This window comes from Vidua macroura, chromosome 2 (genome assembly GCF_024509145.1).
Source record: "Vidua macroura isolate BioBank_ID:100142 chromosome 2, ASM2450914v1, whole genome shotgun sequence".
Classification (NCBI taxonomy): Eukaryota; Metazoa; Chordata; class Aves; order Passeriformes; family Viduidae; genus Vidua; species Vidua macroura.
The window spans coordinates 112,231,452-112,516,454 of NC_071572.1; the positions used below are offsets into that span (position 1 = coordinate 112,231,452).

General features: G+C 48.3%; 5 protein-coding genes across 8 annotated transcripts; 3 read left to right on the forward strand and 2 right to left on the reverse strand.

Annotated features, from left to right (window-relative positions):
• The first annotated feature begins 15,552 nt into the window (after positions 1-15,552).
• Positions 15,553-29,678, forward strand: POGLUT1 (protein O-glucosyltransferase 1). Its single transcript, XM_053970549.1, has 11 exons — positions 15,553-15,637; positions 15,823-15,913; positions 17,644-17,787; positions 18,205-18,340; positions 20,949-21,070; positions 22,569-22,628; positions 23,601-23,700; positions 24,492-24,550; positions 26,355-26,522; positions 27,034-27,090; positions 27,700-29,678. The coding sequence occupies exons 1-11, from the start codon at positions 15,559-15,561 to the stop codon at positions 27,854-27,856; spliced, it is 1,173 nt and encodes a 390-aa protein (XP_053826524.1). The 5' UTR covers positions 15,553-15,558; the 3' UTR covers positions 27,857-29,678.
• A 100-nt stretch (positions 29,679-29,778) lies between these two features.
• TIMMDC1 (translocase of inner mitochondrial membrane domain containing 1) lies at positions 29,779-37,935 on the forward strand. The gene is made up of 7 exons (XM_053970550.1): positions 29,779-30,377; positions 30,462-30,627; positions 31,842-31,930; positions 34,608-34,675; positions 35,548-35,626; positions 36,606-36,716; positions 37,111-37,935. Exons 1-7 carry the CDS (start codon positions 30,160-30,162, stop codon positions 37,208-37,210), a joined length of 831 nt encoding a protein of 276 aa, XP_053826525.1. The 5' UTR covers positions 29,779-30,159; the 3' UTR covers positions 37,211-37,935.
• Positions 37,936-39,495: 1,560 nt separating this feature from the next.
• On the reverse strand, positions 39,496-61,971 carry CD80 (CD80 molecule). The gene is made up of 6 exons (XM_053971740.1): positions 61,884-61,971; positions 50,158-50,481; positions 48,502-48,783; positions 46,307-46,432; positions 43,451-43,574; positions 39,496-42,021 (listed from the first exon to the last, which is right to left on the reverse strand). Exons 1-5 carry the CDS (start codon positions 61,969-61,971, stop codon positions 43,468-43,470), a joined length of 927 nt encoding a protein of 308 aa, XP_053827715.1. The 3' UTR covers positions 39,496-42,021; positions 43,451-43,467.
• Positions 61,972-77,737: 15,766 nt separating this feature from the next.
• ADPRH (ADP-ribosylarginine hydrolase) lies at positions 77,738-86,745 on the forward strand. Of its 2 annotated transcripts, none has more exons than XM_053969874.1 (4): positions 77,738-78,136; positions 78,827-79,173; positions 84,345-84,705; positions 85,395-86,745. In XM_053969874.1, the coding sequence occupies exons 1-4, from the start codon at positions 77,751-77,753 to the stop codon at positions 85,780-85,782; spliced, it is 1,482 nt and encodes a 493-aa protein (XP_053825849.1). In that variant the 5' UTR covers positions 77,738-77,750; the 3' UTR covers positions 85,783-86,745. The 2 variants fall into 2 exon arrangements, with proteins under 2 accessions (XP_053825849.1, XP_053825850.1); XM_053969875.1 differs by lacking the exon at positions 77,738-78,136 and adding an exon at positions 78,150-78,669.
• Positions 86,746-86,891: 146 nt separating this feature from the next.
• On the reverse strand, positions 86,892-178,871 carry IGSF3 (immunoglobulin superfamily member 3). 3 transcript variants are annotated; one of them, XM_053969871.1, is made up of 10 exons: positions 178,785-178,871; positions 151,518-151,895; positions 118,837-119,247; positions 117,687-118,076; positions 115,587-115,988; positions 111,660-112,064; positions 96,325-96,735; positions 94,308-94,715; positions 90,146-90,577; positions 86,892-89,784 (listed from the first exon to the last, which is right to left on the reverse strand). In XM_053969871.1, the coding sequence occupies exons 1-10, from the start codon at positions 178,825-178,827 to the stop codon at positions 89,534-89,536; spliced, it is 3,531 nt and encodes a 1,176-aa protein (XP_053825846.1). In that variant the 5' UTR covers positions 178,828-178,871; the 3' UTR covers positions 86,892-89,533. The 3 variants fall into 3 exon arrangements, with proteins under 3 accessions (XP_053825846.1, XP_053825847.1, XP_053825848.1); XM_053969872.1 differs by lacking the exon at positions 178,785-178,871 and adding an exon at positions 178,003-178,075; XM_053969873.1 differs by lacking the exon at positions 115,587-115,988.
• Positions 178,872-285,003: the final 106,132 nt, after the last annotated feature.

The window sequence follows — 285,003 nt, forward strand, 5'->3', positions numbered from 1 at the left end:
CTTTGGTGCCTGGACCTTTTTGCATCATTTGGGAAGTGTGAGGAGGCAATGGGCGAAATGCAAACCTAGCCCACTGTGCTCACATTAAATTTCTCAACACGCGGTGTTTCGTGCGAGTGGGATAACTGTCAGACATTGCCTCTAGAGGACACATCCCTCAGTGGGCTTGGACTGCTCAGAAAATCCTGGATTCCTCCCCCAAGCCAGGCAGCTCCTGGTTGCCTGTCTGTGCACTGCTGTGCCACATTCTGCCTGCTGCAACTGTACCGTGAAAATTGGGGCATTTATCTGTACCTCTGTGCTCCACATAGACAGTTTAGCTAAGGACATCTCCTTTCACATCCTCGCTGCAACTGTGAGCTCCCAAGAGAAGCACCTAAACCTCCCAGGGACCATGAGAAGTCCCAAGAGTGGGACTGGAAAGGAAGCTGAGAGGAACACAGTGCCACAGAAGGGATACCTGAGATACCTACAAATGAGCTTGGGGAGGCTCTGGAAGAAGACTAGGAGCTCTGGGAGCTGACTAAAACGTACATGCAGATGCTGGCTGCAGCTGCAAACTACTTGACATAAACCACTAGACACTGGCAGTGGAAAGTATGGGTCTTACAAATTCTGCAGAAAATAACATATTGCAAACTTGTTGCTTGAGATGTGAGGGGCCAAGTTATCTGCAAGACAAAAGATGAGCAGGACATTTGCATCAAATTTCCTGCTAGTTTTCTGTCCGGAATGTCAAGAGGAGGAACGAGACAGTATTTTTTAATTATGAGAATGTTCATTTTTGGCCTGGACTGTGCCACATGCACCTTACATGCTACAACAGGGATCAGGTACTAAGTAGAGGAAAGCTTCAAGCAGGACCCTGTAAGATGAGCAAGGAGTTAGCCTAAAGTTGGGAAGGGGCAGAACTGGGGAGAGAAGGTGATTTACTTTATCTCTGCTTGCTCAGAGGCTTCTGCTTCGTTTGTGACTGGGCATGTCTTCTGGATGGCACCCATGAAACAGGTACAGAAGGGCAACAAGGAACAGGCTCAATCCAACTAAAGCAGGATCCCTGTGGAGAAAAGCTGTCTGAGCAGGAGAGCTCCAGCAGCAGCGGCAGAAGTGTGGAGCTACCAAGAATTGTTGGTGGCTAAGCCTGGCATTAGAGAGCACGTACCAAGGAGCTCACCTGTCAGGATCTGCTGGCAAGACCCCAACAGTGTGAAAGTCCTTTTTTCCCTAGCCTGGCAGCCAAAGAAAAGGTCTGGAATGCGTGAAGCCGAGTTTTCAAGGTTGTTTATTTTTTCTTATCTATAATAGTTTCTCTCTGACCTGCCGAGGTCCGGCTAGTACAGAAGCCGTGGCAGTCTGCCCTGAGCCCCGGGCGTCTCCCACATTATATACTCAAAACTATGTGTACCATGTTTACAGTTCCCATACCAATACCTAAAATCTGTGTTGGACAGTGTTTCTCTATCCTAGACCAATAGAAAAGTGTCACCATCACACCGAGACATGGAGGACAAGAAGGAGGAAAAGGCTAGGTCACACCCAAATTCCTCCATCTTGTACCCCTGAATTACATTCTAAAAAACCCCAAAATTCTACTTTTTCACCCTGTGTCAATTCCCCTAATACACTACTCGAACCCTCTTGGCTTGTAATTCCTCATGTAAGGTTGGCAGCCTCTCCCATGGGCTAAAATAGAAGCCACAGGTGTTTTTGACTTCTTGCCAAGGTCCCTGAGTCCCCTGCCAGGGTCTCAAGGCATCCAGGGCAGCCAAAGGGATGCTCTGGACTCTGACACTCACCAAGCCACACAGCCAGGCAAATCCTTCCCCACTGCAAACTCACTGTGCTGTTCAAGATATGCAAGTGCTGTAAACACCAGGAGACAGCTACCAAACCATCACAAGCCATGAGAGCCAGCAGGACCACTCTGTGCCAGGGTGAGTCCCAGTGAATCAGAGCTGCATGATGCCAGTGGAGGGAATGGTTCCCGTGTTTCGAAAACCTTCATAGGTGCAGCTGGAACAGAGGGAGGCAAGCAGCGAATGCCTATGGAACAAAGGCAATAACACTTGGGTAGACTGAGGCAGCTCTAAAACTGAGCATTTTCCTCATCAGGGTCACTGCAAGGATACCCAAAACTTCTAGGAAGAGTAACACCTGAAGGGAGACATAGTATGGAAACCCTCAGAAAATGAGTATTGTTGTCAAGCTTTGATTTCCCATTCATGCAAAATTTTTTTTTTTAATCTACTGGCAAAAAACAATCAGTGTGGAGACAGTGGGAATACCCTCTGGAAAAAAACAAAGCGGTTTTCTAAGGGAGTTTACAAATAATTGTTCAGATCTCATTCAAATTGCCATTGAATCAGAAGAAATAAATGGAGCTACTCAGATTTGGTAAGGAAGCGATCCTATTGTTTTAATGTGATTTTAATTTAATGATGTTGGAAGATGATGACAAATTGGCTCCCTCTGGTTTGGATTTTTCCAGACTGGCACAGGACAGATGCAACAAATGAAGAACGCCAGTAGGACTATAAATGGAATAGAACTGTAGTTCCTACACTCAGCTATGCCTGTATCTCACATACCACAACAACAACAACAACAACAAAAAAGGAGGAGGGAGCTATGGAGTTAGGGCTTGTGTTAGTAAATTTAGGGTAAGATACATCTCAGAGCACTGCAAACCCTCAGGGCTTAGCATTAACTTGAAAAAGGTTACCAAATCTCTGGAAATGCAGTGCTGAGGGCACCCAAAAAAAGGTGATTTTTGTCATGCAGTGCCACTGCTGACCAAGAGCATGATTATAGTTAGGTCATTTTGACACTGGAAACCAAGGACACTGCCCTCTCCTGCCAGCCACCATGGTAATTCCCAGTGGCAGTGGGAATCCATCTCTGCATTTTCAGATATCTGCTTCTTTGGTTTAACCTTGAGCCTGACTTGCAAAATTTCTATTCACAGCACATCAAACAGTTACTTCCATCCATCCACAACAGTTTTCTATGAAGTTTACATTTCCATCTTCATCAACACATTTTCCAAAGATGTGCATTTCATACGAGGTGAGTTCTGCCTTGTCAAAGATCTCATGCTCACTGATTCCAGCCTGTCTCAATATATACTCACATGTGTATTTATTTCACTTAACCTTAAAGCAAAGCAGCTCAGCTTTGTTGTGTAGACGGTCCTTATATTTTCTTGGTTTTGAGAATTTGTATACAGATAAACAACATTCAGGATCTGACATTTCACTTTGATTGCAAGTTGCTGTAATTAAGAACCAAAGCTTTATGAATTTTAATCATCAGCTGTAAGTGGTACATTATCTCTAGTTCACAATGAAAGCAATCAAGTGGACAAGATATTTTTAGAGACATTACTGTGGTAATATTACATTAAGTAGTGGTTAGTACACTATTTTCACACCCAGTGATTTCACACATTAATGCGGCTATAGATCAGCGTTAATGACAAGAGAAAGTTATTTTTCAAGTAGCATGAGAAGGGTGGTTAAAAGAGCTGCTGGGGATTTACACTCCAGCAGCAGGAGGGGCACCTCAGCGGGGCTGCAGCTGAAGATGCTCCAGCAGCAGGGGCTGCTTCCACTTCTGCTGGAGACCGAGGCAGGAGCTCCCGAATGGATACAGGTTAATGGCAGGGGCAGCATTTCCTCCCTGCTCCTCGGGAGGAAAGAAAGGACAGGAGGGGAGAGCAAGGTAAAGTACACTGGTGCTGGCACAGAGCTGGTAAGAGGAATAACACACAACACCTTGCCCAAGGCTGCAAGACAACATTTCCCCCCTTTCAAAGAGGGCACAGTAAAGAACAAATCAGAAACACCCTACAGCTTAAAGGTAAAAACAAAAAAAAACCCAACAGGGAGTCTGGCACATTTTAAAGTTTCAGTGTATGCTACTCCACGTGGATAAAATGTTGTCTAGATAAACCTGTAAATACAGACATCTCTTCTTTCAAGGCAGGAGAGACTAATGCACAATGCACAGGGCCCCAAAAGGAGCACATTTAAGTATTATCATCCTGCTGAAGGATGCCAGTTCATCCAAAAATTATTTGCCTGAAACTAAAACTAATTAGAAACACTGTTCTGGGAAGGAGAAATTCTTCCTTCTTCCTGGAGTCTCAGATCTGGGATAATAGAAGCTCCAGCAGCCTCACCCCAGACCTGCAGGCCATTTTATTTTACTGCAGAGGTCCTATGGGGATGGCAGGGCTGGGATTTGGAGAGCTCAGCAGCCAGCTGTGCCTGGGAGAGAGAACGCCACAGAGAGCTGGCTGTGTGTCACAGTGGCAGACAGCTGTTGTTCCCTGCATCTTGGATCCTGTTGGAAATGCCCTCAGAGAAAGCCAGTTCTGCTCCACAGAAGGTGGCACTCAGGGGCTGATACCTCTGCAGCCAGAACATGCTGATACCAACATCATTTGCAGCTCCAGTCCAAACTGCCTGGTTACAGAGGCAGCTGTTGACAGCAGGAACTTTCTGTGGCATCCAGATGCAGTGATGCAATGGCCTCTTCTGCTGCACTCCCTCACACAGCACCAGTTACACTCCAGTAACAGGCCAGCCCTCAAATCCAGTCCAGAATTTTTGTGTCAGTGTAGAAAGGTTGGACCACTGCTGCTCTGGAATATAGAGAAGCAGTATGGAAATACCAATCAGATTTTAGGTGCCATTAAAATGGCCTTTTCACAATGTTTGCCTTCTTCTATTATAGGATAACTCAAGCAGCTCTGTCACAAAACAACCTGAAGTAGGAGCACTAGGTTCTGTACCCCACAGTAGGAGAGGAATCTCATATTTAAGCAATAAATAATGCCCTCTGACCTACTTGTGCACTGAAGAATGATTTCTTTCTCAGGATCCTATAGATGCCTTCAGAAAGCAGCATTAACTGCATATCAGGGCCTATTGGACAGAATATCCACAGGATATCCTGTATCCACAGAAGTGTCACTGCAGTGCACACCAAGACTGTACAACCTGGGGAAAAAGAATGTTGAAATAAGATACAAGACAGAACAGGAAATATTCTACCTGGGAAGCTGAGAAAAATACACACTGTTAATGCGCCTTACATAAAGTCCTGTATGCTGTTTGCTTTCTGCCCAGCTTTCCAGGCTCTGCTGGGTTGTCTCCATGTGGAGAAGACATCAGTGCAGCAGCAAAGCTTTTCTTGATACACAATCTCTGTCTTCTGTTCCAGTCCCATTTCCCTACAGCCTGTAGAAATGCACAAAGAATGTGGTTTCCCTGTACAGAAATTGGGAGTCTGCCTCCAGAGCAAGCTCTTGTTCCTCACTAGGCAATGCTCCGAGATCTTCCCATGGACCTTCCAGGTGGCAGCTCCACAGCTCCCCATGACATATTTTTCAAACAGGTCATTTGAACTAATGATACTTTGTGTCAGGGCTGTGGCTTCATTAGTGTCCTCTCCCACTATGGGAAAGAAAATGAAATTGCTTCTTCATTAGTTCAGATGGGGGATGATTTACATATCCATCTATGCCTGTAATTAAAAACAATGATAGGAAAACACTAACTATGATAATAGAGGATGAAGTGTCTAATGGAGTGAGAGGTTTCTTGATCATGGATCCAGACCTGTACACAAGGAAAGGTGTGCATTACATCACACAGGGCTTTCTTCACTGTCCCCTTTTGCCTTTCCAGACTCAGTTATGTGTAAAATGCAAATTTGGCATCAGCTGGCACGTGCAGAGGTGTCTCGGTAAGTCTGAGAGACACAAAGAACAGACACCTTTCTCTCATTCCCTTACATCAAAATGTGAATTCCCTTCTTTGGACTTCTGTGCAAACTGGGGCTGAAGTCAGTGCCCTGTTCCTGATGATGCTACACAAGGATGCTCAAGAGGATTATGTAAGAGTGTCACCAAGACACACAAAATCATTGAGATGGGAAGGGACCTCTGAAAATTGGTTAAATCCTGATCAAAGATGCTTCAATTAGAGCAGCTTGCTTAGGCCTATATCCAGTCAGATCTTTAGTATTTTTATGTGAAGAGACTTGGTAACCTCTCTGGACAACCCGTTCTAGTATTCAACACATCATCACAGTTAAAAAAAAAAAAAAGGTGTTTTTCAGATAAAACTTCTTGTGTTTCACCTTGTGCCTGTTGCCTGTTGTCCTTTCACTATATACCATGGAGGAGAGTCTGTCTCTTGTCTTCTTTCCATCAGGCATTTATGCACATGGATAAGATCACACCCATCTCCAGTCTGGACAGTCCCAGCTCTCTCAGAGTTTCCCCACCTAAGAAGTGCTCCAAGCCTGTAACTATTTTCCTGATCCTCTGCTGGAACAGTTCCAGTTCCAGTATTTTCCAGTAGCATTGGCATTTTGCTTTGTAGAACTTCATGGGACTCCCACTGGCCCATTTCTCCAAGCTGTTTAAGTGCCTTTGAACTGCAGCAGAACCATTTGGGATAATCTACCTTCTACATAGTGTCTTCCTGATACCAAACAGCTGGAGGTTGGCTTAAATCTGGAAGGTACAAGGCATCACTATCTTGAAAAATTCAAGCCTTCCCGTTGGCCATTTGAATGTCTAAGCACCCTTAGAAGTGTGTCTGAAAAGGATTTAAGTATGTGCAGATCACAGTGCCACCAGTATGAGATCACTGTGCAACCCAAAAGTCAGAAGCACCAAACCATGAGAGCTTTTTGCAAAGTAATAAAACCTTAAAGGAATTTCCAAGCGTTCTATAGAGGTCATGCCCGTTCCAAAAGGCTTGAATCCACAGTTTTGTGGGTTGTTGTTTTTTTTTGTTTTTTTTTTTTTTTTTTTGTTTTTTTTTGTTTTTTTTTTGTTTTTTTTGTTGTTGTTTGTTTTTCCCTTCTCTTCAACAGTCTGCTGAGACTATTTCTGTAACACTCCAGCTTTAAGGCCAGGAGGTGTCTTGTCCTGCTAGGTGTCTAGCAGGGTACCATAAATACTTAAAGAATTTCCTTGAGCAGATCATCTCCCTTTAAATGTTTATGGACTTCATGGCTAGAGCACAGATTCTCTACAGTCTGTGAATAAATTCTGCTGTTAGGCATTCTGTGCTTGCCCAGCCTTTGGAGACTTTTCTTAGTAAAATATTTGAAACTTGGAATGTTTCACAATACGCGAAAATTATTGTTCTTGACTGTCAGTTGGAGAAGAGGGACATTTCATATCCAGGGAAGTTACTGCTCCTTCTCCATCAAACAGGAAACATGCATCAAGCAAGATTTTTGTAGAGGATTCTCTCAGAACTTGTAGTGTTCAATATTTTCATTAATGACAAAAATGAAGAAACAGAGGCTGAGCTTATTAAACTTTTAGATGTCACCTTGTTGGGAGAGGCTGCAAATATGCTGGAAAACATACTTAGTATTCAAAACATCTTTGATTATCTGAGAAAGTCTGGGGAGAAAAAAAGGATGGAACTCAAAAAAGACATGTAAAATGCTACAGTTGCTTAGGAAAAATCAGCTATTCAAATGTGGTAGACAGGGGCAGGATTGGCTACATGGGAGTTATGGTGTCAGCATTGGAAGGCAGGACTTGAACTCACAAGGAAAGCAAGCCCAAAATGAGCCCAAAACTGCTACAAGTCTGAGCAGGCTCCATCACTGCATGTCTTTAAGAAAAGGGCAAATGTTGGTCAAGAATGGCAGACAGAAGTACCCATGCTGTCGTGTAGAGGAATGGACTAGAAGACGTCCCAACGCACCCTTCAGTCCTATTTTCTGACTTTTCAGTGATATTATATTTGATAAGAAGAAAAGTTTCACTGCTTGTTTCAGACTGGTGGGTCTCTGAACCTGCACCCCTTTTAAAACAGACTTAGTTCTCTGATGATAGGAAGTGACAAAAAAACCAACTTCTGCTTTTGGAAGTCTCTTCCAGAAGCTCTGCTCTCTGATCAGCAAAAGCCTTTCTCCAATTTTCTACCTCAAGGGATTCAAAAGCAGTTTTTCTCTTGACCTTACAGCCAACGTCATTTGAAGAGTGTAGGGGGATGCAGAGTGCAGTGGAAGGCTGTGTGTGAAAGAGAACTTCAGCTCTGCTAACTCTTCAAGTCAATGAAACTGCCACCGGGATTAAGTTAGCCTACATACTTTCTTCATGGCAAATTGTTCTCAGAAACCAGGTTGGTCTCTTTCCTCAACTAATATAGACATGAGTGCTGAATAATCCAACAGGTTTATAGTCCAAAAACTGTGCCAGACCTGAAAAGAAACTACTATAAGCAAGACTTTGTGATTTTTTTAAACCACATTTTTTTAAATCCCAGAGTTGTGGTTTGAATTTGCTTCTCCCTGATTTAAATACAAGCTTTAGCTGAACAAGATAGAACATTCAAAATGTCCAGCTAAGAGGGCTATCACTGTGAGGGTAAAGCCTAGTTTTGGGAAGACATGATCTAGTAATGCTTTGGAGACCCTCTAGCCTATTAAATATGGAATAAGAAATTGTCCATATTACTGCCACTTGAGACCCAGCTCTTATAAAGTTTGAGGAAACTAAACTAATCACCATTAGAAAACAAGGGTCAGTAAGTGATAATTAAGTAGCTTGGGGATCTATTAAAAAACTTTAGAAATCAATGTTTACACTGTGTAGTTACAAATTAGCTGCAATGGGCATTGTTAAGGAACCATTTTTATACAACAAACACTGAATGTGTGCACATTAGAAGAGTTCTCCCATGATTAGAAATCACAGCACAACTCATTTTATCCCATCCCTAAATTAGAAACTTAATGCCTCAGTTTATTAGCAGAAGGAAATTCTATTACCTTCAAGCAATGCTAGGACAGAGAAAAGCACGAATTTTGTGTAGCTCTGCAAAAAAAAGTTGTAACAAAGATGCTCACAATTACAGTTCCATGCTTCAATAATTTAACAACTTCAGTGACTTTATATCTGTGGAGTCACAAACATCTAGGAATTCTCCAGTGATGATGGTCTTCAGGAAGCAAAGCAGCTGCAGCAATGGCAGTGGCAGTGACAAGCACTGGGACTTTAGGAAGAAACAAAGCCCTCTCAATGCTCAGCACCTTGTACCTGAACACATCTGTTGCTGGCCGAAATAGCATGGAAGAACTCCCATGTTCCATGTTGTCCAGGAATGTCTCCTAACCAGGAACCCCAAGGAGCTGTGCATGGATCACTGTCTGAGCTCTGATCGGTGCTGTTCACACAAGCCTCTGCACAATGGCACCTCCTCCAAGAGCTTCTGAAAGGTACAGCTCCCCAAAGCTTCCCTAGGGACACAGGTTCAACTGCACCCAGATAACAGACACCACAAGTACATGCAAGGTGTCTGTTCCCTAAGAGATGTCCTGTTGCCACAGATGTTCTCTGTTCTAACCCATGTCCTCTGGAGAACCCATCCCATGGTTAGCAAAAAGCCCATTAAAATGCTGCTTACTTTTCTAGACTACAGCCACTCTAAGCCAACACCACCGACATGGAAGGCAGCAATTTACACCTTCCCAATGGCCTGTGGAATTTGGGAAACATGAATCTATTCCTCCATAGCATGCACTGCCTACAACAACCCCCTTAAGTGATCACGAAGTCTCCACAGAGCACACCCCATCTTCAGTTGCTGAGTCTCTCTGTTACTGTGCATCTCTATCACTTGTGAAACACTGCCAATCCCAGGCTACAAAATCACACCACGTTTTTGTTCCACTTTTCCCATTTGCTTATCTCAACAAACCCACCCTCACTGCGATATCAGTTTCTGCTAGCACAGATGTGACAATCCACTGCAACTGAGTAGTGCCAGGAGTGCAACAGATTGACGCTGCCCCCTTCCTGGCAGAGTTTCGGCATCGCTTTCCACTGCTGTGGTAAGTTTAGGCACCGGGGATTAGCTGGGATACACATAAGGTTGCACTGACCTGCAGTCCATTGACAGACTTGTTATTATGAATATGAAATCCACTGTTAAGAGATACCAGTGACCTGCTCCCTTACAAAGCTGTAGTGTCTTCCCTCAGAGACTACCCTGCAATATGAAAATGGCTGCTCAGGATTCCCACATCAAGCTGATGCCAGCCTGCTTCCCTAACTTCCTTCCAGAGGGTGAGTGTTTTCCACCAGCATGCACTCCTCCATTTCACATTGCTTGTATTTCTGACTATTGAGGGAGGCAGAGATGTCTCACGCTGCCTTCAGGCTCTAAATGGCTTTCTGTGTCTTTATTTTCCTGCAACACTTCAAGGATCAGTTTTCTTCATGCCTCAGAGAAGTGGCATCTAAATCGTTTTAAACTGAAACAGGGACAGAATAAGCTGTGCAAATCATTTTCTAGTAGAACCTTAATTACATCCTGCAGTGTCTCGTCCTCAGCAAACCACCAGCAATAAAATTCTGCATTTCATTTTAAAACCGACAAGGCTGGGTTTTTCTATTTTGTTTTCCCCAATTGACATATCCATAATCTAGCCTGGGACTTTGTTCCACAGAATTTTTGTCAAAGGCTCTAGAGAGTGTGCCTGCAACTACTAAATCTTTCTCAGGTTCGCATTCAATTTGCAAGTTATACAACTGTAGCTAAAGAAAGAGACGTTCTGTTTGCAGGAAGGTGTTTGCCAGATCCCCAATGGCAATGGCAAAAAGTGATTTATGATCAGTTTTAGTTAACATGGCCTCTCAAACAGATTTTTAAAAGTCTTTACAGCCATGGCCTAATGCCAATGCTTTTTCTATAGGAATGTGCTCAATTTCAGCTTGCGGTGATGTCCTGTGACTCAAATGCAGAAGCAAATGGGTACAAATATTGAATACATCCTCTTGATGAAACAAAGGGCTTTTTGCTTTCAAAATATCCCCCCCATGCTCCACCACTACAAATTTGCGTTTCCAGTTTTTGGTTTGTGCAGGGGTGCTGGTGACTTTAGTACCTCAGTTCACAAGATGCTCACAATTACAGTTCCATGCTTTGATAATTTAACAAATCCAGTCACTTAGTGTCTTATGGGGTCACAAACATCTAGGAATTCTCCAGTGATGGTGGCCTTCAGGAAAAATAGTAGTTGCAGCAATGTCAGTGGTAGTGACAAGTGTTGTGTCTTTAGGAGGAACCACAACTCTGTTAATCCTTCTGTTCAGGAGTCCTAGGTGTTCTTAACTCCTCCAAGAAAGATGGATTTATCTGTACTGTTTTTAAGGGCTACAAATAAAAAGCCTTAGATATATTCCTGGCCCAATGTTTATAAGTGTATTTACATACTCAATTCACACTAAATAGGTGTCCTTCTTCCTTTTTGGGGCTGCCAATATGAAAAAAAAAAAAAATTATGACACTGTCATCACTGTCATGAGCACAGGAATCCTCTGACACATACAAACCCCTCAAGGGATGAAACCAGTGCAGTTCTTGCATCTTCTCCCAAGCACCAGATGTAGTTGGTTTGTGTTGCTCACACAGCATGCACAACTACTTAAACTTTGACCTTGAGCTTGAGCTACACATGCCTTTCCCACTGTTCCTTGGAAGCTCCATTGTTTCCTTTGCCTTGACAAATCCTCAGGCTGGGTTGAGGGCTGGGTTACTGACTTCCTTCACTGGCACACTCTCATGGGATTTCGTCAAAACCGAACTCTGGTGTCTCCAGCATTGTTTTGCCCAGTCCAAACCTGAGGTTCTGCAGACCCTGCAGAGTCTTAGTCTGAGCCTTCATTCATGATCCCAACCCTTACTGGGTGTCCCGTTCTGGCACTACACTTCTCTGCAGTGCTCCAGTTGCTGTAACGCTTTTATAATTCCCCTCCTTTGCATAAAATAATTGAATATTCAATACCAAACATCCCCAAGCCATGTACTGCAGCTGTGGCCAGCCCTGAATCCTGACAGCCACAGTCCAACACCTCCACAGGGCTGCATGTTATAAGACACAGCTCAGAGCCAGGGGGAAAGAAGCTCCACAAGGATCTCACCAACAGGAAACAATCTTGACTCTCCAGAAGCTGTGTGGCTTCTTATGAGAAAGACTGGACCCATCCCCAGAAGCCTTGGTAATGTCAATCACAGGTTTTGAAGCTCAGCAGCCTGTGCATTTTCCTTCTACCCTCTGCTGAGATGGCCATTCTCCACAGGAAATATTCCCCATTATTTGAGGAATTCAGGAAGCCTAGGACTTTCATTTGGCACAAAAGGATGAATTAAAGGAGAACAGCCCCCACCGCCACTCCTGCTCAAGCAGATAGCAGCAAAGAAAAGCCAGACCACAGCTCTGAGAGAACATGTAGGAAGTATGTTTTCTTCAACTCAATCTTAAAAGCAGCTTGGAGAACCAAAGTCTTTCCCGAGCACCCTTCTTCTAACCTATGTTGAATATGTAAAGCAAGGACACCAGATTTACAGCCAAGATTTTCCACTCCGGGCACATGGAACAGGATGAAAGTAAATTTGTGGGTGTTTATGCTTGATTTGGCAGAGAAAAAAAAATGAGGGAGGGGCTGTGTTTGAGGGAGGGTATCAAAGATCAGAGCCAGATGCTCCTGCATGGAGCTCTGGATTTACAGGAAATTAAGAAGGTAGAGAAGGTGAGGCAAAGGCTGTGTTTGAAGTGAGAGTCAAGGGGTTCTGAGGCTTACAACCATCCAAGGTGCTTGGGGGGAACTACAGCACATGCCAAAACCACACCACAGTGGCCTGGGGTGCTTTCATTATACAAAGCCTGTGAGAGCAGAGGCTGTAAATGTAGCTTCAAAAGAAGCTTCATCTTAAAGTCTTAGCTCTCAGGGCCTATTAAACATTTATGCTGACTACCACTCCTACTATTTGCTTCAGAGAAAGTACCCAAAATAACCTTTGCTACAGAGTGAACTACTACAGCTCTACTGGCTGAGTAGGAGACTTAGCAGAGAGCTGTGAGAAACAAACAGAAATGGTGTTGGAAGAGTGCGCTGATGTCTCTATTCAGTCAGCCAGGAAAGAAGCAGGAAAATCTGGTTTGGAACTTGAGAGGGAAGACAGAAAACTTTGCTAGAACTAATGGGTGGATTAATGATGTAGAAAATACTGAGTGAGACCAGTGGAGGCAAATATAGACATTTAAAAGTATTGACAATTTTTTTGGTTTTACCTTACACTTTTGGGGGAGTCCTTACACTTTTGGGGGAGTCTTCAGACCAGCCTCTAGTTGGATCTGTGGCCACTGCAGTTCTAAGAAGGACTGTAGAGGAAAAGAAAGAAAGCAGACCCCTATGCAGAAATCAAAAGGAAGACAGAGGATCTTGAGGAGAAGATGAAAAGAAGGGATTAATTTTCCTGATTTGCTTAAAAAATGTTTGGCCGTGCAACAAGGATTTAGGATGAGACAGCCAGAAGTACTCAAGGCTTTCACTCTAGGAAGTTGTTACTATTAATAGCATATAATACACAAAAATTCACTTATTCCCTCACAGGGACAACCCCAGTAGAGGGCTGTGCTGGCACTGGCACCTTCCAAGCAGGTGTTCAGAAAGTCCCTCAAAGTGACTTTTTTCAATGGGTGCACACAGGATCCCGCAGACTTTGCCTGTAGGAGCTGCTGCCCTCCGGTCACACAGCCAGGGATTGATCCCAGTATTCACCTGGGGCCTTGCACAGAGTGAGCAGACTTGGTGCCTGGATTTTATCAGCTCTTGCAAATTCAGTAGAACTACTTGTCTCTGGAATTTAGCAGTCCTTGGGAAACCTTCACGCTCCTTGTCAGCACATGCTTTTCCTCTTTGGTCTGTTTTCTGGTAATCATTTCTCCACCCAAATCTACAAATACGTACAGGACCAACTCAGTTTCACACAAAAGAGGCCTTTATGACTAGTGGAGTTGGAGGCTGTTGTGGCTAATCAGACTTCACTCTATAGAAACTTAGTGTAAATGTGGCTCCTTCCTATTAATGAGCAACCACAGCTCTTCTTCCTGAAGTCCGAAGCCACCAAGCTAGGAAAAATGAATGTTTAGTGTTCACATTTGAGTATACAGACCCTATGAAGATGGGACAGACCTTCCCACATTCAGCCTTGGGAAGAACCATTGATTGACTGGTCTGGATTCATCTTTGGATGGTATCTGCTTATTGGCAGCCCCTCTGACCTACGCTGATTTGGGTGGCTTATCAGCATGGGTATTGCATCTAGCACCCAATTGATAAACCTGTCTCTTGAAGGATGGCCAAACATGACCGAGCTGACCCAAACTCAACTACCAGACACTGAGAGGAGGGTAGCTTTGAATACTGCATTCTTACAAACCATTTTGCACATTGAAAGTCCTATACGTTATGTTGATGGTGCTCAACCACTGATTCTCAGTCCTCTTCTTTCATAGAGCCATGGAATATCTTGAGTTGGAAGGGATCTTTAAAGATCATCTCATCCTTGGAGGACATCAGCCTGTTGGAATGAGTCCAAAGGAGGGCCACAAAGAGAACTATGGGGATGAAGGAGCTCTCCTACAAGGAAAGGCTGAGAGAATTGGGCTTGTCCAGCCTGGGAAAAAGACAGCTTAGGGGTGACCTAATTGCAGCCCTCCAGTACCTGAAGATGGAGAGGGACTTTTTACAATAACACGTAGTGACAGGACAAGGAGGAATGGATTAAAACCAAAAGAGCATGGATTTAGATTAGATGTTAGGTAAAAACTTCTTTATTATGAGGATGGTGAGCCACTGGAACAGGTTGCCTAAAGTTGTGGATGCCCCATCCCTGGAAGTGTTCAAGGCCAGGTTGGATGGAGCTCTGAGCAGCCTGGTCTAGTGAAAAACATCCCTTCCCATGGCAGGAACTAAATAATGTTTAAAGTCCCTTTCTACCCAAACCATTTGATGATTCCATGCCTCCTTGCAGTCCACAGCCCTGAAGTTGCAAAGAAATTTATACAAATCAGTCTGAACCTTTATATAGTAATGATGAGATTCGTGACTTTACTCTAGATGTTCAAATTTAATCCGGCCTTGGCAACAGAGAGTGGTCGGGCCAGGAGAAAGAGCCTCTTACAGGCTGGACCGACTGCTTGATGAATCCAGGCGTTTTGGGAGAAGTTCTCCCCCAAAGCATGTTAAACAGTGTCAGATTCATTTGGGGGAAGTTCTCCCCCAAAGCATGTTAAACAGTGTCAGATTCATCTGGGGGAAGTTCTCCCCCAAAGCATGTTAAACAGTGTCAGATTCATCTGGGGGAAGTTCTTCCCCAAAACATGTTAAACAGTGTCAGATTCATTTGGGGGAAGTTCTCCCCCAAAAACGCCCCGAATGCACCGAGGGCCGGCAGGCGGGCACCCAGACCGGTGCGAGTCTGGCGGGGCTCCTGAGGGCGGAGCTAGGAGGATACTTGGAAGGGCTATCCCAGCTGCGCACTCAGAGCTCCTCTGGGCGGCGGGCTGCCTGTGCAGCACGGCCCCATCCATCGCGACCGGCCGCCACTCCGACACCGCGACACGGCAATGCCCGCCCGGCCGCCCCCTCAGCGCTCGGGCGGGAACTCCGGCTCCCGTGGCCGCGCGGGGCGGGCGCGCCGCCATCTTGGGCCGGGCGGCGGGGCGGCCATGGCCGCGGGGCGGGCGGCCCTGGCGCTGTGGGCCGTGGCGGCCGCGCTGTGCCGCCTGCAGCCCGCCCTGGCGGCAGGTGAGCGGCGGGACGGCGGGCCGGCAGCGCGGGCCGGGGCCGGCGGGCCGGGCGGGCGGCTCCCCCAGCGCCCCGGGCTGGAAGGCGCGCCCGACCCGCTGCCCGTTCCCCGCCTCGCCACCCCGCCGCTTGTTCTGCTGGCGGATGGATCGAACCCTTTGGCTTTTCCTCCCTGTGTGTTTTAGATGCCAAGTGGAAAACGGTAACTGGCCAAATTAAGAAAGCTGTGGAAGCCTATGAGCCGTGTGTAAAGGAAAATTGCAGCTGCCACCAAAGGTGAGAGACTGGTTTCCTTTCGACTGCGCAGGTGTCCGGACATAGCAGGGAATACTTTCAGCAGCCCTGGTGGATTGGGATAAGCCAGGGAATATTTTGGCCCAAAGGTGTCACATCCGCAGCTGTGGGACCGCCGCTGGCCACACACCTTGTTACCCTCTGCGACTGAGCACACGGTGTGTTGGCATTTCATATAGACCACCCAATAAACCATACACATAGCTGGTGACGACCCACTTCTGCCCTCTCACTCAGTAGGGCTGGGGGGGTTTGATACCTTTAATCAGCATTTTTGTTTAAAGGAGGAAAATTTAATTTAGGATCCTTCTGCCTTTAGGATTAGGATTTCAGATGAAGAAACACAGATGCCCAACTTCAAGCCTCCTATTTAAAAGTATCGGATGTGCTCACTCATTTTGGGGTTTGAGTGCTGTATTGGCTTTTAAAATCAGATGAGTCATATTGAGCTACTGTTTGTACGCTCTGTTTGGAGTTTTTGATATTCATTCCTCTTGAAATATTGATGAGGGAAGGTCTCTTCTAGCTGAGCTTTCCAGTCTTTCCTAAATTCCAATCCAGATACAGCCTAAAGACATATCCTAATCTTTAAACATACACCCCACCAGCTCCTGCCCATCTTTGGGCCAAACACCTTCCCAAGTGGTTACAACCTCCAAAAATCTGCTGCAGAACATGACAGGAAGTAGTAGCATGAAGTGAGGCTGTGAATATGCCATGGCACTGCAACTCTCTTCCTCTTCTCAAGCTCATCCTGTTTGCATCCCTACCACACTGCTCATGCTGTCGTGGTCAGACTATCTGCACAATGGCAATTCCTACAGTTTTACTGCTCTCTGTCCAGTTAGGAAATAGCAGAATTCTGCAAGTTGGAGGGGACCTCTTGAGATCATCAAGTCCAACCCCTCTGCTCAAGTAGGGTTGCCAGGACTGTGACCAGTCATGTTTGGAATATCTCAACATTAATATGCCAAAGAAACTCTACAGCCTCTCTCTGCAACCTGTACCAGTGTTTGACCACTCACGCAGTGGGATCGCCCTGGCAGTGTTTTCTTAAACTGAAACATTGATGCAATGTCTACCTGAAAGCAAAGAATGTTTCCTTGGCAGTTACAATCTGACACTGTTTAACATGCTCCAAGCAGTTAGATCACAGGACTTTTAGACTAATTTTATATAAGTTGCATCCTCCTTCTGTGTTTTCTTATATTCATTAGGTTTGTGCTTCCATACTGTATTCCTGGAGCTCGCTGGTGGTGTGCAGAAGTCACAGGACATGTGCTGCATAGGCCTGTCCTCCTGGGCCAGCTTTCACTCACCCAGTGTTCCTGGGTGATGGTATTTCATGCAACTAGACTGTTACCTACATTTTTAATATCTACATGACATTGTGTGAGGAATTTAGTCTTGGTGTGCCCCATCATTTTTAGAGAGCCAGAGCACAAGGGTGAAGTGAGCTGGAGGGTTTTACCCAAAACATTCCAGGGTATATCAGGTACTTTTGTGAGACAGTGTCTAGAGGTGTCCTGTGCTGGGCTTTGTGTTCAGGCAAACAGCACATAGGTAAAAGTGTGAGTCTCTGGGGAACTTCCAAGTGACTTAAATTCTCACACCAGAGCTCCTAGAGCTAGAAGCCTGTTCTGCACACTGCAGTATTTAATGCACAGTATCCTCCCTGTGGTACATAATAATGGCTGATGGTTTTGTTTCAGTGTCTGGAAGCAGGACCTGGCTCCTTTTCGAGGTGGCATTTCCAAGGAGACCATGTCAGACGTGGTGAGCCGGAAGCTCGGGACCCACTACCAAATAATTAAAAACAAACTGTATCGTGAGCAGGACTGCATGTTCCCTGCAAGGTAAGAGCTGTGCAGAGGATTTGCTCTCCCTAGCTGGGACAGAAGAGTACTTCCAGCACTGCCAAGTTGGCAGTTATTGAGTACAATGATATTTCAGAGCAGGAGCCCAGAAAATAAACTATTAGGCTTATATGCATCGATAGGAAAGTGTCACTGTTGCACTACAGTGCACAAAGGGTTGGTTGGTTGTGGAATCCCAGAGAAATTCAGATCAGGCCAGATTTAATAGGATGTGTTGCCTCACTGGTGTCACTGCTGCTGTGGGACTTGGAGGCTGCTGTAGGCAGTTCCCAGTTTGCACCATGGTATGGCTTAGGCTCGCCATCTCTTCTGCCTTCCTGTGCAGAGGAAGGCCTGCAAGAGACTGCAGGAATCTGCCTCCTTATAGCTCTTTTGCCATGTGTCATTTCTCCACAGATGCAGTGGAGTTGAGCACTTCATTCTGGGGATCATCCACCGCCTCCCTGACATGGAAATGGTGATCAATGTGCGAGACTACCCCCAGGTTCCCAAGTGGATGAAACCCATTATCCCAGTCTTCTCCTTCAGCAAGGTACACACAGCTTTAAAAGATGAGCATTTCCAAGACGTGCATGGCCTTCTTTATCTTGGGAACATATTTTTGAGGATGGTTCTCTGCAGATTTTCTGTGTGTTGAAATTGCTTGCTCTTTCTTGCCCTTTGTTTCCTTTTGCTTCCAGTTTTCTGACAGACAGACCTGCAGATCAATTTGATAGATCAACTTTCCCCCTCATTAGCTCCTCTTCCAGGTCAAAAAGTGTACCTCTGCTGAAGTGGAATGATACACACCTCGGTGGGATATGTGCCAGTATTCCTCCCATTTGCTACAATACCTCTGTTAAAAATGTAGCCATAGTTTATCAACATATTAAGGATTTTTGGTCATCTCAGTGGTCATACAGTAATCTCATTTAATGTGAATATTTTAGTCCTTTTTATGTGGTGCCACAGACGGGTGTTTTTATAATCTTGTCACCTTCTGTGGACCCTTTTCTCCTGGATTCCCTTTTCCACCTGCAAATGTGCACAATACGCAGAGGTGCACACATGCATGGAGACAACCGCTCTTTGCTTCTCTGTTCCCAGACTCAAGAGCCCTCCTGCATGTTTTCCATCCTCTCCCACTGTTAAACCTCACTGTAGCATAGTGCCTCATCCTTTGCAACAAAATGTTCTTACACCTCAAGCTTTGGCTAATCTTGCTTTGCCTTAGTGTATCCCTGTATGCTCAAATTCTGCACTTTCATGACAAATCCTATTCTTGGCTAAAGTCCAGCAGACAGTAAGATGCAAGGAGAAGCAATGAACACTTTGGTCTTGCTAGTTCAAACCCAGCTTTGTTTCTGCTAACTTGCAGCATCTTACTCTGAACCTAAATCTTCAGCTCGTGCAATCTGAACCATAATATGATCCATAACTATTTCCTATTCCCCAGCAATCCTAAAATTATCTCTAGATTTTCAGTATAGGCAGTAACCATGTTCGCTGCTGGATGCAGCAGTAAAGCCAAACTGTCTTGCCCCTTGACCATTGAACAGCCTTAACTCTAGGCAGCAGAACCCAAGTTTTTGCAAAGCAGGTTGCAGTTTAATTTTTGCAGCTGTTTTCCTCATTCTGCCCCTGAGTGCCCTGCAAGAAACTCAGTTCTGCACTCACTGTTGTCCAGTCTATGAACTGTAACCTCATCCCTATCTTAACTGAAACCCGGTGACCCAGGCACAGCTCACATTTCAGCAGCCAGTGTTAGGAAGACTTCAGGGTGCTGATCCCATGTGTTTTCTAAAGCTGAAAGTATAAGAGATTGAAGTATTGTCCTGTTCTGCATCTCAGAAAGTTGATCATGGAGCTGTCATGGTCTCTAAGGAGTGCCTGGTTGTAGCAGGACTAGGAAGGTGGAGAAGCACACACTCATTCAAGCTGGAAGGGACCACACAAGGTCACCCAGTCTAGCACCTTTGCTCAGAGTAGGAACAGCTCTGGGCTGCATCCTGCTCAGATCTGAGCATCCCTGGGGACAGGGCATTCACAGAGTTTGACCTGTTGTCAGAATGAAAACACATTTCCCACTATCTAACTGGAATTTCTCCTCTTGTAATCAAAGCCTGCTGCCACTCATTCTGGCTCTGCACTACAGAAAAGAGTGTGCCTCCTCCCGAACTCTCCCATTAGGCAGTAGGAGATGTCATTTACATTCCCCCAAGCCTCTTCTTCCTGTGCACAGACAAACCCATTCCTCAGCCCCTGTTCATAAGTCATGTGCACTACCTTCCTAACTACCTCATTGGCCTTGGACTCTCCAGTATCTCCAGGTGACAGATAGCTAGATGGATAATTATGTAGGAAGTTTACTACTAGGGCAAGGAAGTTGCCTATAGTCTGGTTTCATGGAAGGGTTTAGTCTTAAGTGCTGGTCTTCCCTCTGATAATATATGGGGACTTAAGCAACCAAACAGGAGCGAGGAACTGGAATTCTTACGTGACCTGGATATTTGTTACAGTGCATTGTTAAGTGATCTCTGGGAAGTCTGGAATGAACTGAAGTGTTGGAAACCTTAATGTCAAAGTGTCTGTAAGTGCCTCTATCTCTGAGGAGGTAATAATGCCTCTTGACTTATCATCAGAAGAAAACATTTGTAGCTACACATAGGCACAAGCCTTTAGAAAGGTGAGTTGAGCTCAGGTCTTCTGCTATTTACTAATCAACTGCATCATGGATCTCTTTTGCTGTTTTCTACATAAAAGTCCTGTATCATCACACAGCAAGACAAAGCCTTTTAAAAATCATTGAAGCATTTCAGCATCAAGCTGTCTTCATATGAACCCTGCCCAGGGAGGTTGTGGAGTCTCCCACTCTGGAGACCCAGAATCCACCTGGATGTGTTTCTGTGTAACCTGCTCTGGGTGACCTTGCCATGGCAGGGGGGTTGGACTGGATGATCTCCAGAGGTCCCTTCCAACCTTAATAATTCTGTGACTCTGTAAGCCCAGCAAATGGTATCTCCAAAGCTCTTTTGGCCTCTTTTGGACACATAATGGAGAAAGCCAACAGAGCTCCTAGCAGGAACATTTACTGGTGGGCTCAGTCAGTAAACCAAAGTAGATATTACTCTCATTCTTGCATTACTCTCCTTTTTCTCAAGACCTCTGAATACAATGATATCATGTATCCTGCCTGGACGTTTTGGGAAGGAGGACCAGCTGTTTGGCCAATTTACCCAACAGGTTTAGGGCGCTGGGACCTCATGAGAGAGGACCTCAGAAGGTATGTTTTGGAAATGGTTATGTATGGGGGGAGGTGTCATGGAAGACAAAAACCCATCTTGCACTGGGCCACTGTTGATGTCTAAGACCATAAGTCTATTGGCCTGTGATCTGTCCTGCTGTCTCACATTAACTACCTACAGCCTAACTGCTGTATGGGAATTCTCCATGGAAACCTTGCATGATGTCACTGGAAGTTATAATTAGCTCCTCTGTTTGCAACCCTTTAGTAAGGAATGCAGAGGACAAACTATGCACATCCTTCATGCTGTCAGGGCCAGATTACTATCAGGTTAGGGGAGAGCAGGTTTGTCAATAAAGTTGCAGTTATCTTTTGCCTGCAGAAATTTCCCGACATACAGAAATATTTTTCTTTCTTTTCAACTACCTCTCTAGGAACTGTGTTTTTTCCACTGCAGGGATGATCCAGGATGTTTGTATAAGCTACTGGAAGGCTAAAGGAAAGCCTTCTTTAGATCTGCTTTTACTTGGGTATCATTGTGCAATAGAAAAACCTGGAATCATTCCTAGGAATCAAGAGTCACTACTGGGCTAAACAGAAGATATATCTGGCTGGGAGTCTTCCTTTTGGCAGGATCTTTTGATTTATTAGCAGAGTAAGGGGCTGCTTCCAATGGAGAGTGACAAACCAAGTGTGCAACAGTGAGTGAACACAGAAACAAAATAGCAAAAACCACTTCTATATAATTGGCATCCAAATGCAAGGTTGAATCTTTCACTCTTCAAAATCTGAAGATCCACGTGATTATTCATAGCTAAAGCTTAACGTGTTGTAGTGTAATGGAGGTGCAAAGCTCATCCTTGTGTTTTCACTGTAAGGAGAAGCAAAGGTTGACCTGCACAGGTAGATCAGCTTGGGGGTCAGGACCTGCATGTTCCACCAGGTGCAGAAAAAAATATGGCAGAGTTCCCCTGAGAAGTAGTAAGGCAGGTGACTGCACTGGCAGAAAAAAACCCTGGCTGAACAGCTATTTTGAAGGACTTGATTTGGTTTAAAATGAAAGTGATTAATAAAAACAATGAACCGTTGTATTTTAAGTGCAAAACACTAGGTGTGTTTTTTGTTTCTCGATTGGTAGTTTTTGTTTTGTAGTGGGAAATGACTGATTAGAAACTCTGTAGTCATTTTTTCACTATCCATATTCAGTGAACTACAGCAAAATAAAACCACAGCACAAGAAGTGGATTAGGTAAATTTTTAATACCCTTCAAGGTTTGGTAGGGAGCTGTGTATAATACATTGTTTTGTCTGAAAGGTGTTCTGGAAAGTAGCCTATATTATGTTGCCTTAAACACAATATTTACAGGAAAACCTGTTTCATTGGACCTGGCTGAGAGTTCTTTTATGCTATAATGAAGAAAGTGATTTCCATCAAAAATGAAGAATAGAAAAAGACATCATGCTGTGAAAGCTGATGAGAGTGTTTTTTCATGGTTATATTAAATCATTTATTGCCATGTATAAAAAATATTTTCAGATCTGCAGAAAAATGGCCATGGAAGAAAAAAATCTCTAAGGGATATTTCCGAGGATCCAGGTGAGCTTTTTTTCCTGCAACAGAAGATTTTACCAACAGGGGCTGTGACAGCTCTCTGTATGTAGAAATTTCCATGTCTCCTAGAACTAAACCCTAATTAAGTGTACCAAAAGTAAGGAAAGTGAGACATGTTGTACAACATTGCACTATTAGTTATTCTCCACAAGAGCTGCCATTTGCAACTAGTTTATTATAATCACCTAATATGGGAAACAGAAGTCGTGACGGATTTGCCACATTATTTCTTAATGACTAAAACTGTCACCTCAGGAGCCCGCTTGTTTTGTTCTCTGAAGGGAACTGCAGGTGCTTGATACAAATTTAAAGATTTAATATTGCTGTTCATACATCCTGCCAATGTGAATGCTTTATTTGCTGTGCAAGTGCTCCACACTGAATGAAAAGTATTCTGGCCTTAAGTTACCTGAGTGGTGGGAGATAAGAGAAGATTTTTTTTGGCCTCTCTCCAGTGACAGTTTAAAACAATGCTAAACCCCACACTTTGTTTCTTCCCCTTCCCCAGTAGGGAAGGATTTGGTGGCTTACCAGGTAGGCTCAGCAGGTGATGAGAAATGTCTCTCAGGGATGTCATCACCTTGTTTATCAGCAGTGTTTTAAAGTCCTGTCAGAGGGATCACTGCTGAAGATACTGAGCATCTCTTAACTCTCTCTGACTAAGGTGGGAGTCAGAGCATTTAGCACCCTTCAGGATAAAGAAAGCAGGATTTGTCCTGGGAATTGTTTAAATAATACTGTTAAATATGTAGTCAGTAAAATAATTTTGGTACCCGTAACTTATTCTCTTCTGTTAATATAGCCTTGGACAGAAATACACTGTGGTACACACTTCATAATGTTCTGGGGGCACACAGGGAGGTCAGCCTCAGAAAGAAGCAGTGCCTCAAGTCCTGTAGTCTGTTAGCTGTGTTGAGTCATGGGGATTGGCAATTAGTGACAGCATTTCTTTTTCAGAACAAGCCCTGAGAGAGATCCCCTCATCCTGCTGTCCCGAGAAAACCCGGAACTTGTTGACGCTGAGTACACTAAAAACCAGGCTTGGAAATCTGAAAAGGTGTGTGGGTGTTTGTCTGTCTTCTGAGTGTGAAGGCCAGAAAAGGTGGCATTGCAAGATGGCTTTGATGGGAGACAAACATCTTGTTGGAGAGTTGTGGGTGATCCTTCAGAGTGGGAGAGGTTTGTAGTTCCCTTGATGGCTGCACCTCTCTGACAGATGAAAGGAAGGAGTCTCTAGAGCCTGGCAGGCCAAACACTTTTCTTCCTTCCATGCTTGTTGTTCAAGGAAAGGAGAACACATAAGAAAATGAATCTCTGCCAATCTCCTCCTCTCCCACAACAACAAAATTGGCCAACCCTTCCCCTTCTGTCTCTGAGCTGCCTCTCTGGCATTGTCAGTCTTCAAGACTTTTTCTGTTTTCTCCATTTCTTGATCCCATTGTGGATAACTTTCTGATAACTGTTGCTGATAACTTTTTCGTTTCTTACTTAGTCTACAGTCCAGCTCTCTCCAGACAGTCTTGGCTAATCCAGTTACACTTGGCTTCACACAGTCCATTGTCCCAAGCTGTTTTCCACTCTGTAGCTGCCAACAAAACATTATCATTTAATGTGTTTGTGCTGGCATTCACTTACAGGCAGTGTGTAATTTACTGAGCTTTTTTTCATGTTTGAAGGGCTGGGAATTCTTTATAATCCTTCTAACAGCCCACCAGAGAAGGTTTTCTCAGAAGTGGGAATGGAAGGTTTTGACACATCACCTTTGTTTCTAACTGAGAAGGAAAACAAGTTAAATCATCATTTGAAGCTTACTGTTTTGTTTTGGTTTTAAATTCTCTTTATTTTAAGGATACCTTAGGAAAGCCTCCTGCAAAGGAAATTCCACTGGTTGATCACTGCAAATACAAGTAAGAGTTTTGATTAGTAAAGCTGTTCAAGGGCTGTGGGTTAGTCTTTCCTTGCATGGTGTAGGGTCTCCTTTTATTTTAAGGTCTAATTCAACAACCAGCTTCACGGAGATATGAAAGCTTGTGAGCAAATATAAGACAGCTGAAAATTTGGGAGCTTAGCATGACAAGTGCTGCCACTGGGTGTATGTAGTAAAAGAGAGAACCTGAAATCTGATTGAGCAGACCTAGTATTAATTCATACTTTTTATGTTGTTTAGGAGAATGTGGTTATGATTTACAAAGGTTTTTATTCTTTAACTACTTAATGAGGGTTTTTTTTGGTGTAACACTCTCACAGGTTCCTATGTACAATATAAGCTCTTAGTGTGTATGCACTTGTAATATGTTTTTTCTTTTTCTTCTGCTAGTTGTCATTCTGCCAGCCAGAATCTGCTGATATAAGAGCTCAGTCATTTGGCTGAATCTGTGTTTTTGTGCAAATGTGATTGACTTGTCTCATTTTGTATTTCACTAGACTGTAGCACAGATTTCTCCCTTCTGTTACACATACACTGCCCAACTCTGATGCTCCCCAGCCCATCATATGGTGTAGGCTGAGACCTTCTCACACACTTTCGTTGTAGCTCAGGGTGGTAGGGTCAACACGAACTTTTGTCTGCTCCTTTCAGTGTAGGTGTTACAGTAGGCTGGCTTGGCTGAGGTCATGGATGGTGGGAGCTGTGTCTGGAATTGGGCAAAGGCATTTGCTTGCTTCCAGACCATCATTCTTGTTGCATCTCTACATGTATTTGTTGAGTTCCTAACACAGTGAAGCTCCTCGTCCCTGCCTTGAGATCCTAGGTAGTACAAAGGATGCAAAGTAATCTCAGATTTACTCCTTGTTATTTACTGCTGTGCTAAGTTTAGCTGTAATTCCCATCTTGCCCTAAATATATATAATATATAAGCTCCACCCAAAATAGCTTCATTAAAGGAAGAACTCTCTTCCCCCAGCTCAAAATGTTTAACTTCAAAGATCAGTTATATGTTCTGGGGAGGTTTACCCGTAGGAAAAACAGCTTTCCATATAATTGGAGAAATGTGGGTTTGATAAAGAAAACAAGTAAGCAAACAAACATCCCTATGAGATACAGTTTGCTAAGAAAAATAGCCGCTTGCCACAGTCAAGCCCACTTTTCTAACTTGGCAGAAAATACTGAAAACAAAATTGTGGATTCTTTGTTATCTGCGAAGTCCATCTGTTGTGTGCTGGCCCATTTAACCTCCTGTGGTTGCATTCCCAAGTTAATATGAAACAATTACATCCAGATTAAAGCAGAATCACAGAGGAAAAAATAACCTGAGATAGATGTGGCAAAGCACAATGATGAACAGAAAAAGCTTCACTGCAAGGCAAGAGAGAATTGGAAAAGATTTCCTTGTGGTTGACAAAGCCTCTGGGTGACCCCATAGGGTCACAGAATCCATATTGTGATCTTCCATGCTTTGCTGGCAATTGTCCACAAGGCCTCATTGGTTTGTCACAGGCAGGTGCCTTTATCAGAGGTAAAGCCTCACACCTTGAATTTCCCACTGAGTTTTGACAGCAGAAACTCACCCAGCACACCCTTAACTTCAGCTCACCTTTCCTGTGAGCAGCTTCAAAAAAAAAAAAAAAAAAAATGCTTTTCCTCTGTTTTAGTGACTGGTGTGCTGCTCAGCTGCTGCCTGTCAGGGAAGGTTCATTGCTGCTTGGAGGCCAGCACACCTTAGTGCATTTCCTCACACAAGATGTGTCACCTCTTTGCTCCTCCTTTTAAAGGTACCTGTTTAATTTCCGGGGAGTGGCGGCCAGTTTCCGCTTGAAGCACCTTTTCCTGTGCGGCTCACTCGTCTTTCATGTCGGAGAGGAGTGGTTGGAGTTCTTCTACCCCCAGCTGAAGCCTTGGGTCCACTACATCCCGGTGCGGTCAGACCTCTCTGATGTCAGGTGTGGGGCCTGAGGCCACTCCATGGAGCATTCCATACCACGGGAAAGCCTTTGGGAAGGTGGGATGGTTTGTGTTAGGCCATGAAGTGCCTCCACTCTGAGGCATCAGGCAAAGATTCTTGGGGGTCATGGTCTTTTCTCTTCATCACTACCCACAGAGAATCCTTTGCTGATATTACTTGGGGAGTACAGTTTCACTGGAGTAAGTCTTTCACTCTCACTGAAATCAGCAGGCACTAGACACTTAAATTTGCAAGTGGGCAGCAGAGATAAGGGGGACGAAGAACTTATCAGTGGGCCAAAAATGTGTTAGCTCCCAGATTTCAGGATGTTGTCCAGAACTGATGTGAAACAATCAAGAAGAGAAGTTGCTTCTGTGCTCTGAGGTGAGCAACACCTTCACTCACTTGTAGACTCTTAACCTCACCCTCCCCAACAATTTAGCTAAGGGGTGATGTTCTCCACTGAGCCAGTTGTTTCATAGCTTTTTTTGTGTGTGTCTTCATTTTAGGGAGCTCTTGCAGTTTGTAAAGGAAAACGATGCCATAGCACAAGAAATTTCAGAGAGGTAAGCAGTATGTCCTTCCTGGCTATTAGGCAGTCTTCTTCCAAAACGTTGTCTTACACAGCTTTTGAAGGGGTTGCCCATCAAAGACAACCCAGTATTAGCAGGGTGCAGTATAACTGATCTTCTGCAATAACAGCAGGAGGGCTGGAGCAGTGATAGCAGAGGGAAGCAGAGAGCAGGATGCTGTGCTTAGCTCTTTGGTTCACATGTCACCCATGTCAGGAACCCCATGGAAAGCTGGCACAGGTTGGGAGCTTTTGTCTCAATATGAGACAAGCTGGCTCCTGGGAGCTGTGTCTGCACTGTAAACATTATCTGGCTGCTCTGAAGCAGCATGCATCAGTGCTGCTCTAGCTGCATGTGATAAGTGAAATCTGATATTTATTGTCCCAGATAGCAAATACCATCCTGAGGATAGCAAAAGCACTGCAGCCATCAGAGCTGTGAGCATGAATGAAAATTGTAAAATTAAAACAGACGGCACAGAGCAGTGTGTGTTGTTTCTCATTTGAAACAAGGAAGTGTGAAAGTTGATACACATCCAAACCAAAACTAATGACTCTTGTAGGAACTAGAAAACAGTCCTGACTGTGACTTGTGTGTCTCTAGGGGACGTCAGTTCATCACTGAACACTTGGAGATGGAGGACATCTCTTGCTACTGGGAGCATCTGCTGTCTGAATATTCCCAAATCTTGACTTACAAAGTGAAAAGGAGGAAGAGCTACAGCGAGATCACTTCTGGACAGCTGAAAACAGAACTGTAGAGACTTCTCTGTTTTTCTCTTTGGCTCAAACTGATCACTATGGAAATCTGAAGATCAGTATTAACTTATTTCTTGCTCTCTCAGACTTACCTTTCACAGAAGAACTACAGAGAACAGCAGTAGGCTGACTTGGACATTGCTTCCAGGCACTGGGACCTGGTTATATTGTCACCACAAGAATGCTGAGCAGCATATTGGATTAAGGCTATTTAATGGGGTTGTCAGTCATGCCTAGAGGAGGGATGTTAGCATTTAGGACTTAGTTACTACCTGTCTCAAAATGATCCTAAATCCCATTCAGTCGATGAGAAGCCTTACCGGACTTTTTACCAGAGGTCATGGCAAAGGACACAGACTGTGAGCTGCACTCAGCTAGTAAATACTTGCCCCTTTGTTTGGCAATGTTTTCTCAGCTGGGTGATAGCACTTGGGGTATTAGGTGTTCTCTGACAGAAGCAGGTACTGGGATTTGGGGGTATATACCTTTCTGGATAGCTTAGAGTTTATCTTTATGTCAGGTTTTAGAGGCTGATGGTAAGGTTTTGACATGTCCTTGGAGGATAACTGATCCTTGCAGAGTTACCCTACCTACCTCAGAGGGGATCAGCATATGGTGGTGATGGGGCCATCATCAGTGATGTGCCTGGCAACTGAGACACAGATTCATCCTCCAGCAGATGAGCTGGGTGCCTGCACAGCCCTGCACAACAGAGCCCCTGTTAAGGATCTCTCACCAGCTGCCTGGCCAGACATGCTGGGATGTCATCCTTAGGAACCCAGAGAAAGTATTCAGAGGTAGATTCAGCACTTCCTTTTTCCAAAAGTGCACAGTCTGCTCTGATCTCCTTCTGTAATCTTTCTAGGATTATTGTGAGGGTTTTTTTGTTTGGTTTTTTGTGGTTTTTTTGGTTTTTTTTTGTTTTTTTGTTTTTTTTTTTTTTTTTTTTTTTTTGTTTTTTTTTGTTTTTTTTTTTTTTGTTTTTTGTGGTTTTTTTTTTTTTTGTGGTTTTTTTTTTTTTTGTTTTTTTTTGAGACTAGTAATACATCTGCTCACTTCAGTTGTTGCTTTTCTTCCCCACAGCTGTGCCACTTCTTTTTTCATCTCCTTCAGCCCGGTTGAGGGAATGTCTTCAGTCACACAGTAGCAGCTACTGCTCACATTACCCATTTTGAGTTGGTCACAGGTTGCTTGTGCTCGCTGTCTTTATGCCCACCACAGCCTCTTGGCTAAGAAGGACTGCAATTCCTGAAATGGTCTGTGCCCCCTAAAGTGAGAGGCTGGGAGGCAGCAGCATCTTCTCTGGCACCCAGACAGGAAGAGTGTGGGGTGGCAGGAGGGACACAGGAGCCTCCCAGGGGAGCCTCCTTGTTGGTAAAGCAGCCTCAAAGCTGAGAGAGCAGCACATTATAATGGAAGAGGATGATAGCAACAGCTCTCAGGCCCTCTGCAGTCAGTGTGTATCAGGGAAGAAGGAAACTGCATGGAACAGTAACATTTAAGTGCATGTGTGCCCTCACAGAGGCCTTGCAGCCCTGGTACAGGGACACAGCAGCTGGCCCTATTGATCAAGTGCTGGTTGCTGGGGCAGTGTGTTGGTTTTGGGACCAGTGCTGGGGTTATCCCATCCAGCAAAGGAAACAGAATGGGGCATTAAAAGAACCCGGTTTCCCCAGGAAAACTGTGCCAGAGTGGAAAGGGTTTTCTGGTTTTCTATTTTTAGCCAACGGAGAGATAGCACTCCAAGAAACTGATCAGCTCTGTATGATATTTTAAAACTATTTGTAATGAAGGGCTTTTTGGAATAAAACAAAAAATAATGAAGTTTTGCTGGATGTATGTTTCTTCATCAGAAGAGTAATAAGAGGTCTGCAGAGCCCCAGCTTTTCCACCCGTAGATCTTGCAATGAGACTTGATTGTTGCAACTTAGGTGGCCCTTGGCCAAAGTGATGGTTCTTCAGGAGTGGTGGAGGAATCCCGGGAATTCAAGTCCCATGGGTTAAAATATGCACAGACTCGGTGGGAAGGCCCAGGCACCTCCCCTGGCGGGGAGCTTTCACTGCTTTGGTGAAAGGAGGAATTCACAACAGAGAAAGTTGTTTTAGGGAAGGCAACGAGCCCCATGAGCACCATCTCGCCGCGCAGGATTTGCCTCTTACCGGCTTCAAAGCCCGGGGGCTGCTCCCATTCTGTCCTATGCAAACCGGGCATCACAGCCCGCAAAACTCAGCTCCTCTCTCGCGGGGGGAACAAACCCGGCCCTGCACAAACGGGCAAATATTTGGAGTCATTACTCAGCAATGAATGCAGAGCCGAGCCGTTCCGAACCGGGCCGAGCGGTTCCGAGCGGTTCCGAGCCGCTCCGCGCCGTGCCCCGCCGGGGCGCAGGGGGCGCTGTCGCGGCCGTGCGGTGCCGCCGGCTCGGCCATGGCGGAGCTCCCCGGTGCTCCGGCGGGCTTCGTCCGCCCCGCGCCGCTGCCGCAGACGGGCTGGGAGCGGCTCAGCGAGCTCTGGCGGCGAGAGTGAGCACCGGGACGGGGTGGGATGGGCCGGGTGGGTCCGGGTCTTGTGCCGACCCCGCGCCCATCGCTGCCCTTGCCTTGCAGCGAGCAGCAGCAGTTGCCGGAGGAGACGGTGAACATCGCCAAGTCGGCGTTCACGGCGGGCGTGGTGGGCTGGCTGTACGGGGGGCTGCCCGCCTTCGTCAGCGCCCGCAAGGCCTTCGTGGAGAGCAGCCACGGCGAGATGTTCCAGAGCCGCGCCGAAGCCGTGGTACGGGCCGCGGGGGCTGCGCTGGGCACCCGCGAGGCCTCGGCCTTGGGGAGGCGCCGGGCGTGGAAGTTGCCCTGGGAGGAGGAGGCCGGGTGGGCTCGTGTTGGTGGGACTCGTGTGTTTGCCCCGTTCTGGGACAAAAAGTGTGCTGGGAGTGTGTCAGTGCGTGCAGGGCAGCTGCTGCGGGAATTAGCGGCTCCCCGTTACCCAAACTGCGCGCGGTGAGCTTCAGAAAAGTGTCCTTCGTTACAGGGAAGGTTGGTAACAAAAGTTTAGCGTTCTGTTAAGCGGCTGATTAATACGTCTCGAAAAAGGCTTTCTGCTTTTAAGTTTTAGTGTGCTGACAGGAGACTTCACAGTATCAAACTGGCATTGTACTCTTGTCTTATTAATGCGAGTCGTTTTTAGACCATTTAAAATTCTTTTAGAACAACAGCACAACAAAGAACATTTGTGACATTTTATAGATGTATTTGAACTTCTAGGTGTTTGTTATTCAATTAAAGTGTTGGTTACGTGGATTATGAGGAAGAAAACGTATTTAAAAATCTGCCTGATGTAATTTTTGTGTTACTTACCATTAGATTTGGCCTCTGATGTGGTGACCTGCAAATTACCACTGCCTGGCTTCACTCTGGTGACTGTGGTGTATCTGAACCCAGGCTAAGCACCTACACCACAAACACTGGAAGAGAAAATTTATTTACTTTCATGGTATTAACTGCAACATTTTTAATTTTTGTGAAGCCTCTGTTTACCACTTATTTCAAAAAACCTCTTCTTTTCAAACTTTTAAGTCCCAGTGTTAAACTGCAGAGCTCGATGGTATCTTAACATTTAATGTAGATGGTTATTATTTACTTACTATTATTTATTGATGGTTATGATTTATTAATACTTATGAACTCATAATAATGAAGTAGTTTCTAGTTTTCCTCCCTTCTCCTCTGCTCCTGTCCTGTCCTCGAAGAGCACTCCCAGTCCACCCAGATGTGTTTCAGCAGCAGGGTTAGAAAGACCAGTTGACATTCCAAACTGGAACTGATTCTTGGTTTTCCCATTGGTGGCTGGGAGCAGCTTTTCCTCCAAAGGTGGCTGGCTTGATCAGAGTTGGGGTACCGGTCGCAAGGGACATCAGTGCCCTGACCTGGCCTGCTGGGTGCTGGCAGGAGGAGGGGGCTGTGAGCTGTGACACGTCCTCTCTGTCCCCTCAGCAATCCGCACACCGCGCTGGTCTCCGGAGCTTCATCCGCTACGGCTGGCGCTGGAGCTGGAGGGTCGCGGCTTTCGCCACGATGTTCAAGTGAGTGTTCCCTGCTGGCAGGGGCAGCAGAGCTGCCCTGTGCTGGTGCTTGTCCTTGCCAGCAGTGCCCACAGCTCTGGCCATTGATTGAGGCTCCTGGTGTTGCCTTGACCCGAGTCTGGTTGATCAGGCAGGAGCATGAAGAGGGTTTAACCTTTTAGAATTGCCCCAGGATTCTCATCTTCTAATGAATCAACACAAACCCTAAATGTGGAAAAGCCCTGTTTGTACATCTGTTACTGAGTTGAATATTGTTCCTTCTTGACAGCTGCTTTCTGCTTTTCCTTCATCTCTTTTTGTGCTTTTTTTCTGAGGGAGTGTTAAAGTGTGTTGGCAGTTTTTGGAAGTGCTTTCTAACCCACACTGATTTTTGTCCTTTCTGCTATGTCTCATTACTCCTGGTTTGTATAAGCTGGTGGTACTCACAATTGTCACTACTCCTACGTTGTATACACTGGTGTAACTCACAGTTCTTTGTTCTTGTACTCAGACACTTGCAGGGGATTGTCTTGTACTTGAGCAGTTGCTGAATATCAGATCTACCACTTCTATGTACCTGTTTAGGCCTTCAGATTTTTCCTACACACACAAAACCAATGCAGAGAGTGTTCTGCTTCCCTGATTTTCTTTCTTGGGTGTTTCAGTGCATTTCTGGCAATAGAATGTTAAACTAAGCATGATCTTCTGAGCAAAGCCCTTTTAAACTAGAAATATCTCCTTCCCTGTTGTTCAGACTAGTAAATTTATAAATTTAAACCTGCATTGACTCTCTTCTGTTTAATTTCTCCTTCTGCTTTTAAGATCCCATAATATTGACTGGCATTATTTTATATTTCTGTCTCCCTAATTGTTTTGTTCCTTTCTGAATTTCTTCCTCACTGTCTCTTGGTGTCTGTGTACTAAACCTTTTAGTTTAATATCTGTTTTTAGGCTTAGTTAGCATGCTGTTTGCTTTCTCTCCTGGAGCTTTTGATTTCTTTGGGTTTTCTGGATTTCTTTGGATTTGACATGTAACCTCGTCGTCTTCCACCAGGTGTCTCCCCTGCGGTCAGATCAGCCCCTTTTTCACCAGCCCTTTGGAAAAGGTTCTGAACGAAGCTATTTGGTGCTCAACATCTTTTCTGTAAAGCCCAAGTTGAAAGTTCTGTCCTGCAGTTGTGAAAACTCTAGGTTTCACAAATAAAACCCAAGTTGTTTGGGTTTATGTGTGTTGGGAAGGAGAGGAGGATTGCTGTTGGCTTGTCAGTGTCACGCAGGAGGCTGGGGAGTGTGGCTGCTGAACTGAGAACATGTCGGAACCCAAGGTGTCCCTCAGACACTCTTGGATGTTCTGGGCCCAGGGCAGAAGCCTCTGAGACCCTGGCAGGCGGCCAGGGACCCCTGTGGTCTTGAGCTTGACCCATGGAACAATTTACCAACCTTGCAGGAAGAACAAGAAATCACAAAAGTTTAGATATTATAATAGAAGTAGTCACAAGGTGAAAGGAAGGATTTTTGAGTGCTGTACAGGGGGGTTTTAGGCCTTGTACAGGGGGGTCTGAGGTTTGTACATGGGGGTCAGAGGTTCTAAGATGGAGGGATTTGGGCGTGCCCTGTCCTCCTTCTTTCTTCTTCCTATTCTCCATGTTCTTGGTGGTGTTGGCACTCACAGATTGGTTTAGAGTAGAAAGTCACTGTTCAACATAGGTAGTAGGCATTGGGAAAAAACTATAAACACCTAATACGTAATGTGTGATATAAAAGATGGCACCCTCCCTTCGGGGAGGAGAGAGGGGAACAGCCAGAGACGGGGACAGACAGAGTCAGGGACAATGTCAGGGAGTCTGTGTGCCTTGAGATAATATGCAATAAACTGCCTTGAGACCGGACGACTGAAGACTACTGAGTCTTTCTTTGAAGGCACGGGTTGGAGGAGAGACTTTACCACCATCCGGAGTCACCCAAATCCGGGGAAGACTCCGGCAAGAACAGAGTGTTTTGGGGCTTAGCTGATGTTTAGGAGGAGTTGGTTTACCTACCCCAGAGGGAAATCTGATGCCACAAGAGTAAGTGACCCTGCTGATGTCAGGAGTGTGACTTAGGCTGTTGTACTGGGGACTGTTCACAAGGCAGGATCTTACTGACACATGGATCAGCTTCTGGGCTAAATGTCCTACATCAGGACTGGCTGACTGATGGGACCTTTTCATTGCTCAAATTCTTTTCTCCTTGACTGTATTACTTGTTCCTAGGCACTAGAACAGGTAGTTCAGAGAAGCTGTGGCTGCCCCATCCCTGGAGGGATGAATGGAGCTCTGAGCAACCTGGTCCAGTGGAACGTGCCCCTGCCTGCAGTGAGGGCTTGGAACTCCATGATCTTTAACATCACTTCCAACCTAAACCATTCTGATTTTTGAATTCTATATGATAGGAAAGAAAAATCTTTGATTAAAAAAAACGAAAGAGTATCTCAGATCCAGTTCAGGAACTCTGGTATTCCCTGGCCTGTGTCTGTGCAGCTGCCCCCAGTAAAGTCACAGAAGTCATGGCTGGAGTGTGTGTGCTATGAACAGATGGGCAACCAGGCAGATAGAGGCAACCTGAGGGCTGGCTTAATGAAATCCAGCTTTATTTCAGGCTGTGTTTTGCTACCTCTTTTCCATGTGCAACTGCTGACTTCTGTGCCTTGCCTTTGCAGCGTGGTGAGCACGGGCCTGTCTGCGTACCGCGATAAAACCACCATCAGTAATTTTGCTGCAGCAGGAGGTAAGAGTGCTGTAACCTTGTGTGCTTCTCTTTGTTAGCAAGGGTTGTAGCAGAAAAGCATAAGCAAGTATCCACATCTCTTGGGATTGAGCAGCTTCTTTGCTCTTGGGTTTTGCTTCGTGTTCCACTGACTTTGCTCCCTTGTTTGCCTGCTGCGTGCCTTTATTTGTAACAGAGATTTGTAACAGAGATGCACTGCTGAAACCATTGGGGAGTTTTGTGGTTATCAGTTCATCTTCAAGATATTTGCTGGAGTATTTTGGGAGAAAAATGCTTCTGTGGGGTAAAGGCAACACTTGGTGCATAACCTGTTTGCATAAGCACCTATTTAACAGGGAAAGCATTTTTTATTTCCACTCTTGGTAACAAGTCAGCACACTGTTTATAGGCTGCCCTTTTCATGCTAAGTTTTGCATGCCCACTTTTGGCAACAGGGCTTTTGGTAAGTGATCTGCTTGTTCAGTTTTACAGGCTTTATTGCCCTTACAGTTGGATACACTTTTTACTGATCCTTTCTGCCTTACATGGCAGCTACTATTATTAGCTGTTGTTGAACTGAAAAAAGGGTGAGGGAGATCATCCTCCAGCCTAGAGAGAGCTTGGTTTTACTTTCATAGATACATATATGATACAGGAAAAACTTTGGCAGTTTTTCTGAAGCAGAAGGGACTTGGTGCAGTGTTTCAGTTCAGAGACCATGGTGACTGTGTGGTGAAGGTCTGTCCCACTGGCCATGGCACTTGGTTTCTGCTCTGTTAAAAGCAGATGTCAGCTCATGGAGAAGAGAAATGCAACAAAGCAACTTCCTATGTTGGTGTGAGATGTCTGTGGCAGGGCTGTTTCTGGTTTCAATGGGTTTGTTCTTTTTTTAGCCTTCACAGGAGCCCTGTTCAGAATGCACTTGGGCCTGCAGGGCCTGGTGGGTGGCATCGTGTTTGGAACGGCATTCGGGTGAGTTGTGACTGCTGCACACACCGAGCCTGGAATCACAGGTGGGGCTACAGGAGCTTCCCTTCCTCTCTTGCCCTGAGGGATTTTCTGTATCCCTCATGATGATCACTTTTCTTCCAACCTTTAAACTGTTTTTCTTTTCTTCTTTGTTTCTTGTTTTGTGTTTTGCTGCTCCCTCAGTAGTGAGAGCTCAGTGCTTTCAGGAGAGCATCTTATTTGCTGCTGTTTGCTTATTAGAGGGAACAACATAGGCTCCACCAAAGCTAAAATGGGAAGTAGCAGCCATTAGGAAACACTGAGGGAGTAGATGCATGGCTGGGCTGTAAGGTGACACGTGTCTAGTGTGTGTCTTGCAGTCATGAATCTCCTGAAGTTCCCTGGGGCATGGAGGATCCCAAGGTTCTGTCTCAGAGGCTCTGTGCTTCTAGACAATGACCTCTAACTCAGAAGAAATCTGACTCTTCAAGCAGGACTGGGATTTCTTCTCAAAGTTCTGACCTGTAAATATCCTCACAAGTGAATCTGAGGATCCTACCTGAAAAAGAGAATGAGCTTTATTAGTGCTGCTTGGCACCATCAGGATGGTGTCAACAGTGAGCATGCCTGGAAGCAGCCTAGGGAGCTTTACCATGAAAACACAAGTACTTCCAGAACTGGATGGAAGCTGAGCAGGGGTGTCACTGTCTGAGATATGGTTTAGGTGTTCTATGGGGTCTTCATTGGGCACCATAAATCCTTCCACTCCTTTGTCCTGTGTGTGCCTGTCAATGAGTAAATTCAAAATATGTTATCACTGGGGCTCCAGTGAGTCACAGCTGAAGAGAGGCTGTGGTTGGTGGGTGACAGTAGAACAGGAGTACCTTAGTCTGTGGTGTCATGTGAGTTTTGGGCCCCTGCATGCTCCTTCTACAGATTCCAGTAAGTTATTGCTGTTGTGTGTCCCCTGGGTGACTGGTGACTTCTCTGCTTCCTCCTTCAGGGTTCCTGCAGGAGGCCTCCTAATGGCCATGTATGGCTTGGCTGGTGAGACCTTGCAGGAGAAGAGGAGTCGTGAGCGCCAGGAGCTGTACGAGCAGAAGCTGGCAGAGTGGTGAGGAACAGCTCTGTCCCTTCCAGTTGTGGACTAGGAGGGTGTCTGGGCCTGTGGGTTCAAACATTTAGAGAAACCATGACACACCAGGTTTTCTAAACCTCAGTTCTTCTCTTGGTTGTTGGTGTTGTTCACATACCAGTCTTAGAAATGCTGATTTAGTCTTCCCAGTCTTTCCTTCATTGCTGCTTTCTTTCCATCCCTATTAAAGAGAGGAAAGAAGGAAGCTAGCTGGAGGCTTGTGGGAAAAAAGGCCATGACACTGGTCATGTGAATTACTGAAACTTACTCAATAGTTCTAGAAGAAATTTTCAAGAGCTTGGATTCTGCAGTCATGTCTCTGTCAGGAGAATACAGGCATAAAATTGCTTTGTACTCTCTCTTCTCTCCTTAGGCAATCCAGGCTCAGTATGACTGAAATCTTAGGCCAAACAGAAAGCAATGCCCAGGGAAGACCAGAGATGGAGAGAGCAAAAGAACTGAAGAGCTACTGAGTCTTCCCCAGATCTCTGTTGTAAGAAGCTACGTAGCATTTTGATCCTGCTTGTAAAAGCCTTCAGTTGAGGGTTCATGGAAGCTGTCTGTGGATGCAGTGAAAACGTGTTTTGCTGAAAACATTGTTCAGGGGTGGATATCACTGCACAAAGAGCTTGGAAGGGCCAAACCTGTTCTGAGAAGGTGGAAATACAGACTTTAATGACCAGGAAGTGTCACGTAGCTTTGGGAGGAAGTGAGGGTTCCAGAGCCTCATCTAGAGCCCGTTTCACTGCTGAAAATGTCCAAACCACGAGTGATGTAGAAATACTCAAGGTAAAGGAGCCTATGAATAGTTTGTGTGCTAAAGGTGCCCTGAATCCAAAAGTTAATTATGCCCTGGTGAAAGCTGCTCTTCAGACAGTGCCTGAAGAACTTGCTGATGGTGGTTTCTTACTTGGCTCCTACAGTACTTGGGGTATTTTGCCGTCAGTGTGGAAGAAGGGTGGAGGAGCTGGGAATTACAGGGAAATACTCTGAAAAAGGCATGTTTTGGGTTCTTCAATAGAGGCCTGAGGGTACCACAGAAAACATGACTTCTTTCTGGTGGTGATGGGGAAGCCTTGGTGCTGGGGACAGTTTTAACAATAAGAAGGCCTCTAATTTCATTTGCAAGTTGGAAATCAGGGGATGACGTTTGGGGTAAATGTAGTTCAAGACACTCAATAAAGCCATCCAGCAGTGGTGACTGTGTCCATAAGCTCTTTATGCCAGTACAGCTGGTACTTCATGTTCCTACAGTGTTGGTACTAGAGAAGCATCCTTGAGTGGTATTCCTTGAGAAGAGCTCGAAGATCCTACCAGACATTCCTGTACTACCCAGGCAGTAACAAAGGCAAGAGCCACGAGAGTACCAGCTCTATTATTTTGTTCCAGAGATGAACTGTTCAGGCAGAGCTGTTACCTGTGGGTGGTGCTGGAGTTACTGTAAAATGGTCTGTACTCACAAGGATGAGGTGGCCCATCACTGTTCCCCCAAAGCAGGAGGTCAGAATTCTTGTTCCCTTTCTTTGTTCTCCTACTAAAAGGAATTACATCCAGGCAGGATTTTCGGGTGTTCTTCTCATAAGAAAAGAATCTGTTCTGGTTGAAAGCTTTTCCAGATAATTAGTGTTGATTGAAATATGAACAGTCGATCCCACAGAGTGTATTCCACCCACCCAAAGCAGATTTTTGGCACAGTTTGCTTTCAAGAAGGTGTTGTGTTTTCTGACTCCTGAAGTGAGCATTTAATTTTCTAAACACTCCAGTATAGCTCATTTTTTTCCATTGAAGAAACGTGTATTTCAGGGTTGTCATCAACCAGCTCTGATTTTCCTTTTCTATGTATAAGTGAAGGATCTGCATAAGCAGAGGTATGGATATATATTTCTCTCTTCCTGTTTTAAGCTGTATGTGTTGGTGACAGCAATGGTGCTGTCCTTTGCCCCCCCCCCCCCAAAAAAAAAGAAAAGAGGCCTTTTTCTAAGTCACATTTTTGCCATCGTGCATACACAGCAATGTCTTATCTTCATCTTTTTTATCTTCTTTCTTCTTGCTATTACATCCCCACCCAATATCCCACACTCTTATCTGTACAGCAGCTCTGATGACATTTAGCTGTGTCATTGCTCTCTCTATTCCTGTTTGGTGGTATTTGATGTGATGCCTAAAGAATACTAATTTTCCTGTGCCTGACCATTGATGCAGGGATGTTCTTCCATGAGAGGGAAGGCTGAGCCAAGGTGTAGCAGTTGTGTGGATTTTCTCTCTATGCAGGGAGGGCTGCTACCTGTTCTTAAGGTGAAGCAGAGACTTCCAGCTACACTCAAGATTAGCAGCCATTTGTTTCTCAGTTTTCTGCTGAATTTAGTTCCCTGCACTTCCTTATTTCTTAGACTCCCGAATGGGGAGTGAAGAATTGGTTCAGAGTTTGTTTCTTACATACCTGTAAAGGATTCTTCACATCCTCACTCCCTCCACCCCCAGCAAAAGCACAGCATTATTGACCCTCCACTTTCAGAGTAGGTAACACAAGTAGCAGGGGTACAGTGAGAACACCTTAGGCTGGGTTTTGCTTTTGCAGCGAACCTCCTGTTTGGAGGGAGAAGGATGATCTGTGGCTACACTGCTCAGCTAAGCCCTGGCAAACTGAGAGATGTGAGGGGTGTGGAAGTCACAAGTTGTTACCTGAGTGTCATTTTGTCATTGCTGTCAGCATACTGGACAGAGCTGTAGCTTGATGCCAGCTGTACCTGGTACAGCTTTGTCAACACCTGCATCACCTACCTGGATGCTGTGAAATGGTGGCTAACATGAATAACAGAGGTTCTACCCAGTGCATAGACAGACATCTTTTATTACTAAGGAAAGGAAACAGAATTTACAATTTATTTTTTAATACAATTAAAGGAGGAACCCCAGGAAGCAACATTATATACAAAACACCCATGGTAAACAGAGCAGCTCACTTGCTACAATGACACAGATATGAAGCTCACAGATATGAGAAGGTCTCACAGAAACCATTTGTGTGCAATTCACTGAATACAGCACAAGGCAATAGAAGACATAATCCAGAGTATTAGTGCTTAATGAAAAATGAACCAAATAACCTGATGCTAGAAATATTTATCAGTGAAATTTTTGGATTCCTTTAGAAGGAGTTACTGGAGGTGTTACTGGAGTCTGCGGTGATGTGGAAAGGTTTGGCACGGAGCAAAAGACAAACCCTTCTCTGGGAGGCTGTGCAATCACTGGTCAGGAGCAGAAGAAGAGAGCATGGGATAGTGAGAGGGAAAACATGCTGGTACAACTGGCAGAGCTGTGGTGTGGCTGGCAAGGTGCAGCTGCAGTGCGCTTATAGGGAAGAACACTGTTGGAAATCAGCAAAGCTGGAAGTGAATGCCAAGAGAGGGTGGTCAGCCTGCAAGGAGCTGGTGGTTTGTGCTGGAGCAAGCATAGGCTGAAAGAACAGGAAACCTGAAAAGTGTGAGACCCATCACTCATGCACCAAGTCCTGCAATAGGGTCAGGCTGCCTTTTGAAAACACCCTGACTTCTGTCACTTGTGTTCTGTTTGCAACCAGAACACGCAAGTGCAATTGTTTCCTTAACCTCCAGCTTACCTCCTTTTCTCTGTCAAAAACTCTGTAAGACTGTTCTGAAGTTCCCATTACACTTGGTACAATGGGAAGGCAGTAAAAATATGATGGCACAGTGTGACTCTGCAGGAGTAGGAAGGGAGCATTGTCTTATTTTTTACTTAATCCCAGAGCTCAGTATCCTGTAAACCACTTTTAATCCTCCTATTTTCTCCAGCAGTTTCTCAATATGTACCAACTGGAAAAAAAGTGAAATGGATGGACTATGTCTTTGCTGTGTCCTAGGAAGATAAGCGGCTCAAGTAACAACACATTCCACGAAGAGGATGGCACTGTGCTTTCAGACTTTGGTGTGCCCTGATAACGTGGATAGAACAGTGAGGGAATGGGTACAGCTTGCAGAGCAAAAGGGAAAAACATTCCAGTCAAACTCAGGGCAGAGTTGCTCAGGAAGCTTATTGGGGGTTGGGGCATTTTCCTCCTTTCCCCTCAAAATGAGAAGCCATTTTTTCCTACACAGTAGGCAAGAATGTCACCTGGATCAGATGAGTCCTGTTCAATGTTATCATCCGGTAGGGAAATTCCTTCTGGTCCTGGCTGGGTAGAGAGAACACTGGCAGAAAGCGGCAATGTTCAGTGCAAAGTAAATATCCTCATACTGCTGTGAGAAACTCCCAAAAATCTGCAGAGCTTTCCCCAACAAGCATCCCATGGCAGATGTACACACAGAAGCAGACCCATGTTTATGAAGCAAGGCCCCGAGTTACATTTGATTACAGCAGATACACATGAGATCACCGCTGGCTGTCACACAAGTTCCAGTGGGGCTTTACAGGTGTGGCTGGGAAGGAATTGGCCATGTGTGTGCACAGGTGGTGTGCCCTCACACAGCAACTGAATGGAGGAGCTGTACCTCAGTGCTTGGGTTGGCAGGGCTGTCCTTTCAGCAGAGAAAGGTTATGAGAACTTGTGCCACTGCAGTAGGTAAGCAATATTAATTAGCTCTTAGGAGTGCTGTCAGTGTGTATCATTCCCTAAAAAGTCTCATAGCACTGCAAATAAGCATGAGGCACTTAGACTCACTTTCAAGGTGTCTTTTTTTCATGAAAAATGTGTCCACTATTTCCTCTTCAGGGGAGAAGGGATGTGTATCTGTAATGGTCGAGTCCACATCCAAAGTCTTCCAGCAGGAAGAACAGGTATTTGTGTGAGGCTGAATATAAAAGAAGTTTTGGCTGCTCCCACTCACGACATGGAGGCACAAACTGACGAGACTGCATGCCAGGATTTGGGGTGTCCCAAAGGGCAGCTCCGTGTTACTGAAGGTGGGCATGGGCTCCCTGCCAGGGCTCTGCGGGCCCCTGATTCTCACGGAGGCAGCATCAAAGCCAGAGGTTGCTGAAGCCTTGACCTGGTGTGCCACTGATGACATCCTTCAGCCCCGCTGCAGGAACACGGAGGGTGCTCTCCGCTGGAATCCCAGCGACCTCCTTGCAACGAGGCCACCGCACAGCTTCCATGGCGTGGGCGGGGGTTTGCATTCGTCCACAGGAGGTCGCGTTTCAGCCGCGGTGAGCAGAGTTTTCTGCCGCTGCCACCCCCTTGCAGAGAGCCAAAGGGTCCATGCAGCAAGCATCGCTGTACAACAAACAGTGGAGTCTGCAGTGCGGGATGCACAGCTTGAAGAACCTGAGGGACCCGAGGAAAAGACTTCACTGATTTTTTGTTTTTCACGCCTTAAATGTACTCCAGTAATGCTGCGGAGCCGCCAAACGGGTATCACCTGCGAGAGCCCTCCACAAGAGGGCTCCTGGTCCCTAAACTCGGAGCTGTTCTGAGCGGGCAGGGCAGCGAGCCTGGCCCAGCGCTCCCTGCAAAAACCTTGGGAACAGAGTGAGGATGACTAATGAACGTGCTTCCCTATTTAAGCAGCAGCAGGACATGGCTCAGTGCATCACGAGATGGCAGGCAGCCACTAAGGAAGCGCAGCTTCCATCCCAGTCCACAGACTGCAGCTGTCCCAGGTTGGGACAGGTTGGGAAGCACCAGCCACCTACAGGAAAATCCTGACAAACTTCTATAACAAAAGAGAATGGGTTTATTCTGTAGGTGAACTCCTGCCACTCCCATCACAGAACTCCCCAAAATTCATGCTAACCAAGGCTCTAGTATCTGTTCCAGACAGGGCCTTCCCCAGAGGAAAACATGAGTGGGTGGTCAGGTTTGGAAATGAGACAAGTGGCCTGAATGAGAGTTTCCCCTCCTTTCCATCTCCAAGCTATTAAACTTTTAGATTCTGCAGTGCACATTTTGACAAAGTCGTGACTTCCAGGACCCCACAGCTGTTGCTCTAGGGCATTACCCTGGCAGTTCTGCAGGCATTAACCTGGCAATTCTGCATGCTGTGGCGAGAGCAGGAAATGCAGTCACCTGGATAATGATGTGAATAAGAACAGTTAACTGCTAATCTTTACTTAAGTGTCTTTTTGGAGGACACAGCCCTGAAAACTGCTGAGCTTTCAAACCAAAGCATATATAATCTTTTGTAATCATAAAACCTTGGCAAGCCAGACTTCCCTAGCCCATCTTTTGTAACACCCCATTATCAAAAGTAACTCCTTTTAAAATAGGAGTGCTTTCTGGGCAAGTTTGAGGAAGGAAACTTTTCCTTCTCTCTTCCTCCAGCTGCTGAAGGGAATGGACATATCTCAGAAGTGGACTGGCATGTCTGATCATGCTGGAAAAGCTGGAGTTGTTATTTTGTTCCCCTTCCCTTATCACCATTTGGTCAATCCTCAATTTCTATCATCAGTGATGTTCCCATGTTGAGGCATCAGATCAGGCTCACAGGGAATCAGACAGAACCTCTAGGGGTGAAGCCACACGTGGCACCTGAGGTAGGGATGAGGAACTCAGAAATGAGCCCAACAGGACAGGCACTAAAAGACAACCCAGTGTTTAGTTGGGAGGCCCATAACATGAGCACAGGGGCAATGGCAGGGGATGTCACTGCAGATCCTGACAGCTGGATGACACGTGGTGTTTTGAGCTAACATTGCACAAGCATGTAATGGTATTTGAGAAACTGTTTTGCCAAGAGAAGAGTGAAGAAAACTACCTGCAAATGCTATCTGGTCATACAGATGATGTTTCAGCTGTCACTTTAGAGCTCATGGGTGCCTTTGTATATTCTTTCACAGCCTCTTCCACTGAATCCTGGCGCTTACAACAGTGAGAACAAACTGGAAAAGAAGATCCCTTGTTAGTATATGAATATAGTCATAGTCTGATCTGAGAGAAAGCTCTGTTAGAAATAAATGTTATCTACATAGTGTCATATGGATAAAGCTGCTCTCATTAGCACAGGGCTAGAACCTCAGCCTGGCACAAGAACAGGTTGCTACATGCTAAGATAAGGTCAGAAGGGAAATAATGATGGAAGTTACATGTCACTAATTGCACTTTACCTACTGGGTGAAAGAATGCCTGTGTTAAAACCAACAAACTTAGTGCTTTAAGAGGATCTCATATTAACCAGATCCCCTTAATATCTCACCATCTATGACTGAATTTTAGTAGTTCAAGTTGAATCTTGTGCAATTGTGCTAGCACAAATTATGCAACATGAATCCTAAACTGTTCTTTAATCTTGGTGACCTCTAATCTTGGTGCTTTGTGTTTTCATTCTTAAATTACTGCAAAACAGGCTGTGAGCTCATCAGAGTAGGTGGTTGTGAACCTCAACATAGCACCTGATTGTTTTGGCCACCACAACAATCACATATCTGAGAACTCTTCTGTTTTCTTTCGCTCTGCCTTTCTATTCTTCCCTCCCACACTTCAGCTCTTTGAAGCATGGCTTTTCGAGCTCAGAAACCACTCTTAGCAACTCCTGACTCAGCTTTCCATAGCCCAGAACAACAGAGGTACTCTCAGACCTATTCTGAGCTCCCACGAGAGCTCTTGAGAGGTGACCTGCAGCAGCACCCACAGGAAGCGTCTTAGGGCAGATACTTCCCTTCCCAGACAGGTGGCCATGCACAGCAGCACTGAAATGGGACAACTACACAAACTGGAAAGCTAGATGGAAGCTCTGGCTTCAGCTCCTTACACTTCTTACAGTTTCTTGTACAGTTTCTTCCATGCCTGGTCTGGAAATTGGCTGAACCAAATAGCACCACCTGACTCAGCAAATCTACTCCCTGTGCATATTATGGAAGTGGGACTAAAAGGGAAATTCCAGTTAATTTGGCTGTGTGCCACGCTGTTTGCAGGTGATTGCATTCTACCACATGGGAATGCTTTTTACATCTGCTTTAAAAGCAACTCAGTTCCTATATAAAAGGCTATTTCAGAGTGCTCCAGGATCTTGCTAATTTAATGGTAAGGAACCTTTTAATTTCCAGCCTATATTTGTTGAGAGCCAAACCTTCCGATTCCAGTTCATTTTCTCTTATAATTAGAAGTTCATTATACATGCAGCTAACAGCACAGGCTGTGATCAACTGTGATTTTCTTGGTTTCAGCCTGCTTGTTGCTTTCCTGTTGACACAGCCCCAGGGAACAGCAGGGGAGAAGAACTGGCACTGGTGTCATAAGAGCACAGAGGTGGAAAATGAGGAGGTGCACAGGTGTGACCCAGAGTCACTGCCTTCCAGAAGCTTCCTTTCTTTGTTTTAAAATACTAAAAGGAAATTAGCCCAGCTTGACTCAATGGTCACGGTGGTTTTTGAAGGGATGTGGTTGATGAGGAGGGGAAAAGAAAAATAGTAATGAGACCTTCCACACATCTGACTTGGGAGTGAATTTGTCTAAAATTGAAGTAGAGGTATCAGAAGACACAAGCAAGGCAAACTTACAGGTGGCTGTAAGTGGGCTGAGTCCTTTCTGCCCAGAAAATGACCTTTTCCAACGGGGAGTACCACGGCCAGGTGGTGTAAGTGGCCTGAGCATAGAGCCCTCAGTGTGAGATTCTTGTCCCCAAATGTGGCTTCCCCAGTGACCTGACAGACCTCAGCTGGGTGTTTTTTATGCTCATGTGTTGCAAGGCCTGCTGTCATTTTCCAGGACTGCTCTGCAAAGCTGCTCACAGGGTGTGGATGAGGCACCTACTGCTGTTGACTTTCAATCCTACCTGCCTTCATAAATCTATTAAATGCCTGCCCACATCTTCAGGGACTTTCTGGCAAGGTCAGCTTAGACATGATTAGGAGCAGCAGCTGACAGATAGGATTTTTCTGAAGATAAAAAAGTAAATTACTCAGCTGTCCACTAACCTTGAGATATTTGAGGTCCCCTTTGCCATTGAAAAACTCTTGGAGACTTCTCTGGAGTTACTGAAGACTTCATAAGATGGGGCCAGACACTTTACCTGTGCCATTTTTGGCCATACAAAGAATACAGATCTAACTCTCCTGGTTGGTGTTCTCATAAAAGTAGGACGTTCCTCTGCTGAAGTCTTTCCTGTGGCCCTAACACTAGGTATTTTTGTTACTTTGGCTCAGTGACTTTCTGAGGGATTAAGTAGGGTGTGGAGCGAGATCCAATTTTGAAGCTCTCAGTGCTCAGCTTGTATCTATCATGATCACCAAGATTCTTGGCATCTTAAAGAATCTTAAAGCATCTTAATACATAAAAATGAACCTTTGTGAACCTCTTCATTACCCCTGATTTTGGAAATATTTTGATCTGCTGTCAAAACTCTCTGTCACCTCTTCACTCTCAAACCTGAACTCAAATGTTGCCTGCACACAAAATGTAGGAAAACCATGAGCTAGACTTAGATTTTGTGACAGTGGACTTAGATTTTGTGACAGTGGATGCTAAAAGGAAAAAAAAAAAAAATAAAATGAGAAAAATGAGGAGGTGATACAAAAATACCTAGTGTGACAGTAAAGTTTCTATAAATGTGTATCCTACATAGAGACTCCATCAGCACTAAGAGACACCTTCTTGAAAAAGAAGCTGCACTTACCATGCCTTGGGAGGTATCTTGCTGCGAGGGTGATAGCCAGAATGAAGGTGATAACGATGATAATTGAAGCAGTAATGACATTATAAGGTGGAGGTACAGGAGGAACAACGCAGTTGTTTGTTTTTTCTGAGACAGGAGAAATAAAACATAAATAAACGACCCAACAGGATATTGGCATTTTCATGTAAAAGCAGGTATGTGAATTTCAGGGGTTCTGGCCAAATTCTAACTCAGCTATTCAGCCTGAAAATGGACTTACTCAACAAACAAGCAAACAAAGCTGAAATTTCACCTAAATTTCTTCCATTCACCCACATTTGCTATGGGCTGAAATTTTTAACACATTCACAGAATGTAAAAAAGCTGAGTCTTCATCCAGAACAAGACTGAGACAAGAAATATTTAAAAACACATGAGCTGTTTCAGGGAAAATAGCTAGGCTTGGTGGAAAAGTCTGAGTTCACAGCTAGAAAATTTCTGCTCTCAAAGGTACTCTGCAGTTTTCCTTACTGTTTTCATCAGATTTATGCCTAATTTTTTTGCCTTTGGATTCACAGGTGAAGGAGGATGATGAATTTAACAGTCTATAATAGATTTTTTTCTGCATGGCAGGAACAGTGTTGTGGCAGAGTTCAGTTTCAGCGTGTCTGGAGCCTTTGGCTTTTCACCATTGGAGATGGTGGAAAATCCCATTCTACCACGGGATTTTAGAGTAGATATTGAGCCATTCTTGTATAGGACAGACCTTGCTGCATGTCCATAGGTCTGCAGACCTATGTGCACAGACCTTCAGTTCTTCCACCATCTGCATCTGGCACAGGTAAGCATCATTCCGCTCCTAAGGCATTAATTAGCCTGATCTGCTGTTCAGTCCTCCCCTCAGGAAGGGATGCAAACCTCCAACTCTGCAGGGGTTGCCTTCTACATTTACCAGAGGCTCTGTTCTGTCTGTATCTCAGTGTTCATGAAAGGATTGTTTGGAGGACCATTTACACCGTACCAAAATGGGAGTGGTTCCACATCCTCTTAGTCAGAAAGTGGGGGGTTTGTGACTGCTGTGGCTGTGTCACTGTTGACTGCACTCTCCTCTGATTACTGCTTTTTTTTTTTTTTTTTTTTTTTTTTTTTTTTTTTTTTTGGGTTTTTTTGGTTGCTCTCTGTTTCTATGTATTGAGCTATTCATAACCTTATTCTCCCCTCATTAGGGACATTACGCTCTATATCCAGCAGTAGCCAATATGCATAAAGCACTAGTTCCTGGCATTTGTTCTGAAGCTGAATGGCACCTCTCCCCACAAACCCCTTTGATTTTAGTAAGATAGATGAATAAGCTACCTTGATGAATAAGGAAAAATAAGCTACCTTGATGAATAGGAAAAATACCGCTTCTCTATTTTCCCCTGAAGGTGCCCTTATCTCCACAGTAAAAACATCAGGCCCAGAGACATTTCAGAATACTTTTTCGGTAACAACATGAAAAAAAATCCTTTTGGTTTTACAAATTTTCTTGCAAATCCCCTTCTACTGCAAAACATCTGGAATGTAGTGTGCTGCCTTCCCTCATGCTGTTTCCACTTGTGCCTCAAGCTTTTCAAAGCACAGACTTATCTATTATGCCATCACTTCTAAGCCATGCTCAGTGATGGAATTCTTTTTGTATGAGTTAACCCTATGTTACATTTGAAAGCAGAATTTTGTCTAGACCCCAGCTGACAGTTTCTTTCACTGAAGCAGGGACAAACATGCTTGTTAAATGAGGAAATTCTTTTAAAGTGCAGCCTGCAGCTTTTAGAGCACACACGTTTCTCTGGTCCCTCCGTTCAAATACCAGGTCTGTGTCAGCGGGCAGCAAGACCATGCTGGTATGGAGTGGCATGGGATGGTGGCAGCCACAGCCTGTGGGAGCCACCAAACGTGACATTACCAGATCCCAACAGGATCCAGTTCAGCTCTCAGTCCAGCTGTAGCAGAGCAGCAGGAAGACAGAGCTGCTTCTGCTTGTTAGTCACTTGTAACTCTCCCTTTCCTACCCCGGCTATCTTCCAGCCTCTAAAATATTTTGGTGTGTAGTTCACAAGCAGGATCATTGAGTGATCCTTGCATGAACACTTGCACAAAATCTGCTGCATTCTCAGAGAGGCAACTCAGCAGATTCAACAAAATGGTTTTGTTACAAAAACATTAATAAAACATACTCAGAGGCAAACTGGTGGACGTGGCAAAGCCACTGTATTCAACGGAGCAAGTGATGTTGATGTCTTTGGTCACATTGAGCACCAGTTTTCCAGTGACATTGTATGGGCTGAAGCTGGACTCGGACACCCAGCTGGCATTCCACTCCACGGACATGTTGTTGAGGGCTCCAGAGATTTTGGGCTTGGGGAAACCTCCGTGAGAAGAGCACGTTATCACCATCTCAGTCGACTCGCAAGAATCGGCGGACACCTCTGCCGTTATGTTGGGCTTGCTGAAGTCAGCTGAAGCAAGAGAGGTTTGGTTACCATTCTGTCAGGCCACAGCGAGGTTTGCAGCCCCCAAAACCCACGGTCAAAGCAAAGACTCCCCCACAGGGCATTCACCACGGGGAAGTTTTTTCTGCCTATGGGCTAGGATACCAAGCAACCAGTCACTAGTGAAAGAAACTTGCTCAACACTGTGTGGCTGAGCAGTGGCAAGCAAGGAGAGACAGTTTTCCATCCAGGCCTGCTCTCTGTTGAGCAATACCACACTGCCACCCAGCCTGGAAAATCCCTTCAGACATCCCAGCCTGATTCCAGCATTTCCCTTTCCTGATCCCCACAATAACTTGATCCCACTTCACCAAAGGGAGCAGAAGTCTACCATAATTATTTCAGCTGGCCTGTAAAGATAGCAAGGGGATTTCTGGCCAGAAAGAAACTGGAGTATTTGCGGACAGGAAAAGAGATCCGTAGTTTTATGGGTTTTATGCAGTTAACTCCTCGACCCTCGTGGTTAAAAAAGGGTGCTGGCAGTACACTTCCCTTTTTTCATGCCAGTTCCCAGAAAGATCACTAAATTTGTCTCTTTGCACATATGCCCTCAGACCAGCAGGAAATGGTCAAACCTCAGGAGCTTGTCTTTTTTTTGTTGGTAAATCTCCTTCTAGATGAGGAATGCTCCTTCACTGACTTGTCTGGAAGATTCATGTAACTCTCTGCTGTTAAAGGTATTCAAATACATGTATATATTTATATATGTCACCAGTATCTCTGTCTTTGGTTGAGATCAACTGCCACAAAAACACCGGTGGAAATGGAAAATGTCAGTGGAACTTTTTGTGGCCTCTAAGAAAAGATTCAGATTCGTTTTGAACAAAGGAACTCAGTTTCTTTGATGTAAAAAGCCTCAAAGCTCCATGATGAATTCAGCCTTTGGCTGTGGAGCTGCAATGCAGCTAGTTCCACAGGGATTTGGATGCAGGGCTGGGATGCTGCCATGGCCACCCTATTTCTCTTTCAGCTTGGTCTTGCTAAGGGCAAGACTAAGAGCTTGGTCTTGCTTTGCCCCAAAAACAGCAGGGGCTCCCTCAGGTAGGAGGAAGTCACCAGTGGTACCTGGGGAGGCCCCAGGAGGGATCCTTTCACAAGAGGAAGACATCAAGGGGAGGAGGTTGGGTTGGTGTTGGAAAAAAAATTTCTGTACCTGGGGTAGCTTTAGAAAGGTAAGCAGGGAGGCTGCTGGAATGGAAGCAGTTAACACACCTTCCAGCACTCTTTCAGGCTTCCTGATGCAAGTCTATCTGCTACAGTATGCATAAGGCTGGAAGAGCATCCTTCACCCCCAGAAGCTGGCACTGGAGAGCCTCAGGTGTCAGGAGGCAACCCACCTACCTGTCACAAAGAGGATGACAGACTCTCTACACACGAGAACAGAGTTGCGCTGAACTACACACTGGTAAGAGCCATTGTCCAGGATTTCCATGGGGGAGATCCACAGGGTGAGGTTCCAGGGGTCCATCTTTGTCCGGTTCTGGTACCGCTCGTGCTGGAAGATCATAATCTCCTCTGGGTAGGCCAGCACCACGTCCGTAATGTTCTTCTGCCAGTAGACCCGGTAATTGTGTAGGCTTTCTGAGCTGGGAATTTCATGACAACAAGGCAGGCTGGCCTTTTCCCCCACTTTGCTTTTGACTACTTTCTTCTCCAGTGCTTGGCCTGCAGGTGAGGGGCAAACAAAAGTCAGTGAGTCAGTGGTACAGCCTTGTGCCAGGACCTGTTGCCTAAAGCTCACCCCTTTTGGCTCTGACTGCTCACACCCCTCATCACCCACCGAGCTGTTTTACAGCTTCAGCTCTGCACTGAGGGGAGCCATCCTTGGGCATTGCCTTGTACATCATGCTCCACTCCTACTCAGGATCATGACCCAGCGGGCACACAAGGATTGCTGCACGGATTGCTGAAGGCAAAGGCAAGAGAGTTGCTTGCCTGAACAGAAATTTTGCCAGCCCCTTTAAAAACAGGGATAGAAACACACATGCACAAACTGCTGTCTCCTCTGCTCTCCCTTTTCAGAGCCTGGTCTTTGGAAAATCTGCATCACTCTCCACTGGGTTCTCTGCATGCCTAACAGGGCCACAGTGGACTATTTGTTCAGGGAGACTGGGGGATTTTTGGTAGTTATTTTTTTGTAAAAGAAAAAACCCCAAAACTTTCAAGATCCCAGAAACTAGAATCAACCCTACAATGATACACAAAGGTTGCAGCCACACTGTTATGAGTCTTCCAGCATTAGCAAATGAACAATTTTGCCTAGCCTAGCTAGAAAGAATTTATCTTTGTGAAAGCTCATGGGATGACTTGGAACCAGCAAAGATGTTCCCCAACTCCTGGCCAGTGACTGTGCTGGTGCCATACCTGAAGTACAGCCATGTGCTGACAACAGTAAGTTGAGCCCCTTGCAGGGTGAAGGTACAACTCTGTGAGCAGTAATTCCCCTACTAAGCACTCCGCTCTCATGATCCGCCTTGCTTTCCCACTCCTTCCTCTTTCCAGTCGTAAAGATTCACAGGCCTGACATCTGAGGGGGCAGCCCAGCAAGGAGTTCCTGCTGCTGCTGAAAGGTGACCCAGCAACACACAGCCCTGTGCTGCACCACGGGGCAGATGGCTGGGCTTTCACCTGAGTTAGTGCAAGCCTGGGGATGATGTGCACCCGCCTCAGTCCAGAAGATCAGGTTATTCTCTGTCCTGCTGTCTTTGCACTCATCTCCAGTGGTGGAAGTGGGATATCAGTCTGTTACACTCCACTGACTGAGAGCAGAAAAACAAGGAAATAGCTGTCTTCAGGACAGAAAAGATTCAGATTCCCTCTTCTTTCCCTGCAGAACACACCTCAGTAAACATACCTGAGAGAGGAAGCTGGAAAGTCCTGACAGGCGGTGTGTCACTAATGGGGACAGCGCAGCATCGCCCGTCAGTGTAGGGGAGGGCCTGCGTGCAAAGCCTCTGCCTGAAGTGTGAGCTGAGCAATGCACAAAGCTGAGCCTCAGAACTGCCACCACCCCAGCAAAGTCAGGCTGATGCTGGCTCACTCTTGATAGTCCCAGCCTAACTGCAGCCACGCTGTCCAGAGGCAGAGTGCAGCTCTCAGGCTGGACAGGGATGCTGCACATTCACATTCAGCCGGTGTCCAAGGCAGCCACAAGCTGCTTCCCTGCCAGCCTTCATTTGCTTAGCAGTGACTCACAGACCCTGGGGTGACTCACAGACCCTGGGGCCACTGTCACAGCAAGACCCCTGTGGCACAGCCCGGTGACTTGCTCACAATCCTACAGCTGCCAGTGCTGGAGGGAGACAAGCAGATGTTCAGCCAGTGCCCCACCACAGCTGGATCTTGGGGCTGCTTGCTGCAGTAAAGCCCAGACACAAAGCCTGGGACAGAACATTTAACAGACATGTAGATGTGGCACTTAGGGACATGGTTTGTTGGTGTAATTGGCGGGGCTAAGTTAAAGGTTGGGCTTGAAGATCTTAAAGGTCTTTTCCAACCTAAATGATTCTGTGATTCTGTGAAATAAATTTCACTCCCCTCCCCTGCCCCACTTGTATACTTGACATTAAATCTGTAGGAAACACACCAAAAAAATACTGTGGAGGTCCTGGCAACACTACAGAATGTTTTAATATTAGTTAATTAGCAACTTCTTATTTAACTGGTTTCCCTCTACTCAGCCACTCCACTGTTCTTCCAAAGGGAAGGTTTCAGTATTTTCCCCCCACTTCCTGTACTTTCCCTTCTAACGCATTGCAGATCCTGAGCAACCAAGCTGGGGCAGGCCAGGAGCTGCTCAGCAGACTGACCTCTGTCAGCCATCAACTGGTAGCAAAATGAGAGAAAAACAAATTCTTCCACACAGGAGAAAATCTCCTTTGTCTTGCCAACCTTTGCAGCCTGAAATTCAGGATTTCTTGACATCAGCATTTAAATTGCTACTACTCGACCTACCCTGCAGGAAGAGTTCTTGCCCTTTCAGGAATGCCCTTTCAGCAATGCCCTTTCAGGAATGCACATATATTTTTGGCATTCACAACATCCTCTGGCAATGACTTGTGCAGTTTGATTACATGCCGTGTGAGAAAGAATTTCCTTCTGTTCACCTTAAAAGCAGCCCACTTCAGGCTGTGATTCTTGAAGTTGCTTCTCCTGCACCTCTGTGTGTGTTTGTGTGTACGTGTGTTTTTATCTTTGACCATATCTTCGCTTGTTCTCACAGTGCAGCTCTTACTATTATTGGAGAGACTCGAAAGAGCAGCCAGTCAACCATCCACTCAAACTTTGGGATTGATAAAGATCATTTTCTATTTCCTTTTGCAGCAATAGGGGAAGAGTAGGTGTACAGTAAATGTCAGGGTGACATCACATCATGAGTTGCATGAGGTTCTCCCTACCTTGCCCCTCAGAGTCTCCTTTGCAACCAAAAGGAGAACAAAAACTTTCTCGGGAGTACATGTGCAGGGGCTGGAAACTCCTGCTGATGTCATGACTACCCTTAAAAGGCTCTGCACCCTTGAAACTGCAACCTGAATGCTGCTAGCCTGAAGGAACCAAAGTCCATGAAGAGTCATTCAGCCTTACAAAAGTCCCCTTTCACTTTAGAGGTGAGCTGCAAAGCAAAAATGAAAATCCAGCTTTGTGCCGTTTCTGTGCTGAATGCTCTCTGCAGCCAGGTTGTGGGAAAGGTATTCACCATGGAAATAATTTTTAATGACTTTTCTAGAAAAAGATCCCTCTTCTTCCCACCCCTCTGAAGTCCAACCACTCTCTTGCTGTGCACACATATCACTCCATCACTGGAAGCCGATGGCATGTGGCAATGCTGAACTGATGGAAGGGCTGACTTTCTCTTCCTTGGGCAGAAAAGCCTGCTTCATTCAAAGTATGCCTGTGCTGCAGATGCCCCATACAGCAGGGCTAACTGAAACAGAAAGGAGTATAGAGGAGAATTGTTCCTTCTTGTCCTGCTCCGAGAGTCAGGAGAGCTTTTGAGCCTGTTTCCTTATTTCCTGCACTCTTTGCCCAAGCTTTGACTCAGAAACTCCCCAGCCACAGAGAGCTTTGTTATCCTGACCACTCATGCAGTCAGACAGCATGTGAGAGCAGATTTCCTCTGGCACAGAAGTCTTGCAGAGACATTTGACAGTAAAAGGCAGCTAAAGACCTAGCAATGTCCTGGAGAAGCAGCCTCAAACTGTTGGAAACCTCCAGATAAGTCCTGGTGAACAGAAGTTCCAAAGCCATTCTCTTTCCCCCGCATTCCCCATTTCTCTGCCCTTCTGCACCTTCCTTTGCTTTTTTTCCTTCTGGTTCCCTATTTATTTTTGCAACAGCAGCTGGTATCTCTACTCGTAAATTAATGGCATCACTGACTTTGCCTAGGACCATGCACCTGGGATTCCTACTCTGCAGGTAATTCTGCAACTCAGACCCCTCATTTTCTGTGAATAGCACATTCAACCCAAACTTGCATGATTTATCTTTGAGGGCAATGCAGTATTTTACAGGGATTTCCAAGCAAAACAAACAACGAGTCAAAAAATCAAGACATTTTGAAAAGCTGAATCTTTACAAGACTAGACACCCCTTGATCTTGTCTTTATCCCAGGTGATTTTACCAATGAGGAATGAGATTCTCTCCAGGCTTTCCATGGAGCCAAAAGCCAGCAAATGTCCTGTGCTACACGTGAAATGCTTTGTGTTTAAATCAGTGACTCCTGTGAACACACTGATGACAGAAAGACTCTGCTAGATGCCCAGATAACCTCTATGTGGAGACACTGGTTCAGAAGTGCATAAAAACAGTGCCTTCCTCTGTGTTTCATTGAAAAGACCCTGTGCACTAAGAAAGACGGATGAAACAGAGAAAAGTGGGTGCTCTAAGGCCCTGCTGCCTGTCCTCTTTAAGGAGTCTGTGACTGCAGATTAACCAGGCACGAGTGCCTGACAAGCCTCTGAGGCTCCTTCTTCACAGACTCCACTCCAGCAAGTTCAGGCGTGCAAAGAGAGGACAAGGAGTGACCCTTTAACCTTGCACAACCCCAAGCCCAACCTCTCATCACAAACCACAAAGCAGCTGCTCTGGGCTGCTTTGGTGAAGCAAAGCAGCTGCAAATCCAGATGCTTTGCTCAGGTCAAGTTCCCTTACTCATCCCAAACGTGGTTAGAGAGGGGAGCAGAAAAGAAGGCGTCCCAAATAGAACCAGCAATGGACTTAGTTTACAGTGATTCCCCTCAGTTCCCTGTGCCCGCTCACACTACTCAAGTGTGCCTGCAGCAGAAAAGTGACAGGATGAGTCTTGTCACTTGCATGATGATGGCATGGCAGCTCTGAGGTAGGGAAATGGTCTGAACAGATTTTTCTAAAAGTTGATCTTCGCTTGCTGTAACCTCGGGGTACTCCATACATGGTTTTATGCACTTCCCCTCTTTATGCTGCCACATTCCTTCTAAACAAAAGAGTAACCCTGGATTGCCCAGCTCTATACTGTTGATTTGGCAATTATTATAACACTCCCAGGGTGTTTTGGTGCGCAACTCCATCAACAGCCTTCGTTCCATTGAAACGCTGTTTTATTTTGTGTGTGTTTGCACATCTTCACCTTTAGTGAAGAAATCTTTGGAGCCATGAAGTAGCTGTGAAAACCAGAGGGTGATCGGCAATTAGCATCTGAGAAGACAAAAGGGAATCTGAAATACTTTGGCAGAGGGGCTCGCTGCAGCGCTGGGGCTGCTCCAGCCAGCTGACAGCTCTTGCTGCAGCTCAGGTTTCGGTACTTGTGGAGATAAAAATCTCCTGCTTTCTGAGTCAGCCTGGGACAAACCCGCTGCCCGGGTATGTCCAGTCTGCTGTGTTTGTTACCTGAGTAAAATCGCGACTCTGCGCAGATCACCGGCAATTTTCTCATCTTGGCACCAGGCAGGAGGTCCGATCCAAGCAAGGAGCCGGATATGGAGCCAGAGTTACTTGGAGATGGGGACTAGATCATGTCTGAGATCTTTCCCCCCGCTGCAGAGTGCACCACAGGGCTCTGCTCAGGGAGGAGAGGATGGACAGCTCACTTTGTCCCCTGCGAACCAGCAGGGACACACGGCCGTGGGGACAGAAGGACGTCTTTGACTCGGAGAAAGGAGCAAGAGACTTTCTGAACCTTCTCCCTTTCTCCATTCCCAGCCCGTGCGACCCTGCTAGAATAAAAAAGGGCTGGGAGGGCCCCTAAATCTGGATGTCCTCAGAAAATTTGCATATTTTACTTCCTTTAGAGATCAAATTCCTACATCTTGCTCAGCACTCTTTTGATTTCCCAGTTTGGGAGCAGAAACTCGATGTGGCATTTCTGTAAGAGGGGCTGGTGGGGGAGATTTGCCACAAAGACAGACAAAAATAAATTTGTTAATTTTTTCCCCTGCAGTCTCTGTCTCTTGCTGACAGGATCACTTTGTACTTCCTCTATATTTATCTCCCAGCTGAAGATGTTCTCAGATAATTTTCCTAATTCCTGCAGTACCACTGCCATGCATGCTATGTCCTCACAGCAGTTTCTGAAATTGAGGTCCTCCCCACTGCTTAAGGCTGTAGTTTTCTTCAGTGCTTACTAAATCTCTGTCTCACATGCTCCCTAAGCAGCCAGCCCTCTCTTGAAACTGATAGAAGGTGAAAGTAGCCAGTAACTAGGAAAATCAAGTATGATACCTCTCACACAAGCCACTTCAAAGTCGAAAAATTACAAATTCTAATTTTTTTTTCCCCGCCGAAGTACTTGCCCACAGCCATAGCAACACTAACCAGTGCAGCTAACAACGCTGCAGGCCTGCCAGCATTACCTTGCTAGAAAAACTGGTCTGAGCTCAGGCTCTGACTCACGGATGCTCTGCAGACAAGCCCCGGCAGTCACCCCGCAGCGGGAGGAGAGATTACACAGCCCTGGATAAGAGCACGGCATGGAGAACGGTCATTAACCGGAGAGCCCTCGGGAAAGCAGAGCAGAGCAGCCCAGAGGGCTCTGTAAGCTCCAGAAGCTGCAGAGGGAGCGGAAGGAGAGGCTGGGGCAGGTGCTGCTGGAGGCAGGGCGGGGCAGGGAAGGGCTCTCTCGGCTTTTAGGAGCCGGTGTCCGTCCGACAGCGAGCTCTGCTGTCTCTGAAGCACTTCCACAGGGATCAAATCCCTGTCTGCAGGACATTTAGAATCTCACCTGCTAAGGCGAGAGCAGCGGTGTGCGGAGAGACTGCCTTCCATCGTCTTTTCTAACTTTTTATGTGGTTCCAGATAGGAACTGGAGCTCGCCAAAAGGTGGATGTCCTTTTAGCTCAGGGTAGGTAGAAATGCCACCATTAGCCATCAGTCAGCACTTTCTTTTCAGTCAGGGAGTCCCCTGGGACCAATGACATTTTAAAAGCATAACAGTGAAAAAGCAGAAGCAAAGCCTGTGGCATTTCCGAGTTGGGAAAGATTTACATATTCTCAAATGAGCTCCTGAGACTCCCAATGGTGATGCCCCTCCAAAGGGGACAGAACAGCTACAATTAAGCATAAAATTTCATCTATTTTAAACCAAAACTGACCTCCTAATGCCAAGTGAACAGACTTCACTGCATCCAGCACACCTGCCTTGCCACCTTATGGAAGACACCACATCCACACATGTGCACAGCATTTATACTGGGAAACATATGCTTAAAAGGAAGGAGAAGCCTTCAGCCTGGAGAAGAGAAGGTTCCAGGGAGACCTTAGAGCAGCCTTCCTAGAGAGTGCTTAAAAGGAGCCTTAAAGAAGGCTGGAGAGGGACTTTTCACAAGGGCATGTAGCAATAGGACAAGGGAGAATAGCCTCAAGGTGAAGGAGGGAAGGTTTACATCATATATTAGGAAGAAAGGATTTCTTCCTCCTTTGTGGTGGGGGTGAGGTGCTGGCTCAGGTTGCTCAGGGAAGTTGTGGATGTCCCAGCCCTGAAGGTGTTCAAGGCCAGTTTGGGTAAGATTCTGAGCCACCTGGTCTAGTGGAAGTGCCCATGGCAGGGAGGTTAAAACAAATTAAGCTTTAAGATCCTTTCCAACACAAACTCTGTAATTCTGTGAGAATTTCTCTGAATATGGAAATTCTCCCCCAGACTAGCATGACCTTAGGATGCAGCCAGACAAAAAACTCATAATGATCTCATGCATTCCCCACGCAAGCAGAGGGGATCTGGTTCCCCTTTCCCTTCCAATCCCACATGTTCCCCCTTGCAGGGCTCTCCAGAGTCTGGTTCAATATACCAGTCTTAAAAAAAAGAAAAAAGGAAACTTTCTGCTAAGCTGGAAGGTGAAGTAGGTAATCCAGGGATCAGACGTGCGCAAAGAGGAGGAGGATCACGCAGCCAGAGAGGAGCAGGATTGCATCTCTTGGTGGCAATGACCTGTTTGTACCCCTCAGCTGTGACTCCTGTCTGCATCCAGGGTGCACAGCTCTGACTCTGGTGTTAAAGCAAACCAGCTCTGGAAAAAACTAACTCACCACAAGAGAGGCAGTGGGATAGCATCAGTCATTTATATGAGATTAATTACCCCCATTAAACCACACTTGGAACTCAGAATCAAGGCAGTGATGAGCAGGAAAGGTGTGAGGGCGTAAGGGTGGCATCTTCTGCTGGTAATCTACCACAATTAATAAAAGTGTCCACTCCAAACTTTGCACATTTAAATGCAAGAATGTCCAGTGGCAAAAAGGATACAAATGTCTCAGTGATCCAAGAAATGCAAAAAAGCTGTTGCAGTCAGAGCAACATGAGGTCACTGGTGCTATCTGGGTTCATTCCGATCTAACTGGAAAAAGGAAATTATGTGGGTGAAAGGAACATTTTGACCCATAGCCTTACAAACTTGTCATTTACTCTAACTCTAACTTAACTTCTAACTCTATTTTATGTAAAAATGTAGCTTGTCTAAGTTTAATCTTCTGATTTTTTTTTTCCTAAAGAATTCTTTAATTTAAGAAGCACTCAACAGAAGAATAAAACAGTCTCTATAAGCAGAAAGCAGTCGGCTTTAGCTGGGTTTCTGTTTCTCCAGACAAGCTCTTACAGCAGGTTTCACTCTGGATAGACTGACAAACAGAAAAAGGAGTTCCTTAGATCCGCTGCCCTGGGTTTTGAAAGACTTTTTTCCCACATGTCTGGAACGGGAGACAGAAACTCATCCGAAAAAAGAAATTAAAACAACAGTTGAAGGCATGAAAAGGAATAAGTCAGAAACTCAATTTGCATCCACTGATCAAGTGGGCAAATCCGGTACGTAAAGAAAAATTTCTGCCATCTCCACCGTGAAATCTGCCCCAGCACAACCCATACCAGAGCTGGCATGGAAATCAGACACCAAGCACCTAAAGCTCATTGATAGACACTTCAATATTTAGGGGTAGCCACAAAACAGGGAATTTTTCTCAGCACTCATTGTCCCTTTCTGAAACCCAGCTCCACTCCGAGCTCTTTACTGGGAGTAACACAAGGGAAGGGGATTCCCGGAATGAGTTAGTTGTGAGCCACTGCTCGCTGACAGAAGCGGATATTCCCCCTCCCTTCCCAACTCTCCAGTAACTTCGAAAAGCTGTAGGGAATTTTCTTCAAAACTTCTCAAAAAATTTCACCCCTGGGAAGAAACCAAGAGCTAAGTGGTCCCCGGCTGGAAGAAAAGACTCCAGGGAAGTTTAAAAATACTCCATGGACATAAAGTTGGGCTTGCTGGGTCCCTGAAGTCAGGGCCTATGCTTTGTTTGCACACAGGGCAGGGAAAGGTCATACTGAGGGACTTCAAGATATATTTTTCTAGGATAACAAACTGGGACTGAGAATATCCTACAATTTGTTGGTAGGTGTGAAGGTGCAATGGCAGGACAAAACCAAGCCCATGGGGATACCAGCAGTGCATTGAGATCATAAGAAAAAAAAATTGTGCTGTTAACCAAGGCTGTTCTGCCACTTTGTGCTGAGACAAGGGGGTGTTGTTCATGGACATCAGTGTCTCCAGCAGCAGATGACATCCCAGAAGCAGCTCTAAATTACACTGGCATTTCAGGTGAACGTCAGAGTAGCAAAATTCAATTCAAAGGAAAATAAATGGATCTACGTAGCTTGCACATACATGAAATTCCTATGAAAAACAACCTTCAAATCGACCTTCAACCTTTCCTGTGAAAGACAACCTTCAAATCCCTTTTAATTAAGCCCCCCAATAATGCCTTCCACTGCTATGACGTGAAAATTCAGCCTGGCATCCCCTCTGTTGCTATTTCATCCACATGGGCTTCACAGAGGGCACCTGTTTCCATCCTAGGATGCTACCTGACCTTTTGTAGTGCTACATCAGGGAGGTGTGCCAGCATCAGGACACCTGGGCCAAACCAAGGACACGGGCTCTGGGAGCCAGCCCTGACTGTGCCTTGATGTGGTCATGAGCAGTGCCATGCGGGGTCAGTCCTGTAAACGTGGTGACTCACTCGGTATTGCATGGAAAGTCACTGCCAGGGTCATGGCAGACACCCAGGGCTCCACTATTTTGCCACAACAAGGTCAGAACTTGGTCCTTGTGGTCCCTGTGGGCAACCTTGGGAAGGCATCACCCACAAGCACCAGTAAAGCTTTTAAAACCCAGTCCTCTGTGGGTACTGCACCAGTATTTTCCAGGAGCACAGATGTAGGAATGCTGATCTTCGGAGAGAAAGGGTTCAGAGTGTGTGTGAGTGCATACAGAGAGAAAAAGAAGTGCAACAGCTGTCCTGCTGTTATCAGTCTGCCAAGCACGTGCTCCTGAGGCACCAGGACTTCCACTGACTTGTTGCTTGAGAAGCATCTAAAAATTGTGCCCCAAAAGTAAAACTAGAGGAACATTTAGTTTTCTTATCAAACTCCTATTTCTAGCATGCATCAAACTATATATCCAACTATACATCCTTTAGCCAAGGAACCAGAATTGTTTTCAGAGAAATTACATGACTGGCAAATTACCATATTATCGTAATTACATTATTAACATATCACAAGCTCTTAAAGATCTGAGACAGAAACAGTTCTGCTCATGATAGATTGTCTGCCTGATGCAAATACAAGCAAAATGTATTTGTGCTTGGCAGATGCTTTGCGAGCACAGAGGCAGGGGAAGGAGTGAGGGGAAGACAGAAGAGCAGAGATCCCAGAGTGACATTTGAGGTCATTGCTTTCTTTACAGGTGAGCTCTGCAATTCACTCCCAGCTAAATTCTCCAAGTTTTATCTTAAAATTCTGAGACTGAAACTCAAAATGAAACCTGGCATCAAATACTTCCCAGTTTCACAATAACAGCATGAAAAGCTCCTAATTTTGCATTGCTTGATTTTTAAGGAACGCTTCAGTTCAGCCCAGGTTTGCTCTAGAATACTGTTAGCTGCAATGAAACACTAAAATGCCAATAAGCACAGCTTATTTTGCATCCACAACGAACTCCAGCTCAGAAGTGAATTTTGTGTGGTTTCCAAATTAACATTTCACACATCTGAAAAGACTCATCCCAAGCCTGTTGAGATGAGGCGAAATCTGTGTGAGCTTTGTGGCAAGTCCTCAGAAAAGGACAGGGGACAGCCCAGGCAGGACTTCAGTGGAGATTTGTGGTGTTGGAGAAAGAACTCTGCTCTGTGCTGAGCTGCCCAGGAGGTGCAGAGCGCTCTGAGCTGCCACCTTTGCCAGTCTTTTCCACCACACACCCACTTTTAACCACCCAGAAAGCTGCAGAAACCACGCCGCCACTGAAACCAAAGCCCAAGGGGCTGTGCCATGTGCTCCTCACAGACATCAGCTGACCAAAAACACCCTCGTTTCTCTCACCCTGGCTGGGATGGGAGACCACCGTGCCTCTCTGGGAGCCAGCAGCCTGGTGCAATGGGAAGCTGAGAGCTGAGGGCTCCTCAGTGAAGTGCCAGCTACCCCAAACGCAGGGCTCGGCCCTGGCAGAAGGCACCAGGAGTGTCCTGAGGGTCACCATCCCCTGTTGGCCATCGGCGTGGGTGCTGCTGCTGGTTCCCAGCCCCTTCCCACGCTCCCATCCTGGCTCCTGCTTACCTATCCCAAGGCAGAGCAGCACGAAGAGCCCGAGCCCCAGGCACGTCCTCAACGCCAGCGCCGGTGGGGAGGCGGGCAGGCACATCATCTTCCTGCAGCTCCTGGGCTGGGAGGAGAGGGGAATAAGGTTATGGCAACGGAGCCTGAGCACCCTCCGCTGTGTCCCTCTCCCTCCTGCCTGCTGCCGCCGCCAAAAGCCCCGCGCACAAGCCCAGCGTGCCCCGCTCGCCTGCGCTGGTACCTGGCGTTTCCCTGGCGGAGCAGCCCCGAGGGCAGCCCTGAGGCAGGGAGGGTGCAGGGGGCTCAGTGCCAGGCCATGGGGGCCCGGCCGCTGTCACAGGCTGCGGAAACGCTCCCTGGCAGGCTGCAAGGGGAAGTCGTGGCGCCGGGAGGCTGCTCAGCTTCATAAGTCACCTCACACCGCCCACGGCTTCCTCGCGGGGCGTGTGCCAGGATGCGGCGCCCGCCGTCACCGCCACGGGCACGGGGCTGCCTTCATCCCTCGGGGATGCTCTGGGTGCACCTCCAGCCAGGAGGCTGTCAGGAAGAAGGACCCTGCCTGTGAATGTCAGTGTCGGGCAGTGCTGGGGGCTTTGGAGGTTAAAATGCAGCTAAGTGGGACCCTGATGCTGCTTTGGGAATAGCTGTATAAAATTATGTTTGAAATTAAACACAATGCCTGTGCCACCATATCAGGCTCAGCAGGATGTAATCCATCAGGAAATGGATTTTCCAGAGAAAATTTAAGAAGGAGTGCTTACGCTGCACGTGATGGATGCCATGGCTGAGCACCTGGAGAGGCAGTAGGATGTGACAGCAGGGCCAAACGTGGATGGTCGTGGTGTCACCCGAGAGCATCCACCAGCCCTGTGGAAGTGGAGGGAGCACTTGCCTCCCCAGCATCGTGTCCTGCCTTCCCCAGAAGGCACCCACTGCTCACCCAAGGCCCCAAGGGGAGAGGCATGGACAATCCCTGTAGACAATCCCTGCTTTGAAGCCTGGAAGGGCAGAGCCATCACCAACCGAAGCCAGTCCAGAGCAAATCCTGGGCAGAAAAACAAACCACTTAGTAAATAAGAGCCAGAGGGAGTAAATGCATGCTAAGTGATGTAGATTTGTACAGTTACTGCACACCCTCCTGCAAAATAAAATAAGCCCTGGTATAGTGTAAGCAGTTACAGTGTAAGGGGTTTTATTTAGCTGCAATAATCACAAGAGGGTTGCACACCAATGAAAACCGGGTATTCTTCAAGGAGAAAAAAAGGGCAAATACAAATCAAGAGTAAAATAATTTATTTAAATGCAGACTTCTGGTTTGCTGGTTTAAATTATTTTGATTTAAATGAAATGCATCCTTTTTATCAGAATTTATTTGCCACTACATTGCTCCAGGTTTTTTTTTCAGTACAGGTTCCTTGAATTAGATAGATTAGATGGACTGGGTTGAATTACAAATCAGAATTTTATTTTGACATAATTAAAACAGTGGTACTCCCTAGAGAAATCAAATACAGGTTATAACATTTCTTTAGAGAGAAAATCATTGTATATGAAATGGCTGAGAGGAATCTCTTGTTGAGTCAGACTGGCACTTTCTCCACTGCAGTGTTTTGAGTGCCTGTGTTTTGCGTTTTGGGCTGTGATCTAAATCCTGTACATTTGTACTCCATCCATGCATTTTCCACCAGCACGCTTTGCAAATGCAGATGACAGTAGCACCATGTGTTTACGTAGAAGTGTTTCCATGGTGCTCAGAGAAGAAGAAAGTATCATTAATACAGCCAGCCATACACAGCTTCCCTAAGTCACAGCCCCAGCTCCCAGGCAGGGACTGCCTCTCTGTGACTCAGCTGGAATAAACTTTCTCTGCTAGTCTAATCACAAATCCTTATCATTACAGAGTTACTGGCAACTGTGCTGTATGGTTCATCACCTCACTTTCATTTTAAATTCAAGCCTTTTTTTAATACAGATTTCAGCCATTAGCATATTACAACTAGAAGGAAACTCCAGCCTGTTACATTTGCGTCTGCATTTCTTCCTCAGGACTTAACCCTGCTTTTGGATGAGCGGTCCCAGGGAAAGTAACTGAGCTCATCAGCTGCAGGACTGTAGTAAGGAAGTACCACAACCCCTTATTACACACAGAAGAACCTGGACCAGTGAAGGCTGCCTAAATTTTAGATAGACAGCTGAACTCAAGGGTGTTATTCTTACTCAGGGCTCCTTCTCTTTTCCTAGGTATTACAGTTCTTGGTACCTTCTCCTCCGGAGATCTCCCTGATTGCAAGGAGACTGAAGTAACAGAGAGAGAGGAGCAGCCAAGTGCTTTGCTCTGCTTTGATCAGAGGCAGAAGTCGTAATTTTTCCATCACTTAAAGCTTCCCTAAGCACGTATCATATCCTTGATTCATGGAATCCATCAGTTCAAGGGAAGAGGTGTTATGCATCTTTAGGATGTTAACAAAGTTGGAGGACTCATACATACTGAAGTGACAGTAGAGAAGACACTGCTTTTTTGAGCACTGCAGAAAATAATATAAGCCCATCAATTCACAGCAAAATCCCCATAGAAATAAGGTTTCTTGTGCACCTGATTAGGCCTTCAGCATTTCACCTCTATATGCTCCAGAAATAGCTTTAAATAGGCAGAAGTATTGCAAAAGAGAAGCTAAGATTTAATATGAAAGGATAGTTAAATTCTGCTAAAAACATTTACTGCAGAAAATGGGAAGATGTGAAAGCATCACACAACTACATTGTTCCATTGCTTTCACAGGAAACCATTAGGAAAAAGCAGAAAAGACAAGTGAAATTTTGCAGCATATGTGCTGCGTAGAGGAAATTAATTTCAGTAATCAGCACTTGTGGTAGAAATCCTTTGCACTCAAAGGGAAGTCTTTTCAAATACATTGCTGCTAGTGTTCTCCTGTAGACCCACTGACATCACCAACTTTTTCCACCTCTGCAGAAATGCACTTCCAGTGCAGTCGAACATCATTACTTTGAACATCTATTGATTGTCAAGAACATGCAAAAAAACCCCAACCTCCCTCTCTTTCTCAATTGACATCTCAGAGAACTCTCAGAAAGGTCAGAACTGGGAAAAACACTAAACCAAAACACAGCACCTACTCTCCACTGAGGATTCATAACCACATTCCCTCCTACAGGACTGGAATACCCTTCACTGTTTTCAAGGTGAACAGCCTTTCCAATCTGTGTTAATCTGAACTAAAAGCACATCTGCCTGCTTTTAATACCGGAATGTCCAGGTTGAATGGGAACTACCCAAGATATGTTTCCAAAGATGTACATCACCAAAAGATGACTGTGCAAATGCCCTAAAAACATCTTTGTCAGAGAAATGATCCCATTGCAAAGCATTTTTTTCACAAATTTATATTTTTTTCATAAAATCATAGAATTAGGCTGGAAAAGACCTTTAAGATCAATTAGTCCAACTGTCAACCCACCACTGCTTGGTTTAGTCCACCACTAAACCATGTCTACAGGTCTTTTAAATACCTCCAGGGATGGAGACTCATACCCTGGGCAGGCTGTTCCAGGGCTGGATAACCCTTTTGGTGAAGAATTTTTTTCTGATAATCAATCTAAACCTCCCTTGGCACCACTTGAGGCCATTCCTCTTATTCTGTCAGCATTTGATGGTTCCAATACCAGCACATGGACTACAGGGTATGTGGAGAATGAATTGAATTCAGCTGGTAATACTCATCTGTTTCTCAGTGGAATTATATGACAACATTTTGTTTCTTTCCCTGTAAGAGAAGGGCAGAAAGCAACCTTACCAAACTGGTCCCAGCATCCTGAGAATTTAGGCCTTTCACACAAAGACTGATGGTCTCCCACGCAATATCAATAACAAAATAAAATAACTTTGTCAACTAAGAAGAAAATCCAACGGTTTCAGGTTACAGAAAATCCCTTTCATCTTACAAAGGAAAATAACAATAACAAAATTCCTACAGCTTCAGAGACTTCTTGTTCTTGTTTTCCCCCTAGCTGTCCCCAACCTTCAGACTCTAAAACTGGCAAGATTTGAAGAAGGAAAGTCTTGGTCTTGGCACATATTGTAGCACAAGTATCATCTTGTTTACAGATTTTAAAAAAAAGGGAAGGGAAGGGAAGGGAAGGGAAGGGAAGGGAAGGGAAGGGAAGGGAAGGGAAGGGAAGGGAAGGGAAGGGAAGGGAAGGGAAGGGAAGGGAAGGGAAGGGAAGGGAAGGGAAGGGAAGGGAAGGGAAGGGAAGGGAAGGGAAGGGAAGGGGGAAGGGAGGGAGGAAGGGAGGGAGGAAGGGAGGGAGGAAGGGAGGGAGGAAGGGAGGGAGGAAGGGAGGGAGGAAGGGAGGGAGGAAGGAAGGGAGGAAGGAAGGGAGGAAGGAAGGGAGGAAGGGAGGAAGGGAGGAAGGGAGGAAGGGAGGGAGGAAGGAAGGAAGGAAGGAAGGAAGGAAGGAAGGAAGGAAGGAAGGAAGGAAGGAAGGAAGGAAGGAAGGAAGGAAGGAAGGAAGGAAGGAAGGAAGGAAGGAAGGAAGGAAGGAAGGAAGGAAGGAAGGAAGGAAGGAAGGAAGGAAGGAAGGAAGGAAGGAAGGAAGGAAGGAAGGAAGGAAGGAAGGAAGGAAGGAAGGAAGGAAGGAAGGAAGGAAGGAAGGAAGGAAGGAAGGAAGGAAGGAAGGAAGGAAGGAAGGAAGGAAGGAAGGAAGGAAGGAAGGAAGGAAGGAAGGAAGGAAGGAAGGAAGGAAGGAAGGAAGGAAGGAAGGAAGGAAGGAAGGAAGGAAGGAAGGAAGGAAGGAAGAAAATGAACAGCTAGTGTGCTTTGGTGACATGGTACGTTTGAAAGCACAGGTAGCATGTCTTGTCTGGTGTGCCATGGTAAATCAGGAGTGACCAATAAAGTTTAAAAAAATCTTCTGAATTTTTCAGAAGATGTTTCTGTTTCAGGAACAGATAGGGAGAAAATGAATGTGGGAAATTAAATCCAGCAATGCAAATGCAAAATGCACCAACATTGTTTGACAAGTTTAACTTTGACCTGATTTCTGCATGGGTGGATATTTGATTTTTACTGCACAAAGCACCGGGGCTTCTTGACAAAATTCCTTAGTAATCTGGGATTAACCTTCCCCAAATACCTCACAGCAAACTATTGAAAGGAACCCACTGGATTGCTGTCCTTTGCTGTAGTGAGACATCCTTGCTTGTGCAACCACCGTGCTCACACAGTCCATGCAGGAAAGAGTGACAGGTCTGTGCATGCAGGCTGGCACTCACAGCTGCCCTCATCCACTCCTTTCCTCCAGGGCAGCTCCTGCAAGCTCTTCCCTTAGAGCAGAGATGCTCTTGAAGGAGGATGCAATCTCCTGTGGTTTCCACCCCTGGGAGTGATGACAGAGCTGCAAACACACTGGTTTCCCTCACAAAAGCAGGATGGGCTGCCTGCAATGGTTGTGCCAGGGAGTCGCAGTCCTTGGCAGCACCAGGCTGGGAAGAAGACACAGGCTGATTTTTGTTGGTTCTAATATTCCCACCAAATATTTCAGCACACGGGCAGCTCAAACATTGTCTGGTTGTGCTGTGACTTAAATTACTCTTTGTGCTGGGTGCATTGCAGGCTTTGCTGGCTCATAAGGGGCTGTGAGGCTGTGAGCCTTCATCCTGTTTTCACAAGCCATTTTCCTGACTACCATCTTCTATTTTTTTTTTTTTTTTTTGGTGCTATGACACGGAAAAATGTAAACACAACGAGGAGCAAGCATTGCACAGGGTGCACATTCAGAGCACACTCCCTGCCCTGTTCCCCCAGCTCAGAGGGTTGCTGGAGCCCTGCCTCTCCCTGCAGGCAGGGCACCTGCGCTCCCTGCTCCGGGCGCCAGCAGCGCCGGGGTGCAGCTGAGGACAGCCGGATCCCTGGAAAGCCTGCCTGCCTAATCAGGCGTTTTGCTATTTGGCACAAGTGACTGCATCAAGAGGAAGGTGATTTTTCAGGCTGTTTCCTATCCAGGACTGTATTTCCCTGTGTTACCCTTGCATTCACTGGGGGAAAAAAAGTGTAAGGTTCTGAGTTGGCTTCAGAGTGGGTCACACAGAGGCAAAACCTGAGGACCTTGGTCCTAGAGGTTTTGCAGAGATCCACAGAAATTCACACTGTCCTAATCATGAAACCACAATGGCAACGAGAAACTGACACAGTGAAAACATAAGCAAGTAAATATTTAAGCCTGTGTTCCAAGATGATGACATGTGGATATGAAAATGCACCTGCAAAAGGAATGAATCAAGGTGTTGATTCATGTTGATTCAACCCGTGTTGGAGAAGCAGCACTTTGGATCTGCCTTCTCTGTGAGGTCTGCTGGGCAATTGTCCTGCCAGCTTAGGAATCTGTCAATGTGATTAAGGACTGGCAAACTGTGTGTTTTGCTCATCAGAACGTTGGTTTTGATTTTAGCAATCCACAGTTGATTCCCATGATGCTTGGTTTCTAAGATGCAGGCTTACAAAAATCCCATGAATTACTTCCATACGGTTGATCAGAGGCAGGGACAAATCTCACCCCTGAACATTTATCCCTCACTGTCCCCTTGGAATTTGGTTCAACACGCTAACCCTGCAAAGAAAAAAAATTAAACAAACTTGCTTTTCTTGGCCATCTTTGTGAGTTGCATTGATTTACTAGAACCAGCATCAGCAGCAGGACGTGGGGGACTGAGAAAGAGAGAAGGGACTGTTGACAAAAAATGGGCATTAAATCAGCTCCAAATGTTATATATATTTTCACCCAAATCATTGTGTTCAAACCTCTCCTGCCTTTAAGAGTGAAGCAAAGTAAATCACCCCTGGTGCCCACGGGAGCATGTAATCAAGGAATTAATTAGAACCAATGAGCATGCTGCTATCTTGCAGCCCAGCTTCCTACCTACAATTTGCCCATATGGACAAGCACTATATTTGTAAGTGTGAATGCCATTCTGACACAGATTTAGATATAAAAATGCAACACTGTTTTCAATGGAAATCATGCCCAAAAAGCAGAATTATACGCTCTGGTAAAAGCAGAGCTGAAAGCACTACCTGTAATCAGCACTGCTAGGCTTTGTTGTTTTCTGCTTTGGCTCTGGTTAGGCTTCATTTAAAAAATTTAACCTGCTGGGATGACTTTTTTTTTTTTTTACATCAGATCTGGTTTAGACAGATCTATTAAAAAACCCACCAAAAAAAAAGAAGAAAAGAAACATGTATTTCTACCAGTAATAGTAAGAAAATAAAGGTTTTTTTCTCCCTTTTGCTGAGGCTGTGATTGTGATATCCTTATTGGGCTCTGGCTTGTTTCTGTCTTGGAAGAAGAAATTCAATGGTCAGAAGAGCATTGTCAGGACCCCTGCTTTTTCCAACCCTTTGAAAAATTATGCCCACATGTGTGTTAGGAAACATTAGCTGGTTTCATTTTGCATGTGCTCAGGAGAGGGATCAGTATAGAAAACCTCCAAAACCTCCATATGCAGCAAGGTTGTGCTGGCAACCCACAGACTGGCCAGTCTTCATGTTGGAGCAGTTTTCTTGCCAAACACAACATTTCTTGGCAGATTTGCTTTCTTAGAGACAGCAGCATATCTGCCCTTGCTGATGCATCAGCAGACATAGCTCACTGTAGTGTCCACAGATCAGACAGCAACACGGGAAGTGCCAATTCAGGGCTTTCAGGAAGCAAAGCTCAGAAGGACTCAATTCCAGAAACCTGCCAGCTTGACATTTGGAGGTGGGAGGGGGAGTTCAGGAGAAAACAAACAAAGGCAAAAGCCCCTAAAATCTAAAACAAGAACCAAACCTGAAAACATTCAGAACCTCAAACCTAAATGTGGTGTCCAGCTTTGGTTTGTTTCTTTTCCATTTGAACATAAAGAGAGTAATTTCTGTAAGTGTGAGCTGTGGGGTTTCCCCTTTTAAGTGGGTATCACAATATTTTAATGGAAATCCTCAGGCTGCAGGGACATGGGTGCCTTTGGCTTGGATCTGCCTTTCTTCAGAGGCCACATCCACTATCTGTGAGGCTCAGGTGAGGCTGTCTGGACAATACAGCTCCTCCATCAATGTATCTTATCTTCCACTTAGGGCAAAGACTGAGGGGAGGCCTGAGATCTAAATGTGCCCACGAAAATCTGCCAGGAGAGACAAAGCAATGCCACAGCACAGGTGCCGCGTTTGGCTTCTTCACCAGATGTTCTCACCTTCCTCTTTTTCTTGGCTACACTATGGTGAGAACTCATCCTCAGTCAAACCCCGCTTACTCTGTATTTTTCAAATGGCAGAGGACAAGCTGGGAGCAAAACATCTTATAGCTACTGTCTGCATATGAAAGCTTGCACTTTGTGCTGCTGCTTTTTACCATATTTTCCCTATTCCCGTCCTCAATGCCATCAGTTCTTCTCTTCCTGTAGCCTGAGAAATCTTTGCAGTGACTTAGCCCTTCAAATCTGACCAAATCTGATTACAGCTTGTTTTCCTGTTGGCTAAACAGGATCACCCCTTTGAGGAGCATCATTAATAACCCCTTTCTACCCAGCTCGCTTCCCTTGAGGCACAACCTCCTGACATTCTTTCTTTAGGTAAATCCTTACAATGCTCACATTAATCCCCTGGTTCTCCAGCTTAATGGTTTTGCCTGTAGCACTCTAAGTGCTGCCTTACTGAAGTCCACCGTCTACATAGTCAATTATCTTATCAAAATAAACCTACTAAGATAGCCAGGCCTGAGATAGCCTTGGTAAACTCACTTTGCACTTGGTCTCATTTCCCATTTACTGAGGTCAGGCTAGTTGGTTGCTTGGGGATCCCGGCTTACACAGCTCTCCAGCCTTAGTTTCTTAATGATAGCAATGACCTTTGCTACTGGCAGAAAGTCTCACCACTGGACTGTGTTTTCAGATGCCAGTTCCTGAATGGGGCAATTATGTTGCCCCTCATTTCCCCTTACCACCACCCACACCCTTTTCAGCAAGGAGCGCAAGCAGCTCTTCCGGTTTGCTTCCTCCTGGCCACAGCCCAAGGCTCTGAGGGGTTCCTCATACCCAGCCTTGTTTATGGCTGGACACGGTAATGTCAGTCCCAGCGTGGCCTCGCAGGTTTCACTATCACAGCCAAAACAACTCAAGCCACGCATGAGCAGGTTACATCAAAGCGCCTGGCATGTCAGGGATGCTCAGTGGAAGAAAATGAGAAGGCTCTGGGGACTGAGGGCAGGATAAGCAACATTTCACTTTCCTAGCACTGGTCCCAGTGCAAGCAGGTGACTGAGCAGCATGAACAGCATGCACCAAGATCTCACACTCCTCTGCCTCTTACAGCTCCCCAGCTACTCCAGCGCAGTGGCGGCGGTGACAGACCAGAGACCAACACATTTCCCACACCCAGCAAATGTCTGTGCTGACACAAAGCCGGAGCCCTGGGCTCATGCTCTTGTCACATCCATGTCAAACAAGGAGCTGTCCTGTGCTCCTGCTGCTGTGGGGCTGGGGTTGAGCACAGGGATGGGGTCTCTGATACAGGATGAAAGCACAAGTGTGAATTTCTCCTCTGCTCCAAGCAGAAGTGACTGCTTGGAGGCAGTACAGAGCCACTGTCATGGGAGGGGTATGGGTCACAGCAATTCTAAACCTATGATAAGAGCAGCATCCTTATTCCCATGCTTCTCTCTGTCTCTTGGAGTTATTTGCTTAACTTTCAACAACATGGGGTCTGACACCACATCAAATATGCTTAGTTTTTTCCCCTCCAAACCAGATTCTCTTACACTGTCTTGCAGCTTTGTGCAGCCACATACCTGGTAGATCAGTGGCCATGTCCTCCTAGACCTCAAGTGCTGTCTCAGTTTTAAGAGCAAGAGGTTTCACAGTCAGCAGCTTCCTTTGCCTAGTGATTGCTGTCAGGAGCTTGCCTGTCCTTTCTGCTGGACCAGGCTCATCCTGGGAACACACCAGGGGACTGACACAGCATCAGTGTCTTTGGTGACCCCTCTAAAGCCCGCATTGCCCTGCGAGTTTGGGTACATGCACAGGGTGAGGGTTAAGCTGGAAGAGCGGATGCCACTGTCAATGTCCTTGCTCCTCCTTCCAGGAGGACTTTTCCATGCATCAAAATGATGTCACCACTGAATTGCATCACACAAAGCACGTAAACAGAGAATGGAAACATAGGCAGATATTTTTAAGCCTTGTCAGACCAATGGATAAAATAGAACATTCAGTGATGTTGCTCACATGTTCCTCTTTCATCACAAACCAGCACTTCCCAATTCTCTGAAATTCAATTCATGAAGAATCAAATGCAGAAGTAACTTTTCAAATGTCGAGCTTTTTGGTGTTCCTAAGCCCTTTCTCATTAATTCTCATGCCCTTTTGTTCTTCTGGTACATGTGCAAAAGTAGGAGTCATGCCCAAGAACAGCACTATTACAGAGGGAGCTGGTGAAGAAATAGCCACAAGAGAGAAACAAGAAAGAAGGCCCTGGTCACAACCCAGCATCAAAGAAATCCCTGTGGTGGAATATAACCACCCAGTCAAGTAACTCAAAGCCACCACAGGGCTTTTCCTAACCTATCATACCTACAATTTCGCCTGCTCTCAAGTTTAAGTCATTCAAGCTGAGGAAAGTCATCCTTCACCCTGCCAGGTCCTGGTACTATAAGCTCTCCCCAGTAAGCTAATAGGAATTTCTGACTATCATTCCCATCCACCTGCTTTCCTAAATTTCAACTACTGTCTCCAACTCTCTCTCCCTCAAGCTTAGCTCTTGTGCCTGTACACAACCCATGACTTCCTCAGACACCTTGAACACACTTGCAACTCGCTGGCAGAAGAAAGAGAAGCCCTTACTTATCAACCTTGCTCATTTCTCATCCTTATTTTTACACTACTTCTGTCCTTGCAAAACCAGGAGCCTCAGCAGAGCTTTGTCTGGGATGGAGGGTTTTCTGTCCCAGAAGACTGAGCTCCTTCTCCTGCAGCTGTTCTTCATTTTCCTCACACCTGGCACATCTTTTCTACACTGTGGGCTGCAGTCATGTTCCCCAGACTGTCTCTTTTCCCACAGAAAGGAGAAACCTGCTCTCAAAGCAGAAAGCACATCTAACACTTCAAACATGACTGATTGCACAATGCAGGGGGAGCATCACTGTTTCAAAACCTACAGCATGATGAAACCTTCTCCCCTCCCATCACTAAGCACCACATTCCATTAGGGTTCATTTTCATTGGCAAGTGCCAAGGACCTCCAAGTTTAGCCTGCTGGTGCTGTAGGGTGAGTTGAGAGTGGTTGAAAGGCAGGATTGATGGGCCCCTCTGCTTGCAGGCATGACACACTTCTGATGGGCTCCCCCTCCACTCTGATACTCTCTGAAAGGATAGGGACTCAAGGCCAGCAGCTCCTGCAAAGAAAGCACCTGAAGGGACAACAACATGGATCTCAGACACTGCCACCATGCAAGCGGGGAACACAGTGCCAGCACACAATCCAAAATGAAAATGTCACTTGATTCACAGCAAGGAGCAACCAGCCTGTCAACCCTGGAGCTTCAGATCCACCACTGGAGGCAGATATCGGCTCCAGGAGAGCTCCCTGGGATTGATTCACTGATGTTCCCAGGCTCAAAAGCAGGATTTGGAGTGTACTAGGGGAGGTCCCTGCCCACACTCTCCCCTTTACCAACATGTCAGTTGTGAACCTGATGAAGGGCAATAGAGAGGAGTATGCAGTTCCAATTACAGATATGGACAAGGGAAAGGTGATCACAGTTCAGGAGATGTTCTCTGTGTGTCCCTGACCTTCCATGTTGCCCCAAGCTGGCATTGCAGTGCCTCTCTCTGTGGTAAGGCAATTACCCTGCTTATGTTCTGCAGAATTATAGTTATTTGAAACAGTTAGGCTCTGTTGCATTTTTTTTACATTTTTGCTTTAAAATCTGTGTTAAAGACAACTTCTGAAAGCATCATGAGGAGAGCAGTAGGTGCCACAAAGAGGAGAACACACTGATTTTCCCTTTTGCCCTGGAGAGTGAGTCAGGCCCGCTCTTGGACAGTTTGTAGAAGACAAACCTGCAAAGAACGAGGCTGATATTTCTGCAACAACTCTGTTTTCTTCAGTAAGAGACCAAAGTGCAGTATTCCCTGTAAGCCAGGTGCCCAGAGGTACCTCTGGTCCTGCAAGAGCATCCTGCAAGGGTGAGTGCTTCCCTTGCACAGGCAGGCACCGCTGCCCCACCAGGACTCTGCCCAGCCTCACCACAGAGATCCACACCTCACGTGGCACTTGCTGCCCCTGCTTGGAATGCCCCTGATGCAGAGCACTGTTATTTACTGGCCAGTGACAGACACATACTTGGGGACTGAGAACTGGGGTAAGCCCAGAAATATTCCCCACTCAAAAACAAAAAGGAGAAAAAAAAAAAACAAACAAAAAACCCAAAAAAAAAAAAAAAAGCCCGCCTGCTGTTGTTACAGAGAAAAAGGTGCTATTAAAAGAATGAGAGACTGGTAAGAGTTTGGCACTGGTCCAAAATGAAGATATTTTTAGGGCCCAAAAAGATTCTGTGGAAAGTCTGGGGGGGGGGAAAGAGAAGATGGATAGGGGAGGTGAAAAATGAGAATTCCAGATGTGCCTTTGCAGTCCCATTTTGGGGACAGCTGTAGGATCTAGAACAGGGATGCTGATATGTTCAAGTGCACCATACATTTTTAATGTTCAACTTCTTTATAACTCCTGGCCTGAAGGCCTCCTGTAGTTCTGAGGAAATGTCCTACAGGTTCTCAACCAGTTTGTAGCTCCAGTGCTGCAGTGCTGCCCTTCACAGCCCCCTCAAACTGGAGTCCTCAACCATTAGCTTGTCTAGAAAGGTATATTTTTTTAGTCAGAAAGAATTACCCTTTTTTTTCCCAGATGAATGTGACGGAAAATTCTAAGTCTAAGTGAGCACTAACCACAGTGTCCAACACAAGGCAGGGGCAGGTCGGCAAGCTGCTCCAACATGGTATTTTCCAGAAGGCATATTCTGGCCACTGGTGCACAGAAGCCTAAATTTTCATTAATAAAACATACAACAAACTCCCCAGAATGGTGCAACATGGTGAGTCTAACTCTTTGCAGTGCTCAGCATCAGAAGGCCATCTTTGCAAAGGGGGAGAATCGTGCCCACCTCCCCACACCACAGTCTGAGCCAGGGCAATGCTTCCCTGCAACATCTTGGAGATGGAGGTGCTCCCTTATGGAGAATGCTCTCCTCACCCACTTGTGGACATCCCATGGGACTCACACACGGAGATCCCTTTGGGATCAGTGCATCCCTTTGAGCTTGCAGACTGCTGCTCTCCTCACCCCAGGTTTGCAGGCTCCTGCTGATGGTTCCTGCTGCTGGATCATTATCCACCGTCTGTCTATGAGGAGTCCTCAACACTTTTCTCTGACATCTCTTGGATGTCACTTAACTGCACTGCACATCATGTTTTCATTTTTTAGGAAGCTGAGAATTCAGGAAGCTGGAGGCAATTATGAAAACCAAACATCTCAGTGCCGCAGACAATTTTTTTGCCAATGTAGAGGTGTTGTCCCATCTTCCTTCTCTGTTTGTGGAGCCCTGTGACTTTCCTCTCGACTCCTCTGTCCTTGAGGCTGGAGCAGAAGCCATTTCTCACAGACAGCCATTCCACAAGACAAAAACACAAGGGGTTTTCCCTCTCACAGGCCCAAAACTCAGGAGTGAAAAACCCTGCTTTGCTTTTAAGCACTGCACCAACCTGGGTAAATTCAGAGCTGTTCTAGAGAAAACAAAATGAACCAAAGAAGCAGAAAAGGTCATCAAGCACTGCTGGCAGTGCTGGAACATTGGCAGCTTTTTTTCTCCACTTCCTTTTCTGTTACTATTTCTTCGGCTAGATGCTTCTCAAACTCTGCATTTGCAGCAGGATGCAGAGGAGGAGTAGATCTAGGGATGAACATGGCATGATGAAGCATTGAGGCCACCAGGGCTGATGCTCCCATGCAGACCTGTGCTCTCAGCTACCTGAAGTCCCCTAGGGCTCCCTCCAAGCCCCCCACTGTGACTTGCCCCCAAATTCCCCAGGGACTCTGCTCTGACCCAGCACTACATTTGTGATTGCCCTGAAATCCCCCAGGGCTGCAGCTCAAAAACTACCACCACTTTTTCCCATAGGCACCAAGGGGGAAATTTTTGTTTTCCCTCCATGTGAGAGGTGCTGGTACCTTCTGGGGTGAACAAGGACTCTGGAGACCTGGTGTGGAGGTGATTGCCAGCTGCTAAAAATGTTCAGCTTCTACAAAGTGCAATTCCAGACATGCTCAGTCCTGTTTCTTGCTCCTGTGTTGTGCTCCTATCCCTTCCTCACCCACTGACCAGACCCCTTCAGCTGCCTAACCACTACCAAAAATAAAAACAAAGGATAAAGCAAGGCAATGGGATCACAAGGTGCCTCAGGACACTAGGTAAAACAGCACTGCTAGACATAGCAAAGATCAGCCCTGGTTTGGGAGGGGTTGGGGTCACCAGGGAGCTGATCTGGGCCACGCCGGGGTTGTGGGGAGAGCATTGCCCCCAAATACTCAAGCTAAAGGAAGTTGTCTAGAGAAGAGGCTCAGGGGTGACCTCACTGGTCTCTACAACTACTTCTTCTACAGTTTCTTCTACCATGCCTACAGAAAATGACCTTAATCTGGGACAGGGGAGATGCAGACCACGTATTAGAAAGGGTTTTTCACTGTTAGGATGGCCAGGCATTGGAAGAGGTTGCCCAGGGAGGTCGTGGAGTCACCATCCTGGCGGTGTTCAAGAGGTGGCTGGATGATGGCTTTGTGGTTAAGGGGTAAAAATGTTGTGCTGGGTGGATGGTTGGACTTGGTGATCTTGAAGGTCTCTTCCAACCCTGACGATTCTGTTGGAAATGATGCAACTTAAAAAACTTTTAATGTAACTTTAGGTTTGTTCGCCTTTGCCCAGGGGAGAGGAATTGAAGTTTCTGTTCAAAGATTCTGTTCAAAGAGTTGGGTGGGGTCTGATGAGTTTAATGTCTAGATAGGGAAAGCCAGAAAATACACAGGAGGTAAATGAACATTAATGAATATTACAACAGGGTGGGGTCAGAAACACATGGTCTGGGAAAAGATCGATAAGAGAACCAAAGAATGAAGACCTCAAAGAGAGGTCTTCAAGAATCAGCATCAAAGGCAAAGGGATCAATAACCAACAGGAGATTGAATACTAAGAATTGTGTAATTTAGGACCAATGAACATGAATGCCTTTGAAGTTTTTTTATGTATAAATAGGTGAAAAGTCTAGTAAAGAACCATATATGGTGGAATGATTTTCACTGCGCAACCCGGACATGCATGGATGATAATTTCTGCTGCACATCTGGCCAGAATAACGTAATGCTGTGATTTTCTAACACTGAAAAGATGCTGTAAGAGAGTTCCTGTTTTTTCCACAGTTTCAGCAGCAATTCTGTGGTTCTATAAGGGGGCAGGCACAGGGGCAAAGATTCCTGGCAAAGGCTCCAGGCTCTGCTCAGGCTGCAGCAAGGAGGGGAAACAGAACCCAAAGGTGAGGAAAGCCCTCCCAAAATCTTTCCCCAGCGCAGACACAGAGTGGGATCCAGCCAGGATCAGGGAGGGGCGGCTCAGCCAGGAGGAGGGAGGGGCTGTTCGTCCGCGGGAAACGCTGTCAGCGCTTTTTTTTTTTTTTTTTTTTTTTAAAAAAAAAAAAAAAAAGCTAAACAGTTCGTTTCATTGCCCCTGTGCCGGTTTCGATTCCGAGGGTTCAGCCCGGCTCTCCTGAGGGCAGCCCCGAAAATGAAAGCCAGCCAGTCCCTCCGTCTGCGCCGAACCGAGCCCGCCGCGGCCGGCGGGGCTGCCGAGGAGGAGCCGGGCCCGGGGGGCTGCCAGGGACGGCCCGGCGGGGCTGCCGAGGAGGAGCCGGGCCCGGGGGGCTGCCAGGGACGGCCCGGCGGGGCTGCCGAGGAGGAGCCGGGCCCGGGAGCTGCCGAGGAGGAGCCGGGCTCGGTGACACCGCCCCGGGCGGCCGCGGAGGGACGGGCCGAGGGGGGCGGCCCGGGACAGGCCGCGCCTGGGGCTGCGGAGGCCGAGGGGCGCCCCATGGGCCGGGGCGGGTTCCCCTGGGCTCCTGGAAGTCGGCTGGAAGCGGTGGCCGTCCTGGCGGCGATCGGGGGGCTCGCTGTGTGAGTACCCGCGGGGCCCGGCTCAGGCGGGGCCGCCGGCTTTCGCCACTTCTGCTTCTCAAAAGCGAAAAGGAGAAGCAGTGCCTGAGTTGCGGAGGGTTTCTGGGGGAAGGCGTGGTTGGTATTTCATGTCTGAAGTACCCGCGGGTACTGGGGGTGCTGCCTGCGTGAGCACCCGCTGTTGTAGCCTGCCCGAGGAGCAGGGCCAGGTGTCACTGCCATTGCCTGGCCCTGCCAAAGCTGAGCAGGCCAGCCAAACCTTACCCCTTATTTATGCACCCCTGAGGGTCAGCCTCGCCTTACCTCAGGGTACAAAAGCCGCTGGGTGCTGATGTGAGCTTGCTCATGCACTCAGAAAGGTGGAGAACATGGTGGTGGTCACATACCCTGCACATGGTTCAGCAGTCCTGCCCTTGGTTTTTGATCTTTAAGCTGGGTTATCCTGGGTTATCCAGCGTTATCCTGCCAGCATCCCAGCAGGACATCTCCAGGTGTCCCTGGCCCAGGGCTGGGCTGCCACACGCTTACCCACGGTAGGTGCACAGGGTCCATGTGCTGTGAAGAAATTCATCATCTGGGTGAGACTCGTGCCAGGCAGGGTATCCAGCCTGCTGGAGCTCAGCAGGATAAACCCATACTGAAGTGAGAAAGATTTAATTCTTATTCTCCTCTTTTTTTTCTTTCTCACAGTGTCTTCTACATTGAAGTAGTCGTGGGACGAAAAATGTGTCCTAAGGGGGTGGAAAACTATGTGGCATCCATAGTGCTGAGTGCAGTCGGTGACACGCTGGGATATTACAATGGGAGATGGGAGTTCCAGAAGAGTGGCCCAGTCATCCACAAGGAGCTGGCAGACATGGGGGGACTGGGCAACATCAGCCTCCAGGGTTGGATAGTCAGCGATGATACCGTGATGCACTTGGCCACGGCCGAAGCCCTGGTAGAAGCCGGGAAAAACCCGAGATTACCACATCTCTACACTCTGCTTGCAAGGAACTACAAGGAGTGCATGAATGACATGGAGGGCAGAGCTCCAGGTAAGCCCTCCATCCTGCAGTCTGGGTAGAGCTGTGCTGTCGCTCATGTCGCTCCTGCAGCTTGGAGCTGGGGCTGGCCCCAGCTCTGCTTTTGGCTGTTTAGTGTGTTAACCGTATTTCACGTAAAGGCAAAAGTGTTCCACGCTCAGTACCTGTTTCAGGATGAGCTAAAGAGAACAGAGTAAGGCAAGCTGAAGTGGTTTGGGCTTCTCTGAACTAGAGGAAAAAGATACTGTTTCATTCACATTTACAAAATATTCTTACTGCTGTGTTTAAGGCCCAGCCTCAGCTCGGGAAGGGTGACGGCTTTTGCACTTCGGATTCCTACATTATTCAGTGGATAAAGAATTCACATTCAAGTACTGTAATGCACACCCTGAGAGGCTGTGTTAAAGCAACACATTTAAACAGATAATACAGAACTTCTCATCACAAATGCAACAAATTACATGTAAAATATATTTAAAGGCACAAAGATCCTTGCTTGGAATAATTATACTTACTAAACCCAAAGCCTGCTTGTGGCAAGCTCTGCATGCCTGATTTCTGCACCAGGACAGTTAGGCCAGTCTTCTTTTCTGAACCTTGTGCTTCCAGCAGCTCTCTTTTCTCTGCATAGACACAGTGGTGCTGAGTTTGTGTCACAAGCAGTGGGCCTGGCAGTATTCAGGAAGGGCACCGTGACAGGCTGCAGTAGCCAAGACATGTACAACATATCCCTGTGGTTCCTAATTCACCCAACCCTCCTGACCCAGCTCTTCCCCAAGGATTCCATCCATCTCTGTGCTCATGGCTCAGGCCCTTCTGAATGCTTGGAATACATTTAAATTGGAGCTTCTTAGGCTGGGCCTCTAATTTGACCAGTGCAGGAGGCGTGAAGTATCCAGGAAACACTCATATTCAGCAGTCTTGTGCAAAGTTTATACATTGAAATTGTATGTATGCTTAGATGTGCTTATTTGGAGTGGCCAGAGTATGTCAAGAGTGTTCTGTCTTGACATTAAACATGGGAAAGGCCAAATCTTGCCACTGAGCATAGTGTTTCGGAGCTGTGCATATCCAAAATAAACCAGGTTGGAAACCTGAACAGGAATTTATTCTGCTTACCTTTCCACAGTGGGCTCCTATCCTTGTGTAAAGAACTAAATTATCAGTCTTCTTTTAACACCCATATTCCCAGTTGCTGGAGTGCCCTAATTAATAAAACATTTAGGAGGGGGTAATGATGCTTGTCAGGACAGCTAAAGTTGGCAGATCAAACCCCCAAGAGATTCATGGCAGTTTTGGTGAAGCAGCATAGTTGAGTTCCCCCAGCCAAGATGGACTAACCACATCTGCCAGTGAGACAGCACCTGGAAGGATTTTCACTCTCTAACCTTGCTGACTAAAACCTAAGATGAAAAGGAGAAGAACCTAAAATCTAAATGTTAAAATTTAAATAATATCTAAGAACAAAAGGACACCTACTGCATTCCTTCTGTGATTAAACTGAGCTGCAATATCCCTAAAAGAAGTTCCTCTTCCTGAAGTGATGAATTTGAAAGCAAACTTGCTATGGACATTAAGAGGAGTGACAAGGAAAGGTCAGATTATCAAGGTAAAAAAAGAAATACATATTGTTTAGTGGGTCCAAAGACAAAAAATAAAAAAATTTGCAGTCAGAATTGCTCCTGCTGCAGGTACAGGAAAGGCATTCAGCTCTGAGAGTTTAAATCCTGACCCTTAGCAGTTTAATTCTCACTAAAGGGAATACCTAATCCATACCCTGAAAAGCGGTCTGGATTCCCCATGCCATATTGGTAAGTCCTAATGATAAAAGCTGCATGCCAATAACCTCTTTTGGCAGTTCAGAATAAATGAATTTTAACTGAGAACATAACCTGAGTTGGTGCTCTTCTGGCCTAAGTACTCACCAGGGAATTGCAGCCCTGAAGGCTGAGAATGGAAAGTTGCTGTTGGAACTTTTGCCCAACACTGAAGAGATTTCCTTAGAACAGTGGGGGAAAGTCACATTGATGGCTCACATGAGGCAGTCCAGACCTGAAAACCCAAAGCTGCAGTAACAAAAGGATTCCCACAACGTTCTGACTCATAGGACAGCCACAGCAGGGTCCCTCAGGGACACAGCCCCAGGAGAGAACTCTGGGGGTAGTAATTCAATGACAAGGTAATCCCTACATCCACTATTGCTGTTTGTGATGTGCCACAGCCCCAAACTCATTGTTCCTTGCAGTTTACAAAGTCAATTAATTAAGCAACACAAGCATAGATGTACTTCTTTTTTCATTGTACAACTAAAGCATTTCTTCAGGAAACCTTCTGCTTCTAAACTGCCTTTTGATCCTAATCCTCTCCCTTTAGAATTATTTACCACTGTGTGGTTTGTGTAACTCACCTTTTTTTATGTGTACTGATCAACCCCAAACAACTGTTACCCAAAGAGTCTAGGTAAGTGGAATGAAGGCCTATCCCAAAAATTGAGTCCAGCTGTTCTTGAGACTTTTTCAGGATGCCCTAATTCACACACTACTTTTTCCTTGTATTTCTTCTTTCCTTAGACCAGTGCCATGCTTAGGTTACTTTTAATTTCCTGTTAGTACAAAGGATTCCTAACCTGGATGTAAAGGATTTCTAAAACAATTTGCTAATCAAAAACTCCCTACAGCAGTTTTTTTAAAACCTATTAAAAAAAAAAGAAAAAAAGACCTGATGTGATTCCATCTTAGTCTTCCTAAATCAGCTTTTCCAATGTTTTAATATTTTAACTGTTTAAAAGTGTGAGGGAGACTACTTGTAATACTTCATAAATTTTAAGTCTTAGCTGTCATACACTGTTTTACACAATTTTTTCCACTTGCAAGTTATCAGTAGTCATTTCCTAAAATAAGATGCACAGGCTTAAAGCTGCAAGCAAATTGTATTGCAAAATAACCAGTCTTTCTTTCCATTTAAAACCTTGTCATCTTCCTTTTTATTTTTTAGCTACAGTTAGTGCAAGAACAATCTCACTTTTTATCAAGGACTGAGGTGTGTGGTCTCAGCCTGCCCAGACAGGTCCTGAAGAAATGTTTTTTTCTCGAAGTTTCAGCAACAGTAATCTTTGCTTTTGTTATGCAGATTTTGATTTTAAGCTACCCTAGTCCCTGTGCTCCCTCCCTTCCCCCTTGCTTTCCTGGAAGAGTTCTCTTTTACCAGAATAGTTGGCACAGCTTTTTAGAAAACGGGACTTTGTTTGACAGGTTCATTTTAATGTCCTGTTACAGGTCATTGGATACAATGCTTGGTATGGTGAGATTTTTAGAAAAATGCCTCAATTTTCTGTTAGTCATCATGAAGTTGGAAATTATGCTGATATCCCTCTTAACAATTTTGATACATGGCAGCCAGCACTGAATTAGTAAACTACATGAAATTTAGAGGCCTGAACATGTTCCCACACTGAGACATCCTAAAAGCAAACTCACAGACACTTCAGTTAGAGGCTTGTTGTGACCAGTCCCAGTAGAGCTAAAGACACTTCGCCCAGCATGTGACATTATTCCTGACAGTGGACAGCTGTTAGTTATTTTTAGCCTATGTCCAGAAGCCAGTCTTAAAGCTGTGCATGGTTTTGGAGATATTTCAGTTACAAGGGTGCTGTACATGCAGGTAAAACAGGCTGCCATAAACCAAACCCTACTGCCAAACATGTACATGGAATTGCAGAAGCCAAGAGCTCTGCAGGGGACTTAGTGCAGTACCTGGATGTGATCAGCAAGGTCACAGATCACGGTGACTGAGTTACACCAAAGTGAGGTGAATTTGCTTGCCCAGGCTTCTTCCTTGCTACTCTATTCTATGTAGTTTGACTTCCAAAGTAACAGAGCTCCTGCAAGTTCATCAGCTACCCGTCCCACAGCTTCCACTGGGAAGCTGTGAACTGGGAAGTTCACAGCTTCCCAGTGAGGGAACAAAGTGTACGAGCAACAGTCTAGTTTTGGGTGTGTGGCAACAGCCAGCTGCTGCTGTTACGCTGTGTGTCTGAGAGAGGACTCAGCACACTGGCGTTAGTCTGTTGAGTCCACCTTTGCCATTGTCCAGCACATTAAAACTTAAATGGAGCTGCTTGAAACCTGCCTTGATTTACCTTCCTGCTGGAAAAGAAGTATTTACAACTGGGCCAGAAGAGAAGACTAGGAGAAAAAAAGCAAGGTATAAGAGAATCAAAGATAATTCAATGTTCCAAACCTGTTTCTTCTTTACACACAAGCATTTGGGCTTAGCTCTCAAAACATTTCACTGTCTTGGCTGGGGTAACTGGCTGGGCTCTGAAATTAGAATGTGTTTTATTTGTCCTATGAATGTGTTGGACTAACAAGTGTTCATCTGAAGAAGCAGCACTGGAAGAAGCAGAGTAATTTCTTTAAAAAGTAAATAGAAATATGAAATAGTTGGAGGTGGACCTGCCTCATTTCTTACAGTCTTTCTACAGTTACCCTTTAGTGGCAGTGTTTGGAGATGAACTAGTGAGCTGGACAAACCTTTGGTACTCCTCTTTCATAGCTGAAGAGCAGCTTCAACTTATGAAAGAGGAGTACAATAAAGCCAGTTAGGCACCACCTTGAGAGAGGTGCTACACTCAAGGCTTTCTGACAAACTTAAACTGCAGCAAGGGAGAGCTGGAAAACATTTTCTGTCAGTACATTTTCTATTAGTGAGGCAAATGAGGAGCTTGTGAGGTCTCTGCCTTTAGAAGTCCTGTGAAAAAGCAGTTACCTAGACTGGCCTTGTGTCAGAGATCCTACAAACCTTTCTGTTTACAGAGAGAGATATATCTAGGTATATGTGTATCTATCTGTTAGTATATTTTTTTTTTTGGCTAACACAAAATGTAAATATAAACAATGTCAGTAAATGAGCAGTAAAGTGTTTCCTACCCCCTAGACCTTTTAATTGTTTTCACAAACAAAAATTGTCAGGTCTGCTGGGAAGGACGCAGGTTGTTCCAGCAGTTTAAGGCAGGATATGTATGTGAGCAGACAACTTATGTTTTTAAAAGGAAGCTCAAATTCCTTATACAGAGTGATGCTTTCTTCCCCACTGCCCTGCCTGTCTTCCCCTTGTTCCCAAGATACCTCCTACTGATGTTTCTGTTTCTTCCTTCTCTTGGGCTCTGTGGCTCCTGTCTCCAGGTGCCATGTCTCTGGAAAGCACCATGAAGCTGGATCCGGGGCAGCCGAACGGCTGGCGGATCCCGTTCAGCCCGCGGGCAGGAGGCTGCGGGGCTGCCATGCGCGCCATGAGCATCGGGCTGCGCTTCTACCAGCCCGCCCAGCTGGACACCCTGGTCAAACTCAGCATCGAGAGCGGCCGCATGACCCACCACCACCCCACTGGCTACCTGGGGGCCCTGGCCTCAGCCCTCTTCACGGCTTACGCAGTGAACAGCGTCCCCCCCGTGGCCTGGGGGAAGGGGCTGATGGAGGTGCTGCCACAGGCAAAAGCCTACGTGCAGGAGTCCGGCTTCTTCGTGAAGGAGAACATGGAGCAATGGTGAGCTGCACTTCCTGCACTGCCATTTCGTAAAGCCCTTGTACGACAAAGCGAGCTTTACTCATACTTAAGTTTCAGTTATCACATTATGGCAAACTTCTAAGGCAGCACACACCTGCCATAGGATCACATCAATTCAGAATACCTTAACTCGAGGAAAAAAAAAAAGGCGAGTTGTGTTTGGGTCATGTACTTGTGACCATTTTTTGGATCCAGTATGAAGTACGTAGACTTGTCATCTCAAGCAACTGTGATCTTATCAAAGATGGCAAGCAGGGCTGGGGAACAGCATCAAGCTTAGGGCTGAGCTCAGTTTGAAAGTTATAACCAAATCTGGCTGCATATTCACTACACCTCTGTGTGCAGGGGCACACACAGAGGTAGAGCTGCTCTGAATTTGGGAGGATGACTCAGTTCTCACTCTGAGCCTTTGAATCCTGCAGGTGCTAGGCTGCCTTCTCCCATGTGACTGGAGGGAGGGGAAATCTAACTCACTGAAACTTGTCCTTGTGCCTCTTACCGTAAATCACGTCCCTAGTTTTGACAAATGGGGGCCGCCTGCCATTTTGCTGAGCCCTCGCTGCGGGCTCTTGACACGGTGCGTTTTCCGCTGGCGCCTGCGCGGTGCTCAGCTATGTGCTGCTGCCCTGGGACAACTTACAGCCGCTCCATCCCATCCTGTTTGGCAGGTATTACTTCCAAGAGCAGTGGAAAAAATACCTGGCGGAGAGAGGCATCTCGGACGGGGTCTCGTCACCCAAATTCCCAGCCAAGTACGGCGTGGAAGAGAGAGACTCGTTCTACACCTCCCTCAGCTACAGTGGCTGGGGAGGCAGCAGCGGGCACGACGCGCCCATGATCGCCTACGACGCCCTGCTGGGCGCGGGGGACTCCTGGACGGAGCTGGCTCACCGCGCCTTCTTCCACGGAGGTGACAGTGACTCCACAGCTGCCATCGCTGCCAGCTGGTGGGGTGTCATTCATGCCTTCAAGGGGGTTCCCCCCTCCCTCTACGCCCATCTGGAGTACAAGGACCGCCTGGAGAAGGTAGCCAAGGGTTTGTACAACATCATCTAGGCAGGAGGTGGCAGGGCACCCCACAGGCACACTTACCCAGCGGCCATCCCATGCTCTCTTGCTTGGTTTGCAAACCTGCCAGTTAAATCTCAAGAATGTAAGCCAGAGCCAGACCTGCCTTTTCTCTGTGTGCTGGCTTCAGTGGGGAGGCCACATAGGTGCTAGCTTGGGGCTGGTGTTTTGACGGGAACACACAATGGTCCCCCGAGACATCACTCCTGCGCTGCAGGGTGGCTGCACATCACCTGGTCCTCAAGAGGAGCAGGAGCACCCAGAGCAGCCCTGCTGGTCCTGCTGCAGCAGCAGGACAGGCAGCAAACCCCACTCAGGCTGCCCGAAACCAGCATCCTCCCCCTACAAGGGGAGCAGGGAGCACAAGCAGCCCATTGTGTCTGGGGACAGCAGAGCTTTCTTATAAAATTATTTTAGCAGGGGATGGTTTTTGTTTCAAATGAATGTGGAAGAAAACCCCAAACCTGACCTTAAAGCTGTATGAGCAGTGCATTTTACCCAATTCCACACCACTTCTGCAATACAGGTAGGAATGCATCATGCTACTTCCCTATTTCAATGAATGTAGGAGAATTCAAGACTCCTGATGAAATCCTTACTTAAGGCAAAAGTGGGTAAGGAGAATTAAACAGGTTGCATTGTACATCAGCTTCTGTAGTGAACTATGTCCTGCTTTCATCAAGGTTACTAAAGGTAATTTGCTTAACATTTGCTATGCATAATTCTATTAAAATAAGGTTTTTCTTCAAATCCAGACTATGACACAGCAAAGCATTTAAACTGTTTTCAGAACAATTTCAAAACCAGTTTATCCCATTCAATAAAAAGACTTGACAAGCCTCTGTTAAATGTTGTGTTCTATTATGGCATGGGTTGAGGGTTTGGATGGGTTATGAAATCAGAGGTGCCAGGTGTCTACAAGCTCCAGCTGCAAGAGGAGATGTGCTACCAGTGGTAGGGAGAGAAGTTATTGCATCAAGGAGTATGGGCAGAGGGAGAGGGTTCCCAAGAGGAGGGCCTCAGCACACCTTTATGCTGTGAGTGCACATAAAGGCATAATAAAAGCCCAGATCTGACAAAAACCAGCAGCAATAGGATTCACAATTTCAACACAGTTTACTACAGCTCTCGGGTGTGTTGTATAAAACATGTTTTAGTGCAACATAGTACAAAGTTTTTGTTGGGTATTTTTTCACTTTTTTCTTTTTTTTAAAAATCCCAAACATTTTTCCACATCATGCATGGACAGGGCCCCTCTCTTTCTTCTTGGGTTCATTACAGAAAGTTACTGCAGAGAGAGTGGTTTGAAAAGCTTTGTGTTAAAACTCATTACAGGCAGAGGCTGCCTTATAAAAACTGAGAGAAGTTTGAGACTGGGCAACACACTGCCAGAGCAGTGGAGAAATGTCACCAGCAAGGTACATTCAGGGACCACTGTGGAAGCCACTTCCCAGGAAAGCCTGGGCTCCGTGGCAGGCCTCCAGGAGAGCCCTGCTCTGCGGCAGACAGGTTGGCAAGGAGGAGCGTGGCTCAGGTGCAGAGCAGAGCCCTCCCAGGAAAGCAGCTCCCGCTGACTTCATTCTCCATTCTTCTTTAAAGCTGAAGTGAGTCGTGGTTCCTGCCTAGGAGCAGTACGTACAGGAGATAGTACAGTTAGGAAACAATAACCACTGGCTTGCAGCTGCAGCTGTTTGCACCTCGATTCTTCATTTCCATTCACTTCTCATCCCACTCCTCTCTTTGCTGACGTCTTAGCCAGAAAGGGAAGACAAGTGTGAGGGTGTGCGATACATAACAGATATAGGAATGTGATTTTATGCATATGCTGGGGCCAGTAAGCAGTTACTTTTCGAGGAGGCAGACTTCACAGAGGGACGAGTGAAACTGGGGCTTCCCAGCAGAAGAAGAAACCAGTGCTGTTCTGGTGGAGGTGCAGAGGTGGCTAACTTCAAACGCCTTTGCATGGGACGATCTGCAGCCACGTGGGTCCTCTCCCAGACAGGAGCGAGGCTTCATGGTGCAAATCTCCTACCTGAAGCTTCACCACCTCTGAAACGTCAAGGCATCAGGGTCTAACTGACTTAGTGCTACAGAGCATCTGCTGAGGTCCCCCCTGCTCCCAAAGAGCAGTCCGACCCTCCGGAGAGGACAACGGCGGTGGGTATGGCACCTCTCACACGTGAGGCAGGGGGGTCTTGTGGCTGCACCCATCCGCCCCCGGTTGGCTTCAGCCATGCTGCAAAAAAACAAATGGCCGGATTTGCCAGGAAGACATCAAGGAAGACAACAAAAGGCCATTTTTGGCAAACATTTTCTTCCGCCAGACGTAACGCTTACGAAGGAGGTGGCGGTTTCCTCCACAGGACAGGGCAGGGGTTCTTGGCATTAGGGGGTGCAGGAGGTCAGGTGCCCCATGTGGAGAGAGCCCTGGTTTGGTTCACAAGAGCCATATCTTTCACAGAAAGAACAGCATTTCCTGCCACAGTGACTCTTACAAGAGCAGGTGACGTTGCCAGGAGGGGGAGCTTATGGAGAAATGGATTCTCTTCCTGAAGTCTCAGAAACAAACGGCAGATGCATGTACACGCAGGGGGAAGATTTCTCTTGGCCAAGGGGATAGGGAAGTCCCCAGGGTGCTGATGTGCTGCAGGCCCGTTGCTCTGTCCAGGCTCACACTGAGGAGTAGTGCAGCAACAGGAAAACTTGTGACACATGGTGGTTAACTGCATGTCCCCGCTACGTGGCATGTTTGCTACTGGGCTCCTTGGCTGAACCATCCAGGGACTGTGAACCTGACCCGTGGAGCTTCTCCTTTCCTCCTTCCTAGACTCTTTACTTTGGTCATGTTGAAGCCTTCAGAGACTGGATTAAGCCTCCCATTCCCAAATGACTGGGGCACAGAGGAGATCTGCCTCATCAGAGGTGGCAGCAGGGACACCAGGGAGGAGCATGACTCTGCTGAGACTGTACAAGGACCCTCTTTGCTACAACACAGTCAGGGCTTTCAGGTGTCCTTCCTTCCCCCCTTTCAGTTCCATGAGACAAACTAAACTGCTTTTGTCCTGACCGCAAGCACGCTCAATATTCAGTCTCTCCAAGACCTGGGAACACTCCCAAAAGGTGAATTGCTCCCTCCTGAGAAAATGAGTAAGGTGGAGGCAAGAAGATGCTGAGGCTACAGCCAGTCTTTGAAATTGACCTCTTGACAGACAGCCCAGTTAACCCCTCTGGGGGCAGACTTGGCTTTGTCTGTTTTGGAAGAGGGAGGAGCTAGCTCAGTGCACCTTGGGAAAAGATCTTCACTGTGGCACTGAGTCTGAGAAGGAAAAACAGTCTGTTTTGGAAAACATATATGTTTACTTCCAAAGAGATCACTGTAGGACCAAACACCCCCTGGGAACTCCACACTGTGTGGAGGGCAGGGAAAGTCTACAGTTCTTTGAGTGACCAAAAAATAAATGATAAAAAAGCAACAGCCCAAAAGACAGCAACTAATGTGAATCAAATTAGTCTGAGAGGAACATCTGCTATGTACAGCAAGTACCTCTGTCCATTGGGGTGAGGGGATATGTTCCCACAGGTGCTGGAAGAAGCCTTGGACCCTCCTGCTCCTGCTGTGTCGGAGCACAGACATTGAAACAAATGAAACAAGAACAACAAATCCCACTGTGGTCCCCAGGGTTCCCGGTGTATCTCTACTTCTCTCCCTCTGTGCGTCCCTACAGGTGTTTCTGCCTCTTTAGTCCATGGTTCCCGGGTGGATGCTGAGGACTGGTGGCTCTAGGCAAGTGGGAGAGTAGTTGAGGTGAGGCTCTTTGATCCACAGCAAGGGAACCCCATTCTTGCCCTCCGAGTTCTTGCTGGAGTTTCGGCTCTTGAACCGCACCAGGAGGATGGTGATGATCAAGATGCCAAAGATGGGGAAGGGGTAGAAGAACACAAAGTAGAAGAGGGCATCATTGGAGCAGATGACAGACTGCAGCGTGGAGCCTGGAAAGAGACACAGGGTGGTCACATTTCATGGTTTCTCTGTAATCAAGGCATGCAAACTTCCTCAGAAACGTAGAAAACCAGATGCTCGTTATTCTATGTCAAAGCAGGAGGTGGAGCTCTGGGAAAAATAACAGAATAAAGTTGTAATAGGGCATGTTTCAGCTTTATCCCCTCAGGAGTTTCATGAGTGATAGAGTCCTCCCTGGAGGAGATATTATAGTATCTTATAAACCCTTGAGCTGATTGGAAAAGTACCAGCACCATAAACTTGCCCCAGTCCCACTCACTCCTTGGTCTTTTCATCTTGGTTGAACCAAAGATGCAGAGGATGCCCCAGACAGTCATCACCTCTTCTCACCTGCATCCTGCACGTGCACAGCGACCGTCCCTGACTCCTCCTCGGCCAGCCGGTACCAGACGCCGTTGGGATCTGCCAGCCACTCCTCCACTCGGCACGAGTAGTTGCCCGTGTCGGCACCGCCAGCCTGCAGCACCGTCAGCCGGAAAAGCACTGCTGAGAGCCTCTGGAAGCGCAGGCGGCCCTCCCAGCGACCAGCCTCGGGGCTGAAGATGGCATCAGGGCCCACACTCAGCACCGCTTCCCTCTCTTCCTCCTCCTCCTCCTCTCCCTCCGCGTGGTCGCCCGCCTCCTTGGCCCGCAGGTTGTACCACGTCACTGCGAAGTGGGACTCCGGGCTGGAGCGGGACAGGATGCTGCAGTCCAGTGGGAAGGACTCCTTCTCCTGCACCGTGAGGTTGGCGGTGGCTGTGTCCACCTGCAGGGTGGGATCTGAGATGACAAAAATCAAGAGGTGAGTGCTGAGCTATCATCAAAACCACCCTGTTTCAACACAAACTGTCATGGCTGGTGCTGGGCAGATTCCAAGCAAAACCCAAATCTTGATGCAGCCTGCCAAGACTCACAGGGACCTTCTGAGGCCAACCCTGCAGGCACAGCATCCTCACCTCACCATGCACCATCTCGCACAGGGGCAAACAGGCGCTGGCTGCAAGCACCATCCTACCCCTGCCCATCCTCACCCCAATGAAGGGATGAGAGGAGAAAGCTGGTGCAGCTCATCCAAACATGCTACATATCAGGATACCAAGGTTTGGTGCATGTGCTGAGGAGCCATGTGCTATTCCTTCCCAGCTACTGCTGCACAGAGCATTGCACTCCCTGCTTTTTATTTCTTTGAGAGTGCTCAAAGGACTTGAAAATCATTATGACAGAAGAGAAGAAGACCTTTTCCAGCAGCTTGAAAAGTCATTTAGGTAAGAGATTCCTCCATAGAGATGGTCTCAACACTGATGCAGCAAGGATGCTCCAAAAGTCTTCCTCATTTTTTTTCCTCTAGTGCTTGCTGCAAGGCTAAAGAGATGTTTTTACCTAACTGAGACACAGTGGCCAGAATCCACAATGAGTTGATTAAAGGCTGACTTCAAGAGCAATTAACATTTGGTTTAGTCATCTTGCCAGGGAGCACATACTCCAGGGATCACAATCAGTCTGGATCTAAGCTTTCATTTAAAGATTAAAAAGCCCTTTCCAAAGCGGGAGCTGAGCAGGAAGGGCAAGTCGATAGCTCACCGAAGAGAGGCACTTTCTTCTCCAGTGAGGAGAGCTGGGCAAGCCCTCCCTTGTGCAGACACTGGGTGTCTCTCAGGAGGGGGCTGCTGTCCCTCAGCTCTCATCAGCCACAGGGCTGCTGTGCCCAGTGGGCTTCTCATTACAGCACCTGCCCAACATTTTTTAAATGGTCCTGTGAGGAAAACCTTTATTAAGGCCAGAGCTCTGCAGGCCCTAAGCAATATGAGTATTTGCAGTTCACATCTTCCTAAAGAAGACTGCTGAGCAGAAACAGGAATGAGTTAAGTCATGAAATTTTGGTGACTAGTAAGGTAAAAAAAGGAGGAAGGGAAGGAAATGGCTTGTCAAAACTAACACAAAGCCTCCCTCACCTCTAGCAGGTTAAGCAGAAAGAGGAGAACTGATGTCTGAAGGTGCTGAGAGGTTTTTCCTCCCCTTGCTGATGATTATAGCCCTGACAGATGAAGCTGGAGATCCTCACTAATGAGACATGAGTCACAAGCACGATTAGTCATTTTGTTAAGTACTGACTGCTATGAAACAAAAACAAACAACAACAAAGCACATTTAGAAAAAAAAATCTTCAATTAGTGAACTCCCAACTCCCTCTCTTCTTCCCACTCCACAGTCTTCTGCAATTCAAGAGGAGCCTCAGAGATTTTTCCTGCTGTTCATTATCCCCTCCATCAGGGCTGGCAATTATCACACTGGATGGAGAGCTGTACTGACAACCCAGCACGGCACAGGGATTGTCTGGGGAGGTCTCTCTGCTCAAGCCACTCTGGCCAGCAAAACTTCCCAAGCAAAGACGTGGCAGATAAGAGCTCTGCTGTCCCCTGCTCCTCCTCCACAGTACAAATCTCTGCCAGGAATGACCACTGAAATCTTTCCAGAACCTCACACTTTTGCCAGCTCTGCTGCAGAGTTACAAGGCTGATATCTTGCTGGAATGGGCAGGCATGAAGCACTGCAAAATATGCAGAGTGGTTGCTTTATAAAGTACTGGAAAGTACTCAGAGGAATACTATACTGTTATTTGTCCTATAGCCTTTAAGACATTTAATCTTGAGTCATATGCCTCAAAAACTAGGGAATGTGTATTTTCCAAGGTAAACTGCCTTTGCATCTTATCTGTTAAAACAGGCAAAACTTAGCAGAGTACTCTGGGAATCTGCTTCTGAAGGTTCAGGAGTTCATCAGTGTTGGTCAGTCTTAAGAACCACCTTTTGGGAGCACAGGAGCAGACAACTCCACTGTGTCCTAAGTCAAGCAACGTTGGCTGAACAGCAACTCCTTGTGGAGCTCAAGAGGAGAAAGAGATTGTATGACCTCTGGAAACGAGGCTCTGCAGGAGGATTACAGAGCTGTAGTTCACATATGCAGGGAGACAAATGTCAAAGCTCAATTAGACCTGAAATTGGTCAGTGTTGTGTCAGCACTTTTTTAAGGCAAGAAGATGTTAATAGCAAGAAGATGTCTGAAGAAAATGTTGAACTGGTACCTGTTGAAGATAGTTACCTATTTAATAGGCATGAAGAAAAAGCAGATGCACTCAATGTTTTTTTGCCTCAGTCTTTAATAATACTGATAGACCTTGGACTGCCCAATCCCATGAGTCAGAGGACCATGAGTGCAGGAACAGTAACTTTTCCATCTGCAGACTCTGAAAATGTGAGGGATCAGCTGTGTCAGCCGAGTGTCCACAAATCCATAGGGCCTGATGGCATTCATCAGGTGTTATGGCAGGACTCCTCCTGAACATTATCCAAGAGCCCTGGGAGTCTGAGGAAGTGCTCTTTGGCTGGAAGTTGGCCAGTATATATTCCAGTTTACAAGAAGGACGTGAGAGAAGACCCAGGAAACCACAGACCTGTTAGTCAGACCTCAGTTCCTGGAAAAACTATGGAGAAGATTATCCTGGGTACTACTGAAAGGCATTCAAAGAACAACACAGCCATCAGACACAGCCAACATGGCTTCAAAAAGGGTAAGTCTGGTTAAATAATTCAATATCCTTGTGTCACCTGCTCTGTCAGTGGATGAAGGGAAGGCAGTAGATGCAGTTTTCCAATTTCAGTAAGGTTTTTCATATTGTCCCTCACAGCACCCTTCCAGCTGTGGGTTGAGGTGGGGCTCACAGTGCACTGGGTGAAGAACTGGCTGAAGGGCAGAATTCAAAGGGATAAAGTGAATGGGGCTACTTCTGGCTGGTAACTGGTCACCAGTGGTGTTCAATATATTCATCAAAGATCTGGATACAGGAGTTGAATGCACCATTAGCAAATTTGTTGACAATACCAAACTGGGAGGTGCTGCTGATTCCCTTGTGGGACAAGAGGCCTTACTTACAAAGTGATCTAGATAGACTGGAGCTCTGGACTTCAATGAATGGAATGGAATTTAACAAGCTGAACTGCCTGGATTTTACACCTAGGTCCAAGTAACACCATGTACAAGTAGAACTGGGAGAGGAGTAGCTAGAGAGCAGCCCTGCAGAAAGGGATCTGGGGGTGCTGGTTGACAGCAAGCCCAGTAAGACTCAGCAGTGTGCCTCCATTGCCCTCTTCTCATGAAAGGACCTTGCCTCTGAGGCACACACCTGAGAAGCACAGGTAGCTTCTTCCATCCTGTTCTCAATCAAAATGTGAGTAAAATCAGGAGCCTACCCTATTTAATCTGCCAAAAGGGCTGAAAAAAACCCCAAACTGTAGATGCAATGACAAAATGCCAAGCCCATCTAGTTGTATTTGCAGAACCTGCTCTACACTCTTTCCAGAAAAGCAAGAGTGCAATGAAGAAGACATGGAAAAGGGAATCAGCATGGTCTGTCCTGTGGTCCTGCCCTGTGCCTGGACAGAGAGCTGGCGATTCGTGTTTGCCCAAGAGGGCACAAGGCTGCCCAAGGCAGATGGCAGCAGATCCCACTCACCTGGCTGCTTGACTGTGAGGGTGATGAGCCCGGAGAGGTCCTCTGCCCGCTTGTACCAGCGGTCGCTGGGGTCCAGCAGCCACTCCTCCACGCGGCAGCCGTAGTTCCCGCTGTCCCGCACGGTGGAGTTCTGGATGGAGAGCAGGAAGAGGCCCGGGGCCGGGCTCTCCAGGTGCAGCCGGCTCCGCAGGTCGCCCAGCGCCGCCGGCTCCCCGTAGTGCAGCGTGCCCTGCCGGCTCAGCCAGGCCACCACCTCCTTCTCGGCGCGGCCCGGCCGCCACACAGACCACTCCACCACGAGCTGGGATGAGGGGCTGGTCCGGTTCTTCACCAGGCACTGCAGGGTCACCCACTCGTTCTCCAGCACTGTGATGTTTCTGTGGGTCTGGTTGACCTGCAGGCGGTTATCTATAGGAAAAGCCCGTTAGAAATGCAACGTGACCAAGGGCTGCAAGGGTCCTTTGTCTCCCCACGAGCCTTTCCTGCATGGCCACAATCCTGGGGTGTGATGAAATAAATAAGGAAGTAGAGGAAAAACTAACAGAGAAAGGAAAGGACAAAAAAACTAAAGGATGAAAAGAAAATAAGGCTTGTGTTTTTTAGAGTCTTCTCAAAATCTCAGGCTAGTCACCAACAATAACCCATTCAGTGGAGGGAATTGGGAACCCACAATCTCCCAGCAGGACCTGGGAGGTCCTAAGTGCACAGAGACTTAATGAAGGGAGATCACACCTCACTCTTTTCTTGTTCTCCTCCTAGGACGAGGCAGTAGCCTCATCACACCCCGACCAGTAAGCCCCCCTGTTGTGGAAAAAAGAAAAAAACAGCAAGGTAGAGAACAGACAGCTGATTACAGGGAACCCCCGCTGCAAAACAAGAAGTGGAATGACGGCAAAGTCACACGCAGTGTTTTGCTGCCTTGGGAATGTCCCTGGTTTTTGCTCCACAACTTCATTGATACACGGGAGGGTGACTGGAATCAGCTCTTTTATGCGAAATGACGCGTGGAACTCTCCTAAATCCCTCAAATTCTTTCCAGGGCCAGCCTGGACTTTCCTGGTACCACTGCTGCAGCAAGCAACAAGCACTGTACTTCCCAGAGAGAGTTGGGCAATGCAAAGGAGGGGACAGTCACAGCTCCCCCGTCCCTGACCACCCCTCAGCCACCTTGGAACTCTGCAGACAGAAATGAGGAGCTGGCACTGGCAGCAAGCCATGCCCTGCTGTGCTTCCTGCGTGTGTGACCAGGCAAAGCTGCACTGGGGACCATATCCAACATCCCTCTTGCACCCTTGTCCACAGAGCTTGTGTCTAGCCAGCCAAATCCAGACAGAGAAAATGCACTAAGCGCCCTACTCCAGCCCTGATATCCAGCTGCATCCATCCTGCCTGAGGGATTTTATCTTCCAGACACAGGCAGCTGGAGCAAGTAAGGATAAGGCAGGCTTCCTCATGAAGTACCAATGCTCCGGACAGTACCTGCCTCCCTGCCTCTCCCCCTTGCCCCAGCTTGTGGGGGCTATATTTAGCTCCTCCACCAGCTCACCTTTACCAGTGTCATCCACTGCCACGGAAACCACCCACAGAACAGATTTCTCCTTTCCTGGCAGACAGCTCCCCACCTCATTAAACATTACTCCCATCTCATGTGCAAAGGGAAAAGACACAAGGCTCCCTGTGCCTGCCAGGATACAGGCACAGAGTAAAATTAAACTGTGTGCCAGACATAAACATGCTTTCCCAGGCAGGCACACATACAGAGTTTCTCTCTCAGTAAGTCACTAGTTGACACTCTTGCTACATGATGCTCTCAAGGACAATGAAACCTGGCTGGATGCAGTGGCCCTACAGACTATGGGCGATGGACAACCTTCATGTGGGGACACTGAAAGGCACAAAAGCTCAGCCTGAAGTGACAAGAGTCACATCAAAGGAGGGAAAACCCTCCTTCCACGCAGGGATGTGCAGGCATGAGCATGCAAGGACAGGGTGTCAATCTCTGTCAAGAGGACCCCACCTGGCTGCTTGACGGTGACCTCGGTCCGCCCCGACACCTCCTCTGCCAGCTTGTACCAGGCGTGGTTGGGGCTGAGCAGCCACTCCTCCACGTGGCAGTAGTAGCTGCCGCTGTCGCGCACCTCTGCCCGCTGCACCGTCAGGCTGAAGAGCCCGCCCGAGGCGGAGCGCTCGAACTGCAGCCGGCCCCGCAGCCCCTCCTCCTCCGCGTAGGTGCCGTACTCGAAGGCCGAGCTGTGCGTGGTCTTCAGGATGAGCTTTCCATCAGCATCCGAGGGCTTGTGCACGTACCACAGCACGGCGAAGTGCGAGTCGGGGCTGGTCTGGGATTTCACCGAGCAGTTCAGGGGGATGGGCCGGTTCTCCACCAGAGTGATGCTGCGCTTCGACTTGCTCACCTGCAGCTTGGTCACTGCCAGGGGGAATGGAGAAGGATGAAGAGAGGTGGGTCATTAACACAGGAAAGAAACTCACCGCATTTGGGGTGAACCAGAGAGTCCCCTCTTGCTTGGGGTCCCATATGCCTTTAAGGCATTTAGATATTCTACCAAATCTCTCCTTTCAACCCCTACCTACTCCTGGATCCTCCCACTGTGTCCCTCAGCAAGAGAGGCTGCTTTTTCAAAGTCTGACCTTTAAAAGACTCTTCTTAATTCATAGTGGTCTAAGGCACCAGACTTAGTAAGATGACTACACCCAAACTCAGTGGTTTTTCTCATGGTGAAATCATACCACTTGCACCTCAGAGTAATGAGCTGTTGACCAGTTCCATAGAAAACCACTTCTGAGAAAGTGAATTAAAGGAGACCCCACTGCTGTCACATGCCAGCCATCTCAGTGAGGTGTATCCTACAGACACGCAATAGCTAGGGGAGGAAGTGCAGGCACAACTGGGAAAGGAGAAAGAGCACCAGACTGGAAGGGACCAGCAGGGAGCAAGCTCTGCTCCCACTGCCAGGAGGTCTGGCTCCAAGTCCACCACAAACTGCACAGCCTAGGACAAACCACAGGCTCATCACCTCTCTTGGCTTCCCAAGCACAAGTGCAGTTCCCATGCTGTAGCCAAGCAGTCCCACGGTGCTGAGGATGATAAAGCAGAATCATTAGCTCCTGTCATGAGAGACACACCGATTCCCAATTCCTCTCTCCCTGTACAACCACAAGACAGAGCCTACACTGCAGTGTATGCTCACGCTGTGCTTGTCACCCCAGCACTGAGCCCTGAGCCAGGGCGTTCTGTCAGCAGGGGAGGACACAAGGCGCCCTCCTGTGACACTTGTGCTCGGTGTGCCCTGGAGTCCCCACCAGCTACAGATGGGGAGAGAGGCAGCTCCCACCCAGCCAGACACACCACTCCTCCCAGCAGCTCTCCATCATGGGCCTCCCCTCCTTCACCTCTCCTCACATCCCTGTTCCCCTCTGAAAGGGGGAATGGTGCCTTGCTGCAGACAAGCTGCAAATCTCTGAAATAAAACTTGAAGAGTGCACGGGTACAAGTGGCACGACGGAAGTGTGGCACCACAGGAACAAACAACTGAAGGCTGCCAAGGGGCCTGTGCCCATCCACACACTGGAAACACATCCCACACATCCTGTGTTTGTGAGGAAACAACGCTGTCTTCTCTCTCTCACCAAGGCACGGGCTCCTTGCTTTGCATCATGCTTTGCTTCCAGCTTCCCTTGGGCACCAGGGCCTCGGATGCCTGTCAGCACAAGCGATGAGTGACAGTGCCCAGGGAGAGGATGGGCACAGACAACTTCAAATGGGAGGAACTCCCAGCACAACAATGTTTTCTGTGTTATCACATCTGAGATAGGCATCCTGGTATCGCATCCGAAGTTCCCCTGGAGCCTGCACTGCCTGTGGCTTTAATCAGTATGCTAATAAAGACTCTGTGCCTGTGGTATGGCATGCAGACACTGGAGGAAGCAAAGGAGGGAAACTGTCCTTGTTTTGCCTCCCTAGGGATTTCAACCTAATGGAAAGAGTCAGCACCAACCTCTTGTATTTCTGCCATAGCCCAGACACATTCCCTCCCCTTTGTTTCACTTCAGGACAACAGCCTTAGCCACCACACCCACCCTCATCCCACCTTTTTAGCTCACCATTGGTTAAGAACAGTTATTTCGAGCATTAATCAATCTTCCTAGTCCCTGGGAGATGAACCAATAAAGGAGAAGGTGGTTCTCAGCAGTTTCCTTTCTCCCCCAGCCCCCTTTCCAAACAGTTTATTTTTAATTGGTACTGGATTATTTTCTGCAACCGTTACTACGGAAACCTTTGTTACTATAGCAACTGTGTATGTTAAGTCAGTAGCCCTATATCTATTAAAATGCAGTATATACACACACGCTGTGTCTGGTGGGGTGCTCAATATCAACACACACACACAAAGCCAGAGTACACACAGACCAGAGCTGCTGAGAGGCAACTACCTCTCTCAGTGCTCTTCCCACATTGTGACACCTCCAGGAGATGAAATGAGGATGGCTGACACTGAGTAATTCTAATCTTAGTGTTTGGGGCAACAGACCCACCCTGCACATGACATGTATTCCACTGAAGCAGTGAGGGCTTGTTCCCAGACCATAATCACAGTAATTGTCACTGTGTACAAACAGCACGGACCCCTGAGGTCATCCAAGGACTCTTAGATGGTCCCTCAGCAGCTTCCCCTGCTCCCATGCAACCTTTGGGAAGAAATCTTTTTGAGAGCAACGGGGAAGCAATCTTATTAACTCTGGCAAAAATGAGATCTTAATTTTCACACCCCCCCCAATCCTTCCAAGCCATCCTTGGCAGCCACTGCAGCCAGCAGTCAGGAATTTGCCCACATTTGCGCTGAGTCCCCAAGATATTGATGAGGTAGCGCTTCTACAGCTGCTACCAGCTGGAGCAGCAAGCCCTGGCAGGGAATCACAGGTCTTCTCTTTGCCAGACTGCACTCTTGCAGAGGTTCATAGCTGTGCACAACGTTTCCTCTAGATTAGAAGTATCAGTGATATGTAATGACATCCCTGCCAATGTACTTTTCATCAAACATGAATTATTTTCCTAAGGGAGGACACCGCAGAAGATGCAAGTGCAGGTTCTGTTTCCCTCCCACAGAATTAGAGAGGACATTCTCAGTCTTTTCCAATTCTGTGAATGCCAAATGCTTCCATGTCCTGGTAGTAGTTCCTGCATAGTACACAGGCACCCATCTCTTCTTCATTACCTTTTGCAGATCCTATAGTAGTGATTCAAGGCTTTTATGGACCACAGGCTGATAACAGCTAAGTTGGAAATGCTGTGGCACACAAGTTACCTTGGGGCAGCTTCACCCTCAGGCTGGTTTGCTTGTCCATGCAGGGGAAAGATCCTGGTTAAGACATGGGAAGCCTTGTGGGGTAACTCACACTTCTGCTCTCCCATGGGGCTGACCATCAGCCACTGTTCACAGATATGCAAACAAATCCACAAAGCTCTTTTTGCATTTGAAAAAATATTTAAAAAGGGGAAAACAGGCAATATTGAAGTTGGTGGTCCAGGTTAATGGGAATGGTACAATACAATGCCAGGGAGTCCATCCATCTCTTCCCATTCTGGTGGTAAGCCTATTGCAGTGCAAACTGAGTCTCTCCATGCCATGTGCAGCTTGCCAGGTCATGTTTAAAGATGCTGCCATAACATGGAAATGGTTGTAGCTGCTGGTGCACCAGTGAGGTTGCAAGAAGTCTGACACCCCAGGCACCCAGCCAGTGAAACCTCGCCCTACTGACAAGGGGGAAACTCCCTTTCCTGGCTTGAGGATTTGCCTGGGCAGAGAGCCAGGAAAGGGCTTGGCCTTCCAAGGCTGAGTTGATCTGGTGTGCCCCAGGGGCTGGGGTTTTGGTGAGGCAGGGCAGGGCTGCTCCAGCCCCGTGTCAGGCAGCAGAGGTGGTGGGCACAGCGGTGTGAACAGACACGGTTACCCAACATTTTCTGCTGGCTGTCAAGAGGCTGATGTTCTCTTAACAGCCTCTTGAACATCTGCTCTGTGAGAGGAACAGGTGCCTCTGTCTAGGTGAAGTTATCGTGCATATCATCTGCAAACCATAATCCTGTTGCCACAATGTCTCCTGGCTCCCTGGAGAGTGCCAGTAAAGAGGATATTGTACCTTAATGTACTGTAATTGGCCCTACATATGCTATTAAGGCTTTCAATTTACACTGGCAACAAGTCATGGTTAGAAACCTCTTAGTTTTTTTTATCATTATCTCAAGATGCCTGTGGCAGCTTTTGGTCCTCAAAGCTTGCACCTCTGGCTGGGAGCTCGGGTCAGACACAGCCCTTAAAACCACAGCAGGCTATGACACAGCCTGATCCTCTACAAACTGATAAGTAGTAGATGTTTTCTCCACACCATCAAAGCAGGCAATCTGTCTCCTCAAGCTGTGCATGGGGTAAGCATGCTTATACAAATATTTGGGGGAAGGGAGAGCAGTCATCAGAGGAGCAGGACAGAGACAGTGATGTGATTCACGGTTTTTCTGCTGACTTGCTGCCTTTTGGCTCCCTCCCCTCTGTTTCCTCATCATCAAGCTGGGGTTACAACACTTACCTTTAGCAAAGCACTTTGCAACCTGTACCTAAAAATGCTGTGATAAGAAGATACTCCGTCTCAAACACCTCACATCATTTTGCCTTGTAGGCAGCAAGAAAACACAACAGCAGGAGTTTACTTCCCACCTGGGAGCCACTATTACCAAGTCCTAGGAATGGCAGTGTTTAATTGCAGCTGAAGATACCCCTTCCCCAAAACAGCCCCATGCAAAACCCCAGAATGTTGCCCCTGCAGCAAAGGAAAAGGGGGCTATCTGCTGGGGAAGGAGCCAGCTCTGCATGAACCACCAGCTGTGGCACAGAAGGGTGGGCAGGAGGATGGCCACCACCATCCCAGAGTCCCCAGAAAGCCCTGTCACCACAGCAGGGAGGCAGTGTCCCACTTTGGAGGCTGCTGCTCGCTGGGGAGAGCTCCTCCAGAGAACACTTTTGCTTGGAAAGAACTGATGAAATGTTGCAAAAAGTTTTCCAGGGAAATGTCCTAATTTTAAAAGCCTCCACTGAGATTTCACTGCGCTGAGGTGTGTGTGCAGGGGGAGCAGAAATGAGGCCAGCCCAACCTGAGCCCAGCCCTGGTTTAACACCATACAGTGAGTTTAGCAAGGCCAGTCAGGAGAGATTCTTTTCCAGGAGCACAGCCCCACAGTGACTTGTACAAGGAACCCCTCTGTCCCCAGCAGGCTCAGCGTACAGCCCTGAAGGGCATTGGCCAGGCCATTGGCACAAACTGAGCCATTCCCTCAGCATGTGATCACATCCCAGAAGTGCTTCATCATTTCCCTCACTAGGGCCTGAAAAGCACAAAGTACCTGAATTCCTCCAGGAGGGTGTTTGCCTGGGATTCAAGAGACTAGTGTGCAGGTTACTGCCACAGGCTTAGACATGTATTAACATTCAGACCTCTGCCAGCTCTTCTCCCTTCCACAAAGCAGGGCTGAGTATCCTTCTCCACCTCCCCAGACACTACAAGGACTCCTGCTTTAACGACTGAACAGAGTCAAGCAAGTACACGCCAGCCTACTGATTCAGCATGGTGAGAGCTGGGTGACTCACGTTTATTAGCTTAGTTGAAATCAAACCAACATTCAAAAGGGAAAGATGTGCAAGCCCTTTTGGAGAGGAGGCATCAGAAGAAAGGCGTTTGCAGAAGGGAAGAAAAGTAAAGACAAAGGCTTCCAGCACCGGGGCAACCTCCCCAGAGAAGGCAGGAACACGGCAGCACAGCTCCCGACTCCGGCTGTTCTCTTTTAACTGAACACAATTCCTCCTGAAACTGGATTAGTGAGGTTGCAAATTGCATTAGCCAACATGGGAGGCTGCTGGTGCAACAGGAGCAGCAGAAAGGGAAATAGCATTAGACTTTGCCTGCCATTATTACTGCCATTATTAACTTGTCACTTTACTGTAGTGTTCCTATAACAATGAATTATTGCCTGCAAACAGGCTGACATGATTGAATTACTGGGAGAGCAGCTCTGTGGGAAGGAAAGACAGCGTTAAGCCTTTCCTGAAGAAGGCTCAGCTTCAGCCCCCTCCCACGTGGTCAGACAAAAGAGCTGAGCCTGTGACTCTGAACACCACCAAGTGACCTGAATTTCACCATGTTCAGCAAGCTGCTGCAAAGTCCACGGCCCAGCAGGCAGCCCAGACACTCCCCAGCCACACAGCTGCTGCTGCTGCAGCAAGACCAGCCGGGTACTTAAGTAGCTGTGCACGTCCATGCTGACCATCACCTGTCCAACAGCCCTGCCCAGCGCTCAGCCCCAAGCACAGGCACAGGACTGAAGGACACTGTGCTACTGCAGTCTGGGGAGTGGAGTTTGATGCTCTCAAAATGGTGCCAGAGGGTGCTGTGGCAAAGCAGAACAGGCACCTCTCCTCAAACCCTATGGTGGATCCACTTGCTCATCCGCACCCCACCAGTTCCAGCCCCAAGAAGTCTGATCATCCCAAAGTACCTACTAGTGGCCCCATGGCCTGCCCCTCCCCACAAGCAGCACAGTCAGACTGCAGACCCACCAAACTCTGGGGAGCGGGTCAAGTCCATCTCTGCATGTGAAGACTGCAGGCAGTGACAAGGACATGTGCTTGGCCAGGGAACAGCCTGGCATTAGCAGCCGTGCCAGAGCCCGTGGAGCAGCTAACAAACCAGCAGGTAACCAAGTGGGGCCTCGGGGAGGAATGCATGTGTGACCCAGAAAGGCTCCTTAAAGCCCAGAAGCCATACATCTGCCAGCACATACAGAAAAGGCAAGGATGGAAAAAGCTGGGAAGCTCACAGTCTCCCAGGTCCAGCCAAGGCTAAGGCAGAGACCACCAGCTGGGATGTACCACTGGCCTGGAGAAAACAGGACTTTCCCTAAGAAACAGAAACCATGTCAGTGTAAAGAACAGCAAGAAACAAATGTACCCCAAAGCAAAATGCCTCACAAACCTAAAACCAGAAACTTTCCTGAAATGCACATAGAAGTTCTGCACGAGAGAGAGAAGGGGAGGGAGGAATAAAAGATTCCCAGCATGAGTTGTGCCTGCTGTCAGAAAACAATATACGGCTCACTGATCACTTGTAAATTAAAATATGGAGATAGGATCACTGGAAGATAAATTCAGTACCAAGCTACAGTCACTGAGGATAAAGAAATAAAAAAAATAACATACAGAGATATTTAATCAACTCCTCGTCAGGAAGATTTCAAACAAAGGAGTGCTCCGTCAATTAGGAAAAAAAAAGTAATTAAATGCACCTGAAGAGCAAGTTGTAACACACACAGCAGTACCACACACCAACTCCCATGCCGTGCTGGAGGCTGGATTTCCTGAGGTATTTCTTCCCTCACAAAACAACTTGGCAGCTTTGTGCAGTTGCACACTCAGTGCACAACTGCACCCTGTAGTGCTGGGCTGACTTCCACACACGCTGTGCTTGACTTGGGCATTTTTGGCAGCTCCTGCTGAAAATCTGAGTGCTGGGCAGACAGAGATGAGCTGCTTAGAGTGGTGTGAAATGTCATTTTCTTGCCATCCAGAGAGCAAGCTCTCCAGACAGACCTCAGGCAGGATCAGGAGATCTTTTGGATACTGCCTGCACCAGCCCTGCCAGTGTCAGGTGCTGCTCTCCAAGCAAAGGGAAGTCCCCTGAGAAGGACACAGCTGAATTCATCCAAGCATTAGCTCACTCCACTCACCTTTAACTGTTCATTTTCACTGGGCTAGCTTTCTGCAGGTGTACTAAACTGAGCTGGTGCACAGCAGCACCTGTGCCAGCACAAGGAATGGGACAGGACCATGCAGCCAGCAGTCCACACAGGGGATGAGGATCACCTCCTCCTGTGCAGCAAAGTGCCAGATCAGCTCCACCTGCAGGGGTTTATTTCCCACCTGGGAGCCACTTTACCAAGTCCTCGGAATGGCAACATTTAATTGCAGCTGAAGATACCATTTCCCCAAAACTGAATGCTCATGGATGACTCTGCTTCTGTAACTAGTGAGTACAACTACTGCTGGAAGAACAACCAAGTGAAATGAGCCATCTGTCATTTCTTAAGGAATTGTATTCTTGAACTTCTTAAGGAGTGAGAACATATTTCAGCATAATGGGCTACAGATCCATCATCATCTGAACTCCCTGCTTCTCTGTTAATTGGGACAAGGAAAGCTACAGTAATTTTCTTTAGCAGCATCCCAAATGACTATTTAAGAAAGTAAGATGGTCTTGAGAGAAAACTTTTATGTATACATACATATGTTAAAATAAAAGAACCTGAGCCACAGGTTCAGCATGTTTGTAGCCATTTTGCTGTAAGGAAGCAGATCTCAGGTTCAGAGAACCCAGGAATAAGTCTTTGACCTATGTCAGAACTTGCAGTTTCTCATGCCAGGAGAAGCATTCCTCAGGATACAGAACACAGAAAAATGGTGCAGGTGCCTTGCACAGGGTTGGACTGCCAAAGGTGCTGCTTGGACATACAGGGAGGGACCCCTGGGCTGGGCAGTGCTCTGACTGGGGGCTGAGAATGCAGCAAGAGAAATATTGTGCTGCTGCAGCACTGAGCCTGCTGGCCCCAAGGCCACCCATCTCACAGAGAGCTGGGGCTCCATGCAGAGACTGGGACAGGAGAAGAGTGGGCAACCTGGCTGCAAAGCTGCTCATCACCAATCTCCCTCTCCCTCAAGGGCTGCCCCTGCTGACTCTGCTTTTGAGATCTTCAAGGACAGGAGGAGGTACAAAGCTTTAGAGCTGAACACTATCTAAGTACTGCTCACAGCAGAGTATTTTAGTCCAAGGAAAGCAAACAGGGAATCGATGAGAAGCTAAACTGTGTGGAGAGAGAGAAGCTGTTCATGAAAACATCAAAGAAGGTGCATGTGCACAGACTGCAAACAGGCTGACACCATGGTTTTGTATATCCATGCTGCAAACAGCAGTCGAAAACTGCTCAGGAGATATCAAAGAGAGAAAGCAGAGAGTTCTCTGAAATGGAAGTGAAAAATTTGGACCTAAAAGGTAACCATGGAGAGAGCTAATCTGAAGAGTGTAGCATATCCTGGATATGGCCCAGGTCTCCTGGCACTGTCAGTCTTGTTGGAGGGCTGAAAAGAAAGACTGCCTGCACTAAGATCAGTGGGCACACACAGGGCAAGCTGAGTCAGGTTAAGGTCCCACTAGGTACAAGGATGCATTCCCACACTCTTCACCCTTGTGAAATGCATCCAAGATGCTTCATCCAAATAAAGTTCAACTTCTCAGGTCACACTCCTGGGTGTATTTTCCAGGCTGGAGTCCCAAGACAAAACTTGAACATAACTGGCTGCAATCAGCTCTACACACCTGGCTCTTACAGAAGGCTCTCACAGGCAAACCTGCAGAGGAGCCAAGCAGCACCGCTCCCAGGAGGAAAACCAAATGCAGGGAGAGGTGAATCACAGCTGTGACCCCACACGGCCAGTGTCATCAACCCCAGTACAGCATCAGGAATGCAGCAGCAGCTCCAGCATGAGCTCCCTCCCCTGCTGCTTACACCCAGGAGGACAGGCATGTTTGGAGGAGGGAGTGATGGCTAAACGTGGAGAAAAAGCACCCTGGGGTGCTGGCCTGGGATAAATAACTGTGCCAAGGAGGTTACAGCAAGTCTAAGTGGAGAATCTGTCCCAGAGGACCTGGCAAGTGTGGCAACAGAGCTCCCCAGGGCAAAGGGGACAGCTCTGGGTCATGCAACACTGAGCCCCTTCATTTCATGTGTTCAGTGTGCTGGAAGGAAGGAGCAGCAGCTCTGAGGAAGAACAGCAGGTCTTACCCCACTGGCAGTGAAGGGAAAGGAGCAAGTCCCCAAGCACACAGGGAAGAGAAGGCTGCTCTGCACCACAGCCACTGCTGCTGAGGAACAGGCTCCTCTCTTCTGAGCTCTTCTTGAACTCTTCAGCACTCAAGCAGGAGTAAACCATTTGCCAGATGGAGCAGACAGCTGTAAAGCAGGGAAGCAGTGCTGTTCTACAGAGCAAAACCACTCTGGGATCAAGCAAGCAGCAAACTTCAGTTTCCAGACTTCACTTCTGTAAGGAAGTTTCCAGCTCATTAACTTTCCTTGCTTAATTTTATTGCTGGATGCTGGCAGAAGCAAGAAGTGTCAGGTTAAAGCAGAGACTTTGTAGCCTTTGAAAACACTTGTTTGAGCCTCCACTCAAGAGTGTGGTCAGTATCCCACTGGCCACTTGTAGTAGAAAAGGCATCTTTCACATCCATCCATGAGAGGATTCCTTAAACACTGAAATTACTAAGAATTACTAAAATGAGATGGAATAAAGGCATTAACAGAAATATCTGAGTTAAGGAAAGCTTCTCACTATACTCCACAAATGTCTTGGTAGTTATTTATTTGAAAATCAGTCCTCCTCTCCCAGCATTAAGTGTGCTATAAAGCAGCCTCCTTTTCCAGTTCTCCTCTGCCTTGTGCCCTCCTTATCTTCCCAGCATCCTAAGCCTGCACAGTCACAACCATACACTGCTTGGCTGCTCAATGAGCCTTCAGAGAGAAGGAGCATGAGACTGAATAGTCTCTCTGTGGCTGCCATGGATGGGCTTGGACAAAGAGGTAAGAGTCCTTCATTCTCCACTCATTAGGTTTCTCTGGCCATTGCTAGCCCAGCACAGCCACTCTCTGGTTTCCTGTAGAGAGCAGAAAAGTAGCAGAGGGCTCTGCACCCACCTGAATGCAGGGCTTCAGGGACAGCACAGCTCTGGCTTACCCCACTCCTAAAGTAAGGTTCAGGAAGAAGCCACCTCCAGCTCCTCCAAGGCCAGTGACGAACCTCCATCCTCCCCCTCCATGATGGTTTCAACCTGACAGCTTCTAATAAACCAAACTTTAAGAAGCAGCCCCTGGAGAGCCTCTGGAAGCTAATTAATGCTCTAATGAAGAGCATGACTGCCTTGTTTGCTCGACAGCTCCCAGGTCAATCAATCTGCTGTAGACTGGCTTGCAAAAAAGCAGTGAGGAGCCCAGCACCCCTGGCGTCTGCTCAGTTATCATCCCCTGCCATCCCTCCTCCCATGTTCATTACTGTCAAAATCCCAGCAGCAAGAGCACAGATTTATAGAGGCGATTGCAGCTTCTCCCTGAGCACCCGGTCCAGATTTAGTCACGAAGGAACAGGACAAGGAACAACACAAGGATGGAGGGGTGGGGAGCTGAATGGGGAAGTGCATGAGTATGAAAGGGGTGAGAAGGTGCTCTGAGGGTGGGGGTGTTGTGTGAAAGCCCTGCTTTCTTATTCTGGTGTTGCCAGATACATTCTCCAAGCACTCAGACCCCAGGACTTTGCAGAATCACCCCCTGATCCGTGCTGCAGGGGAATGGTAAGTGCAGCAACACACACAATGACAATGGCAATTTAATACACCAGCACAAATCTGCCCCAAGCCTCCTTGCCAAAAGAGAGAGCACTCTGCAGACACCCAAGCCTGCCCAGATTGCAGCACAGCCCCCGTGGTGCACTGTCTGCTGCCCTTGTCTGAGTCCTGCAGACCACACGGACATGCACTGCTGCCAGACAGCGCCTGCTGTCTCATCCCTGGACACCTGGCAGGGAGAAGCAAGATCCAAGGAGGAGATGGGAATAAAGCCTGCCTGACAGCCCTTGTGTCTTCCCCTTAACCTGTCTGAACCCATCTACCACCTTCCTCCCTCAGGCAGGGCCCAGAGCCCAAGTGCTGTTTTCCCTCCATGCTGTGCGAGGCAGGGAACAGCGAGGTCAGCTGGCATCTCAGTGTGAGCACTGAGAGCTCAGCCTGAATCCAAAGGCTTCCAGGGTCACTTGGATTCAAAAGGAACCACCTGCTTTCCCTAAAAAGGTACCTCTGCCTCCCCTAAAACCCAAGGAAACTCTAAGTGCCAGGGAGCCACCACACATGTCCTCTCCAAGGACAGGACACAGCTAATCCTGATGGATCTCCCAAATATCAGCCCACTAAGCCTTGCATGCTGGCTGCTCTTCTCAACCCGGAGAGGGGCAAAGCAAAGGGCAAAGCAAAGTCTCTAGATGGGAAAATGGTGGTGAACCCTCAGGGGAAAGGGATGATGGCCTTGGGGATGAAAGACCCAGGTTTTCAGAGGCAGGCCAGATAGTGCAGTAGAAGGGGAGCCCCAAACACAAAAGAAATCTTCACTCCTGCACTCGGGACTCACTTCTAGTTCAGGCTGCACTACTGTGCATGGTCTCCTGCCAGCTTTGGTTTCAGGGAAGCAGCTGGTGGGAACTGAGATGTACTTTTATTATTCTTCCCCTTCTGTTGCAACAAGAGCTCACCAAGAAAGAAACAACAGGTATCTTGAGAGATGGAAGTAGAAAGGAGAGCACTGCATTGTAGGGAAATGAAACAGCCACAGGCTATCTAGCCAGTCTGGTCTCCAGTCCTGTCTAACAGCCCTCCACACCAGCCTGGATTTCTGCCCCAGCCTACAGAAGTTAAAACTCAGCAGTGGCCCTAAAGCAGTGCAGGTCCCTGTCCCTCTAAAGCACACATGAGCTCTCAACCCAAGGTGTGCAGGCTTGCATGACAGTGAGCAGCAGGCCAGGAAAGGGAGCTGTGGATCCCAGTGCTACTGCTGGTGAACTTACATGATACCTAAATTCTCTATAACCTCTCACACACACAGCCAGCACCCTTTATAGGGAATTTCCTCATACTGCTAGTCTTTAGAACAAAAAAGATCCCAAGGGATCAGGAATGTTACACTCAAAGGCCAAATCTGGCTCAGCTGCCACACAGGAGACTTCTGCCATCATGTCTGCAGAGCTTGTACTCAGAGGTACATTAACCCTTGTACTGGGTTAATGCTGCCATTGCCTGCCTTCCTTGCTCACTCCTTCAGCCCCTACATGTTTCATTTCTCAAAATACTGCTCATTTCTTCTCGGATTTCACAAAGCAAGGAGGCTGCCACTAATTTACCTTTCTCTCCTCAACACACTTCAAAGGCTGACATATACTGACTTCCATGTCTGCACCAGGAACCTGTCAAATAGAAAGGTCACTCAAACAGGAAGCAGAGGTTGGAGAGGGAACTAGAAACCCCACATTAACTTACAGTCTAGAAACACATGCTGACTCCATTTGCCAAAACACCTCCAGAAAAGCCTTCTTTATGACATCTTTATGATGTCATCTTTATGACATCTTTATGATCTTTAAGACATCTTTATGATGTCCCTTAGTGGACTGGTAGTGGAGATAGGTCACCCCGAGCATATGGGTCAAGGCAGACAGCCATGGCTAACGGCAAAAGAAAGGCTAGGACTGACACCCAACAGCAACCTGAACTCATCTCAGATAACTAGTGACTGGTGAACAGAAGTAGACAGACAGCTCTCAGCTGTTTAATCCTTCCAGGTCCTGAATGACCCTTTTTGGAGAAGCCTTGGATATTTATCTGAAAACCAGCACCCACTTCATCGGCGCAGGTTTGACTGGGAGGGCTCTAGGACGTTCATTCAGAAGTGTCTGGGGAAGGTGTCTCCCATATCATCCTTGATTCTCTCTGGAGATCATCCAGCCAAAGACCCAGGAATGACACAATACAACCCTCTGCCACCTGCAAAACCAGAGAGAACCAGAGCAGTCCCTGGTCTGACTGCCACCATTTCATTAATGCAGAACATCAAGCAGCCGCTCCCAGAGGCTGCCTGGGACACAGTAACAAAACACAGAGAGGGTACAGCCATGGTGCTGGGAGAGCTCTGAGGAGTCCCTCTTCTCTTCCATCCCCACTTGTGAGCCATAAAGCTTCAAACATTGTGCAGGGCTCACTGAACTGACAGCTAAGACTTATTTTGCAGTCATTTGCTGAGCAGCTGGGAGACAAGGAGAGGTAAAAACCATGGAGACCTGGACAACTTGTTCTGTTAAGGCATCACTTGAGTGTTACTGCTCCAGTAAAGAACAACAAGCTGCCAGAGCATGGTTTATCTGAGCTGCCTGCCACCCTGAGCTGTGACACACAGGCTCTCTTCCTGAAGCTGTTATCAAGGATTTCTCCTTCCCTCTCTCTCTCACACACAGATATGCATGCACAGGGCTGTGAAGAAGCATGCTACTCCAGGGACCACATCCATTCAACACTGCTTCCTAAGGAAGCTAAGCTAAAATGATGAACATCACCAACTCGACCCTGCAAGCAGTAAAACATGTATTACAAGGCAGCATAATCAAGATAAATGGAGAAGATTAACCTGGAGATGAGGGCAAGGGATAGAGAGGGAAGAAAAATGATGGAGAGCTCATAAGGTGGCTCGAGCTCACAGCATGCCCTGAGTTGTCTAAAGACATGGTTGGGGAAGGTGGAGGGAGTATAAAGAGGGATACTGATGGGAAAAACATGAAGCCCAACCAGTAGAGACCCTAGGAAGGAGTCCTTCTGCACAGGAACACAAAAGGAGAACTCACATGCAGCAAGGACCTGAGCCAACAGTCTTGAAGGTGTTAAAAGCCTCACTGCAAACACCAATTCCACCCCTAAGCTCAGCAACAGCCCACAGCTACTGTGGCCACGTATCTTTGCACTGTTCATGCACAATAGGGATACCAGCAAAATATCAGTGACAAGGCCTACAGAAGGCCCCTCATTCACTTCAGTGGCTGTACAGGGACAGCACCTTGTAGGTTTTCTGACTGCCCCTGCCATGCCAGGTGCCTGTGGTTATCTGCTGCATACCCTGTGTGGGCACCTGTGGCCGTGGAGGCTTTCAGACAAAAGGGGTCAATTTCTGGTGAGGATGAAAATCAGGTTCTTTGATCACCATCTGTTTTTGAAGGTGCCTCCAGCAGAATGAGATGCAGCACCCCACCTATGGTGCACATGCAGCTTTGGTGGGAACACATCTCTCTCTTTGATCCTATTTGCCCCATTCTTCTCCTCTCTTTTCAGAGTCTGTCCTGACAAATGGAGGTGGCAATCTGAATACCACCTCTGTCTCACAGGAACACTCCAGAGACTGGACTGAGTTCAGCCACCTCACTTCCCAGAAGAAAACCCTGGGAACACCAGTCAAACGACAAAGAGAGGACCCACTTCCCCAGAGGTGGATACAGGAGCTCCAACATAATCACAGTCGAAGAGCTGAGCCAGCTACAAGTGAGAAACATCAGCCACTGCCAGAAGAGCAGTCCTAACTCAGGGGAGACCTCTGCAGCACCAGCACATACCCCATCCCCCCAGCACGCCCCTCAACCCCCTCCACACGCCCTTGGCACTCACCTGGCCGCAGGACCCTGATTTCCAGCAGGTTGGAGGTCCTGTCCGCCAGCCTCGTCCAGCTGCTGTTGTAGTTCTTCCTCCAGAGCTCGGCCACGCACTGGTACTTGCCGGCCTCGGTGTCGCTGGCCCTGCTGATGCTCAGGCGCACGTTGTTGCTGGACTCGGCCTTCTCGATGGCGGTGCGGGTGCGGAAGGCCGCGGCCCTGTCGCCCCACTGGACCCCGCCGTCGCGCGTGAAGGTGACCAGGTCGTGGAACTCGGTGCTGCCCGCCGGCTGGAAGCGCCACGTCACCGACACCGGCACCCACGACGGGTAGTGGGGCTTGATGATGCACTGGAGGTCGAAGGACTCGTTGTAGGTCACCCCCGGGGTGCGGGAGATGGCGGTGACAGCAAATCCGGCCTCTGTGGGAAGAGAGGAGAGGGCTTTGAGACACCTGCCTATGGAGGCCCTGCTGTCAGCATGCAAAAGCCAGAGTGCTCATCCAGTGGTGTGATCAGCCACTCGAGTCGTGTCAGCTTCTCATTTGGTATGGCTAAGTGAGGCGAAAAGCAGAGGCAAAAACACACAAGTGGTGACTGCCTGAGCAGCAGTGACTGCCTGAGTGAGCACGGGCTGCAGCCATAGCAGGATTGCCCTTGATTTCTGCCCAGAGGAGTGAGATCCCCTGAGACACAGCCTCTGCAGGCTGCCAAAACCCTGTGTGGAAATGCAGCAGCACAATGGCAAGGGAGCAGCACCTGGCAGAGCAGCTACTCAGCACCAGCGCCCTGGGATTCACATCCACCTCTTGGGCAGGGTGTCCCACCCTGTCCCCCAACCCAGGTCTGCATCTGGCTGCTGCAGCTGGAGGAAGAAGGAGGAAAGCAAGAAGTAGCAGCCTTCAAAACATGCATCGTAGAGGTGGCAATGGTTACAAAACCCCAGGATGGAGGCAAACTGAAAAGAGAAGCTGGCTGCTCCTGTTCTTCACACAGCTTTTGTTCTCTTCCAGATCACAGCTCCAGGACAGCTTTATGCAGTTATTCTCATGTGTCTGCCACTCTGCAAGCTGGTCAATACGTTTTGACTTGTCTCCCCCAGCACTCTGTTTGTTTAGAGGAGTTGAAATCAGCAGTCTATTAGTAATTAAAAGGTAACATATTCCAGATAGCCAGTCAGGCTTACATATTCAGGCAGAGTATTTCCACTGCTCATTTGCTCCAAGCTGCAGAGAGAAACATTTTCTTCTCTTCCAATCACTTCAGTGTGGCCAGCAGACTTAGCAGGGACCTTGTTTTCTTCTGCCAACGTCCCCAGGAAGCGCTCCTCTTCTCAGAGGCTCCATGGGGTGTCCCACATGGGCTGACACTTCCCCCTCTCCCTGCAGTGCTGACCACCCCAGCTCTCAGCAGAGCTGCCACTGCTTGAGGAGACCCCAGACAGTGCCTGGTCAAAAAAGGAACATCTTCTGGATCAGCATGGAGCTTCAGCCTGCCACTGGCTCGAAAAGACGAGCCAGGAGCTTCCTGCTGCTGCAGGCAGACCGGGCACAGCACGGAGCTCACCAAATGTGCACACTTCCAGCAAGTGCCTCCGCAAGCCCATGGCGTCACCGTGCCAGAGCTCCGGGACGTGTAATTACTGAGAAAACAGGTCAATCTTCGGGATTAAAGCCTCTCACAGCATGTTCAGTGATTACCCAGGAGGGCAGCGTGAGACCCAGGCTGCCTCCCCTGCAGAGCTGCTGCATCTCAGCCCCATATAAGACCTGACCTTCAGACCCTGCAGCAGCCCTCCTGCCCCAGTAAGTGTGTTACCGGGCCCAGCTCAGAGAAACCGTGAGCCAGAGAAGGCCCTAGAAAGCCAACTTAATTTCACCAAGACCAGCTGATTTCATCAAGTTTACTCTCCAGTTGGCCCAGGCAAGGAAGCTTCATGAAGTCATGCAGAAGCCAGGTGTGTTTCTCAGGTCTTCAACTCCGTCAACATGGTCATGGCACTTAAGTGAACAAACCAAAGCCCTTCTTCTTTTGGGACTTGGTACAAAAAGCATAAAAGTGGATTGATTTTCTGTAAAACCTCCCTACAAAAATACACCACTCCCTCACCCCCCCTCCTTCCTTGGCCAGACTGGGACTTAAGTCTGTGCCACGCACTCAAGAGCTTCAGAAATTCAGGAACATCTGGTCTCTTCTGCCAGCACATCTCTCTCTTCTGGCTGTTGCTTCTGAACCACCCTGTGGTTAGATTTATGGGTTTGAACATCATCAGTTAAAGAGTTTCTTACCCCGGCAGTCTGGCAAACAATGATACCTTAACTTGAAATGTGAGTGTCACTAAATTTACTGCATTTTTTTTTAGAACAGCAGTTTCTGAAGCCATAAACCTCTCCTGCTTTTTCTTAGTACCCTGAATTTGAGTTTCTCAGGACATTTCAAAAACATGAAGCTGAACAAAAAAATCTGAATCTGAACCAGATTCAGAAGCAAAATAATACTCAATAGATTCTCTACTATATTTTTATGAGGTACCTCAGCTTTGCTAGTTAAAGAGACCTAGGAATCTCTTAAGACTAGACAGAACATGCTCAACAGCCGGTGACTGAGGAGCGGAGGAGGTGGGACAACCTTTCTATCACATCTTCTGGAAATGCTGTGCACTTCTGAGCATCTTAAATTTTAACAAGAGTAGAAGTGACACATTTTAAAATCTCAGTGCTTAATCTCAAGACTTTTAGAAGTGGCAGAGTAAAGGGAAGGGCTGACACCTGGGACTTGTAGCAGGCCAAATGCTGCTGACCTCATGAGGAAGACACCATTGAAACTAGATGAGAACCTTCCCTTAGTTCTTTACAAAAGAACATCCTCACCTGCTTTTGGAAGCTACACAGAAAAGATTTCTAACTCCAGACAAAACAGCCTCTGAAAGGAGGTCAAAAGTAAAGGAGAGGAAAGAAGGAAAAAGGCAAGATTTTCATCAGAATACAATACAACTTTGAAGTCTGGTCTCACACACATCTTGTCAAAGCTTAAGATTAATACTTCAGAGTACCAGTAAGAGCCACACAATCCCCACCCTCCCGCCAAAATTCCTATCTCAACCTTTCAATAGAACTCCCTGATTATCTTAGCCTTGGCATTCTGAAAATCAGTAGCCTTACAAAGGCAGTCATCCCTTCTTCAGCCTTCTGCAGATCACTTTTGGAACCAGCTCAAGAGGACCAAAGTAACTCACAATCCATGCACAATGTCAAACTCCCTACCTGCCCTCTCCTAAACTGATGTGGTTTCACTGTGTTGGAACAGAGGAGCCCCTTGGCAGAGCAGAGTACCAGCTTCAAATGATCCAAGGTACTGCTTTACTTTGGTCATGGACAACACTGTGGTTCTGGGCCAGCAGCTCAGTGCCTCACTGCAGAGGCAGCGAGGACCATTCCTGACTCACACTTTCTGTCAGAGATGCCCACCATTTCTGCTTTCTGGGCCAACAGATGCCCAGCATTCTGCACTCCTGATCTGGTGTGGGCAGAAGTAAGGTTTACGTAGGGCAGACAAGGAGGCTTTGATGTCCATGCGCTGCCAATGGAGCAGCACCACTGCACTGACCAAAACCCAGCTCCAGTACTGGCAGGACACATCACAGGACTGGCAGCCTCTCTTCTCTGAAGGACACTGGAAGCCCTATTCCTCTCCTCAGCCATTCCCTGGCTCTGCTCCTGCCACAGCCACCCCTCAGACTTTGCCCCCACACACAAGGGTGCATGCAGGCATTTTGCACCAACCTACGAGGAGCTGTGGGCAGGCTGCTGGGTGCCTCCATTCTGCTGGCAAGCAAAGGCAGGAGCGCTGAGAACAGCCTCAGTGATCTGCAGGTGACCTCCTGGGGGACGGCCAGGCACACGGGGGGACCGTGGCCCCGGGGCCCCCCACGCCTCAAGTACTCACCCAGAGCAGTGATGGACACCGGGGTGCTCGCGTGCCGCTCCCCAACCATCTGCCACTCCCCATCCAGTGTCCGTGTCCACTCGGCCACCCGGCACTCATAGTGGCCCTCGTCCGCCTTGACGCTGTTGAAGACCTCCAGGGTGAAGGAGCCGGGCCGCACCTGCTCCACCTGGATGCCCCCGTAGCTGCTGCGCTCCGCGTAGGCGGGGCCGGGGTGCAGGGTGCCCTCCCGGTCCAGACGCACGATTTCGCTGCGCCGGTTCAGCTTGTCCACCAGCAGCCACGCGACCGAGAGGCGGCTCTGGGGCCCGAAGCCCGAGCGCACGTTGCAGCCAAAGCGCAGGCTCTCTCCCTCCAAGACATTGGTGGCGTTGTTGATTATCTCCAAGGAGATGCTGGTCTCTAAGGAGAGAAACGCATACACACAGGGGAGATGATACACACTCGCCACTGCTCGGGCTGCAAGAAGGACGCTGCTGGCCAGAGACGCTTTCCACCAGGTGCAGGAAACTGCCCACACATTTGGGTCCAGGCACGTCTTAACCTCATGCGTGACCACATCCAAAAACAGCTGGTGGGCAGCGAGCTGCTCCTGGTGACTTGCACACTCAAGGCAGGTGTAGGCCAAAGCTGGGAGCAATCTCTGCCTACGGCTCAGGAGACATTGCCGTGTCTTCTGGTCACAGGTCCGGGATGGGATCTCAGCAAAACTTGAGGGAATTTCTGTTGCTACAATATGCACTGCGTGCGACTGGCTCTGCCAAAAAAAAAAAGCTTCCAGCGCCCTGTGGCTTTTTCAATTCACGTCATCCTGATCACCATCTTGCCACATCCATTCCTACCAACACCTTTTGGGAGAAACTCTCCCAGACTCCCACTGTTCGTGACACTATAGGTAGCTATCACTCTTTGGTAATGTTCAAAAAAAATCTGGTATCTTGAGCTTCCCAGAGGTGTAAGGCTTTGTGGCTGGTTTTTCAGAGATATGGAGTGCTGGGGTACTGAGGTTACTCCTGCTGCCTTCCATCACAGTTATGGACACTTAGCACCCTTAAAAAAAATCATCACATTTGTTCCTACAGCTGCTGATTTATCAAAGGCAAGAATCAAATCTGTCTGAAAGGTGGCTGGGTCTAGAAACAATACATTTTAGAAATTTGTCCAGTGCAAGATTTCTAGCTAGAGTGATTTTCAAAGCCAAACAAATGAGACCAAAAATCAGTAGGAGAAAAAAGAAATAGAATTTCTTTTGGAGAAATGAGGAGGGGAAAAAAAGCTAGAGGAAAGGGCTGCATTTCCCTACAAATCTAGGAGATAAGAGGCCAATATAGCACAAAATCCTCTTACAGCTACCCTCTGCTTGGTCCAAGCCCACTGCCATGGCAGCCTGGGCAACCTGTGCAAGGTTCACCATGTCACTGCTACCAGAGTTTCAGAGAGCAAAACAAGGAATGAGTCAGTGGAACCTCTCCTCTCAATTTGTTATTTCTGTATTTACCATGTTTATTTCACAAATATAAAAGACATTTAATGCAAGCCTCCCGCTGTTTTCACCAGAGCTAGCTGACACATAGTGACCAGTCCGGAGCTCCATGCTGAAGAGCACTGGGGCTCAAGGAGCACGCCTGGATTCTTCCAGTACAGCTGTCTTGCAAGACAGCTGAATCACCATCACATAACAGCCTGCAGGAACCTAGCAGCTCCTAGGATACCCCAAGGCCAAGCTGGTTTTCCTGCTATGCCTGCTGGGTACCTTACAGAGCACCCAGCTCCCTGCAGAGCAAGGCCGGGAGCGAGGCGTGAGGAGCAAGTCAGAGGCTGTCACATCTACCTTCAGCTCAAGAACAAACTGCCACCTTGGTGTCATTACCAAGGTGGGGGCATGACTCCCCACCTATGAACCTGACACACATCCCTCCTCTTCATCCCCTTCCCAACAACAGAAATACGTCTCACCAGTTGGGATTCCAAGCCTGAACAGCATGTGAACTCCTATCCTCCCTCTCCTGTACGGCTGTGGTCTGGGCACATCATGTCTTTCCCAGCTACCTGCCCAGTACAGCAATGCCCTCAGGAGGGGATGGGCACGCCTCTACTTACTGAGTGGCATGACAGTGATGGGGATGTTCTTTGGCCGCTTGCTCTCCTTGTCGATGAAGTCTCCCGTCACAGTCTTCTCCCGCTCGGTCACACGGCAGTTGTACTTGCCGCTGTCCTCCAGGCGCAGGCGGTAGATCTTCAGCACGAAAACGTTGTCGCTTTCTTTGGCCACCTTGAGCTGGCCCAGGGCCTCACGCTGGGCAAACTCGTTGTTGAGCACCGGCACGGCGTTGGGTCCCAGGCTGGCGATGAGGGAGCTGTTGAAGGCCCAGGAGATGGAGAAGTAGCGGTCGGGGACGTTCTGCGCCTCCAGGATGCAGCGGAACTCCACCGGCTCGCCCACGATGTACATCCGCTTCTCCGTCTCCAGCCGGACGCTGAACTCCTTGTCTGGGGAGAGAGACTCGTGTCAGGATAGCAAAGCCCATCAGGAGAATCCATACACCTCATGTCAGGTGTTCACAGCTTGCTACTCCCTGCACAGCCAATATCCCTCAGACAAGTACATCCAGAGGTAAAAAGGTTAGGGACTTGTTTTTGCTGTGGGAGACCAGATGGGCTGTGCTGCCAGAGAGGCACCTTCTTGCCCATCAAGCACAGAGCAAGGAAAATCTTCCTCAGTCCTACTCCCACCCTGCTCAGCCAGAGTCAAGAGGCAGAACCTTTGGGGACATCTGAGAGGAACAAAGAGCTCAGCTGGGTCTTTAGATCCTTAGCAGGAACCTGTGCTAGGAGAAGAATTTTGACTTGTAAATGGACCTTGTGCAATACAAAAGTGCTTGCTGACATTTTTAGTTTTATTCCCTGCTGTATCACTCCTACCTCCTAACTTACCAAAATCCTCACTGTCTGAGCTAGCACCAAGTGCTTAAGATGTATGTTTTAGCTTCTGTGTCAGCCCCAGATCCCTGACCACGTCAGGAGACAGGGCCTGCCATCCAAGACCCCTTGCTGCCCTTTGCTGACACTTCCCTTGGCTGCAGGCAGTGCCTGGGGCCTCCTTTGCCCTGTTCCACCCTGCCAGCAGCCCCCCAAGTGGGGCACATGGCAAAGCAGGGAGCTGAACCCCAGCCACCTAACACGGCACAGCCCCATTTTCCATCTCCTCCCACTGCCCAGCCAAGGGAGAAGAGGCAGAGGAGACACTGACCAGTGGCTTGCACGTTGACGATGGCGCCCTGGGAGCGCTTGCGGGTCATGGCATACCAGGAATCGTCCGGGTCCTGGATCCACTCTGCTGCCTCGCAGTAAAACTCGCCCTGGTCTGACGGGTGGAGGTTGTAGATGGTGAGCTTGGAGGTGGTCTCCCCAACTTTGTCCAAGCGCACGTCCCCCGTGGCCTGTCGCTGGGCGTAGGCGCTGCCCGCCCGCAGGACGAAGTCGCGGCTGAGGGAGATGATCTCGACGGGCGCCTCGCTGCCTCGCTGCCGGTACCACGCGATGGAGACGTGGCTGTGCTGGGCTGTGCTCTTGGACACCTCGCACTTGAGCTCCAGGGAGTCGTGCTCCACCTTGTTCAGTGTCTGCGGGATGGCTGTGACCCGCAGCGAGTCCGGGATCACTGCAGCAGAGCAGGACAGAAACAGCCCAGAGTTAGCAATGCCAAAATGCTGAGGGTAAAGGCCAAACACCTTAAGAGAGCTGGGGGAGAAGTTTCTTTTTACAGTTGCAATTAAACATGAATTATTAGCAAGGCTGTGTTAACTCACATTTAGCCCCTAAGAAGAGGAGAATTGTCCCCAAAGCCCTTGGCTGGGAAAGACTGTGACCTGCAGCACAAACTGCAGGCATGGTGCTTAAATTCCTGCTCAGTGGGCCCCAGTAACTGAACAAGGTTTTCTGCCATGCTGCAGAGCAGCACAGTTTACTGTATCCATTTCCCATCAAGGCATTTTGTCACAAGGAGCCTCTCCTCCATCATGTGCCCCCCAGCACATTCTGTGACCCCCCCCCCCCTCTTGCCCACATCCTTCAGCCACTCCTCAGGCATCATCTGCAACCCTCCTCAGTCACTGGTGGGGCCAAACCAAACACATTCAGTTCCTTTAATCTTCCCTTATAAAAAAGTCAGGAGATCCAATTCCCTTCTCCATAGTTTATATTGTTTCCTCTTTTAATGACCCCCTCAGGCCAAAGGAAGGGGTTTCTGCATTCAGAGGGAACTGGCTCCTCTAAGGGCAGAAATACAATTGCATCCTGACCAGCACATCAAGGCACTTGGTAGTAAAACTGCTGGCTACTTTTCTACTTGATTAACCAGAGGAAAGGAAGTATAGCTGCTAAAATCAGGACGAAAACAAAAAACTGCACCCCTCCAACCTTGCTTGGATTTAGAGAGAGGTTTTACCACCAGCAGGTAAGACTTTTTAATAAAGAAGCCTTTCTAGACTTTGCTGTCTCAAGAAACATGACGTGGAAAGAAGAATGTAAACCTTCTTCCCAGCTCTGCAGGCAAGGCAGTGTTAGTGAGCCTGTTAATGCCCACGGTTTTGCCACATGCCAGTGGAATATAATTAACATATCTCAGTTTGGTTTCATTGACAGCACTAGATGGTTTGACAAAATTAGCTGAGCTGCCAGAAGCTGCATCTGTTTCATTGAGGCACTGCTACAGAGAGCAACGAGCTGCAGTGAAGACAACCACTGGGATTATTTATGGCAGAAAAGTCAAAATCAGAAGAGGGCAAACAAAAAAAGGAACAAGTTTGGAGTAAATGAGAAAAAAATCTTCCCACATCCAATCCAGATGGGAGCATTTTCTTTTACTACACATTCACTACCCAAGTTACTGCCTGACAGGAAAAGTACCTTGTAAGGCTGCTTATATTGCAGGTCATTGTCTCTGTGCCTGTGACCACCACACATCTTCTACTCCCTCCCTTCCCCTCATCCCTCTCACTGGAACCCCCATCCCCTGCTCACTGGCAACAATTTCTGGCCAGGATCCTTCTCACTTCACCTTTCCCCTTATCCCTGACTCCCAAACAGTGGTGACAGCAACAACTAACCTTGCCAGTTCACGATGCCTGCACAACAAGCTTTAAACTTCTCATTTCAAACCTTACTGAGGAATTTTCACAGATGTACGGCTCCTTTCTCTTCACCCTCCAGCCATGGGCTCTTACAACTTCTCTTGCGTTATTTAAATTTTCAGCCTGTCTGAAGGCTGGGTCTCAGGCAAGCACTTGGCGCACCATTCCCTGAGCATGCTGGAGGCTAGCACACACATAATTTTGCCAGCTGGAACCATGACTTTCTATTTCCAGGTCATAACCTGGCTGGAAGATTAGCATCCTTTATCCCAGATAGGCAAGTTTTTGCAAAGTGCACTCCTGGAGAAAAATCAGGAGGTGTCAGCGCGTGGTTAACTCTGTAATTTAACTGTGGTAACACCTGACACACTGTGCTGCACTCCACCTGCTACTTTACTTAAAAAAGCCAACCAAGATCCTCCTGGTTAGAGGAACTGGTAAGACCTTTTGGGTTGCACACAGCCTTCAGGCTGTTGTCTTACGTCAGCATGGCAGGGACATATTTTCAGTCAGTGCCACCTTCCTAACCAGGAGAACTTGACACTTGTTGACAAATGAAAGCCCAGTTTTCCAAGGATCAGATGATCAGGGAGGAACAAGCCAGAGTCCTGAGGTAGCTGGGACAGTGGGGAGGTTCTGTGCTTCACACCATCACTCTCATTCTTGGCCAGTGATGCACAAACAGCTGCTTTATTCACACTGTAAGATGTGCCTCGGTGCTGTGTTCAGTCAGGGGGGAAGGTGGTAGGAGAAGAGAAAATGCCATTCCCAAGGCACAGACCCCACTGGCCTGCACCAGCAAGAGGTGACTGAGAGGGGACCTCATCAATGTATGCAAGTGTCAGAAGGGCAGGCATCAAGAGGGTGCATCCAGGTGGTGCTGAGCAGTAGGAGGAGACAAACATCAGGAAAACCTTTTCTGTGAGGATGACAAGAGCACTGAAACAGACTGCCCAGAGAGGCCATGGAGGCTCCTTCTCTGGAGATACTCAAGAGCCTTCTGAACACAGTCCTGAGTAATGTGCTTTGGGGGACCCTGCTCAAGCAGGGAGACTGGACTAGATAACCTTCAGTGAATCCCTACCAATCCCACCCATTCTGTGACTCCGTGTGACAAGAGAGCTACAGGCATGGCTTAGCCCATCAGGCTGCAGCAGACTGGGGCTGCAAGTCACAGAGAAAAAAGGGAACACAGGAAGGTGCTCACCAGGGCAGGACAGAGCATGCAGGATGTGCATTCTCCGAAGAGCAGTTCCTCCCAAGCCAGTCACCCTGCTCAGGTGTCACAGACGCCAGCTTGCATATGAGGACATGAACGAGTCTTAGCACAGCGCTCACCTGGGAGCCCTGGCTCTGCTGCCAGCCGCCCACACTCACCCTGCAGCCACCTGCCACAGGAAGCACCAGGGCTTCTGGGGACACTCTGCAAGCTGAGCTCCACTTGAAAGCAAGGACAAGCTTAGATGAGAGTCACCTCCCTGCATGAAAGGGAGCAGAGCCACACCTGAATCAGAGCCAAGTGGGGTGCTGCAGGACACATCCTTTTGCTCTTTCTTTCTCACCCAGCTCCTGCCTGATCCTCTCCTCTCCTCTCCTCTCCTCTCCTCTCCTCTCCTCTCCTCTCCTCTCCTCTCCTCTCCTCTCCTCTCCTCTCCTCTCCTCTCCTCTCCTCTCCTCTCCTCTCCTCTCCTCTCCTCTCTCCCCTTCCCTTCCCTTCCCTTCCCTTCCCTTCCCTTCCCTTCCCTTCCCTTCCCTTCCCTTCCCTTCCCTTCCCTTCCCTTCCCTTCCCTTCCCTTCCCTTCCCTTCCCTTCCCTTCCCTTCCCTTCCCTTCCCTTCCCTTCCCTTCCCTTCCCTTCATGTGCCATCCAGGCAGTGTTCTCTGCACTTCCCCCAGCATCCAGCCTTGCTTCCTCCTTGTCCCCAAACACAAGCCCATTCCTGCAGCTGCCATGACCCTCTGCAAGTGTCAGCAGAACTCTCTTCTCTCCAGCATCAAGGTTAGGTTTGGCAGCAAGCAGCTGGACAAGGAGAGGAGTGACTGAGAAGCAATTCCTGGCAGCAAATCTACTGTGCTATCATCCCTGAGCCAGTCACAGCTGACAGCTTTGAGCTTGTATTTGCAACATTTAAGAGCAAGGCATACAGCATCTCCTCTGAGTCCCCAGGCCACAGGTCACTGCAGAGGGCGCTGGATGGGCTGCTGAGCACAGGGTGCTCACAACCACCACCAAGTTTTGAAAGCTCCTGAAATATTAAATATAAATATTTCCACTAGAGGGTGTCAGGGACTCAGCCAGGGAGAGTCCCAGGAGGAGGAGCTCAGAGCTGCTCCCCACTGGCCAGGGCAGCCCTCCTCAGCAAGCCTGCACACCCAGCTCCAGTCAAACCCACCTCAAATGCACACACCTCAGTAACACATGATCAATGAGAACGCAGGGAGCTAATTTCAGGACAAGGAACTGGCTTACAGTCTCCCAGAAAACAGGAAGGGAGCAGAGACTGGAGTTCCCAGGTGTGCACTTGGTGAACACCTCAATACACTTTTCTCCATGCCCCAGGACAGGCTCCAGGCTTCCAGCAGCTCCCAGTGCCATGCTGAACTCTGCCCATGCACACAAGGATGATCCAGGTGTTTCACTTTCCCCAGGCTGGCTCTGGTTCATCCTTGGGTCTCCCAAACCCTAAACATCTCCAAGGGGTAGGTTATGAAAGCTTTTATGAGCCAACACAAAGCAGAGATCTACCAATGTTTTCTCTACTCCCAGGCAAGGCAGCAAACCTGCCTGAGACTCCCTTTCCTAAGCGATGCAGGAGGAGCATCAGGCTGGGAGCCAGAGGCTGGTGAAACAATGCTGTGAAAATCACTTAGCACCACAGCAGCCTTACATTTCAGGCTCTTCAAGAGTAAAACAACTTAGACAGGCTACCCAATACAGCTGGACCATCTCAGGGTCACTGCAGAAAAAGCAAAACCCAGCAATCTCTTCTTCCCTTTGATTTCCTTACAGCTTTTACCCACTGATACACTTTAGGGACCCTCTATGGTGCTACCCTGTGGCCCCAGCTGCCTGCTTCATGCCACCTGGACAGAGCTAAGCTTACCAAGTATCAGGTGTGAACTATTTAGGAAGAGCAAATACAGGTATTCCCTACCCCTAAGAAGCTAAGACATACACCCTGGATTTTGCAGGGAATTAGTGAAAAAGATACGTTTCCATCAGCCCCACAACATCTTGTTGCCCCATAGGGATCACAGCTCAGCACCAACAAACCTCCCACAACACGATGCTCAAGGGGAACAGCAATGTCAGAGCTACCCTGGTCAACCCAGAGGTGAGCACTGGGAGGCACCTGATTGGCAAAGAGGGTGGGAATATGAGGAACAGGAACACAGCACTTTGTTTTCAGACTCTGCAAAATCTGCTAACCCTTCTGTGGCCACCCACACCATCCCAGGGAAGGAGGGAGGGTCTGCCACCAGACAGACCCTGCTGCTACAGGAGCAGCTGGAAGGGACCTGTTGTCTCCCAGTCACTGGAAGCTCTCAGGGATCCACGTTCCTTACATCCCTCCCCCACAGCACTATTGATTCCTATTCCGTACAGGATCCAAGTACGTGTGCAGGCGTGCAGTGGGAGGGAGGGGGTGGTGGTAAGGCAGGAGCGGTATCTAGATTAGCAGTGTGATCCTCTGGAGCCCTCCTGCCTGGCAATTAGCTGTACATGCTGATCCATACCTGCTGCAGCACCAGGCACTCCTCCCTGTCAGTCAGGAGCGCGTGCAGTGCCTTCAGCAGGGAGCAAACACACACCCTGTCACGCTGCAAAACTGATGAAGACCCTCAATGTCACCTCTGCAAGAGGGAAAAAAATCTGAGCTGATCACACCACTGGTAGCATCTCTTTAGCTTGTCTTAATTTTAAGCTAGAAACACTCAGGTGGCTGCAGGCAGAGGGAAGCTTTGTTTCTGCTGTTGCTGGTTATAAGTTCCCTCCACTGCCCAAGGTCCTACCTGAGGACCAGAATTTGAGAAGCAACACCTTCTCAAGAGGTATTTTCACTGTGACTGAGGGTGCAGAATCTCTGTGCAGAACTTTCCCTCTTCTCTTCCTTGCCTACCAAGATACAGCCACAGGGTCTGGCTACCACAGGGAAAAACAAGTATTAATAGCCTGGTTGTCTGGGGATTACTTTCCTTCAGCAAAGCCCCTTCTGAAAAATAAGGATAAGTTAAAGGAAGATAAATACTAGTAATTGTTTAACTAAACTAAAATAGAAGTCAAATTCCTTTCAAGGTCCTGCAAGATTCTTTAGGCCATACTACTGCTGTGGCCTAAAGAAAAGCAATCAAAATATATTTTTCATTTTCATGGAAATATTTAAATCTTATTCTAAATGAGAAATTTAACAACAAAGTCACTTTCAGCTGCAACTCAATTCAGAAACGGATAGTGAAGCACTGAGCTTGCTCTCACTCATATCACTGCAGCATCCTATGGTAAGAGCAGGAAAATAAACAGAATAAAATAACACATCCCCAGGTTGCATTGCATGCTTGCAGCTTTTTTAAAAGTGCAGTTTGCTACTGATTGAACTGCTGGTAGAAGACAGGAGGGGAGCTGAAGAGTTAAGTGAGACAGCATGGCAGTTGTTTCACAACATCAGTAATAAATCCTCCGATTACAATGGTATCCTTGTTGGTACATTAACGACTGCCTGGAATGATTATGCCAATAGAAATGCATCTCCCAATGCAACTGGGTGAGTTCAGGCAGCAAGTGAGAAAGGGCATAGGAAAAAAAAAAAAAAAAAACAAACAGAAGTAACTAATGTAGGAGAAAGGGGAGAAGAGAATCCGACAAGATGCAAAAAGTGGAAATTAGGTCAGCTTTCTGACTCAGGGCCTGAACTTCTCCGTGCCTGTCGAGGGCTCTGCTTGTCATGCATCCAGCCTACCCATCTGAGGCCGTGGCTGTGCTCCCTCCCAGGCAGTGGCAGAGAGTCCCACTGCACAACCTGCTCCATGTCTCCACAATGCCCCTTGCAAGAGGTGCTTCCTGCACATCTGAGCTCTGTGAGACCCCTCAGACATCATGGACAGAAGCCAGCACGCCCACCCCAGGCACACAGGACAGCAATGCTCTCCTGCAGCTTCCCCAGCCCCACACAAACCCACAGGGATTGGCAGCAGGTACCCCAGGACCCTATCAGAAACCCCCTCCCTATGCATTCAGGACAGGTGTGCAAGGGGAGCAGATGTGCTCAGCCCCAGTTCTGGCTTGTCCTTGATGGACTTGGGAGAGTTGAAGCTTTTTAAACTTCTCACAAGTGCTTCAGCTCCAGGAAAAATGACACCTGCCCACCCCTTTTCCCTTGGGCTTTACTCTGGGGCTCCAGCCCCACCAGCACAACACTGTTCAGATCATTCCTTTGAGTATGATGCTCCTCCAAAATGCTAGCCCCCTTCCCCCGACTGCTTTGGGTGCAGTGTGGAAGGTGCTGGGAGCAGACTCACAGCCCTTGCCCTCAGCTAATGCTGCTTTTGGGAACAGCAGAAGCCAGGCTCCTGCTAACAAGCTCCTTCTCCTCTATCCACCCCTGTCCCAAAGCATCCCAAGGAGCATCTGGTTATTAGGACAGCTAATTTAGGTGGAAAAGTTCAAGCGACCTCATTAAAATTAAAGAAATAGGAGAAACCAGAAAGGGGTGGTAAAAGGACAAGGCGGCACCCAGCAGTGAGAGTCATCATTTGTTCATTAAGCAAAAATTATCTGGAGCGTCAGCAGAGCGAACCCTGATGACAGCAGCCCAAAGGGCAAAGACATTGAGGACAGAGAGGCAGCCAAGAAGTGCCATGAGCTGGGTGTGTGGCAGAGAGCACAGGAATTCATCCCTGCTTCCATCTCCCAGCCAGCTCAGGGAGGAAAACCTTTATTCCCTCACACATGCACACTTTTTTTTTTTGCAATCCTGCTCTGAGAGGTAGATGCGCTCTGCAGGGACTGTGCAAATCAGTCTGCAAGTAAAAAATAGCCTTGAGGAGGTGGCAGAGATGACACCCAAAAGGACACGGATGTTTGCTTCTCTGCAACAAGGAAACTTGTGCTTGGTAAAAGGCTGGATTTCCCTTCTCAACTACCCAGCACTTGGCAGGAGGTGGTTCCTGACTAGGCTCTGTGGTCACAGGAGCCCCAGGCATGATCTAGGCACACTATGGCACTGCCCTGCTCTCCCAGCTCTCCCAAAGGTAATGTTCACACCCTGGCTCTGCTCAGGGTGATGCTGGCCCTGGGACTTGTCCCTGCCCCAGCTGCTGTGCTCAGTGACACCTGGCCAGGCTGCCAGCCCAGCCCAGCCCCACCAAGCGCCCCACAGACCCCTCCAAAACAAAGCCTGGGGAAGACACCCAGGGTGGGCAGCAGTGGGCTGCAGACCACCATGTGCCACACCGGCCTCTCTGTGGAGGCAGTAACCTCCAGCAGCAAGCCAAGGTGAGACAGACCACAAATCCCTCCTCTGCCTCCCTCCCTCTTCCACAATCTCACCTCTGTGAGGGTTTAGCTCTCCCGCTGATCCCGTGCACCAGCAGCTACTGCAGCTTAAGGCAAGCCTAAGCCACTGCAAACACGAGGGCAGGGCGCATCGGCACGCAACTCTTCCACCGGGGGTTAAGCTGATGTGTTTTACTTAACAGCACTTGTGAGCTAAGAGCAGGGATGTGGGAATTTGCTGTGGCTTAAACCAGCACAGGGCAACCTGCTAAGCCACAGCCTCCTGGAGCCTGCAGGACAGGCAGGGAAAGCAGAAAAGGAGCAAACACGGAGCTGATGCAGCCTGGGCTCCTGTGAAGCTGTGCAGGCAACACTGTCTTAATGTTTTACACCTCTGAAGCTGAAGTTAAGAAATGACAGAAATAGGAAGCTTAGAAAATCCTCTTTTCCCCAATTTTTTGAAAAGCCTCATTCCATTCCACGTAGCGCACTTAGGCAGGCAGGCAATACGAACAGCTGAACAAGGAGAGTCGTGTAGTATCATTTCAAAACACATCCCAGGCCACATTCCCCTCGGACTATAATAATGTTTGTGGTGCTTTATAGTCAGGTAAGTCACCCTTCTCAAAATCAATTTTCAAGGAGGATTCATTCTCCTCTACCTCGGCTGTTACAAGCAACACCAGGAGATAAGAGTGCAAGAGCTGCTTTCAGAGATTAGTGCCCCCGCTTCAAGAGCTCGGCAGAGATCACACAGGAGGTCAAGGTGTGCACATGAGAGCTGTTTTTCCTTCACTTATTCAATAATGAAGCTTTTGAGACCAGCAACCACCTTTCTCCCATCTGCCTTTGGGCACCTATCCTGTCCCTAGAGGTGCAAAGCCCACGCTCAACTTCCAGTATCCCTTTCTGTCCTACTCCTTAGGCTCAGCAGTGCTTTACTTTTGCCTCCAGGGCAAGACAACACAGACCAAGGCACACTTGGGAGATGGTTTTTGCATGCAGAATCTGAGTCTATCCCCTCCAAAGCCCACTTTTCTGCCTAACACACAAGAATGGAACATTTCAATGCTCACAAGCAAAGTACCAAAGAAAGCACAGAGTTAGGCTTTATTCTCTATTATTGCAGCTAAAATTCCTGTTCAGCCCAGGTCTAGGTCTCAAGTTCCCATGGAAAGACAAAGAGAGAACACTGGCATCTTGATGCACAGACAGGGAAGGAGAGAGTCATCTGCATCCTTCACATGCAGATTACTGAGAGACATAGGATAGTTAATAGGTAGATGAGAAGAAGTTTTGAAATCTAAGGCAAAAACCAAACCCATACAAACTAAGACAGTGGAAATCTTTTCTTCATCTATCAGTTCTGTTTAAAGCATGGAAATTATCTGTAACATATTATACAAACATACATCTTCACCAGACAATAACCATCTAGTGAGCCACAAAGTCAGCATGAGCTGGAGGGATTTCTGGAAGCTGGACAGAAGGGTGGTGGCTCTTTTGCATATTTCCAAGCTACTTTCTTCCAACAAGGTTTTGGCAGGTCAGAACTGTTACTCTGAAGCTGGCACCCTCATAATGAATAAAAGGCACAGTCTGGCTCTTGCAGGATGGAGTCCAAGTTCCCCAGCCACAAGGACCACCTGCTCTTCTCCTTTACTAGAAACTGAGGAAAGCAGAATTAAGATGAATAAAGCAAATTCAGCCAAACATTTGACAGCCTTCTACCATCTGGTCAAGGTAACATAGATAAAGCAATGTAACATCCACTTCTGCAAATCTGTTTTCTTGAGGAGTTTATTTTCTACTGTACTTCTGCAGTTTGGCCTCTTACTCACATGGTCATCTCTCCTCTCCAAGCTTTGTCTAGTTCAGGTGGTGGTAATTTGAGGGACAGAGGATAAGTAAAAGGGAGGTGAAATGGCTCTGCTTGAAACCTTTGGGCTTTCCAGACTGCAAAAAGTGTAATTGTCTAGCAATGAGCTAATCTGGAAGAGCTAATGTGGTATGTACAACCGGATGACTTCCTGCATGAGAGTGTCTGGCACCTCTGCATTAGTACCTTTTAATAAATGAGTTTATTTTTATATGCACTGATCTCAGCAGCACAGACAGGCCACTGATGGTTACAGTCAGAAGGGAAAGCTGAGTCTTCCAAAATACAGGTAGGTCTCCTACACCACAGTGCTCCAAGTTTTTCAGGACACCCCAAATCCTTTGCAGGAGACTGTGGGCATTTAAAAATAACTGTTCAGGAAATAAATCTCTCATTAAAATAAGGAGAAGATGCTTCTGGCACACCTATCATTAACCCAAAGGCACACAGTGCATCAAAGCAGTGCATTAAGAAACCCACTCAAAACAGTAAAGAAAACAAGTCACAAAATAAACTAGTAAATAGGAAGTTTCCATGATGTCTCCAGTGCAGGATCAATAGCACTGACTCCAGCAGAATTCCGCATTTTATTTATAGAGCCTCCAGCCCTTCTACTGGTAAAGCCTCTGAATGAGAGCCAAGTACAGTTGACACACTCCTGTCCCCAGATCCACAGACAGCTCCCACAGTTTTCCCACTCTGTGCTTGTTTCACCAGTGCATCCGAGTGCAAAAGGCTCTGCAAGCTGCCAGCTTCCCAGCTGCTGCTGCCTACCCTGCAGGTAAATGGCAAAATGGCCAGCATGAAGCACCTCACTCAGGCTGCTCCCCAGGAATGCCCTGGGCAGAGGTAGGCTCTGGAGTTTAACTGGCTGAGGCACCCAGGGAGAAAAGCCTGGGAACAGCAGCAGACACTCTGCTGGTTGCTGTCAGCTCAGCAGATGGAGGAAAGCACAGCATAATGGAAACACCACCAACTCCCATCAGCCTGAGATGACTCTGGAGCAGAAGGAGGGCGAGGGAAGTTCTAAGCAGTTACAGAAAGAGCGATCTCTAAATGTGCTGGGCTGCTATGAAAGAAAAGCAAGGGAGCAAGACAGAAGGTAATCCTTTTGAGACTGCTGAAAGTCAAGAATCCTCAGAAGGGGCTCCTCAGCATCGCAAGACTCTAGGACAGTACCTTTTTCCATCTTCACCTTTTGTACCAGCCTCTGGCTGGTAAATGCTCTCAGGCTGACCTCTTCCTACAGATACTTAGGCTTCCAGAGGAGACAGCACCACCTGGCAGTGTAGTGTTTGCATCTGCCTCCCACCTAACTTCAGCAAGTGGCCACTACTTTGAGAATGGCTGAAGTTCTCAAAATGGGAGGGAAGACAGCAGTTCAAGAATAAGTTCTGCAGATTTCATTAAATAGGAAGAGAAGCAGAAGAGATACCCACCAGATACTAATATTTCTCTGTGGAAAACAATGAAATGTTTGGTCAATCCTCAGACACCAAAGAAGTCACTTGGAAAATAACCATGGGGGTATGGCAATCAGGGAAAAGTGGTGATTAGCAATTCAACCATGAAGCAAAACCCACTGGAACCCAAACTTCAGTAGCTCTTTTGCCCACATTTATTCTTCTTTCTTTTATAAAAATCTCCGAAGTCAGCACTGGTATCAGCATTCTATCCTGTCTAAAACAAGGGACCCACTCAAACAAAAAAATCCACTGAAGGTAGAGACTCAAGAGCCTTGTTTTGTGGCATAGCTAGGACATGTCTTCCCTTCTTGCTTATTACTGTTTTGTTCCCTGTAACAAAGCAGGACAGTTTTAAAGGCTATCATATTTCAGATCACAGCTAAATTCCTATAAACACAGCCTTCAAAAAGGAAGGGAAGAGCTTCAGACTGTTCCTTTTCTTCTGTTACATTAAAATGGTACAAAGGTTTTTTTTTTTCCTTTTTCCACATAATTACGCCGGTGGGGTTTTTTCTGTTCTACAACCTTTGCTTGAGCACATTAGGTATTCAAGTCTCCTGTGCCCTGGCAAACTCAAGGGTGACTGAAGAACTAGTGGAATCATGACAGCACAGATGGGAGAGTGGGGAAATCAATACATAAGGGAAGGGAGCTTCAGCCAGACTCATACAGCTCCCATTAACAGGCACACTTGGGAAAGAAATTCCTTGGGAAACACCCTCTTACCTGTGGCCTGTTAGCAGAGATGGCCACACCTGAGGCTCCAAACAGCTCTTTTAACCGGGTTCTTTGAAATGCCACCTCTCTACAGCAAAACAGACTATATAGCAACATTCTACACTGCTGCCCCAAAATAAGCAGGGAAGAGATTTAAAAAACCCAAACAAAGCAAACATCCTTGTTTAAGAAAAATGTTAATTCTTCTAGCCATCACTGGAGAAAAAAAAAAAAACAAACCAAACAAAAAAACCCCGAAAACCACAACACAAAAGAGACAGAAAGCTATTTTCACATAAAATTCATTGCAAGTTTATTTGAGTACTCCATCATCCTCAGACATTCCGGGATCTATTAAGGTCTGGTTTATGCCAGAGAAATCCACACAAAGTGATTTCAGTTAAACTAATTCAGCCTCTTATCCTTGCTGTTAAAACAGGTATTTGTAGCAGATTTTAATCCATGCAGTTCACCTTGATAATTTCAGGAATTTAAGGGTATCCACAAAGGGGTGAGAGTAATAAGACTGTGGAAAAGATACACAGGCAAAGTGCAAAAGTCACTACCTCACACGTTGCAAGTGAAAAGCCAATTCCTTTCATGGCACCAATGCAAATTCAGCCCCCAAGAGCACCCAGAAACAGTATGAGGAAAATGTGAAGATTAAATTCCTAGGAGGCTGACAAATGCTCCTCCTTTATCCAGAGCTGCTGAGGTGCACGCTGCCACACTGAGAACATTGAGAGCACAGCCTTCCACTGGCTTTGGGTAAGCCTGGCTTGGGAACTCTTTGCTATGGCCCACAAGATGTTTGCCTGTGGAAACACAGGCTGAGAGTGGGTAAGAGGCAGCCTCATCCCTGAGAAATGTGTCATGTTCACCCTGAACACAGCAGTAGAGACAGAGTGGGTGGATGTGCAGCTTAACAGGGGCTACCAGCACTGGCTTGCTGAGTTTCACCTCCACCGGTCTCCTCCTACCTTTTTTTCCCTGCATTTATTTTAAGCAATTAGGTCCCTGTGATTCAATGTTTTTCCTTTAAGGAAAAGAGTCATGTATCTGTTTTCCACCTCTACAGTTGGTGGTGACTGCTGTGGTTTTGCCCTAGGTGCAGACCAATACACTGCTGAGAGAGATTTTGAGACAGGGCTTTCCACTGGACTATGAAGCACTTGGCTCCATCCTGGAAATGTTATTTCCACAGAAGGACTGATGCGTGCATGGCTGGTGGATGGCAGCAGGACTGTCCCTGCTGGCAGTCAGGCACACCTTAAAGAAATTGTTCCACTGGGAAAGGAGGAAAAGCAAGGTCAACCAACTCAGTCCTTCCTCATTCTGCAGTGCACAGCTACAGCACTGAAGACCCCAGCCTGGTTTGGAGCAGCCACATTCCTCCACCGGCCTGACCATGGGTCAGACCTGACCTCCCAGAAATGCAAACATCATCACACCTCTCCAGAGCAGAGTCTGACATCTTCATCCATCGGAGCCACATCCTACCGAGCCAAGAAACCTCCCACAGTGCCAAGGACCTACACAAAACCAGGTGACCAACTTCCAAATCCTCTCAGCAGCCCAACAGGAGGTTGGCTCCTCCTTAGCAAGCGGGATGCCCTGATCCTTCTTTCCCAAAACCACTAACCACTTCCACTCACACAGCACAACAGACCAAAACAAGGCAGACAGCCCCCTGCAGCACAACACTTTTGGGTGGAAAATGGCAGGATTTTCCCAAGGTGTGATCAAACAGCTGTGCAACCCCAGGTAAGCACTGAATCACTGCCTCTCCAGCCTCCCTGCATCTGGAACAAAAGCCAGCAGTGCCCTGGGAGAGGCTTTGCTTGCTGTCCATGCAGCAGCTCCCAACACATCCCAGAAAGGAAAGGCTGGATTGTAACCTGCAGCCCCAGAGAGACACAAAAGGAGGATGCCATCAGCTTTACACACTCAGGAAACTTCACCTCACTGGGAAAATAATTGCAAGGTTTGGGCTATGATTGTTTTTCCAAAGCCCCCAGTGGCTGTCACATTATTAGTGCAGATTACAGAGCATCTCTGCTGACATGCTCAATCGCACACACCTGTGAAAACCTCTCATTTTCCTTTTAAATATTTCCCTCCTTCCTGTCTTCCACGTTTATTATTTTCATTGTTTCTTTGCAACCTCATTTATCTTCAGAGTCACCCATTTAGATTTAATAAAAGGCTTCACTGTCTATCCCCTTTTTTCTTCAAAGGCCCTGATTTATTTTGCTTCCTCTTCTTGGTCCCCCCCAGCCTAATTGTTATTATTTTTAACCTTCAGTAGTTTCCTTTGCTTTCTTCTCCATTCTAATCACTCCCTGCTCCTGTTTTCCCCTCTCTGTACTAAGTCCCTTTCATCCCTCACCTCCCTCTCCGCCCCTGGCCAAGCATCCAAATACACGCGGAGCAAGCGTAACCAAACATAAATATGAAAGGGATCATCCAATTTCAGCAAAATGCTTGCCCCTACCTATTCAAATATTTAACTTGCAATGACTAAGCCCAAGAAGATCATAAATTTTTTTTACAGACCTCTGCAGGTCTTTAATAAACCTCAGCCTGCACCTCGATGACAGCCAGAGCTGCAGTTGCTGAGCTGTTTCCTATGCATTACAGCAGATTTGCTCCAAGCTAAGCAAGAGGGACGCCTGGGCTCGAATTAGAAGCAAGGAGATTTCATTCCCCTGTTGCTGGTTTATTGAAATTCAATGCCTCCCTCTCACCTGACGCTTTGTTATGCTAACCCCTACCAGCCAGCAAAGATTTCCAGTCCATGGGGAAGGCAAGCAGCCACACTCCCAAGAAACCCAGGGAATTGTGTCCTGCAGGTGACACTCCCATCAAACCTGAGAGTCGCTGCGTCCTGCAGTGAGACCTGTGGCATTGACAGGGACTCTGGTAGGGTCCCACTGCCCAACAGAGGGGCCACTCCTCCCAAAGGAAGGTATCACTAAGGTATCACATGGGGGTGTCACTAAAGGCACTCCATGCCAGGGGACACCAGGTGATGGCCACATCTTGCACCAGATAATGGCAAGGGCTGGGGGGGGCTCCTTGTGCCTTACAGGGGCAGGACCTTGTGGAGTTCTGAACCCCTTGCATAGAGCACCCATCAGGGTCCTGCACTGCTATTGCATGAAACCTTGCTATCCTTTAGGCACTACACAATCATTTCATCCCTGTGGGCAAGGAGGAGAGGAAGCCATCTCCTACTGGCAAACACAGCTCCCACTGAATTTCCACCTTCTAAAAGGTGCACGGACTTGTGGACCTGACAGAGGCTGAGCAGCCAGCTGGGATGCCAGCTACCCCAGCCCATCTCCCCAGAGCCCTGTGCTGCACAGTGGTGTACAAGAAGAAAAGATGAAACCTCCAGGCAGCTCACAATGCCCTGGGATGAGCACATTTGGGAGCTGCCAGCCCCTTTTGCTCACTGCTCTGCCTGGGGAAAAACGCAGAGGGCACGACAAAAATACAGACAAGGAAACCAAGCCTGGAGTGTTAACAGAGCCCTCACAGGAGTCATACTGCACTTTGCAACATTTCATTAAAAGTAAATCCTCCTGAAGGGAAGAAAATAGTATCTTTCTTTTCCAAAACAGGAGAAAATATGCAAAAGCTGAACCACACATGCCCCTGGGTGAGGCAGTAAGACAGCATATACTATTAATGCCCACCAAGGAGTTTTGACATAGCACTGCCACAGCATTGGCAAAAATACTGCATTTACAGAGTGGAATAGGGCTGCAGAACAAAGCAATCTAAGTCTTCATGCCTTCTCCCCATTTCTAGAGGAGACAGAAGGCTGCTTCGAATGGTAATGTAGATTTTACTTGTGGCCAATCTGGGTGCATAAACCTGGCTGAAAGAGAATGCATCTATTTTTGTTTTACCTACTGTGAGTTAATCCCTATGTTTTAGGGATTAACTGGCTCTTTACACCCACCCTCAGCCATGGAGATGCCCTCAGTAATGTGGCATGCCTTGGGTGAAGTTTTGCTGGAGCAATTCTACTGCACCCTTCCAGATGCTGCTGCCCCACAGCAGTGCTGGAAGGGGCTCCCTGCCTGCCCAGCACACACCCAGGCACCACCAGCAAGGACCTCAGGCTCTGCTGGGAAGAAGGAGCTTGTGTTTAGCATCCCACAGGAAAAGCAGGTCTCACCAGTACAACCAGCCCCACAGCAGTGAGCTCCGCAGAGGGAAAGTTTTTTAAAACACCCTGAATTCCCCAGCATCCCTCTGGCTGCTTTCCCACAAAGCAGACCTCAAACCAGTCTCTCACTAGGAGGAGATAAATAAGTAAAATAAAACACACCCGTGTGTGGGCTCATGCAATTTTAATCAAACTAATGTCTGCAAAAAGGGGGGCAGAGGGGCGGGGGCAGGGAGGGATTACGGTGCCACTCGTTCAAAGCGCTCCCGTTCATTCCCCAGCTGCGATCCCTTCAGAGGAGTACGAGAGTCGCGCGCGGAGCTGCCTCTGCTCTAGTCACCGTCTGCTGCTCGTGTCAGCCAGAGAGCACCCCGGGGAGCCACTCCTCTCTGCTGTGCCAGCTCACTACACGCCGACAGAAGCACCTGGAGGGGAGGCAGCAAACGGGAGAGGAAACCAAGCATCCTAAAAAACCACTCACGGCAGGAGTTAGGGAGACCAGACCCGCTTCCCCGTGGGGTTGGGGGAGAAGGGGTGGCACATGGGCAGGGAGAGAGAGCACCCTGAGCTCCACTGGGAATGGTCTTGCCCCAAAGGAGCAAGGACACTGGAAGAGGAGAAGGTGGCAGGGTGACAGCCTGGATCAGGCATCAAGGCATGTGAGTGGCAGAGGAACACTGAAAAGGTAATTGTGGGCATCTCTGGCTTGGAAGGAGAAGGCAGCAAGATGGAGCAATGGTTTGAAAAGTGTTGGGTGCCATTACCTGCAGAAGTGCCAAGCAAAAAGCTGGAGCTGCAGGAGGGTGAGAGAAGCTAGTGGCTTGTGGGAATACAGTGATGTTTGCCAGCTGTGCCAATGTCTGATGTGCTTCAGAGGTGAAGGAGAGGAGCTCATGGCAAGAGGAGAAGGGGAGCTCCATCTCCTACCTGACCATGCAGCCCTGCAAGCCTCCATCCCTGCCTCTCAGCGGGCCTGCTGCTAAGCCAGCAACACCAATGCTCACCAGCCTCACAAAGGAACACAAAACGCTTAGTAACCATTTGGGAAGTGGTCCATTCACCTCAATACCTCCCTCGGGGATACCCGAAAGCCACCAGCTGCAGGGAGAGGCAGAGGCGACTGAGCTGCTCAGGAGGGGCTTAGGTATTAACCTGCCCCCAGCCCCTGGGACCTGGACACAGCTCCCAGATGGGGATTAAAGCCAGCTAAATGAGAATTTCAAATACACACCCTGCAGCAGCAAATAATCAGGTGCCAAGAAGGAGATTAACCCTGTGGGGCTGAAGGAAACAAAGGTGTAAGAGCCGGTCTGTTTAAGAAGCTGCTGCTGCTTCTCCCAGATGAACACAAATCTGACCAGGAGGAATCTGAGGGCAGTGCCTGCGTGAGAAATACTGACTGCTAGGAAATATAAGCCTCTGATTTCAAGCAGATCCACAGCAAGTGGCACAAAGATCCCTGCAATAGCTGCTAGGCAGAGGCGGTGAGTCGGGTAGTCTCCCACCCAGGTTGTACCACAAGATACATCGAGTTTCAGAGCTTATTTTAGCTGATGGTGAGCAGATCACAGAGCCTCCTGCAGCAGTCCCTGCTCTGCCAGCTCCCAGACCTACAGCAGGCAGCACACAGCACCCTTGAGCACTGACTGCCATGCCCTGACAGATGGGCAACAGTTCCTCATCTGGAGTCAAAGTGACACACAGGCCACTGATGGAGAAGCCAGGCTATGGGGATGCCCTTCACAGGTCACAAAGCCCGATTATTTTGGGGACACACACACCAGCCAAGCTGGAGGGGTTGCTGCACCTGCAGAGCCAAAAGAGCAGTGCCCTGGTCAGCATTTACTTGTTCAGGGGACTATCCATTCCAAGCCAAGATGGCAGAGAAGGAGGAACTGCTCCTCATTTGCAAGCAGATGCTGCCAGGGCTCCTTTTGGGAGCAGGTTCTTCCTGCACTCTGCTGGCAGGATAAAGCTGTGAGAGACGTGCTCCTTACTCAGGGGCCAGCTGTGTGTCATGACAGGCTTCAAGAGACACATCCCTAATGCTCGTGCCGCTGCAACAGGAACATGGTTCCCAGTCAAGCAGCCTCCAGCAATACCACCTTGGGCTGTGATCTTGTCAGGTTTCATAAGCTTAATCAGGCTCTGCCCTGGCTGGCGTACAGGGGTTTCACAGACAGGCTGGCTGGCTGTCCTGCTGCTCCACACAGCATCCCTGAACGCTCAACAGCAGTGCTAAGTCCTGGCAGCCAACGAGAGGACTCACATTTCAGTCTTGTCAACTTCAACCAGAAAATAGTAAGGGACAGGATGGGTGGCCCTGTGGGCATCAGCTCAGTGGACCAGTAACAGGGCTAGGACTGCGGTGCCTGGCTCTAACTCATGACACTTTAGCAGTGATGGAAAGCACCTTCTAGCCTTTAAGTGAGAGTTGAGGAGGGGAGGGTTCTACAGTGGCTCCTGGGGGCACACGTGTCATCTAAAACATCTCATTAGTGCAAACTGCCCACAGTTACCCGGCTGAACTTAGCCCTACCAGAGCATCCTGTGGCCCGAACATACCAGAGGAGACAGCAAGTCCATCTTGCTGCTCTGATGGTCTTTGACAGGGCTGCCTGCAGAAACTCATCCCAGTTCTGCCAGGGGCAGCTCAGCACCCATGCAGCACCCTGAGCCAGCGCTGCACTTTTCACAGCAACAGGCTCTGGCTAAGCCCAGCTCCATGGGCACAACCCAAAACCACAGCACTGCTGCCCAGCCCAGCATGCCTCTGGTGTCCTGTTCCTTCTCTCCCCTTCCCTCCATCCACATCAAACCCTCACCAAGAGGCTCTCTAAGCAGATGAGAGCCAAGGAACTCGGTGTCTCCGAGGATGGGCACACAGGACACACTGCTCTGGCCACAGACACGAGGGAGCTGAAAGGATCAGAGAGTGCCGGGCACCAGCGTCTCACTCCCCACTGCTCACCAGTCCTGTGACTCACAAAGTCACTTCAAAAGGAGCTCCTCAAAGCACCATCACTGCCTCTGACATCCCAGTCACAAAGGGAGAGGAATAAAGGGTAGGAGGCAGCAGTGCAAAGGTAATTACTGCATCCTGACAGCCCTGATGGAAGACAGCACTGAAACCCCCATTGTCTGCTCCAGAGTCAAAAGCCTGAAACAGCATCTAGGGCACTCGAAGGACACATGGAAAGGGTAGGGGAAGAGCCCCCACAAAGCCCTGCAGAAGGAGGCCAGATGGAGAGGGACTCATGTCTCTGGCAGTTCAGGGGCCTCCTCCCATTGCAGGAGGGAGCAGGGACACTCCTTTCACCCCAATCACAGTCCCTCTCTGGTCATCCCCATTTCAGCTCTCCCTGCTTCAGTACCTCCAAAATGCCAACTTACACACCCCACTGCTCTTAGCAGCACAAAAACTCCCATCCAAGGTCTTCCACCTGCCACTTGTACACTCCTTCCTCCTCTTCCCTTCCCAGTGCTGCTGTTCCTGCTTTCCTTCCTGAAACCTTTCTTCCCTCCTCTCACCTTTTGCTTGGTTTTTAAGCCCCTCACCTCCATCTCCCTCAGCCCACTCACTCTCTGCTTTGCGTGCCTTCATTTGCTCTCCTTCACGCTGCCCAGCATTGGGATGACCACAACCTTCCCTTCCCTTTCCTCAGTTAGGGCAGGGGTGCCATAATCTCCTACCCCACAGCAGCCAAAGGGCTCCATCTTTGGATCAGCCCACCCTGCACCCCAGGACTCTGCCTGGAGGCAGGAACCTCTCATGCAAAGGGATGCCTTTCTCCTCTGGATATGCTTACTCACTCATCTGGCTGTTGCACTTGAGAGGGGCTGTTCGGATGATGGGCAGTGCTCCTAAATTCTGCAGAAGGGAAGACACTGGAAGCACCCCCATGACCACAGCACACCTTTTGCTCTGTCCCAGAGCACCTGCCCCTCTCAGGGCAGCCCTTCTGGCCTGCACCCACAACAGAGGAGCTCCTTCAAAGCACAGAATCTCTCCAAATTATGGACTCATGCCCCTGACAAGGCCACCTCTCCACCCACCTTCCCTTCCCCACAGTAAGCATCGCTGTGCCAGCGCTCCCCCCTTCCAGCCGCAGTGCCAGGTGGGTCACCCGTCGGGCACAACCATCACCTGCAGTTCTGCAAGGACTCCTGTCAGTGGACAGGTGGCATCAGTACACCTGAGAGAGCTCAAAAGGTGACAACAGACTGCTAGAGCACCTGTGGTACGCTGATGCAATTTTTTTTGCAATTTTTCAGTGGACACAGAGCCCAACATTAACCCTCTGATAAGTAACCTGCTGCTTTTGGATCTCTTCACTTCCATGCAGCAGCACAATGCCATAAGGAAAACTGATCTCTCTAAACCTTCTCACCCTCAGTACATTTGGCATTACAAGTTACAATCAGGAAATGCTTTTGGTAAGAAATGGCTTTATAAAAATATTGCTCTCTTGAATAGGCAGCTAAAAATGAAGGATGACAGGGTCTGAGAAAGTTAAGTGCTCAGAGCACATCGTGCTTCGCACACAGAGGCAGTCCTGTCCAGAAAACCCTGCCTGCCATGACACACTTCCCCAGGGCAGGCATCCCTAGCTCTACATTTCTTCGGAGAGCCCTAAGTTACCATTTTTACTCTCAAGCAGCAAAGACTAAAGCCCTGAAGGGCACAATATGTTGAACCACACCGTGAAGGAACGGGAGCAGGGCAGAGCCGGGACACTGAAGGGCATCCAGCCCATTAGCACCAACTCAGTCATCCGCGATCCCTTAAGGCAGAGCCTCATTCAGACTTCAAATGGGGAGCAGAGCAGCCCCACCTCTTGCCTCCTCAGGGTAAAAATCGTGCTTCTCTCCGCATTCTAAAGCGCCTTTGTTCGGGTTGGCCCTGTTAGCTCTGGCTTTTCTTTGTAGGCTCTCCAGAAACATCTCTCGTTGATGGCAAGGGCAAGTGGGGCGGCTAATCCCATTCCATTAGCATCCTCCGAAATACTCCAAGGACTAGGATGCTGACTGGGTGCAGGTGGCCAGAAGGCGGCTCTCACTAAGGCAGCACGACTTCTGGATGCGTGCACACACATCCAGCCCCAGAGCCGTCTGCCATCAATAAAGCCTGCCAGAGGGGGGAAGAGGATAAAGAAACAGCCCACATGTGGCTGGAAAGGAGATTTTTTCTCCTACTGCCACAGCTTTCCCAAAGCCAAAGGTCGTCACTGCTCCTCTTTTCTGAAGGTGACACAGAACTCCTAAACTGGGGGGAGCATGTTATGTATAAAAACAACTGAGCACCATCCCACAAAGGCCAGGGAGGGTGGAAGGGACACCCCCAGCCCCCCATGCTCCTGGGGGCTGCAGCAGCACAGCCCCTGATACCCCAGGGGGCAGATAAAAGGTTGACAGAAGCCATCCCCCATCTCATATGATGACCCAGCAGTGGCTGCAGCACTCTCATGTTCCTTGCAGCCCCCCTCTCCATTACATTTCCCATTTATAAACAGCTGTTTGGCAGTATTACTAATCAGTGCTGCACGGAATAATGTTACTTTTCCCACCACATTACTATGTTATCTTCTATCCTCCCCACCTCCAGCTGCTGCTTTCCTTCCACCACTCCCAGCCTGGAAAGCAATAATACATTTCTTCATTTTATTCAGGCTCTACTGTTCTGATAGCACAAACAATTTACTTGCAACCCATGAAAAAAAACAACCCAGAAAGTTGGGTGTTTTTTTTAAAAATTAAATACTGGTAAACCCACTTAAAATAAATACTTGCTGAAAGAATATCAGCTGGAGACTGCTCTCTGACTTATAATAATCCCACTGCGCCCAGGGAAATCCTCTTAAACCTATATCAGATAAAGATTGTAAAACTGTTAGGGGGCTAAACCGACAGGGCAGACACAGAATCAAGATGAAAAATTTCTCTCCCCAGTCTCTCCTTACCGAGGGCCAGCTCTGTCCCAGTGCAGGTCAGGTTTCCTTCTCAGCACATAAAGCAAAGCCCTGCACCACCTGGAGCTGAAGGGAGAGGGGAGGAAGGCCACTCCTGCCAGGGCTTTGGGCTGAGGGAGGAGGAATAGGCTGCTGTGGGACTCTAAAGCACCAAAGAATTGCCTTCCCTTTCCCATCTCTCCTGTGGGTAGCATAAGCAGGGCAGAAACCCTCTGGAGCTTTAAACCTAAAGAAAATCCCCCCATCTCCCCCTTCCCCCAGATCTCCTCCTCCGGATGCTCAACAGCAACATCTCTAATTAGAGATAAGGATTCCAAATCATTGGAGCTAGGGGTGGGACAGAAGCAGTAGGATTTCAAGTTTAGTGCTATCTTATCTGAGATGACAGAAAAGATCTGATGTAGATTGGTAATGCTCCTCGGAGAAACTTGTGCTGCTCTGCAGTTTGCTTGAGCACTGGCCACCAGTTTCACTTCGTTGGTTTTGCAATTTTTTAACAAGATGTACATCCACACCACAGGGAGCGTTTTGTGGCACAGAGCTGAGCAATGGGCACTGCACTCAACCCCTGCTACGTGGAAACTCCACTGTTCATCACCAGACCTACTTGTTCTCCAAGAGAACTCAAGGAAAGCATCACATCAACAGCAGAAACAGCTGCCCCTGACTCTCAGAAGTGCAGAGCAACCAAGAATGAGGGGCTGGAATTAAAGAACAAATAAAACAATCCTCCAGGGAAAACAAATTAAAAAGAAGAAGAGTGGGAGGAAGAGTATGAACAGCAAAAACCTCCCTAGGGAAGCCCAGCAGGAAAAATAGGCAACGTGGAATGCGAAGTTTTCGGTGCTAATCGAGTAAGGGGCCGTTCCTTTGCAGGATTTCTCAGTGCTGCAGCTGGCTGGAGCCACGGGGACCGTATTCCACTTCCAGAGTTCACTGAGCAATTGCTAAGGCAGGGGACGGGTGCCATATGTCACCAGCTGCGCTCACAGTCCTCGCTGTCCCCGTTTAACGCTGAGAGACTCTTTGGAGGCACATGAGCACGCAGACCTGCACACTTTGTACCTCTCCCCCACCACCCGGCACTCCAAAAAGGCTGCCAGAAATGCCAACAGTGACACTGGGAGAGGGTCCCCGTGCCAGGGAGCCACCAGGCCGTGCTGGCTGCTCAGTGCCCAGCAGGTGGAAGAAGAGATGGGTGTCCCTGAGCTCCTCTCCAGCCCCTGGAAAGCTGCCGAGTGCACAGGAGGTAGGAGGCAGGTACCAGGCTCTGCCCGTCCCACCCTGCAGCCTGCTGGCTCCACCACCTGCTCACCCAACCCAGCCCAGCTCCTTCTGGCTCTCCTTTTGTGTGCAGTAATTCTTTTCTTGTATTTCGGAGCTTCTCTTAGTTGTGCATACAGTGAAAAAGTAATCATTTGTGGGGGAGAAAAAAGGGTTTGGAAGTGCCCACACAACATTAGGATGAAATGTTGAATTCAGGATGGGAGATAGCATTAAACTGTTTCAACACCAGACAACCTTTTGCCCTGGGCTTGAACCTAGGATGCTGAGTAACCCACTGGTGGTAGAGGTGGTTTTCAAATGCACCAGGATCTCTGACTAAAGATTCTTCTATCCTACTTAAACACCTTTGTATCCTTTACCTCTTCTCAGCACATCATGTCAATACACACAACTAGCCTATGCCACCAGTCCCTCTATTCAGGGGGACAGACTGAAAGGCATCCTACAAAACATGGCCATTATGATTACCAAACACCTCATTTTACCAGGAACTGGCAAAGCACATGGGAAGAGGCAGCACGAGAAGCAAAAAGAAGACATGGTCTGAGCAGGGCTGTGTTTTCAGCAATTCCTTTCAGGGCAGCACAGGACCCCAAGCCCTGCAGCCTCACTGAGACTGAGGAGGCACAGGGCTCAGCAAAGAGCAAGTGCCACGTTCCCATTACCCTGAGGGATGCCTGAGAGGAACCAGACACAGCTGGAGAGCAGACTGGAGGGCACGACTCTGAGCCTTCTGAAAAGAGGCTTTTTCAGGAAAGGCTGCTTAGTTTTCAAAGATCATTTTAGCTGACTGCCCTGGTGTTACGATTCGGGCTCGGCGCTGCACAGAAACCAACCCAAGCAAAACACGGCAGCTCTTGACAGTCTGAGGGCAAGTCAGCATTCGGGGTTCCACGCCTGCCTTCCTGACAAGGAAAGGATGTAGAAAGCCTGGAAGTAAGAGGGCTCATTTTAAAGACAAGCCTAGATCTGTGAGCAGAGGGCTGTGCAATTGCCTGAGGCTGTATTAATTTAAATTTTTAGAAATGGCTTTTAGAATACATTTTTTTCTTACAATGGATCGGTGCAAGTGTATAGGTACGTCCAAAAAAGGACACATATTCTCACTGTAATTGTTCTCCACATGCTAGCTAAATTTAAAAAAGTACCTCTGCCTCAAAGGGGACAATATAGGAAAAACATATGGAATACAGTGATGTGTTCCAAATGTGTCTAATGCCGGGTTTTTGAGAAATGGGTAGGTGGATGGCACAAAAAAAAAAAATTAAATAATCAGATCCCAACTGAGAGCCCTTCCCACAAAGCATGTCATGCCACCAAGTTGCTTGAGGTTTTGAGGGACAGGGCAGAAAGGCGAGGGAGGGGAAGAAGAAAGTAAAAAAAGAAACAAAAGAGTGGATACAATGGATTACCCATTTTTTAGGCATAGTCTGCCCACCATTTGTTCCATTTCTCCTGCACATTCAGAGGTACAGAAGTGATGCAATGTAATACAATAATAAGAAAGAAAAAGCCAGGCAAGCAATTCCAACAGGAAAGAATAGGAGATTGCATACTGCAACAAAACAGGAATAACTGGAAGTGTTTAGCAGGAAAACAGAATAACATGGGATGAGATAAAGACACACAAAATGAGTGAGCCCTGTCCCACTATGCGAGGACACGCACAGAGATTCCTGCTTTAAGCCACCAGCTCTAACCTGACTGGTATCTACAAAAGAGTGGTTTAGGAAGCACAAGGAATAACCAGCCCATGGAATTCACTGCCAGATTGTACATGACTGAAGCACAGGGTTGCCTGTGCCGGGCTCCCACGTACCTGCCCACGGCACTGCGGATCACCGGCCCCCCAGTCTGGCAGTGCCTATCAGCCTCACAGCTTCTGCCAGGGGAAAACTGGGTGAGCTTAGGCAGCTACACTTTCAAGATAGCAAAAATGACTAAGCAGGAGAGGAGATGAATCCTATTCAGCATTATTACCAGGCGGAGCTGAAATATAAGCCTTTGTTTTTAACTCCCGCTATCTGAGGAGCTCAAAGCCCATCACAATTATTTAGCATAGACTTTGTGAAAGGCTTGTGTGCTATTATCCCTGATTTTACCAGCTGGAAAATGGTGAGAGAGATGGATTGCACCATATCCAGGGATATACAGCAAGTTGGCAGCATAACAGGGCTGAATGCCTGTAGCATCTCAAACCAGGTGCAATTCCCCAGGCTCTGGCCACAGGAACTGCAAGAGGTAAATATGTTTATCCCTCCCCACTCCTCCCCCATTAACAGACAAATACTTCCCTTCCATCCAAAGCAGGAACAGAAAGAAAAAGCAGAGGAGCATAGGTCAATATTTTTTGTGAAGGTTACTACAGAAAGAATTAGGCATGTAAAGGAGGACAATAAGAACAAAATACCCTATGTCTAGCTGCAAAGGACCACCTATAAGAAGGCATTTGATTTTTTTTTTAAATCTCTTTTTAATGCCAGCTAAAGGGTAATTTGAAAGTGAAGGACATTTTACCCCTCTGGGGAGCTAATTACTGCAACAAGCACAGCCCAAACAGGCGGAGATGAATGTAACTCACACAGCACACCACCAATCCTGCAGCTCACTTTGGTTAACTCACACAGCTTGGCCAGATAAGGCACACACATGTTTCATGGAGGCAGCCAAGCTGCCAAAACAGACTAAGAGAGATTAGGACATCTGTGCTTAGGATTTCCAAGTTCCACCTTCATACACCAGAGCAGAGCAATAGAGACAAACTCCAGCAACCTCACTAGAGAAATACTAGAGAAATAAGAATAATATGAAATATAAAAAAATATGCCAGAAAAAAATAATTTGGGGATGTAAAATAGGTCCTCGGTATTCTCACCTGGTTGAGATCATCAATGTTATGGCATTATTTAGCTCTGACCCTCCAAACTCCTTTATTTAGCATTAACCCTCCAAAATGCTGCCTAACAGTGGCTCCTTTCTGCAGTGCAGCCAAGTAGCTCATCACAGGACAGTTCAGGGTGGAAGGGACCTTGGGGGTCTGCAGTGCAGCTACAGGGTCAAGCAGGGCCAGCTATAGGGTCAGACAAGGCCACTCAGAGCTTGATCCTGTCAGGTCTTGAAAGCCTCCAGAGATGAAGCCTTTGCAACCTTTCAGGACAGGCTGAACTGCTTATTTTGATTTCTGCCCTACTGTGGCTCATCTGCAAAAAGCCTGGTCTCCCCAGGACACAAGCTGCTCATTCAAATACAGTGACAAACACTTCTCCCTGTCTCTCAGGTGAAGACAAAGAAGAAAAATGCAGCACAGAAAGAAGAACCCCCAAAGACTTCTATCAAAACTGGTAGGTCCTTGTCTCTGAGGTTGCCATCTCTCTCCTCGACACCTGCCTCAAGCAAAGCCACCTTCAGCCCTGTTGACAGCTGGAGTAAACCAGCAGCCACCAAGGTCCACGTGCCCCACATGGACAGAAGTGACTGCTCTCATCCAAGCTGCCAGGAGCAGACTGTGTTCTCCCAAATCCAAACTGTGCTCTCCCAAATCCAAACTGTGACGTGACCTTCTCCCTCTGCTCTGTGCTCAGACAGATCACGTATGGCAGCACTTGACGAAGAACAAGGGAAGCTGCTGGCAACAAGCAGCAGCAGCTGGTATGGGATAATAAAACTTTTTTTTTTTCCCTTGCTTGCTACACACTCTTTCGCTCAGCAGAGAGATCCTGGAGGTTTTTGGTGGCAAGTTCAACAAAAGAGACCTGCTTTCTTCTCTTGAAGGCTTGTCTGAGACACATGCAGCTCTTTTCTTTCTAGTGCTAAGTGTCTGGCCTGCATAAATCTTTCTTCCACCTCCCATGCCACCAAAGCCTCTCAGACACACCACACACGTGTCCTCCCTGTCCCAGCCACGGGCTTGCAAGTGGCCACACAGTTACAGGCCACAGCTGCAGGGCACAGAGGATCCTGAAGGCAAACTCCTAAAGGCATGGTCTAAGTGCCCATGGACTGAGTCCTGCTCTGCAGAGAGCTGCAAGTGCTTTGGGCAGCTCAGTATTAGGAGACAAGACCCCACCATGCAGAGCCACAGCCAGCCCTGACCTCAGGCAGAGGGGCAGATGGCTCTTCACCCCATCAATGCCCTTGCCCACCACCACTCCCAAGCTTGGCACGGTGTAGAAACTTCACCACAATGGGGCTACCAGCCAAAAAACCCACACAGATTCCCTGGGAGCCACCACAGGTAATGCAGGTCACAGGAGAACAGGACAGAGGCCAAGGCACCAACCTACCCAGGCAGGACAAGACCAGTGAGAAATAGCAGAGAGCAGAAGTGTGACCAGGCTGACAGGGCAGCCACTGAATAGCACCTAGCCAGCACGAAGCCTCTCTGCCCTCTGTGACCTAAACCTAGCTGGAAGAAGGTCCTGGTGACCCATCCCTGCAGGCACTACCAGCAGCTCCACAGCAGCCCCTGCCCACTGCAGAGGCAGCTGTGTTTGAGTGCTTCTTGTTTCTCAAGTCTTCACTGACATTGCTTCTTCCCAGTCTGTGGTACCGTGGGGACTGTGGTCTCCTCCCATCCAAACCCCTTTCATTTTTTTGCTTTAACTTGTTTAGGATTGATGCTGTACAGCTGCTTCCCCCAAAATAAAGAATAAAAGACCTGCCACCTCCTCAAGTGCTTTGAAACCTTTCCTCCCGCTCTATCACTAACTGTTTAAGAAAAACCTCAAAGCTTGATTTCTTCCCTCAAATCACTTACTCTGAAAAAGATCCCAGCGTTTTTGGGAGCACAGATGAAAAAACACTGAGATAAAAGTCTGAAACTTCTGAAGAGGTTAGACCTGGGCCTCTTCACTGTTATCTAAGTAAGGGTACAGGCACACAAACAATTCATCGCAGAGATACAGTGGAGTACAAATTTGCAGTGACTCACGCTCTTTGAAGGAACTGCCATGTGCTGAGTTCTACCCTGCAGCAAAACACAAGTTTACCCATCAATAGGAGAAGCACAAACCAGCACCTCAATTTGCATAGCACTCCTGCAGCCTCACCAACTGAATTACTGCACAGAAATCTCCTCTTCTGCCCATATTTCAAGAGTTATGAAAGGGATAATTCCAATGGCAACCTGGAAAATACTGTTGTCTTGTCAGTGGTGATGCTGTGCTTCTGGGATGCTGCTTTCCTTCCCCTACAAATCCTTTGCTGTCCCTTAACTTCTTAAAAAAGTGAAGGGACAGTCCACATAATTATCACAGCCAGCAACAAGCAGGACCCCAATACAACTGTGTGCATTGTCCCCAGATCCATTATTTAATCAGCCCCGTTTAAATTTTGTAACTCCCCTCTTCAGTACACCCAAGTGTCTTCCCAATTCAACCACAAAGTCAAAATTCCCACTAGTTACTTAGAAGCCTGGTAGGGTAAGTCTCCAAAAGCAGCCAAGTTTACAACGATGCACTGAATTTAAACAAAGATGGACCGCTCTCCAGATTTGTCTTTTTCTATCTTTTGATGGCAGATATTGCCTGGATATCTACCTTAGGCAGCGAGTCTGGTGTTAAACGGGTGGCAGACAACTCATGAAATCGTCCAAAATATTTTCCTGCCACCCTGAGTAAAAGAGCATGAACTAGCCTCAGCAATTCTGTGTCGGCCTCAGGCAACTGAAATCTGAAGGCAAACAACAGAGCTGCAGACTTTGTACATGGGCTAATCCTTTCTTATAAATCAGTCACAAGGCCATCCTTCTCCAACATCCTAAAGAGCTGCACCCCTTTTTTTTTTTTTTTTTTTTTTTTTTTACCCCACCTCCCTCAGCACCTGAAACTCAGTCTGAGATGCCCTAAATTCTTCTCCTAACACTTTCCACAGCCCAGGCATAACTCCATCGTCACAAAGGTGCAGCTCAGAGGGGGATGAGAAGAGGAGCAGGAAGATACAGAAAGGCTTGTTTCTGAAGTAATTTTTGAAGACTGGTGAAGAAGATTAAGCCTTGATACACATGCCCGCATGGCAGAAGGCCTTTGAACCACATGACTGGCCTCATTCCTAGTTTCAGTGAGATTAACACTTGTGTTGCATGCCTAAAATTCAGATAAGAGTCCCACAGAGTGCCTGGGGAGCACTTCTTACTCCAAGCCATCACAGACATCAGGTCCTCACAGCGGTAATAGACTGTGGCCAAAGTCTCAGCGAGGGAAAAGGAATCTGGAGTGGTGACATTAATAATGGGAGAGGGACCATGCTTGCTGTTCATGAGGTGGAGAGAAGTGTACTTTCAAGCCAAACTGGCATGTCTCTGAAGCTGACAAGATTATTTTTTAGCAGCCTCAGAGCCCTGGAGACACAGCCTTCAACAATGCTCAGATGGCAGGAGCAGAACACATCCCAGCTGCTCTGCTGCAAGCTGAAGTGCCCCCGTGCAGACAGCAGCCCCACGTGCTGCTGCACCAGTGTCCTATGCAGCTCCCCTGCCACAGGGCTGTATCATCGAGGTGGAAAAGAGGAGAAACTCCTCCTTCAGCTCTTTCCTCAAACCACGGGACACAACAATTCCAAGGTCCCAGAGCAGCAAGCCTAAAATCAACACTGCTTCAAAGCCATCCACTTCACACATAAGTGGAGAGAATAGAGATGCTAACAAACCTGTCTCCCTTCAGGCTTTGTTGCTGCCAGAAAAGAGCCACTCAATCTAACGAGTCAATTAAAAATTCTTAACTGGATGAATGGAAAAAAAAAAAGTTTGGTTCTTTTTCTGAGAAAATGAGAACAGTAACTCTTTTCTGTACCTCTTCTTGCATATTGACTGCAGAAACAAAACCAGCCTGAAAAATGCCAACCTATAGTTGAGAGCCAAAATAACAGGAAAACAGAAAGGACCTGTCAGCTGTCCAGCTCTGCAGAGAGGAGCCCATTACCCCAGAAGGACTTCAGGGTCCACAGTTGGAGTCAGCACCACTTCCCATGAATGAGAGGCAGAAGGAAGGCTCTCTGTAAGGGCCTGCTGTCTACAGGTCATTGCTGGGAGCACTCTGAAAAATTCAGTTTCTGTCAAGAGTTTGGCTAACCCACAGATAGGAACCTACACAGATGCATATGTTCAAAATGCAGGTGACCCTAAGTCATTTCTAAAGTGAATTTTCAGAAATGAATTAAGCTAAACCAAATTAGGGCCCAAAATCCTGAGCGCAAGCATCCATGAAGGGGACGTGATTTAACTAATCCACTAGAAGTTACTTTAGATCAATTTTCTTGAGTATCTCTGACACATGTAAGCCCCAAAGCCAATGTCCTCCAAGCACTGATCATGGGTGTCTACAGACTCCCAAATCTTACTAGTTCGTAGCTATGGAAAGGGAAGGACAGAGGAAAAACAGATCAACCCAGCTTTGGCTCCCCAGACTCTTGGGAAAGCAGTGGAGGAGCTTCCCACTGCCCAGCCACTGGATATGCTGACTGTGCTCAGCTCCAGCTCTTCGGCAGAGCCACCCAGAATCCATCCAACCCCACCCTGCCCCCAGGCACGTTTTTTCAGTGGGTGTTGGTTTCAATGGGTTTCACTCCCCAAGGTGACTTAACAAAAGCAGCGCTGACTCAGTCTTGTTTAAACTGCAGTGGGAACTGCAAATCCAGACACCTAAAGCAAATTACAGACCTACAAATAAAAAAAAAAAGAATACTCAGGCATCTATCCCCCAACCACTCATGGACACCAGATGGCAAAAAAGGCACCTAAATAAGCACCTACACCCATGCTGTGGAGCTTCACCTGTGAGAGCAGCTGGGCTTGCACCTCTGAAAGAAAGAGGCCAAGGCCACGCAAGCTGGAGGCAAGAAGCTCAGCCCAAAGGAAGGCTATTGTGATTGAAATCAGATCCTGGCTCCTTTCACACTGGATTTCTTGTGTCAACACAGCCTGAACCAGCAACACCACCACGGGCTGGATAATGTCAAAGTGGTTCCAAGCTGCAGCCTCATAAACACCTCCTAAGGAAAGCCTAAGGAAAGCAAGCCTGCTTGCTCTCTGTGGGCTTGAATTTCTTAGAGGGGGGTCTGTGTTGCAAAGGAGCTCTTTTAGGACTCTTTCAGCCAAAGAGCTGGATGGAAGGTATTTTGACTGCTGTTAGCTGAGTTAGACACTTCAAATACTGCTTTGAGATACAGAAAGCAAGCTGACGCTTGAAAAGGTCAAATCTTCTACTTGAAGAGATGCTGTGGAAATACTGCAGATTTTAAAAGTACCTGGTTTTGATTTTTCTAATGCAAACCAAAAAAAAAAAAAAAAAAAAAAATCCCATACCAGCTTCTCCACATTCCTCTACAGACAGCTCAATCTGCTCAGTGGTTCCAGGATGCATTGAGCACTGCTGTAAGAGCCTGAAGATGACCATCTCCCCTGTTCCCTTTTATGTGCTGCTCATTACTACTCCTCTCTTCCCTGCTCAGTTATTTCACCACCTTTGGCAAGCAGCTCTTTGGTCTGTGACTTGTGCCATCTGACACTGACTCCCTGCCCCTTTCCCTCTGCGTAAATCAGTCCCACGTCCGTCTTGCTTTCAGCCATGGCTTCAAACGCTCCTCTGCCCAGCCGTGCTGCCTGGTGTCTCATTTTTATAAGGGCCTTACTCGTGAAGAAAGCTCGCTATTTCCTGTGCCTCTACACCGTGATTTCCCGCAATTCACACCACTGTGCCACCTGCTCACCGGATTTTTATCTGACAGCCTACGCAGACCGCGCCGCACACGCGGTGTTTGCTGAAGGGTCTGACACCCCAACCGGGCCAGCCCCGCCGCGAGCAGGACAGCTTACCCACGAGGTTCATCTTGGCGCTGTAGCTGCCGAAGTACCTCTCGTCGGTGTTGGGCGTGTGGCACTCGTACTGGCCGGCGTCGCGGTCCTGCAGCTCGGTGATGTGCAGCAGCACGGCGTCCCCCTGCAGCCGCTCCACGAAGATGCCGCGGCTGCGCACGCGCTGGGTGTAGATGGCGTAGGGGAACGAGGGGTCCACGGTGCTGACGATCTGCACCTCCCGCTCGGGGGCCGAGGGCAGGTAGATGGACCACTGGAAGTTCTGCTCCGCCGGGCCCTGGTAGCCGCTCACCTTGCACCACAGGGTGACGTGGGACCCCTCCGTGCGGTACAGGGGCCCCTCCTGCACCGTCACTTGCCGCTGGGCCAGTGCCATGCCTGTGGGAGGAGAGCAGCCCAGCGTTACTGACCCGCAGCAATCCCCACACCTACACCCAGGTATATCCCCACCCTTCCATGGCCATGCTGGACAAAGCAAGCCCTGACACCCCGTTTTACATCTGGCACATCAGGCTCTGGCACAGCACCCCTGAGTCACACTGCAGAATTCTTGCTGACTCAGTGGAAGTGTTTTAAAAAACACCCCGCGAAAGAAGCAGCTTCCAAACCCCTTGTCTGGAAGCTTTAAGAACCCAGGCGTGAAAGGGCAATGCACCGCGCAGTAACAAATCAGAAACTCAAGGTGACAGGTCTTTGTTTTCAGTACTTTTACTTTCCAACTCCTATTACCCCATGGAGAGTGGGCAGGGGGCTACACTCCCTCTCCTTTAATTGCTGGGCCACCCAACTTCAACGCCCCAGGCACTCGTCCTCCATCAGCAAACCTGCCAGAGACTTCAGCTGGTACAAAACCCCCTTCTTCTTCCCCAAACCCAGCACACCTTCTCCATTCTCCCTTATGCTTGTAAAGGCCCACAGAGAAATATCAGGTTTCCGGCACTGCCTTCCCAAGCCTATTTGAAAGGCGTGCATTTAGCACATAGCAAAACCAAGTAAAGTTAACGAAGAGAGTGGGCACGTTACACTAAAGCTCGGTGCCCGTGGTTGCTGAAGTCAGGGCGCAGTGCCCTGTGCTGTACGCACGCAAACGCGCGCAGCACAAAACAAAGCCAGCCCCGCAGCACGGCGGTGACCGCGATCCGCCGTATTTTTACACAGATTATGGATGGCTGGCCCTTGGGCTCGTGGCACATTACCAGCACAGCCCTCCAGGGGCCAGATAAATTACAGCAATCTATCTTGTTTGTTGCTACATCAAAGGCTGGAGGTCTGGAGACCACGGTGGGTGTTCATCGGTTATTGAGTTACCAGCAGCATGCGCACATGGCAAGGCCAATCACCCTGGCTTCTGTGCCGGCTTGCTTGCCATCATAAAACAGCAATAAGCCGATTTAAAGCAGGTCCTGCATAATCACGTTTGCAAATTTCATCCTCTCTGTGCGTCTGTACATCGGGGGTTCCCCCCACTCCTCTAATTTTCAGTAACAATGCTCAAGTCCAGAGAAGAATTTAAAGCTTTCAAAAACTGGCATCTTGCAGGTGAAGAGGTAGCCTTGAATCTGGGGTTTATTGATTCAATCTCGCCCTCTGAACATCGATGTCCAGAAACGAAGTTTTTCTCCACAGCCAGCCTGGACTGGAGCCAGGAGAGATGGTTCTTAGCAGCTTAAAACAAATTGTGAAAAATGGGTTCAGCACATCCATCAGGGCATGCAGCTGAACAGATGGAGTGCAATTCAAACTATTAACTTGGGCTCAGCTTGCTGCTGCTCCAAATTATGTTTCTTTTTACTCTTTATGAAATAATGTGATTTAAGGGGAGGATGGGGAAAGCTAGCACATTTGAAACAAACAGGGAGAAGAACAACAGAGGCAAACACTCCCCCACTGTTTGCTGTACCAATCTCTTCATCCTGGAGAAAGATACTGCTAGAGACAACTAACACATCAATGGTGCAGGCAGCCTCTTCTCTCACTCCACAAAGGCCAAAGGACATAGCCAACATTACAGCCTTTGAAGTGAACTGTTTTCAAAGCAGCAGGAAGGACAAGATCTTTATTACACACCTGAAGACAGCTCATAATCCAATTTCTGTATGCAGATGTAGCCTTGCTACAGCATACACATATCCCACCTGCAATGACAATTACAATTGCACCACAAGGCAAACATGCAGTGGTAGCAATTAGAAGTTCACACACAACACTCCAGCAGGTATTTCTCAGCTAAGTGCACAACTTCGTTTATCAGGCTTTTAACACAGTGCCGGATTTTGTGCACAGGAGTTTTCCAGTTTATCTAGTTTAAAAATAGTTTTTTATCAGAGATGGGTATTGAACTTTCCAAAGCTCACTGAAGACCACAACCCTGGGGACCCACAGCACAGATTTTTGATAGATGTCAAATCTCACCACCCTCGCAGCCAACACTGACATGGGCTTCCTTCTTCCCTTGCCAGTGGTTTTTACCTTCACTGTAACTCTAACCTGGAGTCCTCCTCCAGGTTCTGAAGAGACTCACTTTCTACATTCCTCCTCTTCTATTTCCCCTTGCACTGGATTGCTGCACCTTCCTAAAGCAGCCAAAAGGGAGAGAGTTAGGAGCCAAAGGGCTCCTTGTCTTCAGTTCTGGCTCCAGGAGCCTAAGAAGCTGAGGGTCAGAAGAAGAAAAGTCCTGCCCAGGTCCAGTATGGATAGAAGACAAAACAGTCAGGCTTCTGCTACAACTTGCAGCAGGTTGCTGTCCCAGAGGTGAGACACAAAGGCTCAGAAGTTGGATGGACAGGCTGGATCTCCAGAGGAGGAAGGAGCAGCACATCTTCAGTGCTGTTCCCTGTGCCAGGCTGTAAACTCCTGCCCCAACACAGGTGGGCACAAATGCTTTTCAACACTTAAAAAAAATCCCAAACAGCAGAAGCAGAAGTATTTCTCCGAAACTATTTTAACCAAGAAAGGAAAAAAGAAAAACAATCAGCCTGAGGCAGACATCCACCAGTACATGTTGTGCTTGAACAGTTACCTTTTGCATGATGTTTGGCAAGCTCTGAGAATTGCTGTATCCACCACACACAGTATTAAGAGGAGAACTGCATTTCTTAGTGAGCAAGTGCTCTGATTAACAAAAATAACATGTCTGAGATCGCATTTAAACTCTTATCATTCCCTCTTGAAGTGAGAGAAGAGCTCACTACAGAAGGAGCTGTGTGTTCCACACCTTCCCTAGGACACCCAGGAGACAGTGATGGTGGCATTTGGCTGGTACCTCACTGGCACAGCTGGCTTTTAATTGCAAATCCAATATAATTTACTGACAACACAAGGGCTGATAGGGAGGAGGTAGTGAGCCAAGTGCTACTTTAAAATTAATAAGAAATTGCAGGTTTGTGCATCTGTTTTTTTTCCAAAAGACAGCAAATCTCATGCAATAAGGAGGAAGCCATCCCCTGATCCTTATCCCCTATGGATCAGGGCTATTGTTGCCAGCCTTTTGAGCCAGGAGCAAGCCAAACAACAGCCAGGCAGCTCTCAGCTTACCCATCTCCCAAGCCCTGGAGGTGCACAGGGGACAAGAGCAGTGGCAAGAGGGGTCAGTGCAGCCAGGTGATGAGACTGAAGCAGAAAAGGACAGTGCAAGACCCAGGAACCCCAAATGCCCGGTCCCTGCACCTGCCCTATGCCATCCCTCCCAGCAGGGCCATTGCAAATGTCATGGGAAACAGCTCTGAAAAGCATAAGAAAGGCAAGAGAAAAATGCTATGTCAGAGTCACAGTTCAAGTCTCCCTTGTCACATCACAGCCAGGATTTCAATGCCTCTCCCAGAAAGAAAGGAGCATCAAGCATCCCTGCCAGCCAGGCATCTCCCCCAGCAGTGCTGCAGCTCAGCTTCTGAGTACACTGTGTCTTTGCAAAATCTGTATCCCCACAGCAACCTCAGATGATTTTGGCAAGATCTGACCTTTCCACAGAGACACACGCAGAGCTCGGAGCTCAGGTTTTCCACTCACAACTGGTCATTTCAGGTGCCTGATCTGAAGTACTTTGAAGATGTCCCATTTCAGAAAGTGCCAAACATTTACCTTCTGGGAAGGAAGTGGACCTTCAGGTCCCTTTCAGAAGAACATGTGTGCAAAATTTCAGCTGAGAACATTCACTCAAGGCTGATTGCAAGGGACAGGTGGGTGTAATAAAAGGATGCCTGAGCACACAAAAACTCTGCCACAGCATTGACAGCTCAAAAGAATAAATAAAAACCCATGACAGAATGATGAAGAGCCTCTTGCACAAATATTCTCTCCATCTCAGACCATATGGGTTATGTCTGCACCACATCCAAAAGCACTGCAACAGTTGTACCAAGTTATCTTCGATATCAATAATCACTGCCAGTAGTCATTTAATCTGAAGGAGAAACTTGAGTTCTTATGAATATTATCCTGGGTCTCTAATCACTAGGCAGCAACTGAAAAAGTCATGATATACATATCTTCCTGGTATAGAGATCTTCTATAAGCACCAGGGCTAACAGTGATGAACACCAAATGGATTACATGGTTTGAGGGGATATTTCTACCTCTGCAGCTTTAGAGATTCTCAGTGAAAGTAAACTTCTGTAAAGTACTATTTGTCAATAACTGACAATACTAATCCTAAATTTCCTTTAAAAATTACTTTGTGCTTTGACTACAGTTATTAGACAGAAAACATTTCCAATGAGATCCCTCTCCCTTTCACAAATACACAGCACACATCTGGGTTTTGTTGTTGTCACTATCATTTGTCCAACTTGCAGGTGCTCCTGAGAAACTGTCAAGAGAAGAACAACAATGATGATGAACACTATGGAATAGCTTCTCTGTCAGAAATAATGGAGTCTGGAGGGAAAAAAAAAAGGTGACTTGAAGGGAATCTGGTAAAGGTTTTTTCACAAATATATATATACCATGTTAAGGACAGTCAAGAATTTGACCCTTTACCATCTCTTCTAGTTTAAATACCAAGGGCCATCAACTGAAACTGGTCAGATCCAGATTTATAACAAGTGAGGCAGTTTTTGCAGCTGAACACAGCAGGCCTGTGGACACCCTTGCCAAAGGATACTGTGAGTATGGAAAAAGTTTACATGGGTCAAAATATGAATGGGACATGAAAGAGGGCAACTAAACAGGTAAATCACATCAGGTTCGTAAGGTTCCCAAAACAAGCTACAGTTGCACAGCTACCTGCCTACAGCTTTCTGAGGCATGATGCTGAGCAAGGTGCAGGATTTACTCTGAACTGGTACAGCTGTCCTCGTGCCCCTTCACAACCCATGTCTCTGCAGCCTGTACTCTTCAACAGTGTGGGTCTGCAGACTCTGCCTTGGTTATACTACAACAGAAGCTAAAAAAGGCATCATTTTGGCTTCTCCTCTAAGAGCATGACTATTTCTGCTCTGAACACCTGAACTGGTTCCCTCAAAACATCCTTAGAACTGACATGGGAGCTTGTGCCCCTATGCAGGGAAGGAGAGGGAAGGGGAGCGTGCGTAAATCCTACTTGACTATGACACATTAGCATCTGCAGCAGACCACAGGACCTGGCAGAAAGTCCCCAGTAATGAAGACAATTCAGACATAAGTGCTAAAGGGCAGTTATGCTAAAGCATCTAATTCTGAGCTGCAGAGATGCTCTGGGCAAGTTCAACCCAAGAGGAGGTGTAAGTGCACCACAGGCTGTGGCCACTGCTGCCCTCCTGCAGGTCTGCAGGGACCTGCAGGAGCTCAGGCTGACCACCCAGCTGGCCACTGCGCTCCAATGCATGGCATGGTGCCGTCTAAGGTGAGGCAAGAGCCAGCAGACTTCCTCCTGCTGCCTGCCCAGGAGCTGCAGGCTGTGGCATCACCCCTCCTCAGTGCCCTGACTGCCCTGCCCCAAAGCAGCAGCACTGAGCCCTGCACAGGCCTCTGCTGCCAGCGAGTTACTCAGGGACAGTTAGCATCCTCCGAGCTCATATTCCCTCTTAAATCAGATTAATTTGTCAGTCTCACTTGTGCACGAGGCTTCCCAGGGGATGGCCCTTCCTCTCTCCCTCCTGTCACCCACAGAGCATGCAGACGCCTCTTGCCAAACCCAGCCCATCACTTAGTCCCTGCTTTTTCTCTGGACTCCAGAGCAGGGCTGACACTCAAAGAACAGTAATACATTTCAAGAAGGCTCTTCCAAGCCACTGAGAACACTTCCCCAAGCAACCGTCATTTTTTTGCCATGGGCTGAAGACTAATAAAATCTCTGAGGGAGACACTCTGCCCCACCAGGCAACACCAAAGCAGAGACAATCTTTTAGCAACACACACCTGCTATTCTGTGAAGTCTCCTGTTAAGGCACACAACCAAAAATTAGGTTTGAGCTTAATTTTTGCATAAATGAGTCACAGCAGGAACAATCTCCATACACTACAACCTGCTGCCAGATGGATAAAAACAATGCTATCAGAAGAAAACATGTGGTAAGCCCCCACCATTCCCCCAGTATGGTAAAGCCTCATTCTGGGAAAATACAGTATTTTCTTGGGGTATTTTTTCCCATGCTAAGAGAGCACAGTGTACTGAAAGGCTGGCTGGAGCCACCTGCAGAACAACTCTGTCCCTATCCTCCACCCTTTTGCTTTCATGTTTAAATGGTGCAATCAAAAGGATGCCTGATCCTCTATCCTCCCCTTCCTCCACTCCTGCCACCACCCCACCACTCCCAGCACATGGACCATCTTCCCTAAACCAACTCATAAAGCTATTCATTCCTCATTTGAATTCTTCCCACTGCTGAGCCAACTAAGGATGGCTAAGTGGCGAGGTCAGCCAGGAGCAATTTATACAATAATTGGTATGGAAATATCAGAATCAGTGGGGAAATATCAAAGCATGGGCAAACCAGACAGGAGTTGCCAAGGAAGCTCTTTGTTCTTCCCACCCCACTGCCTTCCCTTGGCTCTGCTCGCTGCTCCGTCTCACAGCCGCTCACTGCCACAGCAGATGTTTACTGTCTTTTAAGAAAAATGTTTTCAATAAATATGAAAGAGATGGCATTTCTTTTAATCACCACAGATTGCTGTGGCCTGTGACTAACTTCCCAAGTTTTGACTGTAAAAGAGGTCTTGTACCTCTGCTATAAATATGCATCCAGTCAGACATCCGACCCCCTCGCCAAGATCAGAGCCATTTTACATCCTTTGGTTCTTCTCAGATCTGGCCCTTATATTGACAGAAGATTTCCTTATTTTTCCCCAGTATGGCATTGGTATTCTGCAGATGCACAGTGTGAAATGTGATCTGCCCTTGTGATTTCTTCCCCTCCCTTTTTTAAGCAAACTACATCCTATATGGATGTCACATTCCTCTAACTGCTCCTTCCCTGTTCTACAATTAGGCATGTTAAAATATGCTAGTTTTAACACCACCTTAGAACAGCAGATTCTTGAGCCACAGATCAAGGTTACTGTATTATTACAACCTTTAAACTTCTAAAAATGCTGAAAAGATGAAATAATAATTCATTATCTATGTTGGACAGTGGGAAGACAAGAAACAATAGGCTTGGACTTGAAAAGTGGAAATTCAGACTGGTCATGGGAGCAAGCTAAATGCTCCATTTCCCAGAAGCTAGGAAGGTGAGGCACCAGAGAGACTGCTCTGTGAGAGACTGAGGCATCTCACACTATAGCTTCCTCTAACAGACCCTTTCTTCAAGGATACCGTAAGGCACAGATGAACCTGCCCCAGGGGATACATGACACAAGATCCCCCTGCTTTACAGTTCTATCATTCTCAATCATCCCACCAGATATTTAAAGTTACTTTGCTGCACAGAAGCCTGAGACTACTCTTTAATCTAGTATAGCTTTACTTTGAGAAGTCAAAGTACTCAGCATCCAGAAGCCAGCCAGACACGCCTGTGGTCAGGAAAAAGAGCAATACCCATAATAACCAAAGGAAGGAGGATGGCTGGGCAGTCCTTCTGCACACAGATCCCTGAGCTCTGGAGCTCGTGGTGCTCAGCCTCCTCACTTCACAAGGGCTTTGTAGCACTTGGTGTCACAAGATGTACCTGGATGTAAAAGGTAACAACACATGCTGGTGCACGAGGGACAGGCTGAGCTGGCTGCCCTGCTGCTTCGGAGTCATAATGGTAAATGACTGCTGGGGACCCAAACATCTTTGTGCAACACACCAATTGCTTACTGCAGTTTTATTACTTTCCTGCAAAGATGCTGAGAAAAAAAAAATTCCTTACAACCTGCAATTCTTGTATTCACCGAAGTTTTGACTAACCCCACAGAATGCCAGCTCTTTTCTGTACCTAAGGTAGAGCTTGTCCTGAGAAACATTTAATCAACTGTTCCTCTTCCTCCAAGGTCAGCACATGACCTTTGCAGCCCTTTTCCATCTCCCAGATCAGCATGTTCTTCACATGCATCACTGTTACCTTTATCACTATGGGAAGAACAGAGCAGAAGCTCCCTGGCAGATTATGCTTATATTGGGAGTCTGCAGGCAGGAAGTGTTGGATTGCCCACACAGTACTTCTGACTTGCACTGCTCCTCGTGCCTTATCCTTAGGAGTTTGTTCTTCCTCACAGCCCACTGAGTCCATGCCCCAGTGACTTGTACCACTGCTGCTGGTTCCAGGTCTGGTGAAGCACTACAATACAAAGCAGCATTTACAGCGGCCTACTGGAATGCCCAAGGCAATGCCTACTTTCATATTTTCCAATGGAAAGCAGTGATGGCTTCATTAGTACATCCCCAGCCTGAGTTTTGAAGCTGTCACCATATGTACTCCCTGTAAGATTTAGTGCAGACCTGCACAAAAAGTGAAGTTTCCTAAGATTTCTATGTGTGCTTTTCCTTCTGTTCTTGTAGCCAGCTCTTAAAATACACGTAAGGACACACCATTCACCCTGGTGTCTCTAGTACTGCTCCCAGACCTCTAAAAGATTCAGCACTGCCATTTTAATACCAAGGCTATGAAGCACCGACACTATGATGCATTTTGGACTGCTGAACCCTTGGCTGGTATGTGCTCCCAGCCTATCAAGAGGAGGAGGTGAAATGAAATTGTTTTGAGCATAAAAGCTAGGCAGGAAATTTCTGACTTAGTTCATTATGCCCTCCAGCCCCTGTATTTCTTTTTATTATCCTTCTTTAGTCTTCAAGTCCTACATGTTCAACGTCTAGGGTCACTCAAAGAATTGTCAAACATTATTCCCTGTGCTATCACTCACTCTCAGACAATAAGAAACTTCATTTTGTTTCACAGTCAATAACGTTTTAATGTCACTTCTTTTTTTTTGTTTTCCTGCATGCTCTGCGATCCCTTCCAATATTAAACAACAGAATGTCCCTATTATTGCTGTAATTCACCTCATAACATCCCAGATACTTAAATACTCTCCCAGGAGAAAAGAGTGTGGAGTCCCAAATCTCACCTTCACATTATCCTTGCCAAAAGGAAACAGCATTTATTACCCAGGGTTTCATTAAAGGAATTCCCTTCTCTTTCATGAGATCTCTTAAAATACATCTGATGCATGGAGAGCCTGGCTTCTTACCTTCCCTGAAATTTATTTTTCCTAAAGAAAAACAAAGCTTCTTGTTCTCTTTTATTAAAACACAGGGAGGAAGGACAGTCATACTAGTGCCTCCCTCCATCTCCTAAGAGACACACCAGTGTTTTGGCCCATCTTTCCATACTCCTTGAAGTTGCTTATTTGGCTTCCTGCCCTTCCTGTTTCTCCAAGTGACTACAGATTTTCCCTTACTTTGGTAAGGATGACACTTAGGAGTTCAGCACCCTTATTTTTCTCTATAACCTTTACTTGCATCTTTGTTCTTCTGGGCAGGGCTGGAGCATCTCCTTTTCAACCTCTAAACTGGAAGCCTCAGGCAGCCATTTATTAATTGCTTAACCCTGAATTGATTACCTTCCAGAGAGAGAAACTTAACAACAATCGGTTAAATATTGACAGGCTGGAAGAGCTGATGACAAAGTGCCCTGCTGCACATTCCTTCCTACCTCCCAGGGCACACCATTCCTCCAGCACTCCAGCTGTATCCTCAGGCACAGGTCTGCACCTGCTCCCCACCTCTTTTCTAAAGCTCTGGAGAAATAACACTAAAAAAAAAAAAAAACAACTAAAATGTAATATCTAGAAAAGAATGCAGCCGGGGCAATCTCTCCTTCTTCCTTCTGGCATGCTAAAGAAACATTTGTGCCCCTCAGCCATGACCATCAGCAGGAGAGAACATTCAATTTGCAAGGCAAAGCTGCCATCTTGTACTCCTTCAGCAGAAAGGGCTTTCAGGTAAACAGCAAATTGACTTATCCCCAAAGTCAAAGTGTACTGGCTAAAATCACATAGTTCTCCAAGACAGTTTTCCCATCCCACCATAAAGGATCACAGGAATATGAAGTATAGCCATATAGCAGCAGTTAGTTTCCATTTTCTCCCTAAAAATTCATCTGGATTCTTCCCTGTTCACTAAACAGCAGCAAGATGCTGCCTCTCAAAACTTCTGTGATTCAGTCAGACAGCATCCCTGAAAGACAGACAAAGATCCAGGGAGATTCTTCAGCTACCTGCTCCCTTTTACTGCTAATTAAGATGTTAGAACTCCTTGTCTGCATACACTATAATTTATTAGCTTGACATGCTACACAGACTATCAGCAGTTGTCACCAAACTACCAAAGCTCTCATTTCAAATGGGAGCACAGGATCTTTCTGGCATTTGGAAAGGAAAACAGAACAAAACAAAACAAAAGAAAGGGATGCAGAAGCGTTTATGTTACTGTTTCTTCCAAGCTAGGAGGGAGAAAGGTACAATCATTCCTTCTAAGCACAGTACTACTATCAGTGAGTAAGAAGGACAATCATGCAATTCTCCTGCCTGAGGAGGAACAAGCCCGTGCACCAGGGGGAACTGACCACCTAGAAAGCAGAGGAAAACACTTTTTATACTAAACGAACAAACAAACAAAACCAACACACAACAGTGAGGGGTAACTACACACTGGCACAGGCTGCTTCAAGAGATGGTGGAGTCTCCACTCTGGAGGTATTCAGAGTTATCTGGACATGATCCTGAGCAACCTGCAAGAGGCTCGGACCTGATGGTCTCCAGAGGTCCCTTCCAGCCTCCACTACTCTGTGAAGGACTCTCCAAAACTGCATTTTCACCACTGCTGTAGACTCAGTTACCTTAGCTCAGCACCAAGCACCTACGCAGAGCAACCTCACTGCACCAGCTACAGCGAAAAGGTGGTAAAAACACCCTCATCCCAGGAGATTCAGTTTAAAAATGTGCTTTCACAATGCAGTTAAGCTGATCTAGGTACCAGCTGCCACAGCAAAAAAGCAGTCTTGCTTTCCCACTCACTTTATTCCTAGCAAAACACACACACTCCTCTCCCCATGCTTGACCTCTACACGAGCTGAAAAAAGAATGACCCAAGGAAAGAGTTTTCACCAAGAGAGCAGGAACACCTTTTTCTTTGGGGAACAGGGGCAAACAACCCTTTTCATTAGCAGCTGGGACACTGCACCAGCTCAGCCACACTGCGAGACAGCGCCTTCAGCCAGCCAGCAGAAGGGTCAAGAGAGGGCAGGGAAGGAGAGCAGGGCAGAGTGGCAGCAAGTGCCAAGGTCTCTGTCTGCTGGCAGACCCTAGCTCCCAGGTCTCTAGCAGGCATTATGCAGAGGCAGCAAGTGAAGAAGTGCTGCAGGTGCTCGCTGCAGGTTACTCCCCATCACACGGAGTAAAATAAAAGGGTTCCAAGCCATCACTTTCAGCAAACAACCCTAAGAGCAGCAGACTTAATGAAGCCTAGCTTCCCGTGTCTCCAAGACTAATGACTGGACTGCAAGCTCCAGCTGGAGCTTCTCCTACAGCTGGCACAGCCATTTGGAGGCACTGCTGAGGCCCCTGAAGAAAAAGGTCTCCTTCAGTCCCCCATCACTGCTCTTGACTCAGCCACCTACTCTTCACAAGGCTTGCAGGAACTTGTTTATTTCCGAGCTCTCTACTCCTGTCAAATTTGCGTAAAATTGGCCAAAGGGCTTCCAGGTTATCTGGAAAGGGGTGGCAGAGGCAGCATGATCAGATAAGCCCTCCTCCTCTGAGAACCCAGCCTGAGGAAACACAATGAGAGGCAGAGGCTGGGAATCAAAAACCACAGAGGGAAGAAGCACTAAAAAGAAAAGGTAGAACAAGGCTGAGAAGGGCTTTAGAATAGAAGACACAGATCTTGCATTTGGCACAGCAGAGGAGGAGGAGGAACTAATTTGAGAGTTCAGGGGAACTAGCAGACAACAAAAAAAAACCAAAACTGAACTAATTTCAGAGGCCGAGATGGATAGAAAATGCTGCAGCTTACATTCCTTAAGCAGAAAGACCCAGGTGTGTGTACATGCATGTAAGTAAGCACCAGAGACAGAGGTTAGAATTTTGATTTGAACAGAAATAGGAGCCTGGAACACCAGCAGAGAGAGGCCACTCCAGTTTTTAGGAGTGGACAAAATTACAAAGAGGCAGGGACTGTAGGAAGATCTGGACAGGGTCACAGAATAGACCCCTTGTAGCCACACGAAGACAAACTCTGAAGCTGGTATACAGAGTAAACTCATGAGGTCCTAAGAAAAGCTCTGTCAGAGGCAGGAAAAGGCAAAGACAATAGAACTTAGAGGAAATCTCTCCAGGAAGAGATCAAAACTGATTAGTGCCAGGTCAATTACAATGTCAAGAAAGGTAGTATTTGATCACAACCAAGATGTAGAGCAGTGGGGGCTATTAAGAAAGCCCTTGCGAAGTAAATCACGGAGACAGACTAAACTGGCAGAGAGCTGGGAGGCAAAAGCTCCAGACAGAGCATCCCATGGGGCTTGCAGAGGACACAGCAGCTGCTGGAGGAGGAGGGGATAAAGCAGCTTTGCATTGAAGGAGAGAGGCTGTGAGCAGGAAAACAAGTGACAGAGACAAGAGAAAATTAGTTGGGACCATTAAGCAGAAAGGTTAGAAATTCTACCTTTGTGAAAAGCATGGAGAAGAAAGCAGGACAGAGAAAACAGGTGAAGACAGAACGTCATTTGTATGCCAGTTCCCTTCATAAAGTTGCTACAGTTTGAGAAGCAAATTTGAAGGTGGAGAAGGGTTTATCCAAGCTTGGGGGGCAACACCACCATCAGCATTCAGTAAAGCAAAAACTGAAAGAGTTGATGAGAGACAAGGCAGAGAGGGAAGAGGCCAAGCTCTGAGACTGGGAGGTCAGCGTGGTCAGAAGACTCATGCCAGCCTCATGGCACTGCACAACAGCAGGAGCAGAAGCAGCAGATGGTGGGGCTGCAGATGGGAGAGAGGGCAGAAAAAGTGTCCTGGGGATGAGGAGAGATGCCACTGCATTGGTGGTGTAAACAGCTATGACGGAAAAATGCTAAAAAAATAAAAAAGGAGTGGGGGAAATCCAAATCCCGGGTGCACAAAAAAAGCAGCAGCAGGAGTGGCAGAGGAGGAGAAAAACCAGAAAGACCCTGAAGGGGAGGAGCAGTGCTGACTGAAAATCACGACTGGCTGGCAAGCCAGGTACCTCCTTATGGCATGGGTGACCCAGGCACAGGGAGGAATGACTCTGGACTAACCAACAGCATCTGCTGATCGAGAGGGGCCCCAGCCTTCAGCACCAAGATAAGAACTACACACGAGAGATGCAACACAGAAAGGGACATGACCTTAACGACTGCAAGTCTCATTTGATGTATGGAGTCTGGGAAAAGCTGCAACTTGGATTTTTTCAGGATTACAGAATCAGCTCAGCCACACCACACCTCTGGCACCAGTCCAAACACCCTTCTGCCTCCCAGAGCAACCCATCTCGGCAGCCACGAGATGAGATGGGGCAGCAGTGCCCGAGAGATGCTCCAAAGGCCATACACCCTGACTTCAGCAAGAGCACACTTGCCACTTTGTAGGGCTGCAGGTTTATCTGAAGGTCTGAAAGAAAGCAGAGTCCCAGCCTCTTGACACAGACGAAGTGTTTGAGGGTGACTAACTAAACAGCATTTGTCACTAAACAAAAAAACCTGTCCTAATCAACTGAGAAAAGGAAGGGTGGGGGATGAGGTAAACCTTTCCTAAATACACCACTCTGAGCATCCTCCTGCCAACACTCCCCAGTGAGCAGACGTATGCACAAGTTTTCATCTTCAGTTACTTAGCAAAGCTAGTCCCCTCTGATCAGGGAGTTAAGGAAAGGCTTACACAGCTGCCAGGGAGGGAGGGTTTTATTTATCTGATTTCAACATGCCCAAGTTATCAGACTCTAGAGGAATTCAATTAATGAGAATAAAACTCTTGTTTGATGCAAGTCTGGAAGGGTGCAGGGGGTTGTTTTTCTCCTGCAAATAGCTGCACCCCAGAGATTTTACACTGATTATAAGCCTTAACAGCGACCGATTGATGCAAGTTGAACAGATTCAGCAGCTGCACCGAAACACCACGAGCTCCAGATCCGTCGGGGACTGACACAGCTGGAGGAGACCAGCGAAAAGGCAGGGAGAAGGGAGGGCTGCAGGGCCCCAGGAAGCTGGGACTGCAATCCCAAAGGAGCTGCTGAGGCCATGCCCCTCCTCACCTCACAGCAGCAGCAGACTGGCGGCGAGGGTTGGCATGGGTTGCACTCCCTAGCACAGCTGTGAAATGTCACCTCCCGAGATGAAGGCAGAATTAAATGTCCTGCACAAGCTCGTGAGGCAAGGCTTGGGCACCACAGGCACTTGGCTGCTCCTGGCCAATGTCCCAAAGAACACAGGAGCCAGCCCCATGCCCAAGCCAGGCTGTCCCTGGCTGCGAAGGTGCCCCCATGCCCACACAGCCACCTGCTCCCTGCCAGGCTCTGGGGCACCTGGCACTTGGTCAGGGCTTCTCCCTGCCACCACAGGGCTTCTTCCTGCCACCAAGCACCCCCTGGGTCCCCTGGTGAGGAGGGAGCGTGGCCTGTGGGGGCAGCACAAGGGGGATCATGGCACACACTGCTTTGGATTCCCACCTCAGGACAAGCCACTCCTGGCAAAGGCACCAAGCTGTCACCACCTGGGACAGAGCACCCACCCCTGCTGGCAGTGTCCATCCCCACCAGCTCTGCCCTCTGACCCACGGCCACCCAGTGAAGGGGCACAAATGGGGCACAACCTGTCTCCCAAGGGGCTCCAGAAATCCCAAGGGCTGGCCCCAACATTTGAAACGTGGCAGTGGTCACACCTGGGCTCGGGTTGGCCTCTGGCACTGTGAAAGAGGAGGAAAGAAAGAATTCTGACAGCAATATAGGCTTTGGAGAATTTTACTCAGATAATCCTCTCCTAAGGTTGGCCAGCTGGCTTTAAAGGGAACAGACGGAGCAACATCACAAATCACTGAACCGATGGGAACCAAACACAGGGCGCAAAACTCTTCTCACACAAACGTTTCTTTTTAAATCCTGCCATGAAGATAAGCACAGCTCCCAACACCACTCCTAGGCAGTGCTAGTCCTAGGAGATTTACCCAATGTTTATTCAATGCACATTTCTCTAAAACCCACATGGGTACATCCAGCCAGGAAACCGAACAAACATCCATAATTTCCTTTGACACCTCCTAGCTACACTGTTCTGACAAAAGCAAGCAGAGCCATCCAGTACCACTGCATGCCAAAAAAAAAAAAAAAAAAACACACCAAAAAAAAACCAACCCACCAACAAACCAAGGGGAAAAAACCCCAAAGAACCCCTGTTATCCCTGTTTCCTTACTAAACCTCTTCAACACAGTGAGCCAGCAAGAGGGAGGAATCACAGGCTGAACCAGCCAGATTCCATCAGCTGGTTAGGACAGCACCAATAATACCTCCCAGCTGTATATTTGGGAAAGACATGTAGGTGTTTCTATAGTCTGCTTACACAGAAACCTCAGGAACTCTCCCCTCTCTTCCCTAAGGGAGATTCAAGACATTTGAGGTTTAACAGCTGCAACAAACAGCATCCTCTTACTAGAGAAAATATTCAGGAACAAGATAACAAGAGACACGGTTACTGAAACAGGATGAAAACATGGAAAAAGCCTCTGGGGTCTAAGTGCTGCCCTAATGACTGCAGACTGCTACTCAGAAAAATCTGAATTCAAGTATACAGCTCTCATCACCACTTGCAGATCAAATAGGAATGGCAAGATGCAAATCTTGCTGCCTGCAAAAGAGGTAATCTAAGACACCATTTGTGAGCAACCCACTAGCAGTGCCACAGCCCCTGCAAACACAAAGAAATAAAAAAAACCTGCAAATGTCCTTGATCTTGCATTCATTCCCCAGTAGATTACTGTGCTGAACCCAAACATCATCACTTTAATGTCTGGAGCAGTTGAGGTCACAGTTGTTATTGCACATGAAATAGCAAGGGTATATATTCTCTATTCAAATTCGATTGCAGACATGGCAGATGGGTTAAAAAGATGAGTTAAAAGAAAAATAATACCAACTATTCTCTTTAAAATAGTTTTAGGACCAGTATCTTACTTATTTCACAGCCAAGAGGTAAAGCAATTCTACAAAGCCAACTCTAAATTAGATATATTTTCCCTTTACACTAGAAAAGAATGCAGATGCTAAACCTATTATATAGACAGTGAAGTGTCATCAGAGCAAAGAAGGCAAAAATAGCTAAGTTATCTGTAAGATGACTAAGCAAATGGATTTTCAAAAATATGCTTTCAAATATGACACCCTTTTCTTAGAGCTGCATACATCCGTTTAGCTTTGTTAATTTCTCAATTCTTTCTTTTGATAATTTATTTTTAGCCTCCCACTAGCATACTTCCCCAGAAGCCTCACTTCACCCTACCCACACTCAAGATTCGCATCCACATACGGAGGATGATTTAGAAAATGATGCTGATCACCCCAGTAACTATGGAGAATCTCTACTGCAGCACTTTTAAGATCACGTACATGCATTTCTTTTACATCTGTCCATCCACTGGAAAACTCTACTCCTGCTGTCTCCCACCCTCATTTCTACCCCCTCTCCATCATCCCCACCTCTACTGTAGGGGTCTTCACGGCTCCACCAGTACCTTCCAGGACTGATCAACCTTCCTTTCTCATGTGACCCTTGATCCTATCATTTTTGGAGGTAAGAAACAGCCCACCTCTTTCTCAGGCCACCACCAGTACCAGGAGGAGAAGGCTACTTGGTGTCACCGCAGGAACAGCAGTGGTTAGAGGAATGGGAGCAGCAGAACCAGGTGCTGCTCCTGCAGCTGGGGTGGGACCCACATTCCCCAGCACATCTCTCCCACATGTGCTGCCAGCAGCCAGGTTTAGAGGCTGCTGGTATCAGTTATGGTCATGCTCCTCTGCTCATCTCCCTCTTCCACCAACACCCAGATATCTCTGTAAGGAAAATCACCCTTTCCTCAGATTACATCTCTTCAGGGACTTAGCTGGCACCCACACAACTGCAGCCTCTGGTAATCTACATTACTGAGCTAACAGCAGGAGTTGGTGCTTGGCCAAGCCTCCCACTGAGTCATTTTTCTGCCACGCCAAAGCCCTGCGTATGGCTCCTCTCTGACACTTCCTCATGGAGGGATGGGTACCCTACAGAGGGTGATGAAACACTGAAATGGGCTGCCCAGGGAGGTGATGGAGTCACCACCCCTGAAGGTGCCACTGGACTCAGTGCCATGGTCTGGTTGATGTGGTGGTGTTCAGTCATAGGTTGGACTCGATGACCTCAGAGGGCTTTTCCAGCATAATTGATTCCGAGATTCTGAGGCAGCTCCTGCTGCCTGCCCTGTCTGCTGCCAGGAACCCGGCCCTCAACCTCCAGGAGCCAAGCACAAAGCTCTGGGATCCCCTTCCCAGCAAGTGGGCTTCCAAGGCTCAAATCCATTACACTGAGATCATTAGGATGCTTTCAGTAATGTATCCCAGTGGATCTGCTAGAGCAGCCATTAGGCATTTGACACACAGCAAAATCCTTCCTCACATTCACCTCCCTCCTCCAAAACAAGCCAGCCTGAAAAACCAAGGGGATGCAGATGAGAGCAAGAAGGGTGACAACAGCTTAACAGGGGCAGGCTTGTGAGAAGAGGTGACAAACCTCTTTGAGACTAGCTCCTACACTACCCCATGCTGCTCAGGGCAGTCTCAGATCGCTTTCCCCACTGCTCCAGGAGGAAACAAACCTCCTTCCCACCACACATTTGCAGCCACATTCTTCCCTGCAAAGACTGAAAGACAAAAATAATTAGCCCAAACACCAGAGCCAGGCACAAATCAGAACAACCACTGAGTAAGTGCTGCCCTTCCTTCTCTTGGCAGCCACAGGGCAGCATCTGCAGAGGGACCCTGCAGGCACAAGTAGACAATTCCAGAGGCGTGGATGAGCTGTAAGAGCAGCAGAAAATATGAAATAGAACAAAAAACTAGATATCTCAGGCAAGGCTTATACATATAAAAGATGCAAGATGAGGTCCCTCTATGCTCTAATGATGTATCTGAAAGATCACCTCCGAACATACATCTCCTCACATGGAAGCAAGGGGAAGAGGTGGGATAAAAAGCAACGTGAGATGAGAAAAGCATGTTTTGATATCTAAATATGAAGATGAGCAGGAAGATTTCCACACTCCTTGTAGCCCTTTGGACTCTGCACAACTTTTGCCCCTCTGCAGCACAGGTACCTGAGGCTGGACTCTGAGTCCTAGTCACAGGAAAAGCACCTGAAGCTGATCTTGCTCAAGTCCAACTCATTCACAGCAGAAAGGAGTAAGTGCTTGGCAAACTCCAAGCATTTGGCAGCTACACACTCTAGATTAGATTAAACTGCCAGCCAGCTCATGGCATGGGACTGATTAGACGTAACAGCTCCTGAGGTGCCAGTGACCCCCAGATTAACTGTGCTGCTGTAACACTGATGCCTGGGATGAATCACAGCAGCTCCACGTTTACACAGCCACATGGGCTGTGCCCCACCAGCCTCGTGGGGCGGCGAGGAGAGCTCTCCTCCAGGCAGGATAGGCAAGAGAGCTTGTGCAGGTAAGTAACACCACAGAGCTCAAAGTAAAAATCAATTTTCTTCTTTTCCTAACACCAAGAGTGAAATCAATCAGGCCGTAACAATCTCTTCCACGCCACGTTTTCTTCCATGCATAAGAAAAAAAGCAGCCTGTTTGCTTACAGACAACAAACGAGACCTCAGCCCTAACGCTTCGTATCTCCTCCCCAAAAAATCCCATGACACCTTTTAAGCCACTCTCTCTCTACTTCAAGCAGCCAAGAACAGAGATAGAGTGACTTGCTTACAATTGTATCACAAGTCAGAAGAAAGCACTGGAATTTGCACGCTGTGACTGCTGCTGTAGGCGCCGGGTAACACTGCAGGCATAAAGGTCAAACCCTTCAGCAGGAGCTCTCAAGATATTGTCTGCAGGCCACGAGCAGCCAGCAGAAAGCTGGGAGATGGCACAATGCCAGCCCAGTTTCCCCTGGTATCCATGTCCTTCCTTGGAAAGCGCCTTAGCACCTGGCAGGGCGGTTAAGCACTCATCCCCTGCAAGACGGAGCAAACATCCCTCCTCTGTAATGGGATTAGACAGCGGAGCAGGAAAACAGGATCCGGGAATCTCCAGGAGAGGAAAGAAAGCTTGACAGCGTATTCAGGAGGGTGGAAGAAGCTGAGGGGCCCAGGAGCAGAAAGCACTGAGTCAGGGAGATGAGATGAGATGATATGGTGAGAGGGGGCAGAGCACTTTGAAAGCACACCGGAGATAAACGCGTTCAGATAATTGCTCAGAACAGAATAAATACTAGGAAGTACTATAATTACCTCGAACACTTTACAAAGCTGTAAGAAGAAACAGGACTAGAAAAGAGGCTGGCACACAAATGCTGGTTGGGGAGCTCCTATTTCAAGCTATCAAGAAGGAACCAACAAGGCCTGACACCCAGGTTGGTAATTTCAGCTTGGCAGCCAGCCAGAGCCCTTTGGCTGGATCCTAGGTACTGGGTAACTCGAGTTAATAAGTGCCAGATTCCAGCAATATGATTTTCCAGAGTATTGAGCTGGATGACTTCTGGCAACAAACAACTGCCTTCTCATACTCATACTCAAGGTCCAGCTCCCCTTTCAGAGGGATTTGAAGGAATCTGGGCAGATTCCTATGTTCATGGTACTGATGCTGAATGGAGACAAAATGATGAATCCAAGATTAAAAAAACCCAATTTATCTAAGCAGCCAAATCTTAATAACCTTGCTGTCATGAGAGATCAGAGCCCTTGTTTCCCAAAGAAACAACCAAAAGTTCTTCTATTTTGGGGCTCAGTATCTCACCTTCAAGCCTCCATTTCCCTAAAAGCTTCAGAAACCACCCATTTCACAGCAGCCTGGGTCAGTGCTGAGCTCCTCTCAAAGCACTACAGAGTCTGCTGAAAACCAGATCTACCTCACCCCCGGCTCCCATCTCCTTTTGACAAGCTTATCAACTTCCACACAAAGCCCAAAAGCCATAAAAGTGACAGCAGGCCTCAGGCAGACACATCAGGAATGCTATGTGGGAGGAACAACCAAAAAAACCACCCCAAAAAATCCCCCAGATGCACCATCATTCCTTGTTATTCCCCCTGTAACCACAATGACTCTAAAAGGGAACATATTTGCTGGGGAGCAAAACTATCAGCTCCTGGGAACGGAGCAGGGAACACCAGGCAAATGACAGCAATTCCAGACTCATACCACTAGTTAATAACCCCCCAAAACTTAGCAGTGCCCCAACAGCTATTAAAAATCACCTCCAAACACATCAGAGCCTGATGAGCTGTTTTGCAAGGGGCAGAAAAACAATATCCAGAACAGTAAAGCAAAAACTGGCATTAGTGAAAATGCCTGACAGTTTTAAGGGCTGTGCAGCTGCCCCAGACGCTGCTCTGGATCCCAACTGGGACAACTTTGTCACCAGAAACTGCAATGGAATCTCCACATTCCTGCACTTCAGCAGCAACCTCATCCCCTCCTGACCAGCAAAGTCTTAAGTCTGCCAAAATCAGAAGAGACAGGAGAAGTGCTAGATGATTTTTCAAGTCCCAGATGGAATCAATATCTTGTTTGGAAAGAAGTCAGCTAAGAGGAGTGGTAAGTACACTGCTCAGGAACAGGACAAATACGGACAGATCCTCACTATGTGAGTTTCTTTTGTACTCAGGAGTCTTTGACACTTGAAATGCTGGGGGCATGCTGTAAGGCCTGGCATTTGGCAAGACCCACCCTTCAGAGCCTGTTCTCCTCTTCCTTACCAGCTGGGTTCTTCACCTTCCTTCTCCCCCTAATGTTTTCCCTTGGCTCATCTTTTTTTTTTTTCAACCTAGAGAAGAGAAGGCTCCAGGGAAACATCACTGCAGCCCTTCAGTACTCAAAGGGGACTTATAAAAAAAGACGGAGAACAACTTTATAGATGGCCAGACTGTGATAGGACAAGGGGGAACAGTTTTAAATGAAAAAAAGGCAACATTTAGATTAGATGTTAGGAGGAAATCCTTTACTCAGAGGGTGCTGAGGCACTGGAATGGGCTGCCTAAAGAAGCTATGGATGCCCCATCCCTGGAAGTGCTCAAGATGAGGCTGGATGGGCCCTGAGCAACCTGGTGTAGTGGGTGGCATCCCTGCCCATGGCAGGGAGGGGAACTAGATGATCTTTTAGGTCCCTTCCAACCCAAATAATTCCATCAGTCTGTGATTCTTTTCCCACTCATTCACTTTGCAGTGCACCACCTTCTCCCTCCCTGTGGATCACTGCCCCCAGTAAGAGCAGAAAATGGACCTAAAGACACCAAGGAACTACCAGCACAGGAGTAAAATCAGGAAAGAGGAGCCATAGGAGGGTTCAGGAAGCTGTTTCAGCCAGAAACTACAGACTAAATGCTAAGCAGGACAGAGCAAGCAGCCTCTGTCAGGGGCTGGTAAGATTTAAGAACTTGCCATGCCCTCCAGCCACCTGCCTCTGCAGCACCCCCCTCCCTTGGGATCCCACAAACATCTGCAGGACCATGTGAAAAACAGATCTACTTTCATGGCACACACACAGGGTCCCTCTACATATTTACTGACTGATTTCAAGTTAGCTTTAAGATCAGTCAAGTCCCTCCAACTGGTCCTTATGTCAGCACCCTGACCTGCACCCTCCCCTGCCTGCCAGAGCGGGCAGGAACCAGGCTGGAATATCTCCTTTCAGGAGCATCCCTGCTTTTTGGTATTTGTTTAAGTGCTGTGCAGCAATGGTACGAGTCCTGAGTGTCAAAACCTTTCCCTTTCCAAGAAAGGCTTCCCATCACTTCGCTGGTTTTGTGCTCGTGTCCAATTACTTACTGAAATGTGACTTTAGCAACAGTCAGAAAGGCAAGATTTCCTCTTGTCTCATTGCCACTTGCTAATTAAACCCAACAAGAAAAAGCTTACTGACTTACATAATTTGAAACATGCTCCTCCTGATGGAGACAGGGTGAGCAACAGGTTAGAGATGGACATGACACAGATGCACAGAGACCAGACCCACCAAAGGCAGCTGCAGACTCAATTTCTTTGCCTTGCAATGTGATCAAACACAGCTTTGTCAGGAAAGGCTCCATTTTAGCCTCTCCATGGCTGATAAGAAACAGATGCTAAACATCTCCTAATATTCTAACACAGAGAACTATTCCTTAAGAAGATTTTCTATGACTAGGAAAGAAATACCAATATAAAAATGGAGTTAACAGGTTATCATTAAGAAGTATTTAGGAACTTCAAAGCCAGAGGCAAATCACAATACAGCAGTTTTCCAGACACTGGCTGGAGGGCCTAAACACCCCTGACACCAGTGGACAACTCAAATCATGAGCTGAGGAACCCTGGCAACAACAAGAAAACTATTGTGCTAGAAAATTTTCCCCTGTCTTTCAGGTGATTTTCTTGGTGCTTCAAGTTCCTGGGCAGGAGGAATCCTGCAGCAATCCCACAGATTGCTAACTATTGGACAGTAAAGAGCACTCTTTCAGGTTACAGCACTCTGATTCACCCAAGGTAAACCAATGAAAACACCTCTGGCTTCAAACTAGACTGTATAACCTTTAAATCAATGACAGAATGCATGACCAGTTTTGTACAGATAAGAAAGAAACCAAGAAAGACCAAAAGAAAAAACTTTAAAAGATTTTTTTTTTTAAAAAAAGGCAATTTCCTGGTTTAAAAAAAAAAACCCAAACTCAACAAGCCTCCCAATACTGAAGTGATGCTCTCCCTATGACCCTCTCTCTCCCACCCCCTTCTCTGTGGTCTGCAGCACTGTTTATTTTCCCTTTCACTTTATATAATGGGTCTGGTAGAAGTGTTCTAAGTACACATTCGATTTACAATAAAAATTGCTTTAATAAAGACATCTAACTTGACGGAAGGTCAACTAAAAGACAACAACTCGCATAAACCAAAACCTCCTGTGTAAATAAACAGGATCTGCAGGAGCCTCAGGATGTCAGACAGTCTGGCCAAGACTGCAGGGAGGGAGTCTGCCCATGAAGAATTACACCTGGGGACGCGCAGGAGCGGAGCCTGCCAGCCCAGCCCCGATGGCTGCGGCAGTCTCCCACCTTAGGGACACCCAGAGAGCCTCATGAACGAGGCAACGGCCGGAGCCAGCTGCAGAGCACGTTCCAGGAGATGTTCCCCAAACAAAGCAGAGTCACAGCCCACCCCAGCACGCTCGGGATCAGTCCAGGTCCGGCACTGCACACCACAGTGATGCCGGGGCAGCGAGCACAGGCACGAGGGCAGCGGAATTGGCTCGCGGAACGAAGCCTGCGGCGCGGGACTCGGGGCAGACGCAGATGGAGAAAGCGCGATCTTGGCCACTGCTGCTGACAACGCATCGAGGAGCAGATGAGGCGCCAGCAACATTCCTGGGCCTCGAGCTGTGGTAAACAGAAACACCCCCAAACCCCCTGTGTGCAAACACCCACTATGCTCTTTCCTCCATGTGTTCCCCTCCAGCCAAGCAGTCCCCAGGTCGACTGCACCTAGACTTGTGTGCCTGGGCAGGCAGCAGAAGAGCAGGAGGGTGCGGGAGCAGAACTCTTGAGCGGCAGCCAAGTGCACGCTGCTGCTTCCCAGCCGGCATCCCTTCCCCTCCGGGAGACAGGCCTGGAAGATCACCCCTCCATTCTCCAAGAGTCACCTCGGCATGGGTATTTCACTCCAACATGCCATTTACAAGCGAGCTGCGAGTTTTCAAGACCTTACCGCATGCTCTGCTCCCCTCTAGGAATCGCAAATAAATCACCAATTACTATGCATGAATAGAGAGAGGAAGAGGGTAATGAGTCTATGTACATATATACATATGCAATGTTTGAACACAAAGAGCCGTAAATTGCATTCACAGGTGGTATTCTGGAGACTGCAAGAGACTCAAAAGCAGAACTATTCATAAACCAGTCACTGACATGAATGAGTTCAGCGTTCCCAGAAGCCTATTGTGTTTCCTATATATTACGCTATAAATATGAGGAGTACCAGACTTTGCATCACTCCCTGCAAAAAAAAAAAAGGAGGTAAATCTTGCAACTACACATAGGATTAGCACTGGCTGGCACAAGTATTAATGGTCTCATTGCTGCATGAGGATTATTTACAGCACTTGCTCTATTTTCCCATTTTGTACTTGTTGTGATGAAGTGCCACTTGTTTAAAGAACCCTGTAACAAACACTGCAGCAAGAAGGGGGAAAAACCAGCAGAGATCTACAAATGTTACACCCACATGCCAGATGTGGGTTTTCAGACCCTGGTTTCACAGTTACTTCGATTTTGGTAGGTAGTTAATGCTTGATTATTATATTAAATCACCCACCATCTCTTTCCATAACCACAGTTCCTCCTTCAGTTATTTTAATGAGTTTGCAGAAGGGGAAGGAAAGAATGAGTTGCACTTCTTTTTCTGCTTATTTGATCCATAGTATCTTATCCCCATATTCTAGCATTAACATAACTTGTTTGGAAAGCAACAGTCCTTTTCTAGTCAATCACATTTACGTTACAAAACATGCATTTTTACTCGACTAAGTCAAATGATGTCTCAGTTTTACCAAAAGAAAGGGGCAACCGAAAGCACTTCTGTGTGACTCGTGGCTTTGAGGGACTGTCACACATCTCCAGCTTTATTAAAACTGGCAGCTGGGCAAACTGGGAACAACCAGCTTAAAGTCCAGGTGAAAAGAACGAAAAGTAACTCCAGGCACACACGTGGCACACATCCTACCCTTAAAAACAGCCTCACGTTCAGCACAGGGAGGCCAGCACGATGTTTTTACGAACTAGATATGTCCATGGGATTTGGAGACCACTGAAAAGCAAGCTATCCTCCAAAGCGACAGATGACACCTCGCAGCTCGTCCCCCGGGGAGGACCAAGGCAGGTTAGAGCCACTTTTAGGTCCAACGCAGAGAGCTAATTCCTGCAAGCAGGGGGTCGGGGCGGCCTCGGCAGCGGGCAGGGCTCCGGGTGAGCACCAGCACGGGGTGTGGAGCGCAGGGCTGGCGGGTCCCGGCGGCGGGGAGCCCTCGGCAGGAGGAGGGATGCCCTCGGCAGGAGGAGGGATGCCCTCGGCAGGAGGAGGGATGCCCTCTGCTGCTCCTCCGCCGCAGCAGCTGGGCGTGCTCCGGAGGGAGCGCGCTCCGACCCGCAGACCCGAGCGCTCCATATTAGGAATCCCTAATCCAGAATGGTGCTATTGTTCTTCAACGGCAGAGATGGAGCGTGCGAAGCCAAGGCAGCAAGCGTTGTGCCCTTCGCCTACACCCATCTTGCGGGCTACGACAGCCTCCCTGCACTCACGGAGCAAAGGCACCCTGGATAAACTTAGCTCGGAGATGGCTGTTTTTTTCCAGGGAACCCAAGGAAGCAAGCTAGTGGTTAGGGGAAGTTTGAACCATCTCCAAAACCATTTCAAAGAGTTCACTCTCTCTCTGTTTGCTAAAGACAGGCAGAGCACACCAAACCCCCCTCCCTCCACCCCAAATTACAGACATGAAGCATGACTGCAATCCTAGTAGAGATCTTGTTTCCAAATTGGCAGAGCAGGTATGTATGTGACAATCCTCAAGACAGTAAAATTGCCAGCCCTGCCGCTTCTTCCCTCAATAGCATTAGTGCCAGCAGAAAATCATACCAATGAAAAGGCAAATCAAAACAGCTCCGAGGTCGCTCTGCACATACACAGGCAGAAAGCAGCGTGAGGGTGCCCTGCTGTATTTCCCACAAACGTTCCTATCAACTCATCACTACTTAAGCCTCGCACATCGGTCTGCCGCAAGAAGCATAGAGGCGTTTTAACTGTCCGTCTTGTATTCTGCTTCTCCCAGATTTGTAGGAAGGAATCTCGCATTCCCACAGCATCTCTCACCCAGCACTGGGATCCCGAAGGACTTCACAGAACTGCATAGAGTCACCCCTGGGGCAGGCACTTGTGGGACGGGACGAAACCACACGTTTAACGGTTCACGGGGCACAAAACGCCGGCAGAGAGAACGGACTACAGGAGGACTTTGAGAGGCAGCACAAAGCAATCAAATTGCATTTCACGGCAGCAAGGACTGCCTTCCCTCTACATTTCAACGCGCTCTTCCAGAGCCAAGCAGAGCACTTTGTTTCTGCAGCCTACCTTACCCCAGGCATTTTCTCCGCTTTCATTGTGCAAGCTCAGCACAGACCCGTGTAACTCCCTACCCTTACAGTTCCCCTCCGAGACACCCCCCCGACCCCAGCAGCAGCCCCTGGACTGCCGCTCGCCTTCCCAAGTTGCAGCCGGAGCCCGCCCGGAGCCGCAGCTGCCCGTCCCCGGCTCCCACGCCCCGGCCGGACCCCGCGCCCCGGGGCACGGCGAGGAATGGTCACCGGGGTGCTGCGGCTGGAGATGAAACTCTGATTTATTTTGCACGCATATACCTATTTACAGGGCTTTTTTTTTTTTTTTTTTTTTTTTTTCCGCCACTCCCCCCTCCGACCGCAGGAGCAGCGCGGGCAGTGACAACTCCTGGGGACAGGCGCTTGGCACTGACAAGGGGTGATCCTCCGGCACGCCTCGGGAGGCACTGCGCCCACCGGGGGCCCCGTCCCGTCCCGCCCCACCGGGGGGACCCCCGCGCTGTCCCGTCCCGCCCCTCCCCGCCGGCGACGGGCACTTACCGAGGAGCAGCAGGGAGGCGAGCTGCGGCCGCAGGGTCCGCATGGCTGCCGGGGCGCGGGGCGGCGGCCGCCCTTACCTCCCGCCGCGGGGCGCCGCGGGGCGCCGGCTCCCGGGGCAGGCGTCGCGCCGGGCCCGGCGGCACAAAGGGAAGGCGGCGGGGCCGGCACGGGGAGGCGCCAAGGCAGGCGGGGGCATCGCCCCCGCAGCGGGGCGGCCGCCGCGCCTCCCCTCCGCGCCGACGGCTCCCGCGGGAGAGGCAAGGAGGAGAGCGAGAGAAAAACGTCTCCTCCAAGGGGCGGAAAAAAAAAAAAAAAAAAAAAAAAAAAAAAAAGAGCACGGGGGAGAGGAGGCGTGAGGCAGGCACGAGCGACAACAAAAAGAACCCCACCCCGGAAAGTTACAAAAATAAGCGGGGTGCCCCGGCCCGCCGCCCTCACCTGCCTGCCCGCCCGCCCACCCGCCCGTTCAGCGCTGCCGCCGCCGCCGGGTGCCCGGCGCTTCCTCCGCGCCGCCAGACCCCGCCCCCGGCCCGCCCCGGCCCGCCCGCTCCCCCGGCCCGGCGCGCCGGGACCGCCGCTGCCCCGGCGAGCGGCGCTGCTGGGACGGCGCCGCGGAGCGCCGTGGCTTCGGGAAGGTTGCGGCGTGGGGTAGGGGTCGTGAAGGAGCTGCAGGGATAAACCGGGTTCCTTTGTTTTAAGAGGGAAAAAAAAAAAAGAAAGAAAAAAAAAAAGCCCTCGGGCGCTCATCGGAAAGCCGGCGTCTTGGGACATGGTATAAATGCTCCCTTTTGTTTCCATGCAAACCAGAAATAGCAGCCGGGCTTTCCAAGTTTCGATCAACTCGCGACCGTCCCGCTGCGATGCGCTGTTGCCGAGACCCGAATCCAGGGCTGGCATTAATGCCGGGTTGCCAGATGTGAGCCCTCCCCATGTGCGGGCACTGCTGCACTTGGGATGCTGCCCAGTTAATCAACACCACAATGTGTCAATGGCAGAAGTGCGTTGAAAATACATCCACGAAACACTGAAATGCATAAATATGGCAACACTAGGCTCTGGGGCTGAGGTTGTTTGTAAATAAAACGAGAAAGCCCTTCTCAAGAGTGCAGACGTTCACATTTCCTTCCAAATGAAATTCCTAGTTGCTTGTTCGGTTATAAAAATAAGAAAGAGGCCAGAAGTGACAGCAATAGCAGAATGAGGTACCTTCCTGGTGCTCCCATCCTGCAAGGATCCTCTACAAGAGACCCTTCTGCCTACATATGGAGTGTCCCCAGTGAAGTGTTGGTGATGCAAATGTAGGAACCCAACCTTTTTATGCCACAGAAAGGCAGAAAGCAGCACAAACCCAAACTGTCTAATAAAAGATGCCAAGTCTTTAGAAGATGTACCCAGCAGAAGTCAGAAGCTGTCTGGATTACCATATGGACTTGCTTCCCAACGTGGCTGTCATGGCAGATGCGTTGGTAGCCAGCTCCTAGTGACCCAGCAAATTCTGTTTCTGCAGGCTAATAATGTTAAGTGTGCTGTTTTCAGAGTGGGAGGTTTAATTTGAAGCTTTCCCACGCTCTCTGAGCAGAGGAACCAAAGAACAGAATAACCAGAGATCTGGGAGAGAAAGGGTTAGTGTTGTACTTGCACTGAAAATGAAGCTCATGCTTTGGCCCTCAAGTTTAATTGCATCGAGACTGCCTTCAAGTGAGACTTGGAAAAGGAACAGAGGTGTTGATAAGAGTTCATGGAAAATACCAGTCTATTTGGCTTTTCTCTTAGGTCCTCAGATTTGAGGACTGAAATGTCATCCACTGTAATATTGCTGAGCTTACCCAATATTTGTCACATTTGTCCTATTGTAAGTCATCATGGACAAGTCTGTGAGTATTCGGAGCAAGAATGGTGGAGCTATTTGAAGTAAACATCCAACATCTTTAAACTGGTGCAGGATAAAGATCATTTACTCATGCAGGATAAAGATAATTTACTCTTTTGCTTCAATAGATGTATAACTAGAGAAATAAATAATAGCAAAAGAAAAAAAAAAGGCAAATTAAGAAATACAGGGCACAGGTGGGATAAACTCAATAAAAAAGGAAGTATTAGAGCTTTGTGATACACAAGATAGTTTTTATAGATGGCAAGGGATATAGACCTCAGATTCATGACATTCCTGTGTGGACACATTATTTCCATCCTCAGATGAAGAGACAGAGACGAAAACTCTGGCATGATTCAGGTGATTTCCCGGGACAGGTCAGGGACAAGCCTGATGTCTTGGCTCTGAATACATTGCTTTTGCCAGTGGAGCCTGTTGGAAGATAATTCAAGATGATTTTATGTGAATTCTTGCTATTTTCCAGGCACTATGTGACTTTATAGCATACAAGCCTAACAGGAGTATAAAAATGCCCTGCAAAAATGTTATCAGAGATTCACTAAACTCACACCCTCTTCTCAGAGCTCTTGCAGAGTAGTGCGTTAATGCATAGTAACAATAAAAATATAAAAAGACCATGAAAATGACATTATAGCATTATAAGATTAATCCAATTCCAGTCAAATTAGATTATAATAAGAAGTGCGTGCGCTGAGGACTATTAATGGGAACCTGTGTTTCAAGAGCTTCATCACCTTTGCGCGTGCTCTCCTCCCTGACCCCAATAATAAAAATAGCTTGGTGTTCACGAGAGAGCCCCTCTTCAGAGGACTTCACAAACACCTTCTGGTCTTTTGGGGAAAACATTGGCCTCGCTTCTGCATCAGTGGAGAAACCGAGGCTCGGGCAGGACAGCTTTTTCTAGCCCAGGGAGGCAGGCAGCCCTCCCTCGGGCTTGGCTCCGGCGTTTCAGGCTCACGTGGTGGGGCTCTGGCTCCCTGTGGACGTCTGTCTGTCCGTGTGGTTCGCTCACGCGGCTGAATGGAAATGAGCATCACGGTCACCTCAAAGACAAAACCCTTTCAAGCACAGGGTTACCGTGAAGCAGCTTTCCAGGAAGACAGATCTGGGCTGCCTTGTTCTCCCAGCACAACTGAGTCATTCAGGAGCGCCGTCCTCAGCAGCAGCCGGATCATTTTGGTCGGGCCACGCGGTTGCTCTTTGGCAGCGGGGCAGCTGAAAGAGCTGCAGGCAGACAGGCGTGACTCAAGCCATGCTGATGATACACTCATTAGGTCACAACCCACACCAGCATCTTTCTCAGCGCTCGATCACTGCCGGCAGTGTGCTGGGACTTGCTTCCCCACGGCTTGCCTTGGCAGGCAGGGCTTGAGACTGGGCAGCGGGAGAAGGGGAAATGATCCCACGTGGTGCCATTTGCTGGGCTGCTCAGTGCTCCTACCAAGTCACAGGCACTTCCCGTGTGTGAGAAATGGATTTGTAAAGGATTCTCAAAACCTGGCTGAAAGCTCACACAGTCTTGTACATTTGTATGCAAACACTGAGATAAGTTGTGCTGACTTAGGAAGGCCATGGAAAAGAGATGACATTGTTGAGAGAGAGATTGAACTAGAAACAAGTTACAAATGATGGCCTTGCAAAAAGACCAGATATTTTAGAGAATTAGAAATGTGAAAGATGCATTGTACCAAGACCACGTGGCATAAAAATATAGGTGATTGGTGTTATAAGTATTAGCAGCATTGTGTGGCAAAAGCTAATAGGCTGAAAAACATTTATCAGGTATTGTAACCAGGAAATAAGTTGGCTTCTGATAGAATGGCGTTAAGTTTTACACCTCATATGTCTCACCCTTCGGTGAGACTGATAATGGAACAAAATCTTTTAAAGTGCCTCTCAGTTGCCCTGTCTCTGTAAAGCTGGGATTTTCCAACACCCATGCTCCTGCCTTTCCTAGCAGAAGCACAGCCAGCGAGTCTCACACAGCCAGCGAGTGCCTGAGTGAGACGCACTGGGCGGCTGCTGTGTGGCCGAGGGCCATCAGGGTAGATGGATCCCAAACTCGGGATTGCCACAGGCTGCTGTGGTACAACAGCTGTGACAAGAGCTGCGTCCTTCGCCCGAGGGAAGCAGAGTGACATCAACATCCAGACTGTGAACATGCTGCTTGCCTGATGAGCACAGGCGTCCCATGGCCCACAGATGAACAGTGAAATTAAACTATTGTCTGGCCCTCAGAGAAAAGAGGTTTGGCAGAAATGCAACTTACGTATGTTATGAAATAAGAATGCTGGTCCTTTTTCAGGACAAAACACTGCACACCCTCAAGTTTGGACCCAGTTGGGATTTACCCCACTCCTCTGATTAGCAGGTAGGAGAGGGAACAAGGCACAGAACAGATTTGCAATCCTTAGATCTTAGAGCAGGCAGTAACCTGGGTGCTAATGGTAACAAACTATAGCAAAAAGAGGGACTGGACTCAACAGAGCAAGGCAGGCCCCTGTCTTGTTTTCAGCAAGGCAGGAGACTCCTGACTCCTCATAAATCAGCAGAAATTATTTCCTTCCTGTAGGGGAGGCAAAGAGATTGTGGGGGGAGAAGAGGAGGGGGAGATTTAACCGCAGTTGCAGGACTGACTCTCTCCCTGAGGGCAGTGACTTGGGCCAGAGCTAGAGAACAGAAAAGACTGTATGGCTCAAAGACAGGGGGCTGTATCCACGTCCCCTTCCTCTCAGAGGCCACCTGAGCATTTCAGATTGAGCAGAGTCAAACCATCCAGAAACAGGAAGCACTTTAAAAAAATTGTTCTATGTGATTTGCCCAAGATCACGCAACACAATCCATGGAACTCAGGGTCTCAAGTCTGAAGATGTGCTTGGGGAAACATCACAATCAGGTCAAAGCTCCTCTGCCACATGGTGAAAGGGAGAAGAGATACACCCAGAGCTCTGGTCTGAAATGGGGAGGAACGACCAGAGCCAATAATTTTGACAGAATCATTGCCTAAAACATTTTCTCCAGACCTTATTTACACTGTGAAGTTTTGAACATCAATTTCACCCAGAGGAAAAAAAAAAAGATATTTATATTTAATGGCCAACATTTAAGCTCCTTTAAAATGAGCTGAGAGGTTGCAGTTGGAACAGAAAGAAAACCCTAACTGCCCTGGCACAAAGCAGCACTGCTGCCATTGCAGGGAAGCTGGCATCTAACAAGATTGAGGTTTTGGGTTTAACTCAGCCCAGATTGCACCCTAGGACCCATATGCCAATCCATGGATGGCATCAAGGCAGTTCCCAGGAAGCCCCGTGGATTGGGAGGAATTCCCATTTGTGTGCCCTGGGAAGATGGATGAGGAGAGGGAGAAGGAGAGAGAATGAGAAAAAAACCAAAAACCCTGTGTAAAGATAGATCGACACATTTCCAGATTTTCAGGACATCTGTCAGCAAGCCCCAGAGTGTATGGCAGCTAATCCCTTTGCAGATTTTCTTTTAACTGTTGCTTGACAGAAGAGTATGCCAATTTTTTTCATAAATGTACCCACGTCTGATGTTGCACTCAGCCTGAGGTTATGATCTATCTGCGAGGAAAAACATTATACTACCACCTTGGGAAATAACATCAGGGAAACATCTCTCCGAGAAACACGCAGCGGCTCCAAGCTTTGGAGTATGTGCAGAGTGAAAGATGTTTCCTGAAGATGAAGAAGGCCAGAGGCAAGGTGGCTACCTGACTACATACCTGCAGTTGTCCAACACTCCTGCTGGCTGCTGGATCCCTCCCAGGCTGAGCCAAGGCAGAGCAGGGGAGAGGGCTGGTGCTGCCCACCTGGGCTGATGGTCAGCTCTGGTTTCAAACCCCTGCTTGGACAGCTGCAGGAGTCCTCCCACACGTCCCCTCCAGACACAGCTAGAGCATTAGTGCAGCTTGGGAGCCCTCTGTGAGAGCAAAAAGCTACAATAAGGCAAAGCTTCGCTTGTTCCTGATTTAACTCTCAGATGCTGTGTTCTGCAGCGTTCAGCTGTTGCATCCTTCATCTCTGAGGACAGGCAGAAAGCAGCCCATAAGGCTGTTCTTCTGTGCTGCAGTGCTCAAATGTCTTGGTCCTGACATGGGCACGCACAAATTGCAGGGGCAGAGCCCTTCAGGGCCAAGAAGGCTGGGCTCATTAGGCACAGATGACAGAGGCGAGGCCCCAGGTACTCCTTGGCAAGCTGCTGGAAGCTCTGCTCCATGGCCAGCCAGACCTGCAGCTGCTGCTGGGACCTTCCAAGCTTCTGTAGGCTCTGCCTGGAGTACACACTGCTTTTCTGTTTGCTAATCCTACCTACCGAAATCAAGCTCAGGTCCCAGTTTTGTGCTGTTTTGCCAGTTAATTCAGACCTCCCCATGCTTAGAGTGAGTGCCAGAATAAGGCATGTGAGTAAAAGGTTGACTCCGAACCTCACGATCACTGACGGAGCAGGGTTTATCTTTGTTTTCTTTCCACCCTGGGAAGAAAAGGGATGCAGAAAAAGGGGCAAATGGACGTTTCCATTGTCAATTTCTTCACTGGCAATCCGCAAAAAAACGAGTGTTTCAGCAGTAAACATTGAAAGAAGAAATCACCTTTGCCAAGTACACTTTCAGACTTTAATCTCACAAGACTTTCAGCTTCTGGTTGCACTTCCCATTTTTCCATAGAATAATTTTTAGGAAAGAAAATCTAAATTTCTTGGCCCAATCTAACAATGTGAGACTCTTTGGGTGTGTCTGAATTCTTTCTAAACAGTTCTGGGCAACTGTACAAAAAAAAAAAAAAAAAAAGAAAAAAGAAAAAAGCAGTCTCTCAGCTGCTGTCATTTATCTTAAAACATTTCTATCATCCAGTTAGCTATGATAAGCAATTTCATTGTTACTCTGGAAGAAATATGTTATCATTAGGTTTCAGACTCCACACCTTCATTTCTGTGACTGCAGCCAATTCATACCTCTCTCAATATTGGCCTGACAGCAAGGTAGCAGCTGATACTGGAAGATAGCAATTGTGCTTGCATTTTGCTGTGGGTGTTGGTCACCTTTATGTAATAAAGAAATGGTCTGGGATTCATCTAAGAGGGAGAAGTCCAGGACACCATGCCCTTACTCCCACGACTGTTTTGCATTTTACATTCAAGAATCATTATAGAAACCTTGAAATATTCATGACAGCAGGAATGAAAGCCCAGGAGTCTCACTTTCTACCGAGGTTCCTGAATGTTACATTATGAGACTTGGTCCCCTGCTTATCCCTCCACCACCTTCTTCTTTTCCTCCCTTAGCATTTCATCTCCCACTCCAAGAAGTTGCCATTCCCCAACACAGCAGGCTTTGCTATTTCCCTTCCAACCTGGACTGAAAGCACACAGCAGAGGCAGCCAGATATCTTGCAGTGCAGGCAGGCAATGAATGGCTTCTCTACTACACTGCAAATGACTCATCGCCTCCAACTTTTCAGCTCCCAGAGTCTCCCAAAGGAGGCAACAGGTTTTGTGCATTAGTGCTGCAGCCAGGTAGTTTAAATTAGTGCACTGGCAGGGTAAGCACTGCCCCTTCTCCTTGCAGTCAGCTATGGTGGGAGCTTGTCCACGCATCCCTGTGTCACCCTTACAAAGTTAGAGGAGGGCAGGCTGTGGATGGAAAAGCACACTTACGCTTCCACAACAAAATGTAGTCAAAAGTCCTCTCCAGAGGACCAGGAATACCTTTCACCCCCTACACGTCAGTGTCATCTCCTCAAATTCTGTGCAGACAAGAAGCCACGCTGGGGACAAGGCACCAGTTTCAGTGTGGAGCAGGGGTGACCTTGGTTCACAGCTTTGTGTCTTGCCCACATGGCAGTATCTTGCACCCTCAGAGGCACCGTGCTGGGGGAGGCGAAGGGACCATCCTGCTCCAGGGTTTCCTCAGCTCTCTCAGCTGAGCCTGATGGCAATGTGCTCGTGAAATGTCAACTGCCAACACGGTTTTGTGCCGACTCTTCACTTCTCAATGCTGTGGAAGAGCTCTCCCATCACGCAGGTCATGTGATACTTGCTTCTCAAGAATGAGGAGAAAATAACTTCCTGAGCCTGGAAGCTTCTTTGGTGTGACCCCCCTCTCTGCACCCTGTCACTTCTTCACGGAGACCCTGGTGGGGGAGGAGGGAGTCCAGGGAAGCCCCCTGCTGCTGCCCTCTCAGCACTCTGCCTCCTGCATCAGCTGCAGAGATGGAGATGAAGCAGGCGCAGGGCAAAGCTGGGGGAAGAGGCAACAGGTTTGCAGGATGGTTATTGTCAGGATGATTTGCTGTCCTCAGCAATTTCCTGCCTGAAAGCAACTGCTGTGACTAAAGCTGGCCCCGACACAGATGGTTACCAAATCCTAGGGATATTATCTTACTCCCACTTTACCTTGATGGGAAAGACAGATCAGGGGACACAGCAGGAGAGAACTGAGGTCATGGGTTCCCCTGAGGCAGGACCCAGTCACGGCCCCTTCACAAACACCCAAGGGATGCCGACTTTGGCTTGCTATCGGCCAAATTGCCCTGGCCAGCCAGCACGGACAGGTTTTCTTTCGCAGTGCTGGAGCTGCCCGGATCATCCCACTCACATGGAAATGTGATTTACAGCAGGGCTGCTGTAAACCGAAAATCTGAATCGTTACTCCAGTTAAACGTACGCCAGATTCCTTTGCTAACCTCCCATTACAGAGGAGCCTCTGTTGTAGCAGATCCTTCTTCCCCAAGGGAGAAGGGGAGCTGCCACTTGCCCTAAAAGGGCTTCTGGCTCCAGCCAGTGGAGTTCACCAGCTGCTTTTCAAGAAGAGTCGTTTGCTCTGCTTTGTTTTCTTTCAAGTACTGTTTGAATTCCTCTGCAGACACACGTGCCAGGCAGAGCTGATGCCACGCTGGGCAGTTGGAGCTGAGGAAAGAGGGTCATCTGCTGCCTGTCCCCCAGCACCAGCCCCCATCCCAGGGGGCACAGCAGAAATGGCAGCAGTGGGAAGAGCCCCAGCATGTGGGAAGAGGTCAGCCCGAGCCCTGTACTCTAACCTTACCTTTCCTCCTGGCTTGCTTTAGGATAACCAGCTGGATACTGCACCCCTCTTTGCCTTGGTTTCCACCCCAGTAGGAAAAAGTAATGCTCTCTGCAGTGTCTCATGAATTTTCTGGCAAGCACCCCTGCCAGAAGGGGAAGAGCTGCCAGCACCTGTACTAGCACTTGATCTGGGATGCATGGATGCAGACACAGGCCTCACCTCAGAAGTCTGGACAAAGCCATGAAAGAACAGATTTGATATCTTCATACTCCCAAGACAAAAATTTAAAAAACACAACAAAAAATAGACCACACACAAACCCCCTCCAACCCCCAAAAGAACTAACCAGAAAAAAATATCCAAAGCACTCCACCAGAAATGGGATTTTTGGAAGTGTGTCACAGACCAGTGACAGTGCCTGAGAAGGAGCAAGGCAAGAGTTTTGCAATCTGGTTATAAGCTAGCTCCACTTTCACCTCAGCCAATATAATGCCAAATACAATGGCACTGTAACGCAAGCATGGTGTCATCTTGTTTCACAACTCCCATGGAGGGATGGCCCTTAACGTTCATAAAAGGAAGCTTCCTTGTACCAACAGGACGTGAGTTGCCCTGCCTGTGATAATGGGGTGATTTTGGAAACTGTCATAGCCCCTAGGAGAAAGAGGCAGATTGGGGTGGGGTGGAAAAGGGAAGAGGAAATGCCCTGATTCAGAGTTATGGATTGGTAAGCAAAGCAACAGCAGATGGTTGTGGATAGAGGAGCATGAAGGAGCCATAAGGCAATGTTAGTCACTGTGATTAAGCCCCAAGAGTGTCTACACTGGCAGATATTTAGTTTACTTGTTTGTAGACACACATTTCAGGAACTTAGAGGTGATGTGAAAAGGGATGACAGCAGATGATTGTGGGTGTCCTCAGAAGGCTCCTCCCTGGCAAGAGCGGTCGTACAGGTACAGCCCAACCATGCTTGTCTGAGCAACTGCAAAGGGAAGGCTGGCACAGGCCTCCCTGCCTCCCAGGTCACTTGGAACAGGGAAACCCAGGAACATCTGAGGAGCTATGTAGGCGTGGGAAGTCAAGGCAAGTGAGAGGAAGCCAAAAAACCAAGCATGAGGAGGATGACCCTCGTGATGACCAGCATAATTTTGAGGGGTTTCTTCAAAACTCTCCTATAGAGATAGAGGAAAGGGTATGGGGTATTATGAGATGTCAGGTGTCTGGATGAGACAAGACTGCATATCAGCAAGACAGCACAAGATTGTGGGGATGGGGAAGACAGCAGGGCAGCCTGGAAGGACCTGTTGCCTGGTAGCCCTGAGTGCAAGCCACGTGAGAGACCACAATCCCCCACCAGCAGTGGGGATTGTGAACAAGAGCATTAGCATTGCTGAGCTTGAGCTTTTGGGAGCCCTCCATAAAGAAACAGAATTAAATTATAATTTGGACTAGAGAACATGGATTTAAAGGATGAGGCACAGGTTGACTTGTGTTCAGTGTAAAGATAGTGGTTGGACTTTTGCTGGTAGATGAGGCTGGGCACCTCAGAGAGGTCCTGTTTCCTCTCAAAGAGGAAAGAGAACTGTTGAGGAAGGAAGTGGGAACCTGAAGGATAGTAGGTTTACTTAATCTTCACAACAGTATTTCCACCTGAATATGTGCTCTGCAGGGCCTATGCTGAGAGAGAGAAGGAGAAACTAAGAGTGGGATCTGTGTCTTCAAATTTTATGGATCTTTCCCTCTCTTTCAGGGGAGTCAGGAGCAGCCTTGCAGCAGATACATCCTGAAAAGAACAGCAGGTATCCATCACCCTCAGCACACAGCAGTCCTAAATCTGCTTGGTGAAACTACCAGCCCTCTTGCAGGGCAGCACATGCATACAGCTCTGTAGGGTGGGGCTTGGAATGGGATGTAGTGGGATACATGTTAGGAAGAACTCATCACACTGAGCTCTCCCATTTGCAGCATGGACCTCACAGTCCTGCCAGACAGAAAGCAGCATAACTAGGTAGAGCTTCCCAGAAGGGAAATTACAGTCCAAATACGTTTTCTGTATAGGAAATCCAAAAGAAGAAGGGGAAAAAAAAAGAAGCCCTTATCTATATTTATAAGATGAAGCTTTTCCTACACGAATAAACCTCTTAACACATTTTTCTGGGCGCTGAGGTTATATATTTAATAGGTTTTTCTGGTATCACTTAAAAGTAGATCACCACCATGCAATGACGCCTGCTGCACTCTTTTTCTGGCATCCTCACTAGCTCCTTCACCCGTGCCCCCAGTAACTAGAGCACCGTGTGTTATTCTCACCACACTGAGAGAGAGGATTTTTCCTTTACTTAGGAACTTCTCCTACAAAACTGTTTGGTCAACTCCCTGGTTTTGGCCCTCCATGCTTTCTCCTTTCCAACTCAACCAAGAGCAGAGGAGGCACTCTCCAGAAGAGGAGAGAAAGCACATACCTGTGGAAACCCAGGGCAAGGGGAATATTTCCAACTGAACTCCTCCTCCTAGCTCTTGTTTAACATCCTGGGGGTGTAGATCAGCTATTCTGCCCTCGAGTGCAGATCGTGGATAGCAGAAACACACACAAACCTCCAGTCAGCCTCCCTGCAACTGAGAACATGGTCTCTCATGCCGTGGGCAGTGTGGCTAATGCCTATATTGCACCTTTACAGAAGTTTATAGAGCAATGAAAAAAGAAGCAGCTGCCTTACAGCATTCCCAGGTGTGTCTGACTACCTCCTTATCCAGAGAACAGCTCTCAAGGCTGGCCTGAGGAGCCTCTCCTGTGCATTGCTTTGGTGCCCTGGTGAGTGCTGCAGCACAAGCATCCTTTCCAGCACGGCACTACAAATTAGTGATGGACATATTAAAGTACACAAACCAGTCCTTCAGAACTAAACCCTGCAGGGCTGTCTCACCCCTCAGCCAAGACTACTTTGCTTTCCTTCTTCCTAGTGCCTGCACTTCTGCATTGCAATGCAAAGGGCACAGATCTTCTGGCATGGCAGAAAACGTTGATGGGAGTGATGTTAGCTGTAGGCAACCAAAAAGAGAGTGCATCCATCGTGTTCAGGGCCAGCTCTGTGGAGTAAGTGATTTGTAACCAGTACATCCCTGCTTTCCACTTTTCAGACTTGGCATTTTGACTTTTGTCTAACCTCTTTCCCTTTCTCGCTACGTGGTGGGCAGAAGTTTCATTTTGTTGCTTTATTGTCTCTCAGCTCCTTATTAAATACAATAAGTTAAAACCACTGTCTTTACAGCCATCCCTCAAGAGGGAAGAAGTGAGTTACTGTGGTGTCACTCCTGTGTTCCTGACCTAGGAGAAGAGAAATTGTGGGATTGCTCTCCTTTGCCTCTGCAAGGAATAAATATCTTGAACTGATTCTTGAGCTGTAGCGTGCTGTAGTCTTCTCACTGTTTCCTCTATTCACTTCCCACTCTTTAAGACAAAATAACTGCCTCTTCATCTAAAGAGATTTATCTATTCACTTTCGTGCATGGACAGAAAAAAACCATTTCTTCCCCCGCAACAATGCAGCTAACTCTGGGGTAGAGCTTGACAGCTATTTCACAGCACAGAAGGAGTGGCAGGGAAAATGCAGTTGTTTTTGCCTGCAGAGATGGAACAGCGGATTGGAATGGCAAAAACTGCAGTTTAACTGGAACCTTGAGAAATCCTTCACGGTTTTCATAAGTTAGCCCAAAGTAAAAAAAAAAAAAAAAAAGAGCTGCCTGTAAAGGCTGAATCGCCAAAGCAGAGACTGATTCAAAGGGAAGGGCTCTGTTCAGTGAAGTGCAACACTACCTACTGGAGCACCCACATATTCCTTAGAAGTCCTTTCATCCACCTAGTGAGTAAGCCCATTTCTGCTTACTTGTGAAAATGGGCAATCTCAGAGGCAGGAGCACCAGGGCTGCAGGTGAAACAGGAAAGGTGTGGGGCACTGCTCCTTCACAGGACCCAGATGCACCTCACACAGCAGCCATCTCGTCTTACCTGATCAGAGGGCGTGATACTCATGTGAGAACTGATCACAAGCGCTTTTTCTCCTGGTATCATATCTAACATATGCATTAACCAACATTTCCCCTTCCCACCTCCCACCATTTCCCTGCCCAAACCTGCTCCAAAAAATGAAAACTTCAGCAGAACTGGATCTCCACCAGAGCTGGTTCAGGGGCTGTGCCTCACTGAGGGCACAGTAAGGTGAAAGTGCCGAGGAATCACAGCGATAAGCTCAATATAATTATGTGCTCAAGACATTACAGATAATTTGGGGCTTCTGAGCTTCTGACTATACAAAAGCAAATAATCCCTGCACTGCTAAGAGTGGAAGGTCAGAACACAGGAGAGGTAGGCGAGTTAAGCAAAAATCAGCCTTCAGTGGTTCCTCATATATCAACGTCATTCACATATAAAGTAGTAAACAGAGTAGATGTTCTATGCATAACCTCAAGGAGAAACCCAGCTAACAGCCCTGTGTCATCCCTGTCTGCCAGCCTCCTTCTCTGCTCCCTCAATGGGAGGCACACCAGGAATCACACACACAAACATCCCTGCATGACACTGTGAGTCAGAAGGGGTGATATGCTCCTCAATTTCTCAAAACACCAGGAATATCATCTCCTCTGAGTTCTGGATGTCCTTGCTCTCACCGATAACATCTCTGTGGTCCCAGCCTCCTCCAGAGGTCCCCAGGAGCAGGGCTTGGCTGGAAGTATTTTGGCAGAAGAGGTCTCAGCAAAAGAGGGTGGATCAGAAGGTGAAAGAGTGACTGTTGCATTATGCAGCATCCGGTCCCAACAAGGGAGTTAGATTTTGATCTGCTTGCTGAAGTTTGCTATTTCTACTCTGGTATCTGGTGGTCAGCTTGGTGCCAACATCTGTATAACATCAAACATTTGCATCCATATGGAGAATGTATAATTAAAGCTTTCTGCAGACAACTGTGAAAACTTTCTCATATTCTCCCTAAATTGCATTGCAACCCCCAGATGAGGGCTGGGAGCCAAAATGTAAAAAGTCTGGCATAAATATTTAAATAACTTGAGATACGTATTCTTCAACTATTAGCTAATTATTTTGTGCCAGCCGTAAATGGCATCTGGTTCTTTAGCACAGGACACACAAGGATGCTGCAGGTTGGGCACATAAGTGGGAAATGAAACGTGACTTTGTGCTAATGAATATTAATGAATGGATCGAGAACCAGCATCTCTTTGAAAATATGAGCTCAACAGGAGCCCAAGTGTGATTCATTATGATTATTGCTGCGGTGACAGACATTACCAATCTCAGAAAACCTCTGTTTCATGTAGCATCTCTTCAGGAAGGACTTAATTGGCTTCCATAAGAAGTGAGGGTGAGCAGGGGAGGATGTTTCAGACCAACCTGCAGGTATGTGTTTTATTATTGCACTGGAATAGGAGCAATAGCAACAAGTCCTTTACTGTGTGTGTGTGTGCTGTGATTACCTTTCTTTGCTTGGTTTGCTGAGGCAAGAGCCGTAGCCTGCTGTCAAAATCCTGCTGTATTTACTCCCATCCCTAAAAATCAAGTCCTTTCTTTTATCCCTCAGTCCCTCTCCCACCAAACTCAGTCCCTTATTCCCTAGACACCACCCACTTTGCTGCTGCTCCACACTGCCTTGGCAACCAGCTAGCACAGCTCTGAAGCCTTGTACCTGAAGTGAGTGTGTTTTGCCTGGGAAGGAGAAAGTTTGTTCTCTTATTTCACACACCACCTCTCTGGGATGTGCTCGCCATGATGCCTGGGGAAAGTCTGGATGGTTACCTGGGCAGTTTTCTTCCTTAGCTAACACACAGCCACGTGATGGGAATTGCCAGACATTTCTGGTCTCTTCTCTCAAGCCTGGGCGGGTTGCTCTCCATTCCTGAAGCACACTCAGTCCTTACCTGGGAATGTTTGCCCTCATATGGAGGTCTTGGACCATTAGCAGTGGTAGCCTGTGGCTTTGCTTAGCTGTCATATTTGTACACCACACCGAGCGCCTGTGCTGATAGATCTGCAGCTTTAAGTAGGGCTCAAATGGAAATGCTGGACCCTCTTTCTTTGTTTAAGCCTGTTGAGTCAAGGAAAAGGTCTCCAAGTTGGTTTCTGCCCTTGAAGCAGCTCTTTAACTTCTATTATTTTACACATTTGGGAAGTATGTTGGGCTTTTGGATTGCATCAATCTTTTTGCTACCTAGGAATTACCACTCATCCCATCATTTGCCAGCTATTTCTCTGCTGTGTTCTCTATTTCTCAGTCAATTTTCTACTAATAGCTGACTAGTCCACCAGCTAATTTCTCTCTGGTCTTGAACAAATATCAGCAAAACTCAGCTGAAACTGAAAGCCTGGTGCAGCTTTACACTATAATTTTCCTGAATCAGGCAAGTACAAAGACCCAGTAGGACCAATCATAGATCCCCAGAAAGGGCAGGAGACCACCACATCTGAACCATCACTGCAATTCCCACTAGTACAGCTTTAACACTGCCACTCCTGCATTATCTTCACCACTCCCTTAAGTCTTTGTAAAATCAGTCACGTCACTGTGATGACTAACAGAAAAAGAGAGAGGGCAATTGGTGTGCAACTTGTGCTGGGAGTTTAGGATAGGAATTGGAAGCTGGATCTAGGAATTCTTCCCCAAGGTAGCTCATCATGTCTTGTGATTTCATGTAAAACCCTTATATTTCCTCCCATCTTGCTTAAGACTGGATGGGAAATTGGGTTTACGAAAATGTAAGGAATCTCTCAATGCAGCAGAGACTGCTTCAGAGCCAAGTTTCCCAGGGGAAATAAATGATGAACAAAAACAAACAACAGCACAGCTCAAACGATTCCTCCCCTCACCACAGTCCTGAGATTTCATAATTGCTCCCTTCATGGCCATTTTGGTTTGTAATATGCAGAGTAAAGATTTCCATTATAGCTGTGTTTACTTAATCACTATAATTTTTTTAAGCGAAGTTCAGGCAGTTGAAAGCACCAGGCTGCCAGCCCCAAGCAAATTAGCCATCAGCTAGTTGCACTAGAAGCTGTTCTGCTGTGATCCTGACCAAAGGGTTTGCTCCCCAGCAGTCTCTTCATTCTCAGATGGATCACCCACCTCTGGGAATGAGAAGGATATTTAGCATGTTACCCCCTTTGTCTTATCAGGCGAGAAAAGGAGGGTGTTTGTGTTTGCCTGTAAAAAAATCAGTCTCTTGGAATGGGATGATCATGTGGACTTTTGGGACTAGTCTGACATTCATCAGAGAGAAGCTAGAGAATGGACAAATGTAGAATTCATTTCAGAAAGCAGCAGGACATTGACTACATCTGCAGAATAGCTTTTCCAGTGAGGTTACATTGAACATTCTCATCGTGCATGGCACAATATCCCAGCATGAATATTTAATCATGCAGGGCAAATACAAGTAGGCTGAAATTCTAAGTGATGACAACTTTCAGATGACCTAGGCCCAGACTAGAATTTGTGATTTCAGATGGGAAGGTTCCACCTCCCATTCTCGTCCTCCTGAGACACTGATCTCTGCTTATGGGAGCTGGGAAACACCTTAGCCTTTATAAAAGAGGCACAGAGGACTTCAGGCAAATGAGACAAACACATGGAAACAGTCAGTACCTGCAGCTGCTGGAAGGGAGGCACTTCCCTGGTCAGGATGTATGAGATTTGCTGTCATCTGAGGCAGTCAACAGCAACACCAATGTTTTTTTGGCACTTTCATGGTTTCCAGTGCCCCAAATCAAAGCCGGGCTCAAAACCAAAACAGATTTCCACTGTCATTGTCAAGCTGGATTGGCCTGAGCCGCTGGGCAAAGATACCCCACTCTGTGTGCTTGTAACTTTTTGGAAATAAAAGATCCAGCTTCTGAAAAAAACCTCAGGAGTGCAGTAGATGGTCTTCTTTGGCCCTAGTGGATCTCCAGCACAGTTGTCAGATTATTCTAATGGGCACTTTCACATAGGCCTTTCTGCAGGTTCTCCACCCTCACCTGCCACACTTCCCAAAGTCTCTACAGATGACAGAAAAAAAGAGAAAAAAAGAAGTGGCTGTGCATTGAAAGATAGAGCCATTAACATTGGAAAAGACCTCCAAGATCATAAAGTCCAACCTTTGACCAATCACCACCTATAGCACCTAAACTCAACTACACCATAGCACCAAGTGCCACATCCAGTCATTTCTTGTACACTTCTAGGGATGGTAACCTTCCCATCTTCCCAGGCAGCCCATTCCAGTGGTTAACCACTCTTGCCATTAATAAATTCTTCCTGATATCCAGCCTGAACCTCCTCTGGTACAGCTTAAGGCCATGTCCTCTTGTCCTGTCACTTGCAGCCCGGGAAAAAGAGGCCAAACCCCACCTGGCTACAACCTCTTTCAGGTAGTAGAGAGTGAAAATGTCTCTCCTGAGCCTCTTCCTCTCCAGGCTGAACACCTCCAGATCTCTCAGCTGCTCCTCAGACTTGTGCTCCAGACCCTCCCCCCAGCTCCACTGATTTTCTCTGGGCTCACGCCAACACTTCAGTGCCTTTCTTGAAGTGAGGGGCCCATTGGTTTTGGGAGAGACTACAGACCAGCTCTAGCACAGTATCAGGTGCACAAATCCCATAGAAATAACAGAAAGGAGAAAGTTCAGTTCTCCTGGCCAGAAGATACCACAGCACTGGGGCTCAGTGCATGATCAGACAAAAAGTATATACATCATCAAGAAAACAGGGTGTTAACATGCTTAATTCTTTTTGTAGTAAGAAGGTCACATTCCCATGTTTAAATCACTGTAACTCATTTCCTACTTTCTGTTGATAGGACTATGATGCAGTCACTTCAGCAAGGTTTCCAGGCACTGGTGAATGGTCCCTGCATTGACAGCTCCAAGCATTATCCCCATTTCCTAGTGGAAGAGATTCAGAAAGTTCAATATCACCTCTCTTTGCAGAAACAAATCCACATAAAGTGGAGCTATCATAGCAAATTTTAGTGCACAAGTTTGTGTCGCAGAGAGGTGGAGGGGGATGCAGGAGAAATTTCACTGTACAGGCAACAGCCAGAAATTAAAAGAGCACCAAGTGGCCAGGTGGTGAGGGAACTCACTTCTGATTTACAATCGCAATGATTGCGATGAATAGGGAGAGGCTGTGATTAAAGACGTGTCTGAAAATAACAGTAATGATTTCCACTTGTGTGCCTTTGATCAGGCAATCTCACAGTATTGTATAAATGAAACCTTCCAATATCTCTGTGAGCTTGGAAAGCCTTCTACTGACACGAACATGTCAGAAATAAATACCAGCTGAATGGTGTTAGACAGGTGATGGCTTAGATATTTCATCCTCTCTTGGAAGAAGAGCTCCTAGAGATGGAATTTGTCCCAATTATAACAGAGGAATAGATCCTCAGGATGAGCTATATTGGACTACATGCATAAATTACTGTGCAAAATGATCATTCAGCCCATTCAGTTCTCATTTCTGCAGGTGAAAATGCCAATAAGGGAACTAATCACCTGTATGTAAGGATGATTTTAAAAGATGGAGACATTGCCCATCAAGAACACCACTGGGAGTCATCAACTCTGTTCAAACAGGCTGCTGGTAACCATCAGGAGGTAAGAACTGTACTTCCAGTCCCAGTGACTGCAGGATTAATTTGAGTGAGCCATCTGGAGTGGAAAAAATGTACATTTGTTACCATGCCCTTGTGCACTACATTCCCCAGCACAAAACTCTGCAGGACCATCACATCCAGCCATAAGCCTGATGTGGAGTGTCCTGGACACCTCACCCCACCTGGCTCCCTGTAAACCAGGAGGCATCTAGGCAGCTTTTCCACAGGTTTTGCAGCTAAATCCCATCCAAGGGCAGGAGACATCACTGAATATTTCCCTTGCAATAGCAGAGTGGACCCAAAACTAAACAGAGCGTGTAGTTTTCTGTGGCCAGGCAATTTTTTACGTCTGGAAAGATTGATACAGTTATGTTTGGTCTTGATGGGGTGTTGAGAGGGTTAAATATGGCTCAAAACTTATTTCACTTACAATTATGTTCATCCTCCTGTCACCAAGAAAAAAACCAAAATATACTCTGATATTCAGATCTAGCTATTTTAGTTTGCACTCTTTGTTATTCAGTGAATATGAAATTACTTTTCACCAGTTCAGAAGATATTTGTATAGTATTTTTCACATATAAGTTGTTGAGGTCAGACACCCCAACTTCACTGTTATGGTTGATAACCATAATTCCTGGCCTTCCTCAAGAGCCAGTAATAAGCTGCCTGCATTAATCCTATTTAGATGTTTGATTTGGCTCTATCTGTCAGCAGACAGATTATATAAATACAAGATTTGAAGGGAAAAAATTCCTCATGCTGCATGTAACTAAGAGCAGTTTTACCTTGGTAAGGAGAAGGAAAACATCACCCAGCTAGTCAAATGCCAGAGATGCTCTCCAGGTGGCCAGAGGAACCTCTCTCCAAAAGACAAGGCAGTCCTTAAGCTTTTTAGGGCAATGTCAAAACACCACCCTTAAAAACTTTGAATTTAAATACATTTTATGAGGAAAATCTGCCTGAACTCCCCAAAAGCCTTTACAAAGGAGTCCAGGTCTAAAGCCAGGGTGTTGGCTCTGCCCTCACTGCTACTGTCCCCTGCCCTGGGGACAGGTCACAACACCCCTGTGCCCACAGAAGGAACGGGGTCAGGGCAAGCTGCTCCCTGCTCACCTGCAGCAAAAGCTCTCCACCAGCAGCAGAGAAGTGTTTGTTAGCTCTGTGAACCCAGCCCAGAGCATCCAAACACCTTCAACTCCTTCCCTGCCAGCCTCCCACAGTCCTGCTTGAGCCTAGCCAGGCTTTGTTGGAAAGAGGAAAGCTGTGCAGGTATTGCTGTGTCTGCCTGCTCCCCTAGCAGGTGCTCTGTTAAGTGGATCCTGCTGTGTTTAACAGCCTCCCCCACCCCCCTGTAACCTACTTACATATTTTCTGTGAGTCTGCTGGCCTGGTGATCTTGCACTAGGTAAGGTCTCTGGCAGCTGCTCCAGGAAGGGTCACATGGCTCCTGTAATTAAAACAGGGTGGAAAAAGGCAATTTCTCTGCTTACCCAAAGGAAAAAAAAAAAAAAAAAAGGGGGATGAGGGTAAGGATACCCTTAGCTGCTGACATGAGGGATAACAAGACATGGCTTAAGTTGCCTTAAGAGTTCCTCTTTGGTTGTTAATACAGAGTAGCACCAGAAGCCATCAGGCCCTGTGCTATCACTCAAGTTGCATTAACAATTATGGTCATATGTGGAAAAAGTGTGGTCACGTTTAATTTCTTCTGGCCTTCTTCCTTCTCCTTCAGTTCCCTGGAATAACTCACCAAGGCACACCAAGTAGAGACCTCAATTACACGCGCCATTGGCACCCCCAGTTCTGCAGGCAGCAGAAGCAGTACTCCTTGGAAACATCATTAAGCACAAAACTCAGTTGAGTTTGTCCTGTCAATTCATTATCTGGGATTTTTATATCTATATGAATATGTACATGGTACTGCCACCCTCTGCACTCCTTCTGTACAACCATGCCTGATCCTGGTGTATTTCAAGTGGAAACTTCTCAAGGCAGGTACTCCTGGGTAGCACATGCACACCAGAAAGGGGCTGTGAGCTTAAAATTCAGACCAGGCTGATGCTGACAGCTGGTCCACTGTGAGAGAAATCTCTGTTCCTTATAACCTGACAGTGGGGAAGATGGTTCTATGCCAGGGGCTGAATCAGTCAGAGGCATCATTAATACATCTGATGCAGTCTCTGTGGGAGTGCACTAGGGTAATTCAGGTTGTGGGTGTCAGAAATAGTGCATTAGTTATGGGGAGGTGGGGGTTGTAATCAGAAAAAAAAGTACAGGATTTTTCTGCAGGTTGTTATGAAATCACTTAAGAGAGCATGTTGCAAGTCATTCTGCTGAGAAACAAGCATCCAAAAGAGAAACTGATGTGGGATGCTGGAGAACTCATATACTCAGTAATTGGGAGACTGGTGCAATGAAAGTTTATCAACCAAGAGATGTAAGCAGAGGCTGGAGAATAAGGATTACAGAGTCCCTCTTCTCAGCAGAGCTCTCTGTTCTCAGATAAGATTGCAAGCACTGCATTAGGAGTCTCACAAATGCTGGGTGGCTGGAGCCACAGCCCTCTGTAGAGACCCTATATTAGCATAAAATAAGGGGATTCTGGAGACCTGCTCTGAAACGTCACGAGCTGCTGCAAAATCCCCAGGATGCCATTCAGCACTCTATTTTCACTCTACAACTCTCCTGAAAAGATAGGGACATAAATAATGGACTGTAAGGAAAGGAGGGGTGGCTTCTTGCAACTTCCCTCTTCAGGGAGAGTGTTCCTAGAATAAACCCTCAGTTTGGACACTGAATGAAAGAAATCTGGATCTGGTGGGCAGGATGGTGTTAAGGTTGCAGGCAGATGCTGATGGAGCCTTCTGCTGTTTTCTCTCTCCCTAACATTGTTTCCAGAGACAGTAATTGGACATTTAACTTTTATGTTGGTGTAGTAAACTAACCTTGCCATTAACTCTGTCTGGTAATAAAATATGGTCTCTCTATAAAGAGGATTTTCAAGACAATTTTTTTTTACAAGGCTTAGAGATTTTTTTTTTTTTTTTCAGAAAGAGTAAAATGTTTTTCAAGTCTTTCCCAGCCAGAGTTAATTGTGTCATTACCAAGAGCTGGGACACAAGTTTCACATTTTCCCCACAGGGGTTGTGGCCCAATAACTCGCTGCTTCACCATGAGAAGGGAATTTCCACTCAGTGTGTAGCAGGAGAGGCAGGATCATGGATTCTCATGCTGAGAATAATCTGTTCACAGAAAGGGACTGTAAAGGATCCTCCAGGCTGGTGGAGCTGAAGGTACTGTAAGTGCTGGACAGCCTGGCCCCTACAGATTAGTCCAATGGGCCATGAGGCTTGGAAGGAAATTTGGCCATTATTTCTTCTGACAGTGATGGAGGTAGCATGGGGCCCTAGACACTGAGTTACCCATCGTGCCACAATAATTCTTCCTGGAATGCCATCATTCCTGAGACCATTTAGCATTTCGGCGGTTGCTCTGATCTACTCTGGGCTAACACTTGCTCAATAAACTATAATAAACCTATTAGATAGGTTTGCTGAAGTGTACTGCCAGACTGGGACAGAGTCATTTTTCACTGCATTCGGTTACATCCAAAGTAACGGACCAACAGGAATTAATGCTGATGTGATGGAGTGGTGCGGTCTGAAAATGACCTTTTCCTTTATCCTCACACTCTTTTCTGAGAGCTCTTCTTCTGTGGGGCAGAGCAAGTGTGTGTGTGCCACTGCAGAGGGATCCCCTCCCCAGATGTAACCATGCTGTCATCTAGGTCTAGGGAACCATGCTCTGGCAGTTTCTAAATTATGGGCAAAACAGATTTTTTTTTCTCCTCAGTATCTGAGGGCTTTTAGTATCTACAGTGTACCCTTTCCTTTATTAATTAATGTTATGTTTAAAACATAAGTAGGTTCTTATTTCTGCTCGGTACTTATTATAATGCCTCGTCAGCACTTCAGTGCCTCTCCTTTCCCATCAGCCTCAGAGCTGGGTTCAACTCCTGATGTGTCACCCTGGTCAGAACTGTGGTTTGCAGCACCAGCACCTGTAGCACAGGCCTGGGGGTAACTCACAACCTGGAAAGGAGAGCCTTGCATTTACCTGCACGAGCGTGGATGAGGAATGCCAGGCCACGGAATGCCACGGCATGCCTCCTTACCTGGCCCCACGGCTGCTGCAGAGCCCCTGTCTCAGGCTGGGAGGTGTCACCACTGGGGTGCTGTCACCACTGGGGTGCTGTCCCCATGTCTGCAGGAGCACGCTGTGCTCACTGGCAAGGCTGGCACCTGCAGCAGGGGGATAAACAAGAGCAGATTTGGTTTTAGCGTGGAAATTAGCTGAGGTGATACCCACAGGCAATCTTTTACTCCAGTCCTGGCGTTATACCTCTGTCAGGACTAATGCAATTACTGCACTTTTTGCTGAAAGGAAAAAAAAAAAAAAGCACGGCGAGGAACCCTCCCACGGGAGCTCGTTCTCTGGGAAGTGGTCGGGCTCAGCGCACCCAGGCAAGCTGCCAGTCTCAGCCGGGCAGGACACAGTCGCCAGGGTTTAACCACCAGCCCGAGAGGTTTGTGTCTCCTCGCTGCCCTTCTCTAGCGAGGCAGGGCGTGTGTGGGGTGGAAAAGGTGCCACACGGGCGACCCGTCCGCACGGCCCCTTCTCCCCGCGGGCAGGCGGCGGGCAGGAGCTCGCCTTCCCCCCCTTAAAGCACAGCTATATTTAGAGGCAAATTGCAAACAAAGTGACGGTGAGCTGCCGCTGCCCATAAATTATCCAGCTGCGTGGGATGCGAACGGGCTCACCGACACCGACCGCCGCTCCTGCGCCAGTGCGGGCAGGAGAGGCACCCGGAGCGAGGGGATGCTGCCTTCCCAAATCTTGCGAGGTTCCCCCGGCACTGCCCTGGCCCCCATCTCACCCCCGCTCCCTCTCCCCAGCCGGCAGGAACGCCGGTTCCACAGATGGTTGCCATGGGTTACATCGGCGACGTAGATACTCCCTTCCGAAATAGCGGCGCTGATTGCAAACAGGGGCTCCGCGCTCTCACCTCCAGGTTTGCTCCAGCAGGCTCACGGCGCATGGGGCAAGGCACAGCTGGAGCTCCCTGACCAGCACCACTGGGCCTCCTGGGCCCCAAAACCTCCCCACAGCCCAGGCGGCCTCGCAGCATCCTCGCAGCTGATGTGCTGGGGACCAGGCTTGCTTGCCCACAGCATCACCTGGCCCTGCAGAGAGGGCCCTCCCAGCACAAAGCCGGGGAAAGAGCGCCAAGAGTTGGGGAGGATGACGGAGGGACAGTGACCCTTGGCAGGCAGCGGCCCCGCTGCACAGGAAGCACAAGTAGCAATATCCAAATTGCAGACCACCACCCCCTGGGAGTACGTCCCAGCTCTCCTAGGCCAGGCTCTGTGCTAAGCTATTCTGCTTTTCAGGGACACCTGTGACTGGAATCAGATAAACAGGGTCCCTTCCTTCCTGCTCCCCTGGGGTTAGCGGAGAGCCAGAAAGCCCTCCCTGTCCAGAGCCTAGATGAGGCCATGACCCTTCCTGTTCGCTCTCTTTTCCCCTCCATCTCATGGATTAAACAAGCTTAGAGAACCACATCGGGAATTGGAGCCTCTTTTGTACCTGTGCCCATCTCCTGACGTGCCTTCCCTCAAGGCCCCGTATATCTGGGCTGGCCTGGTGATTCGGGGGCTGAGAGGGTAGGCTCGTCATGTTCCCTCTGGTGAAACAGTGCTTTCACGAGGAGAATTCAGTGGGGCTTTCCCAGGTGCTCTGCCACAGTGACAGAAAGGACTGCAGCACGAGGGGATGGTAACTGGAGAGGCAGGGCACTGAGGAGGTGGGTGGTGGGGCACCTCTGGGATCAGTGGCAGGCCTCGTTTTAACCTGTTCCTTTTTGAAGATGATTAGAGCGCGATCAATAGGCTTGCAAAACTTAGATAGCATAACCTGCTGCCACCAATTAAGCAAGATATTTCAGTCCTGCAGAGGACTCAACACGTGGCACAGACTGTCAGTGCAGTTACAGCTTCTGCAGGCAAGAAGGAAAGCTGGTCTCTTGCTCAGGGGAGACTGCCTCAATCCCATTCCCCATCCCACCCTTCTGGCTCTATTTCAGGCTCTGTTTCCCCTGCACTGCCCAAGGCTGCTCTGCAGAAGAGCTCACCTCTGCTTGGGAGACACGGGGTGAGCACAGGAGGGTCTGTGCAGTGCTGCTCTTGCAGCCTGAGCCTTAGCAGTGCTGTTTCTGCATTGTTACACGTCTGATCTGTTCAACTCCTACGCCAGTAATGTTTTACCCAGGACTGCACCACTTTGCATACAGATAAGATTTTGCCTCTCAGGTGGCAGAGAGCCCGTTCAGAGTATCTCTCCTTTTGTGATCCCTTCCAAAGGTTCAGCTCTGCCTTCCTTGATGCCAAAACAAACCATCTCACCTCCCTCTGGTTCAGTCCAAAGCACCTCTGGGTTTGGTTGTCACTTGCTGCAGGCTTCTCCAAGATCTTGTCAGGGTTTCTTGGTGTTTCACATGAGTTTAGAGGGACACTGCAAAACTCTGCTGCCAAAACCAGGGCCTCAAGGCTACCTAAGCATCCCTTCTTGTCACACACATAAAATCTGAAAGTATAAAAGAGGTAACTTCAGTATTTTTAATTTATCAGTCATTTTGGTGTTGCACAATCTTGTTGGGAGATTTGGTGCTCTTCCAGCACTGCTCCTTTCATTTCATTGTCCCAACTCTGCAGGCTCCAAATTGCCCTTACTCCACAGACTCCTTACAAGATTTGCAGGAAGTTCTGCTTCAAAATATAAAAAAGCCCTACCAACAGAAAAAGTGCTACTCAAATTATTCCTGGGCAATCTTAACCAGCCCTCTTTGCTCCTGCAGGGTTTGCTTTACCCTCCACTTGCACAGACAAACTTTGGAGATCAACACCATCCACATTACAGAAACCCACCAACAGACAGAGGGCTGTAGCACAAACAGATTGGGTTATCAGATTTGTTCTGCATAAAGCAACAATGACATCGGGAATGTGACATCATCTGTGGCATCTGGAAGGCATCAGAGTGTCTGCAGTGCAGAGTGAAGTGTCTTGGCAGCGCTGCTGGGGAATTAACACAGATTGCAGTCTGATCAGAACAGGCGATAGCGTGCTGGACTGTAGAGGCATTATGTGATGCACTGGAGGTTGACCAGACTTTCTGTATACACAGAGGCTCCTAAATACCATCCCCAGTGCTATACTGTCAAAAAAGGTATTATGCAGCTAGGGAAGCTCAGAGGAGGCTTGACTTAGCAAAAACTGAAGGAGTTTAAGTTGTCTTTCCTGGCCAACCATCAGCTAAGGCTGTATAAAATCCTCTTCTACAAGTATCCTAGGAGGTATAATGACCACAGTGGGAGAGTAATTGCATCCAGAAGCCAAAAGGAGAATTGATAAATGGAGCAAGATGAAATTGACTCTAAAAAAAAAAAAAAAAAAAAAGGGATAAAGATTTTTCCTAACATGGAAATCTGTTGAGCCAGAGAAGAAGGAAGCTCCCCTGGTTGAGCCATTTAAGAATAGACCAGAGAATATGGCCTACATTGCTCTCTAGAGCAGAAAGCACACACCAAGACACAGATCTTTCTCTTTAGTCACAAGCCCATGGGGATGGCAGCATTTTACCTCGCTTTTTACAGCCACCAAAGAACCAGCATTGGATTCCTGTGTCTACCTAGCTCAAGTCTGGCAGGACATGTGCAAGTTTTAGGGAGAGTAGCCAAATCTTTTAGCACAGCCTTGCCAACTGCTCCCCAGAGCAAACATCTCTTGCTCCCCAAGGCACAGGCTGCAGTGTGGAGCTGAGAACAGCATGGCCACGGCCTCTTGGCCGGCTGGCTGAGCGAGCACGTCTCATTAACGGGGATTCATCAGCACCTTTGTTAATAATGCAGGAGCTGTCTGTCTCTGGGGGAGTTTCTCAGCAAAAACTGCGCTCCTTCTGTATTTCAGACACAGCCTCTGCTGGTGTGATGGGCTTCCACGCTGACAAAGCATTTTGGTTATTTGTTATTCACAAGAGGCATCCCGGTGCTGAGCAGTGGCCGAGCCAAGAGGCACGTCCAGAACAGAGGAGAGAAATCAAGTCCTGTGCCTGTCTGGGACCCTGCTCTGTCTCAGCATCAGCAGGGACCAGTCTGATTGCTGATGAGAGTGCTCTGGTCCCGAGGTCATCTTTGGAGAAGGCAAGAGTAGGGGTCAGCCTGTCCTGGCATTATCCTCTGTACATTCACTCCACTGCAGGGAGCGGGGATCAGCACACAGTGGTCCTGCTACCTCCAGTCTCCTCTCCCTTTAGGATGGTCTCCCTGAAGCCTTCACTGTGGCCTTCATATCTCTACCAACACAGGCATAACTGCAGCTGGGGCCAGACTCCCATGAAATTGCTTAGTCCTTCCAGTATTGCAGCCCATATGAAGGAGGGAGCAGATGTTGTAATTCCCTGTTCAAGTCACTTGCAAGCATTATTTTGTCAATGCCCACCTGTGTGTGGCAGCACGTGGGCTAAGGGATAACTTCATGATGCATTACAGGGATACAGCACCTTGCCCCCTCCAGGGACAGCCTGCCAGGGACAGTCTGATAGCTCTGGAGTCTCCTGATGGAAGTGCCCTTTAACATTCACCCTGAGAAAAAGCCTAATAGGAAGAGACTTCAAGTCTTCAAAAGCAACCTTGCAGAACAGCCTATAACCCCCCGCACAAAACCAAGAAAACAAAACTCACCCCAAACTGCCCTTTGGCAGCTGCAGGCTGTTCTCTAGCCAGGCACCCTTGGGCATGCATAGAAGCAGCAATCTCAAAGAAGGGCCAGAGCCTGTACACAGACGTTCCCCAGGAAGTGTGAACCTCCAGCCAGGACAGCATGCCCATTTAAAGCAAATTATTTGGCTGAGTGAGATCAAATCTACCACCATCCCCTGGGAGAAGCGAGCATCTCCAGACCTCTCACATCCAGGCCTGGAAGGTGGAAACAGCCACAGTTCCCAGCTCAGCTGCAGGGACATCACCCACTGGGGTGGGTCTGGGGGAGGACAGCTTTCCTCTCCAAGGTGGGCAGCTGCTCTACCTGAATCACTGAGGGCACCCAGCACAGCTGCCAGCTCCCCTGCAGGAGGTGCCCCTGCTCTGTCCAAGCTCTGGTACCAGCAGAGAGGTGACATCCCCGTGCCCTGAGCCACGATGGCAGCATGGATCAGCCTGCCACCTGGGACTCTGTCATACCTCCCACCCTGACACAGCAGATCCTTCCTGGTGGCACCAGTGGGGCAGAGCCAAGAATCCAGCTCCAGGGTCAGCCTGGCCTCTTCCTGCAGTGCAAGTTCTTGGGACCACCCTCATTTCAAAGCACCTTTTGTGGGTCATCCATAGAAAGATGAGACCTCCCTTTGCAACATGCAGTGCACATAGATGGGAAGTGGTGTGGTTCCCTTGTCTCAGGAATAAAGGCTGAGCCATCCTGGTCACACTCAGATGAGGATCTCTCTCCTTTTTGCAGTTAGACCAGCAAAAGTAGGGGAAGCATTGCTCACAGCTCTCTCTGAGAGCTCAGGGGAAACTAACCATGTGATCGTGAAGCCCTGCAAAAATTCAAAATCTTCTGATGACTTCAGTGGGAAAGAAAAAAAAGCCCTTGCCCTTGAGTCTGGTAAACGCCCAGGCAGCTGCTGAGAGGGACCATGGCCCTGAGGCACATCTTGGAGGACACAGGGAGGATGTCAGAACAACGGTGGGGCCGAGCTGGCCCGGCTGCCTGGGAGGAGACTGATCAGCTGATTGTGTATTTCTGTAAAGAGCCAAGAGCAGTATGGCTGGGAGCTTTGTGTGCTGTTTGTGTGAGGAGCTGGGAAGCCCCCCCTGTTCTAGCCCAGGCCCCTGCACAGGCTGGGGCAGGGAACAGTCTCAGGCTGCATCAGGAGTCATCGTTGGTGCCTGAAAATCCTCTGCTCTCCTCTCCACTCTAGCAGTGCTGCTAAGTAAACCGTATCTAAACATAGAAAACTGGCTAGCTTGGGTTTGGGAAAGCACCCAAGAACTCAGATAATTTCCATTCCCTCATCACACCCACAGAAAACTCACAAGCTCTCCATCCCAGTGCACCAGGCACTTTACGTGCCAGGCTTTGAGAAATTGCCATGCATTCTCATTTTGGCTAGGTGATAGCACAACAGTGCTAGCCTTTCACCAATGGAAAAAGAGAAATATAAGGAAAACACAAAAAAGAATGATGTGAAAAAAAAACCACCATCAGTTTCTTCCTAAAAAGGTTCAAACATAGGCACCAGTCTGAGCAGAAGATCTTATTTTCTAACCTCTACCCACTAATTTAAGTAGTAACTTGGATGCCTTGAACTCTTTATCTGTGCCTGGCAGCCCACAAGAGTCATGCCTTGTTCCCACAGGGAATTTCCAGTTCAATACTTGGAAGAGCATCCATTAAGAACCTCAATTTCTGTGGAACCCTTGAATTTGCATGCTCCCAGACACTGCCTGAGGCTCCCTGGGAAAGCTTGTGGGTCAGTGGTGGCAGAAGGACTCGGCTGCTCCCGTTTCCCAGGCTGAGGTGGTGCAGGAAGATGATGGCCAATTGTTCTTTCCCCGCCAAAGCTGTGAAAGCCGGGACTTCATCAAGTAACAGTGAAAGCAGTGAAAGATCTTCCTAGGCCCTTATGGGAATACTTGCTAGGTGCTCACTGTTGATTCAAGCTCTGGAAAGACCCATTTTCTCTAGTGGTTTCCTGAAAAAGGAAGAGGGAGGGCAAGGTTCATCCTGCCAGAGGTTAAAGTTGGGAGAAAGGAGGCAGAGAACAAGCCCTCCCTATCAGCCCTGCTGCCGGGACTGTACTGTACGTGCCTGCTTTCAGAGGCCAGATGCTGCCAGGCAAATGAAGATCTCCTTATGTTTGTTTTAAAGCTGGAAGAATCTCTTGAGATAAACATTCTAAATTAAAGATAAAAGTGCTGTGGGTTTGCTGGCAGCCTCTGTCCCCCTCCCCAGGGATAAGCCCTTGCAGGAGGCTCACATGCATCTTAGTGCCACGTGCCCTGACCAAGGGTTGCACCCAAGGTTCCCTCTCTTCAGGGGCCTGGGAGGTAACAAAATCCCTCTGCCCCACTGCCTCAGCTCCCTCTGATGGCAGGTTCACCCAGAGCAGTGCAGTGTCCCAGTTTTCATTTTCAGGATCTCTTGGGAGGATGTTAAATCCCAGCTAGTCCTGGCTGTATTTAAAGTGATTGTAATTCACATGGATTGGGCTGTGGTTATAAGCTGAATTACATTCTGATTTAGCAGCAGGGATTAAGGCTCTGCATTTTAACTTATTAACCCAATCCAAGTTAGGAGATTCCTTCTTGCTGCCTTGCTAAGCTCCTGCACAAGGAAAGGCGAGGCTGCTGAGGAGATGGAGTGGGATGGGTGGGCTGTGCCCAGGCTGTGTTACAACTCCTGGGGCAGGAGAAAAGTGGGGAAAAGAAAGCACAGAAACACCCCCCAAAAAACCCCAAAGAAGCTATAGCAGTTGTTCAGTACTCCCTACATACGGGGAATTTGCTCTGTGTTAAACCTGGTGGAAAGAGGCTACATGGGTGGTTAATTCCCAGTCAGCAACCAGGCAAATGTTTGCTGCTTGCCATTGCTGCTCCAGCCTGGGCCAGCTGTGCACCAGTTGCCTCCCTTCCCAGACCTCTTGCTGGAGACACCTGCGAGAGTTAACTCCTCTCTCTGGGCCGTGCCAGCCGTGGGACAGCTGGAGGAGGTTTGCTGCTGCGGGTGAAATGAGCTCCTGGGGCAGCCTGCACACAAATGCTTCCTGTCAGCACAGCTCCTGAGCAGGAAACCCTGCACCTCCAGGCCCAGGGTTCACTCACTTGGCTTCTCTCTCATGCCATCAGACAGACAACTGAAAACAGCCCAGGCACACTCTAGGAAACTTCACTCCATTTAATATTTAATGAAAACCCAGTGTAACTGTCATGTCCTCTTCTGTTTTCTCTCACTGACACTGCTGGCTGCACAGGTATCTGTGTGTAAACAGAGCCTGTCTCCTTTCCACTCCATTGCATCTCTCCAGATCGGGGCACAGCTTGTGATACCTGTACTCACCTTCAGAGGAACTCCTGGGGCAGCCCTGTCACACACAGCACAACTTGCTGCGTGGTGACCTCACCAGCTTGGGCATCTGAGGGCATCCCAGCTCAGCCCAGAGAGAGACCAAGGGATGGCAGGCTCTGGAAATCCCACCCACTGTCAAGGAATTGCAAGGTTGCAGTGATGATGTGGAATCCCACTTACCTCTGTGCCGCGAGCCTGATGCTGCAACCCCGGGTGCTTTCATCTCCAGGCCCTGCAATTATGGGCGAGGAAGGAGGGAAGGCACTGCACTTTCATTCCCTGCCTGTGCTGGGCTGCTGGGCTGTAACACATCCTAGTTGCTCCCAAGAGTGAGCTGCAGCCAGAGTTGGGTAGATGGTAACAGAAGAAAAAGTGGGAAGTGGTTTTATGAAACTGTTCTTCATCATGCAACAAACAGCAAGGGCAGATCACGTCCAGAAGGTGGTGGTCAGTGGCTCAGAGTCCTGATGGACATCAGTGACCCGTGGTGTCCCTAAGGGGGCCATACTGGGACAGGTACTGCTTAATGTCTCGTCAGTGACATAGACAAAGGCATTGAGTGCACCCTCAGCAAGTCTGCAGGTGACACCAAGCTGTGTGGTGCTGCTGACACACCTGAAGGGGTGTGTCAAATATGCCACCCAGAGGGACCTGGACAACCTTGAGAAGTGGCCCCATGGGAATCTCATGATCTTCAACAAGGCCAGGTGCTGGTGCTGCACCTGGGTTGTGCTGACTCCTGGAATCAACACAGGCTGGGGCATGAGGGGATGGACCAACATCCCCACTGAGGATCACTTGGGGGTACTGGTGGCTGAGAGGATGGACATGAGCCAGCCAGGTGCACTGGCTGCCCAGAAACCCAAACACATCCTGGGCTACATCCAGAGCAACGTGGCAGGGGGTTGAGGGAAGGGATTCTGCCCCTTTGCTCTCCTGAGATCCCACCTGAAGTCCTGCATCCAACTCTGGGGTCCCCAGCATAAGGAGGACAGGGACCTGTGGGAGAGAGTCCAGAGGAGGTCACAAAGATGATCAGAGGGTTGAAACACCTCCTGTGAACACAGGCTGAGAGAACTGGGGTGGTTCAGCCTGGAGAAGAGAAGGCTCTGGAGAGACCTTATTGCAGCCTTTCAGTACTTACAGGGCACCTCCAAGGAGGATGAGGACAAACTTTAGCAGGGCCTGTAGTGATAGAACAAGGGGTTTTACACTGAGGAGTGCCAGTTCAGATTAGATTGAAGGAAGAAAATTTTACAATGAGTGTGGTAAAACATAAGAACAGGTTGCCCAGAGAATAAGATGCCTTATCCCTGGAAATACTCATGGTCAGGTTGGACAGGGCTCTGTGCAACCTGATCAAGTTGAAGCTGTCCCTGCAGATGGCAGGGAGATTGGAGTAGATGACCTTTAAAGGTCCTTTCCAACCAAACCACTCTATGATTCTATTAATAAAAAATTTTATGCTTGTCACTATTTTCAATTTAGTAAAAAATAAGTTTCCTTTCAAAAAAAAAAAAAAAAAAAAAAAAAAAAAAAAAAAAAAAAAGCACAAACACCCAAAACCCAGCACATTCAGAGAATGTTAAAAAGGCAGTTTCCTTCCATCCTTGCAGCTGCTGCACAGAGACATCTCTGAACGATTGCCCTGAGTCAAGGGGAGACCTTTGGAGCAGGGCTTACACTGTAATTTGGAAGCTGGCACCAGACTGAGGCCCAGGAGCACAATTTCTGTTCTTCACATGAATGCAAAGCTGAGTTACTGGGCTCTGTGGGGAACTGAGGGCACTGCCCAGGAATGCAGGAGAGGATCTGTTTTCCACTGCACTAATGTTTTCTCTGCCCAGCATACAGCAGTGAACTCAACCCAGGGCAGGGAACACACTTAATAGCTCACCAGCAAAACCCCGTTTTGTCCACTCCCCACATACAAGGGCAGGGCTGCAGAAACCCTAAGGCTTGGTCTAGAAATCCTAAGTGTGTTTTTTTTTTTTTTTGCTCCTTGAACTCAGTGCTTCGGGGGTAATTTCTGGCATTAGGGAAGAAAGAGAAGACCTTCCCTTTTTCCCTGGCCCCAGAAGAAATGGATGCGTGAATCCTGGTGTGGGATGCTCCTGCCAGCATCCCCCTCTGCAGGGCAGAGAGGAGCTGAGGGAACAAATCCCTGCCATGCAGTGCATAACCCTCTCAGAAGAAGCAGACCTGAAAATCATGTCTGCCAGGGAAGAGCAGAAGTGAAAGCCACACCTGGGATGTGCTGTAAAAGGACAGGGCTACACCCTGTGGCCCCCATCCTCTTGAGCTCAGTGGCAGAACATTCCCATCACAAATCTTTAAAAAATGCCAGAAAACCACGCTGAACCCAAGCCCTGGTGGGCAGGGGTGGCCACAAACCAGCACAGGGACTCTTCCCCACAGAGGCAGCTGCCACTGATGGGATGCCAAGACATGCTGTTGGATCTGCTGGCTGGCAAACACACCCTGCTGAGGTCTAGCATGCCTCAACAACAGCAAATTTACTTAAAGAAGAGGAAAATGGCTTAACTAATCTTTGGTCACCCAGCTTTACTTCTGCCGCTGACACAGCAGGAGGTACTCGCAAGCCCGATGGCTTTATTTATTTAAGTGTATTGATTTTAGCCTAGATTGGAAGAAAACAGGCGGATAAAGGGCAGGAAATTCCTCAGCTGTGAGAACCACACAGAGTACTAGAAATCAGATTTAAACTAGCAGATGAAAATACATTTGCCAGAACAAGGTAATGAATCATTCTGCCAGGAGCAGAGAGATCTGGCCAGAAGCCAAACCCTGCCCGCTTAAAAGCGGCAATTTGGGGTATTAAGCGATGACTGCGTTCCTATCGCTGACCGTCGTTTAATATAGCAGCAGTGCTCAGTGGCTCCCAACCAGAGCTCAAAGCCTGCTGCACACAACCAGAGCAAAACCCTCAGACCTTCCCCCAAGACCTTATTTAAAATCAATGGCCTCGGAGTCAATCGGATTCGATGAGGGAGGGCTGAGCAAGAGGACGAGCCACACCAGGTGTGTACTCAGCTACCAGGGCTGCTGTGCACAAGCAGTGCAGAAAACCACAAAATGCACTGAGATGTGCAGGAAAACGACAAGAGGAAGAGTTTTGGAGGGCAATATTTTGTTTCCATGTCAGCTCTGATTATCTCATTAACTTCTTTTTGATAGCTCAGTATCTGGGACTCTGCAAGAGAGGTCACCAGCTCTGTTGCCACAGATCTTGCTCTGGTGCAGTGTGACACTCTCCTGGGGAGATGGGCAGGCAAAGCCAGGCACCTGAAGGGAACCCTAAAGTTAAATCCCAGGTTTAGTCTCTGAAACCAGTTCCTACCTTCTCTGCCAGCAGGAAGGCCTTGAGCAGTCCAAAATGAGAACCTGGGCTCCAGGTGCAAACCCTCTCCTCCTACAGAAACCTCCCAAGAGTCTCTGAAGATACGCTGATGTACCCACCCTGCAAACAGAAGGCTGCTGTAGAAGCTCACCCCATAGTGCAGAGCCTGTCCCCAAAAACTGAGGGCCTCGAGAGTCCTCTTTGGACAAGAGGCATTTTGCTGCAGAAGGGACAACACCACCAAAGCCAGGAGAGGGGCAGCATTCAGCAGAAAAAGGGAGCAAAAGGAGCACCAAAACAGACACCAGCTAGGGGGGATGTTTGAAAGCAGGTAGCTTGGGTAGTGTTGCAGCAGAACAGAGCACAGCCTTTTTTCCAGCTGTATCGGGAAATGTCTCTGTTTTAAGATAAAGTTTTGCATGGCTGTGGACTGTTCATGCCTACACTCACAGCAGAGCATGCAATTCTGCACCTTCAGAGGGCACAGAGGCAGGCAGGGAGAGCCTCCCCCACCCACAGCATCTCCTCATGCCCTCTGCTGTGAAACTCCCTGAAGGCAGGTGACTCCCAGCTGCAGAGGGAGACTCACTTCTGTTTGCAAGGGCAGCAGGGATTCTCCCCAGCAAGGTCGGGCAGGTTGTTAGCCCAGCTACCCACAAGCACTCATTGCTCACTGCTCTGCAGGCACTGCAAAGGGCAAAGTTTGTCCCTTGGTTGAAAACAAAGATAGGCGCATCCCACTTGATTTTTGCAGTCTGGAGCCCCAGTGACCAATCTAAGCCCGAGGCAAACACACAGCAGGAAGCAGCTTTGGGAAAGCCATACTGTCTCTGTGGAGACAAATTCAAACAGAGATATGCAAAACCGAGGCACCTTTCAAGCACCTATTCGTTACACTTTTGATAATTGATGTGCTGGATTGTAAAGGTATTTTCTTAAGCAAATTGTTGATTTGCCTCCCTGGTAAGCCACAGGTGAAAGACGCCCAGTCTGCACTTTTCAAGAGCCTCCACATACCCCAGAGCTGCAGGATTGGGTGTTCTCACAGGAGCTCCAGCTTCCCCTCACACCTGAGCATGGCTGGGGATGAAAGCTCCGTTCTCAGAGCCAGGGGGAGCTGCCTTATCACTTGGCAGGGGTTTGCACAAATTTTATCCTCAGTCAACGCAGGCTCTCAAGCTTTGTTTTGAATTCTGTATTCAGGACAAGTGCAAAACTTCAGAGCAGCTACAATCTAAGGGGGCAGATTGATCTGCTCTTGCATCACAGTTGCACTCAAGCAGTAGTTTCTCATAAGGAAAGGCGCCCTGATGCACTTCATCCAGCACGGTGGGAACTTGGTTAAAATGCTAATCTGCAGGCAGGGTTAAGATTGAACTGTATTTTAATCTATTTTAATTTTTTAGATGTCACCAGATGTGATAAAAATCCCCCAAATTGTGGATCTAACCTGTCAAACCCACGGCTTACCCACAAAGAAGTCAGTGGGAATTGTACATGCTCAGCACTTCTGGAGAAATACAGACAGGCCATGCAAGTCCCTGAGCAGGCTGTAGGTCAGCCTGTGTTGAAATGGACAGCTATTTTCTTTGGACAGAGGGACCACCACGCTGCAAATGGTGCCCCTGAAATGTCTGCCTTGGTGGTGTGGGGAGGATTTTTATCCTGCCAGCACCGCTTGGACTGGGGCCCAGGTTGCGCCCCTTAACAAATCCTCAAAATTAACCATGGGCAAATTTCACTTTGTAACAAAACCTAATGCTGGCAGAGTTTTGCTTCATTTTGGATGCTGCTGATTTCACTCTTCAAGGCCTTGACCAATTGGGAGAAATTGGCAAAGGGCTCCGTTTAGCACTGCACACAGAGCTGTGCTCAGCGAGGACGTGACGCAATCGCCATGAGTGGAGAAAAGCACTTTTTAATTATTTAAACATGTCCTCTTATACCCAGTACCTTTGCCTAAGAGAACATAAGGGTCCAGGCTCTTATTTGCAACAAAGGAACTGTGAAAAGAGCCACATTTCCAGGGTGGAAGGACCTTTTCAAGGTCCTTCCATGTTGCTTCAGTTACTGAAGCCTTTCACTCATGTACCTGCTGCTCTGCATCTCACAGCTGGGTTTTTTAGAGGTGCTGGATAACCAGGGCACTCCAAAACCCTGAGTCACAGGCAGAGAACCCCGAACTCCTCAGCCTCTGAGTTGTCTTCCCAGATTTCTGCAAACCTGGCCTCTTTTCCTAAGTACTTTATATTTTTCTGGGCATTTCTGGACTCTTGTGAGGTTCTGAAGTTCTGCTGAGAGAAAGCTCCTTTAACAAGAGGCACAGCACACAGCTGAGAGCCTGCATGACTTCCAGAGGGGTAGGAAAGGCACTTCCAAAGTGTCCAACACCAGCAATGTCTCAAAACCAAGCGACACCTGACAGACACCCAAGGAAAATCCCGAGTTCTTGCCAATTTACTTACCAGTGCTGCTGAGCTGCCTGGGAACAGCCTCTTCAGGTACACTGCAAGGGCTGCTGAGAAGAAATGTCCTTGCTGCTGGTTTTTCCCACACCAGTTCTGCCACAGGGTCTCAGGTCAATGTGGGCTCTGCCATCCTGCCCCAGCAGGGCCCCAGAGTGCTCCTGCCAGCTGCAGGCAGTGGGGAGGCTTGAGCATCTCCAGAGGTGAGGGGATTGGGAACAAGTACAGCAGCCTGCAGGAAAAAAGCTTGTGGGACTGAATCCAAAACTTAAGAAGGGTGGTCTGAACCCGCCTTTGCTTTAAGCAGCCTGGAATTGAGCAAAGAAAGGGGTTTTGCTAAATGCTGAGGTGGCTGGCAGCAGAGAAACAAATTCTGGCAGGGGAGAATTTATCCTCTAAGCTTGTTATCCTGTCAAAAGAAGAAATGAGGTTAGTTGAGGCTCATTTGTTTGCAACGAACTCCTGTCTCTCACTATTTATCACCGCATGCGATTACCAGCTGACTTAAACCAAGTGCATCAGAGTTACAATGCAGTGCAGAGAGGAGACAGAGCATCACCTGTCCCCTGTCCCCCTCTGCTCCTCCAGAGCCCCCCAGGACATGGTCTCTCCAGCCTCCACCAAGGGCCATGGAAGAACATGGCATCACTGGTCTTTTCAGCAGGGAAATGTTTGGTTTGGTCTCGGGTTTAGCTTTGGGATGAGTGAACATCTCCTGTAGGACTGGGTCCTCTTCAGCATCCTCTCTGCTTCCCCAGAATCCAGGTTTCCCATTTTCCTTGGGGCCAGCCCAGTGCTGAGCATCAGGTACACTGCCTGGCCGAGGAGAGGCCCACACTGATGTTGTGTGGAAGAAAGATGCAGCAAAACTCCTGCTCCAGAGGATGTGGGCAGCAATAAGCTTGGAGAGACTGGAATGAATTTCCCAAGAGTTTTGTGGTGGTAAGTGATGGCAGAGGATGGGAATATATTTAACAGCTGGCTCAGCTAGATTTGTGGGCTTTCCCTGATGAGATGACACAATTATTTGACACATATCACACCTACCACTTGACTCCAAGGCTGGCTCCAAGTCAGCTTTAGGGAGGACTGTTGTAAAGCATTTGACATTCAACTGTACAACACTCTGATTAAAAAATCAGCAGTATATAATATCAATAAACCACACGTTTACTGCATTAAGAGCCGGCTGACAGATCTCAACAAGAAATTGTCAGTGGTGAATCATCTACAGATGGGAGAGTTTCAAGCAGGGCTCTTTGGGGAGCTGCTTGAGGCCTGACACTTTCCAGCATTTCCATGGCTGGGGAGCAGATGCAAATCTCAGCGCTGTTACAGTGCATAAATGACAAAGAGATTCAAAGTGATGAATAATGAGGAGCACAGGGCAACCATGCAAAGCAGTCTGCACAGTTCAGTGAGCAAAGCCCGCTTAAACAGCATTTTACTACTCAAAGTTGTTCCTGGAATAAGAAATTCCAGGCAGACTCCTAGGGTGCTGTGACTGGAAAGCAGAGGCTCTGGAAGGGGTTTTGGAGCTCCTGACAGCACATGAGCTAACTGCATAAAGCTGTGGCAAGAGGTAATGGCCATTCCACCGGGAATAATGAGGAAGCAAGTCAAATATCCATGGTGGTAACGAGAATCCCAGCCCACTGCCTCCAGTGTGGTAACGACACTCTGAGAGTATTGCTGGAAGAAGAGGATCTAGAAAGGAGCCAAATGATCTCACTGGTCCAGGGGGAACCCCCCCAAGCTTTCCAGCAGGCATGTAAAGCACTCAATTATTTTGTTTGTCAAAAAGAAAATTGAGAGTTGACCTTAAAGGGAAGAAATATCAGGTCAAGTTCTTAGTGAGGAGGAGGATCAGGAATAAAAGAGGAAAGGTACAAAGGTTGATAGGGAGGAGGACTTGGATATGGACATTTCCAGTAAAAGACTGATGTGCTTTAACTGAGTGAAGGAGACAGTGAGACAAACTCCAAATCCAAACTCAGAGGGAGATACCAGAATAAAGCAAAGGGCTGGTAGCAGGGGTTTCTAAAGGATGTAACAAGCAAGGCAGGAAGAGGAAATGTGGTACTAGAAGACTGAAGAACAGCATGTGATGGATACACAGACCTGAGCACTCAGGCAGGACATAAACCTTGCAGACCTCCTGAGAAGGGGAGGCCTACACAGAAGGCAAAGGTAAACAAAATCCAGAGGCAAGGTGGGTTTTACAACAGGTGAGTCATGTTCTACACAGATGGCACTGCTTTGGTGAAATACATCCCTAGACAAAGGCATGGCAGCAGATCTCATCTGCCTGGACTCCACAGAAAATGCCTGCTAGTGGCAAATTAACAGTTAAGCCAGCAAAGCTGAGGATTAGAAGAGGAGTAGCAGCCTGACTAGAAAGGAGCTGGTAGCAGGCAGCACTGAAAAGAGGATGGGATGAAACTCCTTTCACTCTGCTGGTTTTCTTGGTCCTTGGCTTTCTAAACAAACTTAGCACAGACGAAACCAGATGAATGGTAATGCAATATTTTGGTGACAAAGGGGAAATCATTGCCCATAGGGTGGAATACTGAAATACACAGGAAGAAATAGATCACTGTGAGGAGCCAGGCAACTAAAAACAAATAAGAGGCAACAGCCCAGAAGCTAAGGTCTGACAGCCAGGAACAAATAGCTTGAATTCCTCTCACTCACTAAAAGAATAACAGCTGGAACTGGAGGTAGAAAAAAAGAAACTCGGGTTCTTCAGCATGCTTTTCTCTGCTGGTTTCCTACCTGACTTAGTGCTGGGCTGGATGGGACTGCCTGACAAGCACAGCTATGGCCTTACACGGGTTTAGCCTTGCTCTTTGGAGTGAGGCTGTACCCCTTGCCATCTGTGTGCTGCCCAGCAGTCTCCCCAGTGACAGCTCTCTTCACAGGCTGTTCTCCTGAGGTCATGCTTTCAGCACCAGGTTTCATGTCGTATGTTAAAATGAGTTGATTTTCCACTGAAGCCCTGTAGAGCAGAGAGAAAGAGGGGTGAGACTAAGACACAGAGATACCCACCAGTCCTGGCAGTACAAAATGAAGAGGCAATGAGTTTGGTTGCCTCAATATGCTCAGACAGCTCTGTACCCCTCCAAAGGAGACTCCAGTATCCAGAACATGAGGAACAGCACGTGGAGCAGAGGTGGCCAGCTGGGCATCCCTTCATGACTCCGTGTGGGAAGTAAGAGGAGTGGGGACTGCAGATGTCCACTGAGGCCAGAGGCGTTGCATTTCTCCAGCACAGCAGCATTTTTTATGAACATATTTTCCCTTAGTCTCGCTCTGAGAAACAACAGATCCAATTATTGCTGAAGCTTCTGTTTAAAGGAAAAAAGATAAATCAGCCTGGGGCAGACACTTGGCATTGAAATATTCAGCTGCAGCACTTGGGGTCTGGCAGAACAATAAGCAACTGAGAGGAAGGGCTCAGTCAGCAGTGTCTGACTGGTGTTAATGGAGGCACCCCCAGACCTGCCCAGAGGAGCAGCTCAGTGCCACCAGAACTGCGTGGACACCACGAGCCCAGAGGCTCACTGGCTCTTCTGTGCTCCTTTGCTGAAGCCAGAGCTATCAGAGAGTCAGTGTTGCCTTCTGCCAGAATAATGGCACTTCCAGCAACAGGGCTGGGAAGGGGCAGAGGTCTGGCATTGATTGGGAGGTGAGAGCTACTTATTGAATTAAGGCTGTTTCCTAGAGTAGTTTGGTCCAGCAATTCCTGTCCATAATGGACCTGTCCTACAGCGAGGGCCTCCCACCAAGAACCTCTCAGCTCCCTGCACAGCCACCAGGATCTGAATTTCCAGAGTGTGAGCTCTTCTGGGCAGGCTTCCCTGTTTTAGCTCAGACTTCAGAGCAGCAGGGCAGAGCACGCTGCCCCAGCACGCCGAGGTCAAGGATGCTGCGCACAGCTGTGGCAGCCCAGGAGCAGCACTCTCCTCCCTGTCTCCTGGGCATGCAGGAGCTTTGGGAGAGCCACGAGGTCACTTGTGCATGCCCAGGGGCAGCCATTTGCTCAGCAGTCTCTGCTGCTGGGGGCAGGAATGGCAGAGCCCTTTTGGAAAGATTTCCAAGGCAGATGCTGCTTTGTTTTTTTTAATAATTCACGTGGTTGTGACTCAGAGTCATGCCTGGTCTCCCTTTTGGGAGGTGCTTTTCGTCAAAGCTTGGAGATCAAGAGCTTCACTCAGCCACTGCTGTGTTTGAGGGAGCTCTTCCTCTACTCAGCAGAGGTGGGAACGGCAGGAGGGCAGTACATGCCCAAAAACTCATCTGGATTGCTGCCTCCTGAGCCAAAGCCTCCAGCCACCTGTCTGCAACATAGCTGGTGTCTCTGCAAGTGCTGCATCTGGATGAGGCAGGCCGTCAAGGAGGTTAAGTGAGACAACAGGAGAAGTCAGCCCTGATGCTTCTTTTTTTCCCCTTTTGGAAGCAAGGTAGAGACCTTTCCCTCCAAATCTAGCCTGCACAAGTGTGACAAATCTCCCTCTTTCAACAAACTTATAAAGAAAAAAAAAAAAAAAAGCCCTCCATTCCAGCTGTAACACTTTGTTTTGGAATAAATCAAAATAATTTGCCAGCTGAAGTTGCAGTTTTCTATGAATAAACACATTTCACTTCCCTGCATCCTACCAAAGATCTGTTATGATCTACCCAGGACTTCTGATGTGAGGATTTGCAGACGTGTTTCCCCTGTTGAAAAGCACACAACAGTCATGGGTTCTGGCTACAGAGTTTCACACTCCTATGAGCAGTGCATGCCTTGGGTCTCCAGGTTTTGAAAATCTCAAGGCAAAACTTCAAAAACTCTACAAAAGCAAGGCTGTCTAGACTAGGTGAGTAGAAGAAGGAGGCTGAAGTCTTTAGGGAGAGAGGAAGAGAAGGAGGAGAACTTTCCAGCTCTCCTCCCAGATGGAGAGAAGTAGAGCAATGAGTGGAAGCTGTAGGTAGGTGATTAGGATCTGACACCAGCAAAGCAGGGCTGCCCAAAACATCAGCACAAGGCTTGCTGCCAGCAGTGGGACAGGCCAGCTGTGCCAGGTCCTTGCCTCTCTCCTTGGAAGGACATGGAAGAGGACAAGGACAGCCCTGGAGAAAGCATGGGCAGGAGCAGCTGTTTAAAGTGTGTGCGTTGATATCGTGTCACCAAGGAGCTGTCTGCCTCCAAGCCCTGGGCTTGCTGTCAGGAATGCCCTGGGGAGGAAGGTAGCCAGACCTTGTCCAGAGGCACAGGGAACGTTGCCAAGTCATGACAAGGTGTTAATTAAAAATAGTAATAAAGATGGCAGCATTAATACCCACTGCTCAGAGCGGATGGCACCACTCAGCCCGTGGGACAGCTCCCCCAGAGTGTTCCCATCTGAGCAGAGGGACAGGTCATGTCCCCTTCTACCATGGTAAAGGGGTGCATGAAAGATCCACAGAGGTGTCAGAGCCAGCAGGGCTGCCAATTCCCCACATTTCCTAAGACCTTTCATACAAGCCATAATTCACCTCTGTAATCTGACCTGGAAAGCTGTTGTTCCCTCTCTTGCAGGTTTCTGTGCCAGACCTGCCTCCTGTTCCTTCTGGACCTTGCGTGATGGAGTGAGAGATCAGGGCTGGAAAACCTGTGCACAAAGCAACCATTTGTGCTGTACCCCTGTTTCTCCATGCAGAGGTATTATTTATGTCTCTTTGTGAAACATCCAGGCCCTCTAGAAGAAGTAGTGCTGCACATGACAGAGACATTAAAATAAATAGGGAAGGAGAGCAGTAAACTAGCCTGGAGAAATGTTGACATTCCCAAGTGCTCATTCAGACAAAGGAACACCTCCTGCCAACTGCCAGCACAGACCTTCTCCCAGGTGAGGGATGTGCCAACCAGCCGGGCAGCTGCACAGACCAAAACCGAGGCAGATGTTCCAGCTGTGGGCTCCAGGGACCGCCTGCATGTGCCCACTGCAAGTGTAGCTGGCTATTTTGGGGAGATACACCTCTTCCCTTGCAGGGTGACCCTCATTGTGGGCCAGTGTGCACAGACACACAGAGCCTGCTCTCCCTCCAGCTGTGGGGATCACCCTGGGCTGGGTTCTCCCAGCGTGGATGCTGTCACTGTTTCCCCACCGAGATGGGCAGGAGCTGCGTGGCTCTGATGTGACAGCTCCTGGGCTTGCTTCCCCACAGAGCTGCGCTGGGAATGAGGGGTAGGGAGCCCCACAACACCAGGGGCTGATGCTGGTGAAATGTTTGGTGCTGTGGGAGCAGCTGCTTTATTAATGAGGGAGTGAGCTGCTCCAAGCAAGCCTGGCTGCATTGCATGGACACCCCTCACACTCCTCCGTGCAGAAACAGCTGCCAGTGCATCCCCTTGCCATGTCATTGTCCTCCTCTTCTCTGGGCCCATGCCAGCTCACAAAAAAATCTGTCAGACAGCTGGGGCAAGCACCCACCTCAACCCAGTACTCATTTTCCCACCAAAACCAAGAGGGCCAGCTTGGTAACTAGAGAGCCCGAGTTCCCCAGTCCACCCTGGTTTTCCATTCAATCTGCCCTGCTCTTTCTCACAGGGATGGAGGTCCCATGTCCAGCCCATTTGGAACAACTCATCTCTCCCGAGGTGCTTGGTGGTGCAGGCAGCAGCACCCTCTGGCAGTGGGGCAGCTCCCCATGGCTTTCATCAGGCGGACACTGCTGGAGATGCAGGGACCTGCTGTCCCCAGGGCGGATCGGCCCTGCTGGTCCTTCAGCACGGATGTGCTTCCCTGCTCAGTGCCGGGCCAGCTGTGCGCCCTCCAGATCAGGGAGCAGCAGGTTCCCACTGCTCTCATCCCTGCACGGCTCCAGCTCCGCACTTCAGCGCCAGGACCCTCCACAACCCTCCCTGACAAAGAAACAAAGCTCTTGGCAGGCCCTTGTTATTTCAGCTAAGGCTCATCAACCATCCTTCTGTCACTAAACGCCTTATTATGTGCAATTAATGGACTGACTGAGAGCAGCTACAAAGTCGCTCTCCCCGTGAACCCACGGAGGCAGCTGGGTTACTTCTAGTGACTTTCTAAGGCTGCCAGCTTCATTACTAAGTGCAGCTGTGCAAGGGGAGAGAGGGAGGGAAGATGAAGCGAACGAGCGAGCTGAAATGCAGCAGTCCTGCCTTTCAAGCACCCGCAGGCAGCGTGGCAAAGAGCTTCCTGCCGTCCCCGGGGCTGGCACGTCCCTTTGAGGGGCGCACAAACGCCGGTCACCATCCACAATGACTCAGAGGCAGTCGCTGGCTCCAGCCCTGCCCCACGCAGATTGGTCTTTACCGCCGTCTTTAACTTTTTTTTTCTCATTATTATTAATAATACAACAAGAGGAAAGGGAGATAAGAGCAAACTGACAGTGTAGGCTGAAACAGCTATTTTGACTGTAGCCAAACTGCACTCAGATGTGCAAAGCAAGAGAATAATTTCCACTCTCTGATCTCTCAAAGATCATCCTCTTAGATGTCACGATTACACTTGAAAACAGTCTGATGGTACTTGAAGTCGGTTCCCCTTGACAATTAACCTATATGTGCACACCCTTCATGACTTCTTGCTGCAATAACAGATGTGTGTTTTGAACCACTACCACAGTCCCCCCCATCCAAGGCTGAAAGCAAAAACCAGGTAGCAGAGGGTTCATAAGCCAGGGTCAGACAAAAGGACACTGGTCTCATGGGAGCATAGCACTGAATTAATCTGCCTTTCTGCCTTTAGTAATGCCTTGTTACCAAAATAAGAGAGTTACAGCTGGCATTTATGCAATCAGTTCTTCCACTGTGCTAAGGCAGTTCCTAAGGACTGAGTGATAAGGAATTTGATGTAGCTTATTTAAAACAAAACAAAAAAAAGGAAAAAATCAGCATTTCATGAATTTCACATCCCTTTGCCTTATTTGCTCTATGCAGAAACTACAGTGCCCTTGTACTAAAGGATATCTGATTTTTTTAGGGGTTTTTTTGAGGATGGGGAGTACAAAAGAAGTAAACACTTAAAATTCTGGGGCCAAATTCATCACTGAGTGAAATGGGCCTAAGCCCTTTGAAGGAAAGGGCGAGGCAATTGCTTAGATAAATCCTAATGACCCAGGGCAGCACTCATGGACAAACCCTTGCAGGGCTTTCAGCTCTCGAGCAAACGTAGCCTAAGCAGCTGTTACACTTTGGAAAGCAAAATGAAACCCCAAGGATTTGCCTGAGAACAAATTACATCCATCCTAAGAGTAAAACACCCTACTTTGAATACTAAGAGAGGGCTGACCAGCCTGTCGTGGTTAGAGTTCCGAGGGACACAATCAGGTCTTCTCTGCTCTGCTCAGCTTAGAGGAAAGACTAAAAAGTAAGGAAAGCCCCTTCTAAAACCCTTGGTGAAGCCTGACAGGAGTTAGGATGGCAAAGAGGGGCTCTTAGAGTAACAGCTTCTAACAAAATTGAATAATGGAGACTTTCCTTAGAGAGGAAAGACGCTGCATGAGAGGAGGAGCCCTGCAGCCACACTTCTACTCCAGCATCAGGTGACGAGAAGCACCAGCTGCACGGCACAAAGCTGGTGGGAAGCTGCAGCCTTCTTGCTCCTTCCCTCTCCCTGTACACCCAGGAAATTCTCATCTCTTTATTGAAATGAGGAGAGGAAGCACCAATGAACCACAGCCAACCACCTAAGGAGAATGACTGGGGCAAACAGGAGGCGTTAATGGTAATTATGCTGTCAAGGGCCAGATTTCACTCTTGTGCCCAAGTGCACAGCAGCTCTCCAGCACTGCCAGTCCCACTCCCAGGTTTGCTCACAGTAATTCTGGCATGACCCAGGGCACGAGCTGCCTGCCTGCAAGGTAGTTTTATAACCATAGCCCTCTTCTCCATCCTCCAGCTACAGTTTACCTTTCCTCATCAGAGAAGACTTTTCACGGCACCAACTAAAAGAGCAGCAGAGGGGCTTTCTGCACATGTAACCCAAAGGAAAAACATGAGATGCTGTTTTCCACTTCAGCCACAATGTCTTTTTAATCCCATGCAAGCTGGGAGCGTCTTCAAGGCTTTGTTGTTTCTTTAGCAGAGGGGGAAGAGCTAAAGTTTGAATACGAACACTAAAAACATTTCTTTGAACTGGCGAGATTTACCGATGTGCACATAGCTCCCAATACAGGCTCACACTTGAAAAAAAAAATAGAAAGAAAGAAAGAAGGAAAACACGTATATTCCCCCACTGGTTTCTGTCACCATTTGATTCCACTGCACTGCAGTTTTACCAGGGAAATTATTGGGGGAAAGGGAGTTAGACAACATTACCCTGACAGCAGCTTGTCAACTGGCTCTTTGAGTGTCAGGGAAAAGAGCTGCAGCTCACGTCTTTAAAGTGCCATTCTGTCACACCAGAGAGGGAAGACACACACCAGGCTTCCCTGGGGCCACGTGCTCATCCCCCCTTCTCCCTCACCAGAGCTGCTGCCAGCACATGTGGCACACCCATGGCCTGTGTCCCACCAGCCCCAGCCCAGAGCTCACCACCATCTGTGCCCAGGGCTGCTGCACCTCTTCAAGGGATGGAGGAGCAGGCAGAGATGCTTGGGGCTATTATCACTTACAAGGCAGGATGCAGTTTTGCCTTCCCGAGGGGATTGGCCCTGCCTGGCACAGAGGGTAGATCAGAGTAGATCCCCTGATATCCCACCTCCACCTGACAGCACATAGCACAATATTTAAGGGGAGAAAAGGAACGTTTCTGTTGGGAACAACAGCTTGAGGTTCCCTCACTGCAAGAGGCACTGAATCCCTGACAGCCTCTGGGACTATTCAGCACTCAGCACAGCCCTTTTTATGCCAGGTCAGAGACAGGAGCCTCCATCTATCTTATCTGGAGCTCTAGCAGTGACTCCAGCCTGTGATTCTCTGAGCTGATAGCTCCAGGGAGACTGAGTTTTTCAAACCCTAGGCTGACACTGTACAACACCCCCCCACCCCCCCATTGATTCTCTCCCACATTATCTGAACAAGGTTGTGGCTCTTCCAGCAGACACCGATATTATCGGGGCACAACAAACCCTCTGCTGCTGAGCCATTGCCTTTGAGCCCAAGGAGCAAGTCCCCCCCAGATAGCTCCATTTCAGAAGGAAATATCTTCTGGACTGCAAATAACCTTATTTTTCAATAAATATTTTTCAAACCTCTGTTTTCTAAAGATGAAATACCCCAAGACAAGAGCAGGCATTTCTGGAAGTGCAGGTTTCACACCAGGAGAGGAAAAGATGCTGTTCACAGCTGCGATCAGGTTATCTCCCATGATGTTTCCCTGGCAACCACAAAGCTCAATGTCTGGGTGACATTTGCAAAGTGTAATAGTTTTTGAAAGCCAAAATATACATATTTTGTCAGTTAGTGTTGTGTTTCCCTTGAGACAGGCCAAAGGATCAAACAGAAATTCCATGGAGAGCTGATTAGTCTCCATGTAAATAGGGCAGACAAGCAACTCAACAACATTCCCCAGCACCTGGGGGCTGGCAGGCACTGTGCTTCCATACTGCTCACACACTCAGCTACCATTTACTGAGGACCTCCAGGTATCATTTAAAAAGCACAATTAAGGGAAACAAAATACATCCAGGGTGTGCTTGGGAACTACTGTACAAACACCAGGCTAGAAAGCCAGGAAGGGTGCGAGATGCAGTGGGGGAGAAAAGAGGGGAGAGAGGAGACTTGCCTGCAGCGATGGTGTGAGGGAGCAGCAGTTTCTTGGTTAGGACTGTAGGTTTCTTCATCTCCTCCCACCCTGCAGTTAGTCCAACCAGTTAATATCTTCTTTTTACCAAAACAGTTCAGTCCTCACCCCCAAGTGCTCTTGTAGGACCACCCCAGAAAGCTCAGCGAGGCATCTGCACACAGCCTTTACCTTGCCCTGCTCTATCCTACCTTGTGACTGGTTACAGCTGTTGTGGGAGGGGGCCCAACAAGGGCACAAACCCAATCAACTTATGTTCCCATTCCTTCCCATTGCTGCAAGGGATTCACTAAGTTATAGGAAAAACATTTCTTTTCTTTTTTTTCTTCCTTCTCCTAGTCTTTCTGCTGGAATTATGTGGAAGTCAGCAGCTCCAAGTGGTTTCTACTTTGTTTATACAGGCACTAGGAGCAACCATGCACTGGGTCTTCTGCATCAAGGCTAGGCCAGCTTTTCTTCACATGATCATTTCTCTCTGTTTTTATGCCCCCATATTCCACTGGAGCTGCTGCCCTTTGAAATTATTTTGCAGTACAAAGTTTCCCATCTATTTCTGAAGAGCGGCAGGTGTGTGAAGAATCACCCTCCAGGTGATGCTGCCCACAGCTTAATAGCGGGGTTACTCATCTCTTCTCAGAGGGGGTACTGAGGTGTGAGTTGTAGCTTTCAATACAAGGAGGTTTTGTGAAAACAAACTCCTGGTGGTGGTTACATCAAGGGCAAGAAGCTCAAAGCTCTCCTCCAGCGTGGGCAGAAGTTGGCTGCAGCAACCTAAACATCTGAGCACATGTTTCTTTCCCCTCCCCTCCCTGCCCCTCTTGCTTGGCTCTTTTTTGTTCTGGAGGATCTGTGAACAGGAGCTCCCAAATGCCCAACAACCCGATCAGGTGTTGTTCTGCCCCACAAACATTCGCCTCTGGCAGGACAAACAAGCACAGGTCTGGCTCCACACCTGAAGCTGCTGTCTGTGGTTGTGCTGGGTGAGGGCTCAGGCTGGGAGATGCTGAGGATGTGCAGATAAGGAACGCTGTGCTTGCCCGGCTCCTTGGCTTTGAGAAGCTGCTCCACAGCAAAGTGCAGACCACCCTCCTCCCCAGCAACACATCGGGCTCGACGCCAGGGCTGTGCAGCTCCTGGTGCTTGCGACAGGAAAAGGAAAAGCAGATGGTGCTGGCTTCCCTCCTTGGGCACGCGGCTCAGGTGCCAGCCACGCAGTCTGGGAAGCACCGCGGTGCCTCTGGAGATGGGATCTGCCCAGGTGCATGGGAGAGGCTGTGCGGCCCCTTTAAGGCAGTTTTGCTGCTGTGGGAATATTTATAGGGAGGCTCATCACCATGGTATCTGAGCACTACTGACTAATGGGGCGGATGGAACGTGCCTGCCTGTATTTGTTATTAATTTCTGTAAGGGTGGCTTTTCTGACATTTCATTTTTGTTCTCTGCTTCGATGTGGATGTAGCACTTGTGTGTATAGAACCTTTCATAGTGGTGTCCCTGGAAGGCACCGTGGAAGAGATGAGTGTTGGGAGCAGGGATAATTAAAGGAATCCTGTCAGCCAGTTCCGTCCCCTAGGTTTAGAGGTGGTTTATAAAGGGAAGGAGAAAGGGAGGCAGGGATGTCATTATAGACATCAAGAATTAAATTGTTTTTAACATTTAAAAACAGGAATTCAATGAAATGGGGTAAGTCACCATTTCTCTCCACTTCTGGGATGAAAGAAAGTGGCATTGCAAAGGCATTGACCACTTGGATCAAAAGGAGCATGGATGGGAATCAGCAGTGGTATCAGCCAGCATGAGAGATGCTTTCAAAGTGTATGGCTTCAACATGCTTGGATTTTTTTTTTAATTACTTTTTTAGCTAAAAAAAAAAAATATTGGCAGTGGTCCTGGAGTAATAAACCCTGATGAAAAAACAGAGTCAAAACTATGACTTTTCTTTGAATAGACAATTTTGCTGGCATTAACTGTGTTGAGCTGAATACTTTTGTTAGCCCATTGGCCAGATCTGGCCAGCTGGCAGCTCCCTTTTGCCAAGGAAGCCTTTTGTGAAGACGAAAAAAGCACATTGCAAAAGGGAAGTGGTGTAGAGCAAATCCTTGCTCCAAGATCACAGTCATTGAGAAGTATTTTATGGTTTTGGCCTTTCCATAAAGGGACTGCTAGAAAAGACTCTCGATAGGCATCTGTGTTCTGGGCTATTTTGTGTGATGGTCCCTGAGGGCTGCTCCACTAAGGGCCTGGAGCAAAGCATCCCAGCTATGTCCACAGTTCTTGTCTTTCCAGCTTTTCCCAAACACGTCCACATTGCCCCTTGCAGTATTGCCATGACCCTGACTCACCCACACCACACGCATTTCTGAGTGCTGTGTGACTGTCCCTGGAGTGACAGTGCTCCTGTCAAGAAGCAATGGAGTCTGAAATCCATGGGTTTGCCCCACAATTCTGACATATTCTCTCTGCAGTAGGACAGAGTAGACAACAGAGATGTAAATGCCTGCTGCCCTAAGCTTGCTTGGAAGCTGTAGGGCTGGAGCACAAACCCCATGCTGTTCCTGGCGAGTGATGTAGGGACGAGGCAGCTTCCTTCCAGAGTGCCTGCCCTCTTCCTTGCCCAGACTCAGCAGATCTCACAAGTCTCCACTGTTGACAGGAGCCCACATTTTGCAAGCCTCACTCTCTTTGGGTTTGTCTCTCCTGGTGAGAAAACAAGGGGGCCAAGCACCCAGCAGTGTGGGGATGGGATAGCCTGTGTAAGCATGTGACCTGCAAAAGAGGGCAGCTTATTCCACTCCATCCTTGAACTGCCTAAACCCCAGCTCTGCTCGTTTCTTCCTCTGCCTGTGAGCACAGGCCTGACTCTGGCTTTCCTTTACTTTGCAGGTGCTAATCAAAGTCACAAACTTTTCAGATCCTTGGGAAATGCCAAGCAATTCCACCTTACTGCAGCTGTGGGAGACCTGCAGGTTTGCCTCTGCTCAGAGCCATCTTCCAAGTTTTCCATAATGGAGTCTTTAGTGTTGTGTCTGAAAGGTACAGGGAAGTCAGTCCAGGTTGTGAGAAAAGCCTGACAAGTCTCTTGCTGAGCCATGTGAACGACCATGTACTCCCTTAGCTTTTAACAGCAGAAATCAGATCCTGAAATAGACTGGATGAACGTAATCCATCATTTTTGCAGGTCTATCTAAGCCACAGGACTCCTCACACAAATCTTTACAGAGAGGTCAGGCTGCTGCCAGAGTCAAAAACTGCCTTGCAAAAGGGTACAGTTCAAGAAATTAGGATACACCTAATTTCAGGTTGGCACACCTGCAGCACCGTCACTTTTGGAAGAAACCAGCATGGTCTCCTTGCCCTGGAACAACCATGTCCAGGGCTCCTGCTTACAACACAGACCTGAAGCGTGCCCTCAGCTCTTCACTGCCCACCTGGAGGTCCTGCTGGCCACCAGGAGCCCTCAGGTAGCTCCAGGACAGCCAGGTGACAGGGATGTGGCAGACCACTTGCAGAAGCAATGACAGCTGAGGACCAGTGGGAGCATTTGAGGTGGGAAACCAGTAGGTGGGCCCGGATTACCCCATCTTCTCCTGGCTCCCCAGCATGCCTGATGTGCAGCGGAGCAGCTGAAATGAGAGGAGGCAGCTCTGACCTGGAGCAGCTGAGGAGCACGTGGGCACGGGGGAGGCTGCCAGGTCGCAGCTGCTGGCACTGCAGGCACTGCAGGGGCTGAACCCTGCGGGGGCAGGCACCAAGGGGCTTCTCCCATCCCCAGCAGCATCCCAAAGGTGGACACTCATAGCTTCAAGGAGGAGAGAGTGGTGATGGTCTCTGTCCAAGCAAAGGCATTGGGATGATTTCCATGCTCCTTGGACCAGGGATTGTATCCCACATTTTTTGCCCTGTGAGAAGCTGTCATTAGTACTCTGTGGTCTGATCCTCCACCAGCTCCTTCTTGTGTGTTACCCTTGCTCTTATCTTTATAATCCTCAGCTGCCAGGCTTCACCAGTTATAGTTTGAGATTGTGAGCCTTGCAAGGCTCAAAATTGTTTTAACTCTTTCTTCCCGACAGGAAGCTCATTTTAATTTGCCTGTGTGACAGTGCTGATGGTATCCAATCTCTCCTAGAAGGCACACAGCCTCTCCTGCCCTCTGTTAGCTTGACTCCTCCAGCACTTCCAGATTCCTTTTTCACTCTCCCTGTCCTCTTAATTTGCTTTCATCTTCAGACCTACAGTCCTCCTTTCCCTCACTTTCCCCCCCCTCCCAGTTGTCTCCACCCCAGACCCGCACCAGGGGCCAGCTCGTGCCCCCTCCCTGCAGCCCCAGCCCCACAGAGAGAGCAGGGCTGACACCCAGGCAGGTGGGAGTGACCGAGGGTCCTGCCCAGCCCCGTGGGGACGACAGGCAGACCCACCAGCCCAGAGACAATGCCTGCCACGTTTTCTCCCAGCTCCCTGCTGAGCCCCTGCCTCCCTGTCCCCTCTTGCTCAGGGGCCAGGGGAGGCAGGCAGTGATGGTGCCACAGGGGGCTGAGGTCTCAGTCTCCATCTAATCAAATCCGTGTTTTCTTTTCTATCACACAATCCTCTCAGGAGCTCATAACCTGGGAAGGGCTACATTCCTTAGGCAGATGGGTTATTCCACTTGGAGAGGGTGGGGGAGGCAATAAAATTCAATTTTGCAGCAACTATTCTAATGCAGCAGCTTATTGGTAAAATATTTTTGGATTTGTTTAGTTGTTTCCCAAACATCTTGAAGTGGTGGTTCAAGATGAAGTTATGTTCTGAAAGAGAGTGTCATCCAAAGAATGCAAACAAAATGTTATTTTAAACCCCAGATGTCTGTTTTTCTTCATTCCAAATTTTTCATTTTGTCACCAAGCAGAAAAAAAAAAATAACCCACAGATTTTCACACAGCCTTATTCTGTGAAAGGTAAGATATTAACAGGAGCAAGAAAATTCTGTGCAACTCATTCTCACCTTAGTGTAATTGTTTCTAAAAGCACCTGGGACAGATTAAACATATGAATGCTCACAGCACCTCAAACTAGGAATGCAATTAGTAATTGATTTATGTCTTCTGGTAGCAGGGCAAAAGCAACTTAAGCCGCAAATAAAAGCAGATTCTGTTTTCTAGCTTTGTTATCTGCTCTTCTTCAAACACACTAGCAAGATCTAATAGCAGGGAATTTTAACACTCTTGTGTTCATGAAAAGAATCATTTTCTTACCATTTGTTACATGTAATTTCACAATGCTTTTAGTCCAGCCACAGGGAGAAGGGACACTGATGACCCCACTACTGCTTTTATTGGGGATGACATCTTGGTTGGCTTTACTTCCCATCCTCCTACCTTTTTTGGTGAGAGAGAAGTCCTTCCATGGAGGCTTGTGCCTCAAATCACTTTCAATACCTGGGTATGGACTTCTTTTCCTCCCAAGGTCTGAGGTAATACCTAGAGTTTAATGCCCATGAGAAAAAAAAAGAGAAGGTGCCACATCCAGTACATGCTAACCTGACAACACTTTGTATTGTTAAAAGTATGAAAATGTTCTCACCACCCTTTTCCACACCTCTTCCTAAAGCACCCACTATGCTGCATAGATTTTGCCTGCATAAGCATACCCCCCTGAATAGGAGAGACTTAGTTACAGAAGGACAATTGCTGTGTGGATGTGATTTGAATTCCTTTGCTGCCAATCATCACAGGCAAAACAACAGGAACAGCGTTTGTGTATTGACATCAGGGATTTTGCAGCATAATGCATAATTCAGTCGGCGAGGTGTGTGATATTTCCCTCCTGACGCTGCTAATTCTCACCAGCAAGACTCACCTTCTCACCCTGTGATTTGCTTTTAGCTGCTGCTTCCATCAGGCTGTCCATGAGGACACAAAGAACATATTAAAGAGCTTACAGTTAAATCAGATCCCACAGAAACAGGCGTGCCGTGCAACTCCCCCCACCCCAAACGTGCATTTCGTAAGAGGGAATGGTATTTATTAGGATATTTTACATTTACTGCTCCCCATTAGGAAGTCCTTTAGGTTTCTTTGAAGCTGCTCAGCATTTTTTTTTTTGGCGGGGGTGGGTTTAAATCCCAGCACACGAGCAGGAGCACATGCTCTGCCAATTTAGTGGTCCCCCTTCCTAAAGCATTTGGTTGCTTAACAGGGAAGGATTTTTGTTCAGATGACCTGGGAGCCCACCCTGGTGTGAACTCTCCTAAAAGGAGAGTTCAGATGTCTCCTCTGCTGTGTTTGCCTAGCTCCAGAGATGAGCTATCAAAAGTGGTTTCTTTGCCGTGGAAGGAGGGAGAGGAGGAAAGGAGGAGGAGGAGGGAAATCAATATGGATATCATTTGTCAAAACATTAAGCCAACTCCTGCTGTCTGAAGCACTTAAGAATACAGGAAGGCTATTGAAAGGTGTAGTTTTGCGGGACTTGATGACTTCAACCTGAACAAGACACAGCTGTGAAATGTGGCAAACCACAAGCTGATGCCTAGGCAAGCACAACCCTTCCCACATGGGTGATGTTCCTCCTCAGCAACCTCGCTGGCACCCCGAGCACACAAGAAATCCAGGAGATATTTGCCTGACAAGCCTTAGGCTCCACTAAGCTCCACCAAAACACAAAGATAAGAGACACTGGATGCTCTTTTGTGATGTAATGCCACCAATAATACCTGTCTTGCCCTCTGCTCCCCATTAGCCAAGCTCAGAGGCATTAGGGTGTATCACCCATAGGGGTGATATCTTATCTCTGCTATCTCTGCTTGCAGGTGATGTGGGGAGGGCAGGTGACCCACCCTCAGGTGCCCACCTGATCCCTCACTTATGACTTGCTCCCAATGCTTTGTCTTCGCTCTGGCTGCAAGAAGCTTCATGCAAGGCCAAATGCCTGCCACCAGCTGCATGGGGTTTGTCCCCAGGGCCTGTGAAGGACAAGGTCTCCTCTCCCCCTGAGCCCTTGCCGTGCCCGCCCTGCACAGCTGGGCTCTGCCCCTCTGGTTTAGGGGAGCCAGCCCATGCTGTGCCTGCTTCAGTCACCAGGTAGCATCCTGTGGCTGACATGAGCAATAAGAGCCCAGCCTGAAAGCTGGTGCATTATAAATGATTTATTGGTCTAATAAAGAGCCTCAAATTATCCGCCGCCTCCTTCCTTTCTCCCCTGGCCCCAAGGACCGATACAGCTACCGTGCAAACATTTTCTACCTCGCATTATGTAATGTCACAGAGAAGAAAAACAAGTATACAGCCCCCTGGAGGGCCACATGGCTGGCAGCCCTCCCATCCCCACCAGCAGCCTCTGCACAGGCAGCACTGCCAGGCAGCTGGGGCACAAACCAAGCACTCCCCGCTCCGTCAGAGCGTCCATTGTGCTGCTCTTCCCTTCCCATCCACAGTGCCTCTTGCCTCTGGCACCCCAGAGAAAACAGGAGTTACCTGCCCTCTTCCCACAGCCTCACATTCCCTTCTGGCTGCCAAGAGCCATGGGGATCCTCTCCTGCCTGATCCCTGCCTCTCTGCCCCATGCACAGATGGGGCTCTTGGGGTCGAGGGTTTGTAGCCAACACGAGCTGGGCTGCACTGGAGGGGTGGCCAGGCTGGAAAATGGAAGGCCTCAATAATTTTTAGGAATGGAGGATTTTGCCCCCCAGTATGTGAGCCCTGGTAGCTCACCCAGCCTCCCACCTACCATCCTCATCTCCAATCCATATTCTATTGCTCCATCACCATCCTTTTTGCAGCAGTCAATACAAATCTCCAGTTGATAAAGTCTGGGAGCTCGTTATCTACAGTTACACGTGTAGCTTTTTTGTTCAGCTCCTCAGGGACCTTCCCTCCTCTCTGGTTATGAGAGCACCTCCTGCATGCCCTCATGCCAGTTGCTCCAGGAAAAGCCCTTCCTCGGGACATGGAGCTGTGCTGAGAGCACTCAGGATCTTTCCTGCCCCACGCTTCAAGCCCACAAGTCGTCCCAGCTCACTTGAACAGGTCACAGCTTCTCACGATACGCAGAGCAGGAATAATAAATTAACCTACTTTCGATGGCTTGCGGGCCTTAACAAGTAAACGTTGCTGAAGGGCTCGTGGAGTCCCGGGAAGTGGCACTGTGAAACAGCCAAGTATTATCATCATCATCATCTGCTATTACCCTGAAGATCATGAGGTCAGATGAGGTGAGCTGAAGACAACAAAACAGTCTTAAATATTCAACATCAAATTATTTGAAGTGTGGCAAAAGGGGAAAAAGAAAAAAAAAAAAAAGGTACAGCTAAGCTGTCCTTCCAGGCATTTTAGCTTCAGTGTGTGACAGGAGCCCTATGACTGCAAGGCTGCCCACTCCTCTCACAGCCTCCATAACTCCCAGGAGGACCCTCACTAGGGCTGACACATTTCCAGGCACAAACATGTACCTGAGCCCACGAGGTCTCCAAAAGTCGTGCTTGTCCGGTGGGACCCAAAAATGCTGTTCACCAAACAGAAAAAATCCAACTGGGAACGATGCGAAGATGTGGCAATGGAGTGGCACCTATATCTGGGGCCTGATCTGTTTGGCCAAGGTAAATAAGAGAACAAAAATCCTGGGAATTATGTTATAAAAGGTGTATTTGGAGTACCTGCATTCCCTGCAAGGCTGACCTATTTAGCAGAGGGACTTTAGCCCCTAGGAAGAATTAAATAATGCTGTTAGGGAGGAGGGACCATAGGGACTGAAGAGCCCCAAGGTCTCTGCTGCTCTGTGCACTCTGTGGGTGCCCAGGCAGCCCTGGGCTACCACACTGAACCATCTGACCTTATCCCAAAGGCACAGCTACCTCAGCCTGTGCTAGAGCCAAGCACAGTGAGTGGGGCTGCCCTTAGGGAGAAGACACTGGCAAAAAGGAGACTTCAAAGCCTTTCCCCAGTGCCTCTAACCCTCCCATTGATTACACTTGGTTGGTGCAAGAGCACCTCGTTTCCAGAGTCTTGGCAACAGCAGGTCTCTAAGGAGAGTTTGCTTGCGTCTCTGTGTGTTTTCCCTATTTGAATGGGAAGATGGCTGAGATATATTTTACCCTATCACACTACTTCATGGCTCCTGATGGCACTGATAGGTCCCAGGACTGAAATCCCCAGCTTGGGGGCAAGAGAAAACCTCAAACGAAGCAGCTGAGCAGCTGGGGCTGAGTCAGAGCAGCCCCACAGGACTGGGAATCAGCCAAATCCCAGGAAGTGCACCCAGCTCACACCTCCCCTGCCTTCCCAGACACCCAGCCTGAACCTGCTACCACACCACCCCAGTGCCTCGGCCCTGCCATGTGGTTGCTCCAAATGAGATGCCTCCTTTGTGATTTATCTAAATGAGCTTCACACCTCAACCTGTTTTCAGACTTAAAGGGTCCCTTTTAATTGTGTGAAATACAGAGGAAGCCTACTTGCCTTTGCTGGGGGGCCTTGATGTGTGGAGTTTGGGTGCTGGTGGAAGGAGATGCAATTTGATTTTCTAGTTCCCTCCTATCCACTCCCCAAAGCACTTGGTTCTTTTCCGGGGGGATAAACACTTACATCCACACAGTTTCCAAAAAGCTCTCCCCTGGGTATCTGAGATAAGAGGGACTCTACACCTCCTCTGCTCCTATGTCTCATCTCTTCCACCAGGGAAGTGCCAACTCCTACAGCTCACGTGTCGTATTTTCAGACACGCTCACTGATGCTTTCTGCCTTGTTGTCCCTCACACTGGAGAAGGTTTCCCATAAACATCTGAAAAACTGCCTCCCCCCTCTCCTCTAAACCCCTGCTAGAGCACAGGCTGCTGCTGTGCTGAGGCTACCACAGCTCCTGGTGACCACTACAGCCCCCTTGCCCTCTCGTGCTGCTCCTTCTCTGCCTGGAGTCCTCTCCTGCCTCTCCCATATACTGTGAGGGCACACGGTGGCAGAAACCCCTCAGATTTTGAGCACCTGGCAGAAATAATCCAGTTTCACGTTCTGGAACACAAATGGGCTCAGAGGCAATGGCACAGAAGCCGGGCCTGGATGTGGCTGTTCCAGCAGGGAGTCTAGGCACGTCCCTTTGCTTGGGAAGCGTTTGAACCTGGAGACGTGACGGTTTGCCCGAGGACACACCAGCCTGCTTTAACCCTCTCAGTATGTCCCTTCCCTGAGCAATTCCTAGCATTCTCTGACACCACACCACAGCTAGTGCAGGATAATAGTTCAGTTGGTCCCAGGCTGCCCATTTGCATGTTCTTTTAAGTGGGGCTGTAACAAACTGCAAGCAAGATGGAGAAGTGTGGTTATTACTAATTGTGTGTGCCTGCCTGCTCCCTCCTGCTGCTCTCCACTGGATAGGTGGAAGAAGGCTGACCAAAGCTGTAGCTGTAGATTTCAGTGGCCAAAGGGCAGAATTTTCTAATTTCTCTTAATCTAACAATTTCTCTCAAGGAGAGAAACTCCTGTGGGAAGCACCCAGACACCAGAGCATGATTTCTTATTACTTTATACTTGACAGCCAAGACAGAGTAACTGCTAAAAGCAGAGATAAGTAGAACACAACAATGCTACCAAACAAAAACTCTTACCCTCTGTACACTCATCAGCTCAGTGTGAAAGACTGGGTCTGAAGAGCACAGGATCAGGGTCTGTGGCTCCAGGGAAGAAAAGGCATCACAGAGGGATGCTTCCACTGATAGCCATGAACTCCTGAGAATAGATGGGAGGTGGCTCTTGCAGCACCTCTAACCTCAGTCAGCTGCTGCACTGAACTTCCTTCTGCAGGTGCAACCAGCCCAACAAAGAGCCCAAGGAATTGCTCGTGAAGAGATGGCTGTCAAAAAAACAAAAAAACCAAAACCAAAACAAAAAAAAAAAAAAAAAAAAAAAAACAAAAAAAAAAAAAAAAAAAAAAAAAACCAAAAAAAAAACAAAACAAAAAAAAAAAACCAAAAAAAAAACAAAAAAAAAAAACCCAAAAGAAAACCTCCCCATGCTGTCCCCAGAATCCCCTCCCCGTGGTGGTGGAGGGCATCCACTTGAACATGATCCCGAGTGCTGGGCTGAGCTATCACCCCACACCTGCAGGGCAGCCCTGGGAGCAGTGCAGGAGCCCTGTGCCTGAGCACATCCCGGCCCCAGTGGCAGCCCACATGGCACAGGCAGATCTGCTGCCTGCAGGAGCAGCTACACCGGCTAATTGGTCACCTCCCTGACAGCTCCACTCATATTGCTCACACTCCTTTACATAACCTGGGTGTTATGAAGCTTGCTATGGCTGGTTTGGGATTGCTAGGGAGCTGGTGCAAGTGCTGGTGGAGTTTTATTATTGCTGTTATTTATCATTATTTGCATTACAATGGTGCCCTAGGGCCTCTGTTAGGATTAGGATGTCCTGGGTGTGGGGAATATTTAGCTGGAGACTCACAGCTGGGAACAAGGTGTGTGCTTAAACTCCCTTGGAAAAGCATTGTTGTGAATACAAAAGAGTTTCTAGCCCAGTGGGTTTTAGTCTTTCCTAGTGCCTTAATACTACCAGCTCTGAACACTGCTCCTTTTCAGATCCACCAGCCTTTGGAAAGGCTTGGGGCCGTAGCAGGACTGCTTTTATTTCTGATTAATGGAGGATCCTGGCCATTCCATCACCACCCACAAGATCAAAAGGAAGTCCAGAAAACAAGGAGACACATCATGAAGTCTGCCAGGACCCCCAAGCACAAAGAAGAGCCTCACCTGTGTTTGGTTTGCAGCCCCTCTCTGCCCTGGCACGCCTGAAGGAGGGTGGTGGGGAGGAACAGCTCTCCTCTTGCAGCTCAGCCCCTGAGCTCCTGCTCCTCCAAGCTGCTCAGCTCTCAGCAGGGCCGTGGGGAAGGAGAGCAGCGTGGCTGGAACACGATCCGTGCTGGCTGCTGCCCGTCTCCTGAGCCGTACGGACCAAACCGAAGCCAGGAGAGCTTGCCAGTCGTTCTCATTTCTGCAAAGCAAACACCCCTAAGACCCAGGAGCTCCTAAGGCATAATTTAGCAAACACCTCATGGCACACAGCAGCACCAGGCAACAGCTTAGAAAGCGCAGCAATGAGCACCCTGTTACATTATAACCACTTTTTGCTATTTATTTAGCGCTATTAGCATTTGTCAGAGCAAATGGAAACCGGCTACTATCCCAAGGAATTCAGCCTCTTTCAATTCTCAAAGCCATAAAAATTCAGGGCATGGGATGTGGGGATAAGAGCTGAAATCTCAGCTCGGGGGCTGAGGAGATTCAGTGTAACATGAATGCCATTACAGACATTCAATCTGACCAGGACCTCAGGCTGGACACCACTGTGCTTTGCACATCAACAAGACCAGCTCAGATGACCAGGTCTCATTCAGTTCATTGTTTCTTTACATCATCACACCCTTCATTTGGTCAGCAGCACTGCCACTCATCACAGGGAGGACCTTAGCTGGGTACAGAGCAGGAAAAAGAAGCCTGTAGCCATTGTGGGACAACTACAGCTTCCAGGAACTTGGCATCTGCCTCCCACCCAAATGCTGGGCCTGGCCAACCCCTGTGAGCTATTAAAAAACCTGCTGAAATTATGCCTACTGGAGGTAAGAGGCCAAACCAAGCAAAGGCTTTCCAGACTGGTCCCAAGTCACAGTCAGATCAATGTTTGCACTGTGAACATCCTGCAGCTGCCCTGAAGCAGAATGAAGTGGTCGGGGGTCTAGCTAGAGGGCTTGGACACCTCACTCCCCTTTGCACCAAAGCACTCCTTCCGCTGGCTCTGAAAATAATCTTCTGTGATATCTGCCACGGGTAATGTTTACACATTCTGCTTTTTCCTCTTGCACCTGTAGGTTCCCTCCCTGCCTTTGGGACCAGCAAGGGAACACTCTCAACAAACAAGAAGCTGCACCCAGACACCCCACTCTGCACTCCCAGACACATGATACCAAGTCTGATGTGCCTGTATGCCTCTGGATAAAAAGATCATTTAACATGCTCTGTGCTGATGGGCAGTCAAGTAAAACTGCTTCCCCACTAGGCTCACTCTGCAGTAAATTTATTAGCAATGGGACTTCCTAAATAACATAGGTGGAAGAGGGCAAGTTGGTGGTACAGTGGGAGAGACAGATTTCCACTGCTCCATCAGCTGGCAAACCTCAGTGGGACCGTGCCTCCAGCATTCAGCAAACCTGGCTCAGCATGGAGTAAGTGAATCTTGCTGTATTTAAAGAGACAGTCTCAAGGGCTCCCTTTTAATCTCATCTCTGTTTGCAATTCCCCCTTCTGAGCCTATGAGCAACATTTCCTTCCCCTTCAACTGCTACTCTGCTCTGTTCAATTTTCTCTTCATCCCTCCCTGCCCTCTCCTTCTCTCCGCTATCCCCATGTTTCTTTAATGGAGCTTGAAATTATAATACAGTGATTCAGCTTCCTTTCATGTCTGCCAAGAGTCAGTGGCACAACCCTGAAAATAGGGTTTGCTGGTCTCCTCAGCCTGGGCTGCACCTTGAGGCTGGGGATCTTCTTCCTGTGGCAGGTGGCAAGGAGAGGAACTTGCCCAGGAGCTCCTGGGGTTGGCCACGGACCACTATGCAGCCATGGGATACCATGCACCATGTCCAGAGCGTGTTACTCTTTGCCAGGCATAAACATGTGGATTTTCTGAGGGTATTTGATATGGCCTGGGAATGTGCCAGCTGGAGTCACAGCACTCTCTTCTCTTCCTTTGCCTTAACCTTCCCATCCCTGCCCTGCCCCTTGCACAGTGGCTGTTTCAGGGATGGGACTCACCCAAAATTGATGCCTAAGACTGTTCCCTGAATAGCTCTTCCCTCCTGGAACAGAGTCTCTGTAGGTTACATATAGGTCACAGTCTCCATTTCCTTCTTAGCAGCTGAACTGCTGAGCTCAAACTCATCAGGAACTATCCTTCTTGTTCCCTTGAATGTCACAGCTGCTCTCTGGCATCTTTCACCCTCTGCCCTGCCCTGGTCCTCTTTCTTTTGCCTTTTACACTTCTACTCCCTACTGCAGAGACCTCACACTCTTATTTCCCAGCTCAACCAGATCCAGTTAACCACATCGCCCTTCCCACCAACTCTGCATGGTCTATGGAAGAAACATCTGCCAAACATCCTCTCGGCCACCAGCCCAGTCTTGCTCTACACTTTTTTCTTTCCTTCCTTCTAAGCAGTGTTCCTCCTCCTGGACAGACAAATTCTTGTGCCACCAACTCTTTGTTCCTTTCATTCACCAGCTTCCAGGTATCCCAGTCTTGGAGCCACGGTGTTGACACTCTCCTGGAGGAAGCATGTGCAGGCAGTCCAGCTCCTACCAGTAATCCCTGCTTGTCTTCATGCTTTCTAGATGAGCATTTTGTCTTGGCTTCATTTTTTCCCCTTCTATCCCACCTGCTTCTCTGCTCAGCCTCTTCTCTTGCCTTTCCACTCAGTGCCTGCACCTTTCTACTGTGCATTTGTCCATACCTGTGCTCCAAACCTTCTTTTGTACTTCACAACACTCACCAGTCCATTTCCTCCCTTGCATCTTCTCCATTTGCAGCCTGCTGGCATTTCTCAACCCCTCCCACCACAGCACCCATGCTCTCTCTCCCCCTCTCAGGAGGTACAAGGGCCTTGGGGGACAAATGTCCTGCCCCACTTCTTGCCAAAGAGCGGAGGTGTTGTGGTGGCCTCTGCCTGTGCTCAGTGCTGGAGGCTCTCCTGGCTTGCTGAGGGCAGCACTGTGGTCAGGTGTGCTCCTCTGCAGCCCAACACCCCTGTCCCACCCCAGGATTCATGCCAATAATTAGCACTAATGACTTCTGCCAAATTCCTCTTTACTTTCCCTGCCAGCAATGTCTGTCAGCAGGCAGGCAGCCCTTTCCTGCATGCAGCCAGCAGGAACAAAGGGGCTTTATATGGATATGTGTGCACACGAGGTGACCATTACCTTGAGGACTTCCAGAGTCACACAACAGGAATTTTTATGGCTGGAGCCTGAGAGCTGGGCTGCCTGCTAGAGAACGGGCACACGTCCCCCATGGGTCAGCAGCAGGCAGGGGACCAGCAGCTGCTGAGCCGTGAGTTACGAGTGCACGTGCAGCAGCGGGGATGTGTGGAATGAATGGACACATAGGAATACACGTTTCTGAGGAGGAAATGTCATTCTGGCTGCCAGCGTGGCTGGGACCACGTGGGGAGCAGTGAGTGTGTCTGTGGGTACCGTGCCACCACCACAGCACAGACCGCTGTGGGGAGAGCAGCCTGATGTTCCTCCTGGCCTTCCAGGCTAATTGATTTAGGAAGTAGTTAGGCTTTTCCTCCATTAGTGAGGCAACTGTGCCTCCCTAGAGCTTACCCAGGAACACTTTCCAGTAACTGTTCAGATACCAATAAATGATGCATAAGCCAGAGATGCTATGTCAATAAGGAGAGGTTGTGTAATAAACAGGAATTACACGAAGGGAAGGGAAAATAAAATCCCCGCTCCAAGTCACAAAAGGGAAATCCTCGCTATGAAAGGTAGAAAACTGGACTCTTTTGAAGAACCAGCCACTTTTAAAAATCATCAGTAATCCATCTCTTCTATAATTTTTAAAAACCCCTATGTAATGGTAGCTCAGCCAAGGCAAGACTGCTGTTGGTCCCCTGTGTGTGCCCTCAAGGGATGAGTTCTCTATGTGCACTCAGGATTTCCAGGCCGATAACAGCTGTCTCAAGCCTGGGGTGTAGCTGAAAAACCAACCCCAAACCAACACACAATTACAGGTCACGTCCACAGGACACACCAGAGCCATGGCATGGAAAGCACAGCAGAAATGTCTATAATCACCACCTGTATGCCTCCCTGCCTGCCCTTTACTACACAACACAGGGAGCAAGGACCATGGCAGTACACTGAAATCCAGAGATGGGGATTAATGGTTAGGATACACTAGAAACAGAAAGGTTAGACTATCTGAAAGTCCCTTTCTTCTCCCCCTTCAGTTTAATGAAAAACTCTTCTTTATAGGGGACACAAAAGGCAGCAAGAGGGGGAACCCATATGCATTTTACTAGTCCCTCTGGAGCTGTAATCTTAGTGCCCAGCAGTTCAAAACCCTCACTTCAGGTGATTTTAATTGGAGGTAGAGGTGTTTTAGCAGAGAGTGTCAAATGACTGCTGGACATGAAGGTTTATGTTTACCTGAGATAGGTGCTCTGATTTGGCTTCGTTTCCTTGTTGCAACGCACAAGTTGCTTTATATTAAAGTGTCAGCTTCAGCAACCTTGGTGCAACCCAGGGAGTCCCTGTCCCTCTGATAGCCTGCAGAGCCAGAGACAGAAGAATCTGTTCAGCCTCAGAGATGATCCTATCTCATGCAAGCCCAGCTAGCCTGCAAAACAAAAGGAACCAACCCTCCCTACCACTTATTTCTCACTCCACTTCTTTGCAGCTGCTAAGAAGACAGCCCTGCTCCTGCAGACCTGTGGACATCTGCCAGAGCAATGTCAAAAAGGAATTAATTGTGATGACAACAATTCTTACACCATATGGCTGTCAGACCCACTCAGGGAGAGAGAACACCTCTGTTTTTCTCACATTTCTTTTGCCCCAGGAGAAGTTTCATTTCTGGACAGTTCATGACAGGGTACTGCCTGTCCTTTCACACAGCCCTTACTCTTCAACCCTTAACATCAGGCTGCTGCTTTCCAGCCCTCTAGGTGCTAAAAATTCTCAACACCTCTCTCAGGAGAAGGCTGAGATCATGGGTTGGCCAGAGGCTCATTCCTGCTTGCAATTCCTGCCTAGGAGGACTTTCCCTTACCATTGCCATCCCCTTCCTCTCTCCTCCACTGTTGTATCAACATTCTCTCCTGCTGTCCTCTCCCAAAAGGAAGTGAGGGAGTCTGGATGGATTGAACCTCATCTCCTTCTCAGCAAACCTGCAAGAAATTTTGGCCAGAAATGCTCTCCCAGCTCTGTGGTGATGGACCAGCCCCTGATAACATGGCTGGTCTTTGCCTGAGCAGCCCATCTCAGAGAATGAGAGAGAAAATTCTGGCTGCTTTAGTTGTGCAGTGCCCTAAGTGTTTCCTTAAAATCAGCCTAAAATTGGAACGAGCAGGGAGGTCATTCTACTATATCCTCTTCTGCCACACACTGAAAGGCCCTCAATGGTTTTTCTAACCTGCTTTTCTAAGGTCTAGCTAGCCCAAGAAGCCCCCTTTAATGTATTTCTCCCTGGTTTCTCATAACTTGCAGCTCAGAAAGCCCTGAGCTGAAATACCTTTCAGAGCAAGAAGGTATGTTCTGGCTTTTAATACCCTTAGGAGGTTTTTATCCATGAATTTGTCCAAATGCTTTCTGAACCATGTAAACACAAGCCCATAGCACACCGTGGCAAGGAGTCCCCAGATGAACAGTGCCTTGTTTTGGAAATCTCTCCCTGTTGTTTTGAACGATCCAGCATGCCAGCTTTAGCTGGTGCCCCTTTATTCTTCTAGGACATCAGCTGGGCAATGGTGTTCCTTCCTTGCCCTCTTGCTGATGCTGTTTCTGATTTTTACAGACCCCTAGCAAAAACTACTCAGCAAATTCTCAGCTGAGGAATTCAGCCCTTCTCAGGCAGACTACACTGATTTACAGCAGCTGAGGTCTTGGCCCTCTACCCTTTCTGAAAATGCAGGATGACCCCTAAAATTTATGTTTGTAAAACCTTATAAAAACACTTTATGTAGTGAAGGTCAGTGTGCATCTCAGGCTTTTACTATTCCTGCAACACATACGCAGCTACATTTTTTAACACAAAAATTTCCTTTCAAGACAAGAACAGCAAGACAAAGCAGGCATGAATCCACTGACCAACAGCTTCTTACGGAGAAAATTGCTCCATGGCATTCAAGGGATGTTTAGAATGAGATGATCAGACTGGCTCAAGCTTAATACAGCTTGACATCATTAACTGTTAGTGTTGAACCAGAACAGGAGAGTAAGCTGTACTTATTGCTAGCCAGATAGTCTCCAATGGCCAAGGAGAAAATAATCACTAAAGGCAAGAGGAGATTAAAGTGAGGTGACAATGTCAGACTGCTCTTTTTCTACAAATTATAGATTTTCTTGGCAGTGCTTACAGCCTGTTTGTTTACTAGTACTCACAAGAGAAAGTATAATCCTTTGTTTCCTTTACCAACCAATTTACACCAAGCCATTTCCCTCCCCAAACCTCAGCTGGAGTGGCTGTGGTCACAAAATGTGTTGGACAAACATCAGGAAGGGACAATGCTTCTCCTTCACAGGTGACACCAGAGGTCCAGGACACAGAGATTCATTTCCCCTGAGGGCCCAACTTCCCAATCTTCTGCAACCCAAAGGAAAGAGAGGATGAGCCGCAGTGAAAACATAAGAAAAGCAAGGAGGCAGCAGCATTGTGGCTCCCTCTTAGTGCTGCAAGCTCGTTGGACATGCTGCCACAAACCCCTCTCCAGGGAGACCCTTGCCAGGCCACTGGGGGGAAATTTGTGAGAAATAGTGTCCCCATGGTCCTCCCCACCAGGGCACTGCTGCTAACACAAACCTGCACACAGGTGGTGTCATTTGGCCCTGAGGCATCCTGGGGGAGTAAGAGTTGCTGTGTTGTGGTGCTGCAGCTTGTCTTTGCTCTCCAAGGCCAGACTCTGCCCTCATCATGCCCCAAGACCACTACAGAGAAAATCAAGCTCCTGACTTGTGCAAGAGAAACCAAGACTACTTCCCCTGCTCCTGGCTGCTCTGCCACGTGGATAGCTGCCCTGCTGGAGAGCAGGTTACCTGTGGGGCAGGCTGGAGTTGATTTGCAGAGCTGGCAGCAGACGGAGGGTCCCTAAGCCACAGGTGAAACCTGACACGGTTTTTCATTAAAGCAGTACCTGAGCATGGCAGGGTTGTGTGCTAATGATGACAGCCACACACCTGAACAACTGCCACCCCTTTTCTTGCAACAATCCTTATTTAGAAAATAAAAAGCAAACCCAAAGAGCTCGGAGCCTGCTGATTGTTCCTCACCCACTGATTGTTCCTCACCCACATCCATGCCTGACCTCCACAGTGACTGGCTGTGCTGTGCCTAACCACGTGTGGTCAGGCAGCACTTTTTTTGTGCCAGAAGAACAATTCAGAAGGGGGATCAGCCCTTCTGCTGCATTTGCAAGCACAGCTTAGCCAGCAAACCTGGGGCTGAGAAATAGCAATGGCCCCCTGCAGCATGGCTAACAGCAGGCAATACAGCCAGAGCAAGCAGAATGCAGCTGGGGTTTTATCCCTCCAAGCTGAACTCAGGGCTGTACTGCCACCAGGGAAGCTGCTTACAGCAGAGAGCAGAAACAAAAATCCTGCTTGCAAGAGTGGTTAGGGAGGGAGATGAGACATGGACTGCCTCCACTTGGCTCCGTTCACAATGAGGGATCTGTGTTCCCTGCACAGGGCTGAGATCCTTGCTTAAAAACTACAGGCTTTTCAAAACATTTCCTGACACTGCCCAGTGTGTCCAAAGACAGTCTCTGGATCAGGGCAATTCATCTGCAAAGGATGCAGATGAATTTTCTGAGAGCTACCAAACAACTCTCTCTCCTGTCTGAGGAACTAAAACAACTTAGCTCTTTAAAGTGGCCCTAGAAAGACAGAGCTCACTTCTGGAAATTTGGGCTGTATTGCCAAAAAGACTGAGGCTCTTCACAGGGATGCAAGGAGACACACTCTCTCCCAGGCAGGTGGATATTTGGGCTTAATAGGCATCATAAAATTGGCATCAGAAATAGAAACTCTTGCTTAGTGCCTGCAGTCAAAACATCTGCTTCACACCTCTTGGCCCTGGGACCTTGAGCCAAAATTCAAGTGCAGCTCTCAAGGGCAACAAGTACCCAAGTACCTCTAAAAGTAGTAGACCAAATTAGGATTTCTGCATGCACAGTGCCTACACCGTGATGGTTTTTATTTCCAAAGCACAGACTTTTCAAAGTATGTTAGAGGTGAAATATCCAGCAACAGGACATTTGTATGTCCATGCTTCTGTGACAGTAGTTTGCTCTCCAGCTCTACCCATTAGGTGATCCTCACAAGGAAACACCACTGGGCAATGAAGTTCACACACAAGGGATCTCCTTTATTGAGGCCCCTTTACCCCTTCACCAATGGAAGTGCACTGTTTTTATGTCTTTCAGCTTTTATCCCTTACTAAGAACTTGAAGAGACAGTAATTCTGGTATTGGAGTGCCTTTTTTCTGGTGGTTTTCTTTTGTTTTGTTTTGTATTGTTTTTTGGGTTTTTTTTTTTGGTTGTTTGTTTGGTTTTTTGTTTTTGTTATTTTGCTTATGCAGCTAGTGAGGGGATTTTTGCTAAACTGAGGAAACCAAGCCCTCAGTCACTGGCATCTCAGGATGGAAGAGCTCAGGGCAGAAGGTGGGTTGTAGCAGGAAGATTTACCTCCTCCAACCCACCTTCCCCTCGCTGTTTCCCTGTGCCTCCTTCACACAGAGTCCTCTGATCTGGTCCTTGCTGCTGTGACAGGCTTCTCGATGTCTGTGCTGCTCACAAGAGCCTCTGGCCGCTGTTTCACCAAGTGTTTCACTTCAACTACACCAAAGCATATTTCTCACATGAATCTATTCTTCCTTTTCCCTTCCTTACCCAGGGACTTGAACCTACCAGAGACACAGGGGAAGTGAGAGATGCCACAGGGGCTGGAATACTGGGAAGCCCACAGCACTCTTGAAGGGTCGGAGAACCAGGAATTCATGGTCTCTAACCCCCTTCTCACCTTCAGTTTTTGTACCTTTGGGCTGAACGCTTGGATTCCTCCATCAGATGGCAACACAGCGATCGAAAGCTGCTTGGCATCGCTGCTGTCATTGTCTCACGTTCCCCTCTTTGCTGGCACCTCGGACCTCGTGCAGAAGAGACGCCGCGGTGCCTCCCCTCCCCACAGCCCCCTGCCAGCGCTGGCTTTCAGGGTGCCAGCTGTGGCCTGCCCTGCATCCTTCCTGCCGGGATGCGGGCGCAGCAGCGCAGGCACACGGGCAGAGAGACGGGGAAAAGGCATTTGGAGAGCTGGAGCGGCACCAAGGGAGCGGGGAGCAGCAAGCGAGGAGAGCTCTTCAAAGAGGAACATCAAAGCGTCAGAGACGGGGAGAGAGCTGGGGATGACAGATCTGGTTTAAAGAGCCATCTATCTCCCGGCTCTTACTATGTAAATTACTCCTGCTCGCTGGCTGCCGCTGCTGCAGAGGTGATTGCTGATGTTTTTTGGAAGCACCTCTCCTCTATGCCAGGACACCAGGCCTTGTGCCCTGCTCTCATGGAGGTGCTGGCGGCAGGGATGTTCCCCACCGCGTGCCAGGGCAGTGAGCTCCTCCTGGGGATGGGGCTGGTAAGGGTGGAAGGCTGGCAAGCTGCTCTTTGGTTGGCCCATCCTCCATCTGCCCTCCCTGGCTTCCAAGTTTCTCCACAGCTTTCTCACTGTGCTGTGACTCTCACACCTCCCATCCCATCTGTCCACATTGTATTCACTCCTTCCCGTCCTACTCCTCCTTCCACTTCCTGCTCCTCATTGTCTTCTTCTGGGGCTCCCTCCCACCCTGGCCCCTTTCTGCCTGCCCAGCTGGGCACAGGGCTGCCAGAAAGGCGACTTCCCCCACAGCCTGGCCAGCACAGCGGGGGGAAGCGGATGCTGGCCAGGGCTGGGGCCAGAATCATTAGAATGGAGAGGCTGAGGAAACTCCCTGCTGGCCCTTGTCAGGTTTACAGCACTTGAATCGCCCAGCTGAAATGGGGTCAGAACACAGCACCCAGACCAGGACCAAGGAGGTGAATGTTGTTTTTTGGAGTCTCTCAGGAAGCCTGTTTACCAAAGTAAGAGCTTCTTTTTTTTGGAGAAATAGAACTAAGCACTTTGCCAATGTCACTGCTTTGAAGTGAGCGAAGGCAAAGCTGTTCAGCAGAGAATTCCCCTTTCCCACTCAAGAAGACCTGACTCCAAGGCCAACCACACAGTGAGTCCTTCCTTTCTTTCTACCCACCCATTTTCCCTCTTTCAGCTCCAGTGGTTTAATGAAAACTAGATAACTTCCACCTTCCTCACAAGGGCATGGTCACTTTGCTGCCTTCCACATCTCCAGTGCCCTCAGGATCAGCATGAACTATGGGCTTAGAGGGGAAAAGCAGATGAATCTCTGGGCAGGGTGGGAGGCAGGAGGTTACTGCAGGAGGAGGTGGAAGGGCACAAGTCTACAGTCTCTGGGAGTCTTCCTCACCCTTGATAAAAAAATCAGATAGTGGCTCACTCCAACCCCTATGGAGAGTGGTGAGTTTTGATGCACAGCTCTCCCAAGGGTTAAGATGTAACACATTTCCCTCCCTAACTTCATCTATCTCAGTGGAGGGAATGAGGTCCTGAAATTCACCTTATGGGCTGAAACGGAGCATGAGAAATTGCAGCCCAAAGGGTCAATTTTCCAGAAATATCCAAGTACCCAGGAACGGGGGCTCGAAATGAAAGTGTCTCTTGAGCCATCTCTTTCCTTCACTGCTGTGGTGTGATAATAAGGTGCTTTTTATGTAAGTGACCTATTTTCCTGGGAAGCCAGTTCTCCAAGTGGGGAATTGGAAAATGACTAGTGCAGCAGTTTTGTACTTTAATATGTTTTCATTCTCTGTGAGCAACAAGCAGCTAGTGTACCCAGAGGACAGAGGAGCTGTCTGCTCTCATCAGGGATGCTCCCTAGTGCCCAGCCCAGACAGGAGGTGGGAGGCAGGCCCATGCCATGTGCCATGCAAGCCCCTGGCAGGCAGAGCTTTCCCCTCATACCTGCTGACAGATAAGCCTTTCCTCCCTTCCCAGCTGTTTTTCTGTGAAAGCTGCTAAGATGAGGCTGGGGGAAGAAACTGAGGGGACAAAATTGCATGGAAGGGGAAGGGTTGCTGGCTGTGGGCTTTGGGATGAGTTGGGAAAGAGGGGTTCATGGCTGGTGGTGAGCCCTGGCTGCCCACCCACAGCAGGGTCACATGTCAGGGAAGGTGGCCAGGAATGCTGAATAAACAGGGAGGCTGGAAAAAGGAGGGAGGTATGGACATCTCTGTAGGAGGCTGAGCAGCAAACAGACACAGCCTGCTGGCAGACAGGTAGGTGTGCTTCCAATTTGGTAAAAGCCCAGAGCACGGTTTTAGGGCACAAAAAGGGTTACTTTCCCATCTTGCCCAGAAATCAAGCCCAACTCACTGCCCTCATCTCCCAGCATTCCTGCGTGATGTGAGGGCCACAGAACACCAGAAATCAGCACTCTCATGTCCCATCTCTTAATGAAAAAATTCTGTAGTCAGAACACTGCCCATGAACCAGCCAGGTGGCACAACCAGATGACGCTCACAGGGAAGATGAATCCAAATTTCCAAGACGTGAGAAGCCCTGTCAAGGCTTGGGGCCATCCCTTAACTGCTGGCAAGAAGGGAAGCGTAAAGGGAAGGGATTGGCACAAATGCTCCATGCTGAGCACCTGTAGCTCACTCACAGCAATTCTGGCTGAGGTATGGCTGTGCTCTCACACTTCCCCATGTGGTGTCTCTGTCTCCAATGCTTTGGCAAACACAGCAGACCCCTTCTGCTTAGGAGAGGCCTCCCATGAAGAAAGAGGTATTGGCGGTCCCCCAGCATCACCCATCACTCCAGCATCATTCCCTATGGCTTTTGGAGAGGTGGGAAGCCCCTGAGAGGAGCCCTGACCTTCCTTGCCTTGTGCAACCCCTGTTCTTGCCCACTGCTGGCAGGTCAGCATGGGAGCCGCAGGATTCATGGCACTGTCCTCTTCCCCTCCACACCAGCCAGGCAGGAAACTGCAATTGGATTTTGCCCAGCAGTGAAATAGTGCCGGAATTATAATTCAGTGCACCCCCAGGAGAAGGGGGAGAAGCATGAATCTTTCTCCCAGAGGAGCTCCCTTCATATCCAGGCACGCGGCACTTATGCCCCACTCACATGCCAAGGGTTCTCCCTTTGCTAAAAACTTACATTTTTAAAAATTAAAAGCCGTGATTCTGGCATGAGAGATGCATTCACCAGGGACAAGTTTCAGCTCACCAAGCTGCTGTGAATCAGTAGACCCCTTCGCCCCCTAGGCATCAAGAGAGATTAAAAACCATTAGTACACTAGAAAGACAACTGTGGTTTAATCAAAACATCTTGGGAGCAGCTTATGAATACTGTTAGCAGGCAATATTTTCTAGTGTATTTGTCTCTCATTAAGAAGAGCCTAACTTAAGCAGCTTCCTTTATGAGTTTCTGCTTTCTTAGACTTGAATTTGTTTTAATTGCTAGCACACAGGCTGGCTGACCACTCGCTGCCCTCTGTTCCCCCTGTATCCATCACTGCAGCCCAACATTCCAGAATTTTAGCCCCGATGCCGATTGCGGCCTCTTTTGTTTACTGCTTTCCTTCCCCTGGTATTTGCAATTCTAAATAAACTGAATATTTATTACCAGCTCGTCACTTTATACCGAGGACTGAGCTCCCCCCAGCACTCACACCCAGGCAGGCTTCCTGGGGTGAGGGGCACCTTCCTCTGCTCCGTGGTGGCCCCATGGGCTGGTCCCTGCAGCCCTCCGAGGGCACAGTGTCACTGCTGGCCTTGGTAGAGCTGGCTGCTGTGGCAGGGTGCCCAAAAATAAAGGGGCTCGCTGCTGTTACACAGGAGAGGAGAGTCAAGAACTGGCTGTGGGCTGAAGGAGGCTATTGCTGGAGAGGAAGACCCTTCACTTCCAGCACTAGAGGAAGGGCTGCTTTTGCTCGCTGGCCAAATGTTTCCTGCTGGCCTCTCCTCCTGGCTGAGCTGACACCAGCTGGCAGCACCATGCACAGGCTGGGAAAAGCCATGCTGGGGCTATGTGAGAAGCAGGGACAGGTAGGAAGGGTAAGGTTGTGCTCAGGGATGGTTTTGCAAGGGAACACGACTGGGAAATCACTGGGCTGTTGCTCCCCTCGTCTGCTGTGCTGCAGCTTCCCTGTACATCCGTGCACAGAGAAAACTGGGCAGCCCAAAAGGAAGCTGCCACAGAGCAGCATCCAGCAGGGTGGCACCACCCTTGTGCCAAGCACCCCCCGATGGGTATCCAGTCTGTGCCAGTCTCCCCCTCCCATTCCTGCATCTGACAGCTGCAGAGGGGCATCCTTCAGTACAACCAGCAGGGACTGTGTCCAAACCTCTGTGGGGGGAGGTTGTACCAGTGGGGTGCAAGTTACCTTCCTCCAGTCCCCCTCGACTCCACAAGAAAGTGCACAAGCTAGATACTTCAGAATTAAAATATCTGCTTTTTTTTCCCTGAGATTGACAACTGAAGAAACCTCCTGTTCCCAAACACAAAATAATGAAAAATCCTGCTTCCCAACTCTCCAAAGAAAAGTAAACAGCATTCAGAGTAACACTGCTGAAAATGGAACAGCATACCCTTCTGTCATCCTTTTTCTGACAGAATTGCCATGATTTTCACACCACTAGGCTAATATACACCATCTAACGTTTGTCCAATTTTTTTTTTTTTTTTTTAAATAACCCAATCACGGAGAAGCTTCCATAAGTTTCTCCAGAAGCTATTTTACAGCCCTGATCTCACCACTATGAAATTCTCCCATTCTTCAGTCTACATGTTGTTATGCTTTATTTCATTGCTCTAGTTAGTCCCCCGCCAGACCTCCAGAACCCCATCAGAGGGCTGCTCACTTGCAGCACCTTGACATGCCACTGTGCGACTTCTATGAAATATAGGACTGGAATTTAATCTATATGCCTGTAGCCCCAAGCCATTAAGAGCATGTTGTAGATTTATAACAACACACTTTTTCTCCTTGTCGCCGGCCCAAGGACTCGGTGGCTGCACTTGCACTGCTGTGACCCCACGGCTGTTGCTGCCCGTGACGCCTGCCTGCCTGCTAAGTGCTGGCCAGGAGGCTTTGGGTTCATTGGCTGGGATGCAGGAGGAGCAGCAAGGGGATAAGAACCCCTGTAGGTGGCACCTATACCCTAGCAAGCCTGTCCTGCCTTCCCACACAGTGGTACCAGCCTGGAATCCCTCCCAGGCAGGCAGCAGGCACAGAGGAATTTGGGCTCAGGCTGACCCAAATGGGAACAGCACAGGAATCACATCCCAGATCACACCAAGACTAAGTCTGGCAGTTTAGTGGTGCTCTGGATGATTCACAGCATGGAAGGTTCTCACTGACCCTCCTTCCCTGCTGAGAGACTCACCAAGCTCAGCACTTGCACCTCCAGATAGGTTCCAGCTCTATGTTTCCATCCTCCTTAAAGTCACAAGACCATGAGCTGTTGGAGAGTCACTGCAGCAGCACTTTGGAACACCCCAGCAAATGGTGAATGTACAGGAAGTCAGGCTTATAACACTGCTCATCACAGAGGCTCTGGGTATAAAGGGCCCTCAGAGGATAAGCTGGGTGCCCCTCTCTCATCACCTGAACCACAGAAGCATTTTACCTGCACCTCCCAGCCTGGCATGCTGTGGGAGAGGTTGAACATCGCACAGAACACCCAAGTTATTGTATTTATCAAGTTATAACCCATGTTCTGGCTCCTTCAGTAGATCCCATCTCAGAAAGTCTTCAAAATCCAGATCAGGGTAAGTCCCTGGGTAGTAGTAATGCTCCTGAGGTCTTTGTACTTTCTGCCAGCAGAAAACAACTTCTTCTCTTAAGGAAACTGCTTTTGTGCCCGTTTGCGTTTTGCAATCTCCCAAAGAGCCATCTGCTAGGCAGGAATTCAATTGTTCAGAAATGGAGCATCTTGGGCATCAGTCAGGGCACACGGAAGCTACTGAAGAAAAGAGAGGATGTTGCATGTGCCCAAAAGGCTTTTAATTAATGCCAATATGGAAGGTCAGGATGTGGGAGTGGTGGATCCCAGATTCCACCATGGCATGCCTTGGCACTCACAAAACCTACTTGGCCTTGCAGGGCACATCCCAGGCCCACTGCACAAGGCAGCACTGGCTGTGCAGACGAACCTGAAATGCTTGGAAACCTCTGCTGGCCTTAGAGGCTGGGATTAGCCACCCCTGCCTCACAACACCAAGCATTTTGTCTAGGAATTAGGGGTGGCATGGGGAATTTCCAAACACATGAAAGAGCCCAGCTCCTTGGAGGCACCATCTAATCTGCTGCTTGGCTGCAGCTCTGGTGCTGGTGGGGCAACTCCACCCTGCAGACCTCCTCTAATGAGAAAGCCTTCTGCACATTTCACAGATCTGCCACGCATAAACAAGTAGGTCATTCCTGTAATCTCTTCATCTGGGTATTAAAAAGCTTGTCCAAGTTTAAGCTTGGGGTGTGTCGATCTTATTATTCCCAAGGGCTTCTGTTGAGTTTGGCAGGGGAGGCACCGAGGCTGCCAAGGTTAATGAGAGCATTCCCAATGGCAGGTGAGTGCCCTGCCTTCCTAGACTCTCCACCCAAAATGTGCTTGCAACAGAGCCCAACTGCCCCAGTCCCAAACTGGGGGGCAGGGATTTGGGGACTGGACAAGTCGGCTGCTTTTTGGCAAAGCACAGAGTGCTCCGAGTCGACAGCGAGGGACTCCCAGGCTCCTGCCAGGAAGACGGGGATTTTTCTGAAAGAAATACTACCTGGCATTTAGCTGCAAAGACCCTGATTTTATCAGAGACTATAGATGTGTGTGAACGTGTGGTGAGTGATGGTGTGTGAAAGCAAGAGGGCACTTTGTTAGCAGCCCAGCCTCTGGAAACCAGAGCCTGTAAGGAAGCTGACTCCAGCTTAATATCGCACAGCAAATTGAGGGTGCTTGTTGCACACAAAGCAATAATTGTATCTGGTCCAAATGAACTCAGCCATCACTCCAGGATATAGTTATTATTACTGTTAACGGGAAGCTAACACCAGTTACTGCTCCAAAATGAACTCTTTCCTTGTCTCCTGATTGGATACCATCACTCTCCTGCTCCTAACAGTGATTGCTTTCCGCAGCCTCCATCCATTTTCTTTGCAGCAAATACAGCTGCCTTGGTGTTTTGACTCCTTCCTCATTGCACTGATTAAGCTCACATTTCTCTCCCTCCATTCCACAGGCATCCATGGCCTCCAAAATGTGAAGCCCAGGCCTAAAATCAAAGCAGTGAATTTTTGCCGGGCAGATGTACATCCAGATGCTGTCACACAAACACAAGGAAAATCAAGCCACTGTCAAAAACCCATTTACAAGCCAGCAAGTGCTTACATCCAAAGGGCGGCCTCAGAACAGCTTTCCCTACATAAATCCTGTGGTTTAGCATTTCGAATTTTATTGCTATAACGCTGCCTATTGTGGTCTGCTAGACTAAGTCCAGAGATCTGCCTTCCCCAGCACTTCCCAGGTCAGTATTAATGTCACCCCTTACCAAAGAGGAGAGCAGAGCCCCAGGGATCAGAGGCCCCCGAGCTCAGTGGCTTTCTGGGGGATGCAGAACGAGCTGGTGTCACAAGCCCTGTGTTGGTTTTACCCAAATGCAAAGCCTCACCTTCTACTTTTGAACATTCACTTTCAAACACCGTATTCTCTCTCAAGGAAAAGACACTAAAATATTTCAGAAATCAACACAAAATCCTTTTCATGCTCTGGCTGAGATTCTCCTCCGAGGTACACACTGACCTTGGCTTCACCTTAAATAATATATACATTTCCATAAATGTTGCTGTTGGTCTCAGCGGTGCAGACAGCTGTTTAAAGAGCAGTTGGCTGGTTTGCTCCATCAGGGAGCAACACCAGCGTGGCTGATGCAAGCCTAGAGGGTGGGTGGGTGCTTTGGCTGGTGACAGTCCCTGCCTTGACCCTTGAAGGTGCAGGTGGAGATGGTACAGGGCTCCACAGAGAGGAAGCTGGTTTGGACGTTCCCAGCCATGGCTTATGACCAGAGGGCAGTTTAGGACACAGACATCGCCTGTCTCTGAGGCTGGGGGAGAGAAAGGCACAGGAGAGACCTGCCCTGTCATCATCAAGCTACACAAAACACGGTCTGCTGTCCCCAAAAGCCACTCCTGCACAGGTAAGAAAGCCACCAGGGAGCACGGGAGAATAACCACTCTTCTGGCCCCTTCCCCAGCAGCCTGGTCCACACACACGTGCCGGGAGCGCCCACAAATGTTTGGGATGCATGGAGAAACAGAGCACGTGCTGCTCCATCTCTCCAGGCACAGGCAGGCGCTGGAGCAGACCGGGCTGTGCAGCCCTCGCAGCCACACAGCACTGCTCGGCCCTTCCCAAAGGCACCAGCCCTTTCCCCGTGTCTGCAAACAGAGACGAGAGGCAGAACCCCCAGCCCCGTGTGGCGGAGCGGCGCTGCCCCTGCGCTGGTGGCGGAGCCCCTCGGGCTCGTCCCCAGCCCGCCTCGCAGTGACAGTGCCTCTGCGCCATCTCTTGGCAGCTGTATCTGCCTTTCCTCTGCTGCAGCAGCCACCAGAGCTCCTACAGCGAGAGACGGCCGGGGATCCTGCAGCGGGGGCCACAGAGAAGCGGAGAAGCGAGCGTGAATCCGGCCGTGCAGGGCGTGGAAAGATACGGGACCCTTTTCTGTCAGCCACAAAGAGGAGAGGACACGGACCTGCATTTCCCCTGTGTGCGTGTGTGGAACCGGACATTTGCACCTGCACAGGATGCAGGACACCAGACATCCACCCATACCAGGCAGAGGAGCTGGGCAGCGAGTGCTGGACAGCGAAGGACCAGACCCTCCCAGCTGGCCCAGGAGCCTCTGAGGAAAACATCTAGAAAGGGGAAGCCTTCTCTTTCTGAAATCAGGGGCTTCCTAAGCTACTTCCCCTGTGAAGCAGAGCTAAAGCACCGTGGTACTGGCTGAGAGGTACCCCCCAGAACAGTCTGCAGGCTACAATTAAAACCCCAGGCTGCCCAAGCCCAGCCCTGGCCTGGGACATGCCAGCCCCTGGCTCAAGAGCTGCAGGGCACCTCGCTGGTGGCTGGGTTTCATCTGGGATTTTTCCTGGGCAGCCCTCTGCCTCCCCCAGGCTCGCAAGGGATACAACAAATGAAAGTACCTTGTGTCATCGGCTCCCTGTGTCAGCTGGCAAGCCAGCCCTGCACGCCAGCCAAGTAAGTTAATCAAGCAATGCTTAGGGGACCATAAATAGTTCGCAGCAGCGCGATTTGTCTGACTGCACGGGATAGATATGCCATCAGCCAATTCACCCACGGAGTCAGAAAGGAACCAGGCAGCAACAGCTGGAAAAGCCCAAGTGCAAAGTGAGGCTGAGAGAGGGGGAAAAAAAAAAAAAAAAAACATAGAAAAGACTGCACCACTGACAGATGAGGATTTGGCAGCAATCGCCGCGCGTGCTTTGTGTATCTCACAGCACCATTGCCAGGCTTAATTAAACAATAAGGGCCCCGGGAAGTTCAGGTGCTATGGGAGAACAAGGTGATGGCACTGATCCTGTGACCACCTGAAACGTGAGCTGCTCCAGGGAGAAAAGGGGGAAAAGATCCATCTTATTTAGATCAGAGCAATGCCAATGGGCTTGGCTGACACAGGAAGAGGAATTGCACCTCCTCGTCAAGAATATTCTTTATCTGACCATTTTGAGTACAAATAAGAGTAGAGAGATCATTTTGACAGCAGTGATGAGATTGCTCAGAAAATGAACCTGTGAAAATTGATTTCTGAGCTCTCTGTTAGGAGTGTAAAAGAAGAATAATTTCAGGTTGTCCAGAAATGCAGATTTTCCAGTTTGCTTGCTGACACCTACCATGGAAAAAAAATAAGCACACTGAGTTGGCTAAATCCTTGCTTTTGACAGAGAAATGCAGTGCCATTTACTTCATTTTTAGGGCTTATGTTTTGTTTTATGCTCTTTTTTTAAAAATAGTGTTTCAAAACAGAACATTATTTCAAAATGAAAAAGGGAAATGTTTTGTTTAGGAACTGTGGGAATAAAACATTTAGATTGAAAAAAAGCCGCCCTCCATTATTTAAGCCCAAACTATTTGTCGCACTTGACATGTATTTGCAAATGGATTCAGTTGCCCTGAAAATTGAGGTTTTTTTTCCTTGCTGATAGCTGCTTCAGGGGGGAGGAGGGAAAATAGCCTATTTCTGCCTTGGAGTTCATTTGTTCCTGAAGCTCTTTAACTCAGCTGGAGTCAGAAATGTTCATCTTCACTGTAGGAATAGCCAGGCCCTGCAAACAGCCTGCAGGCGAGGGGTGGCAAAGGTGCACTGCTCTGTGCTTAAGCATCAGGAAGGCTGCAGTCCCTGCTTTTGCTCTGGTATCCTAACATCCCAGGACATTAAAAAATTTGGGATTGCACGTAGACACCTGTTGGGAAAGCCTCTGGCAGCCTGGAAATGCTGTTTGGCCACAAGGGCTGCAAAAAGCGTATTTTTTCCAAACAGAGCAGCTCATCAGAGCTCCCCTCAGCACAGACCCCTGCACCACACCATTGCTGGGTGGCTTTGTCAGGAGAAGCAGCAGCCAGGTGTGAAGCCCAGCTGCAGGACACAGCCATGCAATCGCTTGACCCAACATCTCTTCCTACCAGGAGGGCAGCATTTCTCTTTATGGAAATGGTCTTCAGCTCTTATCCAACATTTCTGCTGCTTATTCTACTTTTGCACTTCTAATTAAGCTCCTTATTAAAGCAATTAATTCTCCAAACACAAAACTGCAGTGAGTGAAAATTATTACCGACCGAAGGCTGTTTGGTGGAGTGTGGTAAATGAGTCGTGGAGTACTGTAGCTTAATCCTGGTCCCCACGGATAAGGATTGTTGGAAGAAAAGCCTTCCCCCCACTGCTGGAAGGGTTTTTTGCTGGGGCTCAGCAGGTGACAGGAGAAAAGAGAAGCACACACACACCCCTCCCCTGAGAGCAGCACTACAGGAGCCTCCCAAACTCAACCCTGACAACGTGGCCTAGGCATCCTCTTATTTTGTGGAGTGCTGTGTACATTAGGGTTTAATAACAAGCTCAAGATTTAGGACTCCAGGGCCTGAGGGCTGTTCTTCTACATTAGCATAACAGCCATGCAGAAACAGACAGGGGGCCATGCCTCCCTCCAGGAGCTTTCTCTTCCTCTCCACACCTTTCTCTCTCCAGGCTGCCAGCTCTTCTAGACCTCACCCTGCCGGGAAGAACTAAAGTTTCTTCTTTCTCTCTTTTGGTGTGATTACCTTTCAGAGCACAAGGAGTCTTTGCCCTACAAATCTACCATACCAAAAGGCAGGCTGTGCTAAACCCCACCCTTAATTCTGCTTCAGAAGAAAAGGGGTGGGGAAGACACAGCAATACAAGAAGGATAAGAGGTAGCTGAGGCTGACAAGCAGCTCACCTGGCACAAGGAGGGCAGGCACACCACTGACTGCCTGGCTTAGAGCATCCCATGATCTGCCTGAGCCACAGGGCAGTAAGAAACATTTATAATACTTGAGAGACAAATGTAAGAAAAGTCCTCTTCCCCTCCTCACCCTGTTGACACCCATTATGTGATACTCAATGAGTACCTGCTCTTTTTTTAGGGCAGATGCACTTGACCATCTAAAGCTTTCTTTCTCTCCCTTAAGCATCTTCCTCCTCACTCCAGACCTGTTGGAGTGAGCAAAGTACCTTTCCAGGCACCCACAGCAAGCATTCAGCAACCACAGGGCCTATCAACAAAAAGGGGTGAGGATGAGCTCCAGCACTGCTGAGCCAAAAGCAGTGCCAGCAGCTATCCTTTAACTTCATCCATCCCTTCCCCAAAATTTTTGTTCTCTGTCTCTACTACAGTGTAACCTCCAGTTGGCAAAAACCCCTTTCCCACCACACAGCTCCACTTTCCAGGGGCACATTACCTGCTGTGGTTTGGTAGAGAAGGCAGTCCCTGAACTGGAAGCTGACTCCAGGCTGATTTGTTGCTAGTCCAGGGCAGTGTTTCCTATTCCTGTCTCTAATCTTCATCCCCAGTGTTACTTTCTCCAGTACCTGGACACAAACAGCCTGTAAAGGTCCCATCACCCACATGATTTACCTTGTCACAGCACCAGCTCAGGCGTTGTCCCACAGAGAAGGGTGGATGCCAGGTGGGATGGCCAGCAAGCAAATCCTTGCACCAGCCCAGAGGTGCTATTTTGATTATCAGGCACACAAGACCACTGCAGAAAATGCATATCTTCTGCCAGGAGGGAACCTGAGCACATTAGAGTAGAGCATTTCAGTTGCAAGACACATAAGAGGATCACCTAGTCAACTGCCTGACCATTTCAGGTTAAAGCATGTTACCAAGGGCCTTGTCTAAATGCCTCTTAAGCACAGACAGGGATGGGGCATCAACCACTCAAAGGAGCCTATTCCAGTGCTTGGCTGCCCCCTCTTTAAAGAAATACTGCCCAAGACCCAGTTTAAATTTCCCCCTGCACAGCTTTGAGCCCCTAGCAGGCACATGCTCTATTCCCAACCAGGCTACAAGCCCTTTTTATTGATGAAAGGCTTTATATTGCTCAGTGCCCTCACCTGTCACTGCCACACCCAGCACCCACATGTGAGGTAGAGATTAATTTGTCCTACCTACCTACCAGTATTTCATGAGAGCTGGGGTTTTCTCCCTTCTCCTGCTTTTACCCCAGTTGCAAACACAAAGCACAGCCTTTATCCCACAGCACAGCCACACTGCCACCGTGCCACCAGGGCACAGCAAAAGGGGACACATCTCCAGAAATTAACAGGCTCTCGGGCCAGTCAGGAGCAGCCACAGCTCCTAAACCCTGTTGAAGAAGCTCCAGAAAGACCCTGACAGCAGGTGAAATTGTCCTCTGGATTTCTGCTGTCTGAGCACTGTCATTCAGAAGAAAGCCAGGCTGGCACACAGTTAGCACATCACGGGCAGACAGCCACGTGTTCCCTGGAAAGGGCCCTGCCTCTTGCTCCAAGCAGAGAAACAGCACATCCTTTCCAATTTTATGGCCATTTCTGAGTGCCAGCCATGGAGCACTGGTGCAAGGGAAAGGCTGCAGCAGGGCCAAACTGGTGTCCACCCTCTAGAATTCCTGGCTGGAGGCTCACCTCACGCATCATCTGCAGGGTTGTGAGGGGCAGCTAAGCTGCAGAAAGTCTGCCTGATACTATTAATGTTGCTGATTTCCACCTTGAGACCAAAACCTCTGGGCTGTTTGCTGCTTGTTCTGCTCACGTGCTTTGGGCTCCTCAGGCAAACACAAGACGGGCAAGTCTCTGTGGAGCTGCAGAAGGGAAACCTCTCAGGCAGCTGTGGCTAGAGCACGGGGAAGGGGAGGCTTTACAAAGCATTAAAAACGTGTTAAAGCCTGTCCAGTCTGTGGCCATTTGGATCAGCTTGTGACACGCTGGTATTGTCCTTCAGCTGCTGCAAGCAAAAGCAGGAGGGAGGTGCCAAGCCCTGGAGCCCTGCAGTCCCCTGTGCCAGGAGGCTGAGGTGACAAAAGCCAGCTCAGGGCAGAGTCATTAGTTAAATTTCCTTCTGGCATTCCCTGCCGTGCACCACGGATGGCTCACAGCTGCAGTCAGCTCTTCCTTGGCTTGCAGGGCCCCCTTCTCCCAGGGGCACACGTCCCAGGGCCAGTGAAGAGGAGCAAAGCCCCTACCAGTGCTGTGTGTGCAAGAAAAGGGCTTTGCCCTCCCTCTGTGCCCGCAGCTACCACAGTTACTAAACTTGTGGACAGAATAGGATAAAACCTGCCTAAAATGCTCCCAAACCACACAGACATTCTCTCCTGTCTCTTAGGTTCTACAGCAGCAGCTGTAGCTCCAGATTTCCATACATGGCTCCAGCTAAAGCCAGACCTCCAGACTCTTTCCTTGAATGGTTAGCAAGTAGAGGGACTTCTCATGCATTGCAAGTGTTAAGTTCCTCCACACTTGACTCTGGCATTGCTGGGGACCTCTTTCCCATCAAGGTTTGAGTGATCCTTGTTTTCTCACCCTGAGCAGAGCCTAGGCACAGCAGCAGGGGATCTGCCTCTCCCAGGTGCCCCAGAAGTTCTGGGCTCCACCTGCCCCTGGCTGCCAGGGGCTCCCCTCATGTATCCTTGAAAAAAAAGATAGCAACTTCCAACCTTGACATCAGTCCAGGGGTCTCTCCAGTTTTGGTGGAATTCAGGAGGTTGATGCCAGCCAAGGGACTGCCGTGCTGGACATGTCAGTGCTAGGAAAGGCAGTGCCTTTCTTTCACTGCCAAATGGATGACCCTGTTCTAAGGCTGCCACCAGAGAGGCTGGTGCTAGAAAAAACCTCCTTCAGCCAAATAATCCCACTCATCTGTCTGTCAGGAGAGGAAAGAAAGCAGCAAAACACTTTGGGATGTCAGCCAGGCAACTGTCATAGAGCAAACAGCTGCCTGGCTCTTCCCCAGTGACAAAAACACAGCAGCCTTGGCACAGGGAATAGGAGGATGCAGTGTGAGCCAAACAACAAGCAAGCATTGCTTGGTCCTCGGTGTTTGGGGGGAGCACTGTGCTCTTCCAGATGCTGCTGTACCCCCAGGTGAATGTCCAAGAGCAGAGTCACATCAGTGCCAAGGCAAATCCCTCCCTCCCTCCCTCCCTCGTGCCCTGCCAGGGCTCTGAGGAGCCATGCAGAGAGGAAGGCGGCCTTTGCGAGGCTCCTTGTCTCTCCCAGCCAGGAGAGGCACAGGCAGCAATCCCGGGGGTCACACCACCTAAGGAGAGAGTGAGCCTGGGCATCAGCTCCTCTACTGAAAAACAAGAGTGGAAATACCAGAGCAGCCCCAGTGCTTCCTGCACCAATGCCTCCTCCAAGGCTGAGGAGAGAAACCAGGAGGCAAGGGACAAGCACCCCTGAGGCAAGCAAGTCCCAGCAACTGACAGGATCATGCCCTCTAGGACACGCTACTGCACTGGGAATGGGGTGGAGGAGAGGTGGCCAACCCAAACCAGCTGCCATCCTTTAGCTGGTTGCCTCCTTGCCCTGGGGAAGGGGCAGGAGCAGCCAAGAGTTCTTCACGTGACTCCCAAGTAAGTGCTTTACTAGAACTCAGAAAACAAAGGATCGCTGCTTCTGGAGGCAAGGCAATAGCAAGGCACTCATCTTTCATCAGCCTCTGATCTCCCACGGCTCTAATTGACCTCAGCAGAAAACACGGGTGCGCTGCACTTTAAAGAAAAAAAACATGCCTCTGTGTTATCCTAGCTATTCCCAGGAGAGGTCATAGCCAGAGAAATTTAGTTGTTCACACGTATCCACAGGAGGTTTGCGCCCACAAAGACATTTCTGTTGGGTTTCTGGCTGATACCAAATGCATCCTCTTTGATGTGCACTTTTGGGTCAACGCACACCAACATCCTCCAGGTCCCCTTTCATCCTGCAGGAGCCAGGGAACCACTTCTGATGGCAGAACTCATTTAAAAATGACTCCAGAAAGCTGATGTGTGTCTGCACTCTGTACCCCCTGGGAAAATGGGACCCAGCAGACATTCCCAGGAGGTTTGCTGCTGCTCCTAGCTTTTACTCCTTGCTTGGCATTTCTTCCCATGGCCTAAGACCTCCCTGTTGCAGAGGAGGTTTGAAGCCCTTCAGCTTTGAGCAATGCCAGCTGAATATTGAGGCTGATTTTCTTTATATAGATGCTGTTTTTCTGTTTCTATTAGTGGTCTCTGGAAGCTCCCAGGCCAATTGTTTGAGAGCAGATTTTATAGCTGCATGTGACAGTAAGGAGAGAAAATATGCTAATACATTCCCAGCACGGGAAGAGAAATGCCAGGTCAGGCTGTGGGAAAGGCAGCAGCCCTGCAAGGAGAAGCAGCTTTGCACAGGCAAGGAGAGCAGGTCACCATCATGCTGGTGGCACAACTGGCTAGGAGGGGGCCAGGCTTGCTGAGCTTTCAAGAGAAGTGTGGCTTTCCCTCGTGCAAAGAGTGGATTTATCATGGAATGAGTGTGGAGGCATGAGGGTACAACAGACCCTCCTGGTGAGCTTGCTCGGTCTCCATCCCCCGTGGCTGTAGGCAGCGGAGTGAGACACAGCTCCAGTGACAGGACACTGTGAATGCCTCACGTGCACACCTGGGGATTGCACCTGGCAGCATTTCAGACTCAAAGGAGAGAAATGCTTATTCCCTGCGCCTCAGAAAGGCAGCACTGAGGTGGAGATTGGCTGCTGGGGGAGGGTGAAATCAGACAAGAGGTTTCTGGACAGCTTTGGGGATCAGATGGCTGTTGGGAGAAGGAAAACTGTAGGCTGAACTTTCCCCACACCTCCTGGCTGCACGTAATTCAGAGAAACCTGAATCTTCACAGACTTCCCAATCAGATAATCCACGGGTTACATGCATGGAGGCACACCAACTTCTTCTCTGGTTTCAAGGAATTCAAAAGGTGAAATTGATTCTGCATATGGTGGGGAGTGCTGAGTGCAGGATGTCGTGTTTTCAATCACTGCTTACGTCTTGTTTACCATTCCAGCCCTGGGAAGCACACTGCCTCCTCATTGAAAACCTCCCTTCCCTCACATCTTCATTCATCAAGCAAGCTGTCGACAGAAGCCTGTAAGCACAAAGCTCAAGCACAGCAGTGGGCTTGGGAGACTGCTTTATTTTTAGAAAAAAAGACCCTAAAAACTTAAAACAACCATATTCCTCTGGAGAACTGACTCTAGAACCATTACTAGTAAAAGCTGCCTTGAAATAAAACCGTTTCTAATGACGGCATTTAGCAGCAGTTTCAAGAGCCCAGTACTCTTGCAATTTAATCAGAGGGGAATGCATTTCTGGGGAAGGCATTCAGGGCCAGTGAAAGGCTTCAGGGTAGGCAGCATAACTGGCCTTAGCTTGCCTGTCACTGCTCACAGCAATCTGTGATGCCTTTGCTCACAGCACCCAGCATTTCCCCTCTGGCTCCGCATAATGCACCGAGATCTCCGATTCCTAAGTGGTTTGCAGTGCACAGTTCTTTTTTCTCAGTAACTCTCTCATTATAGGCCAATTTCAACTTATAAATTCATTTATAAGCCAGTCCATTTGTGCAGACCGTCTTGCTGGAGGCAGACTTCTGCCTTTCTCCATCTCCCTCCCTCCCTGCTTCACTGGAGCCTCTAATAAGGACAAGTGTGTGTGAATCCGGGACATCTCTTGTCTGCTGCTTGTGTGGGGCAGAGGCTGGGGCCAGGCACAGCCTCATGCAGCAGATGTGGACAAATTTGGGAAGGGGAAGTGTAGCTGTAACTGGGAGGTGTTCCTGCTGCCCAGCTAGGGTACAGGCAGTAGAGAGGATGGTGGTTTCTGCAAACACAGCCGTGCCCAGCCCCTGCTGCCAGATCACGAGTCAGGGATGTGCTCACCTTGCTGCTGCTCCTTCCCAGACCTCCCCGAGGGAGCAATGCCAACCCCAGGACACCCCCTCCCCCCCAACCCAGCAGGGCCATCTGGCAGAGGAAGCACTTGGAGGTTCACTCCATCATTCCCAGGACCCTCCCTATCCCAGTGGCCCTGGGATGCCTTCCCATTGTTAAAGTAGCTTCAGAGCATAGATCAAGAGTGCTTGGGCAGCAAACCAGGGACTGGGACAGGAGCAGACACCACCTTTGGGCAAGGAGAGACGACAGAAAGGGAAAGGATATGAAGGAAACCCAGCAGCAGGAAGGTTGACCTTTCCAGGCCCAAGAAAAGGCAGGCACCTTCTCCAAATGTGAATGGCCCCAGCCCTTTGGCTAAACCAAGTGAACCAGTGAGGGGCCACCAGGCTGGAAGCTGTCTCCAGGTCCATAAATTGGGCCATCATTCACCTTTGCCACTGTGCTTCTGAGGACACACTGACTGCAAGGCAGTGACCAGGAGGAGAGGGTGAAGTAACAAGCAATAGGACAAAAGGAGATGGCCTCAACTTGCTTGGGGGCCAGCTTTAGTGAAAGAGTCAGGAAGACTAAAACCACTTCTCTGGGTGGCAAGGAAAAGCCTGGCTAAGAGGGGTGAATTCATTCTATGGACAAATCCAGGCACAGAACATGGCAAGTGCCGGGGAAGGCGCCCGTGCCCGGCCAATCTCGTACCCACCGCATGGCAACAACGCGGCTATCACCTGGCAATCACGTGGCAATCGCACACTAATCATCAAGCCCCAATCATCTGACAATCACGAGTCGATCACGGGATGATCACGAGCCAGTCGTGTGCAGAGCAGGTGCCGCCAATCACAACGCCCCGATCAGGTGAGCTCGTTCACCCACCGCGTGTCAATCGTGAGCCGTTCACGTGGCGATCACAAGAGGACCACGCCGAAATCGTGCCGCGACCATCACGTCGATCACGCGTTAACTGCCTGATCACCGCACCACGGCCGCCTGTCCGTCATGCCGTGATCACGCGCCAGCCAGGCGCCCGCCAGGCGCTGATCCCACGCCGAGCACGTGCCAGCCGCACGGTGATCCCGGTGTCACCGCGGCTCGGCTGGCTGCTGGTGGCACCAGCGGCGCTCGGGCCCGTCCCGGGCAGCGGGAACCGAGCGGGCGGAGCCGGCTCCGGCCCGGGGAGCAGCCCCCGAGCGGGGCCCCTCGGCACCGACAGCGGCAGCCGGGACTGCCCCGCCGGGATGCGGCCGTGCCCGGCCTCCTGCAGCGGCTCCCCCCGGCCCGGGTACCAGGAGAACCCTCTTCCCTGGAAGGGTGATTAGACATTGGGACGTGCTTCCCGGGAATCGCGGGATCACCATCCCTGGAGCCGTTCGAAAAGCGTGAGGATGTGGCACTCGGTTCAGCTCGGCGGCGCCGGGTCGGCGGCTGCGCTCCGTGACCTTATCGGTCCTTCCCAGCCTAAAGGACTCCGTGATTTTGGGATCTCCGGCCCGCCGGCAGGGCCAGCACGGGCGCAGCCCCGGCAGCCGTCGCTCCCAGAGCTCCGTGTCCCGGGAAGCCCCAGCAGATGGTGCCAGACTGTCAGAAACCCTCCGGGAGCCCGGCCCGGCTCGCCGGGAGCTGCCGCCCGCCGGCCCTGCCTGCCGGCGGGGCTGCGACGGGCAAGGAGCGGTGCGAGATTTTGGGAGGCCCTGCACCAAGCGGTAGGAATTTCTCGGAGGCTGTGAGAGGATCGGCATCCACCTCCCTCACTCCAGCCAGCACTCCTTGGCCTGCATCTCGTTGTTTCCACCGTTTTTATTTTCCACTGCGATGTTTGCTCCTCGGAACGACCAGAGCAATGCAATTCTCCCCTCCCTTCTCTTGGCTGACTTTGCTTTGGGCAATTTATCTCGATCCTCAGTGTAAAATTTTCCTTTGCACCACTTCATCCTATTATTCCAGAATAAATCAGGATCATTTCCATGTCAAATGCCAGCAGAGGAAGGAGAGGGAGAGTTTCATTGCTAAGGCAGTTCAGAGACTTCCCCCTGTGCTCAGGCACGGGGACAACAGGCCCTTCCTGCTGACCACAGGGCTCCCCAGGCCTCTTAGAGGTACCTCAGACTCTCACAGCAGTGATGCTTTCCCAAACCTCTCTGTGAGCAGGACTGTGCCAGAGGCTGGTGAAGATGCAGGAAGCTGTGGCATCTCAAGGACCAGCAGCCTGGGAAGCCACACAGGGGCAGCCAGAGGGAGTGCCTCAATAGCCAGCACTGGTCTGGCAGGATTGCCAGCAGACAGCAAACTCATGGGCCTCAGACCCCAAAAATCAGGACATGTCCCCAGGGAACTGCACACCAGGGATGAAAAACTGCTGACCTCGAGCACCCACATGGGCTTTGGTGCTCCCAGCTGGTGGTGATGCAGTCACAGCTAAACAAAAGTCAGCTTTTAAATTATAGGGCAGAGAGCCCACCCATTCCTCATCTACACCCCACAGCTAAGCTCACCCACGTGTTATTGAAACCATGACACCACGGTTCCAAGCACACCCTTGTGACCAGGAGCCTGGGAGAGCTGAGTGAGCAGAGCTCCCTTGGAAAGCAGGGTTGGGACCACGAGCCAATGCTCCCGGAGGGGACTTAGTGCTGGAGCCTGAATGTGGGAGCTGGCAGGCAGGCAGCTGCCTGCCCAGCTTTGCTTTGCCTGGCAAGTGCCCTCAGCTTCCCCTGCACTCCTCGTGCAGGGAATTGTATCACCAAACCCTGCTCTCTGCTCTGAGGGCTAGTCCCAAACCTGCCAGCTGGAGCAGCTGCCTTTGCATGCTGAGGACCTTTCCCAGTCTGACAACCGAACTGCTGCTGCCAGCATGGCCAAGGAGCACAACGGCCCCAGCTCTCACACACAGGAGCCTCTCTTCTCTCTGTACACGCTCCCAAGCAGCACCATCCCAGCCCTCTCTTCCAGCAGGCATCTCAGCTCTGTCTCCAGTCCCTCCAGCCTTGACCTCAGGATGCAGCTACCTTACCTCTCCCCTGCCTTGCACTCCACAGGCACGAGCATCCATAATGCTTTCCTGCTTTTTGGGGCAATGCAGGTGCTTCAGCCTTGCTTTATAAACATTCCTGTCTCTTCATGAGGTTGGGCCAGTGCTGCCTCTGGCTGCCAGGGTCTCTGCCCCACGGCTGGGGTTTGTCCCTCCCCTCCAGCCCCTCCTGGCTGACACATCTGATCAAGTCCTTGGCAGTTGCAGCCTGTGCACGTTTGTGTGTCAGTGCAGGCACCAGCCTGGCTGGCAGCAGGCAGGCAGTGCCCCCCCAGCAGTGCTGTGAGGTGTTTGCAGCCACCCTGCAGCTGCCAGCCTCAAAAGCAGCCCTGGATGAAGCCTTGCTCCAGACAAGGCTTATTTCCAGGCTGGTTTCATCAGTAAGGAGGCCTGAGAGAGTGTTTTGCCCCTCCCCATGGATGTGTTCTCACTGCCCTTTCTTCAAGTTGCAATGAAATTTGATAGAAAGGGTTGCAGTCTCAGCTATATTAAGGTCCCCCCGACTTACATCCTATATTTCCACAAATGAGAGTAAGCAGATAGAGGATTGAGACCCCCACCATCACACTGGCCTTTGTTCAGCTGCCACCAGGCAGCTACGGCTCTCCAGGACACAGTTAAGTATGTCCTCCCTCCCCACAGGGCCATTTTTAATCAGAGGCTTCAGCTTGTTCATTTGTCTCTGGGTCACTGCCACCAGTGGAGCCCTCAACCACAAACCACGACCTCCGTGTTGCAGTGAGAAAAGGTGAGACATCACCCAGCAGGAAAACACTCAAGCTTGAACGTTGCCACAGCAGAGGAATCAAGAGCAGAAAAACTGAGGACACCAGTGTGATTTCACATATTTAACCTCCTGATAATTCCCTCTGTCTGTATTACCTCTCAGCTTCCAAATCCTCAGTTTTGCTCAGAGAGAGGGAGATTTCTCTTAAGGCTTTAAATCTTGGGATTAGGTTCCTAGGAAAAGCTTGGCCAGGTCACACAGATAGGCTGTTTAGTCTGACCTCCCACTGTAGCCATGAGAATAAGCACACAGGATGGACTACTCCTGGGTTCTGTCCCCACATTCCTCCCAAAGCCATGGGTGTGAAAGGGCAGTTCCCATTCCTTGGAGTACCCCAATCCTGAGCCCGTTGTCCTCAAATGCCTCTTACCCCTGCCCAAACCTGCTGGGGCTTCCTGCCTCCAAGGGGCAGAGGGCCAGGTGTCCAGGACCTGCTGCATGAAGATGTGCTTCCTTTGTAGCTTCTTCCAAAGAAGTGTAGGAGTTTCAGTGAGTGTCTCACAGTGGCTGTGCTGCAGGGTTGGGTGAACAACTCCCTGTTTGCTGCCTGTGGGCTTAGCAAACCTCGTTTGTATTCTTTGACAGCCTCCTCCTCTTCAAACACTGAAGTGTTTTCACATCCCTCAGCTTTCAAAGGACACAGCTGGGGTTATGTGAGCCTAAACTGCATCCCTGAAAGTGCCAGTATAACCATATCTAATTCCCTACCCTCGCCTTAGTATTCAGGTAGTGGCCCCAGGTTGAAGGCAAAGAACATATCCAAGGTGACCAAAGAGAAACATCTGTGGAGATGTGAGAGGACTCAGCCTGAAAGTCACTGTATAAACTGGTGTAGGTCTGGCATGCCCCCATCAGCGTTAACCAGGAGACAGCTCTAGGTCTAGCACATGAGTCTTTGACTGCGAGGACATAGAAGGTTTTAAAAGAAGTGAGATAAAGCCATTCTGAACACTGCTGCAAGGCTGGAAACGTGGCACGAACAGCTTGTGCTGGTGCAGCGCGGTTTCAGTTGCTTGCAGTTTGTGTCGAGGTTTCATATCACACCACAGGGCTCTCTCATGGCATGTGGCCTGACATTTCTGGAGCAGGCAAAGGCAGCAGTGAACATTAGTGCATACATAACGTGCTGGAGATATTGTCTGCATCTCCAGATGGGTTACACGAGGCAATTAAGAAACTCTGAGCTGGCTAGACTTCTGTGACAATGACAAGCAAGAAAAAAATTCAGTAACTTGTTGGCTTTTCCCTGCACCTCAGGCCTTTGAAGGGACAGAGGTCACTTCACAGTGGTCCTTTCCTGGACAATCTTCAAAAGATTTTGTCCCTCCTTGATGAGTTCAGTCCTGCTGCAATGATATCCTTGATAAGGAGACTACTCTATCACCAAGAAACCTCTTTTTCCAGGCTGATATTTAAACATTTAAAGGTGTTTCATGTGTATGCAGGGTGTGGAAGAGAAGCAGAGGGGACAAGGAGAGGTGTTTGTGCAGGGCTGGTAAGAGAGATTTACTCTGGCAGCGAAAAGTAAACGTGCATGACACAGCTGAAGGCAAGCTTGTGTGTTAACAGACAAAGAGGAGCACAAAATGAGACAAAAAGTGAGCTAAAGATTATAAACACCAGGGAGCTGACAGCCCTCAAAGACATGGTGTGATCCTACAGAACTGCTCCGCCGTCTGTGGCCACGCTGTGTGCTGCTGTGCTCGGCCTCGTAGGGGAACACCCTACATTCCCTTGCTTCTTGCAGTGCTTTTATCTGTGTGTATCTGTGAAGGTGCTGCAGTAGCTGGGACTCAGCACCAGGTTCCAGGAGTTGTGGCCAGCAGAATCCCCCTACACCTGCTGGCACCATCCTGGTGGATTCAGGCCTCCCTGGGAATTCGTGAGGCCTGGTCCTGAGGATCTGAGTGGCTCCAACAGTGAAAGGTTTTTAAAACACTTGCAGCCAGAACTGTGGTCAGAACTTGGGAAAGCTTTGGGAATAAACCATCCCAGAGTCACATCAAAACTATATTAAGAACCCCCAAACTTTTGTAACATGTCAAGCTCCAAATCAGCCATCTCTCCAGCTCAAAGCATGTGAAATCCTCTCCTGTCCTTGGAAGGGGAGCATCCCAGGGAGAAGCAGATCAAGAAATTCTTAGAAGCACTAAGGAAGCCTCAGCAGGCTGCCAGCAGCAGGGATCTACCTTCAAGGGCACGAAACTTTACTGCCTGGGGTAAACCAGCAGGTCTCAGCCTGGGGGCAGTGGTCAAAATGAGCAATGTTCTCTGAAGCCCAGAAGGACTGTGAGCTGTCAGCGTGTGCTATGCTTGCCATGACCATGTTACATTACGACACGAAATAACTCACACATGGATGCTAGATGTAAAAGGGGAAAGACAAGAACTTAAAAAGAGATTTTATTTTCTGACTCTACTATATATAGAATATTAAAAGTGACAGTGGATTGGAGGATGAAATTGCTACTTCTCCAACTACACTGGTTAAACTAACATTTTATCAATTTTCTTTACTTACAATGAAGAATGCAAAAGGATCATTATTTACAAGAACAGTGTAAGAAAATTCAGTAAAAATATGTAAACATCAGAAAGCGTAAAAAACTTTTAAAAATACTTTAAAACTCTTAAAAAAATAAAACAACAACCATCAGTCTGCCCAGGATGAGCCCAGGCTCCTCTCAGGTTCCACATGAAGGGCACCACCACCGAGCTGCTGAGCACCTCATCACTGCTGGCCCAGCTACCAGTGTCTTCAGTGGAGAGAGAGTTTCTGTACAGACACAAAGCTTTCCCAGGACACAGCCACAGACATTCATCACTGGCAGAGAACTGGAAGCTGTCATTACCTGATATTCGAACAGCTCATGATTTAACTTGCTTGTGCTCGCCTGAATTCAGTCTGCTGCAAAGCATAAACCCATAACCTCATCCAAAACAGAGGGATTTGAAGGAACTTGGGAAACTCGGGAGCAGCAGAAAACCTGGGGCCAGAACAGAAACATTACATACAGTTCACCTTGCCCATGTGTAAAGTCAGCCATACCCCAAGTGCAGAAGCCCAGGGGTCCTGATGAGCAGCTCAAGGTGGGGAGAAGCCCACATTCACATGCTGGTGTAAAGCCAAGAGTGACAACACCACCACAGCAGAGATGGCGGGAATAAGGTGGACAAAACCATTTTTCATGGCCTTGACAGTGACCCAGAGTCCCACCACAAGAGGAATTGCTTTGGAAAGCACTCTCGCTGGGGATTTATGGGCGAACATGACTGTATATTTTACAGTACATTCTTATGGCCTCATCGGTCAATAATCTGCATTTAACTCAGTCTCTTCAGAGTGTGATGGGCCATAACGCTTGTGAAGCAGCTGCTACATGCTGAAATAATAATCAAGGAAGCAGAGGGCAGAGCTGATAATTGACTCTGCTAATGTGCAAGTCGGGACTTTGAGTTATTGATCAGCTGTGCTTCAGTGGCTCAGCAAGAGCCTGGTCCTCTATGCTTGGAGGTTATCGACTCAGATGTTACCAGGAAGAGGGTACTCTCTTCCCCCTACATACTGCTTTTTTGGGTTGTCTCCTATTCTGGATTTTTTTTCAGCATTTCCCCTGGGACTGGTCTAGCCCTGAAATTGCCTGGCAAAATTGTCCTCACATCCAGCCTGCTGGTGTCCCACACACCCAGATCTTCAGCATCAGGGACATAAACACAGAATGCTGAGGAGACAACAACTTTCACCCCTCAGTACCTCTTTATAGCACCATCCTGGGCATAGGTACCCCTTTGAATCCATTGCTTCCTCCTTCAGGTCTTCCATCTACCTCTCCTCTTTCTTGAGTGACCTTCTTGAGCTTCACTGCAGCTTTGGCATGTTTCTCCCTGTCCCCAGAGGTTGACATGGCTGATCAAGGCATGTCTCTGACACCTCATCCCACACCAGCACGGACCACCTGCTCTCCCATGTCCTGGCCAGTGCCAGAGGCACACTGATAAGCTACGTCCTAGGATGTTGGTGAGATGTCTGCAGCCACATCTTGAATGTGCATTTGCAAAAAGCCTGCCAAAAAAGGTAACTAAGTTATGTCAGGCAGTTCTTCTTTTCAGCTGGCTCCCTGGTTTGTTCAAAGACTTGCATGAATGCAGGAAATGTGGTTTCCTTTTGCAGAATCTCTGCATGTTGCACCTCTAAGGAGTCTTACCCATGTAAGCTTCATGGCCAATTCTCCTAATTTGCTAGGCATTGCATTCATTTGCATGTATGTCAAAGAAGCCTGTAATTCTCCAGATCAGCCCAAGAGCTGATAAAAATGTGAGTAAAACATTCTCCTTTCTTTTCTTTCTTTCTTTTTTTTTTTTTAAGTGTGTGTGGGGCTCTTTTTTCTTCAATGAGTGAAATATTTCCTTTTGAGATATGGCCCTTTCATCCTCATGTTCCCCAAGACCTCTTGGCTGTACACCATCATGACCTGGAAGCTTAATGGTACTTACTGGTTGCTCCAGCTCCTCCTCTCTGTCTCTGATGCTATTTGCTCCTGGTGCAGAAAAGGGCAAGATCTGAGTAAGCACCTCCAGAGCCATCCTCATAGTGGGTACTGATGTGAAGGAATTATTCAGCTCTTCAAGAACATATTTAGTTTCCTTAATTGCTCTCTACAGGTGACTCAATCCTCAAATATTTAAGCAGACTTCCCAGGATATGGGTTACTTGGGAAATCAATATTTTTACACCTCTAGGTTTCTGCATGCTTAAACTCATTTTGATCTTCTAAGACTAGCAAAAAATGTTGTCCAGTGAAGAGCATGAAAAACTTAGTCTGAGTTGTCCAAAACCAGTTGTGAGATGCTTTGAGCAAGTGCTTTCAGAACACTGTAAGGATTCGGTGGAGAAAAGTAAAAGAAGATTCAGTGACTGTCAGAAAAGCGTGTGCTCGTAACTGGGGAAGGTAATTATCCACTGTAGTTCACTGCAAGAGTGGGGCTGGAGACTCTCCACCTTAACTTCTCCATCACTGCAACATTACTGAGACCTAACACAAGGTATCCAAGTGAAGAGCCAGAGCGTCCTGGCAGCTTTGCAGGGCTAACCAAGAACCAAAAGCTGCGAGCTCTCAGTAAAAACTTTTAAAAGGTGACCAAGAGAGATGTGACGTGTGGCCTGGTAACGGGGTGAGGAAACAACCACAATGCTGAGCTGTCTGTCAGGTGGCAGCTGCAAGTCCCACCACAAGGGACAGCTGGTGGTGGTGGCAGTCGGTGGCACTGGGTGGAAGTCTCAGCTGCTCTCCAGCTCCTGGCACATGCAGCTGGTCAGCCCAGTGGTGGGTGACGAGCCCCCCAGCAGCACTGTGGTGCCCAGACATGTCCAGGGGTAAGAGGAGTTGGACACTAGCCCAGGGGACACAGGACTTTGGCCTGGCAGGGCAATAGCCACGTGTGTTGTGAGCCCAGCCACAGTGAGAGCCGGGGGCTGCGCTGGGGACAGAGACTGTGCCTCACACTGTGCCCCCCCGACTGAGTGGAACTTTCTCTGAGCTCTGGCTTGAGCAGATGCTCTTCCAGGCCTAGACAGAGCCCTGCCCAAGGCCAACAAAATACTTCACTCTTGTGATTGCTCGTGAGGCTGGAGGCAATACTGATTTTCAGATATGAACCCCTTCAGACTGTCAGGTTCTTGCTGATAATAATGTTGGTTTTGACCACCAGACCAAAAGCCCATTGGCTCTTTCAGATAGTGATTTCTTCTAGTTCTGCCATGGTTTGCTGATTCTCAGCATCTTGAAGCAACAAGCCATGGTTTTGAGTTTCTTCTAGATTGGTCTGCAGCTTTCCTCTCCATTTCTTAACCAGACACCACAAAAAGACCCCAATTTCCTTGGATCACTCCTAATTCCTTTGTGGGTCATGGCTCTGGGGCCTCTGTCACAGGTCTCCAAGCCAACTTTCTTCACTTCCTCTTGAACAAGATTCAAAAACAGAAGCTCATCCTCTTTCATTTCAAAGGAAAAGATGGGATACAAGAGCCAACTGAGCTGGTAACAGCTAGTGGACTTCAGGTGCAAGTCTGGCACCCTTCCCTGCCCACCATCCTACCTCTTTGAGGGGAGGATGGCCCAGGTTGCATTTCCCAAAATCTCAGTGCAGAGTCCAAGCATTGCTTCCCCCAGGTGATAGGTGTCCAATGGACTCTGCTTCCCCTCTGTCTGCAGAAGAGGAGCAGGATAGCTCCCAGTTCAACCACAGCCTGCTGGATGCTGTGGGATGTGCCTACGTTCCCGACAGCACTTCTCATTTTCCATGTTGTCTTTGCAGCCAGATTTATCTATTGCCAGATGTTGCTTACCTTGCTGAGTCTGCAGCTCATGCAGGTGCCAGATTTTCATATGGATTTGTAGCAAAAAATTGACAAGCCTCTTGCAGGTTTGCTGTTGCTGGCAGGGTGCTGAGCTGCAGCAAGGGAAACAGGAAGGCTCTTGTTCCACTCACTCCCATGATGCACGAAAAGCTAAGAAAAAGCCAGGCAGGCAGGAAAGTGATGGCTCCATATGGAGGTTTAGGATGCCAGGGGTCAGCTCTGCCACTCAGAGACGTGGAAGATGGGGATTTTGAAAAGAAAAATGGCATTTTACAAGCATCAGGAAAATGCTTTCCAAGTGCCCATGCCAGCTGGACAGAGCCTTGCCTGGAAGATGTGTAGATACAGGGCCTGCAGCAGCAGGCAGCAGATTTGCAAGGCAGAAGCCACAGCGTGGGTGTTGTTGGCCTCCCCCAGCCCCCCCCACTTCTCATGGGAAAGGAGAAGCTGCTTCTCTGCAGGGCTGGGAGGTGTCACATCATGGCGCCTTGGGGGTTCCTGTTGCATCAAAATCTTCCTGAGCCGTGTTGCAATTCAGTGTGCAAACAAGGCCTGGCACCCATGGCCAGTGGCCAGCTCCCCTCTCTGCAGGGGGATGTGGAGGCCTGCAGCGTGGCAGTGCCCTGCAGTGACACAAACCCTGCAGTGACACAAACCAGCTGCTCCCTGGGGTTCTCCTGGCTTTGGCAGCACGAGGGGACTCAGAGGGCCAGGGGGTCCCAGTGGACAGGCTGAACACGAGCTGGGAGTGCAGCACTGCAGTGACAAAGGCAAATCAGTCCAGGGGCTGCATCCACAGGGACACTGCCAGCAGAAATACAGATGTGATTGTCCCACTCTCCTCAGTGCTTTTCCAGATCACACCTGTCATCCTGTATCTTCTTCTGGTCCCCACAACACAAAAAAAAAAAAAAAAAAAAAAAGATGTTGATAGAGTGGAAAGGGGCCAAAGGAGGGCCACAGAGATGATCAAAGGGCTGGAGATCCTTCAGTATGAGGAAAAAAATGAAGTAATTAGGTCTTTTCTTCCTGGAGAAGGCTCAGGGAGGAACCTCATCACAGTTTTCCAGGACCTAAAGGGTGACTACAATTTAGACAGAGGTTCTCTCTTCACAGGGAGCTACATGGAGAGGGTACAAGTTGTAGGAGGAGAGATTTCTCTTGATATAACAAATAAATTTTTTACAGTGAGAACAATCAATCACTGGAATGACTCCCCAGGGATGTGGTGGAGCTTCATCGCTGGAAGTTTTCAAGATGTGACTGGACAGGGTGCCAGAGAATCTCATCTACACTCTCTCTTTCCCATGAAAGGTTGAACCAAATCATCTTTCAAGGTCTCTTCCAGCCTGGGCTGTTCTGTGCTTCTGAGACTGGTCCCATCTCCAGACCCCAGCTTCCCTCCAGCTCCCTGCCCCTCCTGACCCCTGTGCAGGCCCTCTCCCATGCATTTCTTCTGCTACTCAGGGACACTGCCTCCATCCATCCCTCCCAGAATTCCCTCCCCTGCCTCCTACTAGAGGGAATCATGGCTGTGCCTTGACCAGACAGCACATGCCCTTGACAGGAGAAGCCTTGTCTCTGCTTGCAGACCCCTTTTCTGCTTCTTTTCTTCTGCAGAAGAATTTGGTCCTTTGCTTCTCCTCTCCCCTCCTCCTGAAAAAACAGAGAATAAAAGGGGAGACAAACCTGCCACTTTGTTGTCCATAATCAGAAGGGTGCAGGGAGTGGAAGAGGATGTATTTAAGAATGCACATGAAGGATTTCAGATATCCCACCCACATCCCCATTCAGCTCTTGGATCCAGAGTGTCATTTATCCTAATCTGTGCCTTTGCACTTTGCAGCAATCACCCTTCGCATGAGATCACACAACTCCTACACCCACAGCAGCACACAAATCACCAGTCCCAAGCCTGTCCCAAATAAATCACAGCTTATCTGCTCATTGCAGAGGAAGGGGCACAAATCACCCGTAGACCAAAGGGACCAGGGAAGTGTAAAACATGCCCAACACGGAAACACAGACTGCAGCTACAGGGCAGCTCCCAGGATTGGAGGGATGGTGTTGGTGGTTACCAGATGTGTGTGTACACATTCCCACTGCCCAAAATGCCCTGCCTGAATTTGGAAACAGCTCCCCTCCAGCTCAGCAAGGAATGTTTCTACACTGGAACTTCTGACCTCTGTTATATCAACAGGCACCAGATCTGGGGATATTGTTCCAGATGCTTCATCCCACACTATGGCATCTTTAAAGGGGATGGAGACAGAAATGTCTGATCCAAACCTGAACCAACTGCCTCAATTGTTCAGAACAAGTTTTTGGTTTTAATCCAAAAACTAAAAGCTGGACAGTCCAGAGTCCTTACCAGCCTGCTAACTAAGCAAGTGCACCAAGGAGAGAAATATGAGTCCCATTTTTGTGCCAAAAGGGAATTCAATTTTGTAGAGAAACTGCATATTCAGTACAGCACATCCAGTGATCTCTCAGCTCCAGTCTGCTCTTTTCCTTCCCTAACAGGATTTTCCCAGCACTACTTACCTCATCAGCCTTTCATTGGGACTAAGCCAGGAATCCCAGACAATCTGTCCTGTTGCCTCCAAACAACTTTCTGTCTGTCACTAACAGGTCTGCAGCATCCATATGTCCTGCAGCCTTCAGTGCTAAAAACAGTCTTAATCTTCTTCCTCAACACCAGTTATCAAAATATCTGAGGCAGAAATAGATGCTAAATTTCTGATCATTAGCAGAAAACAGAACCAAATATGAAAAAAAAAATAGCCAAGAGTAAGAGATATTGCCCTGGATTAAAAATAGATTGGTTTTATCCATTCTCATTGCTTCAAGTGAGCATGCAAACTGCAGGCTTTGCAAGTACAAAGGAGAAATGTGTCTGGCTTGGGGGCCAGCAAAGCTGGTCTGTGTGGGGATGTACTCACCTGGCTCAGGTCTGAAGCACAGAGGAAGGTGTGTGCAGCTCCACAGTTTGTGTCATGGGCCTGGGATGCCTCACAGGGGGCACCTGGGCAAGCCTGGCTGGAGAGTGGGCAGGGTTGGCTTCTGCACTGGGTGCTGGGCATGTGGGGCCAGAGGTCTGAGGAGGCAGCAAAAGGGGGGTAAAAAGGTGCTTTTCCCATGCAAATCTGTTCAACATTTTGGTGTCTGACATAGGTCATGGCCTCCTCAGGGATTTGAAATTATCTGAGAAGAAAAGCTGTCCATTAGGCTCCCCTCAGTGGTTTTGCTGCAGGAATGTAATATCCTTTGACAGCGTCCTTTCCTCACACCTTGAAAAGCTTGGAGCTGAAAACCACCACCACAAAAGGAGAGGCATAACTTCTGCCACCACTGATGTGCCCTTTTGATGGTACCAGCGTGGCAGGCACTGACTAAACAAAAAAAAACTGTCCCAAAGCAGGGAGGAGGAGGAGGAGGAGGGGAGGATGCCAGCAAAGCCAGCGTGGCTCTCAGCAAGCACAAGGAACAACCGAGTCTCTGGGAGATGAAGTGTGTCTTCCATCTCCCTGTCAGGGGAAATTTTGAGAAAGAATACTTTCCAGCTGTAAGGGAACATTGAAGCTCAGCAGTGCTAGGGGACAGTTTCAGCTGCTGCTCCCCTACTAAGGATTTGGGCTCCAGCACCAGGTTCACCACCTGTGACCATCACCACCCCAGGGCAGGCAAGAACCCCCTGCAGCCACAGCTGGCCTGGTGGGTGACAAGCAGGGGGAAAGAGTCCATCTGGACCTAAGCAAGTCAAGAGCTTCCACGTTAAGATGGAAGGTGAAGATGGATTGTTCAAATGCCTTGAGAGTTTATTTTGGCTGGGACAAGCACAAGGGCTCAGAGAAGGGAACAAAAAAACTACATACAATTTCCATGAGGATTATTTTTTCTGCATCATCTCAACAGAGTCCCAGAGCACTATTAGCACTAGGCTTAAGTCCATTTTTTGGGCTCTGTGATGCTGGTGGGAAATGCTTGGAAGGGGGTCTACAAATATACACCTCCCCAAATAAAAAGCTGGAAGACGATGTGAAATAAAGAGGGAATTAGAACATGGAAAGTTTGCATGAGGAAGAGTAGCTGCAGCTTGGCTACACAAGAGCTTCATCTATTCCAAGTACAGTAAATGGAAATAAAACTCTGAGTCAAACCTTATTTGTCCTGTTAATTCAGCTAAGAATAAAGTCACAACAGAGAGAGGAGAAAAAGATATACAAAACAGTCTTAAATAGCTTAAATTAAACCAAATCATTTAGCAGAACACACAATAAAAGCAATTAGCAGGCAAAATATTAAGAATCTATCCTGTCTTTAAAATATCTATGGGCCACAAATAGAGGTGCACAAAAGACAGATTATGAGTAAATTTCAACCTCTTATACAATCACTTCTCAAATTAATTATCTGATAATCACCATGGCATTCATTTACAGAATAAGAATCCCATTTAAAATTAAACCTGCACGTAAATAGAAAAAAAAAAAGTTAATTAACAATAAAAAACAATAAAGTACCCAGCAATGTAAAAACTCTGCTGACTCCACTCCCCAGCAGTGGCAGGAGTCTGATGGAACTTTGTGCTGAACTCTCAAATTGAGGCACTGGGGCCTACACTTTTGGCAGCAAAGTAACACATGCTGTCATAAAAAATAAGTTGCAAGTTTGTCAGTGACAAGGAAGCACAAGAAAACCTGGATCCCACTTCAGTGCAGCTTATCCTTATTTCTACCTCCATCAAATAAAGCACATAAGCCTCCATGGAAATCACATGCTTGCATCTTGAGCTGAATAGGGATAAGCAAAGAACATGCTTAAATATTTTGCAGAATTAGAGCCACAACCTTAATTTCATACTGTAGTAATTCATTCTCTGAAAAATCTGTTTCTATGGAAACTTATTTTGGATCCAGCAGAGAGATTTTCCCCTTTGATTCTCACTATTAGAGTCAGTCTTTTCTCTTGTCTCTTTCTCTAGAGATATTAAAAAAAAACAGATTTCCTATTTCTTTGCCTGTTTCACAGCAAACCACTATCTCTAAGTTCCCTCATTTGTTAAGCAGAAAAAATTCTCAACTATCTTATTGTGATAGTGTGAAGTCCTTGAATGCTGTAGAAAGAGAAAGGATAATGGATAATCTAAAAGCTTCATCTTGCCTAGTGGCCTACAGATTAACATGATTCACTGCACTGAAAGGGAATTCTAATGCTTTGATAAGCCTATTTAGGAAAAAAACCCAAAACTGTTTGCCAGCCCTCCCTGTGCCCTGGCTAGGTGTGCTGTCCTTTGTGGGGTAGGAGGAGTAGCCCTTCATGGAAGGTGTGAATGCTCCCCAGGCGTACACAGCAGCAAAATTATGTTTTTGCTTTATTTCCTGATAACTCACTCCTTTTTTTTTTTGCTATCTTGGCTGCTCTGATCATCGTGCAGCTGTTGCATACACCTGGCTATTCTCACATGAAGGTTTTGCTTCTGAATGACAGTGGTCAGCTCAGACCCCATCGTTTCATATGTGAAACTAAGACTGGTTAATTTTAGCCACCATGTCTCACTTTACAGTCACCTAGACAAATGTAATCTCCTGTTTCGTTACCCAGCCACTCAGTCTCATAACACCCTCTGAACTTCATCAGAGTCAGCCCTTGCTGCTAATACCTTGATTAACTTAATATGATCTTTCTTTGTTTAGCAATCATCCTCTTTTCCAGACCATTTCTGTGTTCGTTGAGCAGCACAGGTCTCATTGCTGGTGACCTCCCTTTTCTGTCACAACCACTTACTTTCTTTTCTGCCCGGTATTTTTAACAAATAGCTTAGCCCTGCGAAGAGCTGCCAGTTTTGTCCTGTCGTCACTCAGTTTCTGTAATAACCATGGACATTGTGGAACCTCTTTTGGCTCCACACAGACTACAGCCACGAGAATTTTCCCATTCACATGCTGACTCCTTCAAAGGACCTAAGAGATTTGTGAGCCTTTTTCAATAGCCAGACCATTTCTTTGCTTAGTGCAGAGGTCAATCCTCCCTGCAGGTGCCTACAGGTCCCTGGGATTTCTTATGTCTGCCTGGTCAAGTGCAGCATCTCCCAGAGACATCCAAACCTCTGAATACCCACAGGAGGCATACAACAAACTCCAGCCTCATCCTAGGACCCAAAAACCTTGTGTTAGTGAAGAGTATAATAAATATCCCTTTAGACATTTGTTCTTCAAGACAATTCAGATCTTTCCCCAAAAGAATCTCAAGAAGATGCCATTGTCCAGTATCAGCTCCCAGGTCACTGCTTCTGGATTAATGACTCCATCCCAAGGAGCCCCTGGGTCTGTCCCAGAATATCTTTGTCAGTTGTCTTGCTCGACTTCAATTAAATGTCCAAATGATAGCAGAAAATGAACAACACCTAACCTCCCATAGCTTTGCCTCACCTGGAGAATGCCCCAAATTGAGACCAAGGAGCAGGATGACCTTGCATTGCCTGCACAGGATGTGTGCCTTAAAATGTGGGCATGTGACACCAGGACAGCCTGCTCGGGCTTTCTCTCCAAGCACAGAGGGGCTGGAGGGGGCTTAGCCACAGGCACGGCTTCCCAAGGACAGAAAGCAGGGGACACTGTGCCACACTGAGAGTTAGGCTGTGACAGCCCCCCTATCCTTGCTCCCTGCCTCTTTAGACCTTCAGTAGCTCCTCTCTGAATTGCCTGCCTCTCCTAACATTACCAGGCAGCAGCGTACGTCCCACTTCATTAAGCCTGTAAGCCACTGGCTGGATGATATCTGACTTGCATCCGTTTGCAATTTAAAACGGGCATTTGCTTCAGATCAAAGCAGCAGCGGCAGCAGGAGCAGAAATTAGCATCTCGCAGCCTCTCTCTCCCCGGTTTCACTGCCACAGTGTGTCTCCCTCATTACCAGGGAAATGAAATGTCTTTACAGTTCAGGCTGCCTCTGCCTTTTTATCCCGCGGCCACCGCGTGAGGCATTGCCGCCACATTTAACATCGATTGGTCATGGCCCTTCTCTTTCAAATGGGACAGTGGACTTCTCCTCCCTATTAACATCCCACGAGGGGGCTGGGAGGAGTCACAGCCCCTCCTGGTATGCCATCCTGCTTCCAGCATTCACCCATTAATTCCCTCATGCTTAAAATAATGATAAAACCAGCGTTCTCCCTCCAGCAGGTCAATTTTCACACTTAGTCGACAGCCCTAGAAAGGAATGTTCCTCTCTCCCCTACAAGGAGTAGGTACAGCACAGGTACACACATTAGTCTTGTCAGTCCCACACTGCCGCAACCAGAATCTTTTCTGGGGAGTGCAGCTGGCTAAAAGGACACTGAGCTGGTTCCTCCTGCCTGCTGTGGCAGCAAACTGAGCCAGATTCCACCCTACCACCTCTCACCCATCCTTCACACCTCGAGCCTGACAGCTGTACTGCTTCTGCCCTGCAAAGCATTACTCCTTTCCTGCCCTGTGCAACTGCAACTATAACAATAATTACATAATGCCATATTATCTGCTGGAAGAAAAGAGGGAGGAGCAGGTGATTTGAAAAGGACCAAAAAACCCAGCAGCAGGCAGATCCAGTGCAGCAGTTTCTTAATGACTAAGGAAGGCTCAGAGTTCTATGAGTGGTTCTGCTTTGTCTAATTGCCCAAGACCAAGGCCAAAGGATACACAAAACAGGCAGGGGCTGCAGGAAAACACCTGGAATACAAAATGGCATCAAGTGAGACCAAAGCACATAATAAAAAATGCTTCTTTTATTTCCAGTTTTTAAACATTTTATCACAGGGAGAAAACTGAATGTCAGATGTGAAAACCAACTCAGAGTTAATAGGAAGTAATGAAGAGATGCTGCTTGAGAGAGGGCATCCCAGGAAAACTCCAGGTCATTTGTTTAGAAGAATTTATCAAAAGTTTGGCAACCTTCCTTAGCAGCCTTGCTCTGGCAGTCCAGGACAGCATTCTGCTCTTGTGCCCTCTGCTCCAGAGCAGCAGGGCAGGCCAGGAAACCCTGAGCCATCAGCCACAAACTATCTCCTTGCTTGCAAACCACTTCCCTCCAGTCTTGTACAGCAACCAGCTCATCACCCTCCCTCTTGCCAAAAAAGGTCCTCAGTGCAGGTGAGTCACTGGTATGATCTTTTGTCCCACTGCATGTTGGATAAATCACTGAGTGTGGGCTTTTTTCCTGCCCAAAGGAGCATTCCAAGAAGGATACACAATGCAGGGGTTATATTCCCATCCATCCCACCCTCACATCATCCATCCAAGCTGCAGGAGTGTGCTGCTCTCCCCTTGTCTTCCTAAAAAACTTCCACACACAGCACAACACCTCTGTTTTAATAGCCCCATGCAACCACTTCCCAGTGGATTAATTCCTCATGGACCAAGCCCTGCATTGCCCTGTAACCCTTTTAAACTGCTTTAAAACCTGTGAAAGGACCCTGGATCTCCCTGCCACAGGCTGCCCTCACACAGGACATTCATTCCCTGGGTATGGGCACGTGTGGGGGACAGGGTGCAGCACAGGCACTGCTGTGATACTGCACTGTTTTCTCCCCTTCAGGTGAGGAATATAACAGCTAAATATATATTTTATCAGCTGTTCTAATTTATATCACAAGCTGAATTTGAGCAAAAGGTGTTCATGGGGGTGGGTAAAGGTGGTCAAGAGCCTCAGCAGCAAAATCGACACCCTCCCCCTGTCCCACCAAGCACACACAACCCTCTCCCTTCTCATATATTTACCTCAGCTGACAGAATTGTTCTCTTTAAAAACAGGATAGTTTTGGAGGTTTTGCTGTAATAAGTTCCAACTCTAAGTTCACTCATGGAAAAAAATACATCTTAAATATTCAGCCAAGCTGAAAGGTTTGGCAGTGACCCAGCAAAACCAGAAGAAAAAAATAGGGTAAAAAACCCACTGCTGCAAAAACACACATTCTCTTTGCAGACCCTCTCATCAAGGCCCTAGGCACACTTACAAACTTAAATTAAAACCTCTACACCTGCATGAATGGAAAGCTGCTGCTTATGGGGCTCTGGTTAACTGAGCAAAAATGGCACAGAAGAAGAAAGTGCCCTGTTGATGGAGAAACCTCCCTCTCTTTGCCCACCTTTTTCTCCCAGTCCACCAGGCACAAAAATCTCATCTTGCAGCAGGCTGCAGCTTTTTCTGTGCAGATCAGATGGCATAAAAGTTGCCTCCACAGACCTGCCATGGGCTCCTGATGTGGCTGAGTGAGGGAGACAGCACAATTCTGGGGGGTGCACCAAACCCAGGTCACTCAGAGAGCTCACAGCTTTTGGGGATTGACCCACACATGTGACTGCTACAGTAGGGTAGGGCCTGTCCCCAGCACTCTGGTGATGAGTAGCAACCTAAATAATTCAGATTTTTGACTAGAAAGATGGTCTTGATGAGGTTCATCCTAAGCCACATAAAGAATGGGCTGTCAAGCCATCTATTAGTAGTTTGCTGTGGTAATATCTGAGGAGGTGTGAGACACCAAGTGAGGCGAGTGGGGCAAAATAATGTTTAAAAAGAAGTGGAAACTGAACACCATCTTTTTAACTATAATCCCCAGGGAGATACAGGGACAAAGTACTTAAAAGTACTAAAAAGAATGCAAGAAAAAAATCCAACCCACTACTTTTTTGTTTGTTTTGAACAAAACCAAAGCAGACCTACCTATCTCCCTTGCAATAAGACTGAAAACCCTGTGGGAAGGGATAAGCAGCAGACATCATATACTCTTGACTTTACCAAGGTTTGTGGAGTAGGCTCCCAAAGTATTCTTGGGCAAACTAAGGAAACAATCCAAATGAAAACTGGGATAAACAGCACAAAATTAGCAGGTAAGCTACCCGCATAGATTTATTGTTAACAGCTGACAGTGAAAAGCAGTTCCTTCTTTCCTTTCCCATGCCCTAGCACACCTACATCTCCTTTCCATATCCCCTTGAACACAAGCCAGGCACCAGGTGGCCAGCTGACACTGCAGCCTTCCCTCGGTGGCCTGTCTCCTCTCCTTCATCCACCTACCACTTTCCATGAAACCTGTAGGAGTTTAATATCCCAGGAGCATCTGCTTCTCTGTCAAACAGATGGAAACCGGCCCATGAGTTAAAGCTTTATCAAGACAGACAGCAGGATCTTCCACAAACTGGTGCCGAAAGCTGTTCAACACCCCCATGAAAACGGGGCTTCAGTTAGACAGGAGAAGTCAACAGCCTGAACACACAGTGGAGACACAACTTGCTAGACAGCAAATCTGCAGGAGAGGAGCCTGACGATCATGAGCCAAGCACAAACAGCGCCGCGCCGTCACACGCAAAGAGAAAATCAAACTTCCTACTGGGATGTGTAAACGGGACATAACCCACAAGGCAGGGGGGGAACCTC

What these genes read in the sequence shown, in the direction of transcription:
- IGSF3 (XM_053969871.1), bottom strand. Translation starts at nt 178,827, where the DNA reads ATGCGGACCCTGCGGCCGCAGCTCGCCTCCCTGCTGCTCCTCG. An exon ending in CGCCTCCCTGCTGCTCCTCG is followed by an intron (nt 151,896 to 178,784) that starts GTAAGTGCCCGT and finishes CTCCTCCCACAG; the next exon opens with GCATGGCACTGGCCCAGCGG. An exon ending in CGTCAACGTGCAAGCCACTG is followed by an intron (nt 118,077 to 118,836) that starts GTCAGTGTCTCC and finishes CTCTCTCCCCAG; the next exon opens with ACAAGGAGTTCAGCGTCCGG.
- ADPRH (XM_053969874.1), top strand. Translation starts at nt 77,751, where the DNA reads ATGAAAGCCAGCCAGTCCCTCCGTCTGCGCCGAACCGAGCCCGCCGCG. An exon ending in GCGATCGGGGGGCTCGCTGT is followed by an intron (nt 78,137 to 78,826) that starts GTGAGTACCCGC and finishes TCTTTCTCACAG; the next exon opens with TGTCTTCTACATTGAAGTAG. An exon ending in CATGGAGGGCAGAGCTCCAG is followed by an intron (nt 79,174 to 84,344) that starts GTAAGCCCTCCA and finishes TCCTGTCTCCAG; the next exon opens with GTGCCATGTCTCTGGAAAGC.
- CD80 (XM_053971740.1), bottom strand. Translation starts at nt 61,971, where the DNA reads ATGATGTGCCTGCCCGCCTCCCCACCGGCGCTGGCGTTGAGGACGTGC. An exon ending in GCTGCTCTGCCTTGGGATAG is followed by an intron (nt 50,482 to 61,883) that starts GTAAGCAGGAGC and finishes CCTCACCTGCAG; the next exon opens with GCCAAGCACTGGAGAAGAAA. An exon ending in GTCCACCAGTTTGCCTCTGA is followed by an intron (nt 46,433 to 48,501) that starts GTATGTTTTATT and finishes CTCCTGTCTCAG; the next exon opens with AAAAAACAAACAACTGCGTT.
- TIMMDC1 (XM_053970550.1), top strand. Translation starts at nt 30,160, where the DNA reads ATGCAGAGCCGAGCCGTTCCGAACCGGGCCGAGCGGTTCCGAGCGGTT. An exon ending in GCTTTCGCCACGATGTTCAA is followed by an intron (nt 31,931 to 34,607) that starts GTGAGTGTTCCC and finishes TTGCCTTTGCAG; the next exon opens with CGTGGTGAGCACGGGCCTGT. An exon ending in TAATTTTGCTGCAGCAGGAG is followed by an intron (nt 34,676 to 35,547) that starts GTAAGAGTGCTG and finishes TTCTTTTTTTAG; the next exon opens with CCTTCACAGGAGCCCTGTTC.
- POGLUT1 (XM_053970549.1), top strand. Translation starts at nt 15,559, where the DNA reads ATGGCCGCGGGGCGGGCGGCCCTGGCGCTGTGGGCCGTGGCGGCCGCG. An exon ending in GACTGCATGTTCCCTGCAAG is followed by an intron (nt 17,788 to 18,204) that starts GTAAGAGCTGTG and finishes ATTTCTCCACAG; the next exon opens with ATGCAGTGGAGTTGAGCACT. An exon ending in CAGTCTTCTCCTTCAGCAAG is followed by an intron (nt 18,341 to 20,948) that starts GTACACACAGCT and finishes CTTTTTCTCAAG; the next exon opens with ACCTCTGAATACAATGATAT.